Here is a 242,912-nt window from a genome sequence, read left to right as displayed (position 1 = left end):
GGAAATAGTTTTTTTAAATTTTGAATCCTTATTAGAACCTACAGATTTTGTTATTTTTGTTCACTTGATATATTTTGGTTCAGAAATCTCGGAAAAATAAGGTGCGTACCGACAGAATACGGCTTCACCCGTACGTGTTACTGTTTTCTTGCTTCACTTGTTCAACATTTCAATGTGAAACAAGAAGGAAGCACGTTGGAAATTAACCAAATCATATTTAATCCAACCAATTATAAAAGGTTTCCTAAGTAATGGCTATGGGAAATATCTAAGGTAGATAAGAGATCTCGCTAAATCAAGTTTTAAGCTATTTAGCTTGTTAAAGATGTGTTTAGCATTAGTTTGATTTAAATATATCTACATCTTCTGTTTTATAAAATTTAAGATGCATTAATGTTCAGCAACTACATACATGCATCTTCCTCATTTAGCTTTATTGTTCCATGGAGTTATTAGATTACTGTTAGTTACATTTTCCAAGAGACCGTTTTGATTCTCAATTAATCTGCAGTTCTTTTCGTTAGCTGGTTTTTCTTGTGCTCTTTATCTGGTTAAAACGTTTTGTACATTTTGGTTTTTACTGATTTCATAAGAGAACATGCATCTTTTGCTATAACTTCTAATCTCTGGAACGGTGCTACCAATAGAAAGTTAAGAATGGTTGATTTATGTATATGCATTTTCATACCAGTTTTACTTAATTATATTTGAACTATCTTTATTGTCTGCTAATGATAGATAACCATAATAATTTATACACTGATGTCTTCTTTTATTAAAAGCTGGCAGTGTCTTTGAACAAAATGAATTATCTAAAAGGTATTTGTCGATACTTTTGAAATATTTGTTTTACTTGCTCAGTGTTCTTTATTAGCGTCTCTTGTTATTTGAAAATTATTTATATGCCATTAACCAATTTTTTCTTGGCCTAAAGAGAAACTTGGCTATATATCTGGTGTCATCTTTTGCCATTACAGTGTTTTTATTTTGTGATATTAAAAATATAATCCTTGTAGGCTGTCTCATAATTTCTTGTAAATTGTAGAATATAGACTGCAGCATTCAAGACAGCCCTTGAGTCTGATAGACCGTTCCATAGTGGGGCCTAAAAGATCTTTTGTTTATATACTGCACCTATGTTGTTTAAGTCTAACAAATCTAGAATACATCTATTATATTATGTTTCGGAGTTATAATTGTTACCTGATCACGTTCTAGAAAGACATATTCCAGGTTGTTGAAGAATTACTCTATAGTTGCAGACAATATGTTCAACCGTATTGTTGGCATTTTCACAAAATCTGCGTATTTCTCTGTCCACTGTTTCCATTCTACAAAGACTGTAATTGAGTTAGCAGTATTTAGTTAGTAGCTTAAGATTTCTTAAGAAAATTTACAGAAGATTCTAATCTTAAAGGTTTTGTCTGACTTTGGCCCTGAATATTTCCTAAGTAAGCTATTTTTTCATGTTGAGCGATCTTCTGTGTATTTGAAGATACCGTAGAATGGTTCTGATCCAAAAAAGGAATAAGTAAATACTAGCTTCTTCCTTAGCAAAAGTATTAGCAATCTCGGTACTAAAAATGCGCTTACTTGTGTTTCGCTCTTACCTCAAAGACTATTTTTAGTACCAAGGAATTACGGACTCGCCAATTGTAGTTTTTAGAGTCTTTATTGCAGCTTAGCAGTTAAAAATAATAAGTATTTTTGTCAAATTAAAGTTTTCAGGCACTGTACTATTAGTACCATTTTCTCACTCATATTACAAGAAACCTCTTGTGATTCCATCGATTCCACCGTGATATGGTGGCACCAAAAAACGGTAACGTTGATATAAAGTACATTTTAATTAATTAGAGATAAGGAAAACTGTATGCAATTTTTTAAACTTTTATTCATATTCTGTGATTTGCTCATCGGACAGGCTCTGTTATACTGTTGTCAAACATTTTTTATAAAAATATACTAACTATATTTGAATCATTTTATACCGTTCATTTGTTATATAAATGTTCTAAAAAAGTTATTTAAAAAATAAAATATAGTTTAATTATTTTGGTTTTATTTCATTTTTATAAATCAGAGATGAATAAGTAGTGTTTCATAGATTTGAGAAATCTCTTCATGAGAGAAACATGAGATGTTATATAAGTACTAAGTACTGTATGCACCGAAAATTCCATTGGGTTAGTAAAATAAAACTAGAAAAACTTTAGACTTGTACTAACCGCAAGAAGAGGTTGTATTTTATGCAGAATATAAAATAATGGACCATTTGGAATATCTAAAGGTTGTGATTAGGAAATCTTGAGACTTCACTACTCCATTAGTACTAATTTTTATATTATTCCGAAAAACATTATACGCCGTAGAGCTTTGAGCAATCCTAAAGTACTCATCATCATTCAATCTTCGCTTATCCACAGTTGGACATAGATCTCCCTCATAATTTTCCATCTATTTCGATCTTGTGCCCCTTGCATCCAATTCCTATGACAACGTTTTAGATCGTCAGTCCAACATGTTGGTGGACGACCTCTGCTTCGGTAGGCATCATCTCTTGGTGTCCATTCCAGTATCCGCTTTGTCCATCTATTATCTGTCATTCGAGCCACGTGACCTGCCCAGTTCCATTTTAGTGTTGCTACTCTCTCTACTGCATCAGCCACTCCTGTTCTTTGTCGTAGCTGGCGATTTGGGATCTTGTCTCGTAGTGAAACGCCCAACATAGCACGCTCCATCGCCCTTTGACACACACGGATCTTTTGAACTGTTCTCCTTGTCATGGTCAACGTTTCCGCACCGTAAGTTAACACTGGCAAAACACACTGATTAAAGGTTTTTCTTTTAAGGAATATTGGTATATCAGACGATTTGAAAATATGGTTCAGCTTGCCGAAGGCTGCCCAAGTCAGTCTTATACGACGGAGAAGCTCAACGGTTTGGTTATCTTTTCCTATGCGGATCTCATGACCTAGGTATTTATAGGCCATTACCTGGTCTATGGATCTTGTCGGTCAGTTTTGCCCTTTTACATATATATTCCAAAAGCGTAGTGAAAAGTTTCGGCGATATGGTGTCCCCCTGGCGTACTCCACGTTGTTTCGGGAATTTCTGGGTTTGACGATCAAGTACTGAATGACTTTAAAATCGGTTATATATTCTTTACTCCAGAGCTGAAAAAGTCAATTATTCAAAGTTCACCACAAATCATAGGATACGCAGACGAACTAGCATTGGTAGAGCGTGTCAAACAAAAGCTACAAGAAACACTTTGAACGTTTATAAGAGAAGCAAAAAAAGCACTAATAATGAATTAGAACATAACAAAATACTTAATAAGTACAAGAACCGATGTAAACAGTATAACAAAAATCAAAATCGGTGAAGATAAATTCCAGAGGGTTGATTACTTTAAATATATGGTGGTATTAGTGGATGACAAAAATGAAAGGAGTGCAGAAACAAGCGAAAAAATTTAAGCGGAGAACAAGGGGTATTGGAAATATCGCTGAGGCCTTAAAAATAAAAACCTGAGCAAAAAAACAAAGACAAAAATATAAAAAGCAGCCATTAACTGGTGATAGTATATAGAACGGAAATAATGTGTTTTACGAAATAAAATATGAAGAAAAACTAAGAAAAATTATGAGAAGAATACAGACCCAATAAAGTCAGAACAAGGAGAATATGAACTAATGAACTAAGAAAGATCAAGTAGTAGATGATATATCAAAGATGTCAATTTCAAACTGGAAGAGATTCACTACCAGAGAGAGTGTAAAAAAATTGTAAAGAAAGCAAAAAAAACATAATAATCTTTAAAAAAAATAGGCTAAGGATATATGCGAAATATTCTACCGCGTTAATCATCATTCTGGCTTTACAACCCTACATGGGTTGTAAATGTGAAAATTTTGGACTTTAAGGAAAAGGTATGATGTCTGATATGTTTTGTTTTATGCTTTGCTTTAGAGGCAACCTTCACTCCATAAATATGTCATGACCAAAGACAGTCAATAAAGACAGGACTGTCTTTTACGGACATACAAATTGGCCAATCCCCTGCTTAAATTTCTAATGGTCACTCTCATGCATAATTTGTCTTGATGTTTTTTAAATCAGATCGTATTTTCTAATTTGTTTCATTTGATTTAACTGCCATTGCATTTGTTTATTAAAAATCAGAACACAGTGTTAGAAAAAACTGAGAAGAAAATGCGTTTAACATTGCTATACTTTAGGTATAGCATATAGCAATAGGTTCAATAAAAGCACTTAATAATATCTTAATTTTCTAATCTTAATTTTTGGGTGCTACTTTATTTTTGTTGGAACTGATTTTACAGAAAAATTTAAAAATTAATATTAAAATCGAAAATACAACTCGTATTACCATCGTTCAAGAATGAAATATTAAAAATATATCACTATTTACCAAAATTAACTAAAAAATAACAGCAATATTCGTTTTTATTTATTATTACATATAAACTTTATTAAAACACATACTACCATTTGTTTTCTGAAAACTTCTAAAGTATCTAATGATTAGCAAATTAAAAGTATATAAAAAGAAGAATTTTTTGAAATTTTTAGAGGCTTCTAGTGTAAATCAAACTATTAAAAATTTCTTCATTTTCAAATAAACCATGGTTGATGTTTACCCATCGCTAACATAGGCAACCAACATTACGTGATATTTGATTGCACATTGCATGAATTTTGTTGCTAAAGTGGAAGACGCAGAACAGCTAATTAACTTAAAATCATTGGTCCAGTCGTAGGCTATTGATTATGTCCAAAAAAAAAGAGGGCTAAAAGGAACTACAACATTAAAGGGATTTTATTATTTGATGTAGTCAATGGACCACCAAATATGAAAACACCGTGGAGTGCTACCATTTAAAGAAGTACGTTTTTGGGAAAAGGGTGAATTAGTCCCTATGCATAGGGGTGCATTTGGGTGAATGTAGGGGAGAGCGCCCTACAGCGGCCACCCTTTTTTCTTTGGTCGGTATCTTTTTTCATGCCAGTAATAATTATATACTTTATAAAATTTTATGATCTAAGATATAAAAACAAATATTTTATAAAATAAAAATCAAAGAAATATAAAAATATATTTTTGGATCGATTTAAAAAAAATGTAAAAGTGGCTACTGTAGGATCCTAGGATCTAAGAGTCGCCATCCCAGTAGCCATACAGTGGTCACTGCTTATATATTTTAAGTAAAATTAATAGTCTGCCAAAAATGTTAAAAAATATTTATTTAAACAAAACTGACAAATTCATTGCACAAATATTTGCATTGCACAATACTTCCATTTGGAACACCTTTAGTATGTAATCTTTAAAAAATTTCCACGGAAAATTAGAAGTGGCGGAACTTTGTTAATATCTGCATTAATTGATCGACACAAAGTTATCAAAGTGTCCCTTTCTGCGAAAGTTATTTGCCCGAGTTGCTTTTGGCCCTTTATAGATATGACTTTTCCCGCTTCTTATACCGTGGTTAAAGCAGTTTCGTCCATGTTGTATATTCTGCTAGAACGAAATTTATACTTATCCATTACTTTCTTTAAATTGGCGAAAAAATTTTGTACAACAATTTTAATAATACTAATTTTCGTTCTAGTGAGGTAGCTTCCGCAATTCTAATTGAGAGAGGGAATTTCTTTTTAGAAATTTGTCAACAGGAGAGAGAATGGTTGCGGACCAGAATGTAACTTCGACTTTTTTAAATAATTTTAAACTGTTGATCCTTGTTTAGTGTAGTGTTATGTTCAACATTATGTTTATGATATTCTGCAATTGTTGGATAACCCAAAATTGACGAAATGCTTCTGAAGATGCTCTAAGGGGCGAAAGTACTTGGGCAAGATTTAATTAATAAAACTGTGCTCGATATCTGACTTTATTTTATCAAAAAAAATCTTTTTTGTCAAAAATACGCCAATCAGAGTCTTAGAATGGATCAATAAAAAAATCGGCTATTATTAATAATGGCCAGGTATTGTTATATTTCCTCAATAGTTGTGGAAAAGGTAAAAGTATTAAATTCACAGGTTGCTTAAATATTTTTAATAGCAAACTTTATTAAAATGCATATTACGTTTGAGCTGTCCTTTAAATATCCTTAAAATTTTTATGTGTTACTCCGTCTCGATTGAAAAAAGATTATAAAAATTTTAGCGATCAAAATTTAACGTTGTGCGGTTCTTGGTTTTTTTAAAAGTTGTTGACAATGCCCAGAGTACGAAGACGCGCTAATTTCCATCAACTGAGCGAGTTTCGTGGGACGGATAGTTGGTCTAAGAGAAGCAAGATTCTCTTTTCAGGAAATGTCAAATAGGGTTCATAGAAGTTCAGATACTATGTTAAGGTATTAATGGGTATGACATTACGAAGACCGATTACGAAAATTGAGGGCACACGCCGAGGAGAACAATAGGCTGTCAAGATCGCCGCCTAAGGTTGATGGCTCTAATAAACCACTTCTCTACTACCAGGTCTATTGCAAATCAATGATTTGCAGAACATGGAAAACCAATTGAGATACAAAAAATGTACCATCGAATTCGCAGTTCTGGTTTTTTCTCATTTCGGGCACACCGGATGCTACTTCTTACCTCTGAACATCGACGTAATTGTCTTGTAAAGGGTGCAGGGAATAATTGGCTTGGGACCAAGAATGGAATAGGGTTGTCTATTCCGTCGCATAACGAAGAAGTTCTGTTACCTCATTCTATACCCTATCTTCAGACGCTTTAAAAATTCAAATTCAATTCAATTCAAAAGTCCAACCAAATCCTAAACTCTATTCCAGTTGTTCCTGTTTTATGTGACACTATTCCAGTGTCAATAATATACAGGAAATTGTCAATTTGCAATTTTCTTCAAAACAATTTTTAAATATTATTAAATATTGTACAGACAATATACTCATTGTAATCATATAATAGATTGTAAATATATTAGGATGTTAAAAAAAAGTAGGTCTATTCTTTTTTTTTTGTTTGATGTTAAATTATTGTCTTTATCACACTGAGTAAATAACCTTCGGCCAGTCGACCTGTAGGATATTGCAATCACAACTGCCCATTTTGCTCTATCTCCAGCAATTCTGAAGAGTTCTATTATTGTTTTTCCACTCTACTGCTTTAAATTTTTCAACCAGAACGTGTGTCATCTCTTCGGTCCTATTTCCTTTTAATCTTTCCTTGTATAACTAATCGCATCAACTTATATTTTTTATTTCTTGTTAGGTTACCAAAGTAGCTCATTTTTCTTTCCTTTAAAGTACTTCTTTTACTTTTTTCATCTTTCTTAATGTTTCCGTGTTTATTACGTGTTATATCCATGATATTTTCCACATTCTTAGATACACTACATTGCAAAGATAGAAAGTCTTTTTTTAGTTGCCACCGTAATTGTCCAGGCTTCAATTTCATATAAAAGGTCAGAGACTACGTAGCATCTCAATACTCTAGTTCTAATTTTCATTGTTAGTTTTCCATTCCATAATACTGCTTTAATCTTATTGAAAGCGCTTTTCTCTATCGGAATGTATCGTCCTTATTTCAAGGCCACGGTCCTGTTGTTCATTGTTCACTGTTCATTTAGTTCACATCCCAAGTAATTGTATCTGGGTGCTTTCGCTAAAACTTTTCCTTTAACGTAGATTGTTTCGTTGTCAATCTTGTTCTTATTGACAATCACGATTTATGTTTTTTTTTCTGTTCAGAGCTATTCGATACCTCTCGCAGTAATGCGTAGCACGATCAACCAAAATGTATAGAATATCTCTACTGCCCGCAGAGAATATTGTATCATCTGCATATCTGAGATTATTTACTATTGTTGCGATAATTAATATGCCTTCATTGATATCTTCTAGTGCTTCTAAACATTTCTTCTGCTCACATATTAAAAAGTAGAGGAGATAATACACATCCTTGTTGTATTTCTCTTTTTAAAGGTATCTTTTTAGATTTTTGTTGGTCTACTCGTATTATGGCTTTCTGATATAGGTATAAATTTTTAATAATTCTCACATCTTAAAGATCTATTTTTGTGCTCCGCAATATATTTGCCAGTATTCTGTATTTTATTTTGTCGAAGGTCTTCTCAAAATAAATCAACTAGACTATGAATACGTCACATCTAGACACCATTCTACTAGTGTTTTTTTTTTTTTTTTTTTTTTTTATTTAAACAAATATACCCGCATCAACCACTAAGGGTTATTAGCGGGGGGACATACACAAACAGTAAGATACATATTGTTACATAAAAAAAAAAATATTTTTTACAATCTGGTATATAGTTGAGTCATTTTAAGATAACTTAATAAAGACTGTAAATTTGACGTTAGTATACTTTTTAAATTATCACTAAGGGCACACGCGATTCTTTCGTTCTGGTACACTGGACACTCAACAATTATATGTTTCACTGACAACTGAGTGTTGCACTTGGTACACATCGGAGCAGCCTCCTGGTTGAAGATATGCTTGTGTGTAAGGAAAGTATGTCCTATTCGGAGTCGGTTGATGATGACTTGGTCTTTTCTATTATTTGGTAAGATTAGTTTGGTTCCTACTTGACTTAGACATTCTTTGAGTTTGTTAGCAGTGTGATCCCAAGTAGTTTGCCACGCTCTGTACACGTGGGCTTTGATATTTACTTTGTGATCAGTCCAAGGCATTTGATTTATGATAGCAATACTTTGGTCGGTGGTTGCATTGCTTGCCAGAGAGTCCACTTCCTCATTACCACTTATTCCCATATGGGAAGGTACCCAGATAAAGGAAATATCTTTTTGTTGAGTCTGTAGATAAGATAACTCTTCTTTGATCTTGAGAAGTATGGCGTGAGTTGTATATAGCTGTTTTATTCCAAGTAATGCGCTCATTGAATCGGTGATGATAACAAATTTGCTTTTATTGATAGAACAACATTTTTTCACGGCCTGGTGAATTGCCGTAAGTTCTCCGGTATATATACAACAATTTGTTGGGATTCGTATGGTAGACTTGACGTTTTCGTAGATGTAGGCTGCAGCATGTCCTTCATGACATTTGGAAGCATCAGTGAAGATTTGATAGGTTGTTGGGTATTTGGATATTACATTCTTATAAGCTTGCTGTATAAGGAAAGGATGTGTGGAATGTTTCGGGAGTTCTTTTAGAGACGTGTCTATTTTTGGAGGTTTAATCATCCAAGGAGGAACATTTACATGAATGGGCATAGTAAGACTGAACTGTTCTAAATTAAGACCAATACGTTTTATTCGTTCGGGAAATGGTAGTTTTTTTATTGCAATGTTTCTGTAAAGATCGGACGTTATATTTGTTCTGCAAAGTATTGTTGAGTAGGTTACGTTGCTGTTGTTTGCTGAAATTCTGGCAACGTAATTTAGTGATAGGAGTTGCCTTCGTTGGCTTAAGGACAGTTCATTAGCCAAAACTTGTAAGCTACTTACTGGACTAGTTCTTGTGGCACCTAAAACTAATCTCAAGCACATATTTTGAATGTAGTCAAGTTTTTTTAAAGATGTTTTGTTAGCAGTATCGTAGCATAAACAGCCGTAATCTAGTTTACTTCGTATTAGTGATCTATATAGAGTAAGTAAGGTTGTTGTATCTGCCCCCCAAGAGGTATTTGACAGCATCTTTAGTAGATTAATTCTGGATTGGCAAGAACGTTGCAGATTGGTGATGTGGGTTTCCCAGTTTAAGTTACGTTCAAAAGAAAGTCCTAAGAAATTTATTTCTTCTGCTTGTTTCAGGACAACTCCATTTAGTGTTAATTGAACATTAGGATAATTTTTTCTTTTGCTAAAAATTAAATAACGTGTCTTTTCACTAGAGAATATAAAACCCGTGTTTTGCGACCAGCTTTCAATTGTGTGTAAGGTAGTTTGCAGTATATGTGTTCCCAGAGTTACATTGTTTGTTCTTAGATAAATGACTAAGTCATCTGCATATAGGCTAGTAAATACAGGTAGTTTTATTTGATGTATAATACTATTTATTGCAACTAGAAAGAGAGTAGGACTTAGAGTAGATCCTTGTGGAGTGCCGTTTTGAAGTACTCGTCTGGACGATGTAAATCCATTGGTTCTAACTCGAAAAGTTCGTGTTTCTAGAAAATTTTTAATAAAGGACAACATGTGCCCTTGAACATCCCATTCTTGAAGTGTTTTTAGTATAAGATGTCTCCATGTTGTGTCAAACGCTTTTCTTATGTCAAAAAACACGGCAATAAGTTTTTGGTTGTACAGAAAGGATTCATGTATACTTGATTCAAGTGTTATTAGATTGTCTGTTGTGGATCTACCCGTACGAAATCCACTTTGTCTGATACTTATTAGGTTATTGTTTTCGAGGTACCATTTAAGACGATAATTAAGGATTTTTTCTAAAAGTTTGCAGGTACAACACGTAAGTGATATTGGACGATAGGAATTTGGATCGTCTTTTGGTTTATTATATTTAAGGATTGGAATTATAGTTGCTTGCGACCATAGATCAGGAAAGTCATGATGAATAAAAATATTATTAAAAATATCAACTAGTATTAGCTTTGCATTCAGAGGAAGATTTCGTAAGAAAAGAGGGTGGATATCATCAGGTCCTGGACTCGAATTTTTAGCACTTAAACAAAATTCTAATTCTTGAAGACTTACTGGTTTGTTTATTGGATTGCCGCTCTCTGTGATTTGTATATTTGAAGACTCCGTTAGTTTTTTGTGCTCTAGAAAGGATAGGCTGTAATTAGAATCACCAGAATTAAGTTCGTATATATCTGCTAGTATTTCTGGAATATCTTCTTTGTTTGAATGCGTTTGGTTATTATATGATAGAGTATCTATACCTCGAAAGTATTTTGTACCTTTTATTCTGCGGACTTTGTTCCATATGTTGCCTAAGGGAGTGGAAGGATTTATTGAAGAAACGTACTTTTTCCAACTTTCTCGTTTTGCTTTTTTGATTAATTGTCTGCTTTGAGCTCTGAGATTTTTAAACCTTAAAAGGTTTTCGATAGTTTTATGTTTCTTGTGAACGTTAAAAGCGTGTTTAGACAAAGTGAGTGCTTGTGCAATTTCATTATTCCACCAAGGAACTGGCTGCCTTTTACTCGATTTTGTTTTTCCCACTGTGATTGTTGCTGCAGAAATAATAATGTTATTAAATATTTCCAGATTTTGGTTTGCGTTATTGGTTAAATTAGATTTGTTTGTTTGTTCTTCTATCAGTGTTCGATATAAATTCCAGTCAGCTGACTTTATTTTCCATGTCTGGTGAATTGGAAAAGTTGATTTATCATTAGTGTTTATGGTTATCGTGATAGGGAAGTGATCACTATCATATAAATACCCCAATGTGTCCCAGTATAATAAAGGAGCTAGCGACGGACTGCATAAAGAGAGATCTATGGCAGAAAATGTACCATTGTATGAATTGAACCTAGTAGATTTGCCAGTGTTTAGTAAAACTAAATTTAAATTATCAATAAGATTATTTAGGAGATTGCCACATTTGTCGGTTTTGTTACTTCCCCAAGTACTGTTGTGACAGTTAAAATCGCCTAATATTATTTTTGGGTGTGGAATTTGGTTTAAAACATTACTTAGTTCAGTTATGTCTAAATCAGTAGGATGAGGTAAGTATACATTGCAAATATTGATTTTCATTTTGTGGGTAACTGACACTGCAACTATTTCGAGATTAGTTTGCAGTTGTATTTCAGTTGACTCTATGTCATCCCTTACAAAAATTGCTGTTCCGCCGCTTGAGTGATCTGCAACTCGGTTTCTTAGAAAAGGAACATAATTTTTTAATGTCACATTTTGGTGCTTGAAATGGGTCTCTTCTAGGCATATGACTAAAGGAAGATATTCGTGTATAAGAAGCTTAATGGATTCTATATGTGTAAAATAACCGTTGGGGTTCCACTGTAATATGAATGTGCTGGCCATTAATTCTTTATGTGTTAACTATTTATTGTTGAGAACTTGATTCTTGGTCAGTTTCGTCAGTAGAAGAAGGACTGTTGAGAAGCAGTTTCTTCTTCAATCTGGTGATATTGTTTTTTAAAGTTTTATTTTGTATTTGAGAATATATAAAGTTTAAAATTTCTTTTATTTCTTGGCTTTCATTTGAATAATTTTTAACAATGAGTTCAGGATGTTTTGAGTGAAGGGAATTTGCCAGAAAATCACATATTTCATGAAAAGTAAGTGTAAAGGAAGGGTTTCTATTTTCAATTTTTTCTTTAATTTGATTTAGAATAATTGGAATATCTTCTTGGGTTTTAGGCTTTTTCTTAGGTTTTTGAGTATCGGGAGGAGGTAGGTCATTTTCAAGAATTTCAGGAGAGGATATTTGTCTTTTAGTTGCAGGAGTAATTTCAGTGGTTTTTCTATCGCTTTCAATTACTAAGGAATTATCTTGGAATATTTTTGGTTGATTGAAGATTTGTAATTCATTGTTTGTTTGTGAGGAAGTGGTTTGGTCCTTTGTAGCTGATGCGTGATTTTGTATGGTATTGGGTTCTGGTTCCATTAATGTTTCGGTATCTTCTTGGTATTGGTTTCGTGGTTGATCTTGTAGCTGATTATATTTTTCATTGTTAGAGTTATGTATATTCACGTGGTGGTCAGTTTCCATTTGATTTAATGAGTTGCTTGATGATGATAAAGAAGGACAGTCAGAATCGTGATGTCCGACAATCTTGCATCTGGAGCAGTTTAAACCATCTATGGAAATGTATAGTCGATATGATGTATTGTCGAATGAGATTAGAAATGAGTCAGGAATTGATGCATTTTCTAAAGGACTTATGAACATTTGCCTCCTAAAGCTGAGTACGTGGCTGTATTCTGAGTCTTGCATGCCTACTCGTAGAAACGTCATGTTAGAGGCGGATTTTATACCCATAGTTTTTAAGTGCTCTTCAATTATGCTATTAGGTATAGTAGGACATACATTAGATATGATGAGTCTCTGGGCAGGGGTTATAAGTCTTCTTACTTCAATCTGGTTACCATCAATATTTATATATTTGTGGGAGCTAAGAAATTGATCAACTACATATTTAGAGGAGAGGTAGATGCAAATGCGGTTGTTTGCTATTTTGGATGCCCAAACAACATTTTTGGGCTGTACTATTGATCCAACAGCTTTTATATATTCGAAAACTTTTATTCCTTGTATGGCTGAAAGTATAATACCTTGGTCTTTTGAAGGATATTTGAAACTGTTTAATGCATTGGAGTAAGATATATGTGACGTAGTGGGTATATTTCGTGAGGTAGTAGCTGATTCCGGTTCATCCATCTTCCCGCTGAGAATTTACGTACATTGGCACAGAGGATCTGAAGCCGGACCTGGCCACTTAATAAAATTGAACAGCAGCCTAGCCTAATTGCTTGTTAGAAGCAAGAACCAGCAAAAAGTTGTTGTCGATAATCGATAAGTTGAATTGAAATCGATAAAATATTTTGTCTTTTAAACTTCTGATTTTAAGGTTGTTAATAATGCAGTTTTGTACTCACAGAATTCTACGATTTTCAGTACACTGTCACATTTAACTTTAAGTTGCAAACAGTATAAAAATTAAATTATATTTTTAATTTTAACTACCAGTAATTAACAAATTTGTCAGAACCGATATAAAGCTGTATGATCTGCTAGATATCGGGGCCGGACTCCACTAGTGTTTTTATAGTAAATAATCTAGGTTGGTTTCCTCTTATTCTATCGTCTAGATTTTGTAGACACTTTCATGTACCACTTAAAAAAAAACTTTTCAAACATGGTTCATCAAGATGATCGTTCTATATTCTTCACATCATTTCATTGCATTGAGTTTTTGGGTATTGGATGAACTTTCATCCGGTCCCATGGATTTATCATTTTTTATACGTTTTAATGCTTTTTTCAATTTCTCCTTTTGCTAGTTGTAGTGTAGTGTGGCTGTGGCTGCTCTAGAAATGTGACTGTATCGACGCATACTGAGAATACCTTGGACAGACAGAGTGACCAACACAGAGGTATTAAGACGAATGGGTAAAGAGATGGAATTGTTAACAACTGTTAAAAGGAGGAAAGCATCATACCTGGGCCATGTTTTCCGTAATGATAAGTACAGTCTGCTACAGCTTATCGTGGAAAGCAAGATTGAAGGTAGAAGAGGTTTGGGCAGAAAGAAGAAATCCTGGCTGAGAAATTTGAGAGAATGGTTTCAAATACCAGAAGCTGCGAACATAATACATGCGGCACAAAACAGAGAAACCTATCGTTTGATGGTCGCCAACCTTCGGTAGAAGACGGCACATAAAGAAGAAGTGTAGTGTAATTTTGCATTTCTACTTCTTGGTTCTCTTGTCTCCATTCTTTTGTCGTCTTCAAATAGCTCTTTTATAATATATTCTTCCCATCTTTTTATTTTCTCAGCACTTTCAATTAATATTTTTTTGTTTTTGTCCATTATTTTTTCAATACTTGTTTTTTTTTGTATATTCCAGCTGTTTTCCAATCTTTCTATTTCTGCACATTTTTCTGATAGCCACAATTTCTTTAGTTTTTTGATTTATTTTGATGATTTTATTTAAGTCTTTGTATTGTTGTTTTTTTTATTTTGTATTTCCTCCTTTCCGATATTAATGACTTTATTTCTGGTGTTATCCATTGTTAGCTTTTAGAGGATGTATTGCCCTCAAGTTGTTATTGTATGTTCCCAAGAATCTTCTCTAACTCTTTCAATTTTTTTTTGTAGCGTTAAGTTGTATTTATCTTTATACTTTCTGGACTTCCTTGTGTATCTGTTTTTTGATCTGTCAAGAGAGCAGCTCTTTTAGTCTTTTTAGTTTTAGTTTCATGTCTGCTAAAACAAGTTTTGGTCACTTGCTATATTTACCCCTTGGTAAGCTTTAGTCGATACGTCATCTCTAGGACTATGTGTTCTTGATAATGAGTTAATTGTCCTTGCAAAACGAAACTAGCCTCTCTCCTCTCTCATTATGTGTTCCTAGTCCATATTCGCATACTACTTTTATATCACTACTTTTCTTACTCTGTCTATACTCTTTCTTTCCCTACTTTCGCACTTTCGCATTGAAGTCTCCCAAAATTATATAAACTTTCTCTTTTTTGGTTTCTTTCAATTCATTTCATTTGGTGTTTTGTCCAATTCATTGTCTATTTATTTCAAGCGCTGTCTATTTTTTGTTCTGTGCTTTCAGTTGTCGGTGCGTATATTGTAATGAGCACGGCATGGCACTTAATTCCATGGGTGCAATTCTGTTCGTTATCGGTACAAACCCTTTGACTCATCTTTCGGTTTCTTTGTTAATAACAATAGCTACTTCATTGCGATTTTGTGAGATGTTATCATCATAATCATTCTGGCTTTACAACACTACATGGGTCCTAGCCTCCTCAAGAATTTCTCTCCAGTCGTCCCTATTCATCGCCTTCCTCTGGCAAGCACGTATTCCCATATTTCTCATGTCTTCATCGATGTTATCAAGGAACCTTGTTCAAGGTCTTCCTCTTCTTCTCTGACCAATGGGTCTATCAAGGAGCGTTTTTCTAGCTGGGTCATTTTGTTCCATCCGCATTACATGCCCTATCCACCTCAGAAGTCCTATCTTAATATGTTTTACGATATCAGTTTCCTGATATATAATATAAAGTTCGAAAATGTATCGTCTTCTCCACACTCCATTGTCATTCACTGCTCCGTAAATTGGCCTTAGTAGTTTTCTTTCGAAACATCCTAACATGTTTTCATTATTTTTTGTTAGAGTCCAGGTCTCTGAACCATTTCTGTGGTTTATGTCTGCGGTAGTATTATTTTTAGTGTTAAGGAGTGCTTCCAGGTATATAAATTCGTTCACTGCTTTGATGACGTCGTTTTCTATAACAAGTTCGTAGTATTTGTGGTTGCGTGCTTATTTTCATATACTTCGTTTTGTTGGTGTTTATTATTAAACCCATTTTTGTAGCTGATTCTTTTAATGTTACATACGCCTCTCGTACAGCGTTTTCCGTTCTCCCAACAATATTGATATCATCAGCATAGGCCAGGATTTGCACTGATTTATTATATATTTAACCAGTGGTTATGATTTGTGACATGCTTATTACTTTTTCCAGAGCCAGATTGAACAGTATACAGGAGAGAGGGTCTCCCTGGTGCAGCCTGTTATTTATTTTAAAAGGTTCAGACAGTTCCCCCTGAATTCGTACTCTACATTCAACTTTTTCAAGAGTTAGTTTTGTTAAATTTACCAACTAATTTGGTATTCTTAGCTGTTTCATTGCTATTGAACATTTCTCTTCTATTCACAGAGTCGTAGGCTGCTCGGTAGTCCATAAATATGTAATGAGTATCAATGCCATATTCTAGTGTTTTTTCCAAAATTTGTTTAAGGGTTGTAATCTGATGAATTGTCGATTTACCACCTCTGAAACCAGCCTGGTATTTTCCTACTATCCGTTCTGCATATGGTGCCATACGATGACGTAGTACTGTGGAAAATATTTCATACGTTGCATTTAGAAGTGTAATTCCTCTGTCGTTAGAGCATTCAAAGATATCTCCTTTTTTGTGTATGGCGCAAAGTATTTCAATATTCCAATCATTAAGGAGGGATTTCTGTGTCCATATTTCTTTTATAAGCTGCTGTAATGCCATTTTGGTATCATGGCCACCTTGTTTATATAGTTCAGCTGGGAGATTATCTATTCCGGGTGTTTTGGTTCTGGCTAGTTTTTTACCTGCATCTTTAACTTTAAGAATCGTTGGTGGTTCCTCTTGTCTCTCGTCTGTTCCCCTTGCCTCATCTCTTTCGTCTTCCAGGTTTTCTTTTTGTTTTCTCTATATTAAGTGCCTGGGTAAAGTATTCCAACCCATCTATTCAATATATCTTTCCTTGTTGTTAATAGGTCGCCATTATGACTTCTGCATTGTCTTGTGGTTGCCTTGAATTCTTTTCTGTTGATGTTAACTTTCTTATAGAATGCTCTAAATGCTTTATCTTTGTTGAGGTTTTCTATATATTTAAGTTCCTCATTTAGGTGGTTTCGTTTTTTTTTGTTTATTCTCTTTACTTTTTTTCTCTTTGTCTGGTAAGTCTCTACAGTTGTTCTAGTTCGTCTGGTTAGCATCTTTCTGTAGGTTTCATTTTTTCTTTTGTTGCATTCTTGCATTCATCGTCAAACCAATGATTTCTACGGGCACAAATTTCTGTTCCTATTTCCTCTTTCGCTGCTGCTTCAATGTCTCCTTTATTCTGGTCCACTAGGAGTCTATATCTGTCTAGTATTTTTTATTTACATTTTGATTCCTTAGCCTCTTGGTGATGTTTTCCGGGTACCGTTCTGCAATTTTCGCATCTCTCAGCTTTTGTACATTCCATTTTTTTGTATCCATTTTATTTTCTTTACTAGTATTTAAAATTCTATCCCTTAATGTTGAGATCAGTAGGCAATGATCGGAGTCTATGTTTGCGCCTCTATAATTTCTGCAGTTTATTACGTCTATTCCATGCCTTGAATCTATTAAGATGTGATCAATCTGACTCGTTGTTCTTTCATCGGGAGAGGTCCAGGTTACCTTGTGTATGTTCTTGTGTTCAAAATAGGTGCTAGCGACTGTCACATTCAGTGCTGCTGCTAAGTTTAGTCGTAATCCATTATCGCTACTCATGTTGTGTGAGCTATGCTTTCTTATCGTAGGCATGAAAACTCGGTCTCGGCCTATTCTTGCATTCATGTCACCTTAAATAAAATATTAATGTCATTTCTGGCCATCTCCTATAGGCTTGCTCTAGGTCTTCGAAGAATTGTTCTTTTATTTCCCTCTGATTCGTCATCAGTTGTGGCATGTGTATTGATCAAACTGTAATTAAATAATTTTACTTTTAAGCGCAAATAGCACATTCTTTAACTGTAAGCTTTAAAGCAATAATAAGGCGTTTTGTTCTTCGGTTTATAATAAATCCCACTCCATCTATGTGTTAGTTTTCATTGCAGCTGTAATATATGGAATGGGTTCTCTTGTCAAGAGTGCCAGTTTCCGTCCACCGTATTTCCTGCAAAGCTAAAACATCTACGTTATACGTGTTCACTATGTCTAGTAAAGATGTGAGTGATCCAGTTTGGTACAGGGTTCGGGTATTCCATGTTCCTAACTTAATTCCATTTTTCGTTTGCAGAGTCGTCGTCGTGAGTTCCGTCCAGCTGATAGTTCCTGAGGTTCCGTAACATATGTTTTTTTACAGGAAGATGTTGTCAGCCTCTAGCCCAACCCCCAACCTGGAGGGCCAGGGACTCTTCTTTTAGGGTTACCATACCTTAGTCTGTTTTGGTTTACGGTTGGCATTTTTATTTCCCAACTTCCCACCGGTCCTATGATCGGCTAGGGCATTCCCATATCCACCACCTGGGTACGCGTCCGATGGGAGACAGACAACTCCTTACGAATGTAAGGTGTTATCTCCAGAGTAATAAAACATGTAGTTGTCGAATTTCACTACATCCAAGCAATGCTATCTTTAAGCGTTGCATTTCTTATTTCAGGTTATAAGCTTTTCTTTTTTGATATAGACTTTTTACATTCAACGTACTTATTCTTTTGTGCATTTTGAGTTAAATTGCAGATTGCATAGGTGTTTTCTTCAGCATATCACAGAGTTTTCACTTGCTGACGACCTGAAAGGCCCTGTGATCCTCGTGGTGTATGCCTTTCCTGCCGGATCTTGGATTCCGATTACCGTGATCAGTGTTGTGTAATTAATTACAGAGCAGAAATTTTAATTTCTTCAGCGATAAAGACATTCTTAACCAGACTCTGTATGATTATAATGAATTCAAAACAGCACTCAATTGAAGAAAAACATTCGTTTTGTTTAATTTGAAGACGTAAAAACTAGAAACTAAAAAGGGTCCCCCTGTAACTCCATGTTAATGAGTACTACTTCAAGATCTGTTACATATAAAATGTGCAGTTGTTCTATTAACCTCCTAAAACATATTCCTCTAGTTGTATTAACACCTCCGTAACTAGTCCGTTTTTTTATTATTCTCATACATACTATATCAATAAAACTATCTCGTTTTTTATGTTAAAACAAACAGCAACCAATAAGTATGCTAGTTTTATGGTACTCTTCAACTCGATTTTAATCATCAATACATATCATGCCGTCGTCTTTCTGTCGTGTTGGTAAGTAATCGTCTGTTTATCGCATTTTTTCTTAAATTGTCAACACATTTTGTTTTTTCTCGCTGCAGGTCTAGGTTAGGAATCGAGACTCTATCCTTATTAGGATATCACCGAATACATTCACGTTTCATTTTCTTTAGAGATCAGCCTGAATACTGTTTCTACTATTTGAGAAAGTTTTCAGACAGATGTTACTTACTGCAAACTGATAAATATTAAGATGATCCGAAGTTTTTTATTGTAGTGTATATTTAACATGCAACGTATATTATTTTAATGTATTATTGATATATTTTAGCAACAGAACTATGACTTTTATAGAGATGGTAAATAGATTTAAATCAAAAGAACTTTTTTCTCAACTTGGTTAATAACAATACGTATATCATTTATTATTATCCAAAGCAAACTTAACGTAAATATTTCAGTTCTTATTTACATCTTAGTAAATTTACTGTTATAACCATGCATTTTGTCTGTTTTGGGGAAATTAACCTGTCAAATTTTCTGACGATTATATTAAATTGATGCAGCATACGTTGTAAATCATCTTCACTTTGACATTGAACAATAGAGGACTCAGGGAATCACCCTGTCTTATCCTATTTTTAGCTTCAATATTATCAGTTAGTTCTTTTTCTACTTTTTCTTTTAATGTATTGTTTCGGTAGATATTTTCGATCGTTTTGATTACTCCCTTTCGTACAATAACTGGAAAACGTCCTTTAATTTGACATGGCCAAAAACCTTCTTAATGTCCACGAAATATAGATATGCCGGTTTGTTGTATTCTATTGATTTCTCTTGCACTTATCTCATTATAAATATACCGTCGGTATGTGATTTTTCCGAAATAAAACCTTGTTGTTCTTCTGATGGTGTTATAATTTCATTCAGTTTATTTGTTATCACTTGGGTTGTTAATTTTAAAGTTGTGATTAATAAATTAAATCCTCTGTAATTTTCTGGGTCCGATTGGTCTCTCCTTTTGAAAAGAGATATTAGAATAGATGATCTCCATTTTTTTTAAATTCTGATTTGTTCTATTACTTTTTGGAATAGCCTTATTAGTTGTTTGGTCAGATCTGGTCCTCCTTGCATTAGGAGTTCATTCAGTATTCTATCCTATCCAGATGATTTTTTTTTTAATTTCCTTAATGCTTATTTTACCTCTTTCTTCTCAATATTTGTTTATTCGTTTGTCGTTACTTCTGGTATTGGTGGTTCATTATTGTCACCTTTAGCAAATAGGAATCATAAGTAGACCATTGATGATCAACTGAAGTAGTTTATAGTTATCTTATCTCATTAAGTATCTGATGTACATTCGTTTATGCTCTTTGATCGTTAGAAGAACTTCAGTGCTTGTTATTCTTTTAGTCCAGAAAAGGCACAATATTCTCCTACAAAGGTTCTTAATATTGTTCTGAAGCTATTTTCTTGTGGCATTTTAAATTAATTTATATTTAAATAGGAATAAGCCACAATTAAAGGTTAAAATACGTTTATTGACGTTTCAATTTCCACTTCGGAAATCGTTCTCAAAATACAAACATTAGTAAATTAAACAAATTTTGTTTTTTGTTACTTAGTGAAAAATTCTTCTAATAATTTAATTTTATCTGACTCATCTATATTGACAATTCAGACATACCTTATACATTTTAAAGTAGACGACTTTAAAATGATATTGCCAATATTGTTGAGTTGGGTTCCTGGGACGACTTTACTTATAAGATAGTTCATTCGATTACATGAAATCAACTTTAACTTGAGAATATCCGTCAGAAAAGATCATAACATGTAATTCGTCTTTAAAAAGACAAATACATGCCATGATGACAGTAAAATTCTCCTGTTAGTGATTCCATAGTAAATTATGAGGGAAAAACCAGGAAAAAAAACCTCATAATACTATCCCGACATGGTAAGTATTTGATCGTGCATTTAGTTTACCTTCAATAAACACCAAATTCCGATTTTATATGTTTGTTATTTAAAAAACATAAATGATTCATAATGATCATTATTTAATGATTCAAATATAGTCCTAAAAGAAACGGATGGTAAAAAGAGAAAAATCAAAGAAGCGGCTCTAATTATGCTAAATGAGACCAATTGTGTCGCGAATTCCTCGGCAGAATGTAGTAGGATCTGGTTACCCATATTGAAAGAGGAAGTTATTAAAAGAAAAATACCAGTATTGGTAAGTCAGTAACATATATAGAGAATACATCATTTATGTTTTTTAAATAACAAACATATAAAATCGGAATTTGGTGTTTATTGAAGGTAAACTAAATGCACGATCAAATACTTACCATGTCGGGATAGTATTATGAGGTTTTTTTCCTGGTTTTTCCCTCATAATTTACTATGGAATTACTAACAGGAGAATTTTACTGTCATCATGGCATGTATTTGTCTTTTTAAAGACGAATTACATGTTATGATCTTTTCTGACGGATATTCTCAAGTTAAAGTTGATTTCATGTAATCGAATGAACTATCTTATAAGTAAAGTCGTCCCAGGAACGCAACTCAACAATATTGGCAATATCATTTTAAAGTCGTCTACTTTAAAATGTATAAGGTATGTCTGAATTGTCAATATAGATGAGTCAGATAAAATTAAATTATTAGAAGAATTTTTCACTAAGTAACAAAAAACAAAATTTGTTTAATTTACTAATGTTTTTATTTTGAGAACGATTTCCGAAGTGGAAATTGAAACGTCAATAAACGTATTTTAACCTTTAATTGTGGCTTATTCCCATTTAAATATAAATTACAAAGGTTCATTTCGAAAGCTTCGATGTCATTTGTATCCTCAATCATCTAGAGAATGAGACTTGTTCAATCATGCCGTTATATTTGGAGGACAACTTTATACAACAATATTTTACACTTTTGAAAAAAGTATCAATTTCGTATTTGTAAACTAAGTATTTTGTGAAGTAAGGTCTTGCTAATGTTCATATATAGGCCGTAACATTTGCTTTATTCTACAATGTCCTCTATAAGTTTCAGGAATTTCTGCCAGTTGCCAAAAATCTTAAACTTGCTGTTAACCTTTCATGGGATGATATTGCTGTTCTCCTACAAGTATATTCTTTTATGATTAATATACTGCGTCCCTAATTTCAATAAATAAGTGTCTGTGTCAATTCTGAAATAGTTTCACTAGGCATTAGATTCATCACGTAATTCACTCAATAATCTAATATGAGAAAAGTGCTGCGTTTTCAGAAGCCACTTCCGTGACCACTTTGAACGCCGGGTACTTCTAAGATCCAATATTTTTTAACAAAACATCATACTAAAAAAATTAAAGGAAGATACAGTTTATATAAATGATGAGTTAACAAGAAAAGAAAGGGAAATGCAAAAAGAAAAAGAAAAAAGTTGAAGAGATTATGGATATGAGAAGAGCACTAGAAAATAAAAGAAAAAAATAAAAAATCAAATAAACCTAATTAATATGGCCACTTGGAATCTTAGGAAGATATATGAAGCGGAGCAATGAAAATTTTAATTAGGGAACTAAAGAGATATAAAATAGATATTATTGCTGTAAAAGAAACCCATCTAGTGGCAAATGGGACAACAAACATAGAAAACTATACTTTATTTAAAAGTGGAAGCCAAAGTAGGAGATTTGGAGTATGAGTTTTGGTTAACAACACACTAAAAAATGAAGCAACTGCATTTATAGCAAAATGCCATCGACTATGTGCCATACGACTAAGAAGACATAATAGACATAATATGTACATTGTAAATATTCACGCAACCCACAGAGGAAAAGAAGGAAGAAACGAAAGATGCTTTCTACGTACGAGGAAATAGAAACCGTTTTGGGCAATGTACCGAGACGAGACATACTAATAATTATAGGAGATGCAAATGCAAAGGTGGGAAGAGAAGAAATGAACAAGAAAATTACAGGGGGCAAAAGTAAGCACGAAAAAAGCGGAAACAAACCAAATTGATCATGTGGTAATTCAGGATAAATTTTCAGAACTTATAACTAACGTAAGAACTTACAGATTAGCTGACGTTGATTCAGACCATTATATGTCGGAGTTAAGTTAAAGTATGAGTATTCAGAAAAAATAAAACCCTAAAGAAGGCAAAACATAAGACGTAAACATAACAACGACGAATTGAAAACAGAGGAAGTAACAGTTCAATTAAATGTCATAGAAGAAAACTGGCAAATAATCGAAAATAGTATAAAAACAGCTATGAATAAAAATATAACAAAGCATAAAAAAGAAAAGAAGAAATAATGATTGGATACAGAATGTAAAAAAGAAATAGAGTTAAAGCGAATATATAGACAAAAGATGTTGCAAACAAAAAATGGTAATGGTAAAGGAACATATAATGGGCAAAGGAAATTAGTGAAGAAAATTTGCCGAAGGTAGAAAAGAGGGTCTTTAGAGAGTCAACCTTAAAATATGGAAGAAAAATACCAAAAGAATGATTGAATACAAAGATTTTAAAGAAATAAGCAAAAGTTAAAATTCAAAAACGATATACATTAAAGACAAAGAAGGTAATCTGATAGGAAATGAATAACAACAATTGGAGAGACGGAAACAATATTTCGAAGAACACCTGAACGGTGAAATAGACGGGGAAAACGACAATGAACGAGAATTAATACCAATAGATGGAATAGATATTGCAAGACCAACTAAGGATGAGATTGAGGAAGTTTTAACTGCGATGAAAAACAATACTTAAAAGCTCTGGAAAGAACATTTTAGCAGCAGAAAACTTAAAATATGGACAAGACTACCAAACTAATATGTCATATCTGGGAAGCAAAAAAATACCTAAAGAGTGGTGCAAGTCTATAATATACCCAATACATAAGAAGGGAGACCTGTCAAGTTGTGATAACTATAGAGGAATAGCACTCCTGGACGTCACATACAAAAAGTACTGGCAACCATACTAAAGAGAAAAATAGAAGTGTACACAGAAAATATATTGGGCGACTCTCAAGATGGTTTTAGAAAAAATCGATCAACTAGTGACCATGTGTTTATGCTAAAACAAATTCTCTCTGGTGCATATGAATACGACATACCGACCCACCTTCTCTTTGTGGATTTTAAGGGTGCTGATGACAATGAAGGTAGATCAAAACTGATGAAGGCACTACAGACGTAAAATCCCATCTAAGATAACCAGACTGGTACATATTACGCTTCAGAAAATTACAAGCGCAGTTAAGATTAATTAAAAGAAGAGCCAATACTTTAGAGTTCAGAAAAGTGTAAGAAAAGGGGATCCTCTATCCACCACGCTGTTTAATTTGGTATTTGAAAAGATAATAAGAGACAGCAATATGAATAGAGCGGGAACAATATTGATTAAGAGTCACCATTGTCTTGCCTATGCTGATAATATTGTACTTTTGGCTAGGAGTAGAAAAGAATTAGAAAAAATAGCTAAGAATCTAAGAATAAAATAAAATACATGAAACTGAAGAATGAGCAAAAGAACAGCAGAAAACTAAATATGGAAATTGCATTAGGAATAGAAATTCTGGAAATTGAAGAGGTGGAGGATTACATGTATCTGGAAGTTTTTGTGACAAATAAATGCGGAGAAAAAAAGGCAATAGATCTACGAATAGCAAAAGGAAAGGTGTGCAGGCAGTTAGCAAAGAATAATAAAATCGAAAGAGGTATTGAGAAATACAAAAATAAGGCTGTATATAACTATCCTGCGGCCTACTCTAACATATGGGTGCGAGACATGGGTTTTAACAAAGAAAATACAACAGAAAATTGAAATATTGGAACGAAGAATATTAAGAAGAATTTTTGGAGGAAAGTTGACAGAAATAGGGTGGGAGCGAAGAACAAATGCTGAAATTTATGAAATGGTCGGCGAAGGGAGATTAAGCGATTTCGTCAAAGCTAGAACAGAGGCTAGAATGAAGGACAGTGGAGAGGTAAAGAACATTGCATGGAGAACACCGGAAGATAAGAGGAAAAGAGGCAGACCGAGAAGATAGAGGGAAGCAGTTGCAGATCTACAGAAAAGAAGATAGAAATTTGGAGGAAAGAAGCTAGAGACAGAAGGAGATGGAAGAGAATTACTAAGCTATGGGCCTGATGCTATAGCATCACACATTAGGGCGAAATATACAGATTATTCTGCACCATGATGACGCTCTAAAAATTGCAATATACTGCAATATCTGCATATACTCTGCCTAATGTAGAATTCGGGACGGATCACCAATCAACATTTAACGCGCAAAATAGATCAGAGTCCTTAATTAAAAATTTGAAGATTTCAAGCATTTATATAATTATTAAAATATTTTTCTCTCATTTACGTATTTAAAATCGATTAATAAACTGAAAATTACAAATGTTTTATTTTATTTTCCTGAGTCAAAATAAACGACTTGATACTGATCATAATTATCCGTCTTCCGTTAGTTGTTTTTGCGTTATACATTCGAATAAACACGATGGAACAAATAAAGAGAATCTAGCCAAGACTAACTTAGGCACTATTTGGGAAACTATCCGTTTATAGGCAAAGATCATTAAAAATTTAATTGGCCCTAGCAAAAAATATATGCAAAAAATTAGCTATATAAAATTAATATAGAATTATTTATAGCCATAGTAAATATAAAATGCGAAATACTAATTAAAATCACTTTTTATTAGCTTTGTGCCAATCCTCTTAAGAGAATACTTTGCTCGAGTTAATTTGCGATCATATGATTGCGTAAATAATTTCATAATAGAAAATTAACTTTTATTAAATAATATAAACGAACCACAGATTCATCTCAACTCTATAAATAATTCTTTGAGTACTTTCGTAGACGGTACTTTCGATGGGGTCCATTGTAAAAAAATAATTTACTGTGAATAGATCTTAACAGTTCAAATATTGTTCTAAACATCATGTATATTTTTCTCACAGCGGTACTTGTAAAACATGACTTACTTTCGGTTTAAGTAATTACATGGAAGTGCTTTATAAACCATTCATTTTTAAATTAATTCGTAATTATTTTTTTCTAATCTTTTTAATTTATGTACGTGCTACGCCCAGTGTTATTTAAAAAAAAAGTGAGATCTTAGCAAACTTACACCATTCAATTTAATAAAGATCTAAAAGGAATGGAAAAAAATAGATATTTTTCCCTTAAAAACAAATTAGGTAACATAAAAGGATTTAGGAACTCATGTGCGTAATGGTGTGAGCGAAATTAAGTAACGGTGAGCGGGCGTAACCGGGAATGGAATACCATTCCCGCATTAGTCTCTGTTAGTGAGTCGTTATGAAAGAATAAATTATTGTCTTTTTTGTCGTACTGCATCCAATTAAGAAATCAGAAATTAGAAATAGATGACAAGGTGCTGAAATGGAATGCAAAAGAAAATAAACTCACAGAAATTGAAAATGCTTCAACAAAACTAGAAAAATAAGAATGAAAAGAATGGATGAAAAGGAAACAGACGATGCAAACGAAGAAGAAAATGAGTCAAGGTATATTTAGAATAATAAGACAAATACAAAAAAGGGAAAGAGAATTAAAAAATGACGAAAGACATTGAAACATGGAACGTGAGGACGCTGCTGGAAACAGAGAAAAAATGGAAGAACTAGCGAAACAGTTAAGAGAATACAACAGAGATATTACAGGAATTCAATAAACCAGATGGGAGGACATGGAAAAATCGGAAAAAAAAATTATACAGTATGGTATGCAGGCGAATAAAAAAAGTAAACAGCAAACCGACCAAGTTGTCCATAATAAATGTCTATGCACTCATAGAAAACAGTGATGACTTAACAAAACAGCATTTCTATGAAACACTAAAAGAAAACGGCGAGAAAATCCCGGAACAATATAGGACAATCTTTATAGGAGATTTCGACGCACAAATAGGCAAAGAAAATTGCTTCAGAGAGGTTGCAGGTGCAAACTCAATACATGACACAATTAACAATATTGGAGAAAGACTATGTAATTTAGTAGTGGCAATAAACATGGACATAAGTAGTACGAGATATAAACACAAAGACATACACAAAATAACATGGCTGAGACCAGAAACTCTGGAGGAAACTATCAAACAGACCATGTACTAATTAAAAATATACACAGACAATGGAGAAATGACGTTAAATCTCACAGAGGGGCCAACATCTATCCGAGCCGTATCCTAGTGATTACAAAATGTAAAATAAAAACAACGAAGAATGAAAGGTGAATAGCACACAGAAAATAAGACAGATAAATCGAAGGAGCTACTTACCTAAAAATCGGAAATAGACTATTAGTGCCAATAAAAGTAACTAAATGATTAAGACAAGGATGCAGTATGTCACCCTTACTGTGTAATTTATATATTGAGGCAGCCCTCCAAAATTAAAAAAAAAACACTGCCAGGGATTGGGAATCGCCATAGGAAATCACATACTGTTCTCCCTGACTTTGCGGATGACCAAGTCGTCCTAGCTCAAGATTCTTATGACCTAGAATTTATGATAATCTATAAGAAATAACGTGAATGCTACAGAAACGGTCATTGACAGAATAGAAAGAAGATGTTTAAAACGGTTTGGACACCTATTGAGAATGCCTGACGAACGTTGGCCCAGAAACTTCACAGATAAAAGCCCCCTGAAAGAAGAAAAAGAGGTAGACCTCGACGCTCATGAAATGAAGGAATTAAAAGAGCGATGGAATCGAGAGGTTTGGAGGAAGAGCATGCCTTGTACCGGGAGGATTAGCGGAGGAGAACGGGAATACGGCGATAGCCGTCTCCAAAATGTATTGGATTTACAAGTTGGATCCTGTAATATATAAGTACAATCAAAGAAGAGGAATGAGAAAAATACAACGATCAAAGACAAAAGACCAAGAAATTACTTAAATCGAAAAAAATCAAAAAACTCAAAACCATTTTACCAATACTTAAAATTAGGTAACCGAAAACGAACAGCTAACATAGCTATAGAAGCAAAAAAATAGCAGAAGTATTTTGAAGAAATATATCAAGAAACAGATAGAGAAGAAGAAACAGAAACAATAACGAACACGGAACAAGATGAAGAAGAAAAAGAATTGACCTATACAGAAGTGAAAGAGAAAATATGCAAACTTAAAAAAGGGAAAACAGCGGAGAAGACGGAATCTATGCAGAACTTATAAAATACGATGGGAAGGCACTATACAGACAGATTTATGAACTAATACAGAATATATGGAGCAAAGAAATAATACCCGAAAAATGTAAAAAGGGAATTATAGTGACAATCCCTAAACAAGGAGACCATAGAATATGCAAAATCTACCAAGCGATTAATTTACTAAATGTAACATATAAAGTAATGACTGGTATAATTAGAGACAGACTAACCATATATATAGAACTAAGCATAGGAGATTACCAGAACGGTTTTAGAAAAGGAAGATCCACGATAGAAGCTATACATACGCTAAAACAAATGATAGAAAAAACATGCGATAACGACGAAGAAACACATACTTTTTTTAGACTTTGAACAGGCGTTTGACAAACTAAACAAAAGAAAAACGATCCAAGACTAACAAGAGAGTAATATATAAAATAAAATTATAAGAATGATAGAAATGACAATGCAAGATTCCCAAGCAATAATAGACACCGGAAGAGAAAGAACATAAATATTAAAAATAAAAAATGGAGTAAGACAACGAGATGCACTCTCAACTATACTATTTATTCTATTACTAGACAAGATCATAGAAAAGCTGTCAAACGCAGGAACTATAAACAAAGATGCCTTCTTGTACAAGTAACAGGATATGCGATAAGGCATTAAAGAAAACCTTAGCAGAAATAGAAAACCAAGCCAAACTGAAAGGACTGGAAATAAATGAAAATAAAATAAAATAGATTAACGTAAGTAAGAAACATAAGACACAAATGACAGTACTGACAATAGATGCACACAGTTTCGAAGAGGTTGAAACACTCAAATATTTGGAAGTACTAATCAACAGAAGAAATGAAAGTGTAGATATGAAAAGAAGAATTCAAGCGGGAAATACAGCGTTTTATAGAAATAAAAAAATGTTTCAAGATAAGAAAATAAGCCGAAGCACAAAAAAGAAAATCTACAAAACGACTACAAAAAACATTTACATTAACAGCAGGAGACGAAGAGCGATTGAAAGTTTTTGAGAGGAAGATTATCAGAAAATACTGTGAATAAAGAGGAAAAACGAAGATGATGGAACACAATGGATGAATAATACAAGAATGGATGGATCAAGAGAACATATTTAGAGCAATATAAGCACAAATAATTAGATGGTATTGACACATAATGAGAAGAGAGAAGGGCAATCCGTTAAGAGTTATAACAGAATGGATACCGCCATACAGGTCAGGTCAAAATCTTAAGTTGTGCATAATTTCACCACTGATATATTCAATCTGTACTCGGAGCATATTTTTGAAGAGGCCATAAAAGATATTGATGAAGGCATCTCAATAAATGAAATCCAGCTCAATAACCTGCGGTATACAGATGATACGATAGTGTTTTCCAATACCAGAGAAGGGCTACAAAACTAACATAACTGGAGCAAATATGAAAATGAGAAATGAGAATTGAACATGTCTCACAGTACAACTACTTCAGAACTATAATTATTGAGTCGTTAAACAATACCCAAGAGATTAAATGTCGCATCGGAAAGGCAAAAAGTGCATTTTTGACTATGAACTCTGTATTTAAGAGCCATGACCTCACCCTAGAAACAAAAATAAAGCTTCTTAAATGTTACGTGTACTCAGTGCTTCTGTACGGAGTAGAAACGTGGACATTGAAGGCGGAAACTCTACCAAAACTTCAGGCTTTTGAGCTACAGAAGAATCCTGAAGATACCATGGACATACAAAGTCATCAATGAAGAAGTACTGCGGAGGGTGAACACAACCGCGGATTTGGTCAATATCGTGAAGGGCCGTAAGCTGCAGTACTTGGGACATATAATTAGAAACCAAACTATGATATAGCTACTCCAATGCATTTTGCAAGGTAAAATTGAAGGAAAAAGTAATACTTCTGTAGATAACATAGGGTAAACCACCCAGTTATTGGCACTTTAAGGAAAAGAGTTGTTTAAACATTAGATTTGCTAATATAGGTAACATCATTTTTAATATTTTGATTTTTTTTATAATTTACTATTATTACTAAACACAAATTAAATGTCATTTGGAAGTTCTGGATCAAATCCTAATACTGACAGATTTCTAACGTTCTTTTGGAATTGCCCTATTTCCATATTTTTTCCATAGGGCCGTCAATTATCTTCTTTATTTAAAAGCTTGTTTACTTTTGAGTCCTTTAAAATACTAGGTTTATACTGAAATAAAAATGCTTCTTTGAGTACCTTAATCTTAGTATTTCGTTTAACACTTTTTCCTTTCAAGGAATTTTCTTTACTTTTTAGAAATCTTTGTGCTTTTTTTTCTAACTTTTTTCGCTCCTTTTCATTTTTTTCGCGTTCCTTTTCCTCTAGTTCTCTTTTATAAACTGAAGAGGAAATTACAAAACTAGATCTTTGGGTATTACGTATTCCCTTACGTTCGGGAGTTTTGCCCCAAGTCAAACAATCTTCCATGTTACTGCTCTTATTTATAGAGTTTTGACCAATGGAGGGAACTGAATCAAAAGTTGAAATGGCAGCGGATTCTGTAATTGTTTCATGTGCATTTTCTGAGTAAAGTGCTAAACTTTGTATTTTGTTCAGGAACTTCTTCTTAAAGAACAACAGGTACAGATTCTATATCGTAAGTTAAAGTCATCGCTGCTCTCTGTTCTACTACAGACATATCTTCCAAAAACATTTCATCCATTACAATTTGTGAATTATCGCCTTCTTCATTATTTGGATTATTTAGATGTAAAATGTTAAATAGATTAAGTAGTACCTTGAAACTTTTGCTAGTGTTATCAGAATTTTCATTTTTTCTGGATTCTTTTAAGAGCTGTAAAGTATCTTCATCGCATATGTTGCAAAAATCGGTCAAAAAAATTGATTCTGTTGTGGTTTCGCCAAATTTATCTACGATATATTTTTTACCTAGACATTTGCTGTGGTCAATACTATCCTCGTTTCAAGGACAGAGACATATAGCCGGTGGTTCAATAAAAATATTACTATAAAATACAAGAGTATCTACCGCTTCCTTTAAAATTGGAGCAAAGTTAAATTAGGGTGTCTTCTTAAAAACGATTGATACCGATGATCCCCAGGAAGATTGTTTTTAAAAGGATTTGGTCGGGAATTCTGCTCAAAAAATGACTTAACAGAAGCTTGGATGTCTTCTTTTCTTTTCGGAAACCCTTTTCTGTGGCAATCTACAACCCATTTTTCTAATACAGTTTCTTCTGAAATACTTAAATAAGTATTTGGACCATGTGCTACTTTTTTAAATTTGCGTTTAGTCTAAATTGCAGAGGAGCTCTGGATATCCTATATTTAACTGTTGCCGTTGCCTTTGTCATGCCATTAATTATTTCCCGCAAAGCTTCTTGAAGAATTTCTTCATTATATTTTTTTGTATATTTGCTTTTCTTTTGTTCTTTGGGCATTTTTTTCTTCCTGAAATTAAAGGTGCCAATCACTAAAAGTAAATAAATACCTCGGCTACTTAATTATTGGCAGCACTACCAATTACTAGCATTTTCTATAATATGACGTCCAATTGTTGGCATTAACAAAAATAATTATGCTTATGTAGAAAATAAGCATAAAAACGAGGAAACGGTACAATGTAATCCAGAGATTAACCTGATATATCATTCTAGTTGTTATCACAGCCAATATTACAATAATTATAAACTTACCTCTAACACCGATGATGCCCTACTGAAATCAGGTAAAATGTAACGATAACTTAACATCTAACCTTCACTCTCTAATAGTTGGCGGGATATTGACGATTATAGTAATCTACGCCCTACCATAAATAATACATGTTGCCAGATCATTATAAAAGTGGAAGTAAGTACCTACAGTGAATTGCTCCTTAAGTATTTAAAAATAAAGTGTCCACTGCCAATAATTGGGCTAGTGCCAATAATTGGGTGGTTTACCCTATATTTACGAACATGAAAAAATATTAGTTTATCTAAACAAAGGCGTATATATCAAATTACTAGCGTTTTAGTACCGTAAATTAATAACCATATCGTATCTTAAAGATATTATAAAACTATGGAATAATCTGAATAGAATTTTAGTCTAAAACGAATAATTTTACCTAAAATTTTACATAAAAACCAATCGTTAAATAAAATTTTTAAAATATACATAAAATTTAAGCATTTATTTGAAAAACAACATGTCCATGTTTGGAAAATTTTACTTTATATGTGGTTCGTATGGAGTAGTACTTTTTTTATCGATCTCACATATTCAGTTGTGTAAAAATTCCAGATGTCCGGAGTAAACTAGTTTTCTATTAAATGTAGAAAATATGTACAGAGCCTTTAAAGGACTTCACCCACTGTCTAAGGTCTCTTACTTTGTTTAATATAACATAATATTTCAAATTCTATTTAACATATCTTTCTCTTACTCCAAATGTGACACTTGTACATTATCTAATGAAAATGAAACTCAACTCAAACTAACGAATATTGATGAATCAACAAAAAAGGAACTGCTTCAAGTAAGAAACCTTGATCACGCTAAAGCAAAGGCATTTTATGACATAAAACTGACTCACTTTATAAACTATCCAATTTTACTACAAATAAAGTTTTCCAAATCAGGCAACTTTGGTACTATGTATTTGGTGTACACCGACGTCGGGAGCAATGATGTCCATATGTATACCTATCACGAAGGAATGCCTAAACGTGGGTAAAATAAAGTAACTTCCATGATATTTCATTATCTAAAAGATCATATTCTCGATAAAATGGATGAAATATGGTTTTTCTCTAATGTTTGCTCGGGTCAGAACAAAAACTACATGTTTATCCACTTTTCATATATCCTGGTGCATGTACTGAAATTAGCGTCAGAGATAACACACGTATACTAAATACGAGGACATTCATACCTTCCTTGCCATAGTGATTTTAGTCTCATTTCTCGTGCACAAAACGTAGTTGTTAATGTTTCAGAAGAATGGGATGAGCTTATTCGGCGGTCCAGGTCTTAACCTTCTCCATTTAGAGTGGTTAATGCTGAGAAAGAAACTGACTGGTTTCTTATGGACGAAAGTTTTAAGGATTTATTTTTAAAGAATCCAAAACCAAAAATTTCATTGAAACCAGCAAGAATATACCGAATATCTGAGAAGTATCCTGGACAAGTTTTAATACATTAAAGTTATCACGGCTCATGGGCGTTTCACACTACATATTACTGGAAAACACCAAAACAAATAACTCTGATACCAAATAAAGCGAAAAATAAAATAATTCAACCAAAGTTTCGCGATCTAATAGAGTTAACTAAATATCTAAAGAATCTTCTGAATAAAGAATTTCATCTTAATCTAGAACCAGAATCCGGGGAAACCAAGAACCATACTTCAGTCGTAGAACTATTTAGCGATAATAATAGCAGTGGTGGCGATTCATTTTTTAATATATTTTGCTTTCTAACGATTTTTGTTTAAAATATCAATAAAAATATGAAACCAACTTGTACAATTATTTTGATATCCACATTCCTTCCGATGATTATCTTAGGTAAAAGTAAGATTTGAAATAAATTGAGGTGTTGTTTTTCAAATAAACGCTTCAATTGTTTTTCTCGTCCAATTATTTTTCCAAATCAGAAATTTGCACCACCCTGTATATGTAGCAAGTGTCTCTTCGCTGTATACATTTCTTAGAACCGTGTAAACTTACTAATAAGAAATTTCCTTTGCAGCAATGATACACTGAAATGATAAAAAGTAAAAGTGCAATCAAGTCAACATTTTTTAATGTATTCTTTCTTATATAAACCAGATGTTTTATGCAAAACATTGGTACCCAACTATTATGGAATAATCGTTAAATATTTAATAAGTTTTTGTAATTTCTTACGAAATTTGAACTCTCTTTCTTCGACCCTGGCATTGCTAAATATATTTTTACTAAGGTCAATTTAACAATATTATAAGGTGTGTTTATCAATTAAAATAAAAGAAAAATGGTGCATTGTGGACTTATTTTGACAACTATTAATTTTGAATAAAGAAGAAATTTTACGGTGATTTGGATAAAGCATATACCTAAATACGATCTGAAAGTGATACTAGGGGATGCAAATGCAAAAATTAACAGGCAAGAAATGTATACACCAGCTATAATTAAATACAGTTTACATTAGAGAACAAATCGTAATGGCCACTTGCTAATAATATATTTTGCCAAAGAAAATAATCTATTGTTATGAGCACTTACTTTCAACGTAAAGATATACTTAAAATCACATGGAAAAGAATCTCCAAAGATCTCCAAAAGAAAAAGTTTAACCGTATCAGGTGGCAAATTAAAAATATACAGAACGGTTATTAGGCCTATAGTAACTATATCATAGGCAGGGACATTAAATAAATAAAAATAAAAAACAACAAAAAACAGAAAGAAAATCTTTGGAGGAACAATGGAGAATGGCGTTTGGGTATTTGGGTTTGGGTTTGATGCCTGAGGGTAGACTACCAAAAATAATACTGTCAAGTAGCATTTTAGGAGAAAAATAAGAGGACGTCATAGAAGAGGTCTACCCAGAATCAGATGGAAAATAGATGGAGAAGATGATCTAAAAAGACTCAATGTCACAAATTGGAGGATGAAAGCAATGGACAAGAAAGGATGGTACTTAAAGATTGATAAATTAAGCCATGGCCTTACAAGGCTCGCTTCGCTAATTATTATTATTATAATGGCATGCCCCTATTCAATTTAGAGCTCCTCCCCTACGTTAGCTGAGGCTGAAGTATTAGAATTATTTATATTTATTGTGTCGTCAAGAAAGACACCAATAAAAAATAAGCAGCGCGAAATTTGCGAATTGCGTACACAAGGATTTTAACAAGAAGTGATCATGATACGGTTAAAATCTACACTTAGAATTGCTACATATATATATATATATATATATATATATATATATATATATATATATATATATATATATATATGAAAAAGACAGCAAAGATTTGATTTCACGTACAAAGCGTCTATGTATCTGTTGATACGTATTTCGACTTAATAAGTCTCATCAGAACAGTTATTCATAGCCGTTCTCAACGCGAAAAATAATTTTTTCTGTCTTTTAAGAAGCAACAATAAAATGGCTTCGTTATGGACGCAATAGCGACATCTGATAGAAAAATCGGTAAGATAGTTTCGAAACAAATCCAGATTTCTGCTTTAATCTGAACCTTCTATAAATGCAAGGTATAACAGACGTTGATAAAGATGTTAATAGAGACATGGGGAATCTAAAAGTTGCATTCCACGACATTTCTATCAACTAAGCAAAAATCCTTAACGAATTTGTTTCTTGTACTCATACAGAGTAGATCCGAATAAAATGAAAAAGACAGCAAAGATTTGATTTCACGTACAAAGCGTCTATGTATCTGTTGATACGTATTTCGACTTAATAAGTCTCATCAGGACAGTTATTCATAGCCGTTCTCAACGTGAAAAATAATCTTTTCTGTCTTTTAAGAAGCAACAATAAAATGGCTTCGTTATGGACGCAATAGCGACATCTGATAGAAAAATCGGTAAGATAGTTTCGAAACAAATTCAGATTTCTGCTTTAATCTGAACCTTCTATAAATGCAAGGTATAACAGACGTTGATAAAGATGTTAATAGAGACATGGGGAATCTAAAATTTGCATTCCACGACATGTCTATCAACTAAGCAGAAATCCTTAACGAATTTGTTTCTTGTACTCATACAGAGTAGATCCGAATAAAATGAAAAAGACAGCAAAGATTTGATTTCACGTACAAAGCGTCTATGTATCTGTTGATACGTATTTCGACTTAATAAGTCTCATCAGAACAGTTATTCATAGCCGTTCTCAACGTGAAAAATAATCTTTTCTGTCTTTTAAGAAGCAACAATAAAATGGCTTCGTTATGGACGCAATAGCGACATCTGATAGAAAAATCGGTAAGATAGTTTCGAAACAAATTCAGATTTCTGCTTTAATCTGAACCTTCTATAATTGCAAGGTATAACAGACGTTGATAAAGATGTTAATAGAGACATGGGGAATCTAAAAATTGCATTCCACGACATGTCTATCAACTAAGCAGAAATCCTTAACGAATTTGTTTCTTGTACTCATACAGAGTAGATCCGAATAAAATGAAAAAGACAGCAAAGATTTGATTTCACGTACAAAGCGTCTATGTATCTGTTGATACGTATTTCGACTTAATAAGTCTCATCAGAACAGTTATTCATAGCCGTTCTCAACGTGAAAAATAATCTTTTCTGTCTTTTAAGAAGCAACAATATTTCATATATTTCATTTTATTCGGATCTACTCTGTATGAGTACAAGAAACAAATTCGTTAAGGATTTCTGCTTAGTTGATAGACATGTCGTGGAATGCAAATTTTAGATTCCCCATGTCTCTAGTAACATCTATATCAACGTCTGTTATACCTTGAATTTATAGAAGGTTCAGATTAAAGCAGAAATCTGAATTTGTTTCGAAACTATCTTACCGATTTTTATAAATATATATATATATATATATATATATATATATATATATATATATATATATATATATATATATATATATATATATATATATTAGTAATTTGTATAAGATAGAATAATTCCTCGAATTTACCTAGTATTTACATTCTTTATATCATGAAGGATATCGCTCAAAAAAAACTTATTCATTTATTATTAATTTTTGATATGTATTTACACTTTATAGTCCTTAGCTGAATAGGTTAAAGAGTTAAGAACTGTTTGTCTCAAGTTAGTCATTCAGAATTATAGTTGTATTTTTTAATTTGTTAATTTCTATAGATTCTAATAAAGATAGCTTAAGGACTTTATTTTGGATGTGAAGAGGTTGAAATTCGTCAGTAAAAGAATGATTATGAACACTCGGTTTAAACTACCGTTAAAACGCCTCTATATATGAAAATTTTCCCAAGATACATAAGATCACCAAGTTAGAAACTAAATTGAGTATATCCTAACACCAAAAAGATACAGAAACATCATTCGTTGTATAAAAACTTGAAATCATATCACAATCCTCTAGTAGCAAAAATGCAAGTTCTATGAAAAAAAGGTCGCAAAACCTTAACACGGAAATGTTAAACAGGTGACAAAAAAAAACAAAAAATTTCTTACAAACTCAATGAACAACTAAGTAAAGCTCAACGAATAAGACATATTATAGCAAAAAAACAACATAATTCATGGAGGACTCAAAAGATGTTAGATTTAATAAAACAACAGTAAAAAATTAAAATATGCAAAAGCAAAATATAAAGAAACTTACTCACTTATTAGAAAAATAATTGTAAATGCCAAAGGTTCATGGATGATGAAAAGAAGCAAGGAAATAGAGCAAGTATACAGAAATCATGAATGTATCTCATCATCCCCCCGTCATATTTAGAACAGCTGTGAACAAAGATTTGTGGAGTACCATGATTTCTATAGAAGACATGTACCAACATAAGAAGAAATGACATAACAAAAAACTCTCGGCTAAAAATTGCTTTAAAATAGATATCTTCGTAAAGTGAATATTTAGGTTATGGAGGGGCCACTGAAAACTTCGGTACTGATTTCTTCTTACGGAAGAGATTCCCTCTGCTTGCTGAATAATATAATATTCCTTAAGATACCATTTGCAACTTAATTTGTAGTATACCTAGATAAATGACAGCAGCTATAAGAGGAAGGGAAGGCAACATCAGATAATAATTTTATAATTAAATTGTGTTTAAACTACCCTCACACGCGCTATGAGCGAATACCTCACCATATTTATTTATTTTATAAGCAATGAGATTGTCTTAGCTGATACGATAACCTTGACCATCAATGAATGCATTTAGCATCGTTCATGATAGAAGATTTTAACGTTTTAGAATATTTTAGGCGGTCAGTATGCTCTGATACTTGATTGAAGTGATGACCTTTTTCATGTGATGATATTCCTCACTTCGCGTGCAATCACGTTTTTGTAATTTCAAAGAAACTTTTATGTTTTTGTTTAATATTTGGGTAAGTTTAAGGATATTATCATTAAAACATGGATGCCACTGTCATTTTTAATATGTATATTTTAGTAAAATTGATCCGCGTCAAAAACCAAGAGACAATCAGGAAATTCGAGATAAAACAGAGCCTAGAGAAATAAAACGAGAATCTAATAAGTGTGCCTCTTATCCTAAGAGGAAGAACCGAAAAACTCAAAGTACTGAAAGCCAAACTGTGGAAACCCGATTTTTAAGGCTATAACTTTGTTTTTCAATACCATTTATACCAGCGGACAACTACCTAATGGTTGGTCTAATTCACTGTTTATAGCTCTACCTAAAAAGACAACAGCAAAAACCTATGCTGATTATAGAACCATCAGTTTGTAAACACTTATTGAAAATTTTTCTAAAGGTAATACATGATCGTATCTACAATAATAAGTAACCGTACATACAGTTTGGTTTCCGTAACGGGTTTGGAACTAGAGAGGCACTATTTGGAATCAACGTACTTGCTCAAAGATGTCGAGATATATCTGTAGACATATACTGATGTTTTATTGACTTCCGAAAAGCATTTGATCGTGTTAAGCACTCTATATTGATCGAAGCTCTAAAAGACATTGGCTTGGACGATAGAGATGTTCGAATAATTGCAAATTTATATTGGAATCAAACAACATCAGTTTTAGTAGATGGTGTGGAATCACAGGCTCTTAATATTAAAAGAGGAGTACGGCAGGGATGCCTCTTGTCACCCCTGCTTTTCAACGTTTACTCCGAAACAATTTTCAGAAAAGCACTTTCTGAAAAACAAGAAGGAATACTTGTGAACGGTGAAGTCATCAATAATTTGCGATATGCGGACGATACAGTACTCCTAGCTTCTAGTCAAGAAGATCTGCAAACACTACTTGATAGTGTCGTTGAGAGTTGTAGGGAAGCAGGTCTGGATCTGAACATACGGAAAAACAAAATACTCGTAATAAGTAAATAACGGCATATAAAACCGTCTATATATGTAAATAATACCATACTTAAGCAAGTTGATAAAATCGTTTACCTTGGACAGCAATTAAATTGTAACGCAGAAAGTCACGGCGAAATTAGATCTAGGATAGAGCAGACTAGAGCGGCTTTTAGAAGGATGTCCAAGGTGTTATGTATCAGAGACCTAAAATTTGCATTGAGGATCCGTCTACTTCGCTGCTACGTGTTCTCAGTCTTACTTTATGGTGTCGAGTCCTGGACTGTGAATAAAATCGGTCTAAATCGCCTTGAGGCTTTCGAAATGTGGTGCTATAGAAGAATTTTAAAAGTTTCCTGGGTGGAGAAGATTTGAAACTCCACAATACTAGAACGTCTCAGCAAGACTACTGAGATCATAAAAAGCATCAAGCAGAGAAAGCTAGAGTATTTCGGACATGTAATGAGAGGTCCCAAATATAGGTTGCTACAAAATATCATGCAAGGAAAAATAGCATGCAAACGCAGTCCAGGACGAAGAAGAACTTCATGGTTGAAGAACTTGCGAGATTGGTATGGTGTTGATACAAGCATGCTATTTGGAGTGGCAGTGAATAAAATTAAGATAGCTATGATGGTAACCAACGTTCTGAAAGGACATGGTACATGAAGAAGAAGATTTGTAAGGAACACACATTTTGTGTTATTCCTGTTGGGAGATAGGGGAGGAAGAATCTGTGTAGATACATTCATTATCTTTAGATACGTACATTACTTTTAACACTTTTCATTTGTGTATTCATTATCTTATTTGTCTATTATCTACTTATAATTTATTTATTTGCAAGAAAGATTCAAAAAATCTGTACGCCTTAGAAAAAAATGTTTAAAATAAAAAATGTAGCCAAGATAATTTCGAATAAAAATGTTTATTAGCATTTTTTGTGTAGAATGAACCGTTCTCTTAGAAACAATGCTTGAAGCGAACGGCGATTTTGAATGTCAGTTACGCGCGAAATCAAATTTAAATAAAGTTTCTATTAACTCGACGGTAAAAATTCGATATCTTTTGAACACTGTGTCATATCGATAAAAATCAAAATTTGTTTAAAAGTTGCGCGATTTTTCCCATTTTTTACAATTCTCATGAAATTAATAAAAAAAATTATTTTTATTGACCTTGTGTAGCTTGGAAAAACGTACTTGTGAAATCAAAAAGAAGCAGTATTAAACATTTTAGATTGTTTGTAATGTGAAAGTTTAAATTTAGAGGTTTTTATGCATATTTCAAATACCTTACACTTATTGCCAAAACTCAAAACCAAAATTTCATGCCATAAGTTTTAAAGAATAGGCTCTTACAACAGAAATTTCACTATGACCATTGAATAAAAGTGATAAATTTTATTCTCCTCATGAAAATCGTAAAAATTGCAACCTTTATTTATTTAACACCTTTATAAAAACTGACTTCTTTTGCAACAAAATAGAAAAATTGCATACGAAATACGGTCTCTTCACTTTTAAAACGTATTTTGATTTTTGTCGGTAGGACACTGATAAAAAAATATTAAATTTTTACCGTCGAGTTGATCCAAATTTTATTTAAAAGTGATTTCGCGCAGTTAACTGACATTAAAAATCACCGGTCGCTTCAAGCGTTGTTTCTGAGAGAACGGTTCATTTAACACAAAATATTCTTTTCTTTGGCGTACAGGCTTTTGGGCAATCTATTTTTTCCACTTTTCCACCCCTACCAGCGGGCGTTTTAGGGAGAAGCCAGAGGTAAAAGGAGTAAACTTTTTTGCATCTTTTTTGTGGTCCGAATTGACATTTTCGGCAAAATTTGTTAGTAGGTATGATTTTTAGAGTTTCAGTGGCATTTTCGTCTCTGACGACTGGAGTAATTTTCAAATTTTCCCTACGCTTTCACGTTTAATATCATTGAATATTTTTATTGAATTATCATTATATCACGTTGATAGCTTTGTTAAAATTCAGTCAAAATGTTTTTGCTTAAAATTAATGTTTAATAATTTCACTAATAAACGTTTTCGTTGAACTTTGTCACCTATTATAAGTAATGGGTAAATTTGTTCCCGATATTAATTCATTATTATACTATCCAGTATTTATTTTGGTGAATAAAGATTTTCGTTTATTTTTTAGGAGACTTATTATTTATGAATTTTCTATTTGTAGGTTTTTCCTCGTTTTTAACGGTAAATACTTATACTATAAAAAGTTATAATGAAAAGTGAAACTAATGTGGAATATTTCTTTCTGTAAAATAAAACATACATTTATATTCATGTGAATTTGCCAATTAATTAAAAATATACCTTCTAAATTAGGATATAAAAGAACGTGTGTTATGGTTATTATTTGCAAATTTTAATTCTGCATGAAAATGACCGACTTTTACTTTACTAGATATTAATATTGTATTAAACTTTTTCGCAGACGTCATGTGTTGAGGTTTTATTGGTCTTTGTTTGTATTTAAAAGATTGCAATTTCAATTTTTTAGTTCGCAATAATTTTAATTTATTCTCATGCAATTTTATAAGATATTTAATTAACTAGCATTATAGAAGCAGTGTTAATCTATATGATTCCAATTACAAAAACATCTCAAATAAACTTAAATAATAACTCCCTATCAAAATATGATAAAATTTAATTCCTCATGAAAATAATTACTATGATTCGTATATTTCCGCCACCGTTTATAAAGTTAATGCCAGCTAGTTATTTGATTCTATCATTGTTCTGAAGTTATTTTCTTGTGGCATTTTAAATTAATTACTATTTAACTGGGAATAAGCCACAATTAAAGGTTAAAATACGTTTATTGACGTTTCAATTTCCACTTCGGAAATCGAAGTGGAAATTGAAACGTCAATAAACGTATTTTAACCTTTAATTGTGGCTTATTCCCAGTTAAATAGTAATTGATTCTATCATGTTCCAAACTCCTTAAAATATTGTTTGTCTGTCTGCTCGAATTGGAGTTCACCCAAGGTATCGCAGTCGTTCGGATATAATAAATGATTATTTGTAAAAATAATAAATCCAAATTTACCTATTAACCAGACTATTACCTAACACATAAACCACAAATTGAAGTTACATAATATTATATAGCAAGTGACTGAATGGATACATACTAAGTGATCCAAGGCAAGTGTACTGAAACAAAAAATAAAGTTGACGTCAAGCAAAGAGGAAAGTAATGACGAAAGCTGGACGAGAATAAAATATATAATAAAGACCGTTCAAAAAACAAAATTGTGTGCAGTAAAACACGAATAAATCAAGGGTGGATGACAAAAGAAATATTGAGACTCATTGACTAAAGAAGAAAAGTCAGAAAAAAGATAAAAACGAATACAATAGGAGCCACGTAAGAATCAGACAAAAGATAAAACATGCTAAAACACAGTTTCATAGAAAATAAATGTAATGAAATTTAACACAATGAAAAGAAATACGATACATTTCACCTACAGAATAATAAGAAGGGATAATATATATTTTTAGTGAATTTTCTTGCGCTTAGGTTTATAAAAAAATTGTTTTGATACTAAGACATTTTTATATTTTTTTTCGATGTTTCGGCAGGAAATCCATGCCTTTTTCAAGAAGTAATGTGGACAAGCATGTAAGAATTCGGTGCTAACAAGTATACATAAAAGTCACAATTAAAATAATATTAAAAGCATAGGACAGACCCATTAAGTCACTACATGTAAAAATTGTATTCATCATCATGGCTATGCGGACTCTGTTGAGTGCCGCTCTAAAAAGTTCTGCACTACTGCATTCAAACCATTCCCTTAAGTTCTTAAGCCAGGATATTCTTCGTCTTCCCACATTTCGCTTTTCTCGGATTTTGCCTTGCATAAAAAGTTGTAATAATGCGTATTTTTGCCCTCTCATCACATGTATTAATTACTCAAGTTTTCGTCTTGTGATAGTTAATATTATTTCCGCCTCATTTCCTATCCTTCTAGTTACTTCCACGTTTGACATTCTTTGAATCCATGATATTCGTAGGATTCTTCTGTAACACCAAAATTCAAAGGCGGCCAACTTATTCAGATGGACTTGTTTTAGTGTCCACGCTTCCAAGCCATAAAGAAGAGTAGAGAACACGTAACATCGAAGCATTCTCAGGCGTAGTTCTAACCTTATATCCCGACAACAAAGAAACTTTTTAAGTTTGATGAATGATGCACATGCTATTTTAATGCGTGTCCTAATTTCTTTGGTTTGGTCTACATCTGATGTTATCCATATTCCTAAGTATTTATAGTTATCAACACTCTCAATTGCAGTATCTTCAATAGTCAGTTGGATATTTGTATGTGCAGATTTAGTCATGATCATGCATTTAGTTTTCTTTAAATTTATCTTCAGTCCGTACTCATGACAGCGTTCATTAAGGCGTTGCATTACGTTTTGTAAATCATTGTTGTTATCCGTCATTATTACTGTATCGTCTGCAAAACGTAAGTTATTCAAAACTTCTCCATTGATAGATATACCTTCTATTGAGTCTGAGAGCGCTTTTTGAAATACCGCTTCACTTTAGACATTGAAAAGTAGTGGGGACAGCACGCAACCCTGGCGGACTCCTCTCTGTATTTTGATATTTTGGGTGTATTGGTTGTCAACTCTTACCTTGGCAGTTTGATTCCAATATAAATAAGATATAATTTTCATATCACGACTGTCAATATTTTTGCTTTTTAATATATCTACAAGCTTTATATGTTAAACCTTATCAAATGCCTTTTCAAAGTCTACTAAACATAAGTACATGTCCTGATTCATGTCCATGCATCTCTGAGCCAGCACATTTAAGCCGAACAAAGCATCTCTTGTACTCATACCATTTCTAAAGCCAAGTTGTGTGCCACTAATTTCATATTCAAGAGTTTTAACAATTCTGCTGTGAAATATTTTCAAAAATGTTTTAAGTGTGTGACTCATTAAAGCTATTGTTCTGTGATCTGAGCAAGTTGTTGCACTTGGCTTTTTGGGAAGCGGAGGCAGCGTAGGTTACCACCGACTGGAAAACTCCATTTAACACCTTTCTTTTGGTGCTACCTGGGCCTCCAATATTTGGAATCAGCTAAATGTCTTATAGGCATAAAAATTAAACAGAGGAGCCAAAATTTTTTTTCAAAAATTTAATAAAATCTTGCATATTCATTTAATGTAAACAATAGCCAACTAGATGTATTAATAAAATAGACTAATTCTAGTCAACTAGAATCGCAATCATTTGAAAATAAAAATTTTGATGTTGCTAGTATAAGCAAGATTTACAGCTTGGGAGAGAAAGGGTAGTTAAGAGTATTATATTGAACATACTTGATAGAATAATTACAAAATACAATGACTAGAAAAAAGAATTCAGCGAGCCTTTACTAAGATTTTGAAACGTTTAAAAATATTTAAATCTCGAGATTCTATATTTATTATGAAATACTGTTTACTTTACGTTTAAATGTACAATTTAATTAAAAAAAAAAACACGAAATTCATCACGTTCACATTCATTATTAAATATGTAATATGATCAACCGTTGGTGGAAACAATAAAAATTTCTGCAAGAGAAATGCAGATTCTTCTGAATCATATATTCAACGCGACAGGTTTTGGTCCTCTCTCTCTTTTCGCACGTTTGTTTATCTTTCGTAAGACAAAGACGATCATTAGAAAGAGGAACAATTATTCATGTTCTTCCGATATGGCCGAGTATAGAAATGAAAGTCGCTCTTCAGTTTCTTTCAGTGCCAATGCTAAAGGACATCAGGAAGGTCGTGCTAAGTGCCAAATAAGTTGAATTTTTAAGTGCGATTTTATTTTTTTTTATGTGACATAATGGAATTAATTACAGTAAGTCGAATATTTTTTCTAAATTCGTTTAGAATATATGAACTGCTTTTTTTTAATTTTATTTTAACTTTAATCTTATTTTTGATGCTAAAAAGGATTAATAATTTTATTTGTATAACAACACCATCACTATTTTTTTTATTTCTAAAAAAAACAGATCTTTGCTTTTTAAAAAGTGATATACAATTTTTTTTTCTTTTCTGCCAAAATCTTTGGTTTATATTAAAACGTGATTTGTTATTTTGCAATTAATTTCACAGTCATTCGTTTAAGTGTACGGATTTTTTTATTAGTAATTGTTTACAGCTTTCTTAAGAGTTTTACCGTTATATCAAAATTCATATTGGAATTATTTCCTATATGCTATGAATATTCTTTATTATGAAGCTCCACAAAATAAGAATATCAGTTCTAGTAACTCGCCATTTCTGTGGGCATACTTTTTTGATTCTTTTGAAAATCTACTTTCATTTTTCCTCAGATGTATCCAGTATCCTTATTTTGTAATTCTACCAAGATTTTCTTTTCAGAAAACTTAGTTTCTTAATTCTATGATATAATATAATAATGCATCTATTTTCAAACCATTATTTTTTGGTCATTACTTTGGTTAAAATATATTTGTAGTTTAAAAGTAAGAGGTACTGGCAATATTTCTTCGGTAAGGATTCATTAAAATCTTTTTCAAAAAACAATTTAAAACCAGCATGATTAACTGTAGATAGAGGAATGTTGGATGCAAGCAGTAGGGTGGTAATACAATTTTAAAAACCTAGCACAAATCCGTGGTATTTCAAAAAAAAATTAATTTCGCTGGCTCAAATATTAAACTAGCGGGAACGTTTCCAAATAAGATTGACTTAGGGGTAGAAAATTATCAGGGTGATCAAAGTTTAGTAAAAACTTACCAAAACCCTTTTTTATTTCCGTTATAAGTGCAGTAAATTGTAAAAAAATTTTTTATTATTTATATAAGAAAACAGAAATATTGGCTTCCTACAAGGGATAGTTGAGGGCTGAAAAATTACTAAGATTGTAATAAATTCGTAAAAGCCTAGCAGAATACTGTGGTATATCATAAATATTTTTTTGGACTTTTGCTAATTTTAATAATAAGCTAGCGAAATTGTTCGCATTAGGAGCAGGTTTGAGGGTCAAAATTATGGGGTTGATAATAAATTAGTGGAAAATAGAAGAAAAAATATGCCATATGAAAAAAAAAATTTTTCAATTCTTCTATCTTGAACTTTAAGTCAGCAGAATAGCTCCCCTTAAGTGTGGTTTGGGGGTGAAAAATTATTAGGGTAGTAATAAATTAGTGAAAATTTTTGAAAAAATGTAGCGTAGGCTAAATTGGATTCTGCTCATGTGTCCACGCTAGCTTAAGTGTCCTATATGAGTCTACCAGCCTTCTCTTTCCATCTTCCGCTAGCCAATTTTATCTTTTCTGGTTTTATTCCATTAGCACCACAGACCTTTCCTGTTTTAATTATTTTAAATGCATCTTCTACCTCTTCCATATTTATCTCTTCAGATTCTCGGTCGCCTCTGTTCCTTCTTTCTTCCGTTATCGTACTTGTTAAGTTAAGTTTGTTTTCATAAAATTTATCTGCATAATAATTTTTCCATATTTTTTAGATATATATGTCTTATTTTTAATTCATTTTTATTATTTATTACTGTCTTTATTTCTTTTCTTTTGCCTCCATGTATAGATCTTATAGTCCACCAGAACTGTCTGTTTCATTCTTCGTTTATTTTATTTACGAATTTCTCCCAGCTTTTCTCTTGCGCGGTATTTATTTTCTTTTTAATCAAATTAAAATAACTACTTTATCTTTTTAGTTTTTCGTGTTATTATGGTTTTTTTTTGGGCAACTTTTTCTTTTCACTTTTTCCTGAATTTCTTTGCCCACTATTAACTTTTTTCGGATTATTCGTATGTTTAATCCAGCCACATACTAGTGCTGAGTTATAGGTTATACCTCATTGGTGCTACAGTCCATAATAGAGCCTTGACCTTCTCAAGTCTCTTTCGCCATTCAGCCCTATCCATTGTCAACCGTTGCCAGTTTTCTGCATATATTTGTCTAGCCTCTCCATCTGCACCATCCGCCCATCTAAATTTTGGCCTACCTCTCCGTCTACTTAAGGTTTCGCCTAGTAGGATTTTTCTGCTGCGATCTTGTTAGATTCCTACCCATCTTAGTCGTCCTATTTTTATTAAAGAAATTTACCACCAGATATCCGTATGTATTTGTCTTGGAAGTGGTTTGTGTTTCCGATCCACATGTATTAGCTTTTTATATTCCTTTCTTTTTTATGTTTAAGTTTATTTATTGCTTAATAGTTTCATGTTTAAATTTATTTAGTGATATATTATAATATTGTTTTCCATTTTCTATATTTATGTCTATGAACATTTCTGTCCTGACGAGTATTTATTATGTGTCTAGTTTTGATTCTGTTTATATTTTTGTGTTCATGATTATTGTTAATTTAATCCATTAAACTTTTTACATTTTTTTCTGCTGCCATATAGGGTATATCTGTGTTCCATTGATTGGTCCTAGTAAGTTTTTCGTACTAGTAGATCGTTGTACCTATATCGGAAAGAATACTCCTCCTTCAACTTAATACCTATCCAATTACATCTAACATTATCCAGGTATATGCCCCTACAGCTGACAAACCGGACGAGATAAGTGAAGCATTTTATAACGAACTATCAAACACCTTAAAACGCCTCCCCAGAAAGGATTTAACTTTGATTATGGGTGATCTAAATGCCAAAATTCGTAGGGGACAATCGGGAGAATTCATAGGACAATTTGGACTTGGAGAAAGAAATGAGCGAGGAGACCGACTGGGTGAATTTGTAGCAGAAGAAGAGTTTGTGATTACTAACACTTACTTCAAACTCCCACACAGAAGATTATATACATGGAAATCACCACAAGATACTCCAGACCGCATAGTTAGAAATCAAATAGATTACATTCTGATTAATAAAAGATTCCGGAACAGCATAACATCAGTCAAGACATACCCAGAAGCTGATATCAAATCAGACCATAACCCACTGATTGGCAAAATTAGGCTCAGGCTAAAGAAGGTTAGACGTAGTGTCAATCCAAAATTCGACATCAAGCTATTAAAAGATCAACACACAGGACATAGTGTAAAGCGGTATATACAGAACAATTTGAATACCGTTATTCAATCGGATGTAATGGACCAGGAGCTAGAAAAGTTACATACAGTTTCAAAAGACATACGAGAGAAATTTCTCAAACCACCGAAAATAAAGAAGAAATCGTGAATGACAAATGAGATTCTAGATATGATGGAAGAAAGGCGAAAGTTCAAAGATCAAGACATGCCATTATACAAAAGAATCGATAAAAAGATCAAAAAAGCTATTAGAATAGCTAAGGATACACATCTAAGAAAACAGTGTGAGGAAATACAGCAATTGCATCATAAACACGATTCATTTAATATGCACAAAAAAGTTAAAGAAGCCGCAGGCTTATACAAACCTAGAAGAGTTGGGTGTTTGGCAGATAATCAAGGCAAACCACTGTTAACTGTGGAAGAAAAACTAGACACTTGGAAGAATTATGTGGAAGTAACTTTTGCAGATGAAAGGCAGAATACCATTGAAGACACTGAGTGCCAAACAGGACCCCCGATTACCATTGAAGAAGTCACGTCAGCTATTAAAAGAACTAAAGATGGTAAAGCGGTAGGGCCTGACGAGTTTTGTGCAGAATTCCTAAAACTTATGGATGAACAGGGAATAAAATGGATAACAACTGTATTCAACAACATATACGTAACTAGAAAAATATCCCAAAGCTGGTTAAAGTCGACCTTCGTGACCATACCAAAAAAAGTAAATGCCAAGACATGCGAAGACTACAGAACAAATAGCCTAATGAGCCACTTACTTAAAACGTTCTTGAAAGTGATACACGGCAGAATATATAAAAAATGCGAAGCACAAGTATCATGAACGCAGTTTGGGTTCCGCGATTCCTTAGGCACCCGAGAGGCTCTATTCGCTATCCAAGTGCTTATGCAAAGATGCAGGGATGTTAACTGTGATGTGTATACTTGTTTTATCGACTACAAAAAGGCATTTGATAGAGTAAAGCATGATAAACTTATAAACATCTTGAAAGAAGTGGGGTTAGATGATAGGGACTTAAGAATCATCTATAATTTATATTACAACCAAACAGCCAATATTAAAGTGGATAACCAATTGACAGAGGCAGTCTCCATAGATAGAGGAGTGAGGCAAGGATGCATTCTGTCGCCGGTGTTATTTAATATATACTCTGAATATATCTTCGAGCAAGCGCTAGGCGAACTACAAGAAGGCGTATTAGTCAACGGAATACGTCTAAACAACATTAGATATGCCGACGACTCAGTAGTTTTTGCAGATAGTCTGGACGGGTTGCAAAGAATAATGTCGCGTATATCAGATATAAATAGAGAACACGGACTTGATCTTAATACGAAGAAAACAAAGTACATGGTAGTCAGTAAGCGCGAAATATTAAATACACAGCTTTTGGTTAACAGCTACACATACCTTGGTACCAACATTAACAGCCAATGGGATCACTCCAGTGAAATAAAACAACGCATAGGAAAAGCGAGATCGGCGTCATAATGATAAAGTCTCTTTTCAGAAAACACGATTTACCACTTGCTACCAAAATCTCTCTCATTAGATGCTATGTATTTTCTACGTTTTTTATACGGAGTAGAGGCCTGGACACTTTCCGTAGCTTCTTTAAGAAAACTCGAGGCATTCGAGATGTGGTGTTACAGACGTATTTTAAGAATTTCATGGGTGGATCGTGTGACTAATGTTGAGGTCCTACGTAGAATAGGCAAGAAATGCGAGATTATTAACACCATCAAAGAGCGCAAACTAAAATATCTTGGCCATGTTATGAGGAATGAACAGAGATAATGCTTGTTGCAACTCATTCTTCAGGGAAAGGTATTTGGAAAGAGAGGACCAGGGAGAAGAAGAATATCTTGGCTTCAAAACCTGAGAAAGTGGTTTAATACATCGACAACCGGACTATTCAGAATAGCAGCAAGCAAAGTTAGGATAGCCATGTTGATCGCCAACATCCGGAACGGATAGGCATCGTAAGAAGAAGAAGATCGTTGTTAATACAGAATTCTACTTCTTTCCATTAATAATATTTTAATAGCGTATAATATATAGACCCAGCAGTTGGCTATGCTTGCTATATATTCGGGGTAAAAAAACTAGTTGTAAAATTGTATTTAAATGATTTAATAAACACAAGAAAAAATTTAATTGAAATTGTTAAGCATTCAGTATAATGTAAATTGATTTATTCATTAAATAAACTAAATGTCTTTACTACAATCAACACATAAGCCTACATAAACTACAATTTCCGCAGCCACTAACAAGACACATAAATGGCATTTAACTAAACTGTATTAAGTAAATCACCCTCAAAAATTTAAAATAGTTAAAACGATGTTTTGATTATATTTGTTAACCTCGTAAAAAATAGTGAACGTTTCGTTCAACTTCGTATCAAAAGAGTAAACGACAATAAAGGGAATCAATCATATTTATGACACTATGTACACAATTGGCCGGATCTATTTGTTTTAGAGCTGATGTACCTAATTTTTCCTAATATGTGCCTTTTTTAAGGCACAGGTCGCACTTGCCATTGTCAACGCTGGTAGTAACGCTGCTTGCTGATGCTTGAAGTAAAACTTTAAACTTAGAAGCCAAATAATAGCAATTAAAAAGGGACAAACCCACTTAGCAGACCACCGCTACCAAAAATAAACCCTTGTAAGAACCTAGGTGCGCTGTTACAAAATGTGAACACTGAAGCTCTACACAATTATATCGTAAAAGTCCACACATTGGAATATTTGCATATGCTGATTTACTGTGCAACAACAGCAATTGCTAATATTATGGGCATTAAGATCAGAACATGACGAGGTATTAATATCGAAAGAACTGAAAACAGAATTGCACTCTGGGGAAAAAGACTGCTGGGGTAGATTGAATTATTGCGTAGGGACATTGGACAAATAACAGAATTCATTCGAGGAGTAAGTAGAAAAATCATCAAGAGACCTGAAGAAATATTGCTGAACACTCTTAACACACTGAGCACTCTTACAATATGATAAAGAAAACAACTTACCTTAACAATGCATGGACCCATTAAAACAAAAACTCTCTGTGTATTCAGGCGGTGAGATACAAAGTTAGCAACAACCGGAAATGCGACGATATACTTTTTGAGCAAGCAGAGAAGGAGTTTCATAGGAAACTTAATTCCACTGTGGAAGATGAAAATAAATCATACCAAACCAACAAGAAATTAATGAGTTTTGGGGAAATCAACTTTTAACGCCAGCTGCCCATAACACCAATGCTGGATGGATTGAAGACACAACGAACAACTGTCAACATTACAATAATATTCCTTACGAACCCTTCACAACTGAAGAAGTCTCAAATACTATCAAAGAGCTTTATAACTGGAAATCTTTTGAATCAGATGAAGTTTAAAACTTCTGTATAAAGAAGTTTTGGAGTATTCGTGAGTGTTTGTCAATGTTGATTAATTATGTTATCTCTAATCCGCAGGAAATACCATCATTTCTTACACAGGGAACCACTTATGTAATACTGAAGGATCAAAATAACACCCAAGATCCAGCCAAGTACCACCTAATTACTTGTCTTCCAACTTTGTACTAATTGGTCACATCCTGTGTAGCCCGGCGTATCTACCAACACTGTACTCTAATCAATATCATGGAGCCTCAACAGAAAGAATACGCTAGGGGCTCCATGAGTTACAAAGAACAAATTATTATCGACTCAGTCATTTCTAATCAGGCATACACCAAAAAAAGGAACATTTTTACTGCCTTCATTGACTACAAAAAGGCCTTTGATTTAATGTCGCATGAATAGCTTATAGATATATTAAAAATATGTAAATCGATGATAATATAGTGACCTTTTTAAAGCATATGACGACAGAGTGGAAGACCCAAATTCACCTTCAAATACCTGGTGAAAACAATATCAAAACTAAAGATTTCCTAAATAACCGGGGCTTTTTCCAAGGAGACCCGTTGAGTCCACTTTGGTTCTGTCTAGCGATGAACCCACTATCGCAGCTACTGAACTTATCTGACTCAGGCTTTAGCATCAAAAATAACAATACTATTATGGCGAAGCTTATTCATCTGTTGTATATGGATAATTTTAAATTAATGACTTCCACTCGAAACCACATAAATCAGATGCTAAAAAGTATAGACACTTTCTCAAATAATATAAGTATGCACTTTGTACTCGACAAGAGTTGTATACTAAATATATGCCGAGAAAAAGTATTGAGGCAATGGGTGAAAATGTTATGTACAAATATCTCAGAGTTACGAAAAATTGACCACAAACTAATAAAATTCGAACGTCTGAGTTTTTGCGAAAAGTAAGAAAGCTAAATCAGTCATATTTTAATAGCAAAAATTTGTTTAATGGATTAAATACCTACGTCTGATCCGCGCTTAGCTCGTTTGGTATTATAAAGTGGTTAAAAACGGATATAAAAAGTCTTCAGCGGAAAGCAAGAACACTTCTCACAATCGCACAAAACATCATGCGCGCAGTGCAGTAGAGAGAACAACATTAACCGCTGTATCTAGTGGGAAGAGGACTTATCGACATAGGTTAGCAACTGGATAAACAGGCTGCTAATTTAAGAACCTGTTTTCAAACGCAGGTTAAGGCATGCACTTTATATCGCACAATTTGCGCAGTTGCCACTTGAACTAAGGGAACAAAAAATACGGGTTAATCACCTCACTAAGCAAGAAAAAATTCTCACCTGGATGAGTAAACCTCTGCTTGACAATACAGCGTCGAACTATTGGTTGACATCAGGAAAGCCCAAAACGGCAAATGCCGATATGAATGCAAAGGCCAAGAAACCATCCAACATCTTACCGGTGGCCTAACAGGAGTTTGAAGGTACTGATTATAAAAAACGTCATGATTCAGTAGGGAAGATTATTCACCAGGAATTAGCCAACAAACTGGGACGACTTTTCCAAATTGACCATCTTTCTTATTATCAATACGTCTCTGACAGAATGCTTGAAAATGACAACTACAAGCTATACCGGGACCCCACTGTGCTCAGAGGTCAACTAGTGGTACATAATAGAGTTATGTGTAGAGTTATGGCTCATACTAGTTAATAAACTTACTAGGTAAACAACACTAATAGATGTAGTGATACCTAATAACAATAATCCGTGGGTTTAATGCAACGAAAAGGTCGCCAAGTATAGAGATCTAGAAATACAAACAAGAAGACAGTGGAGAATAGAAAGTACCCAGACAGTACCTAGTATTCTATCTACTACTGATGTTACTCCGAAAAACCTCCTAGAAAACATAATACAACTAAGTCCAAGAGAAAACCTCTATAAGACCATGCAGAAAGCTGTGCTACTCGCGATGTCCAGATGCGTACGAAATTTTTTGGGAGATACTCCAACGTACCAAGTCACCTAGGGCTCGATAACACGAAAAGAGTCCCACCTGAGCTCAATCCTTTTGACAGCGTAGGAATCTGCGATGAGTGAATTTTCCCCTTAGAGGGAGTGTAAGCATTATGACTAAATCTGGGCAATAATAAAATACAAACATGGACCATATAAAATTAAAACTGTTGAACTAAAGTCAAAGATTACAGCTTTGAAGCAAATCTCTTGCTTTGGGAGTGAGTTGTGAATTTCTTGTACGCTACCTGTAAATTTGGTAGCAGGACATTCCAAGACTTAAAATTTCTGATGTTTTATTATTTTGTTAAAGTAAGTTTATTGACGTTTCAATTTCCACTTCTCTCTCCACTTTTCTCTCCACGGAAATCGTTCTTAAAATACAAACATTAGTAAATACAAACGTTCTTACTTTAACCCTTAGTTGTGGCTTATTCCCATTTAAATAGTAATTACTTTAAAATGCCACAAGAAAATAGCTTCAGAACAATATTTCTTAAAGTATCTGCTAACAGTATTTAGATCTGATTCTATGGAGGTTTTCTTCATTTTTTATATTATCTTTTTGAGCTTCTAGGAGCATGATAGTAGTCGGTATATCTAATGTATAAATATTAAAAAGAAAGGCAGAATAACTGACTCCCTCTAAGGGGAAAATTCACTCATCGCAGATTCCTACGCTGTCAAAAGAATTGAGCTCTGGTGGGACTCTTTACGTGTTATCGAGCCCTAGGTGACTTGGTACGTTGGAGTATCTCCCAAAAAATTTCGTACGCATCTGGACATCGCGAGTAGCACAGCTTTCTGCATGGTCTCATAGAGGTTTTCTCTTGCCGCTTTGGATCCTACTAAAATAGGTGGGTTTACATCAGCATCAAAAAAACCGTAATAGTTGTTCTATGTTTTTATATCCAACTAACCCACAGGAAATAACTAGTGTAGTCGAAAGTTTTAAATCCAAACACAGTTGTGGTTTTGATCAGATTTCCCCTAAGTTATTAAAACAATGCATTCATGTTCTCGCAGATCCACTGACGGATATTTGTAATGCCTCTTTTCAACAAGGAATATTTTCTAGTATGTTTAAACTATCTATTGTAGTCCCTTTTTTTAAAAGTGGTGATAAAGATGACCTTAACAACTATCTTCCCAATAAGTCTCTTATCTGTGTTTTCAAAGATAATTGAAACTCTGGTTTATACTAGAATGAACGCATTCCTAAAAAAGCATAGTATCTTGCATAATTTTCAACATTGATTTACATCTTCTAAGTCTACAACTACAGCTCTTGCAAATTTCGTCAGCTTAGTGTTGGATGCTTTGGACAGACGAGAGAAGGCATGTGGTTTATTTCTCGATTTGTCCAAGGCTTTTGACACTTTGGATCATAATTTGTTGCTAATAAAACTTGAGGGGATTGGTATTCGTGGTGTAGTTCTAAAATGGTTTACTTGCTACCTAGAGAATACAAGACAAAAAGTGAAGATAACATCTAATGAACTTGTAAACCAATCAAACACATTAGATATCCATTATGGTATCCCTCAGGGTATTGTATTGGGTCCTCTACTTTTTATAGTATTTATTAATGATATAGCTTTGGTAACTAATTCACTGACTGGGGTTAACATCATCAGTTATGCGGATGATACCAACATTCTAGTCACAGGAACGTCTGATCAAAATTTGCAAAATAAAACTACACAGATACTATCCACCATCAACAGTTATTTCTTATCCAACAAATTAGTTTTGAATGAAGAGAAATCAAAGTATATGATTTTCACGTCAAATAATTTATTAAACCATCAAGCCACTATAGAAGCAGCAATAGATAAAACAGATGAAACAAATAGCGCATGTTATGCATTGAAAATTCTTTCACGTCTCTTTCATACATCAATATTAAAAGCAGTATACTTTGCCCACTTTTACTCAATAGCCAAATATGGCATTGAAGTCTGGGGTTGTACCTCTGAATTAGAGCAGATATTCGTACTTTAGAAAAGAGCTATTAGGATAATGTATAAAATGAAATTTAGAGATTCTTGTAAAGGCATCTTTAGACAAAACAATATTCTTACAATTCCTGGTCTGTATATATTTTCTTGTATAATGTACATAGCAAAATTTATGAATTTAATAAATTTCAATTTAACCATGTTTATTCAACAAGATTCAGAGACAATCACTTTATGCTTCCACAACATCGTTCTGTTTTGTTGGAAGGTAGCACACATTATGCAGCCATAAGTTTCTTTAACAAATTACCAATAGATATACGAATGAATTTACATCAGCCAAACTTTCGGAGGTGTGTACATCAATACATTTGTGAGCTAGAGCCATATTCTAAAAATAACTTTTAAGTATGTTTTATCGTGTTTATTAATTTATATATTTTTAAGATGTATGTCTGTAACTTTGACTTGTCTCATACATGTACTTTGTATAATGTCGCATGTGATCAATAAATTTGACTTGACTTGACTTGACTCTTGTGGTAGGCCATTTCCTATGTTTCTGAAATTACTACTCTTCCCATTGAAGTATATTTAAAAAAGTCTTTCACTTAACTGTTAACAAAGGACGACATGGTACCATCTGGTATATTTAAAACAAAAGACCTGTATTTCACACTATCTCGTAGGCGCAGATCAGGTCTATGAAAGCTACTACAGTTTTAAGTTTTTTTGAAAATCCAAGCGTTGTTTCTGAACGACCGGTTTATTTCACATAAAAATGACTAATGAACATTTTTTGTCCAAAATGATCTCAGCTACATTTCTTGTTTAAAACATTTTTCTACGGCGTGCATATTCTGGATAAATTAATGTTTTCCGTTCCCTCCCCTCTACGAGGTAGATTTTAGGGGAAGCCTGGGAGTAAGAGTAGTAAACTTTTTGCATATTTTATGTGGTCTTAAAATTGACATACTTAGCAAAATTATTCTTGTTCGTATATTTTTTAGAATTTTAGTATCATTTTCGTCTCTGACGAATAGAGTTTTATTTTTTTAAATATTTAGAAATTAAGTTAAAATAATATACATATCTAGTATTAAATCTCGTTCGCAAAGTACATATACGACTAAACAAAATATTTTGGTTTTAGGTTAGTTTATTTTTGATATACTTCACAACTTCAATTTCTGGTATTGAAGTTCACACACCCGAAGTAAAAGAAAGAGGAGCAGAATTCAATTCCCCAGAAAGGGAAGGTCTACGAGTGACCCGTAAATCTGAAGACACTTATCCTGCAGTTGCCTACGTCCCTCACAAATTCAACTACCAGTTGGCGAAACAGCAGGATTACCTTAAACAACGATACGCACAGCAACAACTGATCGACGTAGAGAAGATTGCGGCAATTCATAGAAATCCCTCAAAGAAAAATAAAAATATCGAAATTTTAAAACAATTACATCTAGATTCTGCAGAACCCCATACAGCATATGAATGGCAACCCACAGAATCCGCTTCTAAAAGCAGACACCAAAGAAGTTCTGGGAATAGTAAGACGCTAGACTATATTCCTATAAGAATCAAAACAGCGAGAAATTCAGACGATAAAATAAAAAATAAAAAGGAAGAAGCAGAGAGTCCAATAAGAAGAAAAGATGAAAACGATCCAGGATTTGGGGGGCAAATTATTTACTTGGATCCTCGAATCCTAAAGCAATTATTAGACCTTAAAAATAAGCGTACTCAAATTCAAAGCAGATCATTTAACGAACATTCTGCTGCAGTTGACGCCAACTCACTGAACGAACTTATTGGAAAAAATCCTCATGTCCAACTAGAAAGCTTGAAAAGACTATTACATCAGTCCCAACAAACAAAATTTGTACCAGTAATAAGTCAGGCACATGCTTTTCATCAAAAGGATCACACTCCTATTACAGAAAGAACTGTTGACGTACCCAATCCCCAGTCAAAACCTAACATAAAAGTAGAACATGAGGATTCTTTAAAAGTTCCTCAAACACAGCAAGTTGTTACGAAAGAAACTTTTGAAAAAATTCAACAACAATTAGATGCAGCGTCCAAGTTTCAAGTTCAGAAAGCATTAGAGCAAGCACAGCAAGCTGCACACGCCCATGTTGCAGCCCAACATAAAGCAATAGAACAAGCACAGAGAGCTATTTTTGAAAAAGTACAAAAATCGCTATATGAAAGTCCCCAAGCTTTACGATTGATTCGTCCAGAGGAATCAGATGTAACGACGCATATAAACGTACCAGTACAACATCAACAAGTTATTTATTCTACCCCTGTACCAGTTCAGACAGAACAACATCAACCAGATTTTACACGTCACTTAAATACTCAACCACAGCAGCATCAGCCAGTATATTCAACACCATTGCCACCTGTAGTAGTGTCCCCTGTACATGATATACAAATACCAACTTCAAAAGTACATATAACAAAATATAATACAGCTTTAACTACTGCAGGACCAACAGTTTTACACAACACCATTGAATCTACTCAAAAGCTACATCAAATAGTTCAGAATGAAAATCGCCAGGAACCAGTTCTACATAATGTTCGCATAATACAAGTAACGCCTATTCCAACACATGGACCAAAGCATATTTTAATACAACCACAATTGAAACATTTAGTTTTAACCCAAAAACAAGCACCACAGTACCAAACCAAAAACGTAGAGCATTACGCTCCTAATCATCTTCACCAAACTGCCGCGCAATTACAAGCTGAAAAAATTTTACTTCAACAGGTGCAATCTCATAACAACGCTATCCTAAATAGTAATAAAAATGTGAACAGGTATGTAGGTCAAAAAGTTCCAGCACATGCATTCGAAGAAGAGACAGCTGAAAAAGAAGCGCAGCCATCCGCAAATGCTTATCAACATATTTATTTGGACCACAAAGAAGCAGATAATAGCGTTGATCCACAACTAGAACATAAAGAAGAAAACGAAGAAGTAAGTAAAAACAAAATTTTTATATGTAATAGTTGTTTTGATAGGAAAAAACGTAATATTAATAACGATAAAATAAATATTAGTAATCACAGGATAGCTAATAGTTCAGATGAGTACATAGAGTATTACGAGTATTATGATGATGAATCTAATAAAATACTAGGAACGGTCAAAATTAATAAAACTATAACACCCAATAATAACTCTTTGCATGAAAATAGCACATTTACAAATGATTTTGAATATTATTACGAATATTATGACGATGAACCTGACAAAAATAATAAAACGTTCCAATTTAATGCAACAGATTTTGCAATAGGTTTAACATCTGAAGATAAACCAGTATCTGAGATGTTAACTTCATTCGGTAATACTTTTCTACCCACTAATAAAAATGATAAATTTGATACTGATCCTTCACTTTATTATTTAAATGACTACTTTGAAGTTAATATGGGAACTGATGTAAATCACCACTATGACGAAACTCTATCTGATAATGATGATTTTGCAAATGGTAATAATTTCCATTCCCAGATTTCAAAGAGGTATTACCATTCTTATCCTAAACCTCAGAGTGTATACCATTATCCTGCGAAAATTCCAGTTCATCCCGTTCATAAGCCGGGATCTGATTGTAATCCTGTAGTAATTGTTAATAATAATAAATCACCTAGTTATCCTAAAAGAAAGAGGAAGTGGAGGAGGAAGAAGAAACGTCATCACAGACGTAATTCTCATGTAAAAGTACCAATTAGGTACCCTACTTTTGAAGAAGTAGAACACAAAGTAAACAAAGCGTTGTCCAAAATGAAGGTTAGAATATAACCTTGCTTTTTTGTAATTATTGCAGGAATTTGTTGACTTTTTTCCCTTTTTCATCCAAAATCTGTCAATTCTTATCTTTACTTGTGTTCTATACTTCTCTGCTCATGGTATACAAATATTCTTCTTCTTCTTCTTTTTTTTATGTAGACATGACTCTGTCTATTTTTCAATGTGTATCCAGTAAGTTGTCGTTCTATCGTTTTCATGGTCTTCCTACTGATCGTCTTCCTATTGGGGAACCGTCTCTTGCCGTCTTTACTACTCTATTTGTTTTTATTCGGCTTATATGATCGTTCCATTCTACTCTTCTATTTCTTACCCAGTACTTCATGTCCTTCACTTTGAATCTACGTCGTATATCTTTACAGCTAGCTCTGTCCCATACTATCTTATCAAGTGTTTTCATCTCTGCTGTTTCTAACATCCTTTTTGTCTTCTCTGTATCAGGTCTTGTTTCTGCCGCGTACCTATTATGTCATTATTAGCCTGATGACTGTTTTGTAAATTCTGCCTTTCGTTTTTTTCCCGATATTTTTATTTCTCCATTTATTTCCTTATTTGGGCAGCCTGCGGCTCTGTTTGCTCTATTCACTTGATCTTCCACTTCGGTTTAGAGCTTTCCGTAGATAGATAATGTGATGCCTAGATATTTAAACTCCATCACTTCTTCTATTATCTGATTCCAGCTCCAATTTACATCTTAGTAAATTTGCTGTTGTAAAAATGCATTTTGACTTTTTTGGGGAAATTAACATGTTAAATTTTCTGGCGGTTATATTAAATTGGTACAGCATATGTTGTAAATCATCTTCATTTTGAGAGAGTAGTATTGCGTCGTTTGCATAGCAGATTATTTTAAGTTGTTTTTCTCCCATTTAGTATCCTTATTTAGCTCTTATTCTTATATTAATAATTCTTTAATATAAATTTTGTTAAACATACATTTTTTTAGACCTATAAAATCTGTTGACTTACAATATCTTCTTGTAGTGCCTGTCCATTTCGGATATTGGCGACCATCATGGCAATATGTATTTTGCAAACTGCTGCTCTGAAAAGATTTGTGGTTGTTGTGTTGAACCACGTACGTAGATTTTTCAGCCAGGAAATCCTTCGCTTTTCGCTTTCCTTGCCCTCGTTTTCCTTTTACTTTTCCTTGTAGTTCCTGTTCCTCATGATGTGACCGAGGTATTCGATTTTGTCTGTTTTTATTTTGGTTAACAACTCTTTTCCTTTTGGAATTCTTAATAAAACGTCCTGATTAGTAACGTGGTCGGTATAGAATATCTTCAGGATTCGTTAATAAAGCCACATTTCGAAAGCCTCAATTTTCTTGCAGGTAGCGTCTGTGAGAGTCCACGGCTCAACTCTATACAACAGTATAGAAAAGATGTAACATCGTAGTAACTTAATTTTTATGGGTACCGATAATTCATGACATTTGAATAGCGTAGCCATTTTTTGAAATGCAGATCTTGCTTTCCCTATCTTACATTTGATTTCTAGGGAATGGTCTCTGTTCCTTCTTAGAGATTATCATATATTTTGTTTTCTTACTCTTTAGTGAAAGTTCATATCTCTGACTCACTTCTGTGATTCTATTCTTAACTCCTGGAGGGCTTCATAATTGTCAGCGAATACCACTGTGTCATCCGCGTATCAATTCACATCTCTACTTGGCTGAAATAGCACTTGTATGCTAAAGAGAGCCTCTCTCGTACCCAATACGTTCCGAAAACCAAACTGTGTAGGGCTGATTTTTTCTTCGCATAGTCTATATATCCTTTGATGTATGATTTTTAGAAATACCTTTAAAATGTGGCTAATTAAGCTGATGGTCCGGAAATCATTGCAGGATATTAATTTTGTTTTCTTTGTTAGAGCAATAAACGTTAACTTCAGCCATGATCTGGGTATTTCTCCGTTTAAATATATGCCATTGAATATTTTTGTTAGTCGTTGAGTACCGTCGGTTAAATAGCTTTATGAATTCAGCATATGCATTGTCAGGCCCAGGAGCTTTGCCATCTTTTAGTTATAATATTGCTTTTTCCACTTCATCTGATGTGATTGGTAAGTGGTCATTACATATGTAGGACGGAGGTTGTTCAGACCTATTATCATCAAAAAGTTCTTGTATTTATTTGGTGCATATGCATATTTCCTCGTTTTTATCTGTGATGATGTTCCCCTGTTGATCTTGCAGTTTGCTAGCTGTGTTGGATTTTTGAAGACCAGCTGCTTGTTTTACCTTTTTATGCATATTAAATGTATCGTGTTTTTCTTCCAACAACTCTACATCTTCACACTGTGTTTTTAACCAATTTTCTTTGGTCTTTCGTATTTCGGTTCTTAGTTGCCTCTGAATATTTTTGTACAATGTTTTCTTTTTTCTTACATAAGTTGCAGTATATTGCCATTCATCCAACTTTTCCTCTTCTCTTTATTTTCTATTAGATGTTCTTCTCTGATTTTATTAAAGGTTTCACATATATTCTGGAGTAATTCTTCTGGATCATATGTTTGCTCCATGTTACTTAGCTTTTCTGAAAGAATCCGTGCGACTGTCTTCTTTGCTTCCTTATCTTTTAGTCTTCTCATATCACATTTTTTGTTACTATTATTTTTTGTAACCTTTTTAAATCCAATCCTAAATTAACCAATAACAGGAATATGATCTGAAGACACGTCAGCACCGGGGGAACTTTTAACTGATAGGTATATAGGTAAGTTGATTCCTTATTATGTTTCATGGTTAATCTTGCGAAGAGACTCAAGCATACAAACGTCTTGGTGGTAGCTTGAAGAATATATTTACTACTGCAAATTCTTCTTCCTCTACAAATAGTTTTAATCTTTCTTCCCTTTCATTTCTCTTCCCTAGACCAAAATCAGCAATTAATTCACCGCTTGTCCCTTTATCAATTTTCTCATTCAAGTCACCCATAATAATAGTTATATCTTCTTACTTACTTTATAAGAGAATAAAACAGGTCAACATGAATTTTGAATCCGAGTTCTGTACCTCAGGTTTTTATTACTTATTCCTAACTGAAAAAAGAAAATCTATTTTTATCTAATAAAGTTTGCTTTTGAACTTACCAGAACGAAATTTCAAATTGTATCAAAAAGCTCAATTTTCTAATTTAAATTATATTTAAAAGCAAACAAAATTTGAATTAAATATTTTAATTAACTTTAAAGAATATACATAACATAGTATTAAATATAATGACAATAGTCTTTGATTTCATCATCTACCTTAAACAGTGCAAATAAAAACTGTGCAATTTTATGGACAAACCTTAGCTGGAAGCCAGTGCGGTTAATTTGCGGTTACCCCTTTGTTTTGTCTTCTTGGATGACCATAGTTTATAACTGGGCTGACTGTATTTCCATAAGGCAATTACTCCGATGGCAACAATTGAAGTAGTAGCTTCAGTAACCAATCTTCTTCTTCTGCCAGTGTCTATCCTCTATGGATGTTGGCCATGGCACAATGGCCCATCGTATTTTATTAGCAGCGGTTCGAAATAGGTCTGTGGTGGTCATACCTGTCCACTGTCTCAAATTCTTAAGCCAGGATATTCAGCGGCGTCCTAGTCCTGTATTTCCTTCTATTCTCCCTTCTAATATCAATAGTAGTATTCTGTATTTATTTTCATTTCTCACTGTATGTCCGAAGTATGCTAACTTTCTTTCTTTAATGGATTTCAATACTTGCAACCACATCTCGATAGGACCACATCTCGAAAGACTGCAACCGTCTTCAAGACGCATCAGTGAGTGTCCATACCTCTGCTCCATACATAAGAACAGAAAACACATAACAATTAAGGATTTTGAGTCGGAGATATAAGTTCAAGGTTAAATTGCAGAGAAATTTCTTCATCTGTTGAAAGGCACTCCTTGTTTTTTCGATCCTACATTTAATCTTGTATTAGTGATCCCAGCTGTCTGTGATGTTGCATCCTAGGTATGTTATTTTTTCTGTTCTATGCAATACCTCATTGTCTGCCACAAACTTTGCATCTGTATCTTGGTTTTTGCTTATGATCATAATTTTCGTCTTCTTATTATTAAGTTTCATTTCATATTTTCTACCGATGTTGACTACTTGATCTATCAGTCTTTGTAATCCTTCAGCACTATCCGCAACAAGGACAGTGTCGTCTGCATATCTTAGATTATTTTTTACTTCACCGTTAACAATCACGCCATCAGTCGTTTCTCCCAAAGCTTCTCGAAACAGATGTTCAGAGTACGCATTAAACAGCAAAGGCGAGAGTATGCAACCTTGTCGTACTTCTCTTTGTAGTGGGACTTCATCGGATAATTTATTGTCTACTTGAATCTTGGCTACTCGTTTCCTAAAGAGATTGGCTATTATTCTTATATCCTTGTCATCGATGTTTGCGATTCGCAAAGTTTCAATAAGCCTCTCATGCTGTACAATGAAACAGGCAAAGAGATCTGTATTAATCTTGTTCATTGTATCAATACTTGTATGCTAAAAAGTGCTTCTCTTGTGCCAAGACCGCTGCGAAATCCAAATTGTACATCAGTAATACCCTTCTCCAATTTCTAGTAACCAATAGTGACTGCCAATGTGTATATTTGACGGACTGCCATTCTGTACCATTTTATTCTTCTTCTAAAGTTTTTTCTCTTGTATGTTAACTCCACCAACTGAGATTTTAATTTGCTTACGACTGGATCTCTGCACTATTTCAGCGGAGAGGTGGTGGGGGCTTTTAGATAACCAACTACAGCCGTTTCTACTCCTTTGCTAGTTGTAAGTAAGGTGATGTTTCTAGTCTGAGCTATACATTTCGGGTACAGTTTTAGGAAGCTGACTCTTTCAATGATTCGTTTTGTTCTGGACCCATCACATATGACGGATATATGAATCGTGGTTAAAGTTATTACTTACCACAGATTGGGAGTGCCCATCTTATTCCAATCTGGCTCTAAGGACCATGTACAGAATATTTACGAGATTAGCGTTCTTTACACGAGGCAATAAAATTCATTGTTTAATCGATCCATTACTTTTAAATTTTTCGTTTTAATTCTTCCTAGTTTAGTTTTAGTGAGTTTTTGAAGTATACTTTAAATATTACTTGAAATGTTTGATATCTCTAAGCACATGTTTGTGGAATTGAAGTTCACTATAATATAAAAACTGTTACACTAATGTGAACTCTATAAAATACTTTTTATATAATATAAAAATACATCTGACATTCATCAACCATCAAAAACTAAAATTTTACTTATAAAAAATAGAGAATGTCTAAAAGAATACTTTTGAAGATCTTGCTTAAAATTATTAAAAATTTTTAAACCATTTTAGTACACTTTTCTAATTTAAACGTTTATTTTATAGTGTGTTATCTATTATATCAAAAAATATTTATTTATTTATTATTTAGGTTTATAACAGGTTACTTTATTATTTCTTCTGTTTATGTTAACTAATTTGTAAACCATACAATCACTACAATAATTGTAAGACACCTTTTTTTAAAGGGATCGTATTTGTAGAATGAAACAGATTTAAAACAAACTATCAAAAACTTAGTTTTGCTTTAAACTTCTAACAAAAATATAATGTGTGGAAAATAAACATTTATGTTTATGGAACTTGAAATTTATTTATTTTTATTATTGACTACTTACTGAAAAAACAAATACCAACTAACATTCACCTTAAAACTAATTGTTTAAGACTTAGAATGAACCTGGACTTGGTAATCTGGAATTAATTGTATATTTCGTTCATACAGGGTGCGGCATTGGTGCATGAAAGTCCAATTACTTATTTGTCGTATAAAATACGAAAATATATATATATATATATATATATATATATATATATATATATATATATATATATTAGATAAAAAATAATGAATTGTTTGCTTGTGTAAGTCTATTTCAAACCGGGTAATTAAAATAAATGACAGACTCATTGACAATCTATTTATTTAGTAAGTCATGAACGGTTTCGACCACTACAGTTTTCTGGTCATCATCAGGTCACTGGTAAAGTACAGTCTTTATAAAGCTAAAAAAATACATATTATAATACTACTAATTTAACTAAACCTTACATCAGGTATAAAAGATGCCAATATTACTTATGTTAGTTGGAAATTGAGGGGGTGGTTTTATATTGAATGTAAATGTGAAATTCCTTGTATCAGAATGTAAGTACTGTTTACTACTTATATTATTTTTATACTAATTTTACCTCGTAATTATCTTTTAAGCTACCTCGTATAACATTTCAAAACGTTATATTAAAAAAATGAGAACATCAAAAAAGGTCCAAAAATTTAAAATTATACAGGTAGTTCTATAAAAAAAGATTGTTCCACCCTGTCAATATGGGGTGCCCTGTATATTTGAAAATATTTATTAAGTATGGTCCTATCTACGCTTCAACTTTTACCTAAATATTTTTTTCGTATCTCCTCCGACAAATGCGTAGACTACATCACATAAATGCTGCACCCTGTATATATCTAAATTATTTAAAAAAAAATTGGTTTTAGAAGGAAAAACGCTCAATTTTTAAATGGTATTTAAAAATTGGGTTAAGGTTTTATATAATATAATTTAAAATGATTTTGCAAAATCAGATCAGGTAAGCGAGAAGTCTGTTCCACAAAAATTTATTTTGTTTTCAAAATCTTCATGAAATAAAGCGATAGAGACTATGTCTTAATTTCTCGGTGCGCTATTATGTCAAAACCATTATGTGTGCAACAGTAGATTTCGTCACCGCTAGAAGTGTTCTATATCTCGTACAAAAGATTTAATAATGTTCTCTCTTTGACGCTTTTATTCAACTAGTTGTTCGTAAACTTCGTGACAACATTAAGACCAATCTCATATCCAAATGCATAAAATCAAGTGGTAATTTGTTTACTATGAAGTAGTCTTTGAACAATATCTGAGCGTTTAAATTAAAGAAATGGAGTTGTTTGGCAATTGATATAACTACTGAGGTAAAGTTGTACCCCAAGTTGAACATCCGCTCACAATAGACTTCTCTTACATGTTTAACTTCAACGTGTACTCATTATCGATTTGAATTAGGTTAAGATAACACCAATAGATTCGAACGTTTGGATGTTTTACTAATTAGTTCAGTTTTTGCGTATAGCATAGACTATAAGATTTAGAATGTTGCTGCAACTGTCATTACCTACTCTCTTTTTTGGTTGTATTGTAAGTCAAAATTGATGAAATTCGGGAGATTATTGTTTAGCTGTTGTAGCGTCTTCAAGGAGTTGACATTTATTTTTATTCATGAGCGTAGTTGAGTGAATGTTTGGCCCTTGGATAAGAGAATATTGTTGGTACAAACTGTTCTTCAGCAATCAAAAGAACATTTTTACACGTTGACCAGGGACTGCTTGGTCCCTGAACTATTGTCGATATTTTTCTGAAACTTGTTTTAAGCTTGGTCTATTACTCCATCCATTTTCGCGTGTACGGAAATATTGCTCTATATCAGGAGTTCTCAAACTAGAAGGGTGCGCTCCCCCTGAGGGGCATGAGGACATGTCAGGGGGGCACGAGACAAGTCTTTCTAAAATTCTAAATTAACCATGATTTTTGGAAAATTAAAACAAACCACTGTAACATCTGACTTTACACATAAATTTGAAATCGAATGCTTGTAAGAATGGAATGTGAGCCGTTCAATGTGGCAATAGCGCACAGTTGACAACCAAGCGTTTCCAAGCACTGCCTCACTCCTTCCCTCTCACCAACAGACGCAGGCCAGCTAACCACAGCTGATCAATTGTGACTCAGTGTTTGAGATATGTCGGCCTAGCCTGCACGTATTTTTGCATTATAAAATCGTACGTGTTGTGAAATTGTAATTTTCGTAGTTGACTTTCATTGATTTCGTTGATTTGAGTGAGAGAAGTTATTGTATTCAAGATGAGCTCAGCAAAGAAACGCAAATATAATGATGATTATATCAAATATGAGTTTATTTGCATGCGTAAAAGTAATGTCGAACATTCTCAGAGTATAATTTGCTATGAAGTATTAAGTAATGATGCAATGAGAACTAATCGTCTTGAAAGACATTTATCATCCAAACATAACTCTTTTAAGGACAAACCAAGAATTTTTTTGCTACAAAATCTGAAAATTTAAAACGCATGAAGTTGGATAGTACTGGTTCTACGGTTCAGTCATCTGAAAGAGTGCTTGAAGCTTTATATGAGCTATCACTTCTAATTGCTAAAGAAAAGAAGAGCCATATTATTGAAAAAACGCTTGTTAAACCGTGTTTGTTAAAGGCAGCTGATATTATTCTTGGAATGCAGAGTAAGCAAAAGTTATCTCAAATACCTCTTTCTGACAATACTGTGAAACGTCGCATTGATGTGGCCATTGTTCGCATTGTTGAAGACATGCAAAACCAGGTAATCAATGCAGTAAAACAATCGCAACTTTTTGCTATTCAGCTAGACGAAAGTATAAACATAACACAATGTTCTCATTTAATTGTTTATGTTCGGTATATTGAAAACGAAAGAATGAAAGACGAGCTACTCTTTTCTACAGAGTTGGAGACCACGACAAAAGCTATTGATGTTATGAAAGCAGCGTCAGACTTTTTTGACAAACATGAACTCTCTTAACAAAAACTGATCGGTGTATGTACGGATGGCGCACCGTCAATGCTTGGTTCTCGCTCAGGATTTGTACAATTAGTACAAGAGAAAAATGCTGATGTGACTGGGATACATTGTGTTATACATCGACAAGCCTTGGCAGCAAAAACTCTTTAAAATAAACTGAATTCTGTCTTAAAGTTGTGTATTAAAGTAGGGAATTACATAAAAAACAGTGCGTTGAATACTTGACTGCTTACAAATCTTTGTGAATATTTAGGGAGTGATCACAAAACACTGCTATTTTATACAGAAGTACGATGGCTCAATGGCTCTCAAAAGGAAACGTTATTTGACCTTCGAGATGAAGTAATCACCTTCTTGGAAGAGCAAAAACAAAGTGAACTAAGCGTGGCCTTTAAAAAACATTGTACCCAAGTAATATTTTCTTATTTGTCAGACATATTTAACTCATTGAACAGCCTTAACCTAAAACTGCAGGGTAGAGATACAAAAATCAAATATATTTACTCCTCGTGATACGATCAAGATGTATATTGAGAACTTGCAACTTTGGAGGCGTAAAATATGAGCAAATCCCTGCAGTTATTCGAGTTTCCCTAAAGTAGAGTCAATCTCAGAAGAAACACTCTTCAAGGACATTTATGAAGGATCAAGTTTGAAAATCCAAATATCAAACCATTTGGAGAGCCTAATTGAAGAGTTCCAGAAATACTTCCCAAACACTTGTGAGGATAGTATTTTCAGAATGTCAATTGACCCATTCAATGTCAACATAGACTCCCTGTATGAATCACTTCAAGAAGATGCTTTGCAAATAAAACATGATTCCTCTGCCAAATACAACTTCCATATAATGGACAAACCTTCACTTTGGTTAAAATATTTCAAAGTGTATCCTAGTGTATCACGGGAAGCTCTTCGTTTATATTTGTGTTGTTCCTAGGCCCATACAATTTATTGTTAAGGGGTGCGGGGCGCGAGAAACTTTCATTTCAAAAAAAGGGGGCGTGGTACAAAAAAGTTTGGGAACCCCTACTCTATATAAATAAAATACAAATATAAATATAAAATATAAATACTTTTTTGCAGTGGTTTGAACCATTTTCTAGCCGATTTTAGTACTAGAGTAGCGTTAATATGGCAGTTAATAATAAATAAGTTACTATTTATTATAGTATAATAATATTATACTATCAAGCCTTATTTTACGATTTAAAAAGATATGTGTAGATCATAAAAGCTCATCCGCAATATTCTCAATGAAAGATTTTGTATTATTCTTTTTATCAATTTAACAATATTATTGTCTGAATTATATAAGTAATATGTGAATTTCATGTTGTGAGGTCTGACAAGAATGTAGTTTTTAAACCTACACTGATTTTTATTTATTCATTGCATCAATATCTACTTCCTCATTTGGCGCGTGCTGTGCATTATACAATATTAAAAATCCAAAGGTAGATAAAGATCTATCATATAATTTGTCTTTATTTTCTATATTAAGAAGCCTTTCTTACTATCTCCTAGCACAATAACTCTTTTATACTTTATGTCATTGATCTTTGACATTGTACTAAGCTGTGATCGTGATTACTGATTTCATAGAAAACGTGCATTCAAATAGTTTTTGCAATTACAGATTTAGAATCTATGATAAAAAAACATGTTGTTTCTTAACTACATCAGGAAATAATCATACCAATTTATATGAAGTGATTAACTTCTTATAAACGATATTTATCAATTTTTCACATTTGTAATTTGCTTCAATCGTACTATAGCTGATTAACAACTTTCACTAACAAATGCAATAAAAGTTTGTGTTATTTGTTTTTAATTTTGATTTACATACCATAATTAATTATCAGCATATTATAATACATATGAGATTAATCTTAAATAGAAAAGTGGATTTTTTGTATTAACCCCACTTTTATTACAATCTTTCTATATAATCTTAACCTAAATGTTTAGGTAGATAATATACTCCAGTCACTCGGGCTAGTCACCTCACAAATTTGTCATTCAAGTATACCAATTTACTTGAAATTTGGTGAGTTAGTGGGAAAGTGCTCAAATAACAAAAGTTTTATAACGTCGATGTGTGCTTCCGCTCCAGGGGTGGTTGTCACCCCTTCTCGGGGTGGAAATTATTTTGCACAAAATAGCCACGAAAATCGATAGAGGATTCCAAGTAACTTTTGTCCAAAACCAACCAAAAAAAACATTACTTAAAAACAACCATTAGTTATATTAGAATGGAACCGATATAAGTAAATACAGCACAATATTTGCAATGAAAGAAATAATACAAGAGTTAAATTTCGAGGTATTAACGCAATATTTGTCCTATTATATGTGGAAGCGAAACATGGAGATTACAGAATAAACACTGAATAAAAATAACGTCATGATCATCATCATTTTTTTTGCCTCGACAATCTTCTATGGATCCTGGCCTGCTCTAAGATTAGTCGCAATTCTGTTCGGTTTCTGGCACATCTTCTGATCTCTAGTATCCCTAAGTCGGTCTCAACTCCATCTAACCACCTAATTTATTCCTGTGGTTAGCTTTTTAGCAATCATAATGAACGTTTTAATGAACGTTACTACATTTGGTTTATTAAAGAGTTAGTATAATTCGAAATTATATCTTTTGCGCCACAGCCCTTGATCGTTTATAGCTTCAAATATTTTGAGGAGTATCTTACGCTCGAATGTTCCCAGAAGTCTTTCATCCTTCTGCGTTAGAGTCCATGCTTCCGCCTTGTATGTGAGGACCGGCTTTAGCAGTGTTTTGTATATAATAATTTTAGTTTTTCTTTGATTATTTCTTGAATAGAATTGTTTTTGTAGTCCATAGTATGTCCTATTTGTAAGGTTTATTCATCTTTTAATTTCTTCTTTGTTTTATTGGTAGTAGTCACTAGCGAGCCAAGGTATGTGAAGCTGTTAACACATTCAAAGATGTGACTTCCAAATGCTATCTCCCGTTCCTCATTTGCTATATCCTTAGTAATCAACATGTACTTGATTTTCTCTTCGTTGATGGCTAGAAAGAGGAGAACGGAATTCAGAAACGAAAGAGGAGAAAGACTTATCCAATTTTGCCAAGAGACGGATATGGTTGTAACGAATACATTTTTCAAATTACTTCCGAGAAGACTTTATACATGGAAAGCACCCGGTGATACCCCAGGGAAAATCATAAGAAACCAAATTGATTTTATCAACATAAACAAAAGGTTTAGAAATTCTATCACCTCAACAAAAACATATCCAGCCGCAGATGTCTTCTCAGATCATAGTCTATTGGTTGCAAATATCAACATACGACTCAAAATAATTCATAAGAAAGTGAGACCCAAGATAGATATAAGACTACTAAAAGAAAATGACACCCAGAAAAAAGTAAAAACAGAGATTAATAAGAATTTTGCGAAAATAGTTGAAGACACTAATAGAGGAATAGAACAACACTGGAACGAAATGAAGTTTTACCAACCAAACTATTTCCACAATTGCGCATGAATATCTAAAATAAAAAAGAGAAAAGAAGCAAGAATGGATGACAGATAAAATATTGCAGATGATGGAAGGAAAATTATAAGGTAGAAATGACAATAGATACAAAAAGTTGCATAAGACTATACTAAAGGAGATAAAAGGAGCAAAAGAAGCATGGCTGACGGACAAATGTACGGAAGTTGAAACACTACAAAGCAAACATGACGATTTCCATATGCACAAAAAAATTAAAGAGGTACAGAATACCAGAAAACAACGCAATACAGGCATAGTTGTAGACATTGAAGGCCAGATTTTGACTACCATTTAAGATAAATTACGAAGATGGAAAGAATATATGCAATTACGAAATCCGACCGAAATAAACAATCCCTACGCCCAGGAATAACAAATGAAGAAGTAACTATGGTCATTAAGCGGATTAAAGATGGAAAATCACCAGGACCTGATGAGGTGCATGGTGAAATTTTAAAGCTATTAGAGGCACACCAAATCACAGCTCTTACAAAACTATTTAAAAACATCTACGAGACTGGTTACTTACCAAAAGACTGGCTACTATCAATATTCATTCCACTTCCTAAAAAACCAAACGCTAGAAAATGTGAAGAACATAGATTAATTAGTTTAATGAGTTATGTACTTAAAGTACTAGTTACTACCATTCACTCGCGCATATACACCAAATTAGAAGAACACCTGAGTGAAGTTCAATTTGGATTCGGAGCCGGACTCGGAACGAGGCAAGTACTTTTTAGTTTGCAAGTTCTAATACAGAGAGCCAGGGATGTCAACTGCAATGTGTATGCATGTTTCATTGATTTTGATAAGGCATTTGATAAAGTCCCACATAAGAAACTAATCGATATCCTAAAAACATCAGGACTCGATGGTAAGAATACAAGACTGATCTCAAAATTATATCTCCAATAAAAAAGCAACAGTACGATTAGAAAATGAACTGTCCGAGATCTTCAGTCGAAAAAGCAGTTAGACAGGGTTGCATATTGTCACTGGCATTATTTAACATATACTCTAAAAACATCTTTGGAGAGGCTTTGGACGAATCAGAAGATGGGATTGCTGTAAATGGCCAACTTATAAACAATATTAGATATGCAGATGATACAGTGTTGCTGGCAGATAGTGCACAGGGGCTTCAAAGGATGATTGATAACGTTGTAGAAGCATGTAACAAATACGGCCTAAAACTAAATTGCAAGAAAGCAAAAATATTGATCATTAGTAAGAACACCAACATAAACGCCCAAATTACAATAGGAGATACACCGTTAGAAAGAGTGGAAAAAAGATGCTATTTGGGCTGCAATATTAAGGATACTTGGGATCACAGCTACGAAATAAAAACTCGTATTGAAAAAGCCAGAAGCTCTTTCAACGGCCTTAGGAAGATTATCTACAACTTATCTTTAAGTATCAATATACGCATAAGAATTCTTAGATGTTACGTCTTTAGTGTCGTTCTCTATGGAGTAGAAAGCTGGAGCCTTACAGAAGATGCCATAAAACGATTAGAGGCATGTGAAATGTGGTGCTACCGACGTATGTTGAGGGTCATATATACATCACACAAGTAACATAACTATTCTCCAGAGGCTAAGAAAAGACAAAGAAATTATTAACACCATAAAAAACAGAAAATTGGCTTACTTCGGCCACATCATGCGTAATGATAAATACCGACTTCTACAGTTGATTTTACAAGACAAGATTGAGGGTAAGAGAGGCCCTGGACGTAGACGTATATCCTGGCTGGTCAACTGATCTATTTCGAGATGCTGTGAATAAAATAAGATGGGTTAACGTGGTCGCCAACATTTCTAGAAGATAGACACATTTAGAAAAAAAAGATGACTAGACCGACCTGTTTCGCCGCCGTTTAGAACTCTAGGAAATATTGCTCACCATCTCGCTTGCTACGCTCTATTACGTCAATGTTACACAGGAGGCAAGCCAAGGCATCCCCTTGCCTGAGTCCATCTTTTATCTCAAAGGATCGAACATTTTCTCCCTGTACCCTAACGCTGGCTTTTAAGTTAGACATTGTCATTCTCGTTAATCGGACGTTTTTTTGGTATGCCAAACTCACGCATTGATTGGTATAGTGCTGCTCTCTTGACACTGTTGTATGCGGCCTTAAAGTCGACAAATAAGTGATGGGTTTCAATGTTAAATTCTAATGTTTTCTCGAGAATCTGTCTTATTGAATGAATCTGGTCAACTGTTGATTTTTCTGGAGTAAATCCAGCTTGGTATTTTCCATCTATGCCAACTCTGTAAACTTGTAGCCTTTCGTAAAGAATATTTGCTAGTATTTTGTAAGCAGTTATTAACAGGGTCATACCTCTACAGATTTTACATTGGAGCTGATCGCCTTTATTATATAACGGGCATATCATACCTTGAGACCATTCCCAGGGCATAGTCTCATTTTACTAGATAAGAAGTAAAAGTTTATGCAGTGCTTGTAGTAGGGCGTCGCCACCATTCTCGTAGAACTCACAAATTTTATCATTATGGGTTGAATAGATTTTAATCATTTCGATCCGATATGGTGTTACCTGCATCTTCGATATAATGGCCGTTAAATTTTGGGTCGAAAAATTTAACTCATCGGTTCAAGATTGAGGCCGTATCAGTAAGGACTCGCGCAATCGTTTCAATGCGCAGATTATCAACATTAATTCTGTTTTGTTTCATGTGTTTATCCTTCTTTAGGTTTAAAATTCTTTCTTTGATTTTTGCACTTACAAGAAAGTGGTTACTATCAATGTTTGAAACTCGGTTACTTCTGACATATCTGATCTATCTGGTTAACGGTTTCGTTCTCAGGTGATTTCCATGTTCCTTTGTGTATTATTTTATGGAGAAATGGCGTTCCTCCTACTATCATGTTTTTGGTGCCTGCAAAGTTTATTAGTCTCAACCTGCAGGCTTTATCTTCATCTTCATGCGAGCTCTCACATGCTATAGTTGCCTGGAAAAATTGCTCTTTGGCAATTTTTGAATTAAGATCTCCAGAAATTATTTTCATGTCATGACGTGGACATCGATCATATTCTTTGGGTGCGTGTACACTAAGTAAGCTGTGGTTAAAGAATTTTCCTTTAAAAGGTAGATAACAAATTCTGTTGTTTATGGGTTTAAAGTTAAGGACTAATTGCTTTGCTTTTTTACTGACTAGAAAACTCTAGTCGTTTCTCTCTATAATTCCTGAACCAATCCATCTCATTTCTTGAATCGCTATTACATCGGCTTTCATTTTATCCAGTTTTTGGGTTAGAAATTTAAGAGCGCTTGGGGCATAAAGGTTTCGTACGTTTTATGTGCAGATCCGTAAATCGTTATTCCTTTGTCGTTTGCTAGGTCGTCGTGAATAAAACAGTTGGACTTTTCTTCTTTGTACTTTCATAACAATAAGTTTTTTTAAGGGAAGAGTTCGTTAACTTTTTACCCAGCCACCTAATCTTCGAATGAGCATTTCTCTCGCTCTCGTTTGTCCTGACTCTGCTTCCCACTGGGGTTGGTTACCACATTCTTCCACAGAGTTGCTCAGGTTACCGGGGTTCACCACGTGGAGGTGAGAGTCGAAATTGAGTAGGAGAGGCTAGTGACGCTAACAGGATACAGCGTCATATTTAACGCATCACTACCTTATTTAAAGAGATAAATTATCAAATTACAAAAGATAATAATTGACATTATATGACTTAAATGTTTAAGAAAGGGCTAACAAATAAAACATCTAGCAATAGAATAGCATATCAAAGGAAAAACGGAGAAGTACGTAATCGAATAAAAGAAGCAAAAAACAATTTCTGGGAACAAAAATGTCTCCAAGTTGAAAATATAATTGGTGGTTCTCAGATTACAGAAGCAGGGAGAACTATCACTAATCTAAAGAAAAACACCCATAACTCCTTAAGCAACTTGATTTCTATAAAAAAAGTCACTATAAAATTTACTAAAATGAAAAACGGGCAATCTCCAGGACCTGGCAATATAGCTGTAGAGTTACTTAAAGCAGAAGATGCACTCCTAATAGAACGAATAACATTTCTAATAAATCAATGCTGCCAACAAACTAAAGTAACATCTGAATGAAAAACCGCTCACCAAGTGTCCATCTTTAAAAACGGTAATCGAAAAGATCCTAACTGCTACAGAGGATTAAGTGTCCTACCTACTTTCGGAAGATTGTTTGGAAAGATAATTAATGGAAAATACAAGATGATATAGGACATCTAATTAGCGAAGACAAAAGTGGATTTACGCCTGGTAGATCTTGCACTGATAACTTGTTTATACTCCAACAATTATTATAAAAAATAATAGCGGTTGGTACCGAAGTACATCTAGCCTTCATCGACCTAGAAAAGGCGTATGATACAGTTCCAAGACTTAAATTGTGGGAAGCTTTACAACAACTCGGCATTAGTCAATACAATTTCGGAATAATCACAGAAGTATACAGGGATAACACTACTTACCTAAAAATCGGAAATAGACTATCAAAGCCAATATTTCGCAACATTTCCAAAAGGAACATAAAAAGAATAGGGCAAACCATGGTTGAATAAGTTCTTTGTTATGGCTCTGAAGTATGGACAAATAATGCAGACCTGAAGAGAAGATTGTTGGCAGTTCAAATGGATTATTTGAGAAGAAGTGCTAGAACATCAAGGCTGGAAAAGAAGACCAACGAATCTATGAGAAATAACATGAATTCTACAAAAACAGTCATTGACAGAATAGAAAAAAGAAGTTTAAAATGGTTTTGACACCTATTTAGAATGCCTGACAAACGTTGGCCCCAAAAACTTCACAGATGAAAGCCCCCTGGAAGAAGAAAAATAGGTAGACCTCGACGTTCATGGAATAAGGGAATTAGAAGAGCGATGGAATCGAGTGGTTTGGTGGAGGAGCATGCCTTGGCTGGGAAGATTGGCGGAGGAGAACGAGAATCAGTAGCGCACCTAGAATTTGCCTCTGGGGGGAGGGAGTTTTGGTTCACCGAAATGCTACCTTTATTTTGAGCCCTTAAAATGTGTGAGTAACAGTGCCGGAATAGGGCCCTGGAGGGGTTTAACCTCCAAACCCTCCCCCCGGGTGCGCCACTGACGAACGAGAATAAAAATGTATTGTATTTACAAGTTGGATCCTGTAATATATATATATATATATATATATATATATATATATATATATATATATATACATATATATATATATATATATATATATATATATATATATATATATATATATATATATATATATATATATATACATATATATATATATATATATATATATATATATATATATATATATATATATATAATAATTGACGAAACGTTTATGTAGTAAAAAATGATTTATTTGTAAAATAAAACTAAAAATGAAATTAGTTTACATTATTGTTTCAAAAAAAATTCTTTAAACTGTTCTTTTTAATATTCAGATAAATCTTCTAATCTATGGGAAAATAATATTACGTTATGTAAACAATATACTGATTTCATAAAACGTATTCACGTTTTGTCATTAAAATTCCGACTGGATGTCATAAATAACACCGTTAAGTCGAAGATAATAAACGACATTGTTTGATACGAGAAGCAGGATATGCTTTAATAATATTTTTTGTCTCATTTATTACTTTCACCAAGAAAGTTCTAAATGTGAGGAGGCTGGCGGTGCAGCTACTTTTTTGGATAACACCATATAGTGTTATGCAATTTTAATACGTATGAAATAATAGTAGACAAAAAATAGATGTAGGCTAATAAGCTTATAATAATGACTAATTGGTTTCTGCCAGTCATGGACTTATAAAAATCTTTATAGATTTAAACGGTAAAATTGGTAAATTAACTTTTTAATCGAATATATTTTTTTTATTAAAGAAAGATTATATAAGCAAAATATATATTAAAATATGTGCGTAATTCGATGATTATGCAGATTCCCAAATAATGGATTTACTTTACTTGTCTGTTTTACTCGTTAAATTTTATTATCAATTTGATTTTCTTGGAAAATTTTAGTAGAATTAACTTTTAGAAGAACATATATGACATAGCTTAGCACTATTAGTTTGCATAAACAAACAAACATCCTTATAAGTACACATCTAGACAAAAACTGTACACAAAAAATGACCGAGATCAATAAATTAGAAGCAACTAAATGTCCGGAGAAACTAAACCTTGTTTTTATTTGATTTTATTGGTTCATCATTATCCGTTTTTCTCTGTGACATATTTATTTCTTCTTGAATATGGTCAATAATGACGTTCATTTGCTCCCATGTACATTGTACCTTGAATTGCTGCTTAATAGTATCAGTGCATACTTTTTGTAATTGATGAAAAATAATTTCTACGTGAGGCAGTATTTTATAAAAAATAAATAATCAAAACACAAAATGTTTATTCTGAAGTTTTAATTTATATCCATTTGCTTGATTAATGAACAATAAATCACGTGAAGTATATTGTATAATGTCCATACCTGCAATGAGGTCTTTTCTATTTCCTTCTTCTTCGTCTTTATAAGCAATTCTTCTTGTATATTGGCGGATTAATACCTCTCTCACTCCATCTTTTGCGCCGTCGTCTGATACTTGTTTTGCCGATTGGTGACTTATCTCTTGCTATTTTGACGACACGGGTCTCCTCCATTCTGCTTGTGTGGTTATTCCATTCTTTTTTTCTATTTGGTGTCATTCATTTATACACTGTACGTTACATTTTCTTCTAATGTCCTCACTTTTCTCTCGATCACTCAGCGTATTTCCTGTAATTCTTCTAAGTACTCTCATCTGCCGTTTCCAGTAGGCTTTGCGTTGTGGCTGTCTCGGATCTTGTTTCTGGGGCAAATGTCATTATTGGTCTTACACTGGCTTTATAAATTCTTAACTTCATCTCAGTGTTAATGTGTATGTTTCGTCATATAGTGTTATTAAGGCATCCTGCCAATCTATATGCTTTTTGTACTTGATCTTTCACTTCTTTGTCCAGGTCCCCATAGCTGGATAGTGTAATTCCCACGTATTTTATTTCCATTACTTCTTGTACATCAATACTGATGCCATCGATTTTACATCTGGTTGGTTCTTTGTTGACTACTATTGTTTGAGTTTTCTAAGATGAGATTGTCATCTTTTGCTCTTACGTTAAATCTGTGGACCAGTCTTTGCAGACTATCTTCATCTTGGGCTATCAATATTGCGTCATCTGCGTAACAGAGTATTTTTATTTATTTGTTTTCCATTCTGTATCCTCTTCGTTTGTTAACTCTTTTGATTATTTCATCCATGATTAAACTGAAGAGCATGGGGATCAATTAATCCCCTTGTCTTATTCCGCTGCCGTATGGAATAGAATCATATGGAATCGAGTCGAATAAAATCGAATGGTATCGAATGAAATCGAATCGAATGGAATCGAATTGAATCGAGTTGAGTCAAATTTAATCGAATTGAATTGAATTGAATTGAATAGAATCAAATTGAATCGAATGAAATCGAATGGAATGCGATTGAATCGAATGGAACCAATGGAATCAAATTGAATAAAATTGAATCGAATTGAATAGAATTGAATCTAATTCAATTTAATTTCAATTCAATTCAATTGAATTCATATAAAATTAAATTAAATTAATTTAAATTAAATTAAAAATCCTCGCTCCATGTTTAGCTGACAAGAAATCCACTTTCCCCTCCAGGTCACTCCCCGAGTACCACATCCGGTTTTTTATATCAAATTAAAGCTATTTTTTTTAATATAATGATATAAGGTTGTCTAAAAAAATGGTCGCAAATTGGGGTTACCTGCTGTTAAAAATACGAGGTATCAAAGATGAAGTAAAATAGAGTTAGCGCGCAACGATACTGGTTTAACAATTGATATTATGCATATTATTAACACTATCTATAGATGCATGCTTAAAAACTCACACAACTGACACTAACCATGTCGAACCAGTGGCATTGCGCGTTAGCTCTCTATAATTCTCAGGTAACTATATTTCATTATATTAAAAAAATTAGTTTTAACTTTTTCTGGCAAGCTGTTATAAATATATTTTCCTATTCTTAAATGTATGTAAAAATGTAAGTTTGATTGATTTTGAATCATAATCATAATCATTTCATTAATTATGAACGTAGTGATCTTGCAGCGGGATCTCGTACTATAACAAATGATTTAAATAAAATAAAAAGTTCCTAATAATAATGCAGGAAATGAGAACAGAACAAAATTTAAATATTTTTGAGTTTATGAAATAAAACAACAAACTGAAAGACTCTTTATTTGCAACATCAAGATAAAAACTAATATTAAACATTTTAAGTGAAGCCCACACCTTCATCGTACATGTTGTCCACTGTATTTTAAGATAAGATAAACTAACACTGTTTAATTTCCGCAGAATATATAATAATATATCAACGATCTAATTCTAATATACTCAGGAAGGAAACCTATGAATAAATACTTGCGCCCAAAGTAGTTAGTAACGATGGCCGACTATTGTTTCCGGAATGTCAGTGGTGTACGAAAAAAATATTTTTGTGGCACATAACGTGTAACATTGTAAAATTAAAAAAATATTATTTTTATAACATAAAAACATAAATATATTTTACAGGTACGTAGTTGCACACCTCACGCCACTGATGTGACTTTGAGGTTAGAAAATATTACGACTAGAAAAGTGTTACAAAAATATAATTATTAACTTCTTACATATATAAGTACATATATTACTTATTACATATATTATTCGTAATACGTAAAAATGAAACGTAATCTTTTGTCTGCTGTGTTTTCGCTGTATTACATGCACTACAACCAACCATTTTAAATGTTTTTTGTATTCAACTTGTATTCAAAACTTATATACAATAATAACAATTTAAGGAATTTATTGATTTACCAAAAAGAATACATTAAATTATTGACTTAACACATAATATTACCTGTTTAAAATTAAAATATCAGGGATAACTATATTCAAGTTAATCACCTGTCAAATTCACGTTGAACATTGTAGCTAGTAATGTGTCAGTCCCGTCGTTTATCAGCTGCCTACATGTAAATTTATTCATAGTTTCCATCTTGAGTATTCGCTCCGTGCGTGACTGACGCGACACCTACCGCCTTCATCTGACAGTTTTGCACCTACCAATTTTCAGGTTAAACATATGACATATGTTGAACATTGTTAAATACATGCGAAATTGACAATTATTATTAATTAACTTTTTAATTATATTGTTTCAGTTTATGTACAAAATAAATGTACCTAGTAATAAAAACTGGGTTTCTCAAAATTCATCATAATACATCTTTTCAACCCCAAACGTAAAAGAAAGGGAAAAATCTAGTACTGGCAAATCAAGTTTTTCACGTGAAAGAGCATATATTTAAAAACAGTAATAGTAAAAGTTATTATATAAAAGCTAAAGTCGTCAGGCACTCTGCAGTTAGCTTGAAGCCTTATAAAATATCATTTAAGGTAAATTATTTAAATTTTTCCTATTTCAATTGCATAAAAATGAAATTATGTGATATTTACTTTTTCATATTAATAGCACGGATCCATCTTTTTCTTTTCTCTAATTTATATGTAATCTTATAAAAACTACACTTACTATTTTTGCTATTACTAGGACAATTAAATACGCAATATGTATTTGCACACATTTTTGATAAAATTTATGCGTAAAAAGGTAGGTCCAATTTTGTCATATTTCGCCGCTACGCACGCTGGCATCGTTTCAAAGTACCCCTACCATGGTCACGCACGGAGCGAATATTACATCGTTGTAATATACAGTATGATGAACTTAACTCACTAAAATATCAACTTCTACGTAAGTTGATATTTTGTTAGTTTTAAACTAATTTTAAAGTTTGGAATTTAGTTTGAAATTATTATTCTTGTGCAAAAGCTGATGTTTGAACAATGTTTTGTTTTATAGTGTATTAAATACATCTTTATGAATTTAATTAAATTACAATTACAATTATTTACAATTAAATCCAAACCAACTCACAGTCGCTATAATAGATTGTTCAATAATGTAATAATGATTTGGTAACGCAATGAGTATTATAAATAGGTTGAACAGGTTGAACAGGGTTGAACACTCAAAAGAGTCCACCCTGATATTAAGCAATATTTGGCAATAACCACAAACGCTTAATTTTAATTCGAGAATAAACTATGTATGGCACATCATCGACAGACATTTCGCTGTAGATTTAAGGCATTCATGATTTTTCTTTTCATATTAATTATGTTCTTGTGAAAAAGTTTTTAGAGCTTTCTATGCAACAAATTTCTAAATTAACATTCATGAATGACCATGTTAAAGCTTAATACGTATTTTATCAGAAGATACTTAACTGCATGTTTGCATAACTTTTTAAAAAAGAAAAAAAGAAGCTACGGCCTTCAGGAGTCAAAATCACCTCTTTTTTCAAATCACTGTTACGTTAGTTAGCAACATTAAGATCTCAAAATTAGCCAATCTTTTATAAGAAAACTCAAAGTTTTAACAAAACTTTTAGCAAACAAAATTATTGAAAATATCTCGGGTTCTACTGGGCCAAATTTGCTATTTATTTTTTTAATCTAGGGTATAACGTTAAAATAATAACATTTATTGTACCTTCATTGCAAAATTATCCAAAAAAACTACACTCATGGACAAAAATATCGAATACTTTGGAATTTTCAAATTTTTGTTTTTTTTTTATTGTATAATGGCTTTGGCATAGCCAATTAGCCAGACTATTTGTGGTAGTTACAATTTTTGATTTTATTACCTAAGCCTATTTATAATATAAATTTACAGGAAGTAATATGTTCGTATACACATTCAATTTTTGACATATTTACAATTTTTGATTTGAATACCTAAAACTACTTATAATTTAAATTTACAGGATGTTATGTATTCGTAGATACATTTTAATATCTGCTTATTATTTGAAAAAATAATTGTATTTAAATTGACAGGCAATGAACAATTTAGCTCAATTAGTTTTTCATACATAAATTAAATAAAATAAATTCTGGTCAATCAAGTCGTTTATTGTAAAATATAGTTTATTTTAACAATGTTTAATGAACAATTTTAAGTTTTTATGCGGAGAAAATTGTGAAAAAAATAAATATTTAATATTAGGTAAATAAGGTTATTTTAGTCTAAACTTAAATGATAATTTAAATTGCTTAAACAACTGGTTTAAACTGAAAGAAGTGCATGATCAGTAACGAGTACTCCCCCTCTAGCTCTTAATACTGCTTGCATCTTTCTCAGCATGCTTGCAAGTAAATTTTGGACATATCCTTGGGAAATTGCATTCCATTCATCCTGTGCAGCAAGCCGAAGCTGCTCTATCGTATTTGGAAAGGGATTTCTTTGTCGTATGCTGCGTTTTAGGTGATCCTACATGTGCTCTATTGAATTTAAATCCGAGCTAGACGGTGGCCAATCCAATCTTCGAATTTGGACCTCATCAAGATAATTACTCACTATGGCAGCGGCATGTGGTCGAGCATTATCGTGCATTAACGTGAATCTTTCATATCCAATGTAACCAAAATATGACAAAACATGATCTTGCAGGATGTTTTAAAGGTAAGAATCACCAGTCATCCGTCCAAAAACTTCCACAAGTGCGGTACGTACCTCCCAACTAATACCTTCCCAAAGAATTATGCCATCAACTCCAAAACTAACGGTCTGGGCGAATCGTTCTCCAACTCTTCTGTAGACGTAGTTTTGACCATCTGGCTTCCATAATAGGATTCTGGTCTCATCAGTGAAAAGAACGCTTTTCCAGTTGTCGATATTCCATTAAATATGTGTTCTTGCAAATTCCAAACGATGAGCTTTATGATTTTGGGGAAGACGTGGAACTTTGGCGGGGCGTCTGGGCTTTAAGTTTGCTTCTTTTGATCTTCGTCTAACTGTTTGTGTACTCACATTAACTTGTCTATCATTTAATAGCTCATTTCTGAGGTGCACCGATGTCAATGAACGATTTCGTGTAGAATTAAGAACCAAAAATCGGTCATGAATTGCGATTGTGCACCTTGGGCGTCCTTGACCAGGCCTTCGTATAAAATTTCCTGTTTCGCGGTACCTTTTTAGAGTATTTAAAACTATAGATTCAGTTTTGCTGAGACGTCGTGCGATACCTTTTTGTGCATATCCTTCCTCGTACAAAATTACAATATGTGCTACTTGGACTTCATCGCAGTGCCGAATTGGTGGGATACTTGTTTTAATCTTAGTTAAATCAAAACAATATTTAATTAAACTTAATAAATTAGTAAATTAGTAATTATAAAACTAAAAATAACCGAATTAGTATGATTTTTGCTTTACATGAAGAAGGATTTTTATGATAAAATGTACGAATGACACTAACCACTGAATAAACGTCAAAATAAACATCAAAATATTTCAAACCAGTTGAGTACATCAGCCTACTATATGAGTATTATCAGTAATCTAAAATTATTTTGAAATAGTAGTGACTACAAAAAAAAATTGGAAAATTCCAAAATATTCGATATTTTTGTCCATGAGTGTATAATAGTTATTAACATTTATTGAAAATTAGGAATTCTTTTAAGTTTTTGAAAGTTTTTATAGTTTTATATGCAACAAATTTCTAAATAAATGGCCATTTTAAAGCTGTATACGTATTTTATCAAATAGTTACCTGAAATTTTGTTTAAAATGCTTTACTTTTTACTGGTAAAGGAAGATACTTAAACGGGTGCATTTTTGGCCTCAAACTGACAATTTTTAAAAAATCCACCGAACTCAAAGATTTTAGTAATTGAGGTCCATACAACTCAAAAAACTTGTTAGATACCTGGCTAGGTCAAAGTAGCGGGGTATTTTTTTAAGCTTATTTCATATATTAGTCAGTACAATGTACTTTTTTGAGATTATTTCTCTGTAATAAGAGTTATGTCGCAATTTTTGGTTCATTTCAAAATATACTTAGCTAAACTAAATGTCACAAAATTAGTACCTAATGTCTTTGCGCAAATATTTCTAACCACTCTCTATGTAACACTGCACTGATAACACAAGTAACAATTGAGACCATCTAATCATCCCAATATTTTTTTTAAATATATTTTACACACCAAAATTATATAGACACCAAACACACTTGTCACGATTGTGATGAATACTAAGCTAACAAAATTATTATACATGCGATTTATACCTGACAAAGTAAAAATAGTACAATTAATAATGAAAGTGATGAAAACAACATATTTTACGATACAACATAGAACAACTGCAACCAAAATTCTTTCCTTGACAAGAGAAATTATTCACACGTCATAAACAAACATTTTATTGGGGTTAAGTTCATATTTTTACTCTTTGTCGGTGCTACTACAATGTTGTCCACCAACCTTAAAATACCAAGTACAGTAAAGTAAATAAATGATATTGAACAGATGTTCTTAATTAAAACTACAATAGATTAGCGGACAATTATAGTTAAATTCATCAAATTAAATTAATCAAGGAAAATACTTCTATTTTACAGAATCGACTAATTACTCGGTGAAATTATTGATCTTCATTACGAAGTATAATTTCAAAGTTATTTTGACATTTGAAACCACAGGTCTCACTACGTAACAAAAAGCTTATATATTTAAGGTGATCCTTAATGGTAATAGGTGATGAAACAGTAGATTATACAGTTTAAAATATTACCATTTGAACCAACTTGCTGTAATAAAATGTTGATATTAAGAGAGGTACGGTGTGGTAAAGTTGAAATTTAAAATTTTATTTTTCTCTACAAGTTTCACGTTTGTTGAAATTTATATATAAAAAATTATAACTGGGGTTATTTGAGTATGAGGAATTATAATTTGATGCATACTTTGATGTAGCTGATAGAGTATACCACATATGGCACATACGTGGCATAAATTTGCGGTTAACTTTTTTTTTCTTATTATTATTATCTTAAAAATATTAAGGATACATTACACTGGGGAACACATTTTTTGTTGAGTTAAATCTGAGACTTGTTTTCCACTAATTTTTGTTGTCTGAATCTGAGAATAACCTCAGATTTTGTCTATCACGTCAACTTTTTAATCTACCCTTTTAATCTATCCTCAAATATTATGCATACAAAGAAACACAAAATAAAAACGTACCAAATCTACAGTTTACAAAACATTTAATTTAAGTTGAATCGAGTTCATAAAAATAAAATTGTTTAATTAATGAACAGTACTTACAAATTAAGACAAACATTTTCATTTATAGCTTTTTCTTGAGTGTTTAGTGTTGATACATTCGCGCTTAATGCTCTTCCATGACCTTCAAATCTTGGATGGAAACGCTAACACTGCTCATCACTCACCGCACCAAGATTGTCCGGGAAATTAGCAAGGTGGCTTTGTAAAAAATGCTCTTTAATGCTAATGTTGCAACCTAGCTTTTGAAAGCACTCCAAGAGTGGCTGGACAATGTCAGCGTAATTCAAGGCTTGTGTATTTCCAAGAAAGTTTTAACAATGTTTTTGAATGCCAACCACGCATCCTTTTCAATTTCTAACATTGTTACCACGAAATGTTCATCTGCAAGAAGTTGCCGAGTCTGTGGACCATCAAAAACACCGGCCTTTATCTTTTCAAATGGCAGGCTAGGAAATTTCGACACGAGATACTTGAAACAGTCTCCTTCAGTTGGCAAAGCTTTAACAAATTGTTTCATGAGACCCAATTTTATATGCAGAGCTGGAACTATACTATTCTTTCTGTCGACAAGTGGCTGATATACAATGTTTGGATCACCAGGTCTCAGCCGGTCTTGACGGCCAATTCGACTGCACCCAATGTTGCGCACTAGCTGTGCTGTCCCACATACACAAAAAGCAGGGATACTTTGTGTAGCCACGTTGTTGACCAAGTAGGAAGCAGACCATTTTAAGGTCAACACAAATGATCCATTGGTGTATGTAATATTGCAACAGATCAATGACTTTCTTTATGTCGTCATATTCCTCACGCAAACAAACTGAATGGCCAATTGGAACTCTTCTTCTCATGGCGCCGTCTCCTTTCGAAGGTTGGCGATCCAAATGGCAATTGTAGTTTTGAAAACTGCTGCGCGAAAGATTTCTGCAGATGAGCGGTCGAACCATCTCCTCAGGTCTTTCAGCCACGAGTTCTGGCTTCTTCCTACTGATCTTTTGTCCTGTACTTTTCCTTCCAGTATAACTTGAAGTAATTCATATCTTTCGCATCTCAACACATGACTTAAGTATTGCATTTTCCTCTCTTTGATTATTCTTGGTAATTCTTTTTGTTTACACATGCGACGAAGTACTGAACTGAAATTGGAACTGAACCAAATAAATTTCCATTGTGGAGGAGAACACACTTTAAGCTCCGCTTTGAACTATCTATAAACAGTCGCCAGTTAGTTACGTTATAGTTTGAAATTCCCAATTTTTCCATTAAACCACTTACATTATGGCAAAACACAAATCCACCATCACTTTGAAAGTATTGCAGAAATGCCCTTTCTCGTGTTCGAAAATAGGATATCCTGGCTCCCTTTTTAAGCAAGTTTTTCTCGTTGAGTCATGATGCTAAGAGCTCTGAAGCTTTTTTGGATAGTCCCAAGTCTCGTACCAAATCATTTAGCTCTTGCTGCTCAAATCCTTTACGTACGGAGTTATCTTCAAATTCGAAATCCTCATCGTTGGAGTCACTTTCATCTGCACCGTATCCATATTCCCCTTCTTCCAAAGAGGAAAATTCATTGAAAACTGGCACTGGCATATAGCTGACAGTAAATTAGGATACTCTATCTTACATTTGTTTTTCTTGTTATATCCTGATGTTTTCACTATACAAAAGTAACAATCACTTAAATGATCTTTGGGCTCGCGCCAAATCATAGATATAACAAATGGAAGTTTAGCACGTGTTCCCTTGGTCCACATCCGTAAACCGTAAACCCTCAACACACTGTGTACACACTTTATGAGGTACCCATGCTTGATCTTGATCACCACTTTTACTTTAAAATAGGCAAAATATGCTTGTCTGACAAATGTACTGACGTTTGTTCTTTGACTCGGAATGGTAAATCTGCCACAAAAGACAAAGAAATTGTTTAAATAAAAAAAAATCAAAAAATAGAAGAAAACGAATTATGAACGAAACAGATAATAAAAGACACCACTCAAAACCATTGTACCAATACTTAAAACTAGTTAACCGAAAACAGACAGCTAATATAGCTATAGAAGCAGAAAAAAGGCAGAAGTATTTCGAATAAATATGTTAAGAAACGTATAGGATAGAGAAGAAGAAAGAGAAACAATAAGGAACACGGAACAAGATGAAGAAGAAAAATAATTGAGCTATACAGAAGTGAAAGATAAAATATGCAAACTTAAAAACGGGAAAACAGCGGGAGGAGACGGAATATGTACAGAATTTATAAAATACGGTGGGGAGGCACTATACAGAAAGATTTATGAACTAATACAGAATATATGAAGTAAGGAAATATTGCCCGAAGAATGGAAAAATTAAAGTGACAATCCCAAATATTACACAATATCATACAATCACAATATCAAAATATGGAGACCATAGAGTATGTAAAAACTACCGAGCAATTAATTTACTAAATGTAACATAAAGTAATGACTGGTATAATTAGAGACACAGATCAATTAAAGCAATTAGAGAACAATATACACAGAACAAAACATAGGAGATTACCAGTACGGTTTCAGACAAGGAAGATCCACGGTAGACGCTATATATACGCTAAGATAAGTGAGGGAGAAAACATACAAGTACGACGGAGAAACACATATACTATTCCTAGACTTTAAACAGTCGTTTGACAAACTAAACAGAAGAAACATGATCCAAGACTAACAAGAGAGTAATATACCAAATAAAATTATAAGAATGATAAAAATGACAATGTAAGATTCTCAAGCAACAATGGACACCGGAAGAGAAAGAACAGAAATATTAAAAATAAAAAATTGACTAAGACAAGGAGATGTGCTCTCAACGGTACTATTTATTCTAGTGTAAAATAAAGAAGACATGGTTAAAAAAGCTGTCAAACGTAGGAACTATAAACAAGAATGCAGTACAAATAATAGGATATGCAGACGATATAACCATAGTAGCAACAGATAAAAGGGCATTAAAGAAAACCTTCCAAGAAATAGAAAACGAAACCAAACTGAGAGGTCTGGAAATAAATGAAAATAAAACAAAATACATGAACGTAAGCAAGAAAAAGAAAACACAAAGACGCACACAGTTTCGAATAGGTTGAAACGTTTAAATATTTGGTAGTACTAGTCAACAGAAGAAATGAAAGTGTAGATATGAAAAGAAAAATTCAAGCGGGAAATTCTTCTTTTTCTTGATGTGCCTATCCGTTACGAATATTGGCGATCATCATGGCAATCTTTATCTTATCTGCAGCAGCGCGGAAAAGCTGCACAGATGTTGTATTCAACCAGATTCTGAGGTTCTTTAACCAAGATGTTCTTCTTCTTCCTGGACCTCGTTTTCCAAATATTTTTCCTAGCGGGAAATACAGCGTTCTCTAAACATAAACAAATGTTTAGAGATAATAAGATAAGCCGAAACACAAAAATGAAAAACTACAAAACAACTATAAGGCCAATAGTAGCATATGCTGCAGAGACATTTATAATAACAGAACGAGAAGAAGAGCAACTGAAAGTTTTTGAAAGGAAGATTATGACAAAAATACTGGGATCAAAGAGGGAAAACGAAGAGGATCCAAGACAATGGATGAATTACGAAATATAAGAATGGATGGGTCAAGGGAACATAGCTAGAGCAATAAATGCACAGAGAATTAAATGGTATGCACACATAATGGGAAGAGAGAAGAGCAATCCGAGCAAGAGTTACAACGGAGTGGATACCACCAGGTAAAAGAACCAGTGGCAGATCTAAACTGAGATAGAGACAACTAGTGGAAAAAGACTTAAAGAGTATGGAAATTAGAAATGTAGGAAGGACAACCAAAGAGAGAGAAGAATGGAGAAAAATAGTGAAAACAACGAAGTCACACCAGAAACTGTAAAATCAAACCCAGAATGGGATGATCCTCCAACCAAAAAGGATCTTCAGCTTCTTCGGAAGCATATAGCTTGTATATATAAAGTTAATAGTTTACAATATATTAAACAAAAAATAGTATACTTTAATAGTTTTTTACTTACCTAGTATAATTATTAAAGCGGATTTGACATCAAACAATTTACGTTTTATATTAAGTTGAAGTAAAATTAAAATACACTATATTTACAAACAAAATTAAGAAATAGTTAAACTGAGTAACAATAAACTTTTTGTGAAAGTAAGTATTCGTTATGCCCACAATTTTCTTTCATACATTTATCAATACGTTCCTTTCTAGGCCTTATCTTCTTCTCGCTGTATGTCCAAAGTATCAGAGATAGGATTGATTTATTTTTGTTAACATTATTTTGTTAACTTTTAGCTACTTTATTATTTAAATGATTGTGCGATGCTCTGAGTATGATATTCGCAAAATACTTATGTAAGCCCACAATTCGAAGACATCTATTTTTCTTTTATTTGGCGACCTTTAAGGTCCATGATTTAGAAGTGCATACTTCCAATTTAATTCCAAACTTTTTTTTATCCTGTACTATAATTTTGTTTACTGATTAGAACCTTAAAAATTAACAAACAGAAATGCAGAATTTCGATAGCTTATACAAGTATATCATTATATTGTTTTCTTATCTACCGACAAAAAATTAATTTTTAATTTTTTTTTTATTTAATTTTTTTTTATTTAATTTTTTTAATTTTTTAATTTTATATTTTACTTACTGCCTTTTTATTTTTAGTTACAGTACGCTGCCAAATATGCGTTTGGCTACCGCATCAAAGACAACAAAGAAGGCAACGATTTTGGCCACGAAGAAAAACGGAGCGGACGAAGTGCCGAAGGAAGCTATCATGTTCTCTTGCCCGATGGACGAATGCAGAAGGTAGAATACTACGCAGATGATAATGGATATCATGCAAAAGTTACGTATGAAAATGTAGCTGAACATAAATAGACGTTAAAGGGGGAGTAAATATTGTACTAATTTAAGGTTCCAAACTGTTAGCGATGAAAGAGCAAATGACAATTCTTCTAGTGTTGAGCACGTTTATAACCTGAGTTTAAGTGAGAATGTATAGATAATATTAAGATTTTATGTCAGAACTAACCATGGCCTATTTATATCAGACAATCTTAAGTTGCTAGACATCTTATATTTTGGAGAAAAAAGTAGCCTAAACCAATCAAAGTAAAATTTCTTATTTAATTTTTTACTTAGGTACAGTGACTGTCAATTATTGTGAATTTTTTTCGCGTAGACTTTGGAAAGATCTATTTTAGTGGCATTCTTTTAGTAAATTGTGGCAACGAAAAACTGACGGGCGGCTCTAGACACCGACAGATCCATTAGCAGACGCCATTTTGCGGATACGTCCGCTGACGTGTGAACAGGCGCCGGCCGCTCACACTGAAACCTTTGGTTTCATGCCACAAAAAACTGACAACAAACGGATTGGTGGCAGACGCAACTACTGGCGTTAAATACCTACCTCAAATGAGCAAAAAATGTACCCATCAGCGGACAGGTACATCCGCGGACGGAGTCGCAAATGGGCCATTCAATGAATGCCGGTGAAATAATCGCTTCTCCGGTCGGAGAAGTTTGATAATACGAAGCAATAATACGTCATTTCGAGGACCTTACCATAAAAAAATCGTGTATATGCCCTAACTTTCTTCTTCTTAAAGTTCCATCTCCTATTGGAGGTTGGATATCATAACGGCTATGGTCACTTTGTTAGCTGCTGCTCTGAAAAGTTGTAGTGAACTACAGTTAAACCATTCTCTAAGGTTCTTCAGCCAGGAGATGCGTCTTCTTCCTATGCTTCTTCTTCCTTGGATCCTTCCTTGCATAATAATTCTCAGCAGCTCATATTTTTCTCCTCTGGTTATGTGACCCAAATATTCTAGTTTTCTTCTTTTTATGCTGTTCATAATTTCTAACTCCTTATTTAGACGTCGTAGTACCTCAGCATTGGTAATCCTTTGAACCCACTGAATTTTTAATATTCTTCTGTAACACCACATTTCGAACGCTTCTATTTTCCTTATGTGTTGTTTCTTCAATGTCCAAGCTTCCATTCCGTATAGTAAGACAGAAAATATGTAACATCTTAGAGCCCTCAATCTGAGATGCAACTGAAGGTCTCTGTTGGTAAGCATTGTCTTCATTTTCACAAATGCTTGCCTTGCAGTTTCAATTCGGACTTTGATTTCTCTGCTTTGGTCATTTTTGTCATCAACCCAGGTTCCCAGATATTTATATGTCTCTACTTTTTCTATTTGGGTTTGCTCTATCATTAATCTTTCATTTCCATGTTGCGTTTTTGAGACAATCATGAATTTAGTTTTTCTCTTATTTATTTTTAGTCCGTATCTAATGCAATAATCGTTAATTCTAATTACCAATTCTTGTAGCGATTCCAGGGTGTCTGCCATTATAACGGTGTCATCAGCGAATCTTATGTTATTTACTATTCTTCCGTTTACAGAGATTCCATCACCCAGATCCGCTATCGCTTCCTGGAATATGGCTTCACTGTACACGTTAAACAGTAATGGTGACAGAACACAGCCCTGTCTTACTCCTCTCTTTATATCTACATTTTCGGACTTTTGTTCTTCTATCTTTATATTGGCCTTTTGATTCCAATACAGATTGATAATGATTCGTAAGTCTCGTCTGTCTATATCTTTGTTTCTCAGTATTTCTATTAGTTTTTCATGTCGGACCCTGTCGAATGCCTTCTTGAAGTCGATGAAACAGGAATAAATAGCCCTAACTTTACAAATTGCTAATTCATTCTAGTGTATCCACCTGTAGATTTTATTTCTTTGTCAAGCTTTATAGCGATATTTGTTTTTGTTTTCTACTTGTATATTTTCCTTGATATTTGCTAGCATCGGATTTAGAGCTAAATAAAAAATAAATGAAAGTCTCACTAATGGCTAAATAAAAAAAGGTATTTTAGACATTACATATAGTTCGAGTTAGTTCGAGCAATCAATGGTATTGTTATCTATCTGTGCTACAAAATATCTATGGAAATAAGGTTACTGGTAACTGTAAGGAGTTTCGGCGATCAAATACATAGTTGGACAGCTATTTAAACAGGATTAGCGCTTCACATTAGCCTGTGCCATCTTCCACAATGATAATATGTCAGTAATACGATATCATTCAATCATTTACACAAGTTCATACATAGTTCTCTAAAATAAAGAATATGTTTGAGCGTGGTGCAAAGTATGAGGAGCCAATATGTAGAGAATAATATTTTACAATAGTATGCAGTTCTTAACAGCATAACTCATACATGGAATGAGAAATACGAACGCAAATGCCACCAATTATTGTAGGTTTTCTTTTTGTTTTTTTTATAGTTATGTCCCTTTTCATCATGTAAGCAATTTACATATTGTTATTATTCATATCACAAATAACCCTTCCTTATTTTGCCTCTAATAGATCTTGTCCTTGTCCATCTGTCTACTCTTATTGTTAAGGCACTATTTCTTACAATGGTTTTTTATTTAAACATAGTATATTATCGCGAAATGTAAACACTGCTAAAATCGTATCCTGTTGATGCTGATTGATAGGTTTTTAAGCATACACACGACCGTTGATCATACAAATTGTCTTTAACGTAGCAATGTAAATGATCATATTTTTGTTTTATAGATTAACCACGCGGGAAAGTGCAATATTGTATTATTATAATTTAGATATATTGACTGAATCCCAAAAATGTATTAAATGAACTTTTATATATTTATTTATAATTGTTATTTATATGTTTATTTCCTATTGTTTTTTTTTTATTTGTTAAAAATAAATTTTAAATACGATTTTTATGTCATTATTTTTATGAAACACTGAAAAGTCATACAAATCCTCGCAAATCTTATAACTTAACCAGATACAAAGAATATTTTTAACTTTTTTAGATATACTAAATTTATTTTAGATCCGCAACAACAACAATAAATTGAAGTCAAGTCAAAGTCCAATTTGTCAAAACAACAATTGGAGTACAAAAATGGGTTTCGATTGGAACAAAGATAAACTATGTTTATAAGAAGAAATTGCTGCTAAGCAGTCTTTCTTCTACGGATGAAACTAACTATGAATCAAGTTCTCTAATAAATAGTTAAAATCACCAATTCATTCATGTTACATTGGAATCCCGTGGTTATTTTACACATATAGAATCCATCAAGCTTCTTATACACGAATATCTTCCATTAGTCTTATGCCTTCTTCTTCTTTTCAGCCTTCTGTCGTCCATGTTTGGACATAGGCCTCTCCCAACTCCTTCCATCGGTCTCTACCCTGAGCAACATATTTCCAATTTCTTCCGGCCATTCTTTAAATATCATCAACCCATCTCAACTGTGGTCTTCCTCTTGGTAGTTTACTTTCGTAAGGTCTCCAATGTTGTATTGTAGTATTCCAACGTTGGTCTTTTTGTCTAGCAGTGTGGCCCGCGAAGCTCCATTTAATTTTGGCAATTTTTGTTGCTATGTCCTCGACTTTTGTTTTGGATCTTACCCAGTCGTTCCTCTTTTTATCTGACAATCGTATACCTTATGCCTAGAAGATATCTATTTCAAACACCAAAATGTGACATTAAAAAAAAAGCTACGGAACAACAATTGTCGTAATGAGCGACATAGGGCCAACTGAAATACAATTTGCAAACAAACCACGAAATAGTTGCAGTTTCAGTCAACCACAACATGAAAATCAATATTTGCAATATATACTCACCTCATCCTACTGATTCAAATTTTTCACACCCAAAAATAATAATTGGCGATTTTAACTGTCACAACAGTTCTTGGGAAAGTAACAAAATCGACAAACGTGGTAAGCTCTTAAATAATCCCATTGGTAATACAAATTTAGTTTTACTAAACACTAGCAAACCCACTAGGTTAGATGAATACACTGGTACATTTTCTGCTATAGATCTCTCTTTATGCAGTCCATCGCTAGCTCCTTTATTATATTGGGACACATTAAGATATTTATATGATAGTGATTATTTCCCTGTCATAATAACCATGAACGTTATTGATAAATCAACTCTAATTCAGCAGAGAAGTAAGCTGACTAGGATTTATAAAGAAGAAATTTAGAAGAAATAAAACAATTGCTGAAGTATTTTGAAATATGGAGAAACTGCATTGGGAGCTAAAATACTCGTATATGAAACCAACACGTTTAATGGGTCCAACGATAGGCAAAGAAGATGAAGAAATTGTATTCTTTCGTCATTCAACAACTGCTACATATATTTTCTTTATATCACTAGTTTGTCTTCTTCGGTTACGATAGTTTTCCTTGTTTGTCAAATAGACCATGTGTCCACCTGTTATCTATTAGAGCTTCAAGATTTTGTCAGTCATGCATTTTTCTTTCTGTTTGAAATTGGTTTTTAAATTTTTGGTCATTTTAGGCATGAGGGTTTTGATCTGATTCCTTCTTGTTTGTGTGGTTCCTTCTCCTATAGGAGGTTGGTTATCATCATAGCTATTCGTACATTATTTGAAGCTGCTCTGAAGAGGTATACTGGGCTGCAATGGTACTGTTCTCGAAGGTTTCTCAGCCAGGAAATCCTCCTTCTACCAAGGTTTCTCTTACCTTTGATCTTTCCTTGGATGATAAGTGGCAGCATTTCATACTTCTCATCCCTAGTAATATGATCCAGATATTTCAGTGTGTCCCCTTTAATTATTTTAATCATTTCTCACTTTTTGTAATCGTCTCGGTACTTCGCCATTAACAACTCTTTAAATCCACGGTATATTGAGCATCCGTATATACATCACATCTCAAATGCTTCTATTTATTTTTTCTATCTTTAATGTCCAGCTTTCCAGCCCATACAACAAGGTAGATAAAATGTACCATTTTAACACTCTTATACTCAATTTTATATTGAAATCATAAATTAAGTTGATTGTTATACCCTACTCTTCCTCCAATAATGCTTGTTAAAAATATATTCACTGTAAAGATTGAATATAACAATGGAAACAACACACACCCGAACGCCTCTGTTAATTTCCATATTTTATGTTTTGATAGTTGTCAATTTTGACGATGGCTCTTTAATTTCACTACAGATTAATTACGATACGAGACATCTTAATTACATAATTATGATACGTATGTCTCGACTGTCAACATTCTTTTCTATTAGCACTTCTACAAGTTTCTGATCACTTACTTTATCAAATGCTTTCTGAAAATCATTGAAACAAACATGCAGATCCTGATTCATATCTACATATCAACATCTTTGCACCAGCTCATTAAAAGAGAAAAGTGCTTCTTTGGTTCCCATTGCTTTCCTTTTCAGTTTTTTTGTAGAGACTTCCGTGTATTATTTTCAGGAAGATTTTAAGTATGTGGCTTATTAAAGACAATATTCTATATTATGAATATCCTGTTGCATGTGCTGTCTTTGGTAGTGTCACAAAGGTGGACAATAACCATTCTCGGTTAACTAAAAAATCCGTTAACCATTTTTTTTAGCCTCCATTATCTTTAATCTTATTTTTTTATATAGTTTTTTGTAACATAGTTTATTCCTTCCCTAAACATTTCTTCTTTCTTTCATTAGTGTTAAGATGTCTGAGGTCGTCCACTTCTGTTTTTTTTGTATATCTTTTCTGGCTGTAGCATTTCCTTACTGTCTCAAATATTGCTTTTTGTATGCGAGACCCCTTCTCATCAACATTATCTGATTCTCTGTATTATTAATACCCTGTTACGTGTGCTTTCCTTGGTAGTGTCAGAAAGGTGGACAATAACCATCTTGTTTAACTAAAAAACTATTGTTTAGATTCTGTTGAATAGATTTTATTAGTATGTACAGGGTTTCATCATCAATGCATTTGATTGATTCAGCAATATCTGATCTGCGACTACTGCTTTCCCGTTCTTTACAGTCCTAATTGCTTGTTTTAATTCTGCTATTATAATATTCGGCCCCGTTTGTTCCTGAACGTTATATTTTATGTATGATCATCATCATAATTGATTCGACAATCATTTGTGAATCTTTGCCTGCATGCAAAGAAGTCGTCACTCTCATTGATTCCTAGCAACTTCCCTTCACCTTCTGACCTTAGAATCTTAACTTTCGTTTGAGAATGTTAATCTCTTGTGCAAAATACAGATTGCCATGATGGTCGCCAATATCCGAAACGGATGGGCACTACAAGAAGAAGAATCTCTTCGTGTACTCATTATCTGTCATCCTTGCAAACTGTCCGGATCATCTTAGTCTCTGTATCTTAATATCTGGATCCATGTATAGCTGGTAGCTGGATTACCATTACCATTCAATTTAATATTTATCTGCTCGACTACGTTTCCCAAAGCAATATTGAAAAGAAGGCACGCTAGCGCGTCTTCCTGTCTTAGACCATTATTAATATTAAAGAACGTAGAGTTTTCTTCTATTCTAACGCACGAGCTTACGTTTTGAATTTTTAGTTTTATCAATTTAACTAACTTAGGTGGGATCTCAAAGTCCAGCATTTCATTATATAGTGCAGTTCTTTTGACAATGTCATTGGCTGCTTTGAAGTTGACGAAGAGATGGTGTGTATATGTGATGTATTTTAGAGACTTTTCTATAATTTGCCTACGTGCATTTATTTGGTGTATATTTGACTTTCCGGTAGTGAATCCGCATTGGTAATGTCCAATAATATCTTTCGTAAAGAGTTTCTCATATATTATGTATTCCTTCCACAATTTACGTTTATCTTAATATCTGTGATAAATTTGCCATCACAGATATTAAGATAATTTAATACCAATTTTTGGTATTTGTTAATTCTTTTATTTTTTATGCATATTAAAACTATCATATTTTCTTTTTCAATTTTATATTGTTCATTGACGTGTTAACCATTTTTCTTTAGCCTCTTTTATCTTTAATTTTTCTATGTAGTTCTTTGTAAAATAGTTCATTCATCCCTTTAACATTTAGTGTTAACATTTCTGAGGTAATTCACTTCTTATGTTTTTTATACATCTTTCCTGCCTGTAGCATTTCTTCACGTGTTAATATTATCTGATGTTACGATTTCTTCCTTTTCGTCTTTAATTTGTTGTTTCAGTTTTTGGTGTGCCACTGTGTCTTTTATTTTTGTAATATCCAGTGTTAGCTCATTTTGTGTCTTTTTGATTTTTTTCAATTTTACCTGTATCAAATTTTTATGGTCTGAGTTAACGTCTATTCCGAAATATGCGTTTACGGTTATATTCGAGTTTTTATATCTATTTGGAATTAATATAGTTCTGCTTGGCTGCTGTTTATGGTGACTATTCTCCTTCGATGGCTACCATCAAAAATTGGTTTAACGAGTTTCGACGTTGCTGCACGTCGGTTTTTGATGAGCCATGCCTTGGAGCCCCGAAAATGGTTACCACGGAGGATAACATGACAGAAATCTACGATCTCGTATTGGCAGACCGCCGACTGATAGTGCGCGAGATAACTGCAAGTAAACATCTCAAAAGACCGGGTATGTCATATCCTGCATGAAATTTGTGGCATGAGAAACTGGTCTGCGCTATGGGTACCGCAATTGCGCACTCCGGACACCAAGCACAACCGTGAGACCACTTCAGAGCAGTGTTTGACTATATTTAAGCGTACTCTGAAGGATTTTCTACATCGTTTCCTATCCGTTGATGAATCATAGATCCACTGGTATACACCAGAGATCAAAGAACAGTCGAAACAATGGATGGGACCCGGCGACGTGCTCCGAAGAATGCGAAGACTGTTCTATCGTCCGGAAAGGCGATGGCCACCATTTTCTGGGATTCACAAGAGGTGATCTACATTGACTACCTGAAGAAGGGCACAACGGTCACAAGTCCGTACTACGCCGAATTATTGGGACGATTCGACTAAAAAAAAGTATTCTTCCACCATCACAACGCATTGGCTCATACATCCGTCTTCGATATGGCTAAATTTGTCGAATTGGGCTGCGAACTGTTGCCCCATCCACTTTATTCTCCAAATTTTGCCTCATGTGACTTTTTTTTTGTTGCCGGGCAGAAATTTAAATAGAATGAAGAGGTCATCATCACCACGAAAGCCTACTTTGCAGACATCGAGAAAACGTATTTTTCACACGGATTAAAGAAGTTGGAACATCGCTGGGTCAAGTGTATCGAGCTAAAAGAAAATTATGTTGAGAAATAAATCTCCACTTGTCCAAAATTTTCGTTTTTCTTTTGTTGGCTAACTATAACTAACTGCATAGCAGATTATCTAGGCTAAGTACTTATCGCACCGTTCTAGTAGATTATATTTTTTTGATCATTTCTTTACCATTATTTAAAATGCCCTCGGTGTTATATTGAGTTAGTTGTTAGTCTTTTATTCAAGAAGTTATGGTTTGAGAAAATATGGCATTCAGTTTGTGTTTTAATTACCTTTAATTACTTGTCTAATTTTCCATGAACATGTTTTTAGTATCTGCTGATGACTTCCAAGTCTATACACGACGCTGGAACAGTTTAAAAAAAATGTTTATCGCATACCTCTAGCTTGTTTTCTATGCAAAATTCGGTAAAACTATCTCTTTTTTAAGCATCAGCAGTGTTTTCCTCTTATCAAATCATTAGATCATTATCTAGATGATATCGCCACTCACTGTGAGCTACTAAGATCATTGTTAATAGTATGTTGTTAACATTTAATTTCAGACCAAGCTCGGCTCTTTTGATTGCAACTGTAGATGTAAATGTCTGTAGATTCTCTAGACACTAGGAAAAAAGCTTCCTAAATTATTAATAGTGATTTCAATAAGAAACACACCACATCTTCAGTAGCAACAACGAAACTTGACAAAGCCAAGTGTCTACCTCTCTCTGCAATCTGCATCTATCCAGTATATCTGCAATCTAGTTTCTGCCAACTAAACCTTGACGCCCAGGCCCTAATTTTCCAGTTTAGTCTGCATCTTTTATATTATTCATTCATCCCAGAAAAATCCAATTTGTCCAATTATGTCATAACTCTACATGTTATTTCTTGGAAAATTATTTTAGGTATATAAAATGGGATATATTGTATTTATATATACAACAACATTAAGTAAAATAAATATTTATTCATGGACTAGAATGAAAACATAATTACAAATATTGATAGTATCAATACTCACTGATTTACATATTTACAAAAGCTTTAAAATAATTTTGGTATACATTTAAAATTATATACAATTTCTTACATTTTTACAATTTTTTTGGTAATTTTATCACAAACTTTTTAAGAAAAAATACCTAAAATCTAGTCAAGCATCAGTAATAATGATATAAGTAGAATGGAAAGTGATGCTGAAATCGGGATTATTGAAGCAGTACCTGAAAAAGAAAATACACTGTAAAATATGATTAAAAAATATTGGTTTACAGTTTTTAAACTTTTGAATTATATGCCGATACACTACTATTTACCAATAAAGATGCATTGTTAATTTTACTCCTATAACCCTACTAATTATTACATATTCACTACATTTACATTTTACCAAAGTATTACTGCTTTACTATTTCATAATCTCCATTTTTTTATTGGCAGACATAATGTGCTAGCTACCTCTTATTGGGTGAGTAATGCACTGATTATTCCAATTTTCGATATTTTTTTTATTCTTCGAGCAATTTTTAAATTTATCTCAACGCCTACTTATCATCATTAATATTAATCTTTACGTGACCACATCTGGACATAGGTTTCTCTCAGCTCTTTTAATATATGTTTGTCTTGTGCGGCTTGCATCCAATTACTGCTAACACGCCTCAGGTCGCCAGTCCATCTAGTTGGTGGGCGTCCTCTGCTCTGTACTGCTTTTTGTCCTGGCCTCCACTCGACAATATGTTTTATTCATCGGTTGTCAGATAATCGTGTGACGTATCCTGCCCAATTCCACTTTAAACAGACCATTCACGTTCTGATGTTTAGTACGACTAGTGGTCCAACTTCCGCAGTTGGATTTGAAATCGGATAGTAAGTGGGCTGGTTGATTTAGTTGGACAACTAGTGGTACGACTCGGAACATCTAGAGGGACGACTTTAAGTTCCGACTTCCGACTGGCGACGAAATGGGAGCGTGAATGGTGAAGTTGGAAGTCGGATCACAGGTCGGATCGAAAATTTCCTCAGTCAATTGACCTTCGGCACCTGTTACATATGAGATTTCTATGAATTACTCTACGCAAAGATACCTAGTTCGCAAATATTTAATAGAAAATAAACTTTCAATTGCACGAAAATTACGCATATTAAAATACACGATTCTTCATCATCTACTTCTTCTTAGGACAAATCATTTTCCTTTCTGTAGATCTATTTCAGACACTCCCACACAGGTACAATTTCCAACACTCCGGATTGGCTACAGAAGAATTAACAATGAAAATTAAATCATAGTTGTACTATGATTTAATTGTACTTCAGTACTATGTACTGAAATTAGAAGTAACTGTTTCTTTATATTGTTCTGAAGTTATTTTCTTGTGGCATCTTACGCAAATTTACTATTTTAATTGGAAATAATCCTGAATAATATTTAGAAATTAAATTTATTTGACGTTTCGACTTCAACTTCGGAATATTTTGATAACGATTTTGGAAGTGGAAGTCCAAACATCAAAAACATTTAATTTCTAATTCATATTGTGGCTTATTTCCAATTAAAATAATAAATTTACTACTGATCACTTTGTAACTGATATTTCTTCCCTGTATACAATTTGCTTACAACATCAGCTCCAAACAAAATCTCAATTGCTGCTGTCTGTCCGACATCGCTGAGCAAAGATCCCTCGTTCGCAAATAAATAATAAAAAATAACTTTCAATTGCACGAAAAATTATTATAGCCCTGCAATTTTCTGATATCACCTTTGCCACTAGTTGTGGAGATATTTTACAGCTAAACTTCAGATCCTCAAATGACCTTCCAGTGGCCAGAAAGCGTAAAGTTGCTACAAGGCGTTGTTCAGTACTGACACGTTCACGCATGACGGTATCTTTTTTGGAAATGAGTAGACCAACTTTTTTCAGCAACAGCGAAAAAAGAGAAGTGGTCCATTCTGAGGTAGTTTTTGTAATCATCCTCATTAATGACATTTAGCAATTTCGCGCCACAATACTTCACACGATCAACAAATAATTTCTTCATCCAACATTTTTTTTTTCTTTTTTTCAAACAATAAGGATAACAAGCACAATGCTGCCATTTTCCTCCTTCTAATTATATTTTGCGTAGTTTTTATTCGATACATTTTTGAAGTTATACTTCTATACGCGCTCTCCACGTTGGAAATTTGTATGGGAGTGAATCTGTGAAATCATTACATATGTAAGATAATGAGTAAGAGAGAGACAGAAGATATATTTTCTCTCTCTTCCTGTCTCGAATATAAAAATGTTCCTTTTGTATATATAATTTAATATTATATATATATATATATATATATATATATATATATATATATATTATATAAAGTTATATATACATATAATATTATACATATAATAAAATATTTATTAATATTATTATTTATGTGATATGTTTTGTATTATTTATTAAATGTTCATAATTATATTATTCTTTTGTATTTCAAAATAATAATCTCAATAAATCACTATATGATCCAGAACTGGCAATTTTGAAATACATTTGTGTCATGTCCCCGTAGTGTAGTAGTCAGTATCCCCGCCTGTCACGCGAGAGACCGGGGTTCGATTCCCAGTCGGGGAGGACTTTTTTATTAATATTATTACATTATTGTCATTTTTAAATACTTATGGATATTGCATTTTAATTTGTATTGTATTATTATATATGGAATTATGTTGCACTGTATTGTAGTGTATTTTTTATGTATATATATATATATATATATATATATATATATATATATATATATATATATTTAGGGATTCTACAGTATTCACTGCCTTTCCTCGCTCAACCGTTTCCATCTCTCTCTGTTGTTCCATTCTCCATCGTTTAGTCCCCTCTTACTCATAGCGTCGTCTACTTCGTTCCTCCAGGATTTTCGGGGTCGTCCTCTTTTCCTCCTTCCTATGGGGCTCCATTCGGTTATTCTCTTTATCCATCTCCTGTCACTAGTTCTTCTTACATGTCCATACCACTTTAGTCTTTTTTGTTCTATATATGTTAGTATGTCTGTTTCTATTGATGTTCTTTGCTTTATTTCGTCATTACTTCTCTTATCCATTCTTGTTACTCTGCAGCATCTTCGCAGGCATTCCATCTCTGTTGCTACTATCTTACTGCTGTTTTTCTTGTTTATTATCCAATTTTCAGCCCCATATGTCATAATACTTCGCACTAATGTTTTATAAATCTGCGCTTTTGTCTTCATATTTAGGTGTCTATCCCACCATACTGAGTTAAGTTGTCGGATTGCTGTTCTTGTTTGTCCCAATCTTTGTGTAATTTCTTCCTCTGTTGTTGCCTTTTTCGTGATTATAAATCCCAGGTATTTGAATTTATCCTTTCCTTTGATTGTTACGTTGTCATCAATCTGTAGATCTTCTATGTCTTCTTCACTTGTAGATAGGTACTCTGTTTTCGTGAGGTCAATATCTAGGCCAGCCTTGGTAGTTCTTTATCATGTAGCTGAGGTCGTCTTGGTCTTGTGCAATCACTACTTGATCGTCTGCAAAACTTAACGTGTATAGGTATTCGTTCCGTACCGGTACTCCCATGCCTTCGCATTTTCTTTTCCATGTAGTCAAGGCTTTCTCTAAGTATATTTTGAATAGGGTTGGAGATGTGGAACAACCCTGCGGGAGCCCTTTTGTTGTGGTGAAGTCTCCTATGATTCTTGTTCCCATTTTAATGGACACTTTATTTTCTTTATACAGAGCTTTTGTAGCTTCTATGGGTTCCGTCTGTATTTCTAATTTGTACATTGCCTCCCATAGTTCTGACCTTGGTACAGAGTCATACGCCTTTCTCAGGTCCACAAATGCCAAGTGTATATCTCTATTTTTTGCTTTTTTCTTTTCCAACAGTTGTTCCAGTGTGTATATGTGGTCTATGCATGATCTTCCTGCCGTGAAGCCTGCCTGATCCTCCCCGATTTTGCCTTTTATCGCTTGCTCTATCTTTTCTCGCAGTATCTTCCCATATAATCTTCCTATTGATGATATTACGCTTATTCCTCTGTAGTTTTCGCATCGTTTTCTATCTCCTTTCTTAAATATAGATGTCATATATGCCGCCGTCCATTCCTTTGGGAGCTGTTCTCCATTTATAGCTTTCTGAAATATCCATTGTATCATCAGGTGTAATTTTTTTGATCCGTATTTTATAAGCTCAGGTGAGATGCCTTCAGGTCCCGGTGCTTTCTTATTTTTGATTGCTTTTATGGCCGTTCTCATTTCCCTATCTGTTATTTCTATTTCTTGTTGTGGGAATCTGCTTCGTCTTCGCCTGTTTTCTTTTCCAATGAATTGTGGTCTATGTTCTGTTAATAGTTCCTTGTAGTAGTCCTTCCATTCTTTGTCCTGTATATTTCCCAATTTATTTTTTTCTTTTGAGTTTTGTTTCAATCCTCTCAGTACTTTCCATGACTCCGAAGTTCTTGTACCTCCTATATATGTTTCAATATTTATTGTATATGTCTATGTATATGTATATTATTGTCATTTTTAAATACTTATGAATATTGCAGCTTAATTTGTATTGTATTATTATATTAATAACAAAATAAACAATGAATTTTACTGCAGAGTATGTGTAAAAAAATTTTGCATTCAACTCCTTTCATACATATATGAAAATAAAAATATACATTTTCATCAAAATATTGATTCAATCCTTCATTGTTAGTAAGTTGTTATTAATTCTGTTTCTCTTTCTGCTATGTCTTACCTATATAATTACATATGTAATGATTGTGCAGATTGACTCCCAAATAAATTTGTAACGGCGAATGCGTGTATAGAAGTGTAACTTCCACCGGCAGTCCCACTGGACTGCCACACCCGTTTTTTTGGTTAAGCGATGTACACCGTCGTGAAAACAAATTAGAACTGAAGTTGGACCGCTAGTTGGATAGCAAGTCGGAGCGTGAGTGGAGACGAATATCCAACTAGTAGTCCTACCAAGTGGGACCGCAAGTCGGAACGTGAATGCCCAGCTTTAGCGTCGCGACCCTTTTGATAGCGTCTCTTATTGTTGTTCTACGACGTATTTCTTCTTTTGGGATTCGATCTCCCGGAGAGACACACCTTTACTTTACGTTTCTTTACTTCACCGTAAAGAAACGGAAGCTTGAGTACTTCGGACATGTCATGAGGCATAGTAAGTACCGGCTGCTACAGTTAATAGTCCAAGGAAGAATCGACAGTAGGAGGGGACCGGGAAGAAGACGACACTCATGGATGCATAACCTGCGACAATGGTTCGGACTAACATCGACCGAACTGTTCAGAGGTGCCGTAAACAAAGTCAAAATAGCCTTGTTAATAGCCAACGTCCGAAACGGATAGGGCAAAGGAAGAATAAGAAGAAGGAGAAGGAGAGACACACAACATCTGGAAGCTCCACAGCCCTCTGAGTCACGCGAATCTTGTTTACCACCTTTTCTGTGAGTGTTAATGTTTCTGCTTCAGAAGTACATACAGATAACAGATAACTAGGTGACAGATAATCTAGCTAATATTTGCTTATAAATCATAAATTTGGGACAATTATTAGCTCTTTCATTAGTCTGTTATTAGATTTTTTAAAATTATCTTTAAACTCGAACATCGAAATGAAAAAACTTCTGTTATAGGTCTTCTTCTTTTATATAGACACCACTTTGTTTGTTTTTTTTTTTTTTAATGTGCCTCCAGTAAGTTGTCATTCCATCTTTTTCGCGGTCTTCCTACTCATCGTCTTCCTATTGGGGAACAGTCTCTTGATGTTGTCCACCTTGCACCTACGTCATATATCTATACTTCTAGCTCTGTTCCATAGTGTTTTACCATCAATTATTCTGTGTGTCTGTCATAGTTGCTGTTTCTAGCATCTTTTTTGTCATCTCCATGTTAGGTTGTGTTTCTGCCGCATATGTCATTATTGGTCTGATGGCTGTTTTGTAAATTCTGCCTTTCATTTCTTTCCCGTCATTTCTCCATTTTACTTTTATTTCTACTTTTATTTTTATTGTGTTGTTTTGGTAGATATTTTCGATCGTTTTGATTATTCCTAAAGGTATCTCTCTTGCGTATAATAAATAGATAACGTCCTTTAATTTGATCTGGTCAAACGCCTTTTTAAAGTCCACGAAAATAAATATGCCGGTTTGTTGTAGTCTAATGATTTCTCTTGCACTTGCCTCATAAATATAGCATCGGTGCATGATCTTCACGACCTAAAACCTTGCTGTTCTTCGTCTAGTGTTATAATTTCATTCAGTTTATTTGTTATCACTTTGGTTGTTAATTTTAGTAGTGTGTTTAATAAATTAATTGCTCTGAAATTTTCCGGGTTCGAATTCTGTTTTTTTCTATAATTTTTTGGATTAGTTTTAGTAGTTGTTTGGTCAGATCTGGTCCTCCGTACTTTGTGAAGTTCGTTCAGTATTCTGTGCTCTCCGGGTGGTTTTCTGTTTTTTGATTTTCTTTATGCTTCTTTTATCTCTACCTCCTTAATATTTATTTCTTCGTTTGCTGTCACCTCCGGTGTTGGTGGTTCATTCTCGTCACCTTTGGCAAATAGGGATCAAAAGCAGTCTGCCCATGTTTCCTTCGGAACGTGTTTCGGTTTTATTAGTTCGTTTATCTCTTTTCTTTGTCCTCTGATCATTCTCCAGGTCGTGTTCCATCTATTTTGAGAAACTCTGCCAGTGTTCCCTTTTCATTTGTCTAACGAAAGTATTCGTTTTATTTCTGATTCGTTTATAGTGGATGTATGCCTGTTGTGTTTGTTGTGTTCTGTATTGTAAAAAGGCTTTCTTCTTTTCTTTACATTTTGTCTTCACTCTTCTCTAAACCATGGTGTTTTCTTTTTTGATATGTTAGTGTTTGTTATTTTCCTCTCTCCAAGTGATTCTGTTGCTGCTTTAATTATGTAATTGTTGAGTTTTTTCCAGCTTTCCTCGATGTTATCGTTTTCTAATATTTCACTCCCAGCAATCTTCTTTAATATTATTTTTCTGCATAAGTATTCCATGGATTCAGTATTTAGACCTTCGACTTTGATTTTGAAGAAGTAGAAGTATTTCTGTTCTGTTTTGTTATAAGCGGTGTATTTAAATAAAAATTAAATTAAAAAATTCAAATGGATTATAAAGTTCAGAACGTTTTCGGACTAATCAGTCCATCTTCAGTGAACTTCTGGAGTACTTGCGTAACTAACCGCAAAATCAAACAATGATTGTGTTTACATTAAAGGAAGCATACTTAAAAGTATTAAATTATACGGCAATATGCCGATGTAATTAGATCACTAATCAGGAACCATAAGTCTCTACTCGAAGTCTCTACTCTACACTTATGTCAATAATTATCGAAATAACTATTTACAGACGTAACAACCCCATCGAATAACAAGAGAAATCGTACGATTTCCTACCTGGCGAAACCGAATTCAAATTTTTATCACTGTGCCTTCTTCTTCTTCTTCAAGTGCCCTGTCCGTTGCGAACGTTGGCTATTAACATGGCAATTCTGATCTTATTTGCGGCGCTTCTGAATAGTTCGACCGATGTGAGCCCGAACCACTTCCTCAGATTTTGGAGCCACGAGTGTCTTCTCCTGCCTGGCCCTCGCTTACTGTCTATTTTACTACTTACAAAGCAAACAGCTTGATGAATTACTCGGCAAGGGAATCTAAAATATCCATTATGGTCAAAATTCGTAGTGAATTTAGTTTCTAGTACTCCAAAAAGAGTAAAGAAATAAAACATAATGAATGACTGTATTATATTTTTGTTTCGATACAGGGCAGCGGCAAGCCGCTTATACGTATTTCGACCTCTTTAGAACGGTATATGCCACTGCTCTGAATCGAAACAAAATCTATCCCATCGTAGGTCAATAATTATCGAAATAACTATTTACAAACGTAACAACGCCATCTAATAGCATCAAGAGAAATCGTACGATTTCCTACCTGGCGAAACCGAATTCAAATTTTTACCACTGTGAATTCTAGAGATTGTGACAATTGCAACTCATTCACTTTTTTAGCTAATGAGCAGTGGCTAATAAAATAAAAATATGTGTAATGATAGTCAACCTGCGATAGGAGAGGACTACAAGAAAAAGTAAAAAATGGAACAAAGCAGTATGTGACAAAAACATTCCAATGAAGCCGTCATGATGCTGAAATGAAACGGTTGTGATAAATCATCTTCTTCTAAATATACAGATATAAACCATTATCAGAATGTATTATAAATTAACGAATACCTTATTGGAATTTTTTTATTCGAAAAATTTCTCTAGGTGAAATTAAACTAAAAAATCTGACATATCTAGTTCTAAAATAACTTTAAGCAGTTTATTTTTATGTGTTTTACGTCTCCCAAAACAGGTCAATATTTCCATAGGCTTTACGTAGATGACTGGTCTACATGTTGCGTTTAAGAAGAATGTTAAAAATTCCGTGGACCAGGAATTACTTGGTTTTGTAATTTTTTATATATACTAAGTGACATAGAAATCCGAACACCCAGTTGATTTTATTTCAATAAAATTTGGTGTAATTTATTTATCTTACTAAAAAAAACAAGTGATAAAGTTTTTAGCCTTATCAGTTGGAAATTCCGGTTTTTATACTTTTTGTTTTTAAATTCACTAACAATCTAAAAATGAATATTTCAGCCGCAGTAAAGATCCAAATTTGGCGGATTGTGGTTGTTGACATTCTTTACGATTCGTTACGATGCCTAGAGTACGGACACCTGTACGATTTCGTCAACTTAGTGAGTTTGATAGGGGCCGTATAATGGAACTTCGGGAAGCTGGACTTTCTTTTCGGGAAGTTGCAGTTAGAGTGCAAAGAAGTGTAGACACCGTGGTTATGTGTTGTCAGGCATGGCTTCAAGAAGGCCGTACGAAAAGAGCAAGGGACACTGAACGCCGCCGTAGAACAACAGACCGTGAAGATCGACGCCTAAGATTATTGGCCTTAAGAGACCGTTTCTCCACTACCAGCTCAATTGCAAATGAATGGTTTGCAGAACACGGAAGACCTATTGCCATGCGAAGTGTTTACCGACGAATGAGAAGTTTTGGCCGACCGAAAAGTTCATACCGACCAATCTGGGTCCTCTCTTTAACTCCAGAACACCGCCGTAATCGCCTTCAGTGGTGCAGAGAACGGTCACTCTGGAATCAGAAATGAAACAGTATTGTCTTTAGTGACGAGTCTCGATTTTTGTTTAGGCATGCACAACGGTCAAGCGAGGGTTAGAAGGTGACGTGGTAAAAGGAGAAATCCACAGTTTTTTGGTAAAAGACATGTTTATCACACTGTTGGAGTTATGATTTGGGGTGCTATAGCTTATGGTTCTAGGTCACCTTTAATCTTCATCAGAGGAAACATGAACGCGCAGCGTTATATCCAAGAAGTTCTAGAACCCCACCTTTTACCCTATCTTGACACCGTGGCAAATCCAACTTTCCAACAAGATAATGCCCGACCACATGTTGCAAGAGTCACAATAGACTTCTTTCAACATATTGATGTCACATTGTTAACATGGCCACCAAGATCTCCCGACTTATCCCTAATTGAGCACGTGTGGGATATGATGGGTAGGAGATTGCTCAATTTGCAACGTCCTCCTCAGACTCTACAAGCACTTCGAGAGGAGTTGGTGGTTGCCTGGAATGAGATACCACAAGAGGACACTGACCACCTGATCAGAAGCATACCTAGGCGCGTTGGAGAATGCGTAACACATCGGGGTGCATCCACACATTATTAAAGGTAAAAGGACTTTAAAGCAATGCAATAATCTTGAAATTTTATTCATTTACTTATATGCTTCATTAAGTACTTATACAAAATTTTATTAAAATAAAATCAATTACACTGGGTGTTCGGATTTCTATGTCACTTAGTATACTATTATCTAGTTTAATTAATTTCTATCCTCAAGTACTCCATGTGTTTTATTAATGTCTTTATGTCTAAAGAACATATCGATCTCTTCGTTGTTGCCTTTAAAAGATATATAAAATGATTTCATTTCAAACACTTTAGAATTCATTCCAATTAGCAAAACAAGTACCTACAATAAAATCTATTAAGTTATTCAAACAATTTAGTATACTTTTAGAAAATTAGATAGTTTTCTGTTTACAAAATGTTAATAGTCTGAAAGCATCTTATTAATAGAATCCTGATAGACACATAACTCGGTTTTTAGTTTTTTGTACCAGTTTCGTTAGTATTGTAAACCAGCTAAAAAAATAATTTTTAGTAAAAACGCCACCAATATTTATAACAAAAGAAAAAAAAAATATATATATATATATATATATATATATATATATATATATGTCTGTTATCTAAATAACGAAAAAGTAAATGAAAAACGAAATAAAGTATACAATCCTGCATACAAAAAGTCGGAAAAGGGTAGTGTTTCAAAAATTATTAGAAGAGAAAGAAGGATGATTAATACTTATAAAAGAACGCAAATGGTATAGAGAACAAAAAAGATTAAAGATTGTATCATCATTATAATGAAGATGATAATGATAATGGTGACATTACAAACCAATCAAAAAACGTAAGTATTGTTAAAGCGGTCATAAAAACTTAAGCAATGTAACCTGCGTTTAAAAAATCTAGTTCAAAAAGACATCAGGCAAAAGCGTGACGATACAAAGCAGTATTTTCATTGGTTTTATCTAATAAAGTAAATAAAGATACGTTCTTTACGTTAGTGAAACTAACAACTGCCATTAAAATTAACAATTACATAGTAAAAACAAAAAAGTTTATTTAAAAAATTTTTCCTTTATAAAAGGTATAATAATAAAATCCTTACCGGACTACATCACAGAACGTTTGTTATCGGAATAAGTGATATCTGGATGTACATGTTTAAAGCCACTGAATATATGGGTAAAAACCGTTTAAATCTAGTTTGATTAACTTTGAGTTACATCTTTGATATTTAAAAACTATGATGTTTAAGATACAATAGGAATTGATCAAATGGTAACGTAAGACTCCACTGGGGTTACTAGTCCTTAGACAAAGTGTCTGTGAGGACTTATTGATAGCAACTTCTCAACCAAACATTAATATTTGTAATTTGAGAACGATTTCCGAAGTGGAAATTGAAACGTCAATAAACTTATTTTAACCCTTAAATGCCCGTGATATGAAAATAACCATAAATGCCCATGTGGGGTCTCCTAGGGACCCCACTAAAATTTTCAATTTAGTAACGTCATTTAGCACTGACTAAAAGGAAAACACGGTTAAAAATAATTTTAAGCATATTTGAATAATTTTTATTTATTTTTCATACAAAATTAACGGCTTTTCTAGAAACAAATTATTTTCAATTCGAACAAAATTAAAATTAAATAATAATATAAGCATATAACTTTTAGTTGCAATTTTTACATACAATAGTTTTTTCTTCTTTTCTGTGCACCTGGCATATAAATTTTTTGCCAAAAGAGCAAACGGTATTCACTTTTCTGTCACAGTTTCGCGGACACTGGTAACAACGAGCACGTTTCTAAGCTGAATGGACGGATTGAGTTGCAACTTCGGTAGTTTAGTTTACCATTGGTATGCCACAATCTTTTAGAGCAGATTTTACATAGGTTTTATGTTTTATATATTTCGCTCTTTTTTCCATGTTGTTTCGAGCAAGCTCAGCCCCTAATTGTAACAGGAAAATACGTCTTCGTGAAAAATTATTTTTCTTCCAATCAGGATTTTTTTCAATGTATAAAATATAGGCATTTAGTGCACATATGTCTATAATATTCATAAAGAGCCTGAATGGCCAACGAGCAGTTCTTCTTTTACAGGAATATTCCCTAATCAGTTTGTCGGCATTATCAACACCATCCTTGGTATTATTATAGTCTAAAATCATCAAGGGTTTGTTTTGAGAGTCTTGACAAATTATATCACTATCGTGTTGACTTGAAAGAAGATGTACCATCCTGTGTATTTTAGGTATGTACGAAACCATAGCTAATTCTTTAGTAAAAGCAAATATTGACGACTCCGCAGGTCTTTTTGTCAAACTTAGTTGTGGTGGTGTATCAGGTTTATTTTTGCGGACGGTCCCAAGTAAAGTAAGGTTTTTAGATAAAAGATATTGAGCAAGAGGAACACTGGTAAAAAAGTTGTCAGTTGTAATTCCTCTCCAACTGCCATGATATGGTTCCACCAGATCTTTCACAACACGAAATCCCTGATTTTTCTCTATTCTACCACCTGGTAGTTTTCCAAGGTACACCTGAAGTTTTGATAAATAAGATGTTTTAACATCCGCGGCAGCCCAAATTTTTATCCCATAGCGGCAAGGTTTTGATTTTATATATTGTCTAAAAGGACACTTTCCTCTAAAACTCACTAACTGTTCGTCAACGGTTATATGTTCGTATGGTTCAAAGGCTTTGTCACAGTTAGAGACGAACATGTCCCAAATTACTCGTATCGCCGCTAACTTATCCTGTTCCTTCCGCTCCACCCTGGTCACTTTGTCATCAAACCTCAAGAAACTCGATAATTCTTCAAATCGGTTCCTAGCGAATGCGGCTGTAAAAAATGACCGGCGTATTGAGGTGTCTGTAGACCATATCTCTCGTGTCGATTCTTTCCCACACCTTAAAGCACCAGCTTTGATAAGTGCTCCTAAAAAGCTATCCAGTTCATTGTTGGTAAGTACCGTCCACTCTTTTTTGTTATTCGGATGTTTTTCGTTCCACTCTTGATAACGCCTAACAGCTTCTTCATTAGTATGAAGGCATATGACATTCTTCATCTCTTCGGTCAAAAATAAATTGAAATAGTCTAAAAACGTGTTGGAATTTTTACTATAGTTTGTTAAGCCTGGATGTACATTTATAATATTTTTTGTTGCCTCTTGGATCTCACGAAAGGTAGGCTATTCCACTGCATTCCAGATTTGGATGTATATGTTGGACCACTAACCTCACTAATATTATCGTCCACTTCGGTAGGTTCTGCATCTGATTCCTCGTCACTGTTGACTTCTAAATTGTCCTCAGTTTCCGAAACATTTTCCTCAAAAACATCTTGCTCTTCGCTATCTGATTCGTCGGTAATCTCATAGTCGAAATCGGAGTCTGATATCCCTTCTTCTATATTTCGGATAATTTTTTCATGTTCTTGGTCGCTTATTGTCATTTTCATTCTTTTACGGTCCATTTTTCAATGTAAACTGACGAAAAATGTTAAAAATAATAAAAATATTCTGGTGCCTCTAAATGCCCAATCGGGGTCACAGCGAGACCCCACTTATCTAAATCTCTCTTACAGACCACTGCACCTCACGAATGTTCGTGGTATACTAACAGAAAACGTAGGAGACACGTCCACACAAATACCTGATTGCGCGGTTGCCAAATGTTTCAAATAAAGATATTATAGCCAAAAATGTATGTCTGGGGTCCCATAGTGACCCCGATTGGGCATTTAAGGGTTAAACTTCAATTGTGGCTTATTCCCATTAAAATAGTAATTACTTATAATCTGTTGCATATCATTAGGTATTCTATCACAAAGAGAAACCCTTTACTTTTATGCCATACATTGCTCTTTTCGCAACTTTTTCTCACTGTTGTTTTAACTATTAGAATTTCTACACCTTAAGTTATCACCAATAAAAAATATTACTATTTAAATGGGAATAAGCCACAATTAAAGGTTAAAGTACGTTTATTGACGTTTCAATTTCCGCTTCAATAAACGAAGTGGAAATTGAAACGTCAATAAACGTACTTTAACCTTTAGTTGTGGCTTATTCCCATTTAAATAGTAATTACTTTAAAATGTCACAAGAAAATAGCTTCAGAACAATAATAAAAAATATCCTTTATCTTTCCAAATGCAGTACAAGCTAGGTTTATTTTTCTCTTCAACTTGATTGATTGGTTGCTGTTGTTGAAATGCCTGTTTTACTTCGGTTTTTAGCCTCAATTGACGTTGTCTGGCCATCTTTTCCTCGGTCGTCCCAATGATCTTCTTTCATTTGGCGATTTGTCTCTTGCTATTCGTACTATTCTATTTTCTGTCATTCTTTCGATGTGTTAATTCCATTCCACTTTTCTTCTTTTGGTCCACGCGTTTATTTCCTCTATACCACATCTCGCTCATATTTCCTCACTTCTTACTCTGTCTCTTAGAGTTTGGTTTGTTATTTTTCGTAAGACTTTCATTAATGTTGTTTCCAGTAGTCTTTGTGTTTTCGCCGTATCTGCTCTTGTTTCCGCTGTGTACGTCATTATCGGTCTTATTGTTGATTTATATATCCTGGTTTTCGTTTCCGTTGTGAGGTATTTGTTTCTCCAGATTGTGTTGTTGAGACATCCTGCTGCTCTGTTTGCCATGTTCACTTGTTTTTGTACTTCTTCCACTTTTCCGTAGCTTGACAGTTTTATTCCCAAGTATTCAGTTTTCATCACTTGTTCTATTATTTTGTTATTTACGACTAGTTTACATCTTCTCGGTTCCGCTGATATCACTATCGCTTTAGTTTTCTCTGTTGAGATCTCCATGTTGTATATGAGCGCCGTATCTTCGAATTCTTTAATTAATCTTTGTAGGTCATCTTCATTTTCGGCTATTATTATGGCGTCGTCGGCGTAGCATATTATCCTTATTTCCTTTTCTCCCATTTTATATCCTCTTCTTTTTTAACTTTCTTTATGATTTCATCCATTATCAGATTAAATATCAATGGGCTGGATTGTTTGGTGGTTCCGATTTATTCTGATCATCATGGTTCAAATACTTGTAGGATTTAACTACATAGCTCGATATCCCTGTCTTCAACTGAGATATTTTTGCTGTGGGCTAAATTGGTCATAAATTGTAATTTTGAAAAATTTATTTTAAGATCCACTATTTTTGTGGTAGTACGGAACTCTTGCAGCGTTATCAGTTCTTTCTCCGTAATGAGAACGGTGTCATTTGCAAAATTAAGATTATTTAAAAGTTTCCATTTACATCTATAACCTTCTCATTCCAAGCTATTATTTTACAGGCATATTCAAACCAAGTTGTAAATAATTTAGGAGACCTGTTGTCTCGTATATAAATGCTTTTTCAATGCGAAAGGTTCTAGTCCCATTTTTATTAGTTTTTACACAAGTTGTAGCATCTTCTTAGATGTATTTGATGAGGAATATGTATCGGTGATATATTCTACATTGCTTTAGATCATTGAATATTTCACTTTGGTTGACCATAGAGTATTTTTAAAGTCGACAAACACAAGTATTATGGGTCTATTATATTCAATGGTTCTTTTAATTGTTATTTTGACATAGTATATGAAAGAATAAAAAGTCTTTTTGCCTTTAAGTATACTTTTCCAAGAGTGTTTAGTATACCTTTTCACAGAACATTCGCGATCAGACAGGAATACGGAATGCCGAATAACTATTTAGATAAGCTGAAAATTACGAACAATTAGCCAATGTAATTGCCAAGTTTAGGAGGACCTGACATGGTACCCAAAGAAAAAGAGAATCAGACTTGCCGATCCATTAAGACACAATTTCGGAAAATTAAAGTCTAGAAAACTGCCAGTAAAAAATGAGAAACTTCTCCGGCACACAAACTACAAGGGTTATAAAATATGGTTAAACACTCTCTATTGAACATCACCTAGCTTCAAAAATCCCGCAAATTTAATATAGACTTCCTCCTAAATACAGTCCAGACAAGACATAGGAAGTGTGGAACAACAGACCATGAAGATATAGTATACGAGTGTCTAAGTCTAGCCTTCCATTGTCCAGCCTACGACTTCTTCTTCTTCCTCTTTATAAGCAATTCTGCTTGTTCATTAGCGGATTAATACCTTTATGGAAGGTTGTCACTTCATCTTTTGCACGGTCGTCGGATATTTCTTCTGCCGATTGGTGACTCATCTCTTTCTATTTTGACGACACTTGTCTCCCCCATTCTGCTTATGTGGTTATTCTATTCTTTTTTTTTTCTATTTTGTGTCCATTCATTTATACACTGTACATTACATTTTCTTCTGTCTTTACTTCTCTTTCGATCTCTCAGCGTATTTTCTGTAATTCTTCTCAGTAGTCTCATCTCTGCCGTTTCCAGTAGCCTTTACGTTTCTATGAAAAATTTCAAACACACTTTTCTTGAAATGCTGACGTGTTGAAAAAAATCTAAGTACAGATTCGTGATCAACATATCCCATTTACTACAGGACACCTATTAAACTTAAAACACTTTTTCATGAAAAAAAATGTAGGCTTGTGAATTATTGTCAAGTAAGTACAAGTATCTAATTTAATTTTAGTTCAAAGAAAACAAATTACTAATACTCTGAGCATAGTGTAAAAAATAAATTAAAATTATTATTAATAAAAATAAATAAATTAAGTCACAGACGAGTTTTTATTCAGAAGTGCTTTCACTGCATATGACGTTGCCAGATTATTTAATTTTCTGAAAATAAAAGTTACGTATATGTAAAACTATGTAATTTTTTTGGAAACGGTTAAGTTTAGAAAAAAGTGTTATAGGACATTTTTGTTACACATTGTGTATTATACCCATACCTTAAATGGGCGCACTATTTTCGGGGACACCCTGTATAAAAAGAGTCTACTGTCTTACGAGCCCTTAGTGATTGAATTTTATTTTACAGCACTTAAAATGACTTCTTGCATTCAAAAACTGGCATTAGGCTTTACTTCATTATATCGAAATATTTCTGTATATATTCTTAAATATATAAATTATATTTACCATGCTTATTAGATGTAAAAGAAGTTATCTCAAACTATATCTGACTCATTCTCAACGCTTGTTTTTGTAATTTAAAAAGAAATTAATAAAACTATTTTAATAATTTACTACATTTATTACCAATTACTGTATTAGTCATGAAAATGATTAATTATCAGCAACCTACAAAGTGAGAATGTTAAAAAATAGATTAGTTATTATCCAAGCAGAATAGGTCTATCAGGATTCTGTAGTAGAACACAACGAAGCAATTAAAGGAAAACAACAGTACTAAACAACAAACGATTTTTCTCAGTACCTCGAAGAGTAGTGTTGACAATTTCCTCTGCAATTTCAATCCTTGTCATTGTCATATTAGTTAAGTCTTCTCCTACTGTTACATTTGTCAAAGGTTCCTCATCTGTCCAAAATATACAAAATATTAGAAAGTTTTTTCTTAACTTTGAAAACCAAATAATAACATTTACACGAACTTTGACAAACAAATAATACATGCAAGTCTAACTAGAAAATGTGGTTTATACCTAAAATAACTTTTAACAAAATATCGTAATAACAATTTTTTTCTGTTTAATAGTAGTTAAAATGACCTGCAATGATCTGCAACACATTGTCTTGTTGCCAAAACAATTTCTCCTTAGTGCCATATTTATCCCATGAAAATATGATTTTCCAGAGGGCTTAGCAAAATTCTTTTTAATTTTCGTCATTTCTTTTTTATACCACGAAGATATCGATAAATCCTGCTGTGTATATTAAACAGGAAAGAAGAGATAAGTAAATGCAAGTGAAAGTTTGCAGAAAGATTACCCAGAAAAAATAAAACATGGGATAGAACTGTGCGAATATAAACAACCATTTCGGGGAAAAAATAATACCGACAGCTGGAGGCTTCTAAAATATGTGTGGACAACAGATACTAGATTTCCACAGTTTCAGTTAGCAGCTGAGAATATTAATATAAAGAACTAATAATGAAGCAGCGAGCTGAGTTTAAAGAGGAAAACAGCGTTCACGAACAAAAGGATGGTAAAAGGAGTTTCAAAAGAGGAAGCAGCTGCAAGATTGTTCATTTTACCTGTGGGTATGTTCTCTGGTGTAAGTACTTGATTTATGATCTTGTTTTTTTTTCGATACGCGTTGAATGTAGCTGTAGCTTTACTTTCCTATGGAAAGGTGTAATTGTACAATGAGATCGGGGAACTACAGGAAACCAATCCTTCCCTATCCGAGTGCAAAGCTCGAAATGGGCTATTTATTTAACGCATGACGATAACAATGAAATTATCCCTATTTCGGGGCATAATTATGTTTCTATGAGCTGTATGGTTTTAAAGTCTATCAGTATATATAGTAAGGACTATAGTAAAAAAAAATGATCACTGGGAATGCTTTTCGAAAGAAATGGAACATGTTTTTTACGGTCGGCAAAAGAAAATATGGCGCTTCATAAGAGGTTAAATAATGGAGGTAAAGGAACTATTAGAATCAAAACACATAGAAAAGGATACGTGGCTTGACTACCTAAAAATCTCTATGCAGAGGAAGAACAAACGACGCTAGAACCGGAAACACCAGAAATTACCACAACTGAAAAACTTAATATAAATGTACAAGAAGTTCGTATAATATTTGAAAAGCTGAAGAACAGAAAAGCAGAAGGTAAAGATGGAATACCAAACGAATTACTGAAATATTGTGGAGCAGCAATAACAGAACAATTAACAACATTAATTAATCGAATTATAAAATACGATAAAATACCGAAAGAATGGAAAGTTGGCGAACTAATTCTACTATTCAAAAAAGGGGATAAAAAACAGCCAGAAAACTACAGAGGTATAAACTTGTTAAATACTACCCTAAAATCATGAATGTGTTGCTTGTGTGAGTCCATTTCAAAAGATAAAAGAAATAATAAATTAGACTTACAATCAATTTAATTTAACTATCAGACGACCGGTTTCGCTTTCTACAATATGCAAAGCATCTTCAGTATTGTTCTGAAGCTATTTTCTTGTGGCATTTTAAATTAATTACTATTTAACTGGGAATAAGCCACAATTAAAGGTTAAAATACGTTTATTGACGTTTCAATTTCCACTTCGGAAATCGTTCTCAAAATACAAACATTAGTAAATTAAACAAATTTTGTTTTTGTTACTTAGTGAAAAATTCTTCTAATAATTTAATTTTATCTGACTCATCTATATTGACAATTCAGACATACATTATACATTTTAAAGTAGACGACTTTAAAATGATATTGTCAATATTGTTGAGTTGCGTTCCTGGGACGACTTTACTTATAAGATAGTTCATTCGATTACATGAAATTAACTTTAACTTGAGAATATCCGTCAGAAAAGATCATAACATGTAATTCGTCTTTAAAAAGACAAACACATGTCATGATGACAGTAAAATTCTCCTGTTAGTGATTCCACAGTAAATTATGAGGGAAAAACCAGGAAAAAAAAAACCTCATAATACTATCCCGACATGGTAAGTATTTGATCTTGCATTTAGTTTACCTTCAATAAATACCAAATTCCGATTTTATATGTTTGTTATTTAAAAAATATAAATGATGTATTCTCTATGTGTTACTGACTTACCAATACTGGTATTTGCTTTTTAATAACTTCCTCTTTCAATATGGGTAACCAGATCCTACTACATTCTGCCGAGGAATTCGCGACACAATTGGTCTCATTTAGCATTATTAGAGCTAATAATTAATTTAATTAATCAAAGAAGCGGCTCTAATAATGCTAAATGAGACCAATTGTGTCGCGAATTCCTCGGCAGAATGTAGTAGGATCTGGTTACCCATATTGAAAGAGGAAGTTATTAAAAAGAAAATACCAGTATTGGTAAGTCAGTAACATATAGAGAATACATCATTTATATTTTTTAAATAACAAACATATAAAATCGGAATTTGGTATTTATTGAAGGTAAACTAAATGCAAGATCAAATACTTACCATGTCGGGATAGTATTATGAGGTTTTTTTCCTGGTTTTTCCCTCATAATTTACTATGGAATCACTAACAGGAGAATTTTACTGTCATCATGGCATGTGTTTGTCTTTTTAAAGACGAATTACATGTTATGATCTTTTCTGACGGATATTCTCAAGTTAAAGTTAATTTCATGTAATCGAATGAACTATCTTATAAGTAAAGTCGTCCCAGGAACGCAACTCAACAATATTGACAATATCATTTTAAAGTCGTCTACTTTAAAATGTATAATGTATGTCTGAATTGTCAATATAGATGAGTCAGATAAAATTAAATTATTAGAAGAATTTTTCACTAAGTAACAAAAACAAAATTTGTTTAATTTACTAATGTTTGTATTTTGAGAACGATTTCCGAAGTGGAAATTGAAACGTCAATAAACGTATTTTAACCTTTAATTGTGGCTTATTCCCAGTTAAATAGTAATTAAGCATCTTCAGGTCACGATACAAAGTTAAATAAATGATGCCGGTACTCTATTAATTGATGGTTGAAAGAACATGGTTCAAACTATCTTGTATTGTTGATAGGAGAACTCAAGTCAACTATTGTAATTGTTTAACAGTAAACGGGGAAGTTCTTGAGGAAACAGATTTTATCCAATGAAGTAGAGATAGGTAAATGTAATTGTTTGTTTGATGAAAGTAATGTTCTATACCATTAAGTTCTTTAAAGTTATTTGTATTTATTCTGGAGATATATTTATGAAATGTGTGTTATTTATTGAGATTTTTATTTTTGTTTTGGAAGGTGACAGTTGTGAGACAATGAATAAGAATAGATGTACAAATTGTGTGGGTGTGCAATTATATCAGCTTGTAATTATCAAATTTCTTTGATAAAGTTATGTTGCAATATGTGGCAAATTGTTGTAAAGTCCAATATATAAAGTTAAAAATTAAAATTGAGACACTTTAAGACACACAGAAAACACACAGAAAACACTTAAAAAAACGGGGGGACGAAACGGACATTAAATTTAAAAAGGGGGAGGATTTTAAAAGAACTACATCTCTTACTTGGAGACAATGAGTTATTTATGTGTGTTTTTTTTTAAGTGTTTTCCGTGTGTTTTCTGTGTGTCTTAAAGTGTCTCAATTTTAATTTTTAACTTTATATATTGGACTTTACAACAATTTACCACATATTGCAACATAACTTTATCAAAGAAATTTGATAATTACAAGCTGATATAATTGCCCACCCACACAATTTGTACATCTATTCTTATTCATTGTCTCACAACTGTCACCTTCCAAAACAAAAATAAAAATCTCAATAAATAACACACATTTCATAAATATATCTCCAGAATAAATATAAATAACTTTAAAGAACTTAATGGTATAGAACATTACTTTCATCAAACAAACAATTACATTTACCTATCTCTACTTCATTGGATAAAATCTGTTTCCTCAAGAACTTCCCCGTTTACTGTTAAACAATTACAATAGTTGACTTGAGTTCTCCAATCAACAATACAAGATAGTTTGAACCATGTTCTTTCAACCATCAATTAATAGAGTACCGGCATCATTTATTTAACTTTGTATCGTGACCTGAAGATGCTTTGCATATTGTAGAAAGCGAAACCAATCGTCTGATAGTTAAATTAAATTGATTGTAAGTAAGTCTAATTTATTATTTCTTTTACTACCCTAAAACTTACAACTAAAATTTCACAAGTACTAATAAATCAGGATAAGTTTAGCGGATGAACAACAGGGTTTTCGTAGTGGAAGATCGTGTACAGATGCAAAATTCGTTATAAAGCAAATTACTGAAAAATCATTAGAGTATAATAGACCAGCATTTCTGTGTCTGATTGACCTAAAGAAAGCGTTTGACAGAGTAAGACACAGAGATGTAATCAATTTTCTGTATAATAGAGAAGTTTTCGTAAATATTATAAAAACTATCGAAAACATCTACGAAAACAACAAAATGGAAGTCAGAATAAATGGAAAACTTACGGAACCTATAAAAAGAGACAGCGGACAAGGGGATGCATTGAGCTCCATGCTCTTAAACACGTTAAAAAAGGAAGAGGATACAGAATGGCACAGAACAGAACAGAACAAGTAATGGAAATAAAATACTTAAGAATTACACTGTCCAGCTATGGAGACCTGGACAAAGAAGTGAGAGATCAACTACAAAAAGCAAATAGACACACAGAATGCCTTAATAGTCTTAATAGCAATGGCGAAACAGACACATTAATACTGAGATAAAGTCATGAATTTATAAATCCAGTGTAAGACCAATAATGACATATGCCTCAGAAATAAGACCAAACACAGCAACAACGCAAAGGCTATTGGAAACGGCAGAGATAAGAGTACTGAGAAGAATTACAGGAAATACGCTGAGATATCGAAAGAGAAGGGAAGACATTAGAAGAAAATGTAACGTACAGTGTATAAATTAATGGACACAAAATAGAAAAAAAGAGCACATAAGCAGAATGGAGGAGACCCATGTCGTCAAAATAGCTAGAGATAAGTCACCAATCGGCAAAAGAATTATCGGACGACCACGCAAATGATGAAGTGACAAACTTCCATAGAGGTTTTAATCCACCAATTCTTCTTCTTAACATGCCATACACCAAAGTGCGTAGGCGACTATCTCATTACTAGAATTCTGTTCTTGGTGGCGTGACACAGCTCGCCTGTATTGTGTATTCCTGTCCATTCTTTAATATTCCTTAACCAGGATAATTGTTTGCGGCCGGCTCCTCTCCTACCTTGGATCTTCCCTTGTAGGATTAACTGTGGTATTTCATATTTTGCTCCTCTCAACATGTGCCCAAGGTAACCAATCTTGCGTTTTTTAATTAATTTAAAGAGTTCTCTTTCCACGCCGGCTCTCTTAAGGACGTCATCGTTTCGAACTCTATCCACCCAAGGTATGCGCATCATTCTTCTTAATGACCACATTTTAAATGCTTCAAGTTTGTTGATAGATGTTTTTTTTAAAGTCCACGTTTCCATGCCATAAAGCAAGATGGACCATATGTAGCACTTGACCATTCTGTAGCGTATTTCGAAATTTAGGTTTTGATTACATAGGAGCGGTCTGAATTTCACAAAAGCTTGTCTTGCCATTTGTATTCGGGTTTTTATCTCTTGTTGTGGATCCGATTGGTCATTGATTGTGGTGCCAAGGTATTTAAAAGTTTTCACGCGTTTTATGCGATCGTCACCTATGCATATTATCGGGTTTTCTGGAGGGTTTCTGCTAATGACCATATATTTCGTTTTTAAAATGTTGATTTTGAGGCCATATTTTTTACCTATGCTATTCACCCTATCAAGTAATAACTGCTGATCTTCCAAATTATCAGTTATAATCACTGTGTCGTCCGCATAGCGTAGGTTGCTAATTGGTATGCCGTTCACCTTAATGCCTAATTCCGTGTCTTCTAATGCTTCCGCAAATATATTTTCAACATATAGATTAAAAAGCATCGAAGAGAGTATGCAGCCTTGGCGGACACCTTTCCGGATTTCAAATTCATCCGTATATTGGTCTTGATCAATCCTCACCTTTGCCATTTGGTTCCAGTATAGATTCTGAATAATTCTGATCTCCTTCTGGTCAATGTTGGCCCTATGTAGTAGTTCCATCATTATATCATGTTTAACAGTGTCAAATGCCTTCTCGTAGTTGATGAAGGTGAGGTAGACATCTTTTCGTTGATCTAAACAGTTTTGTATTAAAGTGTTCAAACATAAAATTGCCTCTCTTGTTCCTAGTCCTCCCTTAAAACCGAATTGTGTTGACCCGCTAAGTTCTTCTAGTATCTTGTACATTCTTGAGTGTAATATCCTAAGGAAGAGTTTCAGCAAGTGACTCATTAAACTGATTAAGCGGTGTTCATTGCATTTTGTGGCATTAGCTGTTTTTGGGATCATCACAAAGGATGACTGCAGCCATTCTCGCGGAATGTAACCAGTATCATAAATTCTATTGAACAGCTTTACCAAGATTTTGATATTCTCCTCGTCTAGTAGTTTTATTGCTTCTATATTAATTTCATCTGGACCTGTTGCTTTATGCATCTTTGTGGTTCTAACTGCATATTCTATTTCACTTCGCATTATTGATGGCCCTGATAAGTTTTCGGGAGGAAGTTTGCGCGTTGGTTGTGTTGGTCTTTCGTCATTAAAAAGTCTTTCTGCGTATTCTTTCCACGCCATTGCTATCTCCTCTTCTGACTCTATGTATTCGTTTCTGTCGTTGCGTATTCTTGTTCTATGGTGGCTTTTGTGTATATTCGATATTTCTTTGATCTTCTTATGTAGTTCAAAACTATCTCCTTTTTCCTGCAATTGTTCTATTTCGTTGCACCTTTCCACCATCCAACGTTCTTTTGCTTTCTTAATTTTCTGGCGAATTTCTTTGTGTATCTGTTTGTATTTGTCTTGATTACGTTGTTGTTTATGTTGCCTTCGCTTTTCCATTAGATCCATAATTTCGTCCGTCATCCATTCGTTATGCTTTCTCTTTCTGATCTGTGTTTTAACTTCCCTGTTTACTGCCAGAATCGTTCCTTTAATATCATTGACCATCTCTTCGATATCATCATTTTGTTCTAATAATCGCATTCTTTAATTAATTTGATTTGCATAACTCTTCTTCAGATTTTCGTCTCTCATCAGTTCTCTTGTATTTATAGGCGTGCTGGTGTTTGTATTTGTTCTGTTAATTTTTGCTAGTTTTAACCTCACATCTGCTATTAGCGGATTATGATCGGATACAATATCAGCACCTGGATATGCTGCGATTCTTTTGATAGCGTTACGAAATCTTCTGTTTATTAAAACGTAGTCAATTTGGTTTCTAATTATTCGATTTGGACGGTCTCCTGGTGATTTCCAAGTATATAACTTACGAGGTGGGAGCTGAAACCATGTGTTCATGACGACAAAACCGTTCTCCTGGCAGAATTCACACAGCAGGTCGCCTCTTTCATTTCTAACTCCAAGGCCGTACTCTCCAATTATGTCTTCATATCTTCCTTTACCCACCTTGGCGTTAAAGTCGCCCATTATTATGTTTATGTCCTCTTTCTTTGTTAGTCTTATTGCTTTTTCCAGATCTTTATAGAACTTAGTTATTTCTTCTTCTGACTTATCTGATGTTGGTGCATATGCTTGTGTCACATTTATGTTTACTGGTTTGCCTGTCATTTTGATCAACATGACTCGTTCGGAAATTGGCACAAAATCTGTCACCGATTTACTGGTCTTCCTGTCAAGAGCAATAGCCACTCCATGTCGGTGATGTCTATCTGTTGGATCACTACACGAGTAATACATAGTAATTTTATCTTTCGTAAACTGTCCAGATCCAGTCCATCGGACTTCACTGACTCCCATTATATTTATTTTCAGCCGATTCATTTCCTTTATAAGGTTGTGTAGTTTTCCTGGTTCGTAAAAACTTTTAACATTCCATGTTGAAATTCGTTGGATATCATCTATTTGGCACCGGGAGATTCTTCGCACCCTCTGACCATCTAAGGCCTGCCCGGGACTGAGGGCCATTGTTTTGTTTTGTTCTGCCATAATGAGATGAGTTATCCTGGGGAAAAGGTAGTGTTGTGGTATCCCGTTACTTTCAACACCGCAGTACCACAGCCATTCAAACTGTCCTAGTCATGCCTGTGGAATTCCAATAACAAGCCGGTCCAAGATAATTTCTTTTGCACCTTGCGTTGGTACTGGTGATCGCTGCTGCCCTTCACCAGGGTTGAGGACTAGGAGGGATACATATGGAGGGTGTAGGATAAAGGTTATGGGACATGAGATTCCACGGTGTGGGATGGTGGAATATCATGAGCTAGCGTGGGCAGGGTCGCTAATCCCTGAAGTAGGTCTGTTTCCACCGGGATCGTGAAAAGTACCCACCCGCTACCCCCAATCCACCAATGAACAAGCAGAATTGCTTATAAAGAGGAAGAAGACGAGGACGGTAACAAAGTAAATTTTTCTCCAGGATGTCGATTTATTCATTGAAGAGTTTGTGGCTGGCAGAGATTAGCAATTTGGTGGAGAGGTGTAGGAGTTTCTTTTTGGGGTATATGACGAATAAATTGCTAATCATAAGCATGTCTAAAGAATAAATTGCATCATAATTGACAATATATGTGTGTGCAGGTACTCAACAGATTCGTTTAAGGAATCACAAAAGAATAATAAAACTATAATAAACCTAGTTCATTTGTATGCGAGTGAAACATGAATCTCAAATCAAAGTTAGCACAAAGCGGACGGTGTCGTGAAAGATACATGAATGTGAGAATTTAAAAAATTAGTCTAAGATTTATGGAGATAAAGGTAGAAATGGCAAAAGCACAGAGATGTTAATGTCGCATACAACATCGATTTGGGAAAGAACTGTAGAGCGAAGGTTAAGGAGAGACATCGATAGGAGAACAGGTTAGATTTTTGCCAGGAAGAATGAGAACAGATGCCAGATGTTTGCTTTGAGAAAATACCATCATTATCCACTAGCTTATACTTGTTCAATGCTAAACGTAGGCATCCCGTAAAATTTTCCATCGATTTCCATCTTGATTTCTATCTTCTTGCATCCAATTTGTCGTGATTCGCTTTATAACCGTCCATCTAGTCGATGGTCGTCCTCTGTTTCCATATGCCTCTTGTCTTGGTCGGCATTCCACAAACTTTCTGGTATATCTATTATCCATCAATCTGGCAACATGTCCGGCACAAGCCCATTTAGCTATAGCTATTTTTCTAACTGCATCCGTGACTCCTGTTCTTCTTTTTATTTCTAGGCTTAGCACTTTATTTTAATGGTAATGGTAATGGTAATATTTATCGTTCTATAGCGTGTTGTGTAACTCTTATTTTATTTATTGTTCCATTTGTCAGAGTTAGTATTTCTGGACCATAGGTAAAACACATTGGTTAAAAACATTTCTTTTTAAACAAACTGGAATAATAGACTTGAAAATGTTGTTCAATCTACCAAAGTTAGCACCTGTGAGACCTATTCTTCTTTCTATTTCAGTTGTCTGATTATCTCGACCTAAGCGAATCTCTTGTCCTAGATATTTGTAAGATGTTACTTGGTCAATAATATGGATGGAAGAGGAAGAATGGAGAAGACGAACTAATGCAGAAGTGTACCAATTGTATGCTAATTCTACAATAACAAAAGTGGTGAAGAAACGTAGACTAGAATGGCTCGGACATCTAGAAAGAATGTAAGGTAATAAACTAGTCAAAAATATTGTTTGGAGAGTACCTGAGGGCAAAAAAAAGAGATGAAGACCAAGAAAGAAGTGGAGAAATGTAGTGATGGAAGATGTCAGAGGGATGGGAATCAGAGATTGGAAGCTGATAGTTAAAAACAGAAAACGATGGAAATTATTCATACATACATTAACTCAGATATTATAACGATGTCATCAGCAAATCTTAGGTGGTTTAGATCCTCTCCATTTATATTTATTCCTATATTATCCTCTTGTACCATTTGCTTGAGATATATTTGAGTACAGCTGTAAACGATTTCGGAGAGACAGTATCACCCTGTCTAATTCCACGTTCTATTCGGAACTTTTTGGTATCTTCATGAAATCGGATACAAGCTGTAAAAGTTTCGTAGATACTCTTAATTACTTAGGCTTTGAGAACAGTTGATAAAGAAATACGGCGAGACGAAAAGAGAGCCTACATTTGGTATTTATAGATCTTGAGAAGGCGTACCACACCGTTTCTACACAAAAACTGTGAAGATATATGAGATAGAAATGGGTTCCTGAGAAGTACGTAAGGTTCTTGAAGGATATGTTTGGGGGAACGTATACCAAAGTAAGTACTTGTGTCAGATACACCTAAAGTTTCCTTAATAACGGTTGGTTTGCATCAACCTCATCACTGAGTCTCTATCTGTTTAATTTAGTTATGAATGTACTAACAAAGAAGGTAAGAGAGAGAGTTCTTTGGTCAATGCTCTTTGTTGATGATACCCTGTTAGTAGAGAAGAGCAAAGAAATGTTGGAGAAGAAGTTAAAGGGTCGGAGAAAGGCATTGAAGAAGGAGGACTTAAGGTTGGTGGATGAAAAATATAGTATCTGTGGTGGGAAGGAACAGATATAGTGGGACATTAAATTGATTAAAGAAAACTAGGAAGATTAGAAGAATTTAAATACTTTGGTTTCTACATAACGGAAGAGATGTGTGGTGTGATGTGAGTGTGGTGAGACCTGCTTTGCAGTACAGCGGTGAAGTATGGCCTGTAAAAAAGATTGAGGAAAAGAATATGGAGGTAGCTGAAACGAAAATGTTACGGTTTATTCTGGGTAAGATTAGAAAGGACAAGACTCTGTGTGCCAGAGGAGTTAAAAGGGGAAAAGTTTAGGTAAAAGACACGATAAACAGAAATCAATGGCGAAGAAGAGTAAGAAACACTGACCCCTAAGGAAAAATCTGAAGAAGGAGAAAAAAAGAAGGTAAAAGCACAGACATAGAGATGAACGTCATAAAAAGTCAGAGGGATCACCAAGAATAATAAGAAATAAATTCATGTAAGGAAAAAAGGAAAACCCACAATCACGATGAGTAAAGCATACAAAAAAGACATGAAAATCATGAACATTATCAACTACAAAAAAAAAGCATTAAATATTTTTTAATGAAGAAAAGTTTCCCTTATAGCTATATATATTTACACACAATTTTCACAATAAGAAAAAGTGGTAAATTCTTGGAGTTGTGTTTCTTTGTAAACAAATAATGTTGAGTTGTGGGTAATTTGTGAGTACCTATAGAGTAATAACATTATTTACATTAAAGTTAGAAGTTTGTTCACGATATTTAAAGCTTGGATCCCTAGTAAAGAGTGACCGATTTACTAATTTGTATTTATTACCAATACTGTTCCAAAGTACATGGAAGGCTGTTAAACTCTTTAAAATCAAATACATAAAACCTAGTGTTATTAAAATGAATGAAATATAAAAACTTTTTAAAAAGTGCAGAGAAAATCATATACACTTAATTGATATGTAACCAAATAATTGAGCAAAAAAGTAAATTGAAAGTTACAAGAATACGCAAAGCAAAAACACACGCTGGCTTAAGTTAAACAAAAATTTTAGCATTAAAGTGTTAAAATTAGCTTGAGTAACGGCAAAACAGAAATATAACCAAAAATATAAATTCTGCACACAATTTTTTTTCTTCATATGTAGCTATTGATTAATTCGAAAGAAAATATTATTGGGCGAATAATATTGGTCCAATTGGATTCTGAACTCTTCTGAACTGGAATGAAAACAGTTTAGAGGCTAGGGCGTTTTCCTTAAGCGACGCGCAGTTGCGGCCATGTTTGACCCTTGCGAAAAGTGGAAAAGTGTTGCAAATTTATATATAGGAGTAGGTATTATTTTGAACAACGACTAAAAAGAACATGTTGTAAGGGTAGCACGAGAAGTGATAGCGTAATGAGCGTCCAACTGAATACAGGCAATATCAACGTGAACACCATATGTGTGAACGCCCCACAGGTAGAGTGTGAAGAACAGGAAAAGGAAAAATTTTGAAGTGCCCTTGATTGCGAGAATGGTGTACCAATATATATATTTTTAGAGAAAGAATGGGAATAGAAAGAGTTCATGAAGATTTCGGGATAATAATAAGAAATGATGAAGGAAATAGTGTGATTGACTTCGCGGTGGCATGGGATTTGGTTGCCATTAATACGTTTTTTATGAAGACTGAAGACCAGTATGTTACCTGTGGCAGAAATTTAAGTCATATAAATTTTGTGCTGTCTAGAAAAAGTCAGCTAACAGAGGTTAAAAATTAAAAAGTGATAAAGGGTGAGTTTGTAGCTATTCAACACCGACCGGTGATAGTGGATGCGAAGATAAAGGTGAGGCGAGAAAGAATGCAAGTAGGATATCAGAAAGTAAAGGGGTGGAAGTTAAAGGATAAATAAAGGATTTAGCAAGAATCCTTAAGAGTAGAGTGTTACAAGAGCTTGAGGAAAAAGATACGGTAAATGATTGGTGGAAAGCCAACAGTAAAGTTGTGGTTCGAGTGGGAGAAGAAGTGAAGTTAAAAACATCTGGTAAAGGCCCTCCTAGAAATAAAAAACTTAGAACTGGTAGAACGATGAAGTGCAACAGAAGGTTACAGAGCAGAAAGGGGCTGGCAAGAGGTACAAGAGGTCTTAAAGAGAGGAAGATAAGAATATATACAAGGATTAAAGAGGGAAGCAAAGCGCGCGCTGTAGCTCCTACTAAGAAAAGATCGTCAGCACATCTGTATGAAGAGTTGAAAACCCCCGAGGGGATAAAAAGGTTGTAGAGCATTGCTCAATCAAGGGACAAGTCATCAAGGACTTGACCCACGTGCCGCAGATTAAGAGTGCGGATGGAAGACTGTTAAAAACCGATGTTGATATAAAGCAAAGATGGTATGAGTAATTTAGAAAGTTACTAAATAAAGAACACCAGAGGAGAGACAGATGATGCGGGATTCCAAATGAAAATATCATTGTAGAAGGATAAAGGAGACATTCAGGTTTGTAAGAACTATAGAGGGATGAAATGAACGTCGCACACAATGAAAATTTGGGAGAGAACTGTAAAGCGAAGGTAGAGGAGAGAGACATCGATAGTAGAAGAATAGTTTGAGTTTATACTAGGAAGGGGGACAACGGATGCCTTGTTTGCTATGAGACAGTTAATAGAGAACTACAGCCAGAAGAAAAGAAGGCGACATTTGGTATTTATAGATTTTAAAAAGGTATACGATACAGTTCTGAGACACGATCTGTGGGGATATATTTGGGAGAGAAATGGGTTCCTGAGGAGTATGTAAGGATCGTGAAGGATATGTATGAGAAAGCGTACACCAAATTAAGGATTTGTATCGGATTGATCGAAAGTTTTCCAGTGACGGTTGATTTGCATCATGGCTCTTCACTGAGTCCTTACCTATTTAATCTCTTTATGGATGTGCTGACAGAGAAAGTAAGGGAGGACTTCTTAGTCAATACTCTTTGCTAATAATATCGTGTTAGTAGAGGAGAGCAAAAAAATGTTGGAGGAGAAATTGGAGGGTTGGAGAAAATCTATTGAAGAGGGAGGACTTAGGGTTAGCAGGTCGAAAACGGAGTATATGTGGTTAGGAGGAAGAGGAATGTTTGGAGACATTGTTTGGTTAAAAACTAGGACAAGTAGGAGAATTGAAATACCTTGGCTTCTAGATAACGGAAAATTGGACACTAGATCGACAAACTGGCCACACAGTACAGGTTGGTTGGTTTAACTGGAAGCGAATAAGCGAGGTACTCTGTGATCAAAAAATCGGGGGGCTGAAAAGAAAGGAAAAAAATAAACAAAGCGGCAAACGAAGTGCTGGGTATTGAACAACATAAGAATACATATTTGGAGAAATGGCTAAACGACAGAACCCTAGGAACACGGGGAGAATATGTTACCCTCAGACAACAAGTTAAACAAAGAATAAAGCTCGAGAAAAACGAATACTGGGAGAGAATGTGCAGAGACATAGACAACACGATAGGGTATAACAGATCAACGGAAGCATGGAAAAAAATAAAAAACATCCGAAGTAATAAACGAAGTAAAAATACCATACAGATAATTAAATCAAAAGAGTGGACAAAGCATTACACAAAATTATTGTAGGAGAATAGGCCGGAGTATATCTCATACGACCCTGTGACAATAATAACTGAGGAAGCAGAAATCACAGAGGAAGATATAAATAACGCACTAAAGAAATCCAAAAACAATAAAGCACCAGGACCAGGGAACATAAAAATGGAACTGCTGAAATATAGAGGCGCAAGGATAGTATCCTTTATACGAATGTTGTTCAATAAAATCGAAGCAGGAGAGAAGATTCCCGATGAGTGGAATTAATCATACATGTCCTCCATTTTCAAAAAAGGTGACAAAAGGTCACCAAATAACTACAGAGGGATCAATGTAATGCCTTCAATAGCAAGAATCTTTTCATCAGTTATAAAAGAAAAACTAGAACAACACATGGACCATTATAGCGAAGAAAAAGCCGGATTCCGAAAAGCCAGATCATGTTTAGATAATATATTCATTATGAGACAAGGTGATTAAAAAGAACAAAGAAAAAAACATTGAAAAACATATGACCTTTATCGACTTAGAGAAAGCATACGATAGCGTGCCCAGAAAACAACTATGGGAAGCAATGAGAAGAATGCGCGTTAGAGAGAAATGGGTGAATATAACACAAAGACTGCATAAAGAAACACAAGTGCAAATAAAGTTAGGTAATGAAATAACAAAAACAATCACCGCAACAAAAGGCCTCAAACAGGGATGTGGTCTCTCACCTACACTTTTTAACATATATATATATATATATATATATATATATATATATATATATATATATATATAGATCAGGCTTTGAAAAGATGGTATAGAAAATGCGGAACAATGGGCATATGGATATGGAATACATGATAAGGAAATTAAAGGAAGAATATGAACTTTTGGGACTCAAGATAAATATGTGCAAGACCGAATACTTATGTATTGGACCCGAGGTTGCAGACTTGAACTTAAGTTTAGAAGAAGAGACTATTAAGAGTTGTAAGGCTTTTAAGTATTTAGGGTCAATGATTAGCCGAGATGGTACTTGTATGGAAGATATAGAAATGAAAATAGCACGGGGAAAACAAGCCACAAGAGCACTTCATGGAGTGATATGGAACAACACTCTAACCAAAGAAAACAAAAAGAGGATCTTTCAAAGCATAGTGATGAATATTACCCTATATGGAGCGGAAGTAATGACAACAACAATACGAAATAAAATAAGAACAGTTGAACTGGACTTTATGAGAAGATGTCTACAAATCACAAGAGCGGATAGAATAAGAACGGAGGAAATATGGAACAGAATGGAAGTAAAATGCTCAATTACAAAAAAGTTGGAAAACAGAGCCCTGCAGTGGTACGGGCATGTACAAAGAATGCCAGAGCATAGGTGGCCGAAAAGAATATTAAACTGGGACCCGCCGGGAAGAAGACGAAGAGGAAGACCTGCTACAAGATGGAAAACATACGTCGGAAATGCTATGATAGATAGAGACCTCAGAGAAGGTGACTGGGAGAATAGAGTGCTGTGGAGGACGAAAACGGCAAACTCATAATGGGAAAAGCCGAAGAAGAAGAAGAAGAAGAAGATGGTTTGGTCATATCAGACGTAGAAATGAAAACCATGTGGGATGAAGGATAGAGCTGTTAAAAGTTAATGAAAGGAGAGGTAGAGGAAAACCGAGGAGAAGATGGAAGGGCTATGTGGCAGAGCACTTAAAAGAGAAAGGTTTAGATGTTCCGATGGACATGAGTGGCGACGAAGAGTAAGGGACAGCTACCCCTGAAAAGGGAAAAGCTGATGAAGAAGACGAAGAATTTTAAAAGCTGACGTAAAGAAAGGCATAAACAGAAAACTATAAAGCCATTGAATCAGATCTATTATACAATCAATGTACTGTACTATTCAATCAAATATATGATACCAGCGAAATCCATCAAACTGGTTCAAATCGATCTTTATTTCTCTCCTTACGAAACCAAACATTAAGAAATGCAGCGATTGTAGACTCATTAGTCTTATGAACAATGGAACATATCCTTTTAAACAGAATTCCATTGTATTCGATCTTGTGCATTTTAAATCCAGTTATGCTGGATGCGCTTAATCTAGTCCGACCACCTTGTTAAAGGACGTCCTCAATTACGATAAGAATCTATTATTTTCTTGATCCATCTCTGACAACATGTCCTACCCAGTTCCATATCAGCGTTGTAATTCTTTTAACTGCGTCCGTAACACCAGTTTTTCTCATAACTATTTAATTTGAAACTCTGTCTCTGAGGGATATATTCAACATTGACCTATCCATTGTTCTGTGTATCATTGTATCTCATTAATTACTTTTTTGGTAGACCCTCCTTTTTAAGCACATGGGAATATCTGATCAGATATTTTCATGTGAACATCGGTACCAAGAATAAAATATAGGCATTTGAAATGTGGTTGTATCGAAGAATGTTCAAAATACCATGGACCAGGAGAACCACAAACCAGAAGTAGTTCTTCGAAGAATATGACATGTACGATTCTATTAAATATCATTACGAGATGTAAACTAGAATATCTTTAACGTATTATCAGAGGACCAAGATATCCGCCTCCTTCGGAAGGCGGAGAGTTTCTTTCGCATCCTTCGGAAGGCGGAAGAAACTCTCCTGTTTGGGAAACCTGCAATAGTGGACAGGTTTAACAGCAGACACGTAGTCCAAGACCGAGATTAACATAAGAAAATTATAAGCATTGTTGTCGCCGACCTTGTCTAGGAACATGGTACCTTTATAGAAATAAGATTTGATAAAAGTTACTTTAATGTTTTTAAACTATTTGTGTCTATTGCCGTGCGTGTGACACTGATTGAGGTTATAAAAATATAACTGTCTGTAATCTATTTTGTCTGTGTCTGTTGTAATCTGTCAATTTTTATTTTTTTTATCATAATAACCATAATACTTTCTGGACAAACAGCGACAAAAAATCTTCAAATTTACACGAATAAAACAAGATACTTACTTCCCACATGAATTATTTCCTTTGTCAAGAAGTACGAAGTGCCTGGAATGCTTACATTACAAAGGAATTTAGTGGGACCTGTTAAAGTATGGTTGTAGGATGCAAAATTGTGAGTTGCCGTTATGTTGTAATATCCGTCATTGTCGTCGTCCATCTCGACAGTTTCTGTAAGATCGATTTTGGTCCCATTTCTAAAATCAAAATATAAAAATTAAATTGTGTAACTTAAAATTAGTTCGTAGCTCGTAATTGTACTAGAATACTAGATTTTTGCATTAGATCGAAATGGAATTAAAAACAAAACGAGTCGTGGCATTTGGGGAGCATGTCTGCTGAAAATATTTCAGTTTTGTAAGGTACATTTAAAAAATCTGAATTTTTTTCTCTGAAGATTTTGTTTAATGATTTTAGTAATTTTCAATATTTATTTATTAAACAATTAAAGGGCAGTAAAAGGGCAGAAATACAACAGAACTATTTATTATACTAGATTCTTATCACTTCTGCTTCTGATAAAATTTATAATATACAGTTTTGGTTACAAAATACAAATATTTTGTGAAATCGGCAACACTGTGACAAGAATTGTTAGTCTTAGTCACTTCACTGGCGCTATTACAGTTTCCTTCTTTGTTAGTTTGGCGTCTTTAGCATATGTCGTATAGATGGCGTAAAGTCAGACTAAATATTAAAATAATAATAAAATATAAATAAATATCATTTGATAGTAAATTTAGTTATTATATAAACTGAATGATGTTTAAAAATAAAATTTAGGTACCACTAATTCTTGAAGTTTTGACAAGCCAAGTTTCATTCTTCTAGCTTCTTGAAGTTAGCCAGAAACAAATCACCCGGAATAGATAATCTCCCAGCTTAACTATATAAAGAAGGTCCATGATACCATAATGGCAGCTTATAAAAGAAATATGGACATAGAAATCCCTCCCCAATGATTGGAATATTTGAATATTTTGCAGCATACACAAAAAGGAGATATCTTTGAATGCTCTAACCACAGACGAATTATGCTTCTAAATGTAGCGTATAAAATATTTTCCACAGTAGTATGTGACCGTATGGCACCATATGCAGAACGGATAGTAGGAAAATGTCAGGTTGTTTAAGAGGTCGTAAATAAAAAACTCTGGAATATGGCATTGATATTCATCACATATTTATAAACTATAAAGCATTCTACGACTCTGTGAATAGAAGAGAAATGTTTAAAGCAATGAAAGAGCTGGGGATATCTAACCAGTTCATAAATGTAACAAAACTAACTCTTGAAAAAGTTGAATGTAGAGTACGAATTTAGAGGGAACTGTCTGAACCTTTTAAAACAAATAACGGACTGCGCCAGGGAGATCCTCTCTCCTGTATACTGTTCAATCTGGCTCTGGAAAAAGTAATAAGTATGTCGCAAATCACAACCCCTGGTTCAATATATAATAAATCAGTGCAAATCCTGGCCTATGCTGATGATATCAATATTGTTAGGAGAACGGAAAATGCTGTACGAGAGGCGTATGTAGCATTAAAAGAATCAGTTATGAAAATGAGTTTAATAATAAACACCAACAAAACGAAGTATATGAAAATAAGCACGCAACCACAGATCCTATGGCTGCTTGTTATAGAAAACGATATTGTCGTTTGTATACCTGGGAGCGCTCGTTTATACAGAAAATAATAATGCCGCAGAGATAAACCGCAGAATTTGCGGTCCACAATTATATCGAGAAATACAGAAATATTAAGCAGTGAATGACAATGGAGTGTGGAGAAGACGTCTGAGGTGGATAGGGCATGTATTGATAACATCGATGAAGACATGCGAAACATGGGAATACGTGCTTGGCGGAGATAGGGACGACTGGAGAGAAATTCTTGAGAAGTAACGGGATTGTGGCCCGTTCAAAAACCTACAGTCATACCGAGCGATAAGAAGTAGTCACTTCAAAAAACTTCACTCGATTCTTAATTTTGTCCAAAAACTGTAACTGAAACAGAAAACTAAGTGATTCGGATTCAAGACGAAACGATATGTGGAGGAAAATATTAAACCTTCGGTGATAATTTTTTTAATGTTTGCTCGTTCACTTAAGCAAGTACGAAAAATGTTTGTCTTTCGAGCCCAAATTTCCTCCAGACAGTTAGATTTAATAGAATTGAGACAATGGGAGATATTGGCACAGGACCGACAAACATGGAAGGCGATAATAAAAGCGGCAAAGACTTACGAAGAGTGCTAACACCATTGACGATGATGAGTTATACTTAAATGACAAATTCTTATAGAATTTGTAGAACTTATAGAATTTATAGAACTTTTAAACTGTTATAGAACTAAATTTGTCATATAATTGAGCTAATGAAACTGGTAATACAATTTGGGGACTGCAAACATTCCCACTTTTGATGGAATTAACTTCTTTTTAAGTTTCTAGCTAAATATAGAAAACCCAAAATAGAGAATTTACTGAATGATGGCAATGAATGCAGGCTTAACGAGTAGAGAGGGATGATTGGACTTTGTGACTTCAGACTGAAGCAATTGCTGTCTGTAAACATAACATGGTGAGGTAAATTAGCATCTATCTTTAGAGTTCAATAGACATAGTGTTTGGATCCTACTTCAAGCTGATTTAATGCAGCGTACCAAGATTTTTAACTGCGATTTCTATTAAGACGCATCTATTTTAATGAAATTTTGGAATTAACCTCTATTTACCCTTAACTTCAAAATCTATCTCAAGCCAAAGTGTGCTTTTACCTTGAAGGTGAAATCCAAGCCAATTGGGAAGTCGGTACCTGTATATTGAAAACAAAATTACGAATCGATAGAAAAATGCTTTATTAACTTACAACAGTTAATATGTTTGTCGTTTAAAGATTGTTTCTTATTTAAAGTTTCCTTATTTTGGTTTAATATTTTTCCAAAAAATTAGACTCAGTATAACGATAACACTTCAAACGCGAACAACATAAAAACAATCATCATCATTATCATGGGTTATGAATACTTGGTGATCATCACCTGTATCATTACTATTATCATCATCCAAATTTAATTCATACAGCTCATAATCCCTTTAAGTGAAAAATTCACTCATCCCAGATACCTGCAGTATCGGAAGGATTGAGCTCTGTGGAAACTCTTTCCACATAGCCACATGACCTTATATGCCAAAGTATCTCTCAAAAAAAAATTATACATATGGAGATTGAAAATAATACCACTTTCTACATGGTATTATGAATGTTTTCACTCAGACACAGCTGTTTTAGGTTCTTGGGAATGGCACTAGTCATAGAGAGAATAATAGACATCTTCTATGTACTTTTTAGTCTCCATTTCCTTTTTATTTGTATTTCAAGATATCTATATTTGGCGATATTTTTCGTTGTATTTAACACACCAATTATTTTTCAAAAATGAGATCCGGTCCTTTGTGACTCACTGATTGGTCTGTAAGCACGGTATAGTCACAGTATAATTATATATATTGTGACTCACTGATTGGTCTGTAAGCACGGTATAGTCACAGTATAACTATATATAGGATGTATTGGTAATAAAAGTACAGAACGATACAATAATACTTTGTACGTATTCTTACTTTCCTCTCTTTTAGAGCTATCATACCTCTTTATATCTTCTTTCTTTTCCGTAACCTTCAGTTGCACTTCATCGTTCCACCACCAAGTTTCTTTTGCCTCCTAGATGTTGTGATAACAGCTGTTTACAATTGGGTAGAGCTGTTAGAAGTTAAGAAAAACTTAAAACAGAAAGATTTAAATACAAAAGGCATGATGGACAGAAATGAATGGCGAAGAAAGATAAGGAATAGCAAACCCTGAAAAGGGAAGAGCTGAGGAGGAAGAAGAAGAGATTATGTAAATTTTATGGATATATATGTGTCATATATACTAAACTAAATACTTACTCGTATTGCAGAGAAAAGTGAACTTCTGGCATGGGTGAAATTCCATTTGCCATACATATAACTAAGGCGTCACTGCTGAATAATACGAGATCCAATCCGGATTCAACAGGGGCTAGAAAATAGAAAATTATTAGTATATGACATAATATCTTATTTTGTATGATTTATTGCCAATATAAACTATACAGTCTGAGTGTATTACGAGAGAAGTTTTATTATTATTGTAAAAGTTCTCTTTTAATACTGCTAGAGTAACTTAGAATTATGAGAATTACTAGAGGAACCGCAGAGTTTATCTCAACGCAGAAAATTTGACCGCTTATTGTAAACGATAAATTTTTTTAAGAGAAATGAGTTATTTGCTTCTTGTTCATTGGCGGATTATTGCCTCTATGGAAGGTTGTCACTTCATCTTTTGCGCGGTTGTCCGATGCTTCTTTTGCCGATTGGTGACTTATCTCTTGCTATTTTGACGACAAGGGTTTCCTCCATTCTGCTTATGTAGTTATTCCATTCTTTTTTTCTATTTCGTGTCCATTCATTTATACACTGTACGTTACATTTACAGTTACGTTACAGTACTCTCATCTCTGGCGTTTCCAGTAGCCTTTGCGTTGTGGCTGTGTCGGGTCTTGTTTCTGAGTTCTATTAGTCTTACACGTCTTACTGTTTCACCATATAGTGTTATTAAGGCATCATGCCAGCCTATTTGCTTTTTGTACTTGATCTCTCACTTCTTTGTCCAGGTCTCCATAGCTAGACAGTATAATTCCCAGTTGTTTTATTTCCATTACTTGTTCAATACTGATGCCATCAATTTCTATTTTACATCTAGTTGGTTCTTTGCTGACTACTATTGTTTTAGTTTTCTGAAAAGAAATTGTCACATTAAATTCTTTTGCTCTTATGTTAAATCTGTGGACCAGTCTTTGTAGACTATCTTCATCTTAGGCTATCAATATTGCGTCGTCTGCGTAACAGAATATTTTGATTTCTTTGTTTCCCATTCTGTATCCTCTTCCTTTTTTAACGGTTTTGATAATTTCATCCATGATCAAATTGAAGAGCATGGGGCTTAATGAATCCCCTTGTTTTATTCCGCTGCCTATTTCCATAGGTTCTGTAAGTTGTCCATCTATTCTGACTTCCATTTTGTTGTTTTGGTATATGTTTTCGATAGTTTTTATAATATTTAGGGGAACTTCTCTATTATACAGAAGATGGATTACATCTTTGGGTCTTACTCTGTCAAACGCTTTCTTTAGGTCAATCAGACACACAAATGCTGGTCTATTATACTCTAGTGATTTCTCAGTAATTTGCTTTATAACGAATATTGCATCTGTACACGATCTTCCACTACTAAAATCCTGTTGTTCATCTGCTAAACTTATCCTCTGATTTATTAGTAGGTACTTGTGAAATTTTAGTTATAAGTTTTAGCGTAGTATTTAACAAGTTTATACCTCTGTAGTTTTCTGGCTGATTTTTATCTCCTTTTTTGAATAGTAGAATTAGTTCGCTCGTTCTCCATTCTTCCGGTATTTTATTGTGTTTTATAATTTTATTAATTAGTGTAGTTAATTGTTCTGTCATTGCTGTTCCACAATATTTCAGTAACTCGTTTGGTATTTCGTCTTTACCTGCTGCTTTTCTGTTCTTCGGGTGTTCAAGTATTTTCCGAACTTCCTGTACATTTATATTAAGTTCTTCATTTGTGGTAATCGCTGGTGTTTCCGGTTCTAGCGTCATTTGTTCTTCTTCTGCATATAGCTTTTTTAGGTAGTCAATCCACGTACCCTTTTCTATGTGTTTTGGTTCTATTAGTTTCTCTACCTCCGTTCTTTGACCTCTTATGAGGCGCCATATTTCCTTTTGCAGACCGTAAAAATCATGTTCCATTCCTTTGGCATTCCCAGTGATCAGTTTTTATTTTTCTTACAAGTGCATGTGTTTCGTTTCTAATTGTCTTGTAATTATAGTATGTCTCTTGTGTTTTCGTTGACATGTATTTCAGGTAAGCTTGTTTCTTTTCTTTACATGTTTCCTTCACTTTTTACAAAACATGGAGTTCTTCGCCTTGGGAACGATATATTTTTATTTATATTTCTTTCACCAAGAGCTTCTCTGGCCGAGGCTAAGATATTAGACTTTATTTTTGCCTAGCTTTCTTCGACTCCATCACTTTCTGTGATACATGTGTTTCTGCTTTTTTCGGTTATTCTTTTTTGGAATACGTATCTTGTGGGGTCATCCTGTAAGCTTTCGACTTTTATCTTTGTGGTTTAATCTGGTGTTCTCTTACCACATATATGTGTTTTCATTCGAATTTTGCACAATACTAATTTATGATCACTTCCTATTTCTGCTGATGTTAGTACTCTTACATCCAAAATTTGAAAGGGCTATAACTCTCTATTCGACAGAATATAGTCTATCATAGATCGTTGTCATCTTTGTCCTCAGCTGTTTTCAAAAGTGTATTTAAATTGTTCTTTGTGAGGAAAAAATATATTAAAAATACGTATTTCGTTTATGCTGCATAGGTCCATCAGAAGGTCTACGTTCTCTTTTGCTTTTTAATATTGAAAATTAATTTAGAAAGCAATAGAGAATAATCTAGAAAAACTTCGCCAAAAACTCTAAGGAAACTCCAAAGTTATATTCATTGAAAGGGAAAATGAATGTCAATTATATAACACTAATACTGTAATAATGGAGATAAGCTCTGGAGGAAAAAGTTTAAGCTTAGTAAGACCAAAACATAATATTTAGAATGTTTATTTAAAGACAACTTAGAATGCTCTCAAGCTATATAAAGCTGCTGTATGACTAGCTATCCTATATGTCACTGAATTTTTATTGTGATTAATGCTTAGTCGTACATGTGGCAGCTGTTGATATTATCATAGGAGACAATAGGTTCAACGCGTTAATAATATTTAAACAACACGAAGAATCGCTGAGTTACAAGTTGCTGAGTCATCATCATCATCATCTAGCCTTGTGCGTCTATAGTTAAATATCTCTCTTCAGTCCTATCTCCCCAGTGGGAGTGTAGTGATCATCGTGATGTCGTAAATTGTCCGTCTCCAAAGATCTCTGTCTCTGGTCACTCATGCATAGGTCTCTTGCATATTCCTGTAATTTAGTCGATCATCTTGTTGGAAATCTTCCACGTGATCTGGAAAGTTGAATATAGGCCTCCTAATTTTTTCCAGTTTTCTGGAAGGAGTGAGAGAAGAAAACCAAAAAAATCTGGTGGGACACATTTAGACATTTCTGTGACAGGGATTAATATTGGTATTACATAAGCTAAAAACGTATGGTATAAAAAAACTAGGCCTAGATAGCTTTCAGAAATATTTATATAAGTTTAGAATTTAGAAGATAAAAGATAAAATACATTAAAACATTGAACGGTTATGTTCAAATGGTTTCACGGAAGTCGAACAAGAACGCAGATGTAAAACCAATATTAAAAATGTTGGTTAAAACCATATTACCAATTCTTTACAACGGGGTTAAATATGATCATAAAAGTAGTCATCTGAACACAACGTACATGAGTCATAAACGAGCACGAAAGTGCATTTAATTAAGTAGATACCACTGGGACTATAATATAACAACAATAAACGTTGTTGAATGATAATATATTGAATTATACTAAATTAAATTGGAATTATGAAATAAAGAAATTTAATACGAAAAATTTAAAGACTGTTTTAATTAAAATAATGGCATTAGGTCAAACTTATTAAGTATCCACTGACAGTCAAGTTACTTTTGAATAATGCGACTACATTTTAGAAATCTATACATTATTCCTTCAAGTAATATTGTATTTATTTATGCAGTTCCTTGCTATGGCTCGTGCCACAGTCTGATACCCACCGTTGATTTTTAACAAAGAAAAAACCTCTTATGGTACTAGTTGTTGTTTTCAAGATTTAACATGCATACCGTTAGGAGATTACTGTATCTTCATATACATTAAGTTGATAGGATTTTTTATTATTATTATTATTATTATATATATATATATATATATCGTTTAAAAAGTTCGATCTTTCACAAGTATTCGATTTCGCAAAGTTGTTATTCCGAAATGAGGGCATCACGTGAGTCAATGTTATCAATTCCCTCCCAATTATCTTGCTTTTATTGTGAGGTTACGAAAGTTGGTTTGTTTCCTACGTTTAATGTCTAAATCATATTCCATAACAAAATGTTGTAGGGGGTCACACCGTTCATTACTTTTTATAATACTCCAACTTAGGTGATGCACATGTCATTTGACTATTATACAGCTCAACACCCATGTCCAATGTAACTTTTAGCAACAGTAAGTTCTACCGAAGTAAAGAATGCCATAAAGACTTTAAAGAACAAAAAATCAGGGGGACCAGGAGGAATCGTTAATGAACTAATTAAGTACGGAACGGACAAACTAGACAGAATTATACACGAAATGTTCAGTAACGCTATAAACCTGAACGAAATACCAGAAGAATGGTCCAAAGCATATATAACCTCGATACATAAAAAGGGAGATAAGAAGAAATGCGGGAACTACAGAGGCATCAGTGTGATAGCATGTATGGGCAGGTTATATGGAAAAATACTGAAAGAAAAACTGGAAAAATCTATCTCAAATAAAATCGGAGAAGATCAGGCGGGGTTCACGGCAGGAAGATCTTGCATAGACCACATTTATACCACACTCCAACAATTAATTGAAAAAAAATAGCAAAAAATAGACCAGTACACATGTCATTCATAGATTTAAAAAAGCATATGACACGGTCCCCAGAAAACAACTATGGAACACGATGAAGGAAATCGGAATAACTCAGAGGTTAATAGAAGCCGTAAAAAACCTTTACAACAACAACAAGGTAAGAGTTAAAACCGGCAATAAATACTCCAACGAATTTAAGACCACAAAAGGCTTATTGCAGGGATGCTCTACATCTCCGACACTGTTCAAGATATTCCGCGAACAAATATTAAAACCATGGAAAAGGAAATGTGAAGGGATGGGAATACCAATCCGGGACAACTTCTTGTACACATTAAGCTTTGCAGATGACCAAGTGGTAACGGCTCTGTGCCGATGAAGATGAAGAAGATCTGTGCTATATGCTCCGAAAATTAGAAAAGGAATACACAAAAAATGGACTGGAAATAAATCTAGAAAAGACCGAATATTTAACAACAGAGCAAGAACCAGTGAGAAACTTGGAAATGGACGATAATAGGAAAATTAACAGCACTGACAAATTCAAATATTTAGGATTCATACTCTTAAATAATGGAACCACCGAGCAAGAGATAACCAGCAGATTAGCACAGACAAGAACATGTATTAAATAAATGAACGGGGTACTGTGGGATAGACAGATTATCAGAAATACAAAGAAGAGAATTTATAACACCTTTGTACGCAGTATAATGACCTATGGAGCAGAGAATTGGATATTAAATAAACGAAACAGGTCCAAAATCACAGCAACTGAAATGGAGTTCATGAGAAGAAGCTGCAGAGTGACAAAAATGGATCACATCAGAAATGAGGAGATAAAACGAAGAATAGCAGTAGAACAAGACATACTCAGCTACATCGAAGAAAAACGTTTAATTTGGTATGGACATCTGAGAAGAACAGATTATACAAGGTGGATAGCAAAGATTTCGGATTGGAGCCCAATAGGAAGGAGGGAAAGAGGTAGACCCCGAAGCTCATGGAGGGATGAAGTGGACGAGGCCATGGAAAGACGAGACCTTAGAGATGGAGAATGGCAGAACAGAAAGGACTGGAGACGTTGGCTGAAAGAAGGAAGGCGGCGACAGCTGTAAAAATCCTTGTATAGATAGATAGAGATAAGTTCTACCGGAGCTGCCTTACTATGAGAGAGGTTTGCCTCTTAGACTCTGATTGAAGTCATCGTGGCCTTTGATCATCTTAAAGTATACATGTCTAAGCATGGGGGCTGCCAGGCCTATCTACACATACTATTAACCAATAACATATAGAACTATAAATATATAGCTATATGCTTCCTTTCCGGATAGTGGGGTGCAATTGCACCCCCTTGCACCCCGCTGCCGGGGCTCATGTATGTAAGTCTGTAAAATTTGCTGCCTGCCAACTCTCAATGCTTTGGATGAGACCTCGTAGAATTTATCCATCCTCACCGATCTTCCAATTTTTCAATAACCAGTCTTTCATCTTAAGGTTTTGATTTGGTTTTCTTTTGGAGAGTTTTAATAATTTACTTATCAGTTTCTTTCTCGATAACATGGGTGAGGACCCTCATGTGCTTATGCATAGTATTGGGATCTACTACAGTTAAGTCTACTCTCTCCTATAGAATTGCTTAATTTTTACAAGATAAACAAAATGTTTACCCAGATTTTCTGGATACAACTCTTTTTACTGATGAGGCAACATTTACCAGACGAGGAATATTTAATTGGAAAAATAATCATTTATGGGATTCGGAAAATCCTCATATTAAGAGAGAAATCCATTTTCCGTACGACTTTAAGGTTAAAATTTCGTGTGGTGTAATATGTGACCACTTAACTGCCATCCAATTTAAATGGATCTCTGTATTTAGATTTTCTTCAAGAATATTCACAAGAATTACTAAAAGGATATACCTCTCGCCTTAAGACAAAACATGCGGTTTCTGCACGAGGGGGCACCACTACATTATTCTGTAGAAGTTCGTCAATACTTCAATCAACAGTTTTCGTATCGATGGATTGGTCATGGAAGTGAGTTTGCTTGGCTACCAAGAAGTCCCGATTTTTATTCTTTGGATTTTTCAATTTGGTCGCAAATGAAGGCATTAATTTACAAAAAAAGAATTAATTACCTTTTAGAATTGCTACAGAAAATTGCGGAAAAAGCCGTGAATGTGATTTAAAATACTAGACAAGGGTTATTTGATATTAAGAGATATCTGCGAAACCGAATATTAAAGTGTATTCAAGTAAATGGTGGCCCTTTCAAACATTTTCTTCAATTTTTTTTGTTTTTTTCTACTTTAACCACTTTTTTTGTTATACATTTAGAAGAAAATTCTTTGTTGTAAAACTAAAATTAATTTGACTTTTTAGTGGCAAATAACTCTTTAACTGATCGAATTACATAAATCAAAGAAGAATAACTTTTTTTGTAGAATTTAACGGTTTTTTATATTTTTCAATTATTTTAGCCATCTTCTTCTTATTGTGCCATCTTATAATAAAGGTTGGCGATTACTTCTTTAAACGCTTCTCTGTCTTTTGCAACGTGAAATGTCTGTTTAACACTGAGGTTAGTCCAATCTCTGATATTCCTCAGTCAAGATTTCTTTTTTCTTCCCAAGCTTTTTCTTCCCTCTACTCTTCCTTGTATGATGACGTGCAGAAGAGAGTATTTATCGTTTCGAAGTATGTGGCCCAGATGTAAAGTGTAATACTTCCTTTAATCCTCTTTGTGATGTTTTGTGTCATTGAGTGAATCAGAAATCAAAACGACAGAAGATTAGAAATAGAGGTTAAAGTGTATAGGTTATGGTGCTGAGGCATATGATAGAAATTTGCAATGTCTAAGAGTTTGGGAATTTTAATATACAATCCGACACCAGATACAACGATTTAGCCATAGTTCATACGAAAAAATATCCTTTAATTTGTTAAATACTACCAAGTGTAACTAGTGCCCTCTATTAGCAATGCGAATTTAGAGTCTAAATTGGCAATCATCAATCCAAAAAACGTGAAATTGTTTATTTTTAAATAGAAATCATGAAAACATACAAAATCAATGCGAAAATTAAAATCCATATTTAAACTTTATACATCCGGTATCTCGGAAACTAGCAATATTTGTCTAAGACATGTTTGGCAGAATCATGATATTTTGAGGTCTAGAATCTACAACAGAGATTGGAAATTCTCATTAAATCACACTGTATATATTTAATTGTGAACAAAATTTTGAAGTTCGACACAAAAAGAACCCACATAGTGTTTGACTATATAAATACAGTTGTATATCCGGTTTACTTTTTCAATATGCAGGTGGAGCAAAATATGTTTATTTTTTAGTATATAATTATGATAAGGTGCTAAGATAGAGTACTATGCACCCTACTTTGTTGAATTTATTGTTTTAGATAAGACTATCTCAGAATAATAATTTATATTTATAGTACAAGATCCCACTGCAGGATCACTACGTTCATAAGGTAGTTCATCAAACTAACATATTTACATACATTTAAAATTAGGAGAATACATTGATAATAAAAAAAAAGTGGTTAGTCTTTGTATGTGGGTATATTTTATTTTATAAAAACCCTTAAAAGGGCAACATTACAAGCACGAACGTTTTCGGAACAACTGTTCCATCATCAGGTTAAAATACAGGTTAATATGCCTGAGCCACCAAAATATTTGGGTAAAAACCCTTTAAAATGAAAAATGTTACCAAATATTGTACATGATGTTTATAATATTATAAGATGTTTAATATTTTAATTAGATTTTACTTCAGGTAACATACACCCATGCTTAAGTGAGTTCCAGTGTCCGGAGAGTAAACCTCTTCAAACGGACTACGGTTGCCAACCAGGGGAACCAACCAGAAAGAAGGGAATGTAGAACATCCACAATGTGTTGTTTGTCACAAAGTATTGGCGGCTGAAAGTATGCTTCCTAATAAACTAAAACGGCATTTGGACCAACAACTCACAGTCATTTACAAGGTAAGCCAAGAGACTTTTTTGTAAGAAAATTGCGAGAGCTAAAACATCAGACCACGGATTTGGTTTCGAGAACAGCAATTCCTACCAAAGCATTGCTTGCCTCTTACATGGTAGCTTACCGTGTTGCAAAATGTAAAAAACCACACACGATCTCTGAGGATCTAATCTTACCCGCAGCGGTTGATACGGTAACAGTGATGATTGGAGAATCGGCAGCTAAACAAATAAAAAATGTACCTCGTTTAAACAATACGGTTAGTATTGTTTAAAAGAGGTACATTTTAGACACAAAAATAAGTCTTTGAAGGGAAACAATACTCATACCTATCCTGCAATTGGCAGATAAAATTACTGGGTTTCAGAAGAAGTTGCTCTTATGGAAGAGAAAATTAAAAGATCAAGAAATTGACTGTTTCCCTGCTTTACAAGGTATTCTACAAGAAAAATCGATAGAAATCCTTGATCCCCCTTTAAAAAATATGTTTACACAACACATGTTATCATTGAGCAAACACTTTGAGAAATATTTTCCCGAAGATATGGAGCAATATAACTGGGTCAGAAACCCTTTCCAGTCATCCACGCTATCGACACTTTCAACAGAGCAAGAAGAACAACTGACAGAATTGTCCTGTACAGCCTAAAGCTTCAATACGACAAGGACAAACTGTTTGAATTTTGGAGCTCACTTTCTCATGAATATCATGCCATCAGCACTGCTGCATTAAAGGTTTTATTACCATTTGCGACGTCGTACTTGTGCGAAACAGGCTTTTCTGCAGTTGCTGTAATTACAAACAAGTATAGGTCAAACATAAACTTGGAAAAAGAAATGAGAGTCGGAATTTCCAAACTGGAGTCCTGGCTTCATAAGCGGTGATCAAAAAAGCAAGCACATCCCTCACATTAACCAGCCAGTTACATAAATAGATATCCCTTTTCATGTTTGTGCCTATATTTTGACTTCGTTCTTAATTTCTAATTAAAAATATAAATTTTTAAACAGCCACTATAAACTGTTACAAGGCTAGTACTAAAATTGGTAAGTTTATTGGGGGTTGGATTGAGGGGGCGTCGCAAAAAAATAGAAAAGTCTCAAGGGCGTCACAGTACGAATAAGTTTGGGAAGCCCTGATAGAGACTATATGCCAAGAAAACTGGAGGACGAATATACCAAGTGGAGCTTTATAATTAATATACAAAAAACCGAGTATTTAGTTACTGAAGAAAAATCAGAAAGCCTACAAACTTAAATGTGAACTATAAAATCAACTGAAACCATCAAATACTTGGGAGTGAGTAAATAACATCAAAAGCAGTGAGTACTAAAAACGAAGAAATACATTTTAGAATTCGCGAAGCAAGATCAGTCACCACTAGACAGCTACATGAACTATTGTGGAATAATAAAATGACAGAAGAAAATAAAAAAAGAATTTATAAAACAATAATAGAAAGTATTGGATTGTACGGCGCCGAACTTTAGGAAATCAATCAAAAATTAAGGTAATGGAAATGGACTACTGGAGACGATGTGGCCGGTATACTAGACTTAATAGTATGAGGAACGTAGACATTAGGAGAGAAATGGAAATTAACCTAGACATAATAGATACTAACGAAGCCAAAAGACTAAACTGGTATGGACACCTGCAGAGAATGCCTGAAAATAGATGGCCAAAAAAAATATAGAAAAATGGACTCTGCTCACTAGAATAAAAACAAGATAGACCAAGACTGTCATGGAGAGAAGATGTCGAAGATGCAATGACCGCCAGATATTTAAAAACTGAAGATTGCTTCGACAGAAAACGCTAGTAATTAGGGTGCAACAAACGGCACCAGCTGTAGAAGATACAGTAAAATGTGTGTTTTATTTAACTTGTTATAAATTTGTTTTAGAGTATTTTATTTTCTTTAAATTTGTACACTAAGGAAATCAGATAATTGTCAAAGGAGTTAGGTTATATTTTGAATTAGTTAATAGATATTTTAAGTTTTTCTCCAATCTTTAATGCTTTTTATAATTTGATAGGTTACTTACTATATATAACCATCTGTCTTGTATCGTATGCTTCGTTGGACTCACTGCTGACTTTACAAGTATAATTCCCTGTCAATTCTCTTCCAATATGTTTTATTCGAAAGCCTCGGTACTCAGTATCGCTATCATTTGTTACTTTATATTCTACATCCAGCTTGTCTCGAAGCGAATTCATTCCATAACCTAATAGAAAACAAAATTATTACAAAAAATTATTACTGTGTAAAACAGTTAATATATGTATAATTTTACATTCATTGAAAAAATTAAGAATATTTTTATAAATAGTTTTGTTTGTTTGTATAATTTATTAACTAAAAATAATAAATGTTTACATTTTATAAAAAACAAAAATTTATTAAAAAAATACTAAAGTAAGTACCTACAAGTGAGTTTTATAAATATATGTTAAAAATAAAAATGTCAATACTAAAAACCGTACATAATAAACGTATTTACAATCGTATATATAATACGTATATTAATTAATCTAGGAGCTCCAAATAAAAAACAACTATATAAACACCCAATGAAAGATTAGAGAAGCCAATAGTCATTATTATTATTAACTAAGAAAAGATCCACAACCCTCCTCTTGGACAAAGACTAGAACCGGGCGACGGCTGTTAAGGAGAAGATGTCCACCTGGAAAGTGTACATTAAAGAACTTTTCGGAAAGTAGCTTTAGAACAATCTAATAATGGTCAAGTCACAGGTCTGGACGAAATACCAGCCGAACTTATGAAGGTGATGGGTGAATTGAGCACAAAGAAGTTAACGCCATCTACGATTCAGGTAACATTTCAGAGGGCTGTCTGTTGTCAACATTTATAGCACTGCCAAGGAAACTATCTGAGTAAACTTATGAGGAGTTCCAGACCATCAGTCTTATGGATCATGCACTTAAGTTTTTTTTAAATCATACATACGAGAATTTACAAAAAATGCAGAGAAAATGTCGGAGAAATGCAATTTGGATTTGATAATTAGACGGATACACGAGAAGAACTTTTTATTTTACAAGCTCTTCTCCATAGATGACGTGACGTTAGCTGTGACGTCTACGTTTGCTTTATTACTACGCCAAAGCGTTTGACCGCTGTCAATACCAGAAGATGATCGTCACCCTATAAAGAGTAGACCAGAAGTAACTAAGGGCTGTGTACTTTCGCTGACTATTTTTAATATATACTCTAAAGAAATTTTCATCCCTCACGAACCTAGACATAAGAATCTTATTTAACGGGGAATACATTAACAATCTTCGCTACATTAGGAAAACCAAATTTATGATTAGTAGCTGTGCAAATTTAGATATTGGAGCGGTAATGGCAGTGAATGAATAGATTGAGAGCATCAACAGATTCGTCTACCAAATAGATACGGAACTATCTTAAACTCACAATGGGACCACGCTGAACAAATTAGGTCCAGAATAAAAATTGCACGGTCCACATTTACCAAGATGAGATCCTTACTACGCTGCAGTGACTTGAGTAGAGACCAAAATACGGATGGTAAGGTCCTACGTTCTTTCGATGCTACTATACACAGTGGAAGTGAGAAAGAGAAAGAAGAAAGAAAATGTGCGTAACTTGGTGAAATAACGTAAGCTTGAGTACTTGGGCCACGCAATGCACAACGAAGAAATATATTGAATTCTAGACTAGATAAAGTACTGAGAAAGAAGAAAATATTAATTTAAAGTATATAGCTTCTATCCCATCAGAAGCTCCGGAGAACAGAACGCATTTTGATTAATTCTTCCTTCAAGCATATCATTCAGATATTGGATTACATTTAGATGCGGGGGTTGCGCTAACTATGGAAATCCATACATTTTCTCGATAATTTCGAAAATGATATCAAGGCCCTACTCAGTTGGAAGAGATCGATTCTGCTGTCCACCCTTATTCCCTTTAATTTTTTTTTTTTTTCATTTTTCATCACTAGGTGAGGAATTTGTAAACTAGCGCCGGTGTTCCTTCTCTATTATCGACAGCGCCTTTCTCACATAGTTGTGGATTTTTCTTCACCACTATTCAACCGTCACCATATCTTTCTCCGACTCAAATACTCTATCTAGCTTATTCCTTTCTCTTATTCATTTGACACACTCCAAAAGGGTATGTGACACAGTCTCTGAAGGAGAATTCGGTCTTTTTGAACCTGTAAAAGTAGCTACAGAAGCTCCCGTATCCTGTAAACATCAGCCTCAAATAGTAGTCTAAGCACCTATGTCCGTAGTTCAGCTCAGTAGATTTGGTATCTATGACTTTGTCAACTGTGCTACATCCCTCGTTGCATCCCACTTATCCCGATACTTTACAATGGATGTGGCCCTCTCCCCACTTTTGACGTTCTTCGTTTGTATCTCCCAATTTCTCCGTTGAAACATTAAGGGGACACTGCCAGTGATCACCCACATGCATCAGATATAGTCCTGTAAGCACTTACTACCCGCAGCAGACTAGTTCTGTCCGCGCGGACCACGAACCTATTGTACGTCCGTGTTTCCACTGCTGCACGCCAGTACCGTATGGAGGATGATAGACTGCATCGAACATTACTTTTCCCAGCGCAGCCGTTCTTTCCGCCGCTTTAAGGGTTACCTTCCAGACGTGTTTCCATAACTCCTATTCGTATGTAAGACTACCCCCAAGTACTTCACGAACTTTTTAGGAGTGGCACTGCACACCCGCACAATTAACCACTATTCCGTCTCTCTTTTTGGGCCTTTAAGGACTACTGCTTCAGTCTTCTGCAAGCCAGACTCAAACCATGGTGATTTATCCAGTCCTAAATCAGGACTTCGCTCTGATATTATCGTCGTCCAACACCTGCACATATATGAAGCTTATTGGTTGTGATATATTCATATATATATATATATATATATATATTGATACGATTAGGGTTTATAGAAAATAATTTATAAGTTATATACTACATAATATTAGATATTTGGTTGTTTTAAATAAGTTATATACTAGAGAATTTAATAAAAATATATTTATGTGAGGGTATTTTTAATAAATTAGCATATAATTAAGTGTAAAAAGTTGTATTTTAGTAATTATAATGTGGTAGATAGATTTAAGTGAGCCATGTGCCTAGGCAACCAAAAATACTCTCGAAATTTGACAGATATTTATACTCTGAAGTGACATTTTAGGAAATAAATACGAATATAAGTGGGGTTATAATATATTGTTTGGAATGTGTATTTTATTAAATTAGAATGTTAAGTTACTAATTTAATTATATATTCTGATCTGAAAAGCCTAAATGTAAACAAAATTATTAATAGAAAAGAATGGAATTCTCTGGATCTCCGGAGATGGCCATGTTTGCGAAATGGTTTGTTCCAGAAAATTCAGACATGTATTAAATAGATCTAAATAGAACATGATATCTTACGAGATGGTTCTAGAAATCCAAAACATATAAATACCCGTGATTTGGATTCAAGATGGCAGTTTTTAACAGTTTTATCATGAAAGTTAGTTAGAAGATAGATACATTTACTTAGTGAAGTCAATTGTTCAGAAGTTTTTAGAAGTTTTTAATCAGAAGGCAGTTTTTGAAAGTTTTTAGTCAGAAAAGTTTTAGATAGTGCAGTCAGAAGAGTTTTAAGAAGTTTTTAGGTCAGTTTTTGAAAGTTTTTAGTCAGAAAAGTTTTAGATAGTGCAGTCAGAAGAGTTTTAAGAAGTTTTTAGGTCAGTTTTGGAAGTTTTTAGTCAGAAGTCAAGCAGTTTATTATGAAAGTTAGTTGGAGTCAGTGAATCAAGTACAAATAGTCAAAATGTTTAATATAGTGAGTTAAATGAAGATTAAAAATTATGCATATAATTTAATGCACATTTATAATTATACACAAATAATTATTGAAGATAAAAAAAGGTATATTGGAAGAAATTAAATTATATTATGGTTGGAGATTAGTATAAATCAACTTATAATAATTGGATATTGGTATATTGAAAAGAAGAATAAATATAAATGCTGTTTGCTGGTTTGGTTGGTAGTGTATAGATGCTGGTGAAGAAAAATATATCTTAAATTGGTAGAAGCTGATAATTGAAAAAAGTAATTTCACAAAAAACAAGGAGAACTGAAGTACGAAGACATTCAGTGGTGATTAGAATCTATATACTTAGTGGAAAATAGTTCATTTAGGCATTCAGTGAAAGAAAGGTACAAAATTTTGTTAATATAATTTAGTTAGTGTCATAACAATTTCAATTTTGAAGATAGTTTGTTTAAATTTTAGATTGTCTATAGAATTTAATTAGTTTTATAAGAATATCAGTTTAAAGATAGTTTATTTTAAATTTACATTGACTAGGTTAGATATATATGTGTGTTTCATAATAGTTATAATAAAGATAATTTAAAAAAGTACTTACAAGCTAATTCTTTGAGAACCGCGATAAAAACCCTATATATTATATTATTAAAAATACTCATTGCTCATCATTCAAACAAAAAAACACATCATAACAAATTTGGCACCCAACGCGGTGGCTCTCTATTTAAAAGAATTAGTTTGGGAAGATAAGTGCTCTCATATAATTAAATTAATTATCAGTAGAAAGAAAAAATTATAGATTTTATTTTTAATTATATTTGAACAAGTAAAGTCTCAAAATGTCTCAAGGAAAGAAAGGTACAAGAAGCAAAAAGAATGAAGAAGATGTGGAAGTAGAAACACAACCTATACAAGAGGAGAGTTTAGTTCAAGCTCCACAAGATACTGCAGAAATGAATCCAGAAAGAGAGGAAAATGTCAATATGGCAGCTTTGATGTCATTATTGATGCAGATGAACAAGACAATGGAAGAGAATACGAAAAAAATAGAACACAAAATGGAACAGAATTCACAAGAAGTCAAAGAAGACATGAAAAAAATGGAACAGAAAATGGAAGAGAATTCAAAAGAAATCAAAGAAGACATAAAAAAATTGGAAGAGAATTCAAAAGAAGTCAAAGAAGACATGAAAAAAATGGAACAGAAATTGGAAGAGAATTATAGAAAATTAGAAAAGAAAATAGAAGATAATAATAATAAAATTGTAAAACAAATGGATAAAAAACTTGAAGCTGCAGAGAAAAAAGTAGCAAATGAAATAAAAAGTATACGGAATGACTACAAGAAAAGGATAGACAATGAGAGGACAGAAGTAAAGAGGATTATTCAAGATAATAAGATAGATATAGAACAGAAAATAGAGTTACAGAAATGTAACTTAGAAGTAAAAATTAACGAAGACAGGAGAAACACAGAAGAAAAATTAGACGATATACAACAAAATATCCAAATAAATTGTAATCAAATAAGAAATGTGGAACAGAGAATAGATGATATTTCACAAATGAGAGACATAGGGAGACCTTACTTAAATTTAACAAATGAGACTGGGATTAAATTCTCTGGTAATAAAAAAAATTTGCATCCTAGAGTATACATAAATAGTTTAAAACATAAATTAAGATTTGTGAATAATATTAATGATATTAAAGATTATATTAGAATGACATTAAATGACAATGCAGCAACTTGGTTTGCTAGTATTGAGAATGATTTAGATAATTTTCAAACATTTGAAAATAAATTTTTAAATTATTATTGGGGTGAATTAGAGCAAGCCAAGTTTAGAGAAATTTTATATTTTGGAAAGTATAATCAAAATTTAAAATCAAATATGGTAGATTATGCATTGAAATTGATAACAGTTGCAAAATATTTAGAACCACCACTTAGAGAGGATGAAACAGTCTTAAATGTATCTAGACATTTTGATGCTGATGTTGTGCAAACCGTAACTGTACAAAATATTCAAACAATTGATAGTTTTATTAATTTTATTCAAAGAATACAAAGAGGCAATATGACAAGTAATAATAACAACAGAAAAAACAATAATAACTTTCAATATAATAAAAATGATAATCAACAATATAGGCAATCATATAATAGATATGGTAATAATTTACAAAATTTTAATAATAATAACAGTAATTATAATAGACAACATTTTAATAACAGTACTAATAATAATAGACAAGATTTTAATAATAGAAGAAATACAGAGCGACCTAACTATAACAGACAGGTAAATTGCGTTCGAAGGAATAGAAGCTGCGAAGACAGGGAACAAAATAGTACAAGGCAGGAAAATGTGAGTAGAAGTCATAGTAGGGAAAGACATAGGACATCAGATCCAAGTGGTCAGATACAATCTGACAATTCTAATAATCAAAATTTTGTGCAGTAAACTTTCTGAATTACAAGTTAGGCCATTGCTATTATGAAAAACCTTCTGAATTTATTTCTTTAGATGAAGAGAAAATTATTGAATCTATTAATTTAATTTATATAAATGCTTTGGCCAAAAATAAAATGATTAAAATTATGATAGATACTGGTTCAGAAAGTACATTAGTCTCGGAGAATTTTATTTTTAATACATTAAAACTATCAGATATAATAAAGATTCCAAAAATTAAAATTATTGGTGCAAATAATAAGAAGTTGGGTGAAATTGATAAACTAGCCAATTTTAAAATTAATATTCTTAATAAAGAAATTAATATGCAAGGATTTATTGTCAAGGATTTATGTGTTGATATATTAATGGGAAATGATGAATTGGAAAAGAAGAAAGTAAAGATAGATTTTGAAGAAAAAATGGTAACTTTGGAAGGGCAAATAATTAAATTTATGCAGAAAGATGAGGTAGAAGAAGGAATAAGAGTTGATAGGATATTATTAAAAGAAAATAATGATGTTTATGAAGAAGAAATGTATTTTGATGATAGGGAAATGTCCCAGAAGAATGTAAAGAATAATTATTGTAGTGAATATTTAAGGAATGGAAATTTTAAGCAGATGGATGCCTACGAGGCGGAGTGCGTAAAATTGGAAGCAAGGAATAATGAGTACATAATGAAGAATAATTTTATTTGTAAAGAAGAAGATATAATGAAAGTTTTAAATTGCCCTGAAGAATATAAATCAATAGTCATTTCCATATTGCAGCAACACAGGGGACTTGTCAATAAAGAAAATAGAATTGCACAAAATTATATCCATAGTATAAAAGTTAAAGAAGAAAAAGATTTTAAAACAAAATCATACCCAATACCATATAAATACAGAGAAGAAGTAAACAAAACAATTAATAATATGTTAGAAGATGGGATCATTGAGAAGGCAGACACACATTTTATTAACCCCATAGTAGTAGTACGAAAAAGATCAGGTGAAATCAGGTTATGTTTGGATGCAAGGAATATTAACAAGATTACTGAAAAGCAATTTGAAGCACCAATGAGTATAGATGGAATATTAGGAAGAATTACAGGAATGTCATTTTTCACTAAAATCGATTTACAGCATAGTTTCTGGTTAATACCTCTAGAAAGAAAAAGTAGACAGTATACAGGATTTCAGATAGATGGAGTAGTATATCAATTCAAAGTAGTACCATTTGGACTTCAATCATCTTGCAGTGCTCTATGTAGATGTCTTCATGATATTTTGGATCAATATGAACATTTTGTAATTCACTACATTGATGATATATTAATTTTTTCTAAAACGGCTGAAGATCATGAGAAACACCTAAAAATTATAATAAATAGATTAGACAAAGTTGGACTAAAAATAAATCAAGAAAAATGTACATTTTTTCAAAAAGAAGTCATATATCTAGGTTATAAACTTAACACTAAGGGAATCGAAATGGATCCAGAACGGACACAAGTCATTCAGGAATATAAAACACCACACAATTTAAGAACTTTAAGAGGATTTATTGGAATAATTAATTATTATAAAAGGATGATACCAGATCTAAGTATAAAAGAAATTCCATTACTTGAACTACTGAGAAAAGGTGTAAAATGGAGATGGGATCAGAGAAGAGAACTAGCATTCCAAGAAATTAAAAACATTTTTCTGTCAAATTTGAAAATATACTATCCTGACTATACACAGCCATTCATACTAAGAACAGATGCATCAATAGAGAGATTATCAGGGGTATTATTACAAATACATGATGGGGTCGAATACCCAATACAATTCATTTCAAGAATCACAAAGCCACATGAAAAGGGTTACTCAGTTTCAGAATTAGAACTAGCAAGTATAATACACTGTGTCACAAAATTAAGATTTTATTTGTTGGGTAATGAATTTACAATAGAAACAGATCACCAAGCTTTAACGTCTATATTAAATAACAAATATGGAAACAGTAGAATACATCGGTGGAGTCTAATACTTAGTGAATACTGCTTTGAAATCAAATACATTTCTGGAAAATCCAATATAGTGGCAGATGCTTTATCAAGGTTAGAAAATACACCACAAAAAGGGCAGCGCACAATAAAAATTGGATTAAATCAATTAGTAGAAAGTACAGGATTATATTCTAAAGAAGAAATTATAAGAGATCAGATCAATTTGAGTGAAAAACAAAAAGTCCTTAGGAAAGATGGAGTATATTATAAAATAATAAATGGCATAGAAGTATATGTAATAACTAGAACTTTAGCAAAGAAAATATTGAAAAATTTACATAACGATTATATGCATATTGGTTCAAGAAAGCTATGGATGCTATTTAGGGACAATTATTTTGCAAAGAATGACATAAGTATAGCAAAGGAAATTACTAACCAATGCCCAATATGTCAACTAAACAAAGAAAAAAATGTAAAAAAAAAACTTACTGATAGATCCATTTCATAGATAGATGGTAGATTTCTTTGTTGTGAATAAATTTGACATCATACTTGTTGAATTTTGTACATATGGAAATTGTTTGGTACCCTAAAAATCATAATTTGGGGTTAGATACAGAATTGATTGTGTAAATGTCTTTATAAAAAGTGTAAAACTTACCAATTCATATGGATAAAAGCCTATTGAATGGAAATAATTCCTAGATTTTGTCTATAAATAAACAGAACACAATATAGATTATATTTTTAATTAAGGTTATATTTTATCCTCTGGTATAATATCCATTGCTTCATTTGACATGACAGTTTGACCATAGAATAGCCGAACTGTGCTCCGTTGTTCTCTGTTTTGGCATAGACAGCGAACAGGGATGTATTTAACACATTTTAAATAAAAAAAAAATTGAATTATTAAATTTAATAAGGTATGAGAAAATTAATATTTAAAAAAATAATAAGTAAATTATTTATTTTAAATATTATTTTGGGGTATTGATACGATTAGGGTTTATAGAAAATAATTTATAAGTTATATACTACATAATATTAGATATTTGGTTGTTTTAAATAAGTTATATACTAGAGAATTTAATAAAAATATATTTATGTGAGGGTATTTTTAATAAATTAGCATATAATTAAGTGTAAAAAGTTGTATTTTAGTAATTATAATGTGGTAGATAGATTTAAGTGAGCCATGTGCCTAGGCAACCAAAAATACTCTCGAAATTTGACAGATATTTATACTCTGAAGTGACATTTTAGGAAATAAATACGAATATAAGTGGGGTTATAATATATTGTTTGGAATGTGTATTTTATTAAATTAGAATGTTAAGTTACTAATTTAATTATATATTCTGATCTGAAAAGCCTAAATGTAAACAAAATTATTAATAGAAAAGAATGGAATTCTCTGGATCTCCGGAGATGGCCATGTTTGCGAAATGGTTTGTTCCAGAAAATTCAGACATGTATTAAATAGATCTAAATAGAACATGATATCTTACGAGATGGTTCTAGAAATCCAAAACATATAAATACCCGTGATTTGGATTCAAGATGGCAGTTTTTAACAGTTTTATCATGAAAGTTAGTTAGAAGATAGATACATTTACTTAGTGAAGTCAATTGTTCAGAAGTTTTTAGAAGTTTTTAATCAGAAGGCAGTTTTTGAAAGTTTTTAGTCAGAAAAGTTTTAGATAGTGCAGTCAGAAGAGTTTTAAGAAGTTTTTAGGTCAGTTTTTGAAAGTTTTTAGTCAGAAAAGTTTTAGATAGTGCAGTCAGAAGAGTTTTAAGAAGTTTTTAGGTCAGTTTTGGAAGTTTTTAGTCAGAAGTCAAGCAGTTTATTATGAAAGTTAGTTGGAGTCAGTGAATCAAGTACAAATAGTCAAAATGTTTAATATAGTGAGTTAAATGAAGATTAAAAATTATGCATATAATTTAATGCACATTTATAATTATACACAAATAATTATTGAAGATAAAAAAAGGTATATTGGAAGAAATTAAATTATATTATGGTTGGAGATTAGTATAAATCAACTTATAATAATTGGATATTGGTATATTGAAAAGAAGAATAAATATAAATGCTGTTTGCTGGTTTGGTTGGTAGTGTATAGATGCTGGTGAAGAAAAATATATCTTAAATTGGTAGAAGCTGATAATTGAAAAAAGTAATTTCACAAAAAACAAGGAGAACTGAAGTACGAAGACATTCAGTGGTGATTAGAATCTATATACTTAGTGGAAAATAGTTCATTTAGGCATTCAGTGAAAGAAAGGTACAAAATTTTGTTAATATAATTTAGTTAGTGTCATAACAATTTCAATTTTGAAGATAGTTTGTTTAAATTTTAGATTGTCTATAGAATTTAATTAGTTTTATAAGAATATCAGTTTAAAGATAGTTTATTTTAAATTTACATTGACTAGGTTAGATATATATGTGTGTTTCATAATAGTTATAATAAAGATAATTTAAAAAAGTACTTACAAGCTAATTCTTTGAGAACCGCGATAAAAACCCTATATATTATATTATTAAAAATACTCATTGCTCATCATTCAAACAAAAAAACACATCATAACAATATATATATATACGTTGGAATTATTAGTCGAAATTATAATTATTGGTCGAAATATGTATATATATATATATATATATATATATATATATATATATATATATATATATATATATATATATATATATATATATATATATATATATATATATATATATATATATATATATATATATATATATATATATATATATATATATATATATATATATATATATATATATATACAAAGACGGTTGCGTTTCAATTTAAATTTGAGTGTCTTACCACTCCCTAACACGTGTTTCTGGGTCTACCCGTCATCAGAGAGAGTTTGTTTGTAAGAAGACTCAAACTAAATCAAAAACGCACCGACTACTCTGGCAATTATAGGAAAAAATAATTACCAGAGTATGCTACTAGAGACCTCTAGTGAGGAAATAGGTATTATTACCCATGTAAATAGGTAAATTGTTGATGCATAGTGGAATATAAATATTCCCAGCATCGCTCTGAATGGCTTGATTAAGCTTGGGTATACAGTCTACTTTAATTGTCATCGACACATTTAACTTCATCTCTCCTCACTAGAGGTCTCTAGTAGCGTTTTTATTTATAATTGCCATCTAGCGGTTAAAACTAAAAATCGACCTTGAAATATAATTGCGGCCCGGCAAAGTACAGGGTATTGCTTGGCAGAACTTTCATTTGTACAAAAAGGCCGTTATCATCGACTTCTGTCATTTTGGGAGACTACCATACGATCGGCTTTTTCAGTTTGCTATTAGCCAACTTGAAGAAGGACTACAGTTCTATTTGTAAGCCCCACTGCACATGTTCTTGAGCCCACCTTAATCTGAGTCTACAATTTCCATGACATAACATGGAAACCCTCAGTTCTATGCATCTAGTCTAAAATTAAATGATGTTGTTACATGACAAAGCAGAGTATTTTGAAGACATCTACAAAAAATAACTATATAGTTTGAAATGAAATCGACACCAGATTAGTTTTTGAAGTAAAAATAATATATAGAATAGAATAAAAGTTGTATATTTTCCTCTCCGTTAATTTCTTAATAAAATCGTCACTGCCATTTTATAGTTTTTTGTTAACTAATAAAAATAAATAGATTAAGCAGTTGTGCCAAAAATATAATTTATATAACCAACTAAATTTATTTTTATTAGTTTTATGATATTTCAAAAATATCCTTACAGATTTCCAATGTGTGTAGATATATTTCCAGTGTGTGATATAGATAGAATCGGCTCGAAGCTTTCGAAATGTGGTGTTATCGGCGCATCTTACGTATATCCTGGGTTGACAGAGTTACTAATGTGGAGGTCCTGCGTAGAATGGGGAAAGAATGTGAAATTCTCATGATCGTCAAAACTAAAAAGTTGGAATATCTAGGACACGTAATGAGAAGTCAAGAACGTTACAGCCTTCTCCAGCTGATTCTCCAGGGGAAGGTAAATGGTAAGAGAGGACCGGAAAGAAGACGCATTTCCTGGCTTCAAAATTTACGAAAGTGGTATAACACGACTACCACTGAACTGTTCCGCGCCAATAAACAAAGTAAAGATAGCCGTGATGATCGCCAACATCCGGAACGGATAGGCACTTTAAGAAGAAGAAGAGTAGATATATTAGTAAGTATATTAGTATTATTAAAACCTGGAACATATCCACCTTAACTTAGAGAAAATGGAAGAAAAACTGGATATACTTTAAAGCGAAGGAAGATTGGCAATCAATAAACTTTAATTAAATACGGCACGATAAATGGTCAAGGAAACAAAAAAATCAGAATAAAACTATTTCACCTCCTCTCCAGCCAAATTCGGCATTTTAGGCAATAGCTCACTGATTGGGGCATTCTACAATCACAACAATACACAAAAAATGAGATGAAGGAAAAATGAACATAAAGGAGGAAACTCTAGGCATAAAGGGATAGAGGACTAAAGCACCTCATAATAGGATAATACGCAAAAGCGTAAGTCATAATCTGAATAGATTGAACGATGACGATAATGATGAGGACATTTGGAGCTAAACATACGCCACCTAGTAAAGGTCGCAAAGAAAAACTAGTGTCTACGGATTATAGATTACTTATATTTCACATTTATTATAAAGAACTATTACCTGTTGTGTTATATCCTGGAAGCCATTGGTAAACTTGTTCAACATCACCATTAAAGAACCATTTAACTTCTATATCAGATTCATTCACCGCTTCGTAATTGCAGTCAAAGTCTGCATGGTCCACAGTGCTGTTCATCGAAATCGATTGGGGAACTGTCATGTCCTTTATCACAATTGTGGAATAGGCTGAAAAATATAATAAATATAATAAAGAAGCAGATATTTTAATATTATTGTGTTTAAAATAATTATCAACATCAATGTAGCAAATATCACAGGCAAGATCTAATAAAATCTCACATGAAATGTAGAAACATACAAGACCAACGATCAAAAATTAGACAAGAAAAAGGAAATAAGGAAAGGAAGGAAGGAATAAAGGAAATGTTCGAAAAAATTCGGAAATTTTTATTACCGAAGCACAGGATAAAATTCTTATTCTGTGACCGAAGTATCCCCTCAGCAAAAACATATCCAGGCGCAGATGTCTTCTCGGTTGATAATCTATTAGTTGCAAATATGAACATATGAAAAAAATGAGACCCAAAAAAGATAAAAAATTACTGAAAGAAAATAATATCCAAGAAAAAGTAAAAACAATCAAATATAATAATTGTTTGCCTTTAACAAGTTCGTAATGAACTATACAGAACACCCTACGTTAATTTAAAATTCCCAGCTAAAACTATTAGCTCCCGTGCCAAAACAAAACAGGCTATTGGCAGAACGCGTTTCGCGGGAAATTTTGTCGATGCCGCAAGTTGCGTCAATATGATTGGTTGAGCAGCTTAACCCCCCAAAAGACTAGAGTCCTTAAGCGGCAAATCCCAAATTCGTCACTCGTTTTGTGGCGGTAAAAGCAACAGGTCGTTTGTGGTGCATTATGAAAATGTAAGTACTGCCATTTTGCATAAATCGTTCTAAATTTTATTTTAAATCATTTTATTACCTTTCGCATCTTTCTTTTAAACCATTTTATCACGTTTCTTATCTCTAACTTAATTAATTGTATCGTTTCTATTTAAATCAATTTGGTTCCAAAAAAGAAATTCTTTTTAGGATTCACACGGGATACCGACGTCCACATTACGAGTCCCAGAGCCACTGGGTAATAAAGGTATGAAATGGGTAATATAAAGTTAATTATAATTTCTGAAAAGACATAAGTAGTACCAACACATGGTTGGATTATTTTTAGATTCGTTGCTGGACGTTAAAGTAAACATATTCATTAATAAGTTTTCTTGCTGTAGAGATTTCTCCAGCGGACTACGCTTTCGATTTTGGGTGTGTCCCCAAGTATTTCTAGCCATGTGGACTTCTCTAGCGGCTCCTAATTTAGATTTATTAAGTATATTTTAATTAAGGATTAATATTAACTATTCTATCAATTAACTAAAAAACTACAGAAATACCACCTCCAAAATCTTTAATGAAAAGGGGGGTTAAGTGATACCTTATTTTAAAGTTCGTTTAAAGATATTTCCTAAATGAAAATTCCAATGAAATGTAATTTCCTAAAGTAAAAGTAAATGTAACAAAAATAAAAATACCTTACTAAAGTAAATATTCGAAATGTCCATTATTTTGTTAACTCATCGCTAACATTTCGAAAAACTTCAGTCTGAAGTTCCTCACACGCAGCTGTTGTTATTTTCTTTTAATCTTCCAAATCTCGAGAATGTGGTTTATAGACAATTAACTTTAGATATCCCCACGGGAAGAAATCTAAAGGTGATATATCGGGTGATCGTGGTGGCCATTCTATAACTCCTCTTTGACCAATCCATCTACCAGGAAATCTATCATTTAGCCACTGTCTAATTGAAAGAAAGTAATGTGGTCAAGCTCCATCTTGTTGAAAGTAAATCAGTTATTGCAAAATCATGTTACCAGCCGCATCAATTTGATTTTCCAAAGTAGCTGTTATTAACGGATCTATTTCTTCAAACAGACTTAAGTAGAGCTCACCAGTTAGATTTTCCACAATTAATAAAGCTCCAATAATGGATTCCCTAGTATTTGAACTTCATCAATAAACGTGATTGTTTCGCACAATTCAATCCTTTTGTCGAAATCATCATAAAAAAGCTGTTGAAGAATTTGCATTTTATGCGGGTAAAATTTATGTAACTTTAGTGCTTGTCTTACAGTTTCATGAGTCATTGCTATTTGACGTCCCACATCACGAACTGCTGTGGAGGGGTCTGCAGTAAAGGTGCCTGAAACTTCTATTTGTGTTGCTTCATCCAAAACACGGCGATTATTTCTTTTTTTATTATTAGCATTCCAAGGTTATGTATTCTGAACTCTATACTTAATATTTTTACGGTTTTACTTGAATTGACACACTGTATATTTTTTGTATTGTTAATTAGGTTTCGCAATAGATCCTCTAAAAATTCGGGTGGTGCCTAAGACTTACCACTTCTATCTTAAAATCCCTTTATTTTGAAAATATAATAATTACATATGTTATTTTCTTATCAATACCTTTTCTAAAGAACCAGATATCCCTTCCGAACTGAGCCACCGGAGATATGTTTCTTATTTGTGTGCGCCTATAGGGTGATCCCCTTTTAATATTCCTTTAGTGCTACAAGATCTTAATAAGAGTTTTGAAGAAAATAATTGTACACCCCACTAGGGACATAGAAGAACAATGGAATGAAATGAAGACGTCTATTGTCATATTTTCGCATAAAATTATAAAATCAAAAAACAAGAATGGATGACAGACAAAATATTGCAAATGATGAAAGAACAAAAAAATTAAAAGGTAGAACACCATCTTTGGAAGAAGAAGCAGAAAAACTATTTCAAAAATTAGTTAATGCATAAATACATGATTAGATTAGATTAGATTAAGAGAGGTGGCCTTTCGGCCTATTCCACTGCGACCTTTTCAGATCTATTGTGGTCCTCTAGTCCTAGATAACATTCTCTAGCCTGACCCTTTTTATAAAGTCTAGTAGCTTCGAGACTGTACCTTCCATGTAGCTATTTGCCGGTGGATTTTCTTCTCCTAATGCAAAGAACCGCACATTTGCCAGACTGTCACACTGACATAAAATGTGCTCTACTGTTTCTTCTTCGAGGTGACAGAATCTGCACAGGTCATCATCTGATAATCCCATCAGCTTCAAGTGCCTATTCAGCTTACAGTGCCCTGTTAGAAGACCTACTATGGTCTTGACTGTTTTCCTGTCTCTGCTTATTAGGTCTGTAGTAAATTTTGGCAAATGTTCTCTAATAAACTGTTTCGCCTGTCTTTGTCCTGGTGAATCCCTCCACCGTTCCAGAGATTTGTGAGCTATCCACTTCCTTGTAGCCGTTCTTGTTACTGATTTTGCAACTCCGCAGAAGGGTTCCGGTCCAATCAATGGCAATGATGAGCCTTGTTTGGCCATTTCATCTGCTTTTTCATTGCCCTTATGACCATCGTGCCCCGGTACCCAGGCTACCGTAACCTTGCTACGGTCTCCTAGTTTATTTAGGGCACACACGCAATCCCATACTAGCTTAGAATTGACCTCTACAGAATTGAGTGCCTTAAGCGCTGCCTGACTATCTGTGAAGATGGCAACTGAACAGAACGTTCTTTCCTGCCTTTCTATTTCTTCCACGCAGTGATGGATTGCAGTTATTTCCGCCTGGAAAACTGTCACATCCTTAGATAGACTTACCGGGAAATCTATCCCTTGATTTGTCCCTACTATGCCGGCTCCCGCACCCTCTGATATTTTTGAGCCATCCGTGTACCAGGTAGCAGCAGCTTGTATTGGTACACCTTTATTCCAGTCTTCCCTGCCTGGTATCTTAATTGTGAACTTATTGTTAAAGCTATATCTCGTAACTGTTGCATCGATAGGTTTCCCCATCACAATATCGGCTTTTAGCTCCTCGATTAGCTTTCTGTTGTCAGTACCATGCATCTAGCTTATATGTCGCTGACTATGGATTAATCTGTGCATCACGGATCTGGCTTCGCCCTGTATAATAAAGATATGAAGTGGTGGTAGATTCAACAGGACTTCCAGCGATGCAGTAGGAGTTGTTTTTAAGGCCCCCGTAATACACTTTGTGTATTAAGGCGGGTACACATATGCGAGCAGAACTGTTCGCGAACCGTTTGTGAACGCTATATTCGTTAATTTGTACGACGGGACGAACCGCTAGCGAGCTGTTGCTCGTCAGGAACCACAGCATGTCGGTTCTTGGGACGAACACAAAGAATGTTCGCAGAACTATAAATTGTGTCTATAAATTGTTTCTGCCAAGTGTGCGATGATATCAGTCTGTTAAACAAAATTGCTGAACGAGCGCGGCTTATCTAAGTAGCGAGAGAAATTAATAACAGATAATGTAAACAAAATACCGAAATGTTTAGAATAACGAAGTAAATTAATTCTTGGTTTGTTATTAGATAGTTAGGGTATTGGATAGCCTGAACATAAACATATTTTCGACGAACTCTTCGCGAACAGCTCACGAGCAGTTCGCAAACAGTTCGGCTCGCATATGTGTACCCACCATTACCTATCAGCATTATTGCTCCCACTTGCTGCGTCTTTGTCCACCACGTCACCGAGCCCGAACCGAGAAATACATGATAATAAAGGAGATACTATTGAGAAACTTATACATTGAATGTATTCAATTTTCAAAAAGAAATTTTTGTTTTATTGCTCTATCTCAAAACTTAAATAGCAACTTCTGGTATTAAGTAAAATAAACACAACCAGTCTTCCTATTTTATTGCATTCTGATGTGTAATGATGTCATAGAAAAAATGTGTTACAGGAGTAAATCCTTCGATTACAAAAATAGAACGCATGGTCACCTTTAATCTAAAATTTGGATTTCTGCCACAAAATACCACTAACTTGTTTTATGTTTTTTGTTATGAAATTAATGCAACGTTGTTTTGCTGTACTGACTGTAATGTTGTTTAGGATGTAATAACTTTTGAGAGATTAAAAAACAATAATTAGAATGTATCTGAAGACTGATCATAAAAAATGGGCTTTGAGCCAAAGAGCTGGTTTCTACTTATTTGGTTTTCAGCTATTCAGTTGTTTTTTAATAACAAAACCCAATACATATATGGATATTTGTGCACCCTATCTATACTACTAGATTCAAGTTATCGTGATTAAATATTTCTATGACAAAAATAGATGAGATATACAAAGCTCTTTTCCATTGGAAAAAAATAATTACAACAAACTATGGCGCACAACATAACTGGAAGGATAGACCGGAGACACACTTGTGTGCCCTGAAGTCCCTGTAGCTGTCCCGCGAAATTTTACCGTCTTTTTTACTAGTATTTAGGTACTTTTTTAATTCACACTTTTTTTGTAAAAGTGATAATCACTTTTACCGACTATTTTTCATCGAATAAAACTTCTGTTCCCTTTAACAAAATAAAATCTTCGACCAATTTCAATCAGGCTTCAGACCAAATCGAAGCACCATGGACATCGAAAGCGTTTTTAACTCTATACCGATTTCTGTGATACTAAACAAACTAAACCAGAACAAGCTATCTGGTAATATATATTCGTTTATAAAAAAATTTCTCACAGAGCGATCCTTTACTATTAGTAATTACTAATGGCAAAACTTCCTCACAACACACAACCACAAACGGTGTCCCACAAGGGTCTGTCCTAAGCAGCACACTATTTCTCCTTAGTATTAACAATTTTAGTTCATTCATAAACGACCCTGTAAAATACGGAATATATGCTGACGACATAATATTATTCGGTCATGGAAAGGTCACATCCAGCACAAATACTTTACTACAAAACACGCTAAGTAAAATAAACAACTGGGCCAGTCAATCCGGCCTTAACTTCTCTCCATCCAAATCCAAAGGTATTCATTTTACCAGAAGACAAAACACGCAATCTCCAACCATTACTCTGAATGGAAATTTTCTCCAAGTAGTAGATCAAATAAAGCTTCTTGGAATTATTTTCGATAAAAAACTTTCCTGGAGACCACACATTCGAGAACTTAAGGGTAGCTGCCTTCAAAGACTGAATCTTCTTAAATCACTAGCTCATTATAGTTGGGGAGCCGATGAGGAAACACTACTAAAAATATATCGAGCTCTTATTCGCTCCAAACTTGATTATGGTAGTGTTCTCTACATGTCATCAAGTAAATCATTACTACGTTCACTAAATGTAGTCCCAAATACTTCCCTTCGACTCTGTTTAGGTACATTCCGATCCAGTCTGGTGGAAAGCGTTCATGTAGAATGTTTCGAACTTTCGCCTCATCTAAGACGACAACAACTTCTACTGGTCTATTTCGCTAGAATTTCAACAAATCCCACAAGAAACCTCATTGTAAATAGACAACTACCAGTTACTAATAATCCTAGAATGGTACCGTCCACTATACAGATGTTAATTCCTTATTTAGATATCAATATATTGTCGACCAGCCCTTTCACGGTCCCTCAAACTCCTCCATGGATATGTAAACTTCCAAATTTCAATATCGAATTATCCAAATATAATAAGAATGAAATATCGCCTTCTTTTTTCATACAAAGATTCTATGAAATACTACATCAATACAACTTCGTTAAGATCCTTTACTCAGACGCATCTAAGACTGAAGAAGGTGTTGGCTGTGCTGTTACAACGACTACAACCACCGTCAACTTGTTTCGACTCTCCAGCAATTGCAGTATTTATACTGCTGAACTATATGGAATATTACAAGTGGTAAAAACTCCACTCAACGATGATAAAACTATAGCAATATGTACAGACTCTTTGTCCTCCATGCAGTCCATAAGAAACGTACATTCTATCCACCCAATAGTTCAAGAAATCCAGAGTATATGTAATCGCCTTCAAACTAATGGAATTACAGTAACAATATTGTGGGTTCCATCACACGTTGGTATTCCAGGTAACGAAAAAGCCGATCAAGCAGCAAAACAAGCATGTTCTCTTAACGTAACAACAGACATTCAAACATCATCAGATTTAAAAAGAATAATCAAACATAAAATAATGGACCTTTGGAATGATCATTGGAAAAGAAGCAATACCAAGTTAAGCGTTCTACAACCAAACATTTTCTACCATCAGCTCCCACCAATGAAAAGAAAGGACAAATCTATCATTCGAAGATTGAGAATAGGGCACACACGCCTCACACATGGACACATAATGAATTCCAGTAATCAGATTTTGTGCCAATACTGCAACACCACGACTTCCGTAACACATGTACTTCTTCACTGTCAACACTACCTAGCGGCCAGAAGAAAATACAATCTTGGTAACAATCTAAAAGACATACTTATCTCAAACAGCAGCAACTATGAAAATGTATTAAACTTTTTAAAAAACACAAAGTTATATAATTAAATTTAAAACAAAATGTATTATAAAAAATGTATTGTAACTAATTTGTACCCAATGTAAAGTATTAACCATGTAAACATGAATGTAAATTGTACCTGTGTCAATGACCATTAGCTGTCGAGACACATATTTTCGAAATAAAAAAAACTTCTGTTCTGCCCTTGTCTGTTGTTTCAATAGTTCAACACTCGACCAACAGAATGCGTAGCAGCAGTATCGTATGCAGACGTTCAACATATTACCGCTTGTGGCGATAGCGTTTGAAAACACTCACATCTAGAGATGAACATCGTTGGAAAAACATCGATGGTTCTCTCTCTCTCTCTCTCTCTCTCTCTCTCTCTCTCTCTCTCTCTCTCTCTCTCTCTCTCTCTCTCTCTCTCTCTCTCTCTCTCTCTCTCTCTCTCTCTCTCTCTCTCTCTCTTGTCGTTTCCTCATTGCTGAGGATCGTGATTTCCTACAATGCGGGCTGTCAATTCTCTCCATCTCTTGCGATTTTGGGCTGCTCTCATGGACTCGGAAAACGTCTCTCCAGTGGCTTTCTGTACTTGATCTGACCATCGGATAGGTGAGCGTCCTCTGCCTCTACGTCCTTCTACGTTTCCGCACACAATTAGTCTTTCTAAGTTGTCATTGTCTCTTCTCGCAATGTGGCCAAAAAACTTTAAAACATTTGCAAGACACTGAGAGGAGAGTCTGGTCTGAATGTTTAGCTCTTCGAGAATCGACTGATTGGATCTGTGCTCCGTCCACGAGACGCGTAGCATTCGTCTCCAGCACCACATTTCGAATGGTTACCATCGATTAAACATCGGAACCGTACCATCGATGGCAATACAATATCGAGCCTAAACATCGATGTTTTCCAACACCATTGTTGACCTTGAACTCGATACAACAGACAACAGAATTAAAATTATGTCAAAATATTATTATTTTTACAATGTCAAAATTTCTTTATTAAAATTCCTTTAGTTATAAATTTCTCTAATAGAGGGTTATGATCGCAGGTTAGGCAACTTTTGTTGGACACTGTCACTGTTGATCGTAAAACCAACGATGCTCATCTCTACTCACATCCCAGACAGACAGTCGTTTTCAAACGTCAAACTATCAAGCCCCGTATGATTGAATTTCTTTCCACGTTGTAGTCAGAGTTAGGCTACTGCTCTCTTTTAAAATGGATCGATTTCTAATTAGGAGAGAATTAATTAGTGCTAGTACGAGTACCAGTTCAAGTGAACGCATTAAACATCTGACTGATGATGAAAACATTTCGGAGTGTATACCTGCGAAACGTAAACGGATTGTCAATAGTGATTGTGTAAAGGGAATTGTTCGTCAGTACCATGAAAACTATTAGCCTTCGGTTTCACGTCATCTGGTGGTGAACAGCGTAAACCTCGATGCTTGATATGTGGCGAACAGCTGTCCAAGGGAAAGAAATAACAGATAGGGAAATGAGAACGGCCATAAAAGCAATCAAAAATAAGAAAGCACCGGGACCTGGAGGCATCTCACCTGAACTTATAAAATACGGATCAAAAAAATTACACCGGATGATACAATGGATATTTCAGAAAGCCATAAATGGAGAACAGCTCCCAAAGGAATGGACGGCGGCATATATGACATCTATATTTAAGAAAGGAGATAGAAAACGATGCGAAAACTACAGAGGAATAAGCGTAATATCATCAATAGGAAGATTATATGGGAAGATACTGCGAGAAAAGATAGAGCAAGCGATAAAAGGCAAAATCGGGGAGGATCAGGCAGGCTTCACGGCAGGAAGATCATGCATAGACCACATATACACACTGGAACAACTGTTGGAAAAGAAAAAAGCAAAAAATAGAGATATACACTTGGCATTTGTGGATCTGAGAAAGGCGTATGACTCTGTACCAAAATCAGAACTATGGGAGGCAATGTACAAATTAGAAATACAGACGGAACTCATAGAAGCTACAAAAGCTCTGTATAAAGAAAATAAAGTGTCCATTAAAATGGGAACAAGAATCATAGGAGACTTCACCACAACAAAAGGGCTCCTGCAGGGTTGTTCCACATCTCCAACCCTATTCAAAATATACTTAGAGAAAGCCTTGACTACATGGAAAAGAAAATGCGAAGGCATGGGAGTACCGGTACGGAACGAATACCTATATACGTTAAGTTTTGCAGACGATCAAGTAGTAATTGCACAAGACCAAGACGACCTCAGCTACATGATGAAGAAACTACAAGAAGAATATACCAAGGCTGGCCTAGATATTAACCTCGCGAAAACAGAGTACCTATCTACAAGTGAAGAAGACATAGAAGATCTACAGATTGATGACAACGTAACAATCAAAGGAAAGGATAAATTCAAATACCTGGGGTTTATAATCACGAAAAAGGCAACAACAGAGGAAGAAATTACACAAAGATTAGGACAAACAAGAACAGCAATCCGACAACTTAACTCAGTATGGTGGGATAGACACCTAAATATAAAGACAAAAACGCAGATTTATAAAACATTAGTGCGAAGTATTATGACATATGGGGCCGAAAATTGGATCATAAACAAGAAAAACAGCAGTAAGATAATAGCAACAGAGATGGAATGCCTGCGAAGATGCTGCAGAGTAACAAGAATGGATAGGAGAAGTAATGACGAAATAAAGCAAAGAACATCAATAGAAACAGACATACTAACATATATAGAACAAAAAAGACTAAAGTGGTATGGACATGTAAGAAGAGCTAGCGACAGCAGATGGATAAAAAGAATAACCGAATGGAGCCCCATAGGAAGGAGGAAAAGAGGACGACCCCGAAAATCCTGGAGGAACGAAGTAGACGACGCCATGAGTAAGAGAGGACTAAACGATGGAGAATGGAACAACAGAGAGAGATGGAAACGGTTGAGCGAGGGAAGGCAGTGAATACTGTAGAATCCCTAAATATATATATATATAGCTGTCTAAGGAAGCCATGGTGCCGAGTAAGTTAAAAAGACACCTACTCATAAAGCTTTGTGAGTAGCGTCGAAAGCTTTTCAGTCGCATTTGAAGCTGAAAACCTATTGAATATTTTAAAAGGCTCTTGTCAAATCAGTCTACTCAAGCTTCCACTTTTAAAAAACTTTCATCTGTGTCGGATAAAGTACAAGAAACCAGTTACGCTGTGGCTCAGTTAATTGCAAAAAATATGAAATCCCATACAACTGCTGAGACGGCTATTTGGCCAGCATTCTGTGAAATTGTTAAAATTATGTTTGGTGAAGAATGTGAAAAAAACAGTAAATAAATACCATTATCTAATAATACAATTAAAATGCTTATCGAAGACATGTCTAAGGATGCTGTAACCCAAGTAAATGAAAAACTCAAAACAGGTGATTTTGTTGCGCTTCAAGTGGACGAATCCACAGATATAACTGGAAAACCCCAGCTTATGGCTTTCGTTAGATTTATCTGCAAATCTAACGTAATTGAACATATTTTGTAAAGACCTCTCTGAAAATAAACCGTGACTAGAGATTTTTCAATTAGTGAATTATTTTATCACTGCTGGTTTGTCCAGACTGTCTTGTTAGAGTGTTTGCACAGACAATTGCTTTGCGGTGGTAGGACTTCTGGCTTTAGTCCAAAAGGAAAATCCAGAGATTATTTAACAGTTTGTTCTGCTATGGATACTGAGCATACGCAGCTATTGTTGCATACAGAAGTAAGATGGTTATCTTGCGGACGTGTCCTTCAAAGATTCTATGAACTTAAACAGAAGCTGTTAGTATTTTTTACTTGTGAACGATCTGAATATGCCAATTTCCTTGGTGATGACACCTGGTGCACCAATATTCCGTTTTTGGCAGATATTTTTGTGAAATTATTCTTCTTCTTCTCCTTCTTTTTTTTTATATAGACATGACTCTGTCTGTTTTTCAATGTGCATCCAGTAAGTTGTCATTCCATCGTTTTCGTGGTCTTTCTACTGATCGTCTTACTACTTTATTTGTTGCCATTCGGCTTATATGATCGTTCCATTCTACTCTTCTACTTCTTACTCAATTCTTGATTTTCTCCACCTTGCATCTACGTTGTATATTTGTACTTCTACCTCTGTCCCATAGTCTCTTACCATCAATTGTTCTAAGTGTTTTTATCTCTGCTGTTTCTAACATCATTTTTGTCCTCTCTGTGTCAGGTCTTGTATCTGCCGCATATGTCATTATTGGTCTGATGACTGCTTTGTAAATTCTGCCTTTCATTTCTTTCCCGATATTTTTATTTCTCTATATTGTTTCATTCAGGCAGCCTGCGGTTCTGTTTGCTCTATTAACTTGATCTTCCACTTCAGTTTCGAGATTTCCGTAGCTAGATAATGTGATGCCTAGATATTTAAACTCCATTACTTATTCTATTATCTTCACTTTGAGAGAGTAGTATTGCGTCGTCTGCATATCAGATTATTTTAAGTTTTTTTTTCTCCCATTTGGTATCCTTTTTTAGTTCTTACTTTTTTTATTATTTCATCCAGAATCAGGTTGAACAACAGAGAACTCAGGGAATCTCCTGTCCTATCCCATTACCAGCTTCAATAGGGTCGGTTAGTTCTTCTTCTACTTTTACTTTTATTGTGTTGTTTTGGTAGATATTTTCTATCATTTTGATTATTTCTAGAGGTATCTCTCTTGCGTACAGTAAGTGGATAACGTCTTTTAATTTTACCCGGTCAAATGACTTCTTAAGGTCCACGAAACATAGATATGCCGGTTTGTTGTATTTTAATGATTTATATTGCATTTGCTTCATTATAAATATAGCGTCAGTGCATGATCTTCCCGGCCTAAAACCTTGTTGTTCTTCTGCTAGTGTTTATAATAATTTTATTAAATTTATTTGTTATCACTTTGTATGTTAATTTTAGTATTGTGTTTAATAAATTAATTCCTCTGTAATTTTCCGGATACGATTTGTGTCTCTTTTTGAAGAGCAGTATTAGGATGCTTGATCTACATTCTTTTGTAATTCTGTTTTGTTCGATTAATTTTGGATTAGTTTTAATAGTTGTTTGGTCAGATCTGGTCCTCCGTACTTTAGGAGTTCGTTCAATATTCTGTCCTCTCCTGGTGATTTTCTATTTTTTAATTTCCTTAATGCTTTCTTTACCTTTTCCTCCTCAATATTTATTTCTTCGTTTGTCGTCACCTCTGGTGTTGGTGGTTCATTATCGTCACCTTTAGCAAATAGGGATCGAAAATAGTCTACCCATGTTTCCTTCTGAATTGGTTTCGTTTTAATTAGTTCGTTCATCTCTTTTCTTTGTCCTCTTATCATTCTCCATATTTCTTTTTGTGTTCCGTAGAAGTCGAGTTCCATCTGTTTTGAGAAGCTCTGCCAGTGTTCCCTTTTTATTTATCTAACTAAAGTATTCGTATCACTTCTGACTCATTTATAGTGGTTATATGCCTGCTGTATTTGTTGTGTTCTATATTGTAAAAAGGCTTTCTTCTTCTCTTCACATTTTGTCGTCACCTCCTCTCTAAACCATGGTGTTTTCTTTTTTGATATGTTAGTGTTCGTTACTTTCCTCTCTCCAAGTGATTCTGTTGCTGCGTTAATTATGTTATTTTTAATATCTTTGACCGCTTTTCTCGATGTTATCGTTTTCTAATATTTCATTCACAGCGATCTTCTCTGATATTCTTTTCCTGTATAAAAATTCCGTGGATTCCGTATTTAGTCCTTCGACTTTGATTTCTTATTTTACATAATACTAGGCTATGGTCGCTACCTACATCTGCTGAATTGAGGCATCTTACGTCGATTATTTTCGATGGATGTATATCTCTGTTGGTAGTAACATAATCTATTATAGATCTTTGTTCACAGGTGTTATTAAATGTATATTTGTGTTGGTCTTTGTAGTCAAAAAATGTGTTGTTTATTTTTAGTTCGGTATTCTTGCAGAAGTTTACAAACTTTTGGAAAATTGTATGTTTTAAATAAGGGCATGCGGAGAAAGCAAGAAAACCTTTTCACCTATAGGGTAGATCGGGGCTAGTTGTGACAGGGGCATGTTGTGACAAATAGTTTTATAGACTAGCCATAGGTAGCAGCGTCGCCCGGTTACCCAGAATTCCACGTCCGCATGTCCTCAGTCTGTTTGTGTAGTTTGGTTGTGATGCTATGCGTTTCTGCCGCTTTATAAAATTATATGTCATTTCGTTGTAACGAAGTAAAATTTTGCTGTTGTCTTTGAATTGTTATTTCACTTTCAAACCACAAGGTAAGAAACTTATTCTAGTTGTAGTAGATAGTTTGTTTATTTCTCTCTAGTAAGACACAGTTTGGTTTCTATACGACGTGTCAAGGTCTGTGCAAGTGGCTTTATGTAAAATGGCGTACGGTGGGGCTAGTTGTGACGAAAGGCTTGGGTCAGATTGTGACAGTGTCACAACATGCCCCTACTAATTTTAATGCATGTTTATGGGTTTGTTACAGATAATGGTGAGAAATTATAAAAGGAAAACGGAACGTGGTCGGAGTAATATAAACAGTTACGAGTCGGCTTCGTTAGATGTTAAGTCTGGATCGTGTAGTTTAAGGCAAGCAGCTGAAAAATATGGCGTTAACCGGATGTCCTTACTTAGATATATAAAAAAACAACAAACCAATCCAGATGGAGTGGTAGAAATGGGTTACAAAAGACCTCGAATGATATTTTCACAACAACAAGAAGAAGAGCTCTGTGAATATGCTGTTCAGGCAGCGAAAATATTTTATGGTATTAGCCCAAAAGAAATGAAAAGTTTAGCTTTTGAATTTGCTATAGCGAACAAAGTTCTTGTGCCTGAGAATTGGGTAGCAACAAAACACGCCAGTAATGATTGGTTTACAAAGTTCATGCAACGTAACAATAATGTGTCTATTCGTGTTCCTGAGGCTACCAGCTTAAGTCGGAGTACAAGTTTCAACAAGCACAATGTCGGACTCTTTTTTGATAACCTCGAATTAGTATTAAGTCAAAACCATTTTACAGCTAATGATATTTGGAATATAGACGAGACAGGGACTGGGACTGTCCAAAAACCGGTAAAAATCATAGCGAAGAAAGGCGAGAAAAGAGTTGGTGGTGTCACTTCAGCTGAGAGGGGGACCAATGTTACTATGGTTCTTGCTATTAACGCAGAGGGTAACTCAGTTCCTCCTATGTTCGTTTTTCCACGTAAGTTTTACAAGGAGCATTTTGTACGTGATGGGCCAGTAGGTTGTTGTGGTACTGCTAACCCAAGTGGCTGGATAACAGGCCCGGACTTTTTGTTTTTTATGAAGCATTTTGTAAAAAAAGTAAGGTGCTCAAAGAAATCACCGGTTTTAGTTCTGTTAGACAACCACAGTGCTCACCTATATATCGAAGTCCTTGACTATTGTACAGAGCACGGTATTACTCTCTTATCGTTCCCTCCCCATACAACAAATAGACTTCAACCACTGGATGTTTCCGTTTTTGGTCCATTTAAGAAGTTTTTAAACGACGCCATGTGTGGATGGATGAAATCTCATCCTGGAAACACAGTCTCAATTTATGACATCCCAAGTATAGTGAAAACAGCATTACCTAAAGCTGTAACACCAACAAATGTTCAGGCAGGATTTCGTTCTACAGGAATATGGGAATTCAATAGAAACATTTTTAATGAAGAAGACTTTCTGTGTTCTTCGGTGACCGACCGACCTTTGAATAGGCCTATTGACATCGTAGATGGTAATGAGGAAGCCAGTGCTGGGCAGCTTAAAGAGTTTCAGCATCTCGATGAACCTGAACCGTCGTCATATTATGCTAACCAGCCAGGACCCTCCCATACCTATCAACCAGGACCATATCAACAAGGATCATCGCAGGCCAACCTACCAGGATCATTCCATGCCGAAGTTCTGCCTGTCAGCCCTATGGATATAAGACCTCTGCCAAAAGCTGGTCCTCGAAAAAATAAAAAACGCAAGAGCTTAACATCTGCAATTTTGACTAGCACACCTGTCAAGGAGACAATTCGCAGTGAAGAGTTAAAGAGGAAGGAAACAATAAAGTGCAAAGAGGATAAAATAAAGAAAAAATTATTTGACTCAAAACAACTGTTGCCTAAGAAAAAAGCAGCGCCAAAGAAAGAGACCGCAACAAGAAAAAGAGAAGACAGCTCAGAAGAAGAGGAAGAAGATTACTTTTGCTTAGTTTGTATGGGACCATATAAAAAGTCTAGGTTAGGAGAAGACTGGGTGCAATGTATGGAATGCAAGAGGTGGGCTCATGTAAAGTGCACAAAAGATGATCTTTATTATGTTTGTATAAACTGCCACTCTTCAGAACTACAAGTAGAATCAGCACAAATTGACGATAGCGATTAAGTTTTTTATTTTACTTTAAATTCACTAGATGTTTTTCTACACATTTGTTTCTTACATAAACATTTATCAAACATTTATGTATCTATACTTAACTATAAAATAAATTTATTATGGAAACTTTGTTATTATTCTCCAACTAAAGTTTATTATATTTAAAAATATTTACTGACAGAACCTGCCCCAAGTTCGTCACAACTTACCCCATATTGGGGCAAATTGTGACAATATGTGCATTTTGTAAAACTATTTACATACTGTAAGGTATTGCTTAAAAATTGCTGATGTTCCCAAATAATGATTCCCAATTAAAAATAGTACCTCATTAAAGTAATCTAACAGCCCTAAAAATTACGAAAAAAATGTTAAAAATTATTTTGTCCAAAGTGGCACAACTAGCCCCAGTCTACCCTACTGATAAAATCAGTTCCTTCAAGCAAAAGCTTTTTTTTTGTTTAAAAGCTTTTACAGTAAACTAGTTAAAGAAGCAGAGGCTCAGTCAAAACTGAAGAAAATCAAAGTTAATGTAGATGTTGCTCCATTTTGGATTCACCTCTTCAGTGAATATCCACTAAGAAAGAAAATGAATGCAATAATACCGTTTTCAACTTCTTATATCTGTGAATCTGTTTTCTGGGCGACTTGAAGGTGTGCTTGTCTACAACACGTCCTACAAAGGATTTAATAATGAAAGGTCACCAAGCACAAATATCGCATTAGATATTGTGTTACTATTTTTAATTAGACGGACATTCTGTTTTATACTCCAATATTTTTTATTATCAACTCGTCTCTTTTCACACAAAATATATATTTGTAAATGCATTAAAATTTTGTTTTCTTAATTTTCCTAATTAGTTTCCATAATGAGCACAGCATTAACTCAATGAATTATGTTTTAAATTATATTTTTAAAGAAATTAACATTTTAAAAAAATCGCATAACAATACATTATGATTATACTCATTATCGAGACTATTTACCCAAGTGTGCCGTAGCTGAACGAGTTTTTAAGTTAGTGTGCCTCAAGCTAAAAAAGGTTGGGAACCGCTGGCATAGACTATAAAAAGTAATTTTTTGACACACTTTATTTATATACTATATTTACTTTTTCACTGTATTGAAAAATTTACATACATGTTTTAGTTAACCTCTTTCATTATACCACCGTAAATCAGTGTTAATAATAACCAATGAAGTGACAACAGAAAATGAAATTACCATCAATGCTTGTGCGGGTGCGTATGACTCAATTATTCAATTAAATTATGCTAGACTTTTGTTAGCCAACAGTAATTCGTGAAAGAATAATCTAAATCATGTTTATATTTATTAAAAAATGACAGGTTCGTTTAAAGTCAACTTAAAAACAAACTGAAACCAAATCTTCGACCGGACGAACTTTTTAAAAGATACCAAATTGATAGAGATTTATATCGACAAGAATATGCAATATTGTAATTTGGATTTATTCTGATCATCTTTAACATTGTCCATTATTTTAGTCTAGTATAGGGTAAAGACCTTTCTAAATAATTCGCAGTCTTTTGATTTGATATTGATTTATTACAATTTGCTATTCTTACTGGGAAGTCATTACAAATTTTAATTTAAAATATGTTCAATTTGATGTTTCAATTTCCACTTCTTTAATCTTATGCATATTGTTCTACCAGTTACATTTTTAATTTATTTTGATTATATAAGACAATATTAAAGTTCACTATACGAAACTATTTATCCAATCGTCAGAGCCGAAAATGCCACTGAACCTCTAAAAATCATACGAACAAGCTAAATTTAAAAGATGCAAAAAAGTTTACCACGTTTACCCCCCAGCTTCCTTCAAAAACCCCCCTCCGCAAGGCAGACAAAACAGAAAAAATCGTTTTACCAAGACTCTTCCTTTTTCTGTAGAATAAACCGTTCCCGTAGAAAAATGCTTAAAGCGAACGGTGATTTTCAATGTTAGCTACGCGCGCGAAACCAATTTCAAATAAAATTTTATTTCTAAACAAAATTTAAACCCCACAGTATGGTGGAGATATGTAGATGATGTATTCTCAATATTGCCTCTTGAATCAGAGTTGTTGGATACATTCCTGAATGATATAAATGATAAAGAAGAGGCAATAACATTTACCATGGAAAAACTACATCTAAGACCAAATACTTACAACGTCGGGATAGTATTATGAGATTTTTTTCCTGGTTTTTTCCTCGTGATATACTATGGAATCACTAACAGAAGAATTTTACTGTCATCAATGCACGTGGCCCTCTTTTTAAAGACTATGAAAAAAAGATTCTATGATTTTTCTGACGGATATTCTCAAGTTAAAGTTTATTTCATGTAATCGAATGTATGTTACAATAAAGTCGTCTCAGAAACGTAACTCAGGAATATTGGCAATATCATTTTAAAGTCGTCTACTTTAAAATGTATAATATACGTCTGAATTGTCAATATGAATGAGTCAGATAAAATTAAATTATTAGAAGAATTTTTCACCAGGTAACATAAAATAAAATTTGTTTAATTTATTAATGTTTTATTTTGAAAATGATTTCCGAAGTGGAAATTGAAACGTCAATAAACTTATTTTAAACTTAAATTATGGCTTATTCCCAATTAAAATAGTAGCTGCTTACTGAGTAAGATGCCGCCTGTATGTAGATAACCAAACTGCTCCACTGCAAAGAAGAATCACTTTAGCATTGGCCGCATATGGAGCGCTATCAGACATCTTCAAGAGGAACATGCCAAATTATTTGAAAAAGAAGACGTCCGACCAATGTATGCTTTCAGTCATGACTTACGCCGCCGAAACATTTTCCTTAATACAGACTATAGCAACCGAACTCAGAATAACCCAAAGAAGAATGGAACGCTCGCTACTTGGACTGATTCTCAGCGACAGTATTAGAAACGAAGAAATAAAAAGGACTGCAGCACAGATGTCTGTGACATCACAGATAGAGCGCATAGCATGGCTGAAGCCGAACTGGGTGGACCATGTGGCCAGAATGAACGACGGCCAGTGGACCCAAAAAATTACAATTTGGAGACCACGAGCAGATAGAAGAAGCTACATGATGGACAGACGACGTCAAAAGAAACACTGGGAATTGGCTGCAGGAAGCTCAAAATCGACAGAATTGGAAGAAATTAGGGCAGAGCTATGTTCAACTTTGGAAGCAGAAGGCTGGATGAGGATGATGATTTTATTTCATTGTTTGCAACTTTAATTAACCAGCTATTTCTATATTTCCTAGATAACAAAGATACTCCTAATTCTTAGATTCTCCTACAAAGATATTTCAAGTGAAATCAGTATCGATGACCAATGGCCATCGGTGACTTCAATACGAAAATCGGAGTAAAAGCAGATGAACAAGAATTACTCGAAGCAGTCAATAAAGTGATGATAGTGGATATAGTCATGAACTTGATATTCAATGATAGATGACTGTCATGGTGCTATAAGAAGAATGTTGAATCAGGAATTTCTTCCTTAATTATTTATATATTCATCTTTAAATGACATGAATTATCGATTTTTTATTTATACTAATCTTTTCTTAATGATATAAAATTATCGAAGATCAAATATCGATAAAAATGCTTAATATAAGTTTTTCTTTATCAAAAACATAATTTATCTTATACATTGTTAAATATAGATGATTTTTCCTTGAAAATCACCAATCAAATCTAAAAATATACTAGATACGAAAATTTTCGCACCGAAACACAAATATTTCAGCCAATTTAAGAGACTCAACGTTGATGATCATTTATACTATAAATTTTAGCTCTCAGTTATTTCTAGGTGTAAATATTAAAGAATAGTTTAGAAAAGAAATAATTGGTAAGTTAAAACTGCAAACTAGTTTAATTTTCAAAAGATTCATAATTTAACGTACAACTTTTAAATGACAATTCTGGTACCAAAAAGATCTGTCAAACGAAAATTTTAATCTTAAAATCTAAATATTTGTGGGTGCGTTATGAACAGATTAAGAGAAGAAAACTGCTTATTTCAAGTTGGTCGTTAAGAATAACATCTCTGAAGTCTAACGTTTTTCTTCTTCGTCATCTTTGCATGTAATTCTGCTTGTTAATTGGCGCATTAATACCTCTATGGAAGGTTGACACACCATTTTTTTGTGCGGACCAATACTTCTACCGATTGGTGATTCTTCTTCTTTAAGTGCCATCTCCGCGGCGGAGGTCGGCAATCATCATAACTATTAGGACTTTTGAGACAGCTGCTCTGAAAAGTTCATTTGATGTACATCCGTACCACTCTCTCAGGTTGCGCAGCCATGACATTCTACGCCCCCCTATGTTACTCTTTCCTTGGATCTTTCCCTGCATAATCAGTTGGAGCATGGTGTATTTCTCTCCACGTGTAATATGTCCAAGATATTCCAATTTTCTTGTTTTAATTATATTTAAAATTTCTATTTCTTTATTCATCCTTCTCATAACCTCTTTGTTTGTGTTCTGTCCATGATATTTTCAGAATTCTTCTATAGACCCACAGCTCGAATGATTCCAGTTTTTTCATTGATGTCGCATTCAAGGTCCAAGATTCTATTCCATAAATCCAAATTTAAATCCCTTGTACATAGCACTCTTCTTATTTTATTGAAATTTGCTCTAGCCTTTTCTATTCTGATTTTGATCTCCTGAATGTAATCATTTGTGGAGTTAATCATTGTTCCCAGATATCTTCAATATTTTCTTCAGATTTTTGGCTAAGATCACAGTATCGTCCGCATATCTAATGTTTTTAATGGAAGCTCCATTTACCTTTATTCCAGCTGTTTTACCCTCAAGATCGTTTTTCAGGATCTCTTCGGAGTAGGCAACAAAAAGAATTGGCGACAATACGCATCCTTGTCTCACTCCACGTCTAATTTCAATTTCTTCTGACAGCTATTCGTTAACACGTACTTTTGCTCGCTGTTTATAGTATAAATTTGATATGATCCTGAGGTCGTTGTAGTCAATCTTCTTTGATTTCAGGACATTCATTAATTGTTTATGTGGTACTTTGTCGAATGCTTTATTATAGTCAATAAAACATGCATATATATCTTGATTGACGTCCAGGCATCTTTTGTATCAGTATATTAAGTGAAAAAAGAGCTTCACGCGTTCCTAGGCCTTTGCAAAAACCAAACTGTGTATCATTAACGTCTATGTCCAGTTTGTAATATATTCGATGATTATGTTCTTGCTATACGCTGATTAAGTTCTTGCTATTTTGAAATTACTTGTTTTCTATTTAGTATCCTCTCGTTTTTACAGTTTACGTTACATCTTCTTCGAATGTCTTCACTCCTCTTTCGATTTCACAGCTTATTTCCTGTAATTCTTCTCAGTAGTCTTATCTTCTCCATTTCCAGTAGCTTTTGTGTTTTGGCTGTGTCGGGTCTTGTTTCTGACGCATACGTCATTATCGATCTTACACAGGCATTACAGATCATCTCAATGTTCTTCTTCTTCTTCTTCTTCAAGAAGAAGAAGATCTCAATGTTAATATGTAGATTTCGCCAGATAGTGTTATTAAGACATCCTGCTAGTCTATTTGATTTTTGTACTTGACCTCTCACCTTAATACTCATGAGATCGATTTCTAGTTTACATCTGGTAAGTTTTTATTGATTACTGTTGTTTTGGTTTTTTAAGTTGATATACCTACTAATACTAAATTCTTTTGCTCTTATGTTAAATCTGTGAACTAGTCTTTTAGACTATCTTAATCTTGGGCTATCAATATTACTTCGTCTACACAACAGAGTATTTTTACTTCTTTGTTTCCCATTCTATATCATCTTCCTTTATTGACACGTTTGATGACTCCATCCATGATTAAATTAAATGGCAGTTCCCTGTCTTAATGGGTTTCCAATGTCTATAGGTTCTGTAAGTTGTCTATCTATTTTGATGTCCCTTTTTTTTTGTAGATATGTTCAATAGTTTTTATGACATCTAACGAATTATTTTTATAATTATACGAAAACAATTCTTATAATTATATAGAAGTTGAATTACATCTTGAAACTTTGTCAAATACTTTCTTGAAGTCAATCAGACACAGCATCGAATACTCTAGCGATATCTCGGTAATTTGGTTCATGAGGAATATTGCATAAGTATACGATTTTTAAGAACGAAAATCTTGTTGTTAATTTGTTTAAGCCACCTTTAGAAAATCATAGTTACGGCCGCACCAGCGGGCTGGGGAGGCCCCACTGGTTAGGTCAATGTCCATCAATGCCAAGGTTCAAACGGCCGATTTTACGCAATGGATGCGGCAGATTCTAGTACGTTCAACTTGCTAGCAAATCCGCCGTTATGCCCCCTTGCCGGTTACCAGTGTTCAGACCCACCCTTTACGGGATCGCTGATTGGCAAGCATTGGAAGGCAGTATCACTACTTGGATTGCATTTCCCAGACCACTATGAAAGTTAAACACTACGCGATCTTCTGGTCTAAGCGCAGACCCGCCACACACATCCCGCGTTGGCAGTTGGCATATGCACAGCGGACGGGATGGGAAGCACAGGGAACCCAATAAAATCTGGACCCCTTACCCATCAAGGAATCCGTGTCTACATAAATGGAAAACAAGGATTTCCTCCGCGGTGGTGAAGGCCGGATACCCCCGAACACCGACGATCCAATAAGCGATCTTTTGGGTAGAGTGGGCACATAAAGGGTGTAGGCAGCATCCGAGAGGAAGTCTACCCTATTCTGGCAGATTCAATGTCCCTGCGAATCCGTCTCCAGAGAGGGTAGTACGATACCCATATTATGGGGCTCCACCCTCCCCGCAGTACCTGTGTTGCTATACGTACCGCTGCTCGTGATTCCAGTAAGGGCGAACAGTTGCACGCTGGTGGAATAACGGATCACCAAGCGCATTTGACAGGCTTCCGCCGAGGAGCCTACTCCTCTACCACTCATCTCCAGCTACAGGCACGTTTCACAGGCGCACGCTCAGATTGAAACTGATCGTATAGAACCTGCAGAACCTCCTTGTCTCGGAAGTCTCGGATACTAGGAATGCAACCCGTTGACCAGGTCGCACGCTAGACAGCCTTTAATTTATTAATTCTTGCAAAATTTTAGTAGTAAGTTTCAAGGTAGTATAGTAATTTTTTCTGGTATGTTACCTATAAATGTCATGTTGTCCTTTTCGTAGCTCATGCGTGTTTACGCTAACACTTTGTGTTAAACCTTATGAAACGTCTTTTTGTAATAGATTCAGCTTTGAAATATGTCTCCTAGGTGATCGTGACATTTATGAAGCTGTCTTTAAAGATCGAATAATGCCTCCCATATCCCATGTCGCATGCGAGATCCTCATGAATTATCATTTATGTTTAGTTCATGTACCCTGTATATGCACCGGGGTATTACGTTAAAATATAAATCATTAAAATAAATTTTAATTTTAACTGTGAGCAGTTATTAACTTTACTTTTTTTACTTTACATATTTATAGTGGAGTAGAGAAAGACAAGAGAGCACAAGCAGGGATATCAACATTGATACAAAAAGACGATATATCAACATTGATATTAAAAGAAACATGAAAAGGTGGGAGCAAATTAATGAAAGAATTATTAGAGTATCTATTACGTGGAAAGGGCAGGACCTCGAGATCATTGGAATATATGCGCCATCAGAAAGTGTTTTCTTACGCCAGTGCGCCAAAAACGGAAACAAATTTTCTAACGAAAACTTATCAGAACTTATTGAAAATATAAATAGCCACAAAGAAATTGTGCTGTTGGGAGATTTGAATGCTTGGACAGGGAAAGAACAAATGACAAAGTTGTAGAAAAATACGGGGACACTAAAACAAATGAAAATTGGGAACAGTGAATCGAATTCTGCGAACAGCACTTTCTGAAAATCCTAAACGGATTCTAGCGACATAAAAACATACACAAGTATACTTAAGTCTAACCAACGAGAAATACCAAGTCAATTATAAACAATTTTATCACAAAACAAGAAATACACATACAAGTCGAAGACGTAAGAGTGTTAAGAGGACCGGAGTGCGGAAATGACTAAATGGTAAAATCCAAATGTTACCTACAGTATCGACCGCGACCACTACACCTAAATGACAACCAGTCAGCACAATCAAAACCACTGGAAACACATCCACCTAAATATAATAGTGATGCTCTGAAAAACGACTCAACATCATTTTTATAAAGTTACGGTTAAGCCAAAAGTTAGCGAACCTGATCTACTTTTCAGCTTAGAATACCTAGCAAGAGATAATAAATAAAATCAACGAAACTGCTTATGAAGCTCTCAGCCCGATCCAAAAAAACAAAAAGGATACTCCATTGTGGTGGACAATGCTAATGCAATGAAACTATAGCATAATAATAACAAGAAACAAGCATATCGAAAGTGGCTGCAAAAAAATGACCCATATGATAAAATATATGCAAGATCAAACAGAGAAGTTAAAAATCTAGTAACTAAAGCAATAAGTAGTTCCTCATAAGGTAAATGAGGAGAGATCAACAAATATATATGATCAACAAGATCAAGAGAAGCATGAAAAATGGTAAAAACCTGAGAACAAACAGAAAAGAAGCGAATAGAATAGATTTATTAAAAGACAGATCTTGGATCGAACATTACTCACAACTTCTGACTGAAACAAGATATATATATATATATATATATATATATATATATATATATATATATATATATATATATATATATATATATATATATATATATTAAAGTTTTCAGATTATCCTCGTTAATTAGTTTTGACAACTGAAGGAAGAATAGCTCTTTCTTTTATGCTGAATTAATTACATACTATCAATAAAAACAGATGGATAGAATTTCGTAAACAATAAGCATAAAATAAATATCTAATCACTTTCAGTTAAATGAAAACAATACGATTGCAAACTTAATCTTTAAAATTTATCTTCATATCGATTTCAGCCAGACGTAAACAACAGAATGTTATTTTACTACTATCAATTATATCGATATCTTTAACAAAAGCGTCAGTAATAATTCAAAATTTATAGAGGTATGATAATGAATTCACCTTGCTCTAATTATCGATGTCAACAACTACCCTCATGAGAAAACTAATTATTTTATATATTAAAACACTAACAAGTTAAAATATCTTTTTTACTATACAAGTAGTTTGGGGATTGAATATATTGTTACTTGGTGTTGCAGATGTTAAAAGCGACAATTTTCAAGAAGATATTTGAGCACCTGCTCAAATAGTTAATTGAATGCGTTGATTAACTAATTATGCAATTAATGTTATTTTCAAAGTCGGAAACATTTTGTGGTTTATCAAATTAAGCATACGTTAGATTTATTATGTTGAAAGTTTTTATAGTAAAGTATCTTTTAGTCCAGTCATCAGAGATTAGACCTCTACAAATCATACGAACAAGCTGAATTTTGCTGATAATGTCAATTTTGCGACCCGATAAAAGATGAAAAAAAGTTTACTACCTTGAACCCCCAGCTTCCCCCTAAAATTCCCCATCGTAGGGGGAAACGGAAAAAATCTATTGACCGACAATCTGTACGCTATAAAAAAATTGTTCAAATAAAAAATGTAGCTCTAGAAATATATAGCCGAAGCGAATTTACCTGTGACCCTTTTCTGTAATGTATTAAAATCTGACCGCCGAAGCGAGCTAGTATATACTCTGAAAAATAAAAGACTATGTAAACCCATATGGGACGTATGGACGTATATTTGGAAAGGCTTCATAGGAAAGGGAGACGGAATGAATAAATAACATAAAAAAGGGAAAAAAAGGAAAGATGAGAAGAACAAAAGAACATTCCTCACAAGTGGACCACAAATCCTTACACAATACAACAATCACATTCAATTACATTTTTCTGACATTCAAAACACTTACACATTAACTGACATTCAAAACACTGACACGACATACAACACACAAATTCCTAACTACACACCACAAAGACACACCACACATCAAAATACACACCAAAACTCATCATTCATACCTACTGAAGAAATCACAGAATATTACCGTTAACTACAAATTTTCTCAGACACCTTAAACACTGGCAGCTCTTCAACATACGATATCGAACACAAAGACACAAAACCCTTACTTCATCTTCAAGCCCATACAACCACTTACAGTCGAACAGAAGATTGATAGCCAGTCGGTATGCCCACGGTCATCCCGTTTTTCCCGAGTGTCCATTACTATAGATGGACGCTCGATTTAAACAACTGAGGAACTCTGGAAAGCAGCAGCGAGTATACGGAACGATTACGATTACCTAAACGACGAGTCCCTTGAAGCAACACACTCACACAAAATACACAATAAACCACATCCCAACCAAATTCTGCAGCCAAACCCCACTAATCATAATCATGACGAAAACGATTTCTTTGCTGTCTACGTGAATAAATCTAAAAAAATAGCCTACCTTTACAAAATAAACCCCATAAATGCCAAATATCTGCAGAAAAAAACTCAAAATTTTAACCGGAGACAAATATCTGCAGAAAATACTCAAATTTTGAACGGGAACCACATACCTTACCATCACAAACAGATCCAACCAAAAAACACCCACCCCACCCTCCAGTCCAGTCCCAGAAACCATCACATAACCGTCACAAACTCTACCCGGCACAAAATTCGAGTCCCTTACAGTCAACTCTCCCGACAAATTCGCCACACCTACAACCAAATCCAAAATCAACACATCATCCCTACAAAAACACCTTATATCCTATATCGAAGACAATAGCATTACAGTTACACACAACACACAGCATGAACGTGCGACAGAAACAGTACTTACTGTACCTTCACCCTCAACTTTACAACCAACACACACAAAACAAAACACATACGACTCAATCTACAGAACAATCAACTTAAACAATCGATACTAACCATCCCCTACAGCCATCACACACAAGCAACACAAATATAAAAGACAACCCAACAAAAGAACACAACCCATATAAATACCTTATAGAACACATCCTACCGCACATCTCAACAGTATTTTCAAATCAAACGAACTTCTTCCCTGCAAAATAGCCCACTTAAAACTGCATCAGAAAAAACAGCACTCCTGAACACATGTTAGCACATAAATATCCACGAATTCCAGAAAAACCAAGAAATAACATCAGTGCTGACATAATAACCATTGGCCCCAGATATTTCAATAACGCCACAAAAGTCTTCTCAAACGACAAACAAAATCCAACCAAAGCTCGATCTCGTCAAGGCAAACGTTAACAAAAATCTTTCACAAAAAGACATTGAAGGCCGTCTATCATAAGGCCACTTCCCTCACACTAAAATCGTCAGAATAATTGCCCGCTAAAATACCATCCCTACATACTTGGTTTGAGTTTTTGAGAACTCGGTACGCGGAAACACTGAAGTACGGTATTAAGCTAAAAGGAATATTATACTTTGTGAGATCCCTGGATCGAATAACGTCATCCCCTGCGTTTAAAATATTGTTCTAGATCCTGCCAAAGCAGACATTACAACACAGAATACCAATAAAGAGATAGTGTCCTCGTCCAAACTGCCGCGGCATACACCCGGCATATTCATACAAATGTCCCGCCAGAAAACACGCTGTTACAACACAGAAACTGACACAGACAGATTTCCAGACAAATTCCCTCATACGAACTCACTTCGGATTTAAAGTCGATAATTAACCTTATGTTTATGATATTTTCCAGCATCTTTCAGATCTTAATTCCGTTACATCCTACCTAAACTCTAGCTCCTAGAAGGCACTCAAAACCACAAACTAGCCATCGACAAAACTACAAACTCGATAAACAACACTTAATATTCCAAAAATGTAAAGTGAGACCCCTCAAATAGCCCCTGCAGAGTCGATTCAATTTAAACCAGGACAGGGAGAGATTGGTTTTCTGTGGCTTTCCAATCTCATTGCACAACGATACCTGTACCTAGGTGAGGAACTAGCCACAGTTAACCTTCACGAGATTTACTAAAGAAAGTCCAAACAATTGTGAAAGGAATCGTTCCGTTTTGGATGCATCTGGTATTTTTATCAATGGGACACCTCAACTAGTCCACGACGAAGCTGCCCACCGAACTCGATTGACGATAAGCGCCGTCAAACCCCTGCCTCGACACGTCCTCCGATTTTAAGTCATTAACGGAAATCGCCCCAAACATACACAAAAACTCCATACCTTGAAGAGGCACGTAGCCTAAAACATTGTTTTACAATTCCTATCCTTCTTTTTCTTCTTCTTCCTTAGCTTTTTCCTTTTCAATGGTCGCTCTTCCTTACTCTTCATCGCCACTCATTTCGGTCCGTCGAGTTTTCTTCACCTAAACCTTCCTTCCTTCGGTAAATGTTTGTTTTTGAATCTTTAATCATCAACAAAGAACATTGACCAAGGAACCCCCTCCCTTACTTTTTCTATCAGTACAGTAACAAGATTAAACAGGTAGGGACTTGGTGAAGAGCCTTAATGCAAACCAACCGTCACTAGAAAAGTTTCGATCGTCCTTACTTTGGTGTACGCTCTTTCATACATATCCTTCACGAGCCTTACATACTTCTCAGGAACCCCTTAGCTCTTGTCTAAGAACTCTGTCGAACGCCTTCTCAAGATCTATAAATATCAAATGTAAATTTCTTTTCTTCTCGAAGCAAACAAGGCATGCGTTGTCCTCCTTCCTGGCATAAACCCAAACTTTTCGTCTCCTATCAATGTCCCTCTCCTTAACCTTCGCTCTACAGTTCTATCCCAAATTTTTATTGTGTGCGACATTAACTTTATTCCTTTATAGTTCTGACAGTCCTGAATGTCCCCTTTTATCTTTATACAATGATACCATCACACTCTCTCAATGCATTGGACATCCTTCCTTCCTCATATATCCTACTGATCACTTGCCACAAAATATCAACCACTTCCTTTCCTAGAACCATCCAAACCTCCAATGGTATTGCATCAGGTCCTACTACCTTACCGTTCTTCATCCCATTTAACGCCTCAACAATTTCATCTGTCGCTCTCGCCGGTATTACATTCTCATTTGATATCTTGCACCCTCTGTCTCTCCTCTAGTGTTCTTTATTTAGCAACTTTTTAAAGTACTTATACTGCCTTTGCTTTATTTTAACATCTTCCTTAATACCCTTTAGTCAGCACTCTTAATCTGCCGCACGTTAGTCAAGTCTTTTGATAACTTGTCCCTTGCTTTAGCAATGTCGTATAACCTTTTAATCTCCTCGAATGTTTGAAAATCTTCATATAGCTGTGCAGAGGATCTTTCCTTAGTAGTAGCTACAGCGCGTTTTGCTTCCCTCTTTGCTGTCTTGAATATATCCTTAGCTTTTTCTCTTTTAGACCTGCCTTACCTCTTTCTAGCCTCGTTCTTCGTTCTAACCTTCTGTTGTACATCAATCGTTCCACCACAAAGTTTCTTGGTCTCTAGGAGGCTCTTTACTAGATATTTTTCCTAGCACTTCTTCTCCCACTCGCACCACAACTTTACTGTTGGCTTCTCACCAGTCATCTACCGTATCCTTTTCCTCAAGGTCTTCCAGCATCCTACTCTTAAAGACTCTTACCAAATCCTTATCCTTTAACTTCTACCACTTTACTTTATGGTGTCCTACTTGCTTTTCTTTTTGCTTCACCTTTATCTCCGTATCACCGGTCGATGTTGACTACACACTCATTTTTTATTACTTTACGGTTGTTAACCTCTTTTAGCTGACTTCATCTACACAGCACAAAATCTATCTGACCCTCCCTTCCCCTTCTTTGTATTCTGATTCTTCGTATTTTGATTTTATGATGTTTTTTCAATAAACAAACACTATTGTAAAAAGTTTTTCATATAAAAGTTCTTCTAAGGGAAATAATTAGCCTATGAATTTTGTTTTCCCTTTCTAATCTTTCTCATATCAATATTTTTAATGTATTCTGCCACTGGTTTCTTCCAGGGTTAATTCAATCTGGCTCGTTTTCTGATAGAATCTACTGCTTTATTGGACTTTTCTATGCAAAAGTAACTGGTGTCGAGGAATGGTATTTTTTTTTCTTTGTTGCGAGCTATGCTGATACCTTCTACCATTATTATATATGTATATATATATATATATATATATATATATATATATATATATATATATATATATATATATATATATATATTATACATAATATATATATATATATATATATATATATATATATATATATATATATATATATATATATATCGACGGTTTATAAAGATACCGACGTATCTGCAAAAAATCGATTTTTGAGTTTTTGGTATCAAAATTTTCGTAATTTTTTGCTCTATTTTTATATGATAGCGACACTTCTGTTACTTTGAAAATGTACTAATAGGAGGCGTTGAAAATTTAGGCGTGTTAAATTTTGGCGCGAATCTGAGCCATTTTGTGCAGAAGATAGTGTCACGTCGTACCTTCCGTCTTCCGTCAGTCGTGCATAAATCTTCAGTGAGGAAGGTCATAGATTTTGGTGAGGTAACGCTTTTATTTCAATAGAATGACTCTCATTGCAGATGCGTCACTAAATATTTAAATTCGCTAAAGTTTTTAACGTTCTTATTAAAATATTTTACACTTCTTGTAAATGTGTCACTATATTTTTAAAACTCACTGTATTTTTTAGCGTTCCTATTGAAAATATCATGATCTTTTTTACAGTTGGGTCACAATATTTTTAAAGAGTACTCTTTTAATCACAATGTTTTTTTTATGTAATTGAATTTTATGCAGATAAGTCAGTAAAGAGTTAAAACAGAGCGAGTTAGTGTTATTTTGATTATCTAATAGTAACGTATACTGCTGAGAGGTAGTTTCTTTATTAAATTTAAATAAATTTCAGGCTTTGTTTTTAAAATCAATATTTTAAAATTTAATGTAGTAGACATTGAAATATACTAATACCATTATAAACTGTAAAACTAATTTTTATTTTTGGTGTTGTAGGTATCAAAATGAATAGTCGAAGTAAACTTATATTCAAATTGGCGAAACAAAAAATTTTACCAGACTCCACAAGAAATGGGAAAAATAATAATGACTCTTCTATAGATTCAGAAGTATGGGAGGTTTTAATCAATAATTCAGCAGAATCCACTTCAGAATTTCAAAAACGTAAGTAATAAATACTATCACGTACAATTTTATCGTATCCAATACTATCAATTATTCCAGAACCAATGATCATTTAATATTTTTTAGGTACATCAGATTGGGTTGCTGCTCTTCCAAATCCTGTACCGTTAGTCCCCGTAGCTGATCCAGAACCAGAAATGGAAACAGAAAATTTGACGTACCTAGAATTGAAGCCAGCAGCTGAGGTCAATGCCGAAAACGATGGAAGCTACGAGAATAAAAAGACTGTTAATGATATTTTAGATATTTCCGTAAGTAGTAAGGTTTATCCCGTACATTCTACTAGAAATTACGAAACTGAAGAGGGTGGTGAAATTAGGCCTATTGATTTGAAGATTCCAGCTGAACAATTTCATTTACCCTCCAAGGCCTCCCCAGAAAATAAGAATAAGAAGAAAAGAAATGGACAAGGCTCAGCTCAGGCCATCGCGAAAAAAAGGAGGAACCTTGGCTTGGATTATGTAACCCAAATACACATAAATAATACACATAAAAATGTGTATTAAAATGTTCGGAAAAATTTGACAATTCACAGAGGCAGCTGTTATTTGACGAGTACTGGGCTATGGACAATTTACAAGCCCAGAGGGCATTTATACACAACAATACCACAAGTTTAAATCCGAAGTACCGGAGGGTAGTGCAGAACCCAAAAATAAATAGGTCGCTTAACCACATGTTTTTTTTTAAACACTTCTGAAGGAGAAAAAATCAAGAGTTTGCAAGATTTTTTTTTAAATACTCTGGACGTAACCGACAGGTGCTTGAGAACAACCTTTTCCAAGGTTGACAAAAATACAGGAGTTTTAGCAGGAGAGAAAAGAGGATGCAAAATTGCTGACAGAAAAAACTTAATACCTAAAAAAGCCATTGAGAATGTGCGCAAGCATATAGATAGCATTTCAAGAGTGGAAAGCCACTATTGTCGAAAGGAAACCTCTAGAGAGTATATAGAGGGGGCAAGACAGTTGCAGATTGGCACAGAGACTATGAAAAATATAAACAATCCTCAGGGGAAAAAGTTTTGTCTTATCACCAATATTATAAAATATTTCAGACCTATAACATCAGCTTTTACAAACCGAAAAAAGATCAATGTGACCATTGTGTCATCTATAAAAATTCACCACAAGACAAGAAAAAAGATATTCAAATAGAATACGAAAACCATATTTTAGAAAAAGATGTTGCCAGATTAGGCAAAGACACGCACAAAAAGGAAACACCAGAATTAACAGTTGTCTCTGTTTACGACCTGCAGGCAGTCTTGCCTTTCCCACGGGGTGAAATATCATCTTTTTATTATATCTCAAAAGTAGCGATGTATGATTTGACTGTTTGTAACATAAAAAATATGGAGACTTATTGTTACACATGAACAGAAACAGATGGGAAGAGAGGAGCATGTGAAATTGCTTCATGCCTTTGGAAATATTTAGAAAGTTTGAAAGACTATTCGCTAAAAATTGAAAAACTTTTGGATATAATTTTTTATTCTGACAATTGTGCGGGGCAACAGAAGAACCAATATGTACGTCGAATGTACTATCATGCTCTTAAGAGATTCGACTATATATCCAGTATTACTCATAAATTTTTAGTAACGGGACATACTCAGAATGAAGGTGATGCCGTCCATGCATGTATCGAAAGGACAATTAAAAAGGCTCTAGAAGCTGGCCCTATTTATTTGCCTCAACAATACATACAGCTCATGAGAGCAGCTAGAAAAACCATTCCCTATAAAGTGGTTGAAATGTCATTCAAAGACTTCAAAAATTTTAAAATGTTACTAGCAGTGAAGCTTAATGATTTTAAAAGTGGCCAAACATCTATGATAAGAGTGAATAAAAATGAACCGCAGACAGTTTATTTCAAAACTAACCATGGTTCTGAATGGGAAAGGGAAATCGGCGACCTTTAACTTCTACTGCTATCAATGAGGAGGTACCGGCTCTTTACAGTAAAAAAAATTAAAGTTAAGGGAAGCAAAGTGAAGGCCCTAATCAATTTAATAGATAGGGGTGTAATTCCTGAAGTGTATAGAGTTTTTTACGAAAACTTATGATTTGTTCATTTTTTTTAAGTAAGCTTAAGCAGTTTAAATTTTGTTCCTGAAAATGTTTTTGTTTAAGTCTTAGTTTTGCTTAGTGTTAACAAACTTAGATTAGTTACTAGTGTTACCAATATACTAAATAAATTTGTTATAGAACTTATTTTTTCGTTTTTCCCTCTATTTATGGGGTTATGTAATACTCTGCAGGTCTACTCACCACTCTTAAAAGACTTAATATATTATCTAAAAAGCCTTCCGTTTTCACCTTACGAGAAAGCTTCTGCAATTTAAAAAAAAAATTAATTTTGAGTTCGTGTAAGAAGACTAAGAAACAATTTAGGATATTATTTTTAATTGCCATTTAAAGTATAATAAAGTATGTAGATAATAAAAAAATATATTCAAATACAAAAAATTACTTCAATAGATTAAAAATTGATTGCAATAGGGCATTTTTGCCAAGACAGACTTTAAGTTTTTTCTTTCAACCGCTATTACTCGAAACTACAAATTAGCATTTGCGTCGGTATCTTTATAAACCGTCGATATATATATATATATATATATATATATATATATATATATATATATATATATATATATATATATATATATATATATATATATATATATATATATAATATATATATATATAATATATATATATATATATATATATATATAATATATATATATATATATATATATATATATATATATATATATATATATATATATATATATTATAAAACATATTCAGATATAGTAACAAAATATAATAAGGATAATAATGTATCAGTTTCTCGTGTAGGTAATTTAAAACTAATTTACCCAACCATATTGTTCTAATTTCACGTAGACGTATACTTGTATAAATACATTCTACAAAATTATCCACATTAATTCCACCAAGGATATTCATTTCACATGCATGTCATATTTTTGCGTTTACACGATACATTCAAAAAGCATATGCCATCACATCGCATCCGGTCAGGATAATTTTGGTTTCCTGTCAGAACGGTCAACGCCGTCTGTGATTTTAAAACTTCCTCCATGGAGGAAATGGCGGTGTTCGAGGGGGTAACATTGAATCTGTATGCTGAAGTCGATGCATATTTACAGATGAGCTGTTTTCTAGGAACCACGCCTTATGCAGTTGTTTATACGCAATGTATAGGTAGGTAGTGATGCTTGTCAAGTTAATTAAAATAATATTAACACTGATTAAAATTGTTTTAAAACTGTCTGCTTCAAGCATCTTAGATTTGAAGAAACCCAAATATACTAAGTGACACAGAAATCCGAACACTCATTATAAATTATTGTATTATTACAGTTTGAAAATATTTTTTACAACTATAAAGAGTAGCAAAATAAGAAAACGAATAAAATTTCAATATGATTGAAGCAACTTATAGGGGTAAATCGATTAATAATGTGTTAATGAACCTCGGTAAACCACACACTCTCAGTTGCGCCTGGGCTCACTTCTGATTAGGTGGTAAATATCTTTCTGGGGTATCTCGTTTCATGCCCTAATTACCTCTTTCCGAAGTGCTCTTAACGTTTGAGGATGCTCGAAATTAAGAAGTCTCCGACCCATCATGGCCCATACTTGTTCAACCGGGGATAAATCTGGTGATCTCGGAGGCAAGGGCAAAAGATTGACTCGAGCCTGTTCAAAGAAGTGCATCATGACTCTTGCAATGTGTGCCCTTGCGCTATCCTGCTAACAAATTGTATAATAAAGTGTCTGAAGGTAGGGTCTGAGATGAGGTTTCAGAAATTCTTCTACGTATCGCTAAGCTGTCATGTTTCCTCTGACGAAGGTTCTAACCTTGACTTATAAGCGGTGGCACCCCACATCATACCTTTAATATAAATTAACTAAATTGTCTAATAATTAATATATTTTCAATCTTCATATGGCAAGGAAATATTTTAAAACATATGATGTTGCTAACACAAGGTTAATTTTTCTAGTTTTAGGCCTTATTAATTTTGCCCACGTTTTGGTGGGACATATCGAAACCAAATGGGTGGAACTTCCTGAGCCTCGTTAAAGACTTTCTACAGCACATGGTCGACCATGCAATAACAACTGCAACTGCTATTCAGAACTCAATGGTCACCTGAAGATACAAACATGAAAGTATCTAGATTCAGCTACATCAGCAACTAACAACTACATTCTGCAATCCTGTCTAACTACAACATCAGAAGCCATAAGATTGCTGAAACGATCTGCTCGTCTCAGCCAGGAATCTGACTTTACTTAGTAACAAGACAATTACTCCACATACATATTTTAATTTTTGCTCGAAAGTAAAATTATAACATTAAATGTTTAATATAGAGGTTGTTTATTATATCTTGGGTTAGGAAGGCACCTGAGGGGTTATGTAATTCAGCTCGTAATTAACAAATAAACATTTAATAAATATGTTGTTAGCTATTTTGATTCATAATAGGGTATATAAAAAAAGCTTTTTTATAATCCTTGTCTTTAAACCATTATATTTCTGGAATGCGGTATTTAAAAATATTGCTGCATTCCATGAAGAGTTCTGTAGTATAAGTTGATTTTATTTATTAGTAACCAGAATTAGTATAAAAACATTTAGTAAATTCAAGCCAATCACATTTAACAAAACAAAAATGCTCGTTAGATTTTAATTTTTAATTTAGGACAAAGAGAGTAGAATTTTAACACACCGGTTTCTTAATATTGTTCTGAAGCTATTTTCTTGTGGCATTTTAAATTAATTACTATTTAAATGGGAATAAGCCACAATTAAAGGTTAAAATACGTTTATTGACGTTTCAATTTCCACTTCGGAAATCGTTCTCAAAATACAAACATTAGTAAATTAAACAAATTTTGTTTTTTGTTACTTAGTGAAAAATTATTCTAATAATTTAATTTTATCTGACTCATATATATTGACAATTCAGACATACCTTATACATTTTAAAGTAGACGACTTTAAAATGATATTGCCAATATTGTTGAGTTGCGTTCCTGGGACGACTTTACTTATAAGATAGTTCATTCGATTACATGAAATCAACTTTAACTTGAAAATATCCGTCAGAAAAGATCATAACATGTAATTCGTCTTTAAAAAGACAAATACATGCCATGATGACAGTAAAATTCTCCTGTTAGTGATTCCATAGTAAATTATGAGGGAAAAACCAGGAAAAAACCTCATAATACTATCCCGACATGGTAAGTATTTGATCGTGCATTTAGTTTACCTTCAATAAACACCAAATTCCGATTTTATATGTTTGTTATTTAAAAAACATAAATGATGTATTCTCTATATGTTACTGACTTACCAATACTGGTATTTTCCTTTTAATAACTTCCTCTTTCAATATGGGTAACCAGATCCTACTACATTCTGCCGAGGAATTCGATTTAGAATTCGAAAATAGAACGATTTCCGAAATGGAAATTGAAACGTCAATAAACGTATTTTAACCTTTAATTGTGGCTTATTCCCATTTAAATAGTAATTAATTTAACACACCGAGTAAAAATCTAGCGTTTAAATTAAACTATAGAATAAAATTATAATGTTATACCGGTGTATACTGGAATTACTACTCGCAGTTGAATTATTCATATTCTAATATATATATATATATATATATATATATATATATATATATATATATATATATATATATATATATATATATATATATATATATATAAATATATATATTTATATATATATATACATATATACAGGGTGAGTCATAACTATTGGGACATAGACTAAGGACAGGTTATTTGGACCAAAATATGGCTATTGGGCCAAATATGCTTTAATGTTGCTGAGAAAAAAGATACAGGGTGTTAAAATTAATTTTTGTTTTTCGTTTTTTGCTAATAGTTTCCCTGTATATTTATAAATTGCTATCAAAATTGGCACAGAGGCATAATCTTGGACAAAAAATAGTATTTTATTTACAATTTTACGTTTTGTCATAGAGGGCGCCACGTGGATCATTCCTAATGATCAAATTGAGTCTAAACTTTTTCTGATGAAACTTTTTAGTAATTTTTATTAGAAAATATGATGTAAACATCATTTTTACGTAAAATTGGTACTTTTGTTTAAACATGATAATTTCAACCGTTTTCGATAAAAACGCAGTCGAACTGCTTAGAGTCTTAAAAAAGGATTTTAAATATTATTTCATTTATGAAAAGTATGCTTTGGACTGTCAAATAATTGTTGTTGGTAAATGTCATTTGTTCAGAGTAAATTATTTTTGATGTGACAGTGTAGTGTAATGTTGCATTTTTTGAAAGTAATCATTACTTTTTTGATTGAAATGCCTCGTCACAATCATTTTAATAATGAAGAAATGCGAGATATGATTTGCGTATACGCACAAGAAAATTTTTGCAGTCGCTCGGCAGCCAGAAGGTATGGAATGTTATACGCAAATAGAAGGCAACCAAATCACACAACTTTTGCAAGATTATATCGTAATTTAGGTGAAACTGGGTCATTTCACACTAAAAATCGGGGTGGTCGACCGAAACAAATTACACCTATATGAACTTTTGGTTCGAGTAGATGAAAATCCTGAAATAAGTTCACGACATCTATCAGCAGCAACAGGAGTAAGTCAGTCGTCTATTGTTAGAATTCTAAAAAAAGACAACCTCCATCCTTATCACTTTACTCCTGTTCAAAATTTACTTCCAGCAGATCTTCCACGACGGTTACAGTTTTGCCAACGTATTCTGAATAAACATCGCAATGACAGACACTTTATTAAGAATATTATGTTCACCGACGAAGCAACTTTTACCAGACGAGGGGTTTTTAATTGGCGAAATAGTCATTATTGGGAAGAAGAAAACCCGCATGCTATTAAAGCTAGACATTTTCAGCATGAGTTTAAATTGAATATTTGGTGTGGCATTATAGGCGACCAACTACTAGGGCCTTATGTTCTTCCTCCGAATTTAAATGGAGATTCTTATTTATTCTTTTTGGAAAATACTCTTAGTGATATTTTAGATGATCTGTCACTGGATGTAAGAAGAAAAATGTGTTTTATGCAGGATGGAGCGCCACCTCATTTTTCATTAGCTGTTAGAAATCATCTTAATAACGTATTTCACAACGATGGATTGGCAGAGGCAGTGATTTTCAATGGCCACCAAGAAGTCCTGAGTACAACCCGCTAGATTTTTATTTTTGGGGACACATGAAGTCCTTAGTTTATGCCAATGAAATTAATACACGAGACGAACTTTGGAAATACATTCAAAATGCAGCTAATCTTATAAGGGGACAGAATAATATTTTTTTAACGTCCGAAAATCCTTTATAAAAAGAATTAGAAAAGGCATAGAAATCGGAGGAGACCATGTAGAACATTTAGTTTGAGTTTTTGTGAGTTCTTTTAAGTTAAAGTGTGTTTAGTTTTGATTTATCGTCACAACGGAAACCTTACGTTAGTTGCAACTTTGTTTATTAGTTTGGTATTTGATAGTGGAATTGTAAATAAAATACTATTTCTTGTCTAAGATTATGCCTCTATGCCAATTTTAATAGCAATTTATAAATATACAGGGAAACTATTAGCAAAAAACGAAAAACAAAAATTAACTTTAACACCCTGTATCTTTTTTCTCAGCAACATTTTATTAAGGCATATTTGGCCCAATAGCCATATTTTGGTCCAAATAACCTGTCCTTAGTCTATGTCCCAATAGTTATGACTCACTCTATATATATATATATATATATATATATATATATATATATATATATATATATATATATATATATATATATCTATATATATATATATACATATATATATATATATATATATATATATATATATATATATATATATATATATATATATATATTATATATATATATATATATATATATATATATATATAATGTTGAATATATAATATGTAATATTGACCCACTTACAATGATATTTTCTACTAGCAAATATTTCTTCTTTTTGTTCCAACCGGGCAGATTTTTCAATATAGGTCAGTATCCCCTTGCCAACTAATTTCAGTTTTGAATTCCGCTGCACTCTTTTAATAACAAATCTTGTTATCATTGGGAAATAGCAAATAGAATACATAGACCGCATAACATACGTTGCACCAGAGAAGTTTGACGAACTTTAGAATTAGTATATACGGAGTATGTGGAAAAAACCTTAATATATAGTAGATTACAGTCAATAGTTAAAGTTAATATGTTTATTTTTTATTCTGCTCCAATTATTAGTTCATGTTTTTTTGTATTTTGTGTCCTGTCTGAATATCTTTCATGGATATCGATTGTTCTTCCCCTCTTACTTAGTTGCATAGTTGAAATTCCACAGTAAGATGTTCCAACGATGTGGTAAGCAAAATATTCAAAGGAATCAGAGTCAAAATTATCGATGAGTACAATTAGATGTACAAAAGAAAAAATTTACAAGGACAGTATAATTTTTCAATTTTTCCTAAAAGAACTTTGACCAATTAACAAGATTAAAAAATAAAAACAGCAACCATGTGACTATTTACCTAAAAAGTAAGGGGCAAAATAAAATTGATAACTGCAACCTCTCACTATAACAGCCACAACAGAACTTTTAACTGTCATACATATGAAAAGACCGGTTTGTATTTCCATATTTCTTTAGGGTTACATTTCTAAGAAGTAGCGTGGAAGGATGAAAGAAGGGAGTCCTGGGTGATATAAACGACAAGTTGGGGAAAGAGCCAATGTATGCAGAATAGTTTAATAAGCATAATTTACATGGTATTTCTAGCAACAACGGTATAATAGTGGCGCAGTTGTCAATGACAAGTAAACTCAGAGTAGTTAGTACGTGTTCTTCTTCTTCTTCTTACGATGCCTATCCGTTCCGGATGTTGGCGATCAACATGGCTATCCTAACTTTGCTTGCTGCTATTCTGAATAGTCCGGTTGTCGATGTATTAAACCACTTTCTCAGGTTTTGAAGCCAAGATATTCTTCTTCTCCCTGGTCCTCTCTTTCCAAATACCTTGCCCTGAAGAATGAGTTGCAACAAGCCGTATCTCTGTTCATTCCTCATAACATGGCCAAGATATTCTAGTTTGGGCTCTTTGATGGTGTTAATAATCTCGCATTCCTTGCCTATTCTACGTAGGACCTCAACATTAGTCACACGATCCACCCATGAAATGTACAAAAGTACGTGTTCCCCTACAAAAATATTCATAAAGGGACCTGGATGATACCTGGTACTAATAAATTTAATCAAATTGATCATATATTAATACCTAAGCGATCGATAGCGTACGTAACAGATGTTAGATCTTATAGAGGCACTAATTGCGATTCGGACTGATTCATTCGGATTGACTCATTGCAGAACATCATTTCTTGATGATATCGAAGATAGAATAAGAGTATCAAAGATAAGAAAAGAGAAAGGCATCAAACAAAGAAAATGAAACACATTCATGTTTAAAAATCATAACAAAAAGAATCAGTACCAGCAGAAAATAAAGCTTATATTAAATGAAATACGAGAAGAAAATAACATCGAAGACCAATGGAATATCATTCAAACGACAATTAAAAATACAGCAAAGGAAACATTAGGCGAAACCTCAAGCAAAAGAAATGAGGAATGATTTAACCAAGATTGGCAACAAGTAATAAATAGCAAAAATGCAGCTAGGCAAAAATGTCTACAAAAGAATTTCCGTTTGAATAGAAGGGCATATGAAGAACTGAAGGGGTGCAAGGAAAATATGTAGAAGGAAAAAGAGAAGTGTTAAATAGAAAAATACAATAAATTACAGACTATAATAACAGAAGAGAGATTAGAAAATTTTACAAGGAAATCAAGCGATACACTCAAAGACACATGACAAGAACAACAATGTGCAAGAACAAAAACGGTGCAATTATCAGCAAGAAAGAGGAACTAATGATAAAGTGGAAGGAGTTCTTAAACCCAAAAAAACAACAAAATTAAGAAGAAAAACTAATTCGTAACACAGCAGAACAACTAGTTGGGGAACCAACATTGAAAGAAACTGTATCAGTCATAAAACATCTGAAAAATAACAAAGCGCATGTCACAGAAGGAGCGTTTAGAGTTTAGAGTATATTTATTTAACCACATAACAAATACAAATATTGTTTGTAGCAAGTTAAAAAAAATACATAGTATATCAAAAAGGAATATAAAACGTAAATTAAATATATCACAAATAAAAACACATATTAAACAGAAAACGATTTATGGCAAAGTTACGGTAAGCAGTTCAGTGGATGTTCTGCAATGAGTCATATTATATTCTTAGTATATCAAAATATATGACTCATTACAGAACATCCACTGATTCCTTTTTGATATATAGTATATCAAAAAGGAATATAAAACGTAAATTAAATATATCACAAACAAGAACACATATTAAACACAAAAAGATTTATGGCAAAGTTACGGTAAGCAGTTCAGTGGATGTTCTGCAATGAGTCATATATTCTTAGTACATCAAAATATATGACTCATTGCAGAACATCCACTGATTCCTTTTTGATATATTTGGTATATTAAAAAGGAATATAAAACGCAACTTAAATATATCTCAAACAAGAACACATATTAAACAGAAAAACATTTATTTCAAAGTTACGATAAGCAGTTCAGTGGATGTTCTGCAATAAGTCACATATTCTTCTGACCAGTAAAAGCAATGTTTCAGAAGATATCTTTTTATAACTTTTTCGAAACTATTACAGCATAGCTGTTTATTACTTTTTGGTAAAATATTGTAACAGTTATAATTAAGGCAATTTTATCTGAAAAACGTAATCTACAGCGATTTCTTCGTAAATAGTGACAGTGTCGCGTGTTGTGAACGTGAAAATCAGACTGTTTCATTAAATGGATCCGTTTTCTGTGAATTTCAGTTAGAACTTAAAATATCAACAGAGTAGGTAGCGACACAATTTTGAATTTGTTAAAGAAAGGTTGACAGTGTTCTAGATAACTAACCCCTGTTAAAATCCTGATAGCTTTCTTTTGCATTCTAAAAATTTGAAGTGCATTTGTTGAATTGTCCCATATGATTAATAGTTTAGGTGAAGGTGGAATAAAGAAATTATCATTTTTTATATTTCAAAGTTGACAACCCTTGTTAGTTGGCGAATAACAAATAATGATCTTGATAGCTTTTTCTTTAGTTGTGGGATATGAGCCGACCAGTTCAGTCGATTATCTATGGTTATTCCCAATAGTTTAACAGTATCTTTGTTATCTGGATCATTATGTAAATTACTTGCAGATATAGCCAAATAATTTTGCGTTTACTATATACAAACTAATGTTTGTATTTTGAGAACGATTTCCGAAGTGGAAATTGAAACGTCAATAAACGTATTTTAACCTTTAATTGTGGCTTATTCCCATTTAAATAGTAATTAATTTTGCGTTTTATTAGAGTTAAGTTTTAGTTTGTTGGCAGCAAACCATGTACTAGATTTAGTAGAAACTTCCTCATGAGACATTTTTAAATCATCATTATTTTTTTCTGATATAACGTATGTTTTATTTTCTGCGAATTGTATGGATTTGTACGGAGGTATGAATTTATGCAAATCGTTGACATAAATAATAAACAAAAGAGGTCCTAAGACCGAACCTTGTGGAACTCCATGTTTTACGGATAGAAAATCGGAGAGATGACTTAGACACTACCGCCTGATGTTTGCTACATAGATAAGAAGTTATAAGCTTAAGAGGGATACCTATGATTCCATAGTAATTTATAATCGCTATGCGATTGCTGCGTTCAAGTCCCTCAATCACCTCGCTCACAACATTAAATACCGCGTTCGTAGTAGAACGAGCACTTCTGAATCCATATTTTGAGTTGCTAAAGTAATTATTTGACTCAAAATAGAAATAAAATTGTTGTTTGATAACCTTTTCAATCACTTTTCCAAAAGTAGAAACAATGCTTGTGGGTCCGTAATTGTCAGTTTTTGAGGAATCACCTTTTTTGTGGATAGGTAGTACTTTTGAATATTTTAGTACTTCTGGAAATACTCCAGTTGGTAGAATTGAATTAATAAATGAGTAAAAGGTTGTTAAAACTATTTGGTAAGTTTCTTTAGAATTTTGCTATTAATTAGAATTAATCCACAAGGAAACTAAGTTCCTGTAGCTGGCTGTATATCATGCATCACAAAAAATGTTTGTTAAAATCCTTGATAAAAGGTATATAAATTAAAAAACCCAAACGGGCTATGTCATGAAGACAAAACGTTTTCGGAATCCATATTCCATCATCAGTGTCTAGGTGTACATGTTTTGAGCCACTAAATATCTGGGTAAAAAACCCGTTAAAAGTTATATGTTACAATTTAGTTTACATTATTTAGTCATATATATTAGGATGTTAAAGTTACCAGTGGATATGATAACATGGCAACGTATGACTCCACATGAAGTTGCTGGTCCTGAGACGAAGACACTCGTAGACACTTCGACATGAGAATATAAAGGTAGACAACCATATCTACGAATATGCCTCCAGTTTCCCTACCTAGACTCGATAATAAATGACAACCACAACGTCAGTTATATAAAGAAATACAAGCACGGATTCTTAGCGGTAATAAGTGATTTTATGCATACAAAGACTTAATAAAAAGGTAAAAGAAATAATAAGTTAGACTTACTCACAATCAATTTAATTTAACTAATCGGACGACCGGTTTCGCTTTCTATAATATGCAAAGCATCTTCAGGTCACGATACAAAGTTAAAATATAAAAAATAAAAAATATAAATAACTTTAAAGAACTTAATGGTATAGAACATTACTTTCATCAAACAAACAATACATTTCACCCATTTCTACTTCATTGGATAAAATCTGTCTCCTCAAGAACTTCCCCGTTTACTGTTAAACACTGTTAAACAAGTACAATAGTTGACCTGAGTTCTCCAATCAACAATACAAGATAGTTTGAACCATGTTTTTTCAACCATCAATTAATAGAGTACCGGCATGTAAGTAATGTTTATTTATTAATTCATTACAGTTTAATAGACTATGTTACCAATTTGTGGGTCTTACCTTGTCTGCTTAAACATTTTATTCATTTATAAAACCACAGACATGTAATATTGGCATAATTACTGTAATTTATATAATTTATATCACCTACCTATGTTTTATCTTTATTAGACAACACCCTAATATGGGATTATTATTTTCAGCATTTTAACTTTGTATCGTGACCTGAAGATGCTTTGCATATTATAGAAAGCGAAACCGGTCGTCCGATTATTTAAATTAAATTGATTGTGAGTAAGTCTAACTTATTATTTCTTTTACCTTTTGAAATGGACTCACACAAGCAACACATTCATGACTTAATAAAAAGTAAGTTACTGAATCGTGAGTCTAAGCTTAGAATCTACAAAACAGTAATTAGACCAGTGGTCACATATTGATGTAAAACGTATCAAGAAAGATATTTGGACCAACCCATTGTAGCGATGGTTCGTGGAGAATAAAAATGAACTATGAGCTGGATGAATTAATGCAGAGCTCAGATATTCTTGGATTTGTAGTCACAAAGACTAAACTGGCTTGGCCACTTAGAAAGAATGCCAGATAATCGAGCTGTAAAAGTAATCCAGGCAAGAGGTAGGCCCGGTAAAAGGTAGATAGTTGATGTAGAGGAAGATCTTAAAAACATGAACGTAAGGCAGTGGCGAAGGAAAGTATCCGACAGGGCAAAATGGAAGAACGTTGTTAAGCAGGCCAAGATCCACATAAAGTTGTAGTGCCATTAGAAGAAGAAGACGAAGAGCGTGGGAAGAGTTATTATGAAAATCAGATCATTTACGAATACGGTAAACACATAGTCAAACTACTATGAAATTTTACTAAATTTTCTAAACAATGTAATATGTGAAGTATAATGTTACACCAGTTTTTTTAATTGAATCGGTTATTTCGAAAAGACCACATCTCCATTAATTTCACAAAATGAGTTAACTTCGCCATTTTGTTCAGAATATCCTTTAAGCTTTATCACACGTGAAAACGCCACATCTCCGCTATTCGTTACTATTAATTTTGACAGGCGTATTTCTCTGTTTATTTCGAAAAGACCACTTCTCCGGAGATGTGGCGTTTTCGAAACAAACTGCGCGCGCCGGACATGTGATTTAGTGGTTACGGTCGCGGACCTTCCTAGTTTCCTAGACCAGTTGACGATTATCTTTAGTACGATTAAGTTCCATTGTGTATTGTTTATACAAAAATGAGTAGCTCTGATAGTGAAACCAGTGTCATTATTGAAACTAAACAAAGGAAAAGAAAGAAAGGTATTATTAATCGGGCCCTGTATAAAAGTGAAGTTATTAAGAAGGCTAAAGTTAAGGGCCAAACCCATATTAATCACGTGGGAAAACAAGTTATGGCGTGAAAAACTGGAATCGACTGTACTACCGCAAGAAGTGTTCAAAACATTTTTCGGAAATGGACAAGAATGCGTTGTTTACGTCGTTACATGACTTTGATGACAAAAACTCACAAGACTCATACTTACAAAATATAATCGAAGTAAGTCCCATGAAGAGAATGAGAAAATCTCAGAATGCCATTAAACGTATTGAGAGACCCAATAATTTTTTGTTTCATGTTTGTTTAAAAGGAGTACGTAAGCAAGTATTTAAGAAAGCTTTCCTAAGTTTATATGGTGTTGGCGAAAAGCATGTCAGAAGATTATGCCGCCTACTAGTGACTGGATCCACTCCAAGAGAAAATAGAGGTAAATCTGTTAAATCTAGGCATAATTTAATACCAGATGAATTGTGCTTTCAAATACGTGAGCACATACAATCGTTTGATGTAAAGGAAGTCCATTATGCTAATATATTAAAAAAGTATTTACCTGCTACTTTGGATGTCAAATAAATGCATAAAATGTTTATCGAAAAATTTCCGGAATCTAAAGTGAAATACCACACGGTAATAAGATTCCTTCTAACTCTTGCCTCGACAGGAAAATTCAATCACATTTTTCATTATTTTCCAATCAGAGGTCACTCATTCCTCCCGTGCCATAGAGACTTCGGGGTAGCAAAAAGACTCATTCGCAAGCAGGACCGAATTTTTCTTCCTGAAGAATATTACGAATTGATAAAAAAATCGTCAAGAAAATCTCTTTTTTCTATAGAACTGGTAAAAAATGAAACAATTTTGGAATTCAAAAAATGGCGGTCCATTCATTATAAGAAAACCGTACTCTCCATTGACTCCTATGGGAAAAAACCAAACATGAGAAAACAACTTTTCAAATTTCTCAATATGATGAGTTCGAATATGACAACAAAAAACCGGGAATTGTTAAAGTACGTCCATTTATCGATGGGCTTATGTTTTATGAATTTTCCTTGGGAAAACCAGCTGGAGTTTGTCCTAGTTTGCCAACAGAGTCTGCTTACACAGAAAAAATCTCTATTAATTAAAAAAAAATGGAAAACATCAAGAAACTTGTACAAATGTGCCAGAAGACAAAATGTTTTTTTATAATGAGCTGATTTTATGGCCTACCACTAATAGTGATGAACCACTAGAGGAAGATTACTAAAAGACTATTTATTAACCTTCAACATGCATTTTTTTGCCACTTAATAATTTTTTTCCTTAATAATATTGGTGTTTTCTATTATTAATCATAAAATCATCAGTGTTTGTTTGGAAAAGGCCACAACTCCAAAAACTAAATTATTTTTTACAGTGTACCTATGTCTTTTTTATGTTGGATTTGTTGATAAAACTTGGTCATGCATCACATTTTAAGACTTTACTCCGAAAAGAGAAAGATGTCTTCATTAATATCAAAATGAAACGTTTTTTTCGTTTCCTGTAAAATTAACATTTCTGGAGTTGTGGCCTTTTCGAAATAACCGATTCAATTATAGTAATGATTTTTTTTTTATTCAATATAAAAATAAATCAATACTGGGAAGTATATAAAATATTCAGAAATAGATAGTGGCAGTATTGAAAGTGTTACAAAAAAAAGAAGTGATGCAGGGGCATTTAACGTGTTAACGTACAAAATGAAGTTATCCTAGTAAAAATAATAAAACAGTTTAAACATAAAATTCAGATTACGATTTACGCTATTTTATTATCCTTTTATTAAATTAAACGACAGTTAAAAGTTTCTTATCCCGAAATAATCCGTATTGACGTCATGAAGATGACGTAAAATCTAATCTCTTTATCCAGCGACTGAATTTAAGTCTTTTAAACTGCATGAAGAAGCAAGTCAAACGTGCATTAATTGATCGGAAAAAGCAAAAATGGTCTGAAGAAAAAATTTTACGATTAATGTTATCTTTTTTAACATTTGTTGTTCAGAAACTTATTGACCAAGGAGAAATTTTTTAATGCTAGTTTACAACAAAAACAGTATATTATAATCATAAAGAACAGATATCCTGGATTGATATTCCAATACTATTTTATAAACAACTCCTAGAAGTCAAGACGTTAAACAAAAATTGGTATAAATCCCATTTAGCTATCGTTTCTCTTCTCAAAGCATTTACTTCTAGTCTAGAACTTCGACCTAAAACTAGCACAAGTACCACTTACAGATCTAACCTAGATAAAATTAAATTATGCTGTGAATTACCATTTTTTAATAATCAACTATTTAGTACCTTCCATTTAAATGGAGTAATGACTTAAGTGTACCGATCCAAAACATCCTGTATATTTAAAGCGTGCCCTATGTTATACTGGAAGCACTGAAATATGAAGTGGGTAACCCCAACGGTTATGCCCCACTGATTTACAACCATCTGTTGCTGATATCACAAGACATATTGTGTCAGGCTCGGAATGGCTAGACTATGTCACATTTTAACAATTTTTTTATACACTTCCAGTTCCATGGTTCATTTTCTTCTCGTTAAAGTTCCAAGGTTATTGTATTATTATTAAAATTGACAATTAGGGCTTCTTTATACAGTATATCTTGTAGTATATTACATCAAGTTGCGAAGGTTTTGCATTATTGCTAGAAATTCAACAGCCAACGTTCCACGGTACAAAATACAAGGTCGGAAGTCGAAAGTAAATTTCTCGATTGAAAAAAATAAAAAATAAAAACATTTTAAAATTAGATTCAAACAATCTTTCTATTGTAATAATTTTTGTTTCAAAAAAACATACAGAAGTTAAAACACTTCACCATTGTATTTAGGTATATAAAAATATATAGTTAAAACTTTTACAAGTGTCGTCGAAATTTATACAGTAGCATAACGTTTTCGATCTAATCAGATCATCTTCAGTGCTTTATGTACTTGAAGCTAACAATGAATTTGTGGCTATGACATCCATATATGGGTTTACATCTTTCCAAAATTAAATTATGTTGACTCTAGGTCGATGACATTGGATAAAATTTAATACTTGAGGAGCTATATGTCTCCCTGCTCAGTTTTTAACACGTGGTTCTTGTCAGTTAAGACGACACAGACCAACTAGGTCTGTGTCGTCTTAATCAACTCGTCTGTGCCAACCAAGTTGGTCTGTGTCGTCTTAACTGACAAGAACCACGTGTTAAAAACCGAGCAGAGAGACATGTAGCTCCTCAAGTATTAAATTTATCCATTGTCATCGACCTAGAGTCAACATATAATTTAATTTTGGAAAGATGTAAACCCATACATGGATGTCATAGCCACAAATTTCATTGTTAGCTTCAAGTACATAAGGCACTGAAGATGATCTGATTAGATCGAAAACGTTATGCTGCTACTGTATAAATTTTGACAACACTTCTTGTAAAAGTTTTAACTATATGTTTTTATATACCTAAATACAATGGTGAAGTGTTTTAACTTCTGTATGTTTTTTTAAACGATGGTATACAGCCAACTACTGGGATTTTCCCATTAATTTTTAATTTTTGTTTCAGTATTTCATAATTATAAAATATTTACAGTACCTACATCGTTTTAACATATTTTTCAATTAACACCCGAGCCTAGAGGTGGGCTAAATATCACTACCCTGTGATTGAACAGCTGTGATTAGAAAATAACAATCACGACCTGTAAATAACAACAAAATATACTGTGACTGTGATGTGACTGTGATTTCAGTCTGATTCTATGTCTGTAATTCTTGATCGCTAAAATGTGATATATCACGTTTTCGTCTCAGTCGCAAAGTTGTGAAATGACAGACGTGTAACAAGATAACAAGGAACGAGATAGAGGTAGTCGTCGCATCGGCGGTATTGTGAAGTCTCTTTCTAATGAGGAATGCAAAGGCAAAAATAATATTATATCGTCTTTGGAGGAATATGAAAATTGCTAGTTTAGTGTAATATTAGTACATAAACAAATATTATTTGAAGAAAATTTTAAGAAAAAGGGTATTTAGAGTTTCAGTTTATTGAATTTGTGTAACTCGTCGTATTTGTATCGATATTCAAACATGTTTATTCTCATACATTTTAAAAATGACACCAGTGCAAAATAAAAAAAGAAAAATTAGTAGTTTATGGAACTTTTTTATAGAAATGGATGATAATTATGCATCATGCAATATTTTTAAGGCAAAGTTGTCTTATAAAACGAGTACATCTAATTAAAAAAACACATGCGACCATATCGGATATACCGAAATAATAACAGATGTAGAATTTTGTTATGGTCCATAATGGCAACACCTTTTTATTCTGAGTTTAACATACGACTATTTCGTTGCTCTGTTAGATCACAATCACGGGTAAAAATCACAATGAATAAAAAAACACGAACACAGTTATACCTGTAATTGCAGAATCACAGTTTAGCTCACCACTCCCCAAACCCCTAAACACTACTATTGGCGTGGGTATTGGCGCGGGGAACATTTCTGACAGTAGGATTTTGATTCGAGGGTGGACCGGACGATATTTTCTTGGTGAGAGGTGTCCATTTCGAAAATAATCGTAAGCCGTCATCTCTTTTATTGATACAGTTTGGACTTTTTTCAACTTCTATGGCTTCTCGGATAATTCTTGGTTTATAGAAGGGAATGGAGGCTATAGTTCTGTATGGTGGTGTCATCGCAAAGGCGATGATGCACGTATTGATCTGGATATAAGGATAATAATGACTGAAGGTGGGTGATGAGAGTTGGCATGCAAGTAACGATGGATATTTGTGGGTTTTCGATAAACAGAGAGATGAAAACCTTGGGATTGGTTTTTCTTTATGATAACGTCGAGAAACGGTAAGGATGAATCTAAGATGATGAATGAGTAAAGATGCTGTAAAGTTTGTAAACAGCGAAACCGGTAGCCCAATCATTTTTCAATTTCAATAAAAATCAATTATGGATTACGAATAGAAGACTTATTTCCCTAACATTCAGGTCTATTTTTATTTCAAAGGAGTCATCTTTTAACGATATATGTAGACATCTGTCATTTGTCAATCCGTTATCTTCCAGTGCCGCAAATAAATACTTAATTTTTGCGGGTATTTAACTGGAAAATTAATGCATCCAAATTTTTCTCTTCCTCAAAAAACAAGTATTGATTTACTTGATTATTATTGTGAAAAATAAACAGAATACAAACAGATAAAGTTTATAAAGCACTAGCAGAACAAATACCAACGAACTTGCCACTTAAAACAGAATTACAAATTGAAAATGCGGTACAACTTACTACCTCCATACAAAAGGCAGATTGGATTTCTACTCCTGAACAAACCACATGGAAGGAAAGCATAAACTGTTCGCAAAGTGCAAAAAACCTGATCGATGAGAAAAGAAAACTTAGGAAAAAGTGGCAAAACACACACGCTCCTATTGACAAACAAAATTTAAACAGAATTACCAGAAGACTTAAAAATCTATTAAAAGAAGAGAAAAACAGGGGGATCCAAACTTACTTAGAAAATTTGACTCCATCCAAAGACACCAATTATTCTCTATGGAAGGCGACGAGAAAGGTAAAAGGTCCACAAGACTCCATACCTCCTCTAAAAAATGTCAAAGGTAAATGGGCAAGAACAGACACAGGAAAATCTGAGACATTCGCTGAACATCTTTCTACAGTATTTAGTCCATTTAACAGAGTAGTGCCATTAGAACAAGAAGAACCATTTAATTCTTTTCTTGAGGCTCCATAGCAAATGGATCTACCAATCACCAAGTTTAATATTAAAGAAGTAAAACAGATAATAAAGAATGAGATACAACCCAATAAGGCTCCGGGATTCGACCTCATAACGGGTAAGATCCTCCAGGAACTAACCAATGACTGTTACAGAATAATCACTATGATCTTCAATGCTATGCTTAGTGTGCATTACTTCCCTCTGCAATGGAAAGTGGCACAGATTATACTCATTCAAAAACCTGGTAAAGATCCAAAAGATGTCAACTCATACCGACCGATTAGTCTACTCCCAGTCATCTCTAAGGTCTTCGAAAAACTTCTGCTACGAAAAATCAAACCAATATTGGACGAAAAATGTCCCATACCTGACCATCAATTCGGTTTTCGTAACCAACATGGTACAATCGAACAAGTTCACAGACTATACACAACAATAAGAAGTAGTCTCGAGAACAAGCAATACTGTACTGCAGCCTTTTCAGACGCCTCTCAAGCTTTTGACAAGGTGTAGCATACAGGACTTCTGTACAAATTAAAAAAAAATTTACCTTACCCTTACTTTAAACTGCTTCAATCATACCTTACAGAAAGGAGATATCTGGTAAAATATAGTGAAGCCTATACAAAACTCTACCCCATCCTATCTGGTGTACCTCAGGGTACTGTGCTCGGACCGATTCTGTACCTGATATATACGGCTGACTTGCCAATAAGCAATAACCTAACGCTTGCAACATTCGCAGATGATACTGCTTTCTTGGCCTCTCATAGCAACCTAATAATAGCATCAGAGAGACTGCAACTACATCTGAACAAAACAAATGAATGGCTTAAACTCTGGAGAATTAGAGTAAACCCCTCAAAATCCACACAAATTACATTCACTCTAAGAAGAGGTACATGTCCACAAGTTAACCTCAATGGACATCCTTTGCCCCAAAAGCATGACGTAAAATACTTAGGTATTCACCTTGACAAACGTCTAACTTGGACCAAACATATATGGACGAAAAGGCTTCAATTGGGAATTTTATACAGAAAACTTTACTGGATGTTGGGAAAAAACTCTCACCTATCGATTGACAACAAGCTGCTGATATACAATACAATAATAAAACCCATTTGGACATATGGCTCACAGCTCTGGGGTTCAGCTAGCAAATCTAATATTATGATAATACAAAGATTCCAATCCAAAACTCTGAGAACAATCGCTAATGCACCTTGGTATATCCAGAATGATGCAATACATAGAGATCTTCAGGTACTAACAGTCTCTGAAGAGTGCAAAAAAACTTCTGAACAATATCAAAACAGGTTGCGGGTGCATCCTAATACCCTGGCACACAATCTTCTCAACAACCAACAAGCGAAGAGATTAAAGCGACATGACCCCTTGGACCTACCTCACCGATCCTGACAGAGCCTACAGCAGTGGGAGTTAAGCCTTCAACAGCACCCAGCCATTGTGATCAGTGCCGCTTTTACTGCTCGCGTATCAGTGTATGTGCGCATCCTACCGGGAAAAAAGCCAATTTGTGTCCTGATGATTTGGTCACTGGACCTTACATCTCTCTGTCATGTAAAGACAAAAAATTTTACTTATTGTTTTCACTGCAAAACAGATTGTAAAAATCTTAAACGTTAATAAAAAAAAACAGATAAAGTATTGAATATTATTTATAGCCACACGCTATCAAAAAATGTTTATGAACATATTTATCTATACTTCGTTCAACTTTAAGATAAGCTCAGGCTAAACAGTTTCAGATACGTGATCGGTGGATATGTCATGTCATCGCAGCTTGTCATTGCTTAGCACTAAATTTCTAACCAATGACAAGCTGTGACGACATAACACACCCACCGATCACGTGTCTGAAACTGTTTACCTTGAACTTATCTTGAAATTGAACGAAATATAATGCAGGATTTCACTACTACTGCAACTATTCTGTTCACTGAACCCTGTCTAAATGTCTAGTAAATTTAGTATTATGTTCTTTGCTTAAATAAGAATGAGCAGCCTTTGGAATGAGAACAATATATGAAAATAAATAATGGTCAACAAAAACAGTTTCATTTACATTAGATATTAAACAAAAATGTAACAAAAAATGAAAGCTTTTCTTTAAATAGAGAAATAGACTACTGGGAAAGATTCACAAAAGGATTTTTATTTTATTTTTGTTGTCCAGGTTTCACATCCATAGAACAAAGTGGACCAGACGTAGCACTTCAATACTCTTAGACGTGTGGTCAACGACAGACTTCTACTGCATAATACAGAACGCCAGTTAATAAAGTTTTTCCGTGCGAGTTCTATTCTGGTCGAAATTTCCTCGTCACTTTCAACCCTGCAGTCAATCCAGCTACCCAGATATCTAAAGTGTTCCACCCTTTCCAGGATTTTGTTATCTAATCTTAGTACAGAGTCTTCGATATTAATTTTTCCGACCACCATCCATTTTGTTTTTTTTTTGCGTTGATTGTTAAGCCCTTTTCAGTGCATTCGTTGTTTACAGCATTCAACAGGGTTCAACCAAAATAATGGAGGAGATTAATCATGTAAATGATCTTTAAGAAAATGGATAAGAAAGACCTTAATAATTATCGAGCAATAAATCTTTTAAATACACTCAAATTAACAACAAAAATAATGCAACAAAAATAAATAAAGAAATAACTCTGCAAGAAGAACAACAAGGATTTCGGACTGCACTGGATAATAAGGCAGAGAAAAGAAAAGTCGGTGGAATACAACAAACCAGCACATATTTGCCTGATGTAAGTATTTATAGATTAAATAAAGATATAGATAATTACGCTGTTGCTTGTGCTACCTAATTGTTATTGGTCAATATATTCGAATCGTATGGTTTCACAATGCACGTTAATTCTCCTACAAGAAGTACAAAAACAACATCTACCATAATTGATTATATTGTCTTAGATTTCTTACACCTTGATGTAGGCTATATAATTATTAATGCAGGACTATCGGATCACAAGGCAGTATATACCAAGTTTAATACTCTCAACAAACCCTTCTCAAAAGCCCGATGCTTAAGAGGAATATTTTGCGCTCAGAACTTTCGTAAATTCCAAAATGTATGCTTGGTTTCTGTGTGGCACTTTCCTTCTGTGGACGTAGACTATAATTTTAGTGATTTTTTAAATGGGCTTGTCTATATTTTCAATAAGGCATATCCTTTAATAACAATTAAGCCAAAAAATCACAAAACGTGGGCTACCAAAAGTATCCGCATATAAGCCAAGAATATGCGTACTGTACATCAAGAAATTGACTACCAACGTCTTTGTCATTGAATATATTACTAAGTACCATACTATCAAAATCGTCTGGGAAGCTCTAAAAGTGTTGCAAAAGAAACTTGAGATTATAATAAACGATCTTCGAAATAAAACAAACACAGCTTAAACATTTTACCTTCCAAACGCTGAAATTTTAAATGAATGCTTCCTTAATGTAAGTAAAAATATAACATCAACTATTTTGCCACAAGATCCTATCTCCCCAATTCAAAAAAGGTTTTAAATTCATTCTTTATAAGACCAGCTGATAAATCTAAACTGATCCAAACAATCAATAGTATTTAAATCAAATCTTCCTGTAGTACTGATGGACTATCCATAAAAATGTTCTCAAACTCAAGGTTGCAACTCTTCATGCAACTATATTCTGATCTACGTAAAATAAAAACCTGGTCCGACTCTAATTTATTCTCTTTTAACGTGAATAAAAAAGTAGCATTATCCTGTAATTATTATTACATATTCCATTATCGTATCAAAAAAGGAACGACAGCGAATAAGACAAAACATTACCATAAACGATCATAATTTTGAGGTGGTCAAAGAATTCAAATACCTAGGAGCAACAATTACCAGTGAAAACACAGGAGAACGGGAGGTTGAAATACGAATACTGGCGGGGAATAAATCATTCTTTGCCATTCAAAACCTAATGAGGTCAAAGCTTCTCTCAAGGCGTGCCAAAATCCAAATGTACAAAACCATAATACGACCAGCAGTGACATGCAAGTGAAACATAGACATTGAGAAAGAAAGAAATCAATAAGCTATTAGTATGGGAACGCAAAATCCTACGAATTATATATGGTCCTTGCAGGGACAGCTTGACAAATGAATGGAGGAGCAGATACAACAATGAAATAGAGACTCTCTTCGGGAAAGAAAACATCGTAAGATACATAAAAGCCAATAGATTTAGATGGGCAGGCCATATGGTACGGAGTGATGACGACAGACTGATTAGCAATGTGTTTTGGGAACGACCAGATGGTAGAAGATCGACAGGAAGGCCTAGAAAAAGGTGGAAAGACGCAGTCAGGGAAGACCTGGAGAAGATGGAAGTAAGGCCATGGGAAATAATAGCACAGGATCGGAATCAATGGAAGGCAATAGTAAACGCGGCAAAAACTCACGAAGAGTTGTAAAAGCCAATGATGATGATGATGATGATTATCCTGTAGATAATCGTACTGATAATTGTACTGATCTGATACAACCAGATCAGTATCGATGATTCTATAAAATTTCTTGATATTTCGATAGACAGCAACGTTAAATGATCCCTTCATATCTATTTGCTACGTAAGAAACTAGCCTCAGCAAGCTATGCAATAAGATCTGTTTCGAAATAAATCAATTTAGCATCTTCCAGAATGACATATTTTTCTTTGTTCGGGTCGTATCTTTGATATGGTTTTTCTTTTTGTGTTTCTGATACAGCTGCCAAATCTGATATGTTATTTTTAAATCGCGAAAAAGGGCAATGTGGTATCTGCTTAGCTTTAGAAGAACAAACCACTGCAGAAGCTACTTCAAAAATCACGGAATTTTAACTCTTCCCTCTTTATATATTTTAGAAACTGTTTACTGAATTCGGAAACACCTACATGTTTTCCAGCAAGTCCTAATCGTGACTACACCACCAGATATTTAACCTTTGATGTTTATTTACCGATCCCATCTACTGAGTTAGTAAAGAAATCTATATTATTTTCGGCAAAAAAAAAACTATACAACCATCGCTTATCCATCTGAAAGACCATATTATTCAGTAGAAGAGTTCCAGTACAAGAGTTTCGTAACGAATAACTGAGAAATTACAGTACCTTTATGTACAAGCATTGTTTGTACAAGTAACTTAAGTATTTATATATATATATATATATATATATATATATATATATATATATATATATATATATATATATATATATATATATATATATATATATATATAATATTTGGGTATTATACGCAGCAACTTCAAGTTATTAGTTCGTGTTTTATTATGCAATATGCCATTTATTTAAATTTTTCAATGGATTGTTTATTGTATTATCTTTTATTTTGTGATATTGACGATTTATGTAATTTCAGTAAATTGTAATTGTTATTGTTAATTCTTATTGTTATTTTCTGACATTTTGTAAGCTTTGTTCATAAAATTGTACAATTTTCAGTGACAATAAAGCATGTTTCTATTCTATTCTATTCTATTCTAAGGCGATTAATAGAGTAAGAATTAGACTTAGTAAAAACGATTGAGAATATATAATAATTATTTAAAGACAACAAGCACTAGTAAAGTTCGCAGGAAAACTCTCGCAATCTATAAAGTATGAAACAGGAATTAGGCAAAGAGATTCGCTTGTCCATTAATATTTAATCTGATAATGAATGAAATTATAAAGCTAGTCAAAAAAAAAGAAAATGATATAGAATGGGAGAATAGGAAATACAGATAATATATATGCCAATGACAAAGATTAATTAAACAGTCCGAAGATTTGGCGCTTTTATTATGGACTTTCAACAGACAAAAATAAGTCGATAGTGATATTAGCGTAACCAAGAAGATGTAAACTGGTTATAAAAACAAAATAATAGAATAAGTGATGAATATTTAAAAATCAAACCGTTGAGCTACGGTAATGTGAAAAAACAAGTACAAAAACAGGTGAATACGATTAACAGAGCAGCAGGACAACTAAACAACAAAATATGGCGAAACAAATACCTCATAATGAAAATAAAAACTAATTAAAAACAATTTAAATAATAAAAGAAATTTTGAACTTTAAAAATCAAAGTTAAAGTAGTATCCAACATTACCTACGTAGACTTATAGACTTTGTATATTAAAAGAAAAAACGAATTTTTCAGGTCCTGGCCTGCTCTTAACGAAACCTTACCCCAAGCAGTTGATTTTCTTCATATCAACGTACGTCTTCCTTCATAAAATGCACACCTCCAAAGACGCACGATGAACAAACAAATGGCACGTGGCAGCGGAAATACAGACGCATTTCCGTTCTTGTACATTTAACTTTTTTTTCAATTTATTAAGGGCATCTGCCAACTTGGTTATGCTCGTCTGGGTTTTTTAATTCGTTAGATAAAGAAAGTTGGTTTGTTTTTATTGTATAGTCAATATAATAGAGCAATGTAGGTATAAGAAGTAAAGCTGTATTGTTTAAATTCAAAAGGAAAGTTATCGACAAAATCTACACAAACTAAAATCACTTTGTTTACAACTACACTTTCTAAACAGAAGTTCTGTTTACACTTTGTAAACAGAAGTTTTACCTATTTTAGTCTCAATTCATACATTCTTTTATACGAAATTAGATTCGTATAAAATATTGTAAAATTTTAAACAAATAAACGGTAAAAGAAAAGTTAGAAGAAACCTTTTTTGAACATTTAACAATTTAGCTATAAACATCCACATTTACCAATAAGTTCAGACTAAACGGCAGTGCTGTTTATTGACTTGGGTTGTAGTGAACTGTTAGTGGAAAGGATGAGAAAACTGACTTTCCAAAAAGAGTGAACAAAGTCAAAAAAATGGTAACTAAACTGGAAAATTTTAAGTTAATGGGGGGCTGCCACAACGATAACCACTGTCATCACTATTTTTCCATGTTATTCTTGAACGAATTATAAGAGAAACAGGAATTAATAAAAGGAAGTATATAAGAATGGAAGTAACACCACCTAGCATTTGCTGATCATCTTGTAGTGCTATCTAAGAACAAATATAAATTAAAGGCAATAGAACGTAAAATGCAAAGTAAAAATAAAAATATATATTTACAAACGAAGCGGACTAAATATATAGAATGAAGAGACCAGGAGTTCATAAAAGGACAATACCTGAAAATAAAAACAGTAGAAGAAAAAAAAAAAAAAATATATATATATATATATATATATATATATATATATATATATATATATATATATATATATATATACTTATCTGTATTGGGACAGTTTTAAGGAATAGACAGATTAAATTTTTCCCAGAAAATGACCAGCAATATTTACCAGAAAATCATAATTTGCGAAAAGAAATCCAAAAGAGGACGATTGCTTGTAATTTGGCGTCTTTGCGGCGACTTTTAACAACTTACTAAGAATTATTCTTAAGCTATTTTCTTGTGACATCTTAAAATAATTACTATTTTAATGGGAATAAGCCACAATTAGAGTTTAAAATAAGTTTATTGACGTTTAATTTCTACTTCGGAAATCGTTCTCAAAATACAAACATTAATAATCAATAAACTTATTTTAAACTTTAATTGTGGCTTATTCCCATTAAAATAGTAATTAACTTACTAAGAAGTAGAGATATAAATGTATAAATGTTTTATACGTAAGTGAAACATGGACAATAAATAAATCCGAGCAAGTGTTGGTTTAAATCTTGTATTAGTTAATTAGTTGGGAAACAAAGGTCCTTAAAATAATATTTGGAAGAAAACTATAAAATAAACACAGGTAAAAAGAATAAATGCGGAGTTAGAGAAGACGTATGAACACCCGAATATTTTATGAGTCATAAAAGCACAAATATTGGGGGACACATTCAAAGAATGACAGAGACGATACTACCAGAAAGAGTACTAACTAGAGGAATTGGAGGAAAAAAGAAAATGATGGAAAAAAATCAGATGAAAAAAAAAAGAAATTAAAAAACTAGAACTAGAAACAACACAGCTAGCAAACCGCAAGATCAACAGGGGCACATCATCACAGATAAAAATCAAGAAATATGCATATCGACGAAATACAGAGAACTCAACAGAGAACAAGAACTCTTTGATGAAAATAGGTCCGATCAACCTCCGTCGAACATATGTAATGACCACTTACCAATCACATCAGATGAAGGGAAAAAGTAATATCACAACTTAAAGATGGCAAAGCTACTGGACCTGACAATGTATATGCTGAACTTATTTAACACCGACGGTACTCAACGACTAATAAAAATATTAAATGACATATATTTAAACGGAGTAATACCAATATCATGACTGCAGTCAACGTTTACTGCTCTACCAAATAAAACAAAATCCGTATCCTGCAATGATTTCCGAACCATCAGCTTAATGAGCCCCATTTTAAAGTTATTTCTAAAAATCATACATCAAATGATATATAGACTGCGAAGAAAAAATCAGCCGTACACAGTTTGGTTTTCGGAACGCAGTGGGTAAGAGAAAGGCTCTATTTAGCATACAAGTGCTATTTCAACGATGTAGAGATGTGAATTGCGATATTTATGCATGCTTCATTGATTACCATAAAGCGTTCGATAGGTATAGTAAAACATGACAAGCTGATGGAGATTTTAACAAATATTGGAATAAACACCTGTAATGTAAGAATTATTAGCAATCTTTACTGGAATCAAACATCGTCTATCCGTACAGAGGCAGGAGAATCCGATAATATCAAAATCAAACGTGGGGTCCGACAGGAATGTATACTATCACCCTTACTGTTTAACATATACTCTGAAAAAAATCTTTCAAGAAGCAGTAGAGTATGTAGAAACCGAAATTCGAATTAGCGGAGAATGTATTAATAACATCAGATACGCGGATGACAAGGTGTACGATAGGCACAAAACCAGCTAAACAGAATTGTTAGGTAGTGCAACAGATGGAAAATTACACTCAATACTACCAAAACACAAATAATTCTCTCTCAGTATGACTCTCAACTAAGATATTGACATTATCCTAGACAGGGTAAGAAGAAGAGCTAATCTCCTAGGTGTACAATCTGGAAAACTCGGTAATACATCAAATAAAACTCTTTTGCACACCTACAAGTTTCATTAGGCCCATAATTGAATACAAGGCGTATGTCTACGTATCAATAAACAATCGCCAAACCAACACCATTCTGGAAATAGAAAGAAAAATCCTAATAAAGTCTACGAGGTACTTTTACCAAAGTTGAAAAAGATGATTTTGTGGATGCAGTGATTACTTGTGCGAATTGGGGATTCCCATTAAATACATTGAATCTTCGTTTAACTGCAAACGCTTTAAAATCTGCACTCTTTAAAAATAATTTTCCTGGGTACGATTGGGCTAAGAGGTTTCTAGTGAGACATACACAAACTTTAAGTGAACGCTTAAGCAACAACATAAAAAGAGCTCGTGCTGCCGTCGATGCTGACAAATTAAAAAATTTTTTTGAGGAATTAAGCAAAACACTTGAAGGTGTCGACCCTGCTGCAATATTTACTTACGACGAAAGGAATTTTTAAGTGATGATCCGGAGAAAAAGAAACTAATTTATCAAAGAGGTGTCAAATATCCAGACAATATAATAAATTATACTAAAAGGGCTGTGACAATTATGTTATGTGTTTCGACAACTAAAGATATATTACCGCCTTATGTAGTTTATAAGGCTAGAAATTTGTGGGATTCTTTTCGCCAAGGAGGTCCTAGGGACACCCCATGTTGTCAAAAGAAATTCTGCAGTAAAGGTACACGTTATAATCGATCTAATCATGGATGGTGTGATGCAATTTGTTTTACCGATTGGTTTAAGACTATATTTTTGCCTCATGTTCGTTTAATTGAAGGAAAGAAGGTCTTAATAGGAGACTTCATTTGTCTTCCACCAAATGCAACGCATCTTTGCCAACCCCTCGACGATAGCTTCTTGGGACCAATGAAGAATTCTATACAGCCCTTGCTGTCCAATTTTGGACATAGACCTCCTCTTCCTTCTTCCACGTCTCTCTATTGTAGGCAGTTTGTATCCACTTCGGGCCTGCGTGTTTCTTCAAGTCATCTGACCATCTCATTTGTGGCCTTCCTCTTTTTCGTTTGTAACTATGTTGTCTCCAGTGTATAATCATCTTATTCCATCTGTCGTCTTTCTGTCTTATGGTATGTCCAGCGAACTTCCACTTAAGTTTTGCTATCTGCGTTAATATATCGGTCACTTTTGTTTTGTTGCAGATCCAAGTATTTCTTTTCTTGTCTGATAGCCTGATGTTCAGCATTTGCCTTTCCATCACTCTTTGGGTCTTTGCTATTTTTTCCATGTTTTTCTTTGTAAACGTCCAAGTTTGAGAACCGTAGGTGGGAACAGGAAGTATACATTAGTTGAAGACTCTTGTTTTTAAATATTGGAGGTTTTTAAATATATATCGTTTTTAAATTTTAAATATCTTCATATTTAAATATGAAGCATTATTGGAAACAATTACTGCACGAGTGGAAGAAAGCCAATCCAAACCCATCGTCTGTTGAGAAAAGTTTGTTTCCAAGATTATTAAAAAACTTTTTGAGAAAATGACGCCGTCTGCTGCAGTTAACGTTAGAAAGGGGTTTTATGCTTGTGATATTTGTCCTTTGTCTGAAGATAAACTTTTAGCAAAAATTCCTAATGAGAAGCAAACCACTCATCGAAACAGTGCTGATGTATCAGAGATACTATTGGATTATTTGAAAGAACAGAGAAATCCCAAAAAACGTGAGCCTACAATAAAACGAAAGAAACTGTCCAGAGTAAGAAATTGACGACGATAACATGCCTTAAACAATCAAGACACAAATTGTGAAGAAAAAAGTTTTTGAAGAAAGCGATGAAGCAAGTTCCGGAACAGAGAGCGTGAGTGAAAATTTTGACCAAGAAGACCATGAAGTGGCAGACATTCAAAGTAATATTCCTGAGGCAACAGAATACTTTCACATTAATGATATAGAAGCAAATTCATGGGTTGAAATAGAATATCAAACTAAGAAGAATATTACACATTTTGTAAGACAAATTTCAGCGATTAAAGATGATGAAGCTAATTTTAGGTTCCTAAAACTCTCAAAATTGGGAAAATTTATATGGCCTAACATTCTTGACGAAGACAATGTTCCTCTAAGTAACAAAAAAAGTATTAATTCCGCCAAAAATTTGCCTAAAAGGCGAGCTGTGTTTTGTTTTGGATTTGTCTGCATCTAATTTTAAATAAGTAACTTTATTTTTGTAATAAGAAGATTTTATTAAAATGTCTATTATAATATAAAATCATTTTAGTGCGTTTATCTTCACCTCAGTTAACTAAAAATCTTGTTTTAAGTAAAACCATAGGCAAACAACTTCACCCCGAATGGGCAAACAAGCTATTTATTTTTTCTGAGTTCGGTGTTTTAAAATACCCGATGTCTTTTCTACTAAAATTAAAATTAAGGCTTATACATATATTATACAAAAATATATGATACATTTTATTTTGTTCTCTAGGAAATATCTTTAGTTGAATTTGAAAAACGTTTTACGGTCTCTACAACGAAAAACTAGGTCATAGAATTAGTAATAAATAAAGCAAATTAACATAAACTAATGAAACAGGATAAGATTAGAGAAATTGGGAAAAAGGTATGAGGAAAAACATAGAAGAAAGGAATGGAGACAGTTAAACTAAAAATGTATAAAAATATATTAGTTATAACACAAATAATCAACTCTAAAATAAAAAAAAACCTACATACAATAGTAATATAATGGAAGTAATGTTGTTACGAAAGAATAAATGTTGAGGAATATACATGGTAAAGTAAGAAAAACGTGCGAACATTCACACTACGATAAATAAGCAGAAATGTTTTAAACTCATGAGTAATAAAAATATCATAATGGTAAAACAAATGATAAAGATAAAATAAAGAATATTGTTCAATATTATTATAAACATAACTCATATCTAAATATAATTCGTAAACTTACCACAGCTTAAAAATCCAACTATCAGAACAAACTTAAACTTATCCATTTCGAAACAAATCATAAAAAGCAACAAGTACACCAAACAAATAAAAACGTTAAAAAATCTACTATCGACACTTATCCCTTTGCGGGAGTCGGTTTAAAAAAGCGTTCTATTTTTAAAAGTTCCGCGCTCAAACTTTGCCGATTCGAAGTTGCCAACGGACTGGCTGGCGGTTCTAATTTTAAAATTTCACTGGCACTCTGGAATTAACCAAGCATATACGCTAGTATCGTATGGTCATCGCGTACGTTACGAATTGTTTCAGTCGGTGGTTCATCTAATGATTAATTTTCATTTTCAGGCCGGTATTTCTATACAGGGTGCATTGTTGATCAGTTATTTCAGGTTTTATGACATTTACAGGGAAATTGAAAAAATACAGGCGGCACTATTTATAGCACACAAATGAAAAAATTTCAATCTCATTCATAAAGATACGTTGTTTTTTAATAGTGTTTTGTCAAATCTCATTGTTAATCTCTGTCAATTAATATTTTTAACCAAAGTAGAAAAATTATTTCGTACGTCGATGATCAGTCAACCACTACAATAAAAAGTAAAGGAATGTCCTCAAGGATGAGTCTAATTACCTCTACTGTAGTCACTAGTGGTTGATGATCTATTAGCGAAATTCAAAAAGAATTATTTGGTGCTCTGAGATATACAGATCATCTATTTATACTGTTTAGAGGAAAGGCTACCAAGTGTTTAAAAAAAACTGTCACCAAATCACCAATAGGAAGATTTTCACTCACTAATAGGAGGATATTACCGGTGTAACTCCTGGGAATTAAAGGAATAACACTATCATTCTCGGAGTTATGCTTGATAGGAAACATACATGGGAAAATCGTACGCACAAATATCACCTTTAAGCTTACATGGGCTCTCTGAATATTCCATAAGCTTTTGAACTAAAGATGAAATCTAAAAAACCTAAAATAATACATTGACTGTATTCAAAATTTGTCAAAGAAAGAAGAAAACCCATAAATATCTCACGAGTTGTATTAAAAATTAATTTTTTGTTTGGGAATCAAATCTATAGGGGAGATCGGGGCAAAAAGGCAAAAGGACCACCTAACACTTTTTTACTTGCATATCTTCGTCTTCTTTCCACACCAGAGCATGCATCATGTGCCCATTTATTGCATTGCCGACACTTTATACAACCCTCTTCCTTCTTGCTTCGTCTATAAGGTTTATTGCAATAGGTACATTCCAAATCTGAATCTTCACTACTGTCACTGCTATCCTTCACAGGCTGTTTTTGCTTTCGCACAAGCTTCAAAATTTGAACCTGCTTCTGCAATTCTTATTATTTTTGACGGATTGCACCCTACTTCCTAGCTCTCTCTCCAGCAGACTCCTCTTGGCTATCCATCTATCGCATACCAATAGAGTATGTGAGACAGTGTCCGATATTTCACAGTACAATCATTTGTCATTGTCTGCCTTTCCAAATCTGTAAAGGTATGCCCTGAAACAACCATGTCCTGTGAGCATCTGCATTAGGAAGTAATCCAAACGCCGATGCCCGCAATCCATCCATCTTCTCAGTGGCATACCTCTTTGGCATCTCATACAGAGGGTACAGCTTGAACTGGTTCATTACGATTTTGTACCTCTTACCCTAAACGTACTTTATTAACTGGCGTTCTGTATTATGCAGTAGAAGTCTGTCGTTGACCACACGTCTAAGAGTATTGAAGTGCTACGTCTGGTCCACTTTGTTCTATGGATGTGAAACCTGGACAACAAAAATAAAAAATCTTAACAAATTAGAAACGTTTGAGTTATGGTGTTACCGTCGCATGCTCAGAATCCCGGAGACAGCACACATATCTAACGAACGCGTGCTAGAGACCGTGCACAAAGAGCGAGCATTGATCAACATCATCAAAATGAGAAAGGTCCAATACTTCGGTCATATAATGAGAGGACCTAAATATCGCTTACTCCGGTTAATCATTCAGAGCAAAATCGAAGGAAAACGTTGGGTCGGAAGAAAACAACTGTCCTGGCTGCATAACATTAGACAATGGACAGGTCGAACGGTCAAGGAACTGTTTCATCTAGCTGCCGACCGAGAATCATTTCATCAGCTTGTCGATATGACGATAGCCAACGCTTGAATACAAGCACGGCACACAAAGAAGAAGAAGACCCTAAACGTTTTAAACATTATCCAACTTGTCATACCTGTCTCTCCAATGCCTCTTCTTCTCAGCTCGAATCTTTCAGTTCAGTTCCTTATTAGTGCATTGTGTAATATATCCAGTCTGCTAGCTTCGATTGCTTCTTCTCTACCTCTTGCCTTCGTTGCCTGTCTTCTGATGACAATGCATTACTTCCCTCTTATTGACTTTCTATCCGCACCAATCAATAAGTCATTTTTCTTTTTTCATGTCTGCTTCCTGTATGATTTGCTGATGACTAAACGTTGGTAGTCCCTACTCCGACCATCGAAAATCCAATGTAGCAATGTTCTGTAGCAGTCAGTTTCATCTGGCAGCACGGCTCAGTCTCTAATTTTTCGAGCCGCATTCTTTGTGCCACAGATGGCATCGATATAATTATGAACGCAAATTTCCACTTACGAACGTTGGTTCCCGACCATTATTCAAAATAACTAGGTCCGGAATTTCTATTAATTCCATAAGCATTTGTTCACGAGTGTCCGTTATCGGAGAAGTCCCCCAGCACTATAACCTCTCTTTCCAATAATGTAGCAGCATACCACATTTACTCCCTCCAGAGGTATCGTCACAAATCCCTCATGCGTATCAATACCATATACCCTCAGTATAGCATTCTATTAGGTATACTCACTCCTACAACACTCGACGTATCCACGATCCACTCCCTACTGCGCAGTAACGGGGGTTTGGCTCCGCCGCAACAGGGTGTCAATTTCTCTTTCGATCGTGGAGACCACAACAAGGTTGTGAGCTAGACTAGCCGTCCCCACATTAGTTTGCAGCACCCTTAACACACGTTTTCTCTGAGGTTTATTCACGATTTTGTCGGTCAGTCAGTAACCTCCTACCCCTCTTACACCTTCACTTTTACTTGCTCTTCTGATAATTCCTCTGAATTTGAGACAACAAGTAGACGTATATGACCTTCCTCGTCACAAATGAAGCACTTTACAGTGTTACTCTGACACTGGGATTGCACATGTCCCTCCATCCAGCACTTCCAGTACCACCCTTTTGCTTCCTCCTCTGAGTCTCTTACTATGTGGCCATGTGCTTGGCATCTATAACAACGTCTCACCTTCACCATCTCCTTCATCGTGACGTGTACTATCAGGATTCTTCATGTCACTACAAGACTTCTGGCTATATCTTCATCCACCTCCACATAACAACTTTCTTCCCCGTTTGTCTTTTTTTTCCAACTACTTCACATTCTTCTTTCCTGCAGCAAATATCTCCACCGATTCGACGTTTTTTTTCTCTGTAGTTTTACCATCCATGTCGGCCAGCATCAACCCCTTCTTCACTCTTCCACCTTTTGCCACTACCCTTATTCCGTATCCGTATCTTGATGCTACTAAATTTTTGACTTTCTACGCGATTTCCCTGTCTCCATATAATTCCAGGATCACACCTCCTTCTCCAGTTTTGTAACCTTGGTTATGACGGCATCACCTCTTTCTCCTAGCTCTTCCCTCAACTCTTTTACTTCTTTTCTCTGGCTACTACTTGCCACTTTTTACACGTTTTGCCGTATATCTTTGCCGTTACCTTCTTTCCTCTTGCTGCCCGCTCTCGCACTTTTCTTGATTTCTCCTCTCCTAATGCTACTGATGCTGTTATCCCTATTTTTTCTCTATCCATTCGTTCCATACGATCGAATAGCTTTCTGGCTGCAGCCAGAAATTTAACAGCCAATTCCATCATTTTCATCTTCTTCCACGTATAATCCGGATAGGTCTGGTTACCTTGCACTAAATTCCCCCTTCGCTCTTGCGTCAGCAGCATCCTCTGTTTCCAAGATTGCCACATCGTCCAGTGGCTCCGGTGACAAAATTCCTTTTTCGCAGATGGTTACCTTATCATAAACGTCCTCTGGCCATTCTTGGTAGAGTACTTTAATTATTTCCTCGGTGCTTTCTGCCGTCTCCATTTTCTTATGTAATTCCCCATCCTTCTTCTTGGTAATTCTGGGTCCTCTTTGCCATTTACTTCTACCTGTGTTCCTACGCACCTCGTAGTTATCCCCACAGCTATTTTTGTTTGCATCCCTATTGTTGTTACGCATTTTCTTATTCTTTCCCTTTTCTCAGTCTCCTCTATGGCATTATTCACCAACTGCCTAATCTTTCTTTCCATTTCGCATCAAATCTGTCGTAGCTTTGCTGCGACCTGTTTGATCTCATTCTTCGTATTTCCCACCGCCTTTTTTAGGTTCACTAACTCGTCGATACATCCCTTTATTTTGATATTAATTTCTCTGTTTCACTTCTTTTTAAATTGATTTTACATTCAATCTTATTTCCACCCGCTCTTATGTCTTTCTCTCCGTGCGATTTTCTTTTCTTTCTTCTGTTATTGGTCGTCATCATTACTATCTCCCGTTTCTTTTTCACTTCTATTATCCTCCAGTGTTTTACCCATGTCCTCGTTTTCCTCTTCTCTCTTCTCTTTTACCTACTGTCCTCCTGACTGTCCTCTTCTTCCTCTTCCGCTATTGCTGCCAGCCTCTCTTCGCCTGTATCCTCTATAGACTCTCCTACCCCTATACTTAATTTCTTTTTTATTAAATATTTGTCCATTTTTCTTTCCACAAGTTGGTCTATTCTTTGGTCCAGCGGGGCAGTGCGCCTATACTCTGCAAGGCTATAATCCCATCTGGTTAATCGCTTAAGACCCACTTTTCCTTTTAGGCCATGCACCCCTTCGGCACGATGATGTTACACTTTGAGATTGGGGTGGCGGTATATTAGAATGATACATAGCCGCCTGCCCTATGCATATCCATTTGTTCTCAGTGGTTTCTTCCACTGGTTTTTGTATTAGTGGAGGTTTTCTAATCGGGTATAGGTCAGGTTAGGTATCAGAACATATATAATGGGTAAGGATGAGTGTCATATGATATATGGGAGTATTTGCTACCACACAGGTGCAGGTTCACAGGAAAAGCTGTGAAGGTATTCTACTTGAACGGCCCACCGTCACACGGGGATTATAAACATCATGGGGTAAAGAAAAAGCTATACCAAGTACAAGTTGCTATTGTAATTTTGCAAGATTTTAGTGATAGAAAAATAAAGTTTTGAATTGACAAATAATCGATATAGAATTTTTTAAATACATGTTTATATACTGACATATACTGAACAGTGTCTATATCGATCTATATTGTAAATTCGTTTACTATTAAAAAGCATTATATTAGTATTAAAATACACTAACGATCCAATTAACTAACCTAACAGCAAGCTATTTTAAATTCCCGATAAATAAAAACAAATGATCGCATATGTCCCTGACCACATTATTTATGATTTAATAAATTTTGGAAATCGCCCAAAAACGTGGATGTCATGGCACACACTAGTTTTCACAAAGTTGGATGATCAACAATGAATGGAAAAACATCAATAACAGTTCTGCCGCCACATAATTTTCAGAAATAGAAGTTTACGTTTCCTCTCATATTCTGCACGATTTATTATTCTGCAGCAGATTATTAACACGCCATAACGGAACCACGAAAAGAGTAACAGCATGCAATATAAAGTAGATGAGACTTTGCCAAATGAGAGATATTATACGTGAACGAAAAAGTGTAACCCTTGAAAATGATTAACTTATAGCTGGATTATATCTGGTTATATTGTAGCAGGCAGCAGATGTTGGTATCGTAATTCTATATTCGGTCTTTTTAGTGTTAAGATTTGACACTACCTGTGCGGGACAAGTGTGTCAACGAGTCAACAAGCAGTTCATATCGTAACCCGGCATTATTGGTATAATAAAAATGTTTATAATATTTGTCAACGTATTCTTTGTAATATTCCATCTAAGTAAATTCTTTCCTAACACGCGTCCCAAGACGCGGTTATAGGCACAGTGTTGTCGGAATTAAAGAAGTTTACATAGTGATAATAAGGAAACAAAGTTTTTACGGAAACCGTGGTACAGAACGCAACGACAAAGTAGCGGAAATAAATTAACTTGTAAACATAAATCCCTTTGATGGAAATAACTTCTCCAACTGGTGCTATCGCTTTGTTGGGCAGCTTTTGCTAAAAGGTTTATTCTTTTACACATTTCGTTCAAATCGTTTTCGTTCATGGCCGCCAAAGCAGGTGGCACCTCTGTACGCTAACCACTGCCGTGGTTAAGTTTTAAGAGATATTCGGTGGACTTTCCGAGTTTGAATTTGTATCAGCCCAAGTGTCTGATGCGGCAGGAATATGCTGAAATGATTCATAAAACTTTATCGTTACCGATTCGAACACGGAAAATTTAACGAATTTGTCCTCCTAGAACATATATTTGGCCATTTAATTCAACAAAGCGATAGCAGCTTTTGCATATATGCTTATGTATATATATATATATATATATATATATATATATATATATATATATATATATATATATTTATATGGATGGATGCGAGAATAAAAACTTATGAATATTATCGGTCCCTGAAAACAAAGTAACTGATGTTTTAAACACATTTAACTCCCAATGTGAACACCTAAAGTTTACGGTTGAGAGAGAGGCAGATGGTATGATTCCTTTTTTAGACATGCATATCTATCTTGGCAGTGATGGCATGTTAAGAATGGAGTGGTATCGTTAACCTTGTTTTAGTAATAGTTTCATAAATTTTTATTCTCAACATCCATTCTTCTTCTTCTTCAGTGCCTTATCCGGTCCAGATGTTGGCGATCATCAAGGCTATCATGGTTTTGTTGACTGCTCTGCGAAACAGCTCCGCTGAGGTCATCCCAAACCATTGTCGGAGATTTTTCAACCATAAAATACGACGGCGTCCCGGTCCGCTTCTGCCAAATACTTTACCCTGCATAACGAGTTGAAGAATTCGATATTTTTCTTCGTTCCGCATCACGTGGCCGAGGTACTCAAGCTTACGTTGTTTAATTAAATTAAGCACTTCTTTTTCTTTTGTCATGCGCTGTAGGACCTCAACGTTGGTGACATGGTCCACATAAGATATTTTTAGTATCCTTCTGTGTATCTCGAAGGCTTCGATTCGTTTTCAGTGGCTTGCGTCAGTGTCCAGGCTTCAACTCCATATAGTAACACTGGAAGAACGTAGCACCTCACTATCCGCATCTTGGTTCCCAAACTGAGATCACTGCAGCACAGCAAGGATCTCAACTTAATAAATGTAGGCCGTGCCATTTCAATTCTGGATCTAATCTCTTGAGCGTAGTCCCATTGTACGTTGAGGGTAGTTCCGAGGTAAGTGAATCTGTCGACTCTCTGGATCCCTTCGCTACCTGCCATTAGTGCCCCGGGATCTAAATTTGTACGGCTGACAACCATGAATTTAGTTTTCTTAATATTGAGGTTCAGTCCGTATGTTACGCTCACAGTTCGCACTCGGTCTAGTAAGGCCTGCAGATCGTTTCGGCTGGTTGCTAGTAACACAGTGTCATCGGCGTAGCAGATATTATTGATGTATTCACCGTTCACTCGGATTCCCATGTCTAGGTTTGTGAGGGCTTCATTAACAATCTCCTCAGAGTATATATTGAAAAGAGTCGGCAATAGCACACATCCTTGCCTTACTCCTCGCATGATCTTCACTTGGTCGATCAGCTGGTCTTCGACCTTGACTTGAGCACGCTGGTTCCAGTATAAATTCATGATGATCCGAATGTCCTTCTCATCCAATCCTATTCTTTGTAGTGCGGTGACCATCTTCTGGTGCTGACAACGGTCAAATGCCTTGGCGTAGTCAATAAAACAAATATAGACATCACAACTGACATCGCGGCATCTCTGAAGTAGGACTTGTAAGGTGAAAAGTGCTTCACGTGTACCCATGGAATTGCGGAATCCGAATTGCATTTCGCCGACATTTTCTTCGCATTTCTTGTAAATTCTGGCATGTATGATTTTAAGAAAAATTTTAAGTGCATGACTCATAAGACTAATCAACATCCATCCAAGATGAAAACAAATTTGGTTTTGGCCTTAAAAACTAGGGTTACTAACCTGTCACACAACGATTTCAGGGACAAGGGAATAAAAAAGTTGAGATCTATACTACTAGAGAACTCCTACCCCATAGGGCTTTTAAATAAACTCATTTTCGGTTCTCCTTTTCCTTTGCAATTTTCTAACAACCAAAATTTCCATAACAATGAGGTCCTTCAATTGACATTGTCATACAACACATCAGTAATACCATCTAAAATAACTTATGGTTCCTTACCCTACATTCCAGTTCTGACACCTAAGCTAATGAACATTTTCAAAAATATTAATGGCTTAAAAATTACAACTAAGAATGTGAAAACGGTATCGAAGTTATACACAAAGACAAAAGATCCTTTCACAATGCAGGAGTCATCGAATGTTGTTTATTCTATACCGTGTGTCAAATGCAACAACGTATACATCGGAGAATCATCTTGTAATTTCCACAATAGGGTGATCTCACATCGTAGTGATATAAAAACCAACAAAATATATGCATGTGCACTCACAGAACATGAATAACTCGGAAACGTGAGTTCAACTTCGAGGATTCCTGTATTTTGGCAAAAGAAAAAAAACCTGCAAAACGTGTTTTCTTGGAAATTAGTTTCATAAAATCTAGTACATCTTGCATAAATAAAAAGTCTGACATAGATAAATTGAGTAACATTTATTGTTGTTTACTGGAAAAAACATCAAAAATAAAATAAATATCTTACTGCTACATATTCTTGTATGCATAACTGGTTGCATACCATTAAGACAGGTTTAATTATTAAAAATAAAAAACTACCCAATATAGGCCTCTTGTTTCTTGAAAACAAATACAATATTAAGAACAACTAATTACATTTTAATCACACTGTTTTTTCTTTCTGTTCTCTATGTATCAGAGTTAAAACACACTATCAAAAGATGTCATGAAACAAACTAAGTTTATTTTATATTTGTATATATTTTATATTTGTCTTGTTAATGTTGAGTGTCAATGACGAATTGTGACATTTTGTAAACATTTACACATTTTTTATCTATATTACAGTGTCTTGAAAAAGGAATAAAACAATTCCGAAAGCTTGATAAAAAGTCAAAAGAGTGTTTCTCTAGCATCTCGGCCAACCTTCTGACTGCAGCCCTAATAAACTGATGGTTCTGAGTCACGAATATCCTGTATTTCTTATGTGTATATATATATATATATATATATATATATATATATATATATATATATACAGTGATGAGTGTCTTACCACCCGGCAAAATAGCGCAAAGGATAGAAGATAGATTAAGTTGTGAGATAGTACGAGATAAACTAGTTTTAGACGTGGCTATTTGACTTCAGTCATAATTATACGGATGACCTCGAAAATATTTTATTTTAATAATTCCTGATGTTAGAATAAATGACTGAATAAGTTAAGATATATTATAGTAAAAAACATTAATTAGTAGCGATTTTAAATTATAAATCTTTAAGTTAGTTAATAATAAAAATAACTCAACTGAAATATTTGACTAAACTAAAGGTAGGTATGTTCGGTCCGAAAACAATTATTGTATGTGGAATTGGTGTAATAGTTAGAGACGTGGTCTATTGACAAGAAGGTTGGGGTTCAATTCACACCAAGGATAAAATTTTTGTTTTATTCAATCAAAAAATAATAAAAAATATGATACATATTAGGTAACAAGTTTTCGAAAGAAAAACTCATTATTTACAATTTATTCTTATTCCAATGCTATAAAATAGAAATACAAAATAATTCAAATTCCAATCCAATGTTATAAAATAGAAATACAAAATAATTCAAATTCAATTCCAGTTTTACAGTCTTCAGTTGTGAATGCAAAATAATCCGGTGAAGATTGTTTAATGTCAAATCCACACTAAATTCTCAGTGATAATATCAATTCCTCTGTACAGGTAATGATTTTCAAAACAATTGACAACATTGGAATGGATGCGCGCTAACAGCTGCCTGCTTTACAGCTAACCAAATCATCAAGCCTTCAGCCATCAAATAATAACATATCGAGAAGTGTTTTTGCACGGTAAACAGAAACTTTTTATTGAAAAAACAATTCGTAAAAATGGTTTTAACAGTCGAGGAAAAAGTGCAAATTGTTGTCTGGCATGTGAATGGATTATCAGACAACATGATTAGACAACAATTTGTAAATATGTTTCCAAATAGGCCGGCTCCAGCACGATCAACAATTCAGTCTATTATCCGTAATTTTTTTTACTTATGGATCAGTGTTCGCTCCAAGAGGAGTTCGTAGACGAAAGGAGATAAATCCAGATTTGTAACTAAGGAACACTTTGATTTGTGCAAGTATTGAGCAAAATCCTACCCAATCAACATCTCGTCTCGGAGAACAATATGGAATTTCAAGATTTAGAGTAGGTAAAATTTTGAAAAGACATGGATACCGTCCCTATAAACTTCATAAATCCAACGAACAATTCCCTGGGGATTAATATAGACGTTTAGAATTTTGTCAAACTGCAATGGAAATGTCACATCAAGATGAACATTTTTTAGAGAACGTTTTGTTCACCGATGAATGTACGTTTTCATTGCATGGCCGTCACAATTCAATGAATGCTCGGTGTTGGTCTCGAGGAAATCCTCGTCAGATTTATGTCGCTCGTACCCAGTGTCCTCGAAAAGTAAATGTTTGGGGAGGCATAATAGGGAATTATGTCATTGGTCCATTTTTTATAGACGGTATATTGACTGGGCGGAAATACTTGGAACTTCTGCAAAATCAAATTTTCCCAGCTCTTCGTAATTTACCAATACCTTTTGATTCCATATGGTTTCAACACGATGGTTGTCCTGCACATAATTCTCGCATCGTCAGTGAATATCTCAGTGCGACTTTTCCTAATCGATTGATTAGTGGTCACGGTGATATTTTTTGGCTTGCAAGATCACCTGATCTTGAACCTTGTGATTTTTTTATGTGGGGATATATCAAGTCCAAACTATATGGAATTGAAGACGATAGGCCTAATTCTCTCCAAGAATTAAGAGAAAAAATCTTTGATTCAATGAGAGGTATTAGTCCAGAAACATTAACTAATGTTAGACGAAACTTTTAGAATAGATTGGGTTATTGTTCTGCTGCTAATGGAGGCTTATTCGAACATTTTTTGTAAATACATTTCATTAGAATAAAATACGTTTATTTAGAATATTTTTATAGAATTTCTACCTATTTAAACATTTTTTGTAAGTACATTTATTTAGACAAATTTTAATTTTTAAAAAAGTAAATCCTCCATGTTTTATTCGAACCCTGAGCGCCTGGATGAGAACATCTTGCCTTGAACTCTGATCCACCAGACTTTTATAATTATTTAGTGACAGTTTGGGTTATTGTTCTGCTGCTGTTCAAATAATAGAAGAAATTATTCTTGGTTAATAATTTAAAACTTTAGATTAAATAATCACTATTAATTAAATTATTTTATTCACATTTTTGCTTTATTGTGGTCAATCAGTTTTTACTTTATGCGAAATTAAAAAACGAAAATACATACAATAAAATAATGAAATTATGACCGAGGTGATTTAGCTCGAAGCTAACGTCTAAAGGTGTGAGACTATCGATAGTGGTAATGTAATGTAATGTAAATTATAGGTTTCTATCGATTATTTCTCACCTCTAGTCTATCTCTTCTTATTTTACAAGGTAACTGTGTTTTCTATCTCTTACGTTAAAAAGCCGGGTGGTAAGACACTCATCACTGTATATATATATATATATATATATATATATATATATATATATATATATATATATATATATATATATATTGTTATGATATGTAAAATCGAGAAAAATATTGGGTTGATTAAAATATTTCAAAGTTCAAAAACATTAAAATATTTCAGATAAGTAGGATAATAAACAACAAATATTTCGAAGAAGGAAAGTTATTAAATTCTTGGATTTCCTGTACTAAACAAAATGTAAGCTATACATAAATTATTTCTTTGTTATACTTGAGTGACCCGCATAAGTTTAAGTGAAAGCCAAAGACAATTGAACGGGGTTTTTCAAAATACATTAATGTAGTGATTAAAGACAATAGAAGGGATTATAGAAAGAGGTTTTTGTTAGTTTTTAAGAATTATAGAAAAATATTATTTGTAAATAAGTTTTAGGAAATTTATAATTATAGGTAAAAATTTGTTTGTTATCGAAATGAAAAAATGGGGGAATTGTGACGAGTTTTGATTGGCGGAGATTGAAAAAGGTGGGATAAGTATGTAGGAAAAAGTTTAGCGAGATTGAGGAGAGAGAAAGGAGGATCAGTTGGTTTCCAAGTCTGTAAGACGAACAGTGATTGTTCTCTGGCTGTTCCCGAGATGTAGCAAGCAATAGTGTTGAATGTTAGTGAGTTTTTGTGGAGTTAGTGTATCTGACAGAAGCTGAAGCAGCAAAATATTGTAAGTCCTATTTTCCTACTTATATTCCAAGAGTCACTGTTCAGGCCAACGAGAGATTCAGTTTATCGTAAAGAGAAGATATTCCAAGAGTCAATTTTTCACTCGGGCCAACGAGAGATTCAGTTTATCGAGAGGAGAAAGGCTATCATAATTTGAATGATTGTTGCTTTTGAAGGAGATCATTAAGGACGATATACTTGCAACAATCTGTTGTAAGATTGCTGATTACATAGGGAGCGGTTGAGAGGAGATAATACAGTCTACAAGGAACAAGGATTTGGACCACTCATCATCAGAGAGAGATATTTTTGTTTTCTGCAGTTTTTTTTTCTTTTATTGATAACACAATTTTTACACGTAATTTAGAAAGGATATAAATATTTTGATTAGGAGAGTTAGAATAGTTTGGGATTTTGAGTTTTCAATTAATATTGTTTGTACCATTAATTTTGATTGTTCACGTACGGAGAACAAAATTTTGAGAATCCTTATATGAGATTGGTTTATTGAAAACTTTTGAGTGTGAATTATTTCATTATTTTTATTTCAATATATAGTGTGTGTAGCGCACCAAGACTTAAAATATCACAATAACTGGCGCCCAACGTGGGGCTTGAAAATATCGCAGCTTTACATTTGAAGGAAGGGAAAGAGATCTGGAATAAGTACAGGTGATCCAGAGATAAAAACATATAACATTGAGGGAATTTGAATTTGAAAGTATTTTGACAATTTTTCCAGGGAATATAAACTTGATTTATTGATTGATCGTAGTTAGTGGATATTTACTGCTATTGAATTATTTGATTTTATTTTATTTACCAATCGTACATTTGACATTTATTTTGAATTATTTGAATTTTACTGATTGCATATTTGATATTTGTCGTGAAAATTTAATACATTTGGGGAGAAATATTGTCGTGTTCTGAAACATATAGAGTGTTGTAAAATTTCACATTTGGCGGGGACAAAAACAGTAACGAAAAGAAACAACATGTCGACCACAAGGAGTCAAAGCAAAATGCAAGAAAGGAAGGAGGATAACAGAGAAGAGGAAACAATTGTTGAAGAAGGATCGGATAATGAAGGAAATGTTACAATAGTTGAGGAGAAAAAAGAATTATCAGGAATAGATAAAATATTACAAATAATGCAACTCCAGTCACAAAAAATGGATAGAAATCAACAAGAAACAAAACAAACAATAGAGAGAAACCAACAAGAAACATCACTAAAAATGGATAGAAATCAACAAGAAACAAAACAAACAATAGAACTAAATAACAGAAATATAGAGCAGCGTTTGGAAAACTATGAACAAAAATTAGAAGAAAATGATAGAAAAATGGAAAAGCGTTTGGACAAATATGAAAATGAGGTAAAAGTCTGTTTAGAAAAACTCAGAGAAGAAACAGAGAGGAAACTAGAGATGCAGAGAGAAGAAATAGAAACTAAAATGAAAGATATTAAGACTGTACAGAAAAAGGAATTAGAACAGTTAGAAACAAAATTTGAAATGGCTTTACAGGAAGACAAGAAAGAAATAGAAAAACAAATTGAGGATATCAGAAAACAACGAGATATGGGAGACAGGAGAGAAGTACTCATCCAAAGTCCGGGTGACATAAAAATACAGTTTGGCGGGGATATTCGGAAAACACACCCAGTACCGTTTGTTAAAAATTTGAAAACCAAATTACAACATATTAGATATTTTGACGATTGCAAAGAAACAATTAGAAACCATTTGAAAGAAGGAGCAGCGTTATGGTATGAAAGCAAGGAAGATGAGTTTGAAAATTGGACAGATTTTGAAAATAAATTTCTCAACTATTTCTGGGGGAAAAATAAACAGAGAGAAATCAACCAAGAGTTACAGAATGGAAAATATCACGAAAAAATGGGAATATCTGAAGAAAGATATGCTTTGCAGATATATAACAATTCAAAATATCTAGAATACAAATATTCTACCGAACAGCTGGTAGAAATGATCAGCAGACATTTTGAGGAAACGTTGGAAGATCACGTGATTTTGAGAAACTATCAAGATATTGATAGTTTGTGCCAATTCCTTCAATTAAAAGAAGCGAAAAGAAAAGAAATGAGAAATAGAAGACAACATGACCAATATAATGGACCGGAAAGAAGGTATTCATCAAATTATGACCAGAGAAACCGACATCCCAGATCAACAAACGAATATAGGCCGAGAAATTACAATAATTACAATAGAAAACAAAATTACGATAACAGGAATGACACACAACATAGAACATATGAAAATCACAACAGGAATAGAGATGCACAAAATCCTCCGAATAGGAATACTAACGAACAAATGGACGATAGAAATAACCAGAGCTTCCAACAACAAAATAGAAGGGAGATGAATCATGTAGCAATAGGAAACGAAAGACAAATTTCTAATTCTAATCTAATATTTTTAGATGCTTTTATAAAACATAAAGCGATTAAAATTGTGATTGATTCTGGCTCGGAGATATCGCTAATCAATAAAAAACTAGTAAAAGAATTAAATTTGGACAGATTTGTGTATAAGATTCCTAGGGTTGATTTAGTGGGTGCAAACAATAAAAATTTGACGACAGTAAACGAAGGTTTGGGAGTACAGATAAGAGTGGGAAACAAATTCCATATTATGAAATGTGTGGTGATTGAAGATTTAAATCATGATATGATAGCGGGAATTGATGAATTGAGGAAAAAAGATATCACCATAAATTTTTCGGAAAATAAACTGGAAATCAGAGCAGAACCAGACAACATAGGAGAAGAAAAGCAAACAGATAGGAAAACAAATTCTGGAAGGATCAATGCACAGGAAAAACGCAAAGAAATCGATATGACTGTAGAGGATAAACCGAAAGTACAAGAACAAGATATAACAGAAGAGAAAAAGAGAAGGAAGAAAAAGAAGAAAAATTCGAAAAGAAAGCAGGAAAATAAGATGGAGACTAAAGAAAAACAGGAAATAGAAGGTACAGAAGAATTGTTGGCAACCGACGATAAAACAGAATGGAAGCAGGAAGAAAAAGAAAGTATCATCAGAGAAATGAAAGGAATAGAAACATGGTGCTCGGAATACCAAAGGGAATTAGAGGATAAAAGGAAAACAGAAGAAAAAATGGCACTGATGGACGAGAATCCAGAATTATGTGAAGAAGTATTATGGACAGTGAACACATGTGAACAAAAGGAGGATGAAAGAAAAATAAATTGTGGAGAAAACATGGGAAAGAAAATAGAGAAGATTTTAGGAAACCATGGAGATCTTGTTAATGAAGTAAACCGAGTGGCTAAAAATTATGAACTTTCTTTTAAGCGAAAATACTTGGAAAAATTTAAAACGAAAATATATCCAATCCCGTATAAAGACAGGCAATATACGGGGTATTTTAACATTCACGACATTTATCAGTATCATAAGTAGATTTTAATAACATAGTGAAATAATTTGATCCTGGAAAACTTTTGTCATTTTAAAATTTAACAAAGAGTTTTCGGCAGATCAAATGGCGGGGATTTGTTATGATATGTAAAATCGAGAAAAATATTGGGTTGATTAAAATATTTCAAAGTTCAAAAACATTAAAATATTTCAGATAAGTAGGATAATAAACAACAAACATTTCGAAGAAGGAAAGTTATTAAATTCTTGGATTTCCTGTACTAAACAAAATGTAAGCTATACATAAATTATTTCTTTGTTATACTTGAGTGACCCGCATAAGTTTAAGTGAAAGCCAAAGACAATTGAACGGGGTTTTTCAAAATACATTAATGTAGTGATTAAAGACAATAGAAGGGATTATAGAAAGAGGTTTTTGTTAGTTTTTAAGAATTATAGAAAAATATTATTTGTAAATAAGTTTTAGGAAATTTATAATTATAGGTAAAAATTTGTTTGTTATCGAAATGAAAAAATGGGGGAATTGTGACGAGTTTTGATTGGCGGAGATTGAAAA

At 33.7% G+C, this 242,912-nt stretch overlaps 3 protein-coding genes across 4 annotated transcripts; 2 read left to right on the top strand and 1 right to left on the bottom strand.

The window, feature by feature from the left end:
- The first annotated feature begins 26,995 nt into the window (after window positions 1–26,995).
- LOC140451270 (uncharacterized) lies at window positions 26,996–27,388 on the top strand. Its single transcript, XM_072545011.1, has one exon. The coding sequence runs from the start codon at window positions 26,996–26,998 to the stop codon at window positions 27,386–27,388; it is 393 nt and encodes a 130-aa protein (XP_072401112.1).
- Window positions 27,389–45,265: 17,877 nt separating this feature from the next.
- LOC140450356 (uncharacterized) lies at window positions 45,266–92,395 on the top strand. Its single transcript, XM_072543947.1, has 3 exons — window positions 45,266–45,396; window positions 57,130–58,971; window positions 91,013–92,395. The coding sequence occupies exons 1-3, from the start codon at window positions 45,382–45,384 to the stop codon at window positions 91,226–91,228; spliced, it is 2,073 nt and encodes a 690-aa protein (XP_072400048.1). The 5' UTR covers window positions 45,266–45,381; the 3' UTR covers window positions 91,229–92,395.
- Window positions 92,396–100,411: 8,016 nt separating this feature from the next.
- Window positions 100,412–226,449, bottom strand: LOC140449827 (uncharacterized). 2 transcript variants are annotated; one of them, XM_072543185.1, is made up of 7 exons: window positions 226,220–226,449; window positions 162,760–162,945; window positions 149,778–149,960; window positions 138,969–139,080; window positions 135,019–135,209; window positions 117,610–117,711; window positions 100,412–100,687 (listed from the first exon to the last, which is right to left on the bottom strand). In XM_072543185.1, the coding sequence occupies exons 1-7, from the start codon at window positions 226,278–226,280 to the stop codon at window positions 100,614–100,616; spliced, it is 909 nt and encodes a 302-aa protein (XP_072399286.1). In that variant the 5' UTR covers window positions 226,281–226,449; the 3' UTR covers window positions 100,412–100,613. The 2 variants fall into 2 exon arrangements, with proteins under 2 accessions (XP_072399286.1, XP_072399287.1); XM_072543186.1 differs by lacking the exon at window positions 117,610–117,711 and having other exon boundaries at window positions 226,220–226,448.
- Window positions 226,450–242,912: the final 16,463 nt, after the last annotated feature.

Source organism: Diabrotica undecimpunctata, chromosome 9, assembly GCF_040954645.1.
Source record: "Diabrotica undecimpunctata isolate CICGRU chromosome 9, icDiaUnde3, whole genome shotgun sequence".
Lineage (NCBI taxonomy): Eukaryota > Metazoa > Arthropoda > Insecta > Coleoptera > Chrysomelidae > Diabrotica > Diabrotica undecimpunctata.
The sequence above is the reverse complement of the archived record's forward strand: the minus strand, read 5'-3'. Positions and strand labels throughout refer to the sequence as shown.

Bases quoted from the DNA above. Each gene is read 5' to 3' on its own strand.
- LOC140449827 (XM_072543185.1), bottom strand. From the start codon at position 226,280: ATGATTTGTTTCGAAATGGATAAGTTTAAGTTTGTTCTGATAGTTGGA. The intron at 162,946-226,219 runs GTAAGTTTACGA...TATATTTTTCAG, and splicing joins AGTTGGATTTTTAAGCTGTG to CCTATTCCACAATTGTGATA. The intron at 149,961-162,759 runs GTAATAGTTCTT...GTTTTCTATTAG, and splicing joins TCCAGGATATAACACAACAG to GTTATGGAATGAATTCGCTT.
- LOC140450356 (XM_072543947.1), top strand. The intron at 58,972-91,012 runs GTAAGTAAAAAC...TTTTATTTTTAG, and splicing joins ATAAAGAAGAAAACGAAGAA to TTACAGTACGCTGCCAAATA.
- LOC140451270 (XM_072545011.1), top strand. From the start codon at position 26,996: ATGGTATGCAGGCGAATAAAAAAAGTAAACAGCAAACCGACCAAGTTG.